Source organism: Furipterus horrens, unplaced genomic scaffold (genome assembly GCF_987537825.1).
Source record: "Furipterus horrens unplaced genomic scaffold, mFurHor1.1.pri manual_scaffold_2, whole genome shotgun sequence".
In the NCBI taxonomy this organism is placed as follows: domain Eukaryota; kingdom Metazoa; phylum Chordata; class Mammalia; order Chiroptera; family Furipteridae; genus Furipterus; species Furipterus horrens.
Genome location: NW_028327172.1, coordinates 14,346,427 through 14,634,784, shown reverse-complemented (window position 1 = coordinate 14,634,784; position 288,358 = coordinate 14,346,427). Strand labels below are relative to the sequence as shown.

Here is a 288,358-nt window from a genome sequence, read left to right as displayed (position 1 = left end):
ATGGGTCACACATATAAGTTCTTTGGCTATTCCATTTCCTTCCCTATGGCTATTCTGTAACTACCTATTTGTGCTTCTTAATTCTCTCACCTCTTTACCCTTTCCCCTACATGCCCTTCCATCTGGCAACCATCAAAACACTCTCCATGTCCATAATTCTGTGTCTGTTCCTGTTGTTTGCTTAGCTTGTTTTTTAGATTCAATTGTTGATAGATATGTATTTTTGCCATTTTGTTTTATATAGTTTTGATCTTCTTTTTCTTAAGTAAGTCCCTGTAATGTTTCATATAATAATGGTTTGGTGATGATGAACTCCTTTAGTTTTTCTTGTCTGGGAAGCTCTTTATCTGCCTTTTGATTCTAAATGATAGCTTTGTTGGGTAGAGCAATCTTGGTTGTAGGTGCCTACTTCTCATGACTTTGAATATTTCTTGCCAACCCCTTCTAGCCTGCAAAGTGTCTTTGAGAAATCAGCTGACAGTCTCATGGGAACACACCTGTAGGTAACTCTCTTCTTTTCTCTTGCTGCTTTTAAGATTCTCTCTTTATCTTTGACCTTTGGCATTTTAATTATGATGGGTCTTGGAGTGGGCCTTTTTTCATCCCTCTTGTTTGGGACTCTCTGTGCTTCCTGGAATTGCATGTCTATTTCCTTTACCAAATTAGGGAAATTTTCTTCATTATTTTTTCAAATATATTTCTAATATCTTGCTCTTTCTCTTCTCCTTCTGGTACCCCTGTGATGCAAATGTTGGACTTCTTGATGTTGTTCCAGAGGGTGCTTATACTATCCTCATTTAAAAAAAAAAATTCTTTTGCTCTTGTTGTTCTAATTGGTTGTTTTTTGCTTCCTTATGTTTCAGTGATTGATTTGATTCTTGGCTTCATTCACTTTACTGTTGTTTCCCTGTAAATTGTTCTGTATTTCAGTTAGTGTATTTTTTATTTCCAACTGGATCTTTTTTATGCTGCTGAGGTCCTCACTAAGTTCCTTGACCATCTTTATAACCAGTGTTTTGAACTCTGCATCTGGTAGATTGCTTATCCCCATTTTGTTTAGTTCTTTTTCTGAAGTTTTGACCTGTTCTTTTATTTGGGCCCTGTTTCTTTGTCTCCTCATTTTTGCAACCTTCCTGTGCTTTTTTCTATGTATTAGGTATTACTGCTTTGACTCCATGTCTTGGTAGTGTGGCCTAATGTAGTAAGTGTCCTGTAGGGTCTAGTGGAACAGCCTCATCAATTACCCAAGCTGGGTACTTGAGGTTCACCCTTTGTGTGGGCTGAGTACACCCTTACCCTCCTCTTGTAGTTGAGCCTTGATTGCTGTTGGCAGATCAATAGGAGGGATTTACCCAGGCCAATCAGCTGCAAGGATTGGCTGTGACCACTTATTATCAACCTCTGCCCTCCATGGAAGATCAGCTCTGCAGGGGCAGAGTGGTGGTGCTCTGATATGGTCTGTAGCTGTCCACTGGGTGCTCTGGCCTTGGGGTTACCTGGGTGGTACAGGCCAAGGTCAGCCTCCACCTGTGTTTTGCCCGGAGCCACCCTGCCTGAGCTATAAAGCAATCTGAGGTAGCTGTTACTTGTGCTGGGCTTGGAGATTTTCTGGTGAAGACAAGCTGTGAATCTAGGGTGGCTGTTGCTAGTGCTGGGCCTGGGGCTCACTGAGGCCAGCTGTTGTTGCTTGTTTGATAGGATTTAGGAAGTTGTGCAGCATGAGCCAACACCAGCCACTCATATGAAAAAGCAGCTTGGGTGGGCCCTTATGCTGTGTGGGGCAGAATCTCTGAGTATCTCCAAGGCAAGTCAAACAGTGTTAGCCAGGTTGATGGATTCTCAGATATGGCACCAGCTTGCTGCCTCGGTGGCTCTGTGGAGGGGTGGATTTAGAAAAGAGACAATGGCCTCCACTTGCCTTGATGTCAGACACTTCAGTTTCTCCTCGTATGCCGCTGGTGCCTTTCAAGCTGCTACCTTGGTGCTGGAGCTCAGAGGGAGTAAGTCTGTGTAGGTGAGTCCGTGTGTGGGTTCTTTTAAGAGGAACTTCTTGAGTCTCTAGCAGTTCCTTCCAGTGACTCAATTCCCACTGGTTTTTGCAGCCAGAAGTTGTGGGGACTTATCTTCCTGGCACTGGAACCCCGGGCTGGGGACCTGGTGTGGGGCTGGCATTCCTCACTCCCGGGATATCCCTCCCAAGTTTTTATCGAGCACACATCAGTGTGAGACCAGCCCGTTCCGCATCTGCACCACTCCTACCAGACTGGGTGTATGTGGTTTCTTTAATTCCATAGTTGTCAGACTTCCATTCATCTTGATTTCTGATGGTTCTGAGTGATAGATGTTCTATATTTTAGTTGCAGTTTTGACGTGGTTGTGCAAAGTGGTGAGCCATGTCTGCTTATGCTACCATTATGACCAGAAGTCAAAAACCCACTTTAAAGGTTTGAGGGAAAACTTTGCCTCCCCATTCTCCACTTAATAGGTGAGAGGATCTGCACCACCACTGCAGTGCCCACTTTCAACAGTGTCCAAAGGCAGTCGGCACCCCACATAGGGTTGCAGATGGTTTTTGTGTCCCAGAGAGTTATCCTGGAGCTGCATATTCCTTACCTCATGTCTGCCATGGAAAACATTTTTTAAAGATTTTATTTATTTTTAGAGGGGAAGGGAAGGAGAAGGAGAGGGAGAGAAACATCAATGTGTGGTTGCCTCTTGTACACCCCCAACTGGGGACCTGGCCCACAACCCAGGCATGTGCCCTGATTGGGAATCAAACCAGAGACCCTTTGGTTCACAGGTTGGCACTCAATCCACTGAGCCACACCAGCAGGGCTCCCATGGAAAATTAAAAATAAAATAAAATACTTAGCATGCCCATGTTATTTTTTCCAATTCTGCCTTTACCTTTCTCACAAAAAAAAGAAAAGGAAAGAAAGAAAGAAAGAAAGAAAGAAAGAAAGAAAGAAAGAAAGAAAGAAAGAAAGAAAGAAAGGAAGGAAGGAAGGAAGGAAGGAAGGAAGGAAGGAAGGAAGGAAGGAAGGAAGGAAGAAATAGAAAGGAAAAAAGAAAAAAAGAAACTCAACAGAGTCATGTTCTACGCTTTAAAATGAAAGCATTTTCCCCTGGATGGTGTGGCTCAGTGGACTGAATGCTGGCCTTCAAACCAAAGGGTTTTTAATTCAATTCCCAGTCAGGGCACATGTCTGGGTTGTGGGCTGGGTCTCTGGCTGGGGGCAGGTGGGAGGCAACCACACATTAATGTTTCTCTCCTCTCTTTCTCCCTCCCTTCCTTTCTCTCTAAAAATAAATAAATAACATCTTTTTAAAAAATTAAAGCATTTTGCTGGCCAGGCATGCCAGCTAATAGACAGTATTAAATAAGATTCATTTAAAAAAAAATGCTGAGAACCCTCCCAACCATGTGAGTATAACTAACATGCTAGTTAAAAACAACTCTTAACCCACGCACCCTCTCAGCTGCATTGATTGAGAGGAGACTTTAAATGTCCCATTCAGCTTCCCAAATCCACGATCATAACTTCATTTCTTTACATAAAAATCACTTAACTGTTTTTGCTTTTAAAGATTATTTAAACGTTTAAACAAATACTTCATGATTGAAAAGATTTCCTAAGCACATGTAAATAGAACAGTGGATGGATGGATGGATCTATGAAGATATTACTATGTATAAAATGTGATCATTCCGATACTTTTTTTTTTAATTTTTATTTTTATTGTTTTTCTCTTACAATTGTCCCACTTTTTCCCTCACTTCTACCCCCCACCCAGCCCACCCCTTCTCCCACGGTCCATCCCAACCCCGTTGTTCATGTTCATGTGTTATTTATATTAGTTCCTTTGCTAAACCCTTCCTTTTAAACAAAATCAATACATTTCATTTTACTCAAACTAAAAGAAGGGAAAAAATGAAGAATTATTAACTTCAAATAATATCAGAATTATCAGAAGAAATATCAGTTTAAAAAATATCCCTTCTAATATTAAGAAGAGATTATGAAGTACCTTTACAGGTTGTAGTCATATTTTTTACCCTAAATGATTCCATATTTGGCAGTATTGATTTCTTCCCTGTGATGTGAGCACTCTTTTTATTCCTCCCACCCTTTCCCTTTATTTTTATTTTTATTGTTATATCACTTACAATACTTTGTTTTGTTATTTAGTTACAGTATTATTTGTGCATTATTGTTTTGTATTATTTCTGTAACCATAATTCAGAGCTATTGTCTAATATGTGATTTTTTTATTGTATTCTTTTTACCACAGCTTCTTCATCTATGAGTTCTTTATTTGGATTTATTGTTTAATTGGCTAGATTTTATTGTAAACATTTTTTCTTCTGAATAACTCATCAGTACTGTTTCATTGAATTCTTTTATACATGTTGTCTTTATATTTGAATGAGCATACTATTTTTGGGTCACACTTTATTTCCAAAAAACTATGTGGTTAATTCTCCATTCTTTCTGACATTGAATATTATTTTGGAGAAGTCTGTCAGCGTGATTATTTTCTATTATAGGTTATTTAAATTTTCTGACTGAATGTTTGAAAAGTTATTTTTTTAACCCTTGATCTTATACTTCTGCATTGTGAATTTTACATGCAGTTTTTCTAGAACCCAGCATATGCTTTTCAAGAGGCAGGCATAGCTCTACCTGGCTTATATTATTACTGTAAGACCTTACCAAGTTACCTAACCTCTTTATGCCTCAGTTTCTTTACCTGCAAAATGTAAATAATTATATCTACCTTGTAGAATTCTTGCGATAACTGGAGTTAGTACATGTAAAGTGTATAGAACAGTCTGATACATAATAAGCACCATTTAAAGGCTGTTATTTTTTTAGGGAAATTTTCTTGTGTTAGCTCTTTTCATACTTTTTTTCTGCTTTATTTGTTGTTTGCTGCTTCAAAGATAGCTATTATTGTTATTATTGATTAACTTTATCCTCCATGTCTATTGACTTCTCCCTGATTTGCTTTTCTTTTTCAATGTGTGTAGATTGATTACTCAAATCCTTTATTCTGTAACTGTAATTTATTTTCAACTGTGTCTATTCTGTCCTTTGGTATTTTTATGTGTATGCTCATTTTTAACACTATTGTTTTGGCATTCGTTGTTTCCTTAGGTCTGCTATTCCTTTTATCACCCTTTTTTGTTGTTTTTATCATTTTATGAAGTCATGTTCTTAATTAGGTGCTTTCTTTAGTTAAATGAACAGGTGAAGGGTTTTTCTTCTTTTTCTTGAGTTATATTTTCTTTTTTAAAAATTATTTACTTATTTGTTTATTTATTTTATTTTTAGAGAGACAGGAAAGGAGAAAGAGAAGGAAAGAAACATCACTGTGTGGTTGCCTCTCACTTGCGCCCCCAACTGGGGACCTGACGTGCAACCTAGTCATGTGCCCTGACTGGGAATCGAACCAGCGACACTTGGCTCGCAGGCCGACACCCAATCCACTGAGCCACAGCAGCCAGGGCCTTGAGTTATATTTTCTAGGCTGGCTATTTGTCTGTCTTTTTCATGCTATGTTTGTGTGTGTGTGTGTGTGTGTGTGTGTGTGTCTTACATACACTTTCATTGGTACCATTCCATTTTTTAAAAAATTGAGATATGGTTGACATATAACATTATATTAGTTTCATATACTGATTCAATATTTTTATATTATTTCTTTTTATCTTGAACGTATATACTCATATTTTCTACCTATTTACTCTTATAGTATTAGTGATGTCTTCACTATCATTTCACAGTATCACTTGCTTCTTCTTAGGGTCTGCCTGTTAAGAGCCATGCAATGTCTTCTATAGGCTGAGAACAAGGAGGCAGGGAGGACTCCCCTGAGGCAGTCTTTGTTAGACAGCTTAGGCCGTACCCTTCCTTCAGACATTTTGGTAGTTGTCTTGTACCAGAGTTCACACCAGCTGGTTTGGGTGGGGAGTGGATCTCCTTTCCATCCATTGACAGATAATCTCCCTGTGCCTCTTCAGGATATAGCCCTGGAGTCTCCACTTCGTCAGAGGCAGCATCTTTGCCTCCTTCCTGTTTCTCTCAGACGGCTGTTTGCAGCTGTTTCCACTACTTCCCAGTGAAGAAGAAAACACTAGGGTGTCTCGCCTTGTTAGTTGTTACTAGAGAACTTCGTTATTTCACTAAATATTGGGGGAGGAGTTTCTGTGAGCCACTTTTTTTCTTTCCTGGTAACTCAGGGTCTTTCTCTGGACTTCAATTCCATCTGTCTTGCTTCAGTCTCTCAGGAGTACAGAGGTGGGCAAACATAGGTTTACAGTTGTTCATATGAAAAATAATACAATAATTAATAAATAATAATGCAAGAATAAACTGTTTCATGTACTCACAACTGTAAACCTACACTCACCCACCCCTGGATTGAGGAGCTGAGAGTACAATTAAAAAACTTTTATGGTATTATATTTAGTTAGAAAATAAATACATGCTCATTGTAACAAGTTCAATAATAAAAGGATGTATAATTACAAAGTTCATGTTTGCCTCCCAGGAAGTGCCCCTCTGCCATTTTTGTAAGATAACATCTCAGGTGTGAGAGGTAATGTCTTTAAAAACACAAGAACACTTAAGAGCCAAGGCACAACATGAATACATTGTACCAATACTGCGCACACATACATTTGGTCCTTTTTTACAGCTAGTTAATTGGGTGGGATGTTCCCAGGGTGGTCTTGGGAGATATTAGGAGATAATAACTTGAGGAAGAGAGTAGTAAGCTCCCTGACAGCAGGGATTTAGGAGCCCCCCACCCCAACACACAGTGTCTAGCACAAAATGGCACTCAGTACGTTTTTGTTTCATGAATAAGCAGATGAATGAATAACAGGCCTCACATGTTTTTGTTTTGAAAGGCACTTGTACTGTTCGTCTTTGGCCACTTGGGTTCAGCAGTAACAGGTTCACACTGATGACTAGGCCATCAGAAAGACAAAGTGATCCTAGTTTCAGGTATATGACATGATGTTATACATGTACAATATATAGTGTGAAATGATTACCAGGGTAACATCCATCATTACACATAGCTATACATTTTTTTCTTGTGATGAGAACTTTTAAGATCTACTTTCTTAGCAACTTTTAAGCTTACAATACAGCATTATAAACTACAGTCATCATGCTGTACATCCCTAAGACTTACTTATTTTATAATTGGAAGTTTGTACTTTTTAACCACCTTTGCCCATTTTGCCTTGCCTACCAACTCCCACCTTTGTCTATGAGTTGGTTGGATTCTTTAAAGCTCCACAGATAAGTGAGATCATACAGTATGTCTTCTTCTTTCTGACTTCTTTCACTTAGCATAATGCCCTCAAGGTTCATTCATATTGCTGGAATGGCAGGATTTACTTCTTTTTTATGGCTAAATAATATTCCAATGTATATGTATACCATATCTTCTTTATCCATTCATCTATCAGTGGACATTTAGGTGTCTTCCATATCTTGACTGTTGTAAAGAATGCTCCAATAAACATGAAGATGCAAATATCTTTTTACGTTAGTCTTTTCATTACCTTCAAATAATACCCAGAAGTGGAATTGTTGGATCATATGGTAATTCTACTTTTAATTTTTTTTTTAGGAATCCCCGTACTGTTTTTCATAGTGGATGCACCAATTTACATTCCCACTAACAGTGCACAAGGATTCTTTTTTTCTCTACATTCTTTCCAACATGTGTTATTTCTTTTTAATAACAGCTATTCTAACAGATGTGAGGTGATATCTCACTGTGGCTTTGATTTGCATTTCTCTGATGACTGTTGATGTTGAGCACCTTTTCATGTACTTGTTGGCCACCTATATGTCTTCTTTGGAAATATGTCTACTCAGATCTTCTGCGCATTTTTAAAATTGAACTGTTTGTTTTTTAAGCTGAATCACATATGCATTTTTAAACATTAAAAATAATGTTTTCTTAATGTAAAGAACAATGGTTTTTCATTGGAAAGCACATTTACTTGGAAAGAAGAAAAATTGTCCAGGATTTTACCACTCAGGGATAGTACCTTAGTGTGTTCATCGGTGTATAGTTTGTTTGCTTTACAAAAACAGGCTCAAATATGCATTTTTCACATAACATATTGAGAACAATTTTTCATGTCATATGTATTCACTACAACATAATTTTAAGAAGCTAAATAGTACTGTGATACATGCATGCTTCATGATATATTTAACCAATCCCTTATTGTTGGAAAATTTTCAATGCAGGAAACATATTTTTGGCTACTGTAGGTAATGCAGCAAAGAAATATTTGTAGCTAAATCTTTGTGAAGATCCCTAATTATTTCTGAGATGAAATTATTGCCAAATTGCTTTTCAGAAAAGTTGTTCCGAATCGTGAAGCACTTTGGAAGACCTTACATGAAAAGCTGTTGGAACAGGAGTTAAAACAAGGGGGTGGGAGGATGGGGAGGCTACACAAGTGGGTCTGCTTCAGTTACCTGAGAACGTCCCTCTCCTCTAGAGGCTCTCTTTTCCAATGAGGCCAGACGTGTAAAGTCGTGCAAGTTCACCAAGGCCTCAGAGAGCTGGTTTTTGTGTTTTATTTCCTTTCTCTGCCTGTCCCCAGCGTAGTGTGTAGGAGTTTTGAGAGCAATGGTTTGGAGATAAAAACCTGAATCCATGTTCTGTCTCTGCTGCGTGCTGTGTGATATTGGGAAAGTCCTATGACTCTTCTGAGTCTTGCTTTTCCTTATCATTAAAATGGGAATAATGGTATTTTCCTTTACTGCCTCACAGGGGACCCTCGGAGGCTTAGAACCTCAGAATAGTGGAGATAATGTATGTACAACAGCTTTTTAGAATCGTGAAAGCCTTTTCACAGGGAAGTTATGATGAATATAGTTCAGTATATATTTAATCTCTTACAGACCCTGCACCCCCGGTCAGGGTAAATAGCCCCCAACTTGGCAAGGAGGCTTGGATTCTAGTCCTAGATCTGCTACTGACCATCCCTGACAGTTGAAGCAAGTCATTTTTTTCTCTCTGCAACTATTTCCCCATTTGTAAAATGAGAGGGTTGTACCATATGACTTCGATCATCAAGATTTTGAAAGGGGAATATTAGCAACTCTTAGACTCAGAATGTGAATTATCTGGAAAGTTGAAGTCCATTACATGTGGCTGCATGTTTTCATCTGTTTCTTTCTGCAAGGCTGGTAGCATGGGATAAAATAAGGGTCATATTTACTAGTTGTTATTAGAAAAAAAAATTGGAATATTGTTTTCCCATCCCTTTTCTTTTAAAGGATTCCTTTCTCAATGTAGTTTTCTCTTTTTTAGCCACTTGGATTGTAGGTAGGTTGATTCAGATATAAAGGGATTAAAAAAACAATTTGGCATCCCAGAGACCCAGCATAAAACTGAGTTCCTTACCACATAATGAGATTTTTGAAACCAGGAGCATCTACATATCTCTAGCATTCAATGTAATATTTGGCACATAACTGGTGTTTAATGACCATTTTATTAAAGGCGAGGTGGCAAGCAGACAGGGGTCCACAGAATATAAGGTATCTGACTTCTAGTCAATTATTGGTTTCAGACAACCATCGCAGGAGGAGTCTTAGGAAGTCCTTAGAAGGTAAATAGTACTTGGCAGGAAGGCCATTGGAGATAGAGATGTGGGCTGAAATTCTGGCTCTGTCACTTGATAGCCGAGTGGCCTGTACCTCAGTTTTCTATGTAAAATGGAGACGATAAAGCCTACCTCAGTGTGTGTATATTTGTACATATATATATATGTGTGTGTGTGTGTGTGTGTGTGTGTGTGTGTGTGTATCCTAGTATATAATAGGGGCTCATTACAGAGGAGTTCCTCTTCAGCAAATAAGACATATAAGACATTACTAGATGCTTTTGGAGGACCATGAGCAGTAGAGCAGATCCTTGGAAAATTTTGTTCTTGGACTACCAAAAAGTGGTATTTTTCTCCTCCTTGCCAAGCCCATCAGTGGGATGTATACATGAACCTCCATGAGTACAATGTATACACCCACTCTTTTTTTTTTTTAAGTATATTTTATTGATTATATTGTTACAATAGTTCCAATTTTTTCCCCTTTGCTCCCCTCCGCCCAGCACTCCCCTTCCCCGACAATCCCCTCCCCAAGTCCATGCCCATGGCTCACCCTTTCATATATTCTTCTTTTTTTAAAAAATAATTAATTAATTAGTTAAATATTTTAACAATTAAAAAAAAAAAACAATCCCTCCCTCTCAGACTTGAGACCCTTTACAATCTTATAAAGGACAATGGACGAAGGTCTCGAGCTCCTCTAGCTGCTTCAAGCTGAACATGGTCGTCATCCTACCTACCCTTGGGTCAAGAAATCCCTAATAAGAGTGGGGGTGTGGAGGGGAGGGTGGCCTTCCCACAAGGGGAAGGATCGTGCAGACTCCAGGTTGGTTGGCTGTCTCTGGACAACAACATGCTTGGTTTAACAGGCTGGCATCCTTGTTGTATTCTGGGGGCAGCAGGGTTAAAGGACATCATTCAATCTGTAACCACTAGATGACAAAAGACAGGTATTAATATTTCAATGTCCCACATTAGGGAAAAGAAGGGTTTCTTTGGAGGAAGGTATGCCAGGTACATCTCACCTGTCCAAAACCCTTTTGCCCATTATACTTAGTTTGGACTGAGGGAAATATTTTAGGTTTCCCCCCTCTCAGGCCTCTGGGCTCTTTCTGTCCAAGCCATTAGAATAGAAAAGAGAAACCAGTTTTAAAGTGAAGCCCACAGACCACCCCATTCTTCACCAACCCAGCCACTTAGTTCAGCCAAACCATTGAGTCTCAGGAGGCAGCAATGCAGACAGGATTAAGTGAGGCCTATACGTACAGACAATCACTCAGGTAATGAGATTGTAGGCTTATGCCCTTTGAAAACAGAAAACACATGTTAATTTATGTAACATAACCCCCACACAAGTTTATAGATCTGTAGGATTGTCTTATCGGAAAGACATCCATTTGCAAGGTATTTGACATTCTTCTTGCCTGTAAATTAAACATCTTTGATAATGCCACAGACATAGTTTAACTTTCAAATGAAAACAAATTTTAAATGAAAAGAAACTTTAAAGACGGTTAGCTGCACTACTTTATAGTCTACCACTGGGCATTGTGATCTTCCTTGAATCTTGATTTTTCCCCCTAAGATTACCCTCCTTGTCATTAAAGGGACTGCATTAAGTTCATTTTTAATTTATCCTGTTCATTTGCATAAACACAACAAGAGCAGCAAATGATCACTTATGATCTTTAGTTCTGCTTTGCTGGAACTTACGCAAGGAACATTTAGGGTGACCTTCAGTCTGCCCTTCAGGGCACAGAAGCTGAGCCACATACCTGGCATTCAGCCTTGCCTGTAAACACCTGTCTTTTCCAGGTCCTTCTGGTTTTCCATTGTGCCTTAAAGGTCCCTTCTAGCCATCTTTCAGGAAAACAACCTTCGTTCCTTCCCTGGAAAGATTGCTATGGACCACTCATCCATCCAAGGTACCAGGCCTTTTATCTCATGGACTTTTATTACCTTTGAAGGTCAGTCCCAGTTGCTCAGGGCTTTTTGGTAACAACCAAAGCCCAAGCATGTCTCCTTTAGGCATGACATTCCAGTCAAAGTCTTAGTCAAAAAAATCATTATTAACAACTGGTCTTATTAGTTTTATGCAAAGAAACTTAGGTCATTACTTACTTCTTTAGAATGCCAAATTCTGGAGGGATCAGATAGGGAGAAAATATATACAGTGTGAAGGAAAATCCTTGTCCTTCTAATATTCACTGAACTTGCATTTCTATTCTTTTTATTTTTATTTTTTCCCCCCACTAAAAATTTTTCTGTTTGTTTGTTTTTCCATTACAGTTGTCTCACTTTTTTCCCCCTCTTGCTTCTCTGCACCCTGTCCCTCCCTTCTCCCACATTCAGTCCCCACCCAGTTGTCCATGTCAATGGGTCATTTATACATGTTCTTTGACTAGACCCTTCCCCTTCTTACCACTTCTCTCCCTCCCATCTCCCCCTTTGTTACTGTTAGTTTATTCCTCGTTTACATACCTCTGGTTCTATTTTGCTCATTTATTTGTGTTGTTCATTAGTTTCCTTTAACAGGTGATAGCATAAGGTAATTTTCTTTTGTTGCCTGGCTTATTTCGCTAAGCATAATTCTCTCTAGTTCCAATCATGTTGTTGGAAATGGTAGAAGTTCCTTCTTTCTTTCAGTACTTATTCATTGTCATTTTCCCCCTTTGTACTCGTGTTCCTCTCTGTCTCCCTCTGTTTCTTCATCTTCTTAAAGCAGACCCTTTAGCATCTCTTGCAATGCTGGTTTGGCGGAGATGTATTCTTTTAGCCTTCTTTTGTCTTGGAAACTCCTTATTTCACCTTCCATTTTGAATGAGAGTCTTGCTGGGTAGAGTATTCTTGGTTGTAGGCCTTTGTTTTTCATTACTTGGAATATATTTTGCCATTCCCTTCTGGCTTGTAGTGTTTCTGCTGAGAAATCTGATGATAGCCTTATTGGAGCTCCCTTGTATGTTGTTAGTTGTTTCTCTCTTGCTGCTTTTAGGATTCTCTCTTTGTCTTTGAATGTTGCCATTTTAATTATGATGTGTCTTGAAGTGGGCCTGTTGGGGTTCATCTTCATTGGGACCCTCTGTGCTTCCTGGACTTGCATGATTCTTTCTCTCTTCATGTTAGGGAAGTTTTCTGTCATTAGTTTTTCAAAGAGGTTTTCTATTCCTTGCTCTTCTTCTTCTCCTTCTGGAATTCTTATGACACGGATATTATTACGTTTCATGTTGTCCTGCAGCTGTCTTAGAGCCTCTTCAGTCTTGTTCAGCCTTTTTTCATTTTGTTGCACTGTCTGTGAGTTTTTGTCTACATTGTCCTCCAGCTCGCCGATCCGATCTTCTGCTTCCTCTAGCCTGCTTTTAATTCCTTCTACTGTGTTCTTCAATTCAGAGATTGTATTCTTCATTTCCTCCTGGCTCTTATTGATAGCTTCTATGTCCCTTTTGATGCTGGTATAATTCTCAGTAAGTTCCTTATAGTTCTTCTGGAGTTCACTGTAGTTTTTCTGGAGTTCTTTGTAGTTTCCGCTGAACTCATTGAGCTTCTCCATAATACATGCTTTCAATTCCATATCTGATAGTTGGCTCCCCTCTATTTCATTTAGCATTCTTTCTGGGGACTCTACCTTTCCTTTCGATGGGGGGTTGTTTCTCTGTCTCCCCATTTTTGTGACTCCTATTGTTTGTTGGTGCTTCTTAGAATGATCTGCACTTCCTGGATCTGCCCCTGGTGGCGTCAGATCCTGTACCAATCTGGGCCTAGGCAGCCTGTTGGAGACTTTCAGGGATCTATTGCCTTTGTCTGGCTTCTTGTTAATCTATTCAATCTGTGATTAGCTGTCAGGCTTAAGGACCGTGGGCGTGGCAGCTTAATTCCTGTAGGCAGGGCCTTTGCTTCCCCTCAGGCTGACGCCACTTGGCCGGGAATGGTCTGCCTGCAGTGTGGGGATGAGTCAGCACTGGGACCCCGCCGGCCGCTTCCCCAGATCTCTCCTCAAAGCCACCACACCAAACTCTCCCCATGCATGTCCAGTCCGCTCTGTCTTCCCTCTGCTTGTGCCCAGGGTAAGTGGGGGCCAAAATATTTTTGTATGTGATCCGCTTAAGAGCTCTTTTTCTCCAGCTGTTTCTCTCCAGCTAGCAAGAAACCCTGTGGCTTTTCGTTTTTCTCAGCTGGATACTATTTTACTTTCCACTTTGTTGCTGTAGGCTGGGAAGCCCAGCTGGGGGTTTAGACCTTGCCCTTCTCAGGGGGAATCCCCAGCTGCTGAGCTGTTTCTCAGTCCCTTCAGCTGCCACCCGTGTGAGCCCAGCCAGCCCTTCCGCGTCTCCACACTCCCTACCGGTCACGTTGTGATGTAGCGGCCTTTTCTGTCTCTCCGTGGTTATAAGACTTCTCTCCAGCTGGTGTTCGGTTGGTTATTCCAGATGATTTCTCCAAAATTACGTTGTAAATTCAGACTAGTTCTGGGAGGAAGTTAGTGTAGCTTCCACTTACTCCTCCGCCATCTTGTTTCCAGGGCTACACCCACTCTTTGATAGATAAATGATTCCTGGGGATTATATAAGTTCTTCTAGAGGAGCGGTTCTCAACCTTTGGGTCGCGACCCCTTTGGGGGTTGAACGACCCTTTCACAAGGGTCCCCTAAGACCATCAAAAAACATATATATAATTACATATTGTTTTTGTGATTAATCACTATGATTTAGTTATGGTAGGGGGTCACCACAACATGGGGAACTGCATTAAAGGGTCGCGGCATTAGGAAGGTTGAGAACCACTGGTCTAGAGGAACATGGTCTTTTTGCTCCTGTGGGATTAATTTTAGCACTTTAGAGATTGCCACTAGGCAGACAATCAGCACATTTTCTTGGAAATTCATTAAGAAAGTCCAGTGTTCCAAGAGTCTGAAATTTGGTCCTTCCTAAAACCCAGTATATTTGATTTTCTGTTATCTGCAAGCCTATTTGACCTGTTATATGTCAGACCATGACGTTCAGCCTGTCTTCTTCCTGACACATAAAGCAACTCCAGAAAAACCTTTGATATCTTTAATTGACTTGCTTGGGGAACGCAAGTTATTTTAATATCATTTAAAAAAAAAAAAAGAGCAACAACAACAAACAGTAAGTCAACTTTATATGTAGATGGGATCCCAAATATTTTGTGTTTTCCTGTGCTTTTGAATTAGTCATGCCACAGGGGTAATCTCATTACCCCACGGGCCAATTGCACCGGCACTTCCAGGCCAGCTCAAATGGCCCTTCTTTTCGGATGCCCGCCCTCCCCCCAGTCCCACATTGGTTAATGAGTTCTTGCTTAGGGCCGGCTTTGTGCCAGCTCAGCAGCATTCGTTTGTTTCAGTGAATGAACTCTTACTATGAATTTACTGTGGAAAATCTATGTTTAACAGAGTTGTTAGCGCTTTTATTTTGTTTTGTCTTATTTTAATCCTTTAGAACTGCAGACACCCCGACTGGGCGTGGAGCCTCCCTGATTCTGGCCTAGCAAGGATCCAGATCTCCCCAGTGACCAAAGCGGCTCTGGTCAGGAGCGAGTGACAGCTGGGCTGCAGCCACCACTTGCCTTTGTTGCCAACAGACTCCTCTAAGGTATCTGATTTGGGATAATTATTAAAAACAGTCATTCATATCTTCAGTTCCTCTCATTTACCAACTACCCGCAGTATATCATTTCCAACTCTGACAACAACCATGTAAGTTTTTTTCCCATTTTAGGGATAAGAAACTAAGATTTAAAGAGGCTAGGTTACTTTCCCAGGGTGGCCCATTATATACTGACTCTGAGTTAATTGTGTGGCATCACTTAGTCCTGCTTGGGCTCATAGTAGCTTCTTAATAAAAAGTTACTCTTATTTTTACTATTATTATTATTATTATTATTATTATATTATAAAGTGATGAGCGTAGGTCTTCTAGGGAATTCCAAAGCCCTTATTCCTTACACTGTGTCAGGATACCTCTATCTTTTCTTTGTCAGACTCCTTTCTGGTTAAAAATAATGACAAAAAAAGATAGCCACTTTCTTGGTCTCAAACTATATAGTTCATAGGAAAGTACCTTGAAAACTAAAAAGTACTCATGAAATTTAGGTATTAAAATTATTATTATTCTTCGAATACTTATTAGAATGTTATAATATTGTAACAATAATTATTATTATTGGTCTATCTCCATCAGTAGATTATGAGTCCTACAGGGTAGGAATCTTGTCTTATTTTTTGCAGCCACAGAGCAAGTACTTAGGTGATCCTAAATAAATGTACTCTGCAGAGCACAATCGCATTTACTTGCTTTAAGAGGTAGATTGGGAAAAGTCTGCGTCTGGTCTGGGTTGATCCAGAGGCAGACTGGGGCAGTAGCAATGCAAGCAGGACAGATAGAGACAAAGTCAAGCAAAGGAAGTAGATAATCCATAAATAGGAAAATTACTGATTGCATTGGGGAATGAAGGAAATGTAAATATTGGGGAATGAAGGAAATGAAAATGACAAAGTGAGAGCAGAGTATGTGTCTACTTTAAATAGGGTGGCTGAAGGTGGTCTCTCTGAAACCTGGGTGAAGAGTCACATGTTTAGGCCTTCTTAGCTCCAGTGAAGAATTTGGTTTTAATTCCAAGATCAATGAGCAGGACATTGGAGGGTTTGCTCTGACCTAGTCTGGAAAATATCTCTTTGGCTTTAGGAGTGGGGTTAGGGGACTGGGTGAAAAAGGTGAAAGGATTAGGAAGTACAGATTGGTAGTTATAGAATAGTCACGGGGAAGTACAGTACAGCATAGGAAATACAGTCAGTGATATTGTAATGACTATGTGTGGTGTCAGATGGATACTAGATTTATTGGGGTGATCACCTCATACGTTATACAAATGTGTAACCCTCGGGCTGTATACTTGAAACTAGTATTATACATCAACTGTAATTGAAAAATAAAAAATCATCGTAAAAGAAAAATATATTTGGCTAATGGTGGAGGATGGATTGAAGAAAAGCAAAAATGTAAACAGAGAGACCAATTAAAAGGCGAATGAGAGATGACAGTGGGAGATGGTGAGAAGCAGGTATGTCTTTGGCATATTTCTGAGCGACAGCTGATGGGGTCTAGGCTCTCTGTGCTTTCAGGACCCTGGTAATGGCGGACCGTTACTGTCGGCACCTTAATTTCGTCTAGGGCTAGGTGCCTAATGAACAAATATTTGCCCATTCAGGACCAAAACTGGAATCTTGGGGTTGGAAATGATTAACTTTCTCATTTTACAGATAAAATGATAGAGGCAAAGAGGAGGTCAAGCGACCGGTCAATGTCACCAAGTTTCTTACTGGCAAATCCCGCAGTAAGGCATTTCCAGGGCAGAAAACAGTTCCTTCAGAGCAGTGTTCTTTGCCCTTGCGTTGGCCTAGATTCCAAAATGCTGGGCTCAGAATATTAGGGGGATTTCCTGGCAGTTATCTGCATGGTTATGTGGTTTGGGACAGGTGACATGGTGAATAATATGACTGGATCTGACCCTTGTTTCTAGTACAGATGCCGTTCATTAATAAAAACAGTTTCCTCTTTTTTTCCCCCTTAAACTCTGTGGCTTTTGGTTCTTTTATTTTTTTTCCTTTATTGCCCTGACTAGGACACTCAGTACAATGTTGAGAAATGGTGAAAGTAGACACTCTTGTCTTGTTCCAGAACTTAGTTGGGTGAGAGGCGTTAGTTGTAGGTTATTTATAAACGTTATTCATTGGGTTAGGGAAGTTCCCTTCGTTTCTAGTTTACTAAAACTGGGTGTTTTTGTTTTGTCATGAATAGTCATTGAATTTTGTTGTTCTTTTTTCTGCATATACTGAAACGATCATGTGACTGTTCTCCTTTATTTTGTAAACATAGGGAATTACATTGATTTTCTAATATAAAACTAATATTGCACTCCAGAAATAAGCTCTATTTGGTCCTACTATATTATCAGTTTTATATAGTATGGAATTTAGCTTGCTAATATTTTACTAAATATTTTTGTCTATGTTTAGGGGAGTTATTATAATTGTCTTTTCTTGTAATGTCCTTGGCTATTATAAGGGTTGTACTAGCTTTATGAAGTTAATTGGGAAATAGTCCCTCCCCCTCTATTTTCTGAAATAATTTATATAAGATTAGTATTATTATATATTTTAAATGTTGGGTATAATTCACCAGTGAACCTGTCTCAGCCGGGAGTTTTATTTGGGGAAGATTTTTAACTCTTCCCACATAGGTAAGGATATTAGGTTATTTGGATTTTCAATTCTTATATCAGTGTCTAGGTCACAAATTCCATTTCAACTTAAATTTCAGATTTATTGGCATTAAGTTGTTCATAATAATTTTTATTATCCTCTTAATGTTTGAAAGATCTGTAGTGATGCCCCTCTTTCATTCTTTTTATTTTTAACTTGTTGTTTCTGTTTATTTCTTGATCAATCTACCAAAGAACATATTCATTTTATTGATCTTTCTCGAAGAACCAATATTTGATTTTCTTGATTTTATGTTTTTTAGTTTATTAATTTATGTTCTTTATTAATATTATTTTTATTGGCATATATTTTGGCTTTAATTTTCTCTTTTTTCTGGCTTCTCAAATTGTGTTCTTTTAAAACTTTTTTCTCTTCTAATTAATAATTAAGTAAAGCTCTAAACTTCCCTCTCAGCACTACTTTAGCTACATCCTACATGTGTTTTTAAATATGCTTTCCATCTATAATTTTAAAAATTATTATTTATTTCACATTGAATGAATTTGGGATATTTTCTATTTTATTTTGCTGATCACTTATAATTTAATTTTTCTGTGGTCAGATAACATATCATATGTGATTTCTATTGTTTGAAATTTATTGAAACATGTTTTATGGGCCTATACATGTTCTATCTTAGTGAGCATTCCCTAAGCACTTGAAAAAAAATGTATTCTGAAGTTCTTGAGTCTTATGTTCAATAAGTGTTAACTAAACTAAGTTGATTTATAGTATTGTTTAAATTTTACATGTCATTAATTTTCTGTATATTTGTTCTATCAATTACTGAGACAGGAGAGTTCAAATCCAATAATAATTGTGGATTTTTCCATTTCTACCTTTAGTTCTGTGTGTTTGTGCTTCATGTACTTTGAGGCACTGTTATTAGATGCATACTCATTTAGGATTATTATTTCTTCTTAATGAATAAACTTATCATTATGAAGTATTCTTTTTTATCTTTGTTCATATTGTCTGAAATTAGTATCTAACTTTAATATCACACTCCAGCTTTGTGATTAGTGTCTCTGCATTATATTTTTTCCCATTCTTTTTTCTTTTAACTAATCTGTTTGTTTATGTTTAAAGTGAAACTCTTTAGCATATGTTTAAGGCTTGCTTTTGTTTCCAGGCTGGCAATAACCACTTTTTAATTGGAGTGTTTAACATAGTTGTGAATGGAGTTGGATTTAAATCTACCATCTTGTTATTTGTTTTCCATGTGTCCCTCAGTTTTTGTTCCTTTTTTCTGCCTTCTTTTATAATAATTTAGAATTTGTTATTACTGTTTTATCTTCCCTATGAGCTTACCTATATCTAGTTGACTTTCATTTTTTCCTCATTGGTTTAAGAATTGTTATTTGCATTCTTAACTTACCAAAGCCTCCCACGAATTATTATGATGCCATTTTTATGTATATTGTCAGAATTTTACAATGTGACATTTTTATATATTTTATAAACCACAGTTTTCACAATTACTTTTAAGGAATTATGAAATTAGGAGACAAAAAGTCTTATATTTACCCACATATATATATGATGCTCTTTGTGTATATAACCTTCCTTCAGCCCGAAGGACTTTCTTTAACATTTCTTGTAGCACAGGTCTGCTAGTAGTCAGTTAGGTTAGTTTTTGTCTATCTAAAAACAGTTGTTATTTTGCCTCCAATTTTTTCAAGGATATTTTCACTGGGCATAGAAGTCTCAGTTGACAAGTTTTTCTTTTATTTGTTTCAGCACTTTAAAAATCTCATTCCATTGGATTTTTTACTTTCATTGTTTCTGATGAGAAATCGATATTTTTAATTTTATTCCTCTGTATGTGATTGTTTGGCTATTTTTAGAGATTCTTCTATTTATCTGTGGCTTCAGCTATGTACCTAGGTGTGGTTTTGTTTGTATCTTTGCTTTTTAAGGTTTGTTAACTTTTTGGTATCTCCAGGTTAATATTTTTCATCAAATGTGGGAGGAAAGTTGATCATTGGGTCTTCAAATACTTTCTCTTACTCAATATCTCTTTTCTCTCCTTCTGGGACTTCAGTTACACCTATATTAGACCATTTTATACTGTCTCTGGGATCTATTCCTTTTTTCTTTTTCTTTTTTTTTTAGTCATTTTTATACTCTGTGCTTCAAGTTCTGCGATTTCTTCTTCTGTAGTGTCCAATTTGCTATTAAGCTCACTCAGTAAATTTTTATTTCAGATATAATAATTTTTGTTTGGTCCTTTTTATAGTTTCTGGGGTTTTTTGTTTGTTTTTGTACTGATTCCTTATCTGTTTACCTATTATGTCTGCTTTATTTTTTAAGTATTTATTTTTAGAGAGGGAGAAAGAATGGAAGAGAAACACCGATGTGTGAGAGAAACAGTAATTGGTTGCCTCTCAGACATGCCCCCACCAGGAACCAGGTCTCTTTATAACCCAGGCATATGCCCTGACCTGTAATTGAACCAACAACCTTTTACTTTGGGGACTATGCTCAACCAACCAGCCACACTGGTCAGGGCTGTCTAGTTTGCTTTAAATTCTTGATATGTTTTAAAGTCCTGTCTGCTAATTTCAACATCTGAGCTATCTCTGTGTCTGTTTCTTTTGTTTTTTTTTCCCTTGGTTATAGGTCACATTCTTCTGTTTCTCTACATAGTTACTAAGTTTTTTCACTGTATACTGGGCATTGTGAATTTTACATTGTTGCGAAACTAGATTTATTTGTCTTTTTTTGAAGACTTGTGACTTGTTCTGTCTGTTGTTTAATTTGCTCCTCTTGAGGCTTGTTTCAAAAGTTTTTAGGGAGAGTATAAAGTAACCCTTACTCTAGAGCTAGAATAGTCCTACTCCTTAGACTTCTTCTTTTGCGATCTCAATTGAATGTCCAGTATGAAGAGTGAGGTCTCTCAAATCTGGCTGGTCAGTTCTCCAGTGTCTCCAAGCCCTGTGCAATCTTTGGAATCTTTGTTTAGCTTACAGTTTCTCAGTAATTATCTTTGCTATGACGCACAGAGTCTTTTCCTACGTATGCACAATTTAGTGTGCAGTGAAATATTCAAGGGGATTTTATGCATATCTCTGGAGTTCTCTCTCTCTCTCTCTTCCTCTGTGTGTGTGTGTGTATGTGTCCAGCTTCTTTCTCTCTGGTACCCGATGCACAAATATCAGCCACCTAAACAACCCTGAACTCCATTTTTTTTTACCCCATCAGCTCAGTGAGATCACTGTGCTTTGCCTCTGCTACCCCTTTATGCTTCTAGGCAGATAGCTGAAGATGATTATGGGGCTGACATCATGTGGTTTCCTTTTCTCGGGATCACATTCCTTTTCTGATGGTTGTCTAAAGCGTGAAAACTTCTGTTTCCGTAGTATACATGTTTATAACATGAGGAATAGTCTGGTACTAGTACGCCATCACGGCTGAAGGTGTGGGGGTCTCGCATAATCAAGTAATTCACGTTCAGTTGTTCACAGCCCTCCCTTTTGGGTGGCTATAGTATCACCTTGGAGAAATGGAATATTTCTGAAAAGGCATGTGAAATAAATATTTTTTTATAGACATAAAGCATGGCCAAGGTGCTCTGCGGAATTCAAGGTGTTGTTTGCAAACTCTGGTTTAATGATTTTCCTGTAAGAGTGGTTGTGTGCTTCTGTATATTTGTGTGTGCAAGTGTGAGTAAGAACACGTGAGTACTAGAAGAGGAAAACGAGAGGCCAAGTAAAAATAAAAGTGGGAAAGATACACTGAAAGGATCAAAATATTTATTAAAAAAATACTCAGCATGAAAGTAATTTAAAACTTGAAAAATTTAACTCTTCTTGCAATATTAGCTAGTTTTTGAATGCCTACCATGTGTCAGGCATTGTTCTAAATGTTCCATGTATTTTAACTTATTTAATCTTCACAACAAGCCTTTATATGTGCCTGTATTATCCCCATTTTACAGATTAGAAAACTGTGAAATAAAGAGATGTTATAACTTGCCCAAGGATGCAATGTTAATAGGTTGGAGTTGGGGTTTCATCCCAGGCAGTCTGCACCCAAAACCCTACGTTTTTAACCCTTACACTGCCTTCATATCAGAGAAGGATTTTATTAGTCTTTCCTCTATGCCCCTCCCCCTCCTCTGTCCACCTAAAAATATTTCGATATTAAATTTTGGTGAGCTATAGAAGCCTCACTGGGATTTGGTGCTGGTGGGAGATGACAATCAGTGAGATAGAGACACCTTTGGTCCACAGATTTCTCACACTGGACTCTGTTAGCATCTTCCATTTCATTGAGTTCAGTCACCAGTATCTCTTTTTATATCCAAGTGACCTTCAAGTACGAGCAAAACTTGATGAGTGACTCAGGGAGATTTTCAGTGCCTAATGTGGACTACTTGAGAATCCAGGTGATGACTGGGATGACCCATCTCCCTTGAGATACAGGAAGTTGTTGGAAAAAAATCACTTTCCTAAATTATCAGTAATTCACACTATGAGACTTTCAGACTAGTTCCGCTTTTGACTTAGGGTTGGTGAGATTGGGAGGGGGGTAGGGATCCCGAACCAGACTAGAGGCACTGGGTCTCTCCAGGATTCTGTTTCCACTTCTCTACCTGAGAGTTGATATCTCCTTGAGATGAGTCCTTTCTGGGATCTTAGAGATTTCAGGAAGGAAGGAAATAACAGATTACAGGCTGTTATTATGGCAAGATCATTTCTCTTTGGCCACTAAACAGTTGTTCCCTGAGTCATGAACCATGCTGTTGAGTGACCGTCAAACTAAACTGCCTTTGAAATTCAGAGGAGAAAGTCTGCGTGTGCCAAAAAAACCAAGCCCCTGAGTCACCCAGCACCCAGCAGGAAGGCAGCAATGAATAGGGTGGGACGCAGTGCCAGGACCCATGCTTTGCAGCCAGCATGGACCTTCAGGTGCCCATTCCACAGACATTTTTCACATCATAAAATCTCACATCCTCATAGACAGGAGGTGCCATTGTCTGTTCTCTCTGCTGTTTGCAAGGTTCCTGACTAGTGAATCAGCTCCTTAAGTATCTTTTTACATGAATTGAACCATGTACAGGGTGATCCTATTTTATTTGTAATGTCTAAGGAAACTGCATTAGACATTACGGTTTATGAAACAAAATAGGTGGAGTTTGCATTTGTAATAGTAACATCTTATTTACTAGGAAGACCTGAATGTGGACAGAGTTACCTGGGCTCATTTTAAAGCCAGAAAACTAGTGTCTCCTTTCTCTTGTCAACCACAGTTCTGTAATTATTCTATATAATTGTTATTTTTCTTTTCTCTTTGGAAGGAGTCTCCTGCTGAAGAAAGAATCTAAAGAGATGCCTAAGTTCCAGGGAATTTTCCTCTAAGACTAATAACATCAAGATAGTTTTGCTCTTATTTATTTATGTTCATTATTTTTCTCCACATGAAAAAATGTCATCTTCAGAGATCCTGGGTTAGAATATTTAGTTTTCCTTGAGCTGGTTGAAGAAGAATCTCAAACCCTGGTGCTATTTTTTGTTTATTTCAAGAAGAATTTCAGATGGTGCTTGACAACTTATACCTCCTATAAAACCAAGAAATATTTTTTACACTGTATATAGTAAAGATATCTTCCAACTGACATTTCACCAAGCAAAGAAATTGAACCATTTTGTCCTACACAATTTTGGTTAAACATTTGAGAGCTATTGTTTTGAAAATGAATCATAGTAATAATAGACAACTCAAAAAATGTCCTACTATGGTTAAGTTAAATTTGGACTCTATTTCTACATTTATACCCCATCTTTCTTCATCTTTTAGTTCTTCCAGAAACAAAACAGAGTATCCCTCCACTGGCAAACCACTGGCAAAGTGCCATCTAAGAAAACATTGAACTTGAAATTTTGAAACATCACCATCAGTTTCTGAAGATTCAAGGATTAGAATGTAACCAGAAATTTAGGGCTAAAGAGCCCAGAACATTAACTTCTGAGGTGGAATGACACTGGCTCCAAGGTTAAAAACAGAGGACCACAGTTTTATTGCCTGTGATTATGATGTCCTCAAACATCAGTTGGGCTCACATGCATTGAAGACAGTCAGCCAAAGGGTAAATAAATTAAACTGATGTGACTCAGAAATCACCTAGGGAGCCAGGATGTGCAGCAGTGACAAGGAACTTTGTTCTTGAGAATGGCCCCACGTAGAACTCAAGGGAGAGAGCCTCATTAGAAAACTCAGAGGACCATAGTACCAAAAATGAGTTTCACTTATAAACTTTCTTAACAGAGATGGAAAAGAATATCTTTATGATGGCTTAAGGGGAGTGGTGTCTATATTTGGAAGTTCTGGGCACTTACCATTTATTAAAGCCAAGGCATTTTCCCTTTTAAATCAACAGAATAGCCAGATCATATGCCCTAAGAATGTCTGTTTTAAAAGACAGGCCACACATACATTGATGTCAATACCCTGAGACTTTCCTCAGTCTCACTTACCGGCTTGCTTCTTGGAACAGCTTCCTGTTGGGGCACTGAGCTCCTACCGAAGCTCATTTTGTGGGATATTTTTTCTTGGTGATTTGCTTTCATCAGTTAACCTTGTTGCATTTTCGTGTTCCAGGACAAGGTTCAGGTGTCCATTAACTTTCATGAAGCCATCTGTGGAAGGTTTTGAAGTCCACTGGTTAAGAGGAAAAAGTGCTTTTGTGTTTGATCAGTACGTAGGCAGAAGGTAGTTAGAAACAATGCTGAGTCACACTTCGAAACGGCTGCATTGCAAACAAAGTGAGAGGGCTTCATCCTTGGTTCTGAAGTCGGCCAACCTAGGTCATGGCTTTTGTAACATCAAGGGCACACCTCTCAATAGCTCTAAGCTTCATTTACCTCCTCTTTAAATGCCAGCATTTATTGAGTACTTACTATGTACCAACAACTATACTCAGCACTTCCATTCATCTAAACCTCACAGCAATCATATTATATCCCCACTTTACAGATAAGTAAACTGAGACTCAGGCTCTGAAGCATGCTCAAGGCTATACAGCTAGAAAATTAAGGGGACCAAGATTCAAATTCTCATCAGTCTCATTTCAGAGACTGAGCTTTTAATCTCCCTGAAATAGGGCTAATAATAACGTCATCACTGGCATACATCAAAAGAGATCATGTCTGTAAAAACACCAAAGTCATATACACATGTAAGGTGTTTTAATTGTTATAATGAGATCATTTAAGAAAAGGGAAGAGTAACAAATAGCTACATGACATGGCCATGGCAAAAGTAGTCTCAAATGCTGAAACACCAGTGCTGCTTTGCTCTGTGAAAACCAACTTAGTATTTCCTGAAAACATTATTTTTCTTGACAGCATCCCATCAAAATACTGAATATGATGTTACATAAATCAGGTATGATAGATGAACATTCCACTCTAGATCGTATCAGTTTTTAGAAGGCTGGACAAAGAGAAAAGACAAAGAGAAGCAACTCTGGCCTATTCGTTACCTCTGAGCCAAGCTGCATTGGTTTGCTTATTTGTTTAAACTATGAAGACATTTGCACAGAAATTCAGCTCAAAAACCCCAGCAACAATAATGTAGGTTACCAATAATTTCGAAAATGTTATTTGTTTGCTTGTAGGACAAAAGAAGATCAGAGTCTACGAAACAGAGACATGATGTTCCTTAAATTACCACTACAATAAAATATACACAACTCCAAGTTATTCTTATTTTCAAGTAGAAATTTAAACGGACACTTACAGACAATACATTTAGAGACACAATGATCAAAATCCTTTGTAGATCTACAGTTAAAAACAACCCAGATGAACAACAACACCAAAAAAAAAAACCTACAAGGATTTTCAAAAGATTTTATTCCAGTTCCATATGCTTTTTCTCTAAAATGTATAAAAACTCAAGGGTTTGGGCCCCAAAGCAAAAGTATACTTTCTCCCCTCTACTGGATCTGTAGGTTCATCAGATCTGCTAAGTCCACCGTGAGCACTCTGCTTTTGCTGTCTGGGCCTGTTTTTTATAGTCAGAACTCTGGTGCCAGGTGGTATGGGAAGCAGAGAAGAAGGCTGAGGTCATTACCTCCTTTCCTTCTGTTGGCTGCATCAGAGAGTCAACAAGAACCCTTCAGGCATCAGCAGGAAGGCCGTGGCTCCATGGACCAGCTCTATGGAATCTCTTGTGCGAATGGCTTCTTAACCATCATACAACTGGCCTTCCTTGTTCTGGTCATCAGAGTACTGATGGTATTGATTAAACTGATTGGTTATTTTAGGGTTATGGAGACAGATAGGAATATATAATGATAGGTAGATCAAAAGTAAAGGGACTGCGTGCCCCAGTATGTCTCAAAAAAAAAAAAAAAAAAAAAAAAAAAAAAGTAAACCCATAACCCAGTTTCCAGATATTGTATCCTGTGGGGAGCCTGAGGACTGAAAATTTAGAATTCATGCTTCTAGCCCTTAAAAATAAATATTTTCCAAATTCTTAGGCTTCATGGTGACAATTAGATTCCCAACTAGAAATGGGAATCTTTTATCTGATGAATGTCTTTTTTCTCCCCGAGTTATTTGTCCATTGATAGGAAAAGCCTTTCAGAGTTATACATTTGCATCACATTTAGTGCATGTTTAATAATCTGTTTTTATTGAAAAAAAATAACATTTTCCGAAGTTGGGGCTGCACTAGAAAATCCACCCTGAATGGTCTCCATACGTATGGATAATCTTAGCAGATCTCCGTCTGCTGAGTTATAAAGGCTTCTTTTCTGGAAGACAAAAGCTGTCCCTGGCTGCAGGTTTAGTTGAGTCATGGAACCAGTTATGCAGCTGGTGCTCCAGTCTTTCCCCTTTTGCCCCCCACACAGGAAAGCGTTTGCACCCTGAACAATCTGATGTGGTTTTATGAAGCTGAGCGCTGTCCTTGGAGAGAGGTGGGTTATTTTAGGAAGGTAGATACAGGAAGAGAAAGCTGAATGAATGCACTGCACGATGTTTGGGGAACAGGATGTTTTACTTTTTTACTGTTTTGATCTCTAATGGAAAATTGATTTTTACTGGGAAAAATTTTTCTGGGGGCCGAGGAGGAAGGGCTGTAAGAATTTATCTAGGTGTGCCCAAACCAAAATGGCTGAAGAAAAGGCCGTTTTCAAAAGGGAGTCTCATGAATTTTAACCTTGGGTTGGTGTTCAACAATTCTACTGGGTCTACAACCAAAACCTTTTTTGTTTTGAGTTTTGTTTTCCTTCTGGTTAGCTCAACTTGATTAGTGGTGAACGGGTCCCGTTCGTGATCCAAAGAGTGTGTTTTCCAGCGGCCGTTTTACGGGTCTCAGCAATAACTACAACAAGGGGACAAAATGCTGCTCGAGTCATGTTTTAAGCCCAGTTGAGTCACAGAACTCAAGGAGGTGTACGGTTTTTTGGCTCTTGTCACTAAACCTTTACTTTCCAGCTTTTAATCTGGAGGGAGAGTAATTTGTTTAAAATGGTTGAAAATAAAGAATACCATACAAGCTCTTGCATTATCCATATAGCAATAGCAATTGTTGGAGCAATAAACTGACATTTATTAGATGATTCAGTTATGTAGTTTTCTTTCTTTTTTGTTTATTTTTTGGCTTTATTGAGATATAATTGGCATACAGCACTATGTTAGCGAAGGGATACAGCGCAATGACTTGACATACATCTATTACAAAATGATTACTACTGTAAGTTGACATCCACGACCTCATATAGTTACAAAATAAAACTTTTTTTCCTTGGGATGAGAACATCTAGGATTTACTCTCTTAGCAACTTTCAGACGCACCATACACGCACAGCGGTAACCATAGCCTTCATGTTCTGCATTACATCCCCACTAATTATCTTAGAACTGGAAATGTGTACCTTTTTACCACCTTCATTCAATTGTGTTTTTAACTCTTTCCAGTTTGCCATTAGCCACGTGAAAGAGTGATGAGGAAAGTTTTAGAATTCTTTTTTACATATTCCTCAAACACTATGGTTTTTTTTTTTTTTTTAAGTAGCCTATTTTTTTGTCTTAGGAAATGATCTATAACTTTTTAAAAAGGGTTTTAGCAAATGTAATCGAGCAGATATTACATTTAACAGATGAAACCATTCCTGCATTCCTTTTCTTCTCTCAAAAGAATTGCCTTTAAGTAATTTCTTTAAAGAGTTACCTTTAAACAAGAATGTGTTAAAAAAAAAAAAAAAAAAAAACGAAACCCAAATACCTTTTTCTTTTTGTATAAAGAGGTAAAAACATTTTTATTTGTTCACAAAAACTGGGTTTTGGGGGGAAATAAGTCATATTTACCTACATATAAGTGTCAAATTAAGATCTGGTGGTGAGCTATTAAAAGAGAAAAAATAAACCAGACCCTAGTAAGTTTTAAGACGTGTATTTATTTCTGGATAATGACTGCTTAAAGGGACACGAGACTTCTGGAAGGCCTCAGATGCAAGCAGTCTGTGAGACTACACATGGAAGATAGTAAGAATTCAATTCAAAATGCAATTAAAAAAAAAAAAAAAGCAGTGTTAGATATCACAGTCCTTCCAAGTCTTATTCAGTCTAGTTTCCTGTCTAGACATGCAAATTGAACTGAAGAGTTGAAGCAGTTATTCAGATAATTCAAAGGAAAAAAATTTTTTTCTCACTGAACAAGGGAGATTGGAGGAGCCTGAACTATGTGGATTGTTTGTCCTCACTGATCAGTTCACCAGATAATTAAAATTCACCCCAGGAGTTTGAAGAGGGCTATAGGATTTGAGTCAGGAAGAAGTTTCATCAACATTTCTTTTTTTTTTTTTTTTTTACCTATGCATTCAACCTCAATGAAATGTATACAAGTTATACTTTAAAGGAAAAGAAAGTAAGACTCTTGGAGAATCCTTTCAAGAAAATCTACAATTATTTTTCTGAGGATTAGAGAAATACGGTAATGACTCCTCTCTGCTCCCAAAAGAGTTTCTTCAAGACTAACTTTCTAAGTACCTTTCTTTTTCAGATGAGATTACAAATTTAACAGAAGATAAAAGAAACTCATAAGCCCTCAGTTGAATGTGATGCCCTACAGTTCTGCTCACATGGTATTTGAATATTCTTGTGAATTATACAATTTAAATAAAGGAATTATTACCAGTGTACCTAGTACACACAAGAGTACTTATTGATAGATGCTAAAGCAACAACCAGGCTATGAAATTATAAAGATTCAGAAATTCAAAAGTAATTACATTAATCTGGTCAGCTAAAGATACATGATCTTTTAAAAATATCTTTAAAACCCATTATGAACATATATTTTTTCAATTTAAATATTCACATAAAACTAACCTGCAAATTTCAAGATAAAAAATTGGTAGATTAGTAGCCCATGAATTATAGCAGATATTTAAATTACAGAAAAATTTGAAAATCGTTAATGCCAGAAATTACTACTGCCACGTCATATGTCCTATTAAAAAATGAGAAGCACAATATTTAAACCAGAATTAGTTAAAGGAATATAAAAAAGGAGCTTATAATTTATCTCATTTGTTCTTCAAATATAGACTTGTGAAATAGATTCAATAGAATCACACTAATTTTATTACTTCTTTAAAGAATAGTTCAGTTACACAAAAAATTTAAAAGATAGTTCTACAAATAAAAATTTATCAAAACAATGTTTCCAAGTATCAGAAATGAAATGGCTATTATCAGTTTTTAAAAAGCCTAAACTCTATGAAACTAGATTACTGAAATAGAAAAAGAAAACAAAACCAAAAATTAAAATTTTTCAAAATTTAACTTTTAAGATTTTTCATTACAGTTTTGTCATATTTGAAGATTTTTTAAAGATGTTATAATTAGATATTGTAAACTCTTAACATAAACGTTTTATAAAGCTTGTGGCAAAATATTGGCCTTAATCACTAAATGCTAAGCTAATGGTTACTGTTTAAAATGATGTAATTATATATATTTTTAACTTAATGTATTTTCAGAATTAAAGTAAAAATAGATAATTCTAAAATAATCTGAAAAACTAAATTCTGAGTATTACCAAATAATCAATTTGGCAATTGATTTGTAGTTCAGAAAAAAAGAAAATATGACTAAAATATGTTTCTTTTAGGAATCATATCTTATAAATATATTGTAAGCATGCAAAAAATTTTACCACATGTTTATGTGAACCTTATTTTAAAAGAAACAACCAAATGAGGAGAAGAGGATATTATCCCTACAAATAATGTTTAGATTTTGCCAGAGACATTGTGATGAAGGCAAATTGATAACTATATAAGTTCATTGTCAATTTAGTCCTGAAATCTGTCTTTAATGTTTCAAAAAGTATTAAAAACACCAAAATAAATAATTTTGGGCTAGTAATTAACATACGGTAGTATAAAAGCAATATAAATCTTTATTTTTCTCCCATAAGAAATCATTGGCAATTTCTAAATTTTAACATGAATTATTTCTAATTTATAAATATTTTTACTTAGGAATAAAATTATTGTAAATATTTAAAACTCTTCTATGCTTTTAAGAACAGCTTAAATTCTTGATATTTAAAAAACTAGTATTTGAGATACTGAAGGAAAAATGAGCTAATTTCATTAGATAAAAGTTTTATTTCCAAGAGAAGCAAGGAATTACTAAGAAATTAATTGCTTAAAGTATTTTATTTAAATTTTTAAAAAATTGAATTAAAAAACTAATATCTATTTCTAAAACAATGGAGATGTATACATTCTAGATAGAAATCTAATTTAAAATATTTTCTAAAAACTAAAAGCAATCTTAACTAAATACAAAATATTAAAAATTACTTTAGTTAAGTTCCTTTTCGATTTGTAAAGCCAAATAACAAAATTTTATTTTGAATGGCAAGCATTTAAATACATTGGTATTTTATTACTCAGAATTTTGTATCCTTTAGTTAGGATATAAACCCTCCATTTATTTCAATTTGCTTATAAATTCTAAAGGTAGAGTATACATTCTAGAACTAGTCAGATACTCCTTTATTGGTTTATAAAATGTATATAAAATCATGCCTTTTTGTTTTACATACAAATACATGAACAAGTAGCAAGAAACAGAAAGTATATGGCATATTGAAATTTTCTTGCATTTTATTTTTAGAAGTTGCTTAAACAATGATTTCAGAAAAAAAACATTATTTTAATTTAATCTGAACTTGTAATATCATAACTAACGTTTTCAAATGGAAATAACAGTCTTTAAATTTTTTATTTTACCAGCTCTTAGATTTAAATGAAAAAGCTGCAGCAGATTACAATTTTGATGTAAAATATAACTCAATACATGGTTTATAATTATATCTTACTAAACTAAGTATTTGCAGTGACATAGGAATAAATGCTATATGTTCTATGGATAATAATAATAATGGCTATTACAGAGGACATAGAAAGAATCAGTAAAGAGGGAAATTTTAATACAGTTTTAGAACCTTCAAATCCATGGCTAACCAGTTACATTTACTTCAATTTACTTTATAAATTAATCAATCTCATGATTTTGAAAGTTAAAGAGGGATGGCTTGGTTTCAGAGAGCACAAAACGTTATTCTGACTCAGTTCTAGCTACCTGATGTTTACAAGCATTCAGTTGTCAGGCCTCACGCAGGCAACCTAGCCCTGTGCAGATTCTTGGTTTTCATACAGATATACTGACATTATAAAAGCACAGTAAATTTGTTCATAGTAATTATATAGAACTATAGCAACATTAAGGGAAATTTAGGGATAAACCCTATTATTTCCTGAATTTGCCCTCTAAATGCATAAGCACTAGTCCTTAATTAAAAAAAAAAAAACTTGATTACAATAAACTGCATTTAAGAAGAAATATATACATATATTTGAGTTAAAAATGACAATTTAACAAAAAATTTATAGTGATATCTTATTAAGTAAGAGCCATAGATAAAAACTAAATTGGCATTTTACTGTTTTATTACTATTTATCTATTATGCATTATCTAGATACTTAAACATTTAAAAGTAGTGATAGTATATCTGATAGCATGTAATTTTTCATTGACTTTTAAAAATTTCATAGTATTTAAAAAAATCTATATTCTGGTCTCTACAAGTAGTTGCCAAAATTACTAAAAGCTTAACAAGTAAATTGTGTTTATTTCTAAAATATATTTTCAGATATTTTAAATGATATTCTTTTCTCCAGATTTTGATGTAATGCTAATCTTTGCAATCTTTATTATGATAAATAATAAATCTTTAAGAAATTTTTAAAAAATTTTATTTTGCCTAATGTTTAAAATTTTTAAATCTGTATTTTAAGAGTATTATTAGAAAAAAATTAAAAAACACTGGCAAAATTTCCCTTTTGCTAATTTAAGGCAAGTAGTAATGTTTTAAAACGCTTAATATTGGTCCAGAAGTTTTTGTCTTCATGGAATTATTGTTTTGTTACAAAATTCTATATAAAAAGAAGTATACAATTATAGTTTTAAATATTTGCAACATGCCAAATAAAATAAATATTACAAATTAATTATTTTTTAAAAATTACTGGGGAAATTGGAGCCCATCTTAATGAAACTGTCTTTTCTCTCATAAAAAAAAATTCTTCCTTAAATTTTTCTGTCAGCATCCCATGTCCTGTTTTTATAGTGATATCCCATTTTGCTGAAGAGTTTTCTGCTGAAATTTACCCCAAATCAAAAATATTTAAGCTTTCTCAATGACATCATTATTCATTCATCTTGGCAACTATGAACTATGTCTCTATTACTATCCAAGTGATACAAAAAAAAAAAAAAAAAAAAACCCACACAAAACAACAAAACCAACCTTCTAGACTTGATCACTTCTCACTGTCACTATTGGCTAGCATTTTAAAAGCATTTTTAATTCTCCAGTTTTGTTAGGTATTCAGATGAGCACTACTAACAAGTTACAGATAGAAATCAGCTATGCAAAAAGTTGTTGCTTAAATACAGGATGGGGCAAAAGGAGGTTTACAGTTGGTTGTACAGAAGATAATGCAATGATCAATAAATAATAATACAAGAATGAATTCTTTATTTTGCATACTCAGACCTGTAAACCTACTTTTTCCCCACCTTGTATAAATGTTAATAAAAATGGACCCCCAAACAAATTTTGAAGTTACTTGTACTTAAAAACCTTGTGTCCTAATACAAATTTGACTGGGTTAGAGCTGATCTTCAGAGCTGTGTTAACTTTCTAAACGTTTTTTTCAATCTGCTTTATAGCTGTGGCTAGAGAAAGAAAGGAATGCAAACACTTACATTCTTTTGGAGATACACACACACACACACACACACACACACACACACATAAAATTGAGAGTGAATAATCAATGTTGTTCCACTTATTTATACATCCATTGGTTGGTTCTCGTATGTGCCCTGACCAAGGATTGAACCTGGAATTTTGGTGTATTGGGACAACGGTCTAACTAACTGAGCTACTGGGACCAGGAGACCTGGTGTTATATATTTATCAGAATTACGGCTCTAACTGTGATACTGCATGTAGTATACCAGTGGTAGAGGTATCCCAAACCTCTTTTATAAAGCTCTGATGGTTATCTAAGTAATTTTTAAACAAGTAGTACTGACTTTTGCAACATTATTTGACTGGCTTAATCCGAAGTGTTATGGGCTATACAATGTGATCATTTAAGAATGTCATTCAGTTTTATAGATAATCCATACCATTAATTTCATAACCACATTTCACCCAATGTCTGAGTCTATATTTATAATTAATACTTGGCCAAAGATGACCCCCATCCCCACCAATTTTTTCCCATGTTGATAGATTTGGAAGTAGATTTACCCAATGGTATTTTTCTAGGCAAGTGTGGCTAACGTGGGAGGTAGGGGGGCAAAAAAGAAGTGTCTTTATTCCTCTCTGTCCACAAACCTGGAATGATCTAGTTAACTGGCATTTCTGACAAAGCCTATTTGCAAGCCCTTTGTATTGAACAAATTATCCAGACTTCTTAACAAAATATAGTAAATTTTATAATATTACAATTTCTCAGGCGAGCTGTGTCAAATGATTCTAATGGGGCCCTATAATACTTGATATTTAAATTGTGGTCACCTGTGGTATTTTTGTTCGTAACGGGATTAAGTCTGTTTCATTATCTCTAAATGTACTTTGAGAAAGTTACTATTATATTTTTGTTTGTCCTTAGTGTTTGTTCAATTTTCTCTTTTTCTGAGATTTAAATGTACCGGGTGATTCTAACGAACAGAGGTTATGGTGCCTTTAGTCTAGAAGAGATGAATGGTAGAGGGTTCAAACCCCTTGGTGGTCCCATTCATAGAGGTTATTGAGCCTGCCTGGTGAGGTTTCCCTCCTCGGATATCACTTCTCTCTAGGTCTTTGTGGAAGGACATATTGCCTCAGCCACAGACTCAATGGAATTTAGAATCAGTTTCATTCGAATTTCTAGTGACAGCAGCTTCTTTTCTGTTTTGAATAGTTGCCTTTTAGCATCCTCTAAAAGAAAGTCCTCAATCTTTTCCTTTAGTCATCAAATTTTCCAGAAAAATTAATAAGTAACTTAGCTATTTTTCACCTCCCCTTACCACTCTCCTGAATAAAACCTTTAAAGCAAGAAAAATGGCAAAAAGTAGAAGTAAAGAGTGTAAAGGATTTATGGTGATCTAAAAACCCAGAAATCCATCCGTGACCATGACATTGGCTGCAGAGCCACTCAGCACGTGTGCAGATGGACAGACAGGCTGTGCATGCGTCCTTGCCCACGTGATCATCACAATTGCTGCCTTCTTGTTCCCATTCAATGGGATGTTACAGGAAACAACCTTTTTCTTCTTCTGAAACATTATCAGGAAGAACAATTCACAATCTTTTCGTTTTCATAATTGTTCTCTCTCATGTCGTGGCTTTCTATCTGGCAGTTCCTTTTTGAGCTCTTTGCCATCTATTTGAGGAGGTAAACAGTTCAGCAAGCTGAGTGGCCCTGATTAGTCATTTTACCTTTCTTGTCTTCATCTGTAGAGCAAATTAATTGAAGCAGATGATGTCTGAGGACCCCTCCAACTTTAAAGACCAGTGTTTCTATTATCAGTCAGACAGAGGTAACCAGTAAATATTTACTAGGTAAGTGACGCTGACATGCTGCCTCTTGGACAGTTAAATGCCTGTAAAGGAGGGCATAATACAGAACTGCTTATACGGTAAACTTCATTAAAAAAAATTCTTTTAGAGGAAAAAAAAAAAATCCCCTTTTCCTGTGAGGCATTTAAAATTCAATTGTGTGTGTGTATTTCGAGGTTGTTTGGATTCTGGTTTCCCAAGCTGTCCTTGGGTCTCATTTTGATAAAAGTTCACTTTGCCTTTCTCTACATAAGTTATCATAGCACGTGTAATCATTTCTATGCATACATTTTTTATAAATGTCCATGTAGGCATTTTGGCATGTTTTTTAGAACTAGGATCTTAAGGGGGTGGCATATAGCTGAGTGTTGATGAGTGTGCCTCATTCAGTTCTGATAATATCTGTAAATATTTTCTACTTTATACTTTTGTTATAATTTCCTTATTAAAAAAAAAGAAACATAGAAAAGTATAACGTGGCATGCTTTGGAAAGAGGAGGTATCTTTATCTTTTCCTCATACAGTTTTACTTCAATGAAAAAACAAAATCTGTACTTCCTTAACTAGTTTAGTCATATGTAAACCAATAAAAATAACAATTAAAAATAATAACATAGCACATCGTTTTAAGGTTGCTCTGTGGGGAAATAGAAGATACAAAAGATAAAGATTAAAGAAAAAATGTTTAGCTGTTCTAAGCTACATTCTCATTCTAAAGGGCATGGAAGAATAGCCCTTAAGTCACCTTCAAGTGCCAAAGTTTGTGAAATCCTTGACCACCTTCCCTTGTTTGCATCAATTTTTGACAGACTTCTGTATCAGAGACTTGGTCATTTCTAGAAAACAAAAACAAAAACAAAAACAAGTAGCTTACAGAAGAACTAAAAGGGAAAGGGTTATCTTAGTTAGGTTACCTATTTTCTCTATTTTTTTTCTGATTATTTCCTATAAAAAGACAAGAGAGATCTTTCACCCTGGTCTTTATGACTGAGCATAATTTAAAATTTACGTCAGGGCAACTTCCAGTCTCCTCCACCCCCTAAAATATCTCTTCACTTTTTGTTTTGTATTAATTTTTATTGAATTTATTGGTGTACATTGATTAATAAAATAATATAGCTTCTAGGTGTATAATTCCATAATACATCATCTGCATATTATATTATGTGTTCTCCTTCCATCACCATTTATCCTCCCCTGCATCCCTTTCCCTCTGGTAATCACCATATTGTTGACTTTGTCTTTAAAGTGTTTTTTGTTTGTTTGTTTTTTGTTTTGTTTTGTTTTTTGCTTAATCATTTTACATTTTTCACCCAGCCCCTCAAACCTTTCCCCTCTGACAGCTGTCGGTCTATTCTCTGTATCTACAAAACGGTTCCTATTTTGTTTGGTAGCTGATTTTGTTCATTAAATTCCACATGTAAGTGAAATCATACAGTACTTGTATTTCTCTGACTGGCTCATTTTACTTAGCACAATACTCTGTAGGTCCTTCCGTGCTGCCACAAAAGGTAAGATTTCCCTTTTTTAATGGCTGAGTCGTAACCTATAGTGTAAATGTACCGCAGCTTTTTTATCCACTTGTCTATTTACGGCACTTGGGCTGCTTTTAAATCTTGGCTATTGTAAATGAGGCTGCAATGAACATAAGGGTGCATATATTCTTTCGTATTAGTGTTGCAGGTTCTTTTCGGATATATTCCATTAAGTGAAATTGCTGGATCATAAGGCAGTTCCATTTTTTAATTTTTTGAGGTAATTCCATACTGCCTTCCACACTGGCTGCACCAAACTGCATTCCCAGCAGCAGTGCATGGGGGTTCTCTTTTCTCCACATCCTCCCCAACACTTGCTGTTTGTTGATTTATTGATGATAGCCATTCTCACAGGTGTGAGATGCTATCTCATTGTGGTTTTAATTTGCATCCCTCTGATGATTAGTGACTTTGAGCATCTTTTCATATGTCTATTGGCCTTGTGTATGTCCTCTTTGGAGAAGTGTCTATTTAGGTTCTTAGCCCACTTTTTATTTGGATTGTTTCTTTTTTTTGCTGTTCAGTTTTATAAGTTCTTCATAAATTTTGGATATTAACCCCTTATCAGATGTGTCTTTGGTGAATATGTTCTCCCATTCAGCGGGCTGTCTTTTCCTTTTGTTGATGGCTTCCTTTGCTGTGCAAAAGCTGTTGGGTTTGCTGTGGTCCCATTTGTTTTTGTTCTTGTTTTCCTTTGCCGGAAGAGATATATCAGAAAAGATATTGCTGTGAGAAATGTCTGAGATTTCACTGCCTGTGTTTTCTTCGAGGATTTTTATGGTTTTGGGTCTTAAATTTAAGTCTTTAATTCATTTTGAGTTTATTTTTGTGTGTGGCATATTAAGGTGCTCTAGTTTTTTTGCATGTCCCTGTCCAGTTTCCCCAACACCATTTATAACATAGACTCTCTTTACCCCATTGCATGTTTTTGCCTCCTTTGTCAAATATTAATTGACCACTAAGGCATGGGTTTATTTCGGGGCTCTCTGTTCTAGTCCATTGATCTATACGTCTGTACTTATGCCGGTTCCATGCTGTTTTAATTACTGTGGCCTCGTAGTATAGCTTGATATCAGGTGGTGTGATTCCTCCAGCTTTGTTCCCTGTTCTCGATATTGCTGTGGCTATTCGGGATCTTTTGTAGTTCCATATACATTTATGGAATATTTATTCTGGTTCTGTGAAAATACACCATTGGCATGTTTTGTTGTTGTTGCTGTTGTTGCCATTTAATTTATTTTTTCATGCATTCTTTTTTATTATTACTATTTTTAGAACTTTATTCCTATTCTACTACTGTTCTCCCATTTTCCCCACATTGCTCTCCCCTGTCCCACACAACCATTGGTATGTTGATAGAAATTGCACTGAATCTGTACATTGCTTTGGGTGGTAGAGCTATTTTAATGATGTTAATTTTTCCTGTCCACAAACACAATCTTTTACATCTTTGGTTAAATTTATTCCTAGGTATTTTATTTACTTTTTGTTGCAATTGTAAACAGATTTTTTTTTTTTTTTTTTTTTAGTTTCTCTTTCTGGTAGTTCATTTTTGGTGTAAAAAAAATTCAAGTGATTTTTGGATGTTTATTTTCTATTCTGCTACTTTACTGAATTCATTGATCAGTTCTAGCAATTTTTTGGTGGAACCTTTAGGGTTCTTTGTATACAATAGCATGCCATCTGCAAATAGTAACAGTTTCACTTCATTTTTTAATTTTTTTTCCAATTTGGATGCCTTCTTCTTGTCCTATTTCTGTGGCTAGAACTTTCAGTACTCTGTTGAATAAGAGTGTTGAAAGCGCACATCCCTGTCTTGTTCTTGATCTTAAGGGAAACGCTTGTAGTTTTTACCCACTGAGTATGATGTTGTCTGTGTGTTTGTCATATATGGCCTTTATTATGTTGAGTTATGTTCTCTTTGTATGCATCCTTGCCCTTCCTACAAGTCTTAATGTGTCTTCTTCTGTAAATCCTTGGTTATAAGACTTCTGATCAGCTATTTTTCTGTCAGTTATTCAGGTCAATTGTTCTATATTCTAGTTGTTATTGCAGTTTGGTCCTGGAAGGAGGTGAGTGTAACATCCACGTACCCCACTGCCATCTTGGATCCCCTAGGTCTTCATTTCTTACTGCTAGAAAAATGTAAATAATCCAGTTATTCCATGGGTTATTATAATTTCACTTTTACTGGATTAAGTAAATAATGGAAAGAAAAATGAATTTTTTCTGAATTTCAGCGAATTTATTCTATAGACGATCACAAGTTTTGTAGCTTGTGTAGATTGAGCTCTCTAGACCTGTACTGAATGATTAGGCAAAATAACCTCATTTTAAACAGTGACTATATTTAGGGTTTTGTGGTTCTTTGTTCCATTTTTTTTGCTCCTCAATGCACACTGATTATTAAGGCAAAATATCTATTTGAAATTCCACAGGATCTTTTATCCAGTTCTCATCAGTGTTTGATTGAACGTGACATCTCCAATAGTCATAAGGGCAAGATTAGAAGATGTCTGATGATCCATCAGATAATGGGCTTGGAGCAGTTCAGAGAGGGCGTTGCTTCCTTAGCAGAACTCGTTAGAATTAGCCACTTCAGAGGTGGCTTTGTCTAAGAACACATGTGTACTGTCACTGATGACAGAATAGAGACTTAAGGATATTATTAAGAAAATTGGATTGCAAGTAGAGAAATAAGAGTATGGCATGGGTAGTAGGAATTTATTGTTCATTTTGTGGAGTGATAATGGCATTCTGGTTGTGTAGGAAAATGTCCTTATTTTTTAGACATGCACAGTGAAGTATTTGGGAGTGAAATGCTTTATCTGTATGTTTTAGAAAACTTTAGCAAAAAAAAAAGATCGAATATGACTAAATGTTAATAATTGTTAAATAGCGATTATGTATGCATATATGTTTGTCATACTTTTCTTTGAAAATTTCCAAAATAAGTAGTAAAAAAAATCCAATTAAGATAATATTTTTGTGCTTGCACAAGAGGGGAACATGAATTAAAAATTTCTCTGGAGTAATAGACAAATTTGATGTCCTGAAGAGGGGCTTTAGTTCTTGGAGTATGATCAGTAATTTATAAACCAGTATGAAATGAAAATCTTGTGAAAAAATACTATATATTTTATTTTTTAAATGCATTTAAAACTCTAGAATTAAAACTCTAATAAGAGCATGTTAGACATTTAGAAATGAAGACATATTCATTTTTATTTACCTGAGCTTAATGCTGAAAAGTTTGGGTTCTGACCTCAGGATCAGGTAAAATGTTCCTTGAAGAAAGTCACAGAAATACAAAAGTTTGAGAAAGTTAGATTCTTGGATAAGAACATGAGAGGAAATTAGAGTAAACAGAATCATGGTATAACTGAAAGTCTGATGCTTATGACATAAATAATAAAAATATAAACTGTACCCAGATGATTTTATTTTAGTCTTTGAAATTACCAGATTAATATGCTTCTTAAGAATGTGTATTTTGTCTTTGGAATAGTTTTTACTACAGTAGCTGTGCTCTGTGCAACTAATGTAATACTTTTTGATATGTTATTATAGCATTTGTTTATCACAAAATACATGTGTTTATTTATTTATTGCCATAAGGCCACAGAAAGAAAATATACTTCTAATAGTAAAAAGACACTTTTTATTATAAAATTCTGGGAGAGCCCGGCTTTAATTGGGTTGACTTCAGGTCCTTTGATCCTTGCTGTACACAAATGCATGCTTAAATCTCCAGTTATCATCACATTGATTTAAAAATATAAATGTTACCTATACAACACTTGTGAGCCCGAGTTTTTTAAATTTAATTTATTTACTTTCAGAGAGAGGGTAAGGGAGGAAGAAAGAGAGGGAGAAGTGTTGATTGGCTGCCTCCTGCATGCATCCCATCCAGGGACCGAATTCTTGAACAGGCATGTGCATTGACCTGGAATTGAACTAGTGACCCTTTAATCTGTGGGACAACACCCAACCAAGTGAACCACACTGGTCAGAGCCAGTTTTGTTTATACAGAGAAGGAAATGTTTCCTTTTGAACACCAATTTATTTTTCAATTAACAAATATTAAATAGGCTCAATTTGAAGTATGGGATCCCTGGTGACAAATATATTTCACCAAATCAATATCACCATTTGAAATTACTTTAAACATATACTCAACATGGAGGTGATTTTTAATAGATATGAAATCTCTGGTAAAACTGGTCTTCCAAAAGAAGACACTGTTGATTTACTGGTACAAAGTCTAGCTGTGTGATAGAAGGAGTCCTTGATTCCCGGGAATTTGCTTTTTAGTCAGGGAAAGAGTGTGGTTCAATAGTAAAACCCTAGACTAAGAAACACAAGATGAGGGCAGCTGTTTTAAAGTCTTAAAATTTAAGTGTGTCTCTGAAGTTAGCATTGCATTAACAAATGGTAGTTTTTAAAAGAACGGGGTGCATTACTTCTAAGTCTAGTTTTTCTACTAACTATGGACCTCAGGGTCTTCGTCTGCATATTAAGAGATCTCTCATTAAATAATTGCTAACATTTTTTTCAAACTATTTACTCTGTGCTGGGCACTGTTTTGAGTGCTTTCCATTAAAAATTTTAAACTCTCACAACTCCATAAAATAGATATTCTGATTATGCCTAATTCATCAGCTAGGAAACTAGACATTCTGAGATGATCAAGTGTTGGGTAATCAATGCATTTTAGAGGTGGGAGGGCCTATGGAAATCATTTAATCAGAAAGGCAGTGCATCAGGGTGGTTATGGATGCAAACTCTGTGTACAAAATATGTAGCTTCCAGATGTGGTTCCTTCATTTGTTAGGATTACATCTTGGGCAACTGACATACCCTTTGTTTGCCCCAATTTTCTCATCTGTAAAATGGGGCTGATAATAGAATCTGCATTACAAGGTTATTAGGATCCAATGTGCAGTGCTTAGGACAGTGTCTGTCAGCTAGGAAGTTCTCAGTAAATGTTATAGATGAAGAGGAGGATGAGGATGATGATAGGGACTGGGCAAGTAGACACTATTGTTTTTTACTTAGAAGAACATGTGACAGTATTAGGAGATTCAGCCAGAAGAAGCCTGCTGGTGGTAGTGGTGGTCTTGATGGAGAGAATGGAGTTATTATTAGTGACAGAGAATGGTTTCTTAGAGAAAGAAAGGAATTGGGTTGAAGAAGCAGAGGGGATAATTGGCCTTCAAAGACAGATCAATGTGTGTTACACTGTAATTCAGCAAAAAGTTCATAGAAGCATGGTGACAGCAGTAACACATAGAAATGATACCAAAACTGGGGTGCTGATATGGAGCTATTGCAGTTTCTCTGGATCACCACAGACACATACAGAACATTAGAGCCAATGGGACCCTGGAGATGGTCCTGTAGAACCCTCTCGTTTTACATCTTACATTTCCTATGAGGACAGAGCTCGGTGAAATCTGGCCAGTAACACAGTACAGAGGAGCCAGGGAAATGTGTGGTGTGCTGAAGGAGGAATTTCAAGTAAAGTTGAAGGGAAAGAGAGATGAAGTTTCTTAACTTTTAGAGCGATGCCCAGGTAGGAAAGAAGAGTAGATATGGCAGTGAATTTTTCCCAAATTAATTTAAAAAGGGAAGAAGAGTGGGGGCGGGGGTGGGGGGAGAGAGAGAGAGAGAGGACACTAATTTTATGCTAAATAGTTAGATTGGATATGCAGTTAATGTTCAAAAAGCCCATGATAAAGATATTTTTTTTCTCATTATTTCTAGGAACTTGGTTTCCTAAAATGGAAAGGAAGTTTGGGGGAGAGTTTGGCAGCATTGATGCTTCCAGCAAATGAAGACTCAATCCGTTTGCAGCTGGTGTTGAAACTAGTAAGCAGTTCATGTTCATCTGTTAATCTGTTACTGTTTAGGATGACTATATTTTGGCTTTTTAAAAAATGACTGTCAACTAAGTTTATGCTTCGTGCTTTCTTTTAAATAACATAGTGTCTCAATAGGAACTCATGCGTCAGATTAATTTGATGTGGAGTTCTGAGTAGTGGAGAGGGCACGAATTCTTTCTGGGAACACTAAAAATGCTTTGCAGAGTTTCCTGTGCAACTCTGCAAGCCCGAGTTGGGTTGGAGGGAGTTTCTCCCAGGAGTTTGAAGGCTCCCCATTGTGCTTGCTCCCCAGTCACAATAGCACAGGGTTACTGAATGAGGACCGGATTGTCTGTTTACAGGGAGAAAAAGAAGCCAAGGCACAGAGGCTGAAGCAAAGAAAAGGTTTTTATGGCTCTGAACCCACTTGTGTATTATTCTTTATAAAAAACATTTACCTATCATGGCAGTATTTTAGAAAGAAGCTTTTAGTTTGTCATTTTTTTATTAAAAAAGAAAAACATTGCTGTTATTCCTGCCCATGTTATTGTCTGCGCTGTTGTAGGGTCTGAGGACATTGGAAGCTCTCCATATTGTACCTCTCAATCTTGCCCAGTCTCTCAGGCCATGTCCCTCGCCGGGAGAAAAACTTCTGGAAAGTGGGTACAGCTGAAGAACAGATGCCATGTTAGTTCAAGTCTTTCTTCTCTTGGCCTTTTGGTCCTCACTCCCCTGGCTTCCCCCACTTCAGCACCTGCCCCTTGTTGGGTGGTGAAATCAAGTCAGAGACGAAGAAACTGAGTCATAGCGTAGTTATTTGCTTACCTTCAGTCCTTCAGGAGCATATGACAAGGAGAAATGAGAGGCAGCACTCAGACGTGGAGTCTGAGTGGAGACCTAGTAGGTCACGTTGCATCGCCCTAGACATTGGTTGGGCCTGTGAGTGGCCAACTCTCCTACCCTCAAAAGAAACGTCCACTTCACACTTACAAAGTCATCTGTACCCGAAAGGTCACATCCTTTGAATATATGGCTTTGGAAATGGGAAGGAGGCAATAGCGACCTAAGGGAGAGGAATTTTTTTAGCACTATGCATATGAATTTTTTAGGTTCTGTATTGCTCTAAAGTTTCAAGGTTAGTTATGCACGAGATACTTTCAAAGATGTGAATGGTGGTATCTGTGGTCGGCCGCCTTCCTTGTCATTCTAACCTCCCTAAGCTCTCCAACTTTATTCATCCACATTCGAACCTTAAATGGGATGTTCTGTTGAAGAACAGACAATAACTAGGGTCTGGGGAATGAAAGCTCACAGGTTCCTGGTGGGGAGTGCAAATATTTATGTTTGGAGTATGGAGAGGTAACAGTACCCAGATTATAATATGTACACCAAACACAGAAACAAAATCAGAATATACCTTCAGATGTTGGGGAGAGCAATATTAGGAAAATCTTGTTGGTGTGTTAAAAAAAAAAAAAAAAAAGCTAAGTGCGGTACAATTATATAGGAGGAAAATTAGAAAACATATCTAGGACAACAAATTTTGGGAACAGGAACTTCTTCCTCTTCTAGAGTTTGATATAGTTGATCCTTATGTAAAAGTAGGGGAAATGTAAGGAGTCTAAGATATTTCTAAGCAGAAGATAATTTTTCTTTGGAGAGAATGCATGTCAGTTAATGAATACAAACCTGCTTTAAAATGGAGAGAAAATTTTGAACAGAAAGAGGGAGAGGGACAAAGAGGGTAATTGTTTTAAAAAAATTTAGCCTAAATCTTCCTCTGTCTTAGAGTATTTAGTATTTCTGTCTAAGGGTATCTAGTGTTTTAAGTATTTCTTTTTGAAGTAATTGATTTGACGCTAGAAAAGCCTTTGAAAGTTAGAAAGTTTAGGGGTTATATTTTTTCTTTCACGTGTTTATTAGAAATTTAGGCCATAGACACTCTGTATAAAACAGGCATTATTATGTATTTAAAAGCATCTTAAAACATATAAGGATAGTTGATGACAAATATGTTGAAAGAGTATTAAAACCTTCTTATGAGGCTCTGTGATAAAATTTAAAACAGGATGGTTTTTTAATTGGCAGTTTTGATTTCATTTATTTACATTTAAGCCTTGCTGTCTAAAAGTAAGACTCAAAAAATTCAAATGTCCATCATCCTATATTATGATTTTTAACAGAAAAAATGATCATAATCATTAACCTGTCTCTTTTTCATTTTTTTAGAAAAACGTCAAAAGTTTTATCTCCTGAAGAATCGGAGAGATTCTTTTAAAAGTGAAACTTTTCATCTTTGGGTAAGGAAACATTTTCTATTAAGTATATATCTGTTGAAAAGAGAGCATTTCAATTAGAGGAAAGAAGTAACATGTACTTAAGCTTTGCTCATCCTAACTGATGTAAAACATCATGAAGATTATAGAAAGCCAGCTTTTTAAATTAAATAAAACAAATTAGTTGGAAAATTTTTATTTAAAAAAGATCAATTTCTGGAGGAAAGAAAAACAAGACCCCCCCTTTTTTTTGCACTTTCTAATAGACAGAAATGATAATAGGATTGCCATCATTTGTTTTTTCTTAGTATTTAAAACAATACAAAATTAAAGTTATATTTAGCAAAATCAGGAACTACATATTTCAGACACTTGGAGTATTCTTAAACATAAAAGTGAACGTTTGTGATAATAAATAATGGACGATTGTGAAAATTTGAAAGATGGGCCACTGCTTTATCAGCAGGCCAGTGAATTTAAGTTAATTAAGGCTTGGGCAGTAAAAGAGAAGCTTAAACTCTAGGATATAATCACATGCCAGGAAAATATTGCTTTGTAGGATCATAATGTAAATATAAGGAAGCTGTTTAATCAAGCAAGAACCTGTGTTTTATTTTTCAGTTTTTGTTCATGTCATACTAGTAGCATAAGAAAAAAAAAGAATAACTTTTTGAGCATATTAGAATATTAGCAATTCATACCATTTTTGGCAGTATTCTATTAATGCATTTTACTTACATGAACAGTACAAATTACATCTATGAAAATCAGATGTTTTAAGGCAGATAAACTAAAAATGCAGTTAAAATGTTTAAACAAACATTTAGAGTTGCTTTGAAGCACTTTATGCAGTTAAAAGGATGAAAGAAGTAGTTATAGAAATTATACGTAGAATCTGCTGTAAGATATACAGATTTATACATTCTAGTTTTGTCACCAATACATCTGGAAAAGAAATAGATTGCAATGTTTGTTCTCTATTAGCATATATTCACAAGAGTAAAGATTTCTCCTAATTTTAAATACATTAGTATAGGTACATATAAACACTTTTAAAAACCATAGTATAGAGGTTTAGGTTTTAAGAAATACATGTAAAAGTTCATGTGGTTAAATAGAATCTTAAAACTTTGGGAGAAAAATGCTGAATTTTTTGGTATGAATTTGAAGGATTTATTTCTAGAATAAATTTATTTTCTCCTTATAAAGACATTCATATTAATATTAAGCATATAGGTTAAAATTTACTTAAATTACTTAATTAGGATATACTAAACATCTAATTTATTTTAAAAGAAGAATTATGTTAATCTGATAAAACCATAAAATTATTTTTAATGTAGTCTTTGCATAAAGCCCTTTAATGTATCAGTTTTCAAATTCTATATTTTAAAAGATAAAGTAAAAGAAAACATAACTAACCTCCTAATGGAAAATATAATCTCATAGCACTGAGAAGAGAGTTGTAAGCAGGTAATAAATATACAAGGAGATCAGTTTCATTTCTGACTTGTTTTGAAGCCTTTCTTATGAATCAAACATTTTAACATCCAGAGAATAATATATAAAATATGCATTTGATTTTTATGGTCTATTAAAAGTAGAGAAAAAATGCAGCTTTGCCTAGCTAAATTCTATCTGAAGTGTTAAGTGAAAATAAGAAAAATACAAAAGCCAAAATAGTATAATGAATTAAAATTCAAAATATATGTGCATGCACAATTTTTTTACATCTTAGTACATAGCATTTATCTGAATTGCTAATGAAATTACATGTAACATGAGTGAAAAAATAAATAATAGAGAGGTATTTTCTCATTGCAGATTACTAGCTCAAAAAATTTCCTAATGAGTTAAATGTTATATTAAGAGACATGTTTAAAACAAAATTTTACTGCAGACGTATCTTTCCAACAAGGTTTCGGGTTTTGTGTGTGTATTAGGATTTCTGAGTTTCCTGATTTAAAATTCATGATACATTTTGAGTGCCCTTTCAAATGGCAAAGTGTTTCTGTAGAAAAATTAGACATTGTGCGCATTTTGTTTTATGTTTGGTTAAGAGAAAAATAGCAGATACTTAGGGAGAGTTCTAGTTGTTATTTTAGTGTGTAGACCAAATACCAAACAATTATTTTGTCTGTCAGATAGTTATACGTCTAAGCAAGTCACAGTTCGTGTAAGCACATCTCAGATATTTAACTTATATTGGTGATACAGTGATCTCTAAATGTGATTGTCCTCTTTATTGAAATTATGGGCAACATATTTTAAATAAATGCATTTTAACACTTATTTTTAATTAAAATGAGGAAGTTTTTGAAGGAGTTCTTCTGTGAGTAAAATATGTAATTGTGCACTTTTCTGAAAGAATGAACTCTGAGTTTAATTTTAAGATTTTATTAAAATGTTTTTATACTCGTTGTTTGCTGATATTTTAAAGCCAGAAAGTAATAAAGGAGTAGTATATGTTATTTCTGATCATCTTTCTATCAGTTGAGAGAAAGAAAGGAAAAGCAAAATATGTTGGCACAGTAGAGTTTTCCCCTTTAAAAAAATCTTTAAATCGAAAAGATATATTTTCCCTAATTTTTCTTATTAGGACTTATTTGGAGTCGCATGAATTTTATGAATCAATATGTTTGAGGAAATTTGCCTTATAAAATGGAGAGATGTAAGGCATTGTAGTCAGATATAGGATAGTCTTTCTCTCTTGTTGAGTCCCAGAAGTTAGAAAACAGATTTTGAATTAATAATGTTGAGTGCCAAAACCTCTGGGCTGTAATAATTTAGAAAAGTGACAGAAAATTATATAGGAGAAAGGGAAGATTGATTTCAGTTCAATGTAAGCTTTAAATGATAAACATTTGGCACTTGGAGGAGTGCTCTAAAGCTAGCAAACAGTACTCTGTCAGGGATAATTTTCTGGGTAGCTAAGGTTGTTTGTGTGATAAAGAAAGGTGTCCAGATAGCAAAACTGTAACTGCTTGACAGAATCTGCAAAGTTAGTTTCGGATTGTGCGGGTGAAAGTAAGTGCAGCAGCTGGGTGTTGGGAGGGGCAGAGGAGCAGGGCTGCCAGCTCCTGCGGCCACGACAGGGTTAACCGTGGTGCCGCCCGGTGCACTCTGGGAGTTGTAGGCGGCGGGCATTGTGGGAGTTGTCGTAAAAGTTCACTTCGTAGTTGTGATGGCTGCCGCCGATGCGAGAGTTGAGAGTTTCTGTCGTTCTGCACGGTTTGGGGGCTCTCTGTACCGCCAGAAGGCCACCAGCAGCCCCCAGGTTGCCGAGGGCCTTTTAAGTGTGTGCCAGGGAAGTGGGCCAGTGGCCCGACGGGTTAATGGTGGGGCCTGCTGGCGCTAGATTGGCCAGGGGGCCTCTGGAGGCTACGGACTCGAGGAGGGGCCCCATTCTGACGGACCCTGGCCGTCTGGCCCTTTGCCTTTGAAATATCTGGGTGGTCAGCGGCTAAACGTTTAGGGGTGTGCTTTATTTTGTTGTAGTGTGTATCTTGCACCCCTCCCCCTTTCTTAACAGCGTGCGACTCTGTCCATGTAGTCGTTGGTCTTCACGACACTGTTTGGGATCAGGTGGGCTCGTTGTCGTGGGTCTGGTGGGATTTATGCAAGAACTGGGGTTTGGGGAAGGCATGGGCAGTAATAGTCTGGGTGAGGTCTGTCTTGTTTTCGGCTTAAGAAGTTGGGCGAGTTGTGAGCGTGTTCATGAATGTGTCGTTCACTTCCCCAGCATGTGGTGAACCTTGTCCTTGTTTGCTAATGGTGTCAGGCGGTGTCAGGCGGTGTGAAATATTTTTCTGTTGACTTGGATGTGTTCTTAAAACTTTGGAGCCTCCAGAAGACTGTTTGGCAGTTGTCTGTAGAAAGGTATTGGGTGCAAAAGTGAATTTAAAACAAATGCCAGCCTCACAAGTACCTTTGGTTCTAGGGAGCAAGCCCCTTGGGCTTCTCTGGTGCTGCGGAGTTGTTTTGAGTGCTTTTATGGGAATCGGGTTTGCTTTTAGCCGTGTCACCTTAGTCTTAGCTCCCAGGAGTGCCCTGCATGTTGGCAGACTTTGATCTCCTTTGTTGCTGTGTGCTCTGTCCATGCGAGGCCGAGTGCGGCACTGTCCTGACATGTAACCGCATGTGTCAGAATCTCAGATAACACCAGGTTGCCCAGCAGGTGAGTACTTATCTTGCCTGCCTGTACAAACTTGGACCTCAGTATTTCTGCCACCATACACTATATAAATTCTGCTATATAAATTTCGACAGTCGGGTTGTCTTCTGTGCAACTTGAGGACTAACTGGTTTTGAAGAGCCATTTCTCAAACAATGCTACAAGTAAAACTGTGGTCTAGAACGTTTTTTCACTCATTCGGTGAAGCAGGATATTTGAAAGAAGGTACCAGAGTGATTTTGGAAATTGGGCTTATAGATTTTTAATTTAGGGCCAGGGAACATGACAGAATTGATTTAAAGAGAGAGTGAAACAACGAAAAGAAAGTGTTCTGTTTTGTTCTTGGCATTCAAGAGCATAGAAAATCTGTTTCTGTGTCATTGTGTTGGGCCTCTTTCATATATCATTAAAAACCCGTTGATGTTTTGTGATGAACTGGGTTTTCATAATCCCCTTCTTGTCTGGGTTCGCTTAGTACTCGCCTGCTGAGGATCTAGTAGCGTTAGAGAAAGGAGTGGAGCCGGGTGGGTTTGTATGTGTGTTGCTGCTGAATGTTATTTCAGGTATAGATTGATAGGCTTATATTGTTGGCATGCTCATTGAGTCTCAGGAAACTCTCTCCTTCCCTCTGACCTGATCCCAGTGTGTCTTAGAATATTAACTGACTTGCTGAGTGAAAAAATATTGGGCAACTTAATTTAGGAAAACTGGAAGACTGGAATTTGTAGATCTGTAGAATCATTCAAAACCAACCACTACCACAGTTTCCTTTGAAAGAAGATGCATCATTTTGTAATTGCCAAGTTCCCTCGGACTTCATTAGAAGGTGCTTTGAGAGTGGAGGGGTACTTAGTTGGTAAGTTTAGGTAAACTTATCTGTGCTTTTGCAAAGAACCCTTCTGGCCTTTATGAGTAAATACATCTCTCCAGGAGATGGTGAGGTTTTACACCCAAGCGGTCTAATATTGAATCTCTTAGGCCTTTTTTTGTACTCCATTTTCCACCTCCCTCACTTCAGTTCTGTTGCTGGTGTGAAATGCTTTTTGTAACACATGAAGTCCATGGTAGTTTCAGAAAAATACAGTAAGAGCCACTACCTTTTGGAGAAGATGACTCCTAAAATTGTGTATACATGTTTGATAGTTATGCCAAAAGTTTTTTGGAACTTCGGCTTTGCATGGTTTTAATGAAACTCCTTTCAAGGAGACACCACCAACGTGTAACTTTGTAAAACTAGGTGTTGTAAATGGAAGCCTTTGGTTCTGGTGTTCATTCAAAAAGAAACACAAATTTACATCCAACTAATAGAATTTGGAAGATAATGAAAAGTTAAAGTTTTGATTTTAGGTTGTAGCCAAAAGTTGGAAACACTTGGGGTCAGGGGGGTTGGGTAGGAATGTCTGTGTAAGGCCTTTACTCAAGACCTTTCTATAACTGTTCATGTCGCTGAAAGTAAGCATTTCTTATTAATGTATTTCTGCATTTGTGAGCATTTGTGAGTGGTAACGCATATACAAGAAAACAAATCAGCCATTAAGAATTTGGCCCTCAGTTTTCATTTACATTCTTTGAAGAGGAAGAATTGTTGGTTGTACTTTGTGCATTTGTTTGTGTGTTTTGTTTTCTTAAGTTTAGTACATTTATTTTTAGATTGCAATACTCTTAAACATCAAGTGTATCTCTGCCCCCCCCCCCAATACCTTCTTGGAAGTTAAGAAGGTTTCTGGGAGAAAGGAAAAGTATTTTAAAATTTTTCATGCCTGTCAATGATTAATTTTGTTTTCCAGTTTTTTTTCCCCTCCATATTTGTACAAGATAGAATATACTGTGTCTGTTCTGCTGGGCACTGTTTTTTGAAGTCAGAGTATTAAACATATGAATTTTATGGGCAAGACAGAAAACTAACAGTTACTCCAAAATACTGTATGTAGATTGAAAAGTATTAATTTCCATTGGAAAGAAAACAAGAAATGCGTATATCCTGTCACTTAAAGGATTCTATCTATCTTAAAGCTTCAAAGTATCTTTGGGGAATATTTTCCTTCGTTCTCTGCCTTTTCTATTTTTCTATTTTTATTCAAGTTTCTCAGTATGCTTGTGGGGTTCTGGAACTTAAATGACATTTTTGTTTATTTTGGAATTTTTTTCCGAGTTATTCACTACCACTTTTAAAAACTTTTCATCTAAAATAGTCTTAAGGATATTATTTTAATAAATCATTCTTGTTATTACATTTTTATAATTAAAATGATGTAGATATTATATTTCTATTCCAGGGAAAAATGAGTTAATGACTTCTTTAAACCTCAATAAAATCCGGGATAGATGACTAGGTTCTTTTAGATTCCTTTTCTGTTATTAACAGTCTTTAGTTAATGTAGATGCATGACTTGTACTTTTAAGACAAGGTTTACTTGAAGACGGTATTACTTCTTGCCTGACATTCTCATGAAATATGTATTTGTGAAAATTTTAAGACAATCTAAGAAGAAATCCATGAATTCACATAAAAGAACAAAGCAGTTCTATGTGTTTACTAGTCTAAAAAAAAATTGTAAGCAGCTCTTACAAGTTTTCCTTAACTCTGATATAAATACTTGTTTCTAGATTTTAAAGTGTTTTAAAGAAGTCCCTTCAAGGGGGCAGGACCATATTGTCCATGAAGTTGTAGTAAAAGAATAGCCAGTGTGTTTCTTAGTATTAACCGAAGGTATAAAATATGTATTTTGTAAGGTGGCAAAAGGCCCATTGCCTTAGAGAGTTAAAAATGACATCAGTGATTTTAACCTTTACCACTTGTTAACAGTTGTTTACTATAGAATTTGAATTTTTAATATAATGGGTTTAATTTTAAGATAATTGTGAAATGAGTTATTCCTTAATAAGATCCTATAACATAGCATTACTTTTTTTTTTGAGATGCATAGATTTTTGTAACTTTTTTCATTCTAACAAATTATCGTTAAAAGAAACTAATAATGAAGTAAATGAAACTGACTTATATTCCTCTGAGTAGGAAAACTTGGAAGAAACATAATTTTTATAAACACAAAATGTTTGAGATATGTAATATAAACACTTTTTATAAATCAGGAAAAAATGGAAGGGCTAAACCATGGTTTGACAATTCACAAAAGAAAAACATAAAAATGTTAGTAAATAATGTGGTAGATTATATTTTCCAAAGATGGCCACAGCATCTCCCAGCTCACACGCTCGTCTGCAGTGTAATGTTGTCACTCTGGTATCAGAAGGTGGCATCTTTACACCTCCTTGAATTTGGGAAGGCCCTTTGACTGCTGCGGGAGATGGGATGATGTGCCCATGTTGCTCTTACCTGGCCTGATTACTTTTTCCTGCTTCTTGAAAGCCAGCCACTATGTAAGAAATCCAATTACCCTGAAGTCACTTTGTTGTGAGAAACCCAAAATCATGTAAAGAGGCCATGGAGGATGAGACATCAAGTGGAGGGGGCTAGGAGCACCAAGGAACCAGGCCTGTAAGGAAAAAAACTTATTTCGGAAAAGGATCCCCCAGTCCCAAGCACCCTGGCTGTTGCTATGTAAATCAGATGAACTGCCACTGGAGCACTTCCCAATTTTTGACCAGTAAAATTATATGCAAAATAAAAAGGATTTGTTTGAAACTTCTGAGGTTTGGGTACTTGATTATGCATTAACAGATAACTGGAAAAATACTGGGGAAACTTTTGTAGTTTATAATAGGTGACAGTTATAGGAGAATATATTTGCATGTCTAAATCTGACAAGGAACTAGTTCCTACAGTACTACAAGGAATGCTCACATCATCAAACAAGCAAACAAAAAGGAGCCCCAGTAGAAAAATGTGCCAAGTTATCAACAGGCTGACAGCTTAGGAAGATATGCTCAAACTTATTAGTAATCACAGAGATTCAGATTAAAGCCACAATAAAATATCTCTTTATACCCAGTAGACTAACAAAAATTAGGAATATGGATAATGTCAAGTTTTGGTGAAAATGGGGTGGAGGGAGGGTAGGAGCAAATATGAGGACATTGATCATACTGTTTTGGTGGCAGAAACTTAGCACTAACCTGGGGTTCTTAATCACCAGGGTGTACGTTGGTGGTATACAGATAGTACTTAAACATTATATAGAAGCAAAGGACTATGTATACTCACCACATATGTATATATTTTTAAGATACAGTGTTTAGTGAAAGTAATCAACAATGAAATTATGACAATACCATTTGTATAAATTTAAAGCATGTGGACACAAAAATGTCTTGCAAGAAAATTTCAAAAAATGTCAGAACACATTGGAACTGTCTCCTAAGGACAAGAAAAGAGTTACGCATAGAGGAAGAAGGAGAGAGAATAGGAGTAAGGAATGAGGTAAAAGAAACTAAGTTAAAAGACTGATGATGATGGTGTTCTGTGAACCAAGAAATATGTCAAATTTTCTGTGCCTAAGGTTCAACACTACTTCAACCCAATAAGAAAAATTATAGTTCTCCAGTAATAAAAAAAACTAAATTGAAAGTCTAGAACTGTGTTTAAAATCTGCCACACTTGGGGGGAAATGTTTGAGTAAGTTCAGTACTTACCAAAGTATCAAACAGGCATTCTCATATTTTGTTGGGTGTGTAAATTGGTATGACCTTTATAAAGGCCGCTATTTACCAAGGGCCTTAAAAATGCTCATGTTCTAGCAGCAAACAATTATAACTTGAAATTAAGAGAACAAAACTATTCAGGCAACACCAATATGGCATTAAAACATAATAGATGAATGTAATAGAATACAGAGCAAAGCGATAAATCCTCACTTATATGGTCAGTCTGCAACAAAGGAGGCATGGATACACAATGTGGTAAAGACAGTCTCTTCAGTAAGTGATGTTGAGGAAGATAGACAGGTATGTGAAAAAAGTGATATTGGGCCACTTTGTGACACCATGTACAAAACAAACTGGATTAAAGACTTAAATGTAAGACTTGAAACCATAAAACTCTTAGAAGAAAACATGGATGTGGGAGGATCTGGGCCAACCAACCAGTACACCCAAGCATTCAGTGAGAGTGGGGAGCTTAAAGGCCTGGTAAGAACTGAGGCTCAAGGAGACTCGAAGATGGCTGCAGTGTAGGCAGAAGCTATACTTGCCTCCCCCTGGCACTAAACTGGATGTACAGCTAAATTGTAGAGCAATCAACCTAAATAACCAACTGAAGGACAGCTGAACAGGAGTATTATAATCAAGGTTTTACAGAAGAGGCCACAAAAGGGCTGGTAAGAAGGGCAAGACTTGGAGCAGGCTGGCTCTTGCATCCGCATGCGGCAGCTGAGAAGCTGGAGGGAAAACCTTTAAAAAAAAAATGATTTGAGAGAGAGAGAGGAAGTGGGGGAGAGAGAAACATTGATTTGCTGTTCCATCCATTTATGCATTCCTTGGTTGACTCTTATATGTGCCCCAACCAGGGATCAAACCTGTAATCTTGCCACATCAGGATGATACTCCAATCAACTGAGCTTACCCAGTCAGGGCCAGACAGATATCTTGACTGTAAAAGTCTCCCCTGATGAGTGTGGGGTCTCAATCCATGCCAGAAGCCCCAATCCAGAGCCCCAGGGCCAGGAAGAGAAGCCTACATAGCGCCTGGCACTGAAAATCGGTGGAACTCTGTCTGCCTGATACAGAGGGAGACTGCTGGAAACCCAGGCAGGTCCTCTCTTAACAGGCCAACGTACAGGATCTTGCTCTCAGACACTTGGGGCTCCGGTAGAGGGACGACAACTCGGGGCATTTCGGAGTCACAAAGAAAAGATCTGGGTAGTGTGGTCCCAAGGAAAGATCTGGATGGTCAACCTCGGAGGTCCCTGCCCTGAGTCCCTATCCTACATTGCCTCAGGAGCCATCTTCCCAGGGTTGAACACTCCTGTTTTTACGGCACCAGCCTGGGGAGTGCACTGACTCGGACCTCCAACTGCTGGTGACACCACCCTCCCAAGTATGGATCCTGCAGAAGACTGTTGGTTGTACCCAACTGGGACCTTTGGTGCACTGTTTTTCTGGAGAAACTCTAGACAAGTCAGACAGTCATTGAGCTGTGTGGCTTTAGAGTAGGGCCAGTCTTGCCCCCGACTCCTGTAGGCTCAGCCAACACCACCCCCAATGGGAGACTTGATCTGCCCTCCCCAGTCCCAGCAGGCCTGTCCTGCTGAGCTCAGTTCCACAGAGGGAAGGCAGTGCTGCCCAGAGCTGGGATCTTTGGAGTGTGAATGCCTCAGAGGCTCTTGTTTGGGATGTGGACAAGTGTTGAGTTGTACAGCTGTGGAGCTGGTGGTAGGTGAAGTGCTTGCCCCTCTTCTACAGGCTCAGCTGGCACCACCCCCAGTGGGAGACTTTTGATTTGTCCATCCGAGTCCTGATGGCTCTGCCCTGCTGTGTTTGATTCTGCAGTGGAGATAGCTGGCTACACCCAACCTGAACCCGCAGTGCACTCCATCTGGGGGAACTAGAGTTGGAGACTCTGGCAGAGACTCAGTGGTATAGCTCTGGAGTAGGGGCCACTCCTCCCGCCCCCATTGAGTGCCTGACTGTCCTGCTCTCAAGTAAGAGACCCACTGGCTCTGTTCTCTTGATCCTGGTCACCTTGCCCTACCATCTCATGCCTTGTGAAAGGGACTGTGGGGTGCAACCACCCTGGGCCCACTCTGCAGTTTTTCTTTGGAAGGTTCTGGAGAAAACCAAGGCAGCCTCAGGGTGGCGTAGTAGCAGACAAGTGGAGGCAACTATCAGGGAGCCTCAGACATTTTATTGATCTGCCCCTAGCTCAGAGCTGGGGGAAACTGACCCTTGTACACAGCTTGGCAATAAATATGTACCTATCAACAATAACTTTAAATGTAAATGGCTTAAATGTTCCAATCGAAAGACACAGGGTAGCTGAATAAATAAGAAAATCTGATCCATATATATGCTGTCTACAAGAGACCTACCTCAAAACGTAAGATACACAGAGACTGAAAGTGAAGGGATGGAAAAAGAAATTCCATGCAAATGGAAATGAAAAACAAGCTGGGATAGTCATACTTATATCAGACAAAAAATAGACTTCAAAACAAAGAGCATAATAAGAGACAAAGTGGAACATTACATAATGTTAAAGGGATCAATCCACAAGAGGATATAACCCTTGTAAACATTTATGTACCCAACACGGGAGCTCCTAGGTATATAAATCGAATCTTGATGGACATAAAGGGAGAGATTGACAGTAATACAGGCAAAGTAAAGGATTTTAACACCCCATTGACATAAATAGATGGATCTTGCAGACACAAAATCAAGAAGTAAACAGTGGCTTTAAATAACACACTAGAAATGAAAGAGAAGTAACAACTGACACCACAGAAATACAAAGGACTGTAAGAAAGTATTCTGAATAACTATATGCCAACAAATTAAGACAACGTAGATGGATACAATCTTCCAAAACCAAATCAGGAAGAATCAGAAAGGCCTGAATACACCCTAATGAAATACACCCTACAACTAATGAAACTGAAGCAGTAATCAAAAACTCCAAGCAAACACGTCCCGGACTAGATGGATTCACAGGTGAATTTTACCAATCAGTCAAAGAAGAACTAACACCTCTCCTCAAACTATTCCAAAAAATTCAATGGAAGCGAAAACTCCCACACTTTTTATAAGGCCAGTCTTATTCCAAAACCAGATAAAGACACTACAAAGAAAAAAATTATAGACTAATATCCCTGATGAATATAGATGCTAAAATCCTCAACAAATATTAGCAAACCAGATCCAGCAATGCATTAAAAAGATCATAAACCATGATCAAGTGGTATTTATTTCAAGGACGACAGGTTGGTAAATATCCACAAATCAATAAATGAAATGCCATATATATAAATAAAATAAAGGATAAAAATCACATGATCATATCAATAGATGCAGGAAAGTATTTGAAAAAATTCACTTATCTATGATAAAGACATTCAGCAAAGTGGGAATAGAAGGAACATACTATGATATAATAAAGGACATATATGACAAACTGACAGCCAATATCATACTCAATGGGCAGAAACTAAAAGGGTTTTCTTTAAGATCAGGAACAGGACAGGGATGACTCCTTTCACCACTTTTATTCAATTCACAGCAATCAGACAAGAAGAAGAAATAAAAGATCCAAATTGGAAAGGAAGAAGTAAAACTCATTATTTGCAGATGATATGATATTGTATGGAAAAAACCCTAAAGACTCCACCAAAACATTGCTAGAACTGATAAACCAATTCAGTAAAATAGGATACAAAATAAATATCTAGAAATCAGTTGCATTTTTATACACCAAAAATGACCTATCATTAAGGGAAACTAAGGGAACAATTCCATTTCCAATTGTGTCAATAAAATAAAATACCTAGGAATAAATTTAACCAAGGATATCAAAGACCTGTACTTGAAAAATTGTAGGCACCTGAAGAAAGAAATTGAGGAAGATACAAAAAAGTGGAAGCACATACCATGTTCATGGATAGGAACAATTAACAAAATTATGTCCATACTAACCAAAGCAATCTACAGATTAAATGCAATTCCTATCAATATACCAGTGGTGTATTTCATAGGACTACAACAAACATTCCAAAAACTTATATGGAACCATAAAAAACCTGAATAGCTACAGCAATCTTGAGAAAGAACCAATTAGAGAAATCACACTACTTGATATGAAACCATGCTACAAGGCCATAGTAATGAAAACTACATGGTACTGGCATAAAAGCACATATAGGTCAATGGAACAGAATAAAGAACCCTCCAAAACCCCACACCTTTACGGTCAATTATTTGACAAAGGAGGCAAAACCATACAATGAAGTAAAGATAGTCTGTTCTATAAATGATGTTGGGAAAATTGGAAAGATGCATGCCAAAAAACAAAAAAACTAGACCACCTTCTTACACCATTCACAAGAATAAACTCCAAATGAATTAAGACTTCAATATTAGACTTGAAATCACAAAAATCCTACAAGAAAACAAAGGCAGTAAAATCTTGGACATTTCTCGTAGCAATATTTTTTTTCTGATATATCTCCTTGGGCAAGGAAAACAAAAGAAAAGGTAAACAAAATACCTCAAAGTAAAAAGCTTTTGCACAGCAAAAGAAACTGTCAACAAAATAAAAAGACAACTCACTGAATGGGAGAACATATTTGTCAGTGATATGTTTGATAAAGGGTTAATTTCCAAAATTTACAAAAAGCTTGTACAACTCAATGCCAGGAAAACAATCCAAATTAAAAAATGGGCAAAGAACCTCAATAGATACTTCTCCAGAGAAGACATACAGTTAGATGGTTAATAGACATATGAAAAGATGCTCAATGTTACTAATAATCAGAGAAGTGCAAATTAAAACTACAATGAGATATCACTTCATGCCTGTCAGAATGGCCATCTTCAATAAAACAACAAATAACAAGTGTTGGTGAGGATGTGGAGAAAAGGGAACTCTCCAGCACTGTTGATAGGAATGAAGATTAGTGCAGCCATTGTTGAAAACAGTATGGAGTTTCCTCAAGAAATTAAAAATGGAACTGCCTTATGACTCAGCAATTCCATTTCTAGGTATATATCCAAAGAAACCCAAAACACTAATTAAAAAGAATATACACACCCCTATCTTTATTGCAGTGTTAGTTACAACAGCCAAGATTTGGAAGCAATCCAAGTGCCCATCAATAGATGAGTGGATGAAAAAACTACACTGAGTATTTACACAATGGAAAACTACTCAGCTATAAAAGGGAAAAAAATCTTAACATTTTGCAATAGCATAGATAAGGCTGTAGAGTATTATGCTAAATGAAATAAGCCAGTCAGAGAAATGCAAGTACCATATGACTTCACTTACATGTCGAATATAAAATGAACAAAATAAGCTAACAAACCAAATAGAAACAGACTCATAGATACATAAGACACACTGATAGCAGTCAGAAGGGAAAGGGAGCTCAGTGAAAATGGTGAAGGGATTAAGCAAAAAGCAAAACAAACAAACAAACAAAAATCCCAGGCACAGACCACAGTATGTTGATTGCCAGAGGTAAAGTGGGGTTGGGGAGGTGGAAGAGGGCAAAGGGGGGATAAATGGTGGTAGAAAGAGAGTGGACTTTGGGTGGTGAGTGCATAGTGCAGTATGCAGATGCTGTGTTATAGAGTCATACACTTGAAACCTGTATGGTTTTATTAACCAATGCCACACCAATAAATTCAATTACAAAAAGAAAACATAGGCAGTAAACTCTGGCATCAGTCCTAACATCCTTTTTTGATATGCTTCCTTGGACAAGGGCAACAAAAGAAAAAATAAATGGGATTACATCAAACTAAAACATTTTTGTAAGTGAAGGAAACCATCAACAAAATGAAAAGGCTATCTAATGAATGGGAGAAGAAATTGCAATGATACATGTGATAGCGGGTTATATCCAAATTATATAAGGAACCCATTACAAACTGACAGCAAAAACAAAACCAAACAAAAAATCCAATTAAAAAATGGAAAGGGGAACTGAATAGACAATTCTCTAAAGAGGACATACAAATGGCCAACACACATATGAGAAGATGCTCACTATCACTAATCATTAGTGAAAAGCAAATCAGAACTGCAATTAGATACCTCCTCACATCTGTCAGAATGGATATCATGAAAACAAAAATCAAATAAGTGCTTGCGAGAATGTGGAGAAAAGGGACCCCTCATGTATTGTTGGTGGGATTGTAAGTTAGTGCAGCCACTGTAGAAAACAGTATGGCTATTCCTTAAATAATTAAAAATAGAGCTGCCATATGACCCAACAATTCTGAGTAGGTATCTGAAGAAAATACTAATTTGAAAATATAATTGCACCCCCATGTTCATTGCAGCATTACTAACAATAGCCAGGATATGGAAGCAACCTAGCTGACCATCAATAGATGAATGGATAAAGAAGATATGATATATATATGATGTATATTGTATATATATGATAGATATATGGGCAAAAGTAGGTTTACAGTTCATATGAAAAAGACATGCAGGTTATGATTACATGATTTTACAATAAATTGTGTTTTGTGCACTCAAAACTAAACTGACTTTCCCCCACCCATTATATATATTTAATATATAATATTAACAATAATATGTCACATAACAATGGAATATTACTCAGCAATGAAAAAGAGTGAAACCTTGCCATTTGTGATAAAACAGATGGACCTATAAGGTATTATGCTAATGAAATAAGTCAGAGAAAGACAAATACCTTATGATTTCACTTATGTGTGTAATCTAAAAAATACAAAATAAATTAATAAACAACAATGAAAGAGACCCATAGATATAGACAACAATTAATGTTTGCCAAAGGGAAGTGGGTAAGGGGATGGGTGAAAAAGAAAGTTAAACTGAAAAGTATCCTCCAAGGTTCAGTTTCTACACAATTGAACACACCAAAATGCTGATCTTTAGTTGTTCTCAGTGGAAAATAAATAAATAGTGCCAGTATGCATAAGCAAAGTATGCATAAAACCTGTATGTGGAAAGCATGACATTGCTAAGAGAAACTGAAGAATACCTAAATAAAGAGAGAGATACCATGTTCATGGATTGGAAGACTGAATATTGTTAAGATTTCACATCTTCTCAAATTGATCTATAGATTTAAAGATCCCTATTAAAACACTAGCAGGTTATTAAAATTAAATTAAATGGGATGATGCTAAAACTTACATGGAAATGCAAGGCAAGAACAAAGAGGATTTACACTAACTCTTATCAAGACTTACATTAAAACTACAGTTATCCAGACAGTGCAATTTAAACATAATGATAGATATATAAATCAATATGACAAAACAAAATGGAGATGGATACATATATAAGTAATTTTCAACAAACGTGCCAAGGTTAATCAGTAGAGGAAAAATAATTTTTTCAACAGATGGTGCTGGAACAGTTGGGTATCCTAATGCCAAATAATGAGCCTCTTCCTAGCCTTATGCTATATACAGATATTAAACTGCAATGAGTCATAAACCTAAACATGAGAGATAAAACTTCTGGAAGTAAACAGGAGAAAAATCTTTGTGATCTTTTGTAATGCAACGATTTTTTAGATAAAAACACAAAACATAGGAAGCACAAAAGAAAAAATGTTGATACACTGGATTTCCTCAAAATTAAAACTTCCTCATTAAAATACACTTCAGAAAATGAAAAGGCAAACCATAAATTGGGCGGGTGGGGGGGTATTTTAGCACATTTGATGAAGGACTCCTCTTCAGGATATATAAAGAACTCTTGGAACACAGTAAGCAGGCAGCCAACCAAAATAAATATAATTATGTATAAATATGTATAAATGAGCCCGGAAAATCCCTCTTGTATTCTTGTATTGGCTCCAAGTTTATTTCTTCTCTACAGGCTGAGACCTTTAGCTCAGAAACTCACCACATTAAAAGTTTTACACATTCAATTATTCTTATAATAGACCGAACAAGTGGATTTTTAGCCATTTAGAACTTGCCTGCTTAGCATATTCCAGGAATTCTGACCCCACATGTTCTGTAAATAGATAAAATCAGCCCTGAGTCACAAAGTCCCCAAGACTTTGCTGCTGCCCTTCAAAGCTCTCTGATGCTGAAACTACCTGGAGCATAGCACCTAGACACGTAAGACCTTATCTTACTCCCTTCTCCGCAGAGAGTTCCCTTGTCCTCCCCTTCTGGATGGTGACCTCTTCACCATAAGCCTTCAAACAGTCGCATGCTATGTGGGGCTTCATGCAACCCTGTCCAAGTGTTGCCCTATTAAATTGTTGTGTGTTTGTGATTCTGGTGTTTATATCTTTTTCCTTGGTTTGCCTGCAAACCCCTCCAATTCCCAGCAAGACTTTACCAGACACTTCACAAAATAAGAAATGACTGCCAATAAGCACATAAAAAGATGCTCATATCCTTACTCTTTGGGGAAATGCAAATTAAAGCCATGTTGAAATACTACAATGTACCCACTTGATAAAAGAGGTTGACACTCCCAAGTGGTGGTGAAGATATGGAACAAAATGATGCAGCCTCTTTGGAAAACAGTTCATCAATTTCTTTTAAAGTTAAACACCATTTAATCCGTAATTTCACTCCTCAGTATCATTTACTCAAGGGAAATAAAAGCACATGTCCATGCAAAGACTTATATATGAATGTTCACAGCTGCTTTATTCACAAAAGTGAAAAATTAGAAATGACCCAAATGTTAATCAACCGAAGAATGGATAACAAATGAAGTACTAAGCAATAAGAAGGCACAGTCTACCAGTACACACACCATGGATAAATTTAAGAAGCCAGACACAACCCCCCAGCCCCCATACTGTAGGATTCCATTTATATGCTTTTCTAGAAAACGCAAAACTAAAGTGATAGTAAGCAGAATCAGTAGTCATAATGGGGGAACGGTTAGGGAGGGGATTGACTATAAAAAGCAGAGAAGCATGGAGATGATGGAAACATACCTTAATTGTGGAGGTTATGCAACCGTACACATTGGTAATGAAAATGCTGGAATAAGCATTGCTAAAGGTCACTTAAAAGAGAGTCAGGAGGTTGTTAGGGTAGTAGGACCTATGTGTCTTATGCACAACTTGTGCCTCAGTTCCCTGAACTGCTGTTAATTTGTTAAACCTGTTGCTACACTCAGCTCAAGGCTAGGCCATGAACATCTTGGAACAATTGCTGCGTGAACAAATATGGACTTAACTTCCTCATCGTAGTTCTTGCCTCCCTCTTTTGCATATTAGAACTAACCACACCAGCAATCCCTCATTTGTATGAAAGAATTACATTTTGTGGTGTTGCCTTTATAACCTCTGTCTTTGTTCTCTCCAAACCAAAGTTTGGGTTGCTACTTGAATTTGTCTCCCACGTTGCATGTTGCAACTCTTTTTGCTCAAATAAATGCTTTTTATTCTTTATTCTAGCCTAAGCCTTATTTACCACATCACATGGTAACTTTTTTGACAACATTTATTAAAACTCATTAAACACTAAAATTAAAACTTGTGAATTGTTTTAAAATTACCCCCAATAAAGTGGACTAAGAAAAAAGACAAAGTACTTATGCCTTTTAACTCAGTAATTACATTTCTAAGAAGTTAATATAAAGAAATAATCAGAGATGTGTATAAATATACTAAAATGCTTGTTTCAGCATTATTTATAATAGCTACATACTTAAGACAACTAAATGCTCAGAAATAGAATATTGTTTAAATCTATGATACATTCGTACATGAAATCTGTTATCTGTCAAGCCATTAAACATTATGTAGAAAATATGACTTGGAGAACTCTTCAGTATTTTAAGTTAAAAAAGTAGGTTGCAATATAGGATGCACTGTAGTTCATTTTTGGCTTTTTTGTTTTTCTTTTAAAACTAGCAGTTAATAAAGAATTGTTCACCACCTCATTGATAAATAGGGAACAAGTGGGATTCTTATGGTTTTGTGCAAATGAGATCTGAAAATTGCCTCTGTATATAGTTCTCCTTTTCTCATTGGAAGTGGAAGAGATTAAAATTTTAGACAAATCCCCAAGCTGATGCGCATAGCTTAGAATTTTTAAAACATCTCCCTAAATTAGATGAAGAGGACACTTATATGTTTGTATCTCAAGTCAGAAAAAAGTTGAAATAAAATTTCAACATGGGCAAAATTGAATTTAGCATGGATTCACAGTACATTTCCAGGGGTATGGGAAGGGTCAGGTATCTCATTTCATCTACAGTGTACAGGTTATATTTCCCATTCACTGGCTGAGCAGCCCCAGAGTAGGAGTTCAGGACCACTTGGATTATTGAATAGTTCCACTTTGAGGCAGGGACGGTAAAAACAAGCCATCTGAATAGTGTTTTAACATACATTCAGTAGGGAATAAATGGCCTGTGAAATTCTTTCATTAGTGTCTATCTTGATGTCCTGAAATTTTCACTTCATGATTAAAAGAAAGAATGGATTAATTCTTTGTACCTCCAACTTTGACAGACCCTAGAACAGTAAGAAGTATCTAAACAGGAAAGAGAACTATTAAAATAAGTGGATATATTTTTCAGTATCAGTTAAGTTTTTGAAAGTAAATAAGAAAAAATGTTATTTGTGGTAGCATTCAAACATTTTTGATCATGTTTTCTTTACACTTGGAAAACTGTACTCAAAAATTATCTTGTCCACAAGTTGTTTTCCCTACAAACTTGCAATTAACTGGATTTCTATGACCTGGGTCTTTTATGTTAAGTCAAGTTTATTAAACATTTTGTATGAGTAAGAGGTATTCTCAGTTTTGGTAGAAAGTCTTTTTAACATTCCCATTTAAGTTATCAGAATGTCTCACTCATGAAATGAAGAGCAAGTTTATTTATGAGAAACTTGTGGACCTATTAACATTGGGCTTTTTGTTCTCTCTACAAACCTGACCAAGAAGAGACCCATATTAAGGAACTTACAGAAAGAGCGTTCATTCACATTCTTATTGAACATACAAATATACATATGTAATAAAATGAAGAATATATTAATAGTTATAAATAAGACAACTCTCAGGGAGGAATATCTAAGAGACAGTATATGGATTGGAAATAGAAAACAGAACCCTAAAATTACGTCTTGCATATGGGTCATTTCCCCCCAGACTAAAACTAGAATTTCAAAATTTTATTTCCAGATGATTTGTGTCAAAGAGCTATTGACATTTGCACCCATGATTTTTTTCTTTATTTCTGACTGTCATCTAATACAGATATGCTGGAACCATGAGCAGTTTCTTCCATTGTATCCAACTATAAGTCAAGACCACCTGCTTTGTGCTCCAAGAAGGAAGCTATGTATTTCACCTTCAGGATATTTGCATATTCTTCTTCTTTTCCCTGCGGCATTCAGAAAGTGGGATGATGTATCCTGAAGAGACTTGGTTTGTAGATGTTCCTAATGACTTCTTTATTTGTGGTGAATCTAGTTTACTGATTTTACATCTGTTTTTAGCATCTCAGTTATAGTAGCTCTTTGTATGGTTAGCTAGCTAGCCATTTTTGCAGCTGACTTAATTAAAGTAAATATATTTTTTCATGTAATTCTACTTTCTTGTTCAGTTTTCCATTTCATTGAAATGTTTTCAATTTGATGAATCTTTCACCTATGTATTTTTGAAACTTTGAAAGAGAAGAAAGATGGTGTGTGATTTCCAGGTCTTCAAAGGCACTTTAGTCAATTATTTATCAATAATTGCAAAAAAATATTTTCTTTTAATTATTGATTGACAGAGAGAGAGAGAGAGAGAGAAATTTTTTGTTCCACTCATTTGTATATTCCTTGGTTGATTCTTGTATGTGCCCTGACCAGGGATCAAACACACAACTTGGTGTATCAGGATGACACTCACCAACTGAGCTACCCAGCAAGGGGCAAAAGAACCATATTTTAAAGAACATTAATACGACAGTTAAAAACTTGGGAATATATAATGGTGTAAAGGAACTATTAGTAAATATTTAGGTGGGATATTGGTATTATAATTAAAAAAGAGCCAGTATAATTTTTGAGATACATGCAGAAATATTTACAGATAAAATTATATGTTATCTGGAACTTGCTTCAAAATAATTCAGGAAAGGGGAAGTGGATAGTGGTATAGATGGGACAAGAGTGAACATGAGTTGATATTTATGGAAGTTCGTTATATGTGGGAGTTCACTATATTATTCTGTCTTTTTATATGTTTGAAATTATCCATAATAAAAAGGTAAATGCATTTGAAAAGAATTAACAATTTTATACAAATAACCTTGTAATAACCTTTAACAAATCATTAGGAAAAAGATAAATATACCAATGAACAAAATGAATAAACAAGGTGCAAAAGAAAATATACAAATGGCAAATAAGCATATGAAGAAAACTTCAGCCTCAAAAAATGCAAATTAAAATGATACTTGATGTTGTGGTTTACAATAAGAAACATATATTTGGTCTTTGTCCACTGTTCCTGGCTCACAGCTACTCAAATCCTTGTATCTCTTCCGTCAGGCTGTTCCTGAATTATATCCTTTTATAACACACTGGTAAGGCAGTATGTAAACTTTCCTTGATTTCTATGAGCCACTCTAGCAAATTAATAAAACCCATGGAGGAAGTTGTGGAAACCTCCAATTTATAGCCAGCCAATCAGAAGTATAGGTAACAACCTGGACTTGCAGTTGGTATCTGAAGTGGGGCAGCATTGTGGGACTAAGCCTACGGGATTTGATGCTGTCTCCAGGTAGATAGTTTCAGAATTGAGTTAATTTAATTGCTTGGTGGTTTTGGAAAACACACATCTGGAAATGACATACATTTTTTACACCTGAAGGACTGACAAAGAGAAAAGGTTAATGATAGTAACTACTATTGATGAGGATGAGGCAAAACAAATCTGTTCACCGCTGGAAGTGTAAAACCAGGAAGTTCCTTGGATTTCTTGGTGGTCATCTCTGTCTTCTCAAAGGTAGGCATCATTTGCCGTCCTTGTTTTACACTTGAGCTAACTAAACACCAGAATCGTCCAAGGTCTTACAACCAAGGGCTTGCTCTTTTCCTTGCATTACGGATAAGGAAGATCCTGTTGGTGAAATATTTTGCAATATATATGATAATGAGTTGCCTAGGGTTATTTTCTGACCTGAATCATGCCAGATGATTGAAGAACAGATGAGCCAGGCCCATGGCCTGGAGTCAAGCTCAGTTGACCCCACCCTCGATTGGCCAAACCTTGGTCAAACCATGACGTGGGAGTGAGAAGTACGCCAGGGAGGTTTTGTGGTTGTGTGCAGCCAGCAGCCACCTGAGACCTCATCTCTTTCATTCTCTTTTCTCCTCTCCTTCCCTCGTACTCTAGCCACGCTCCTCCTTGTTCCTCCCTGAACTCTTTACCCATACAGCCATTAGGCATGCTCTTCTATTCAGTTTTCCTCACTACCTGGGGGCTAAAAAAGGGGCCTATTTATTTCTCCATTCCCCTACCTTGTGGCAAAGAAGATTTGAGGAGGTTTATTAAAATTCTAATAATGCAAAATAAAAACAGAAGTGGGTCAAAGATATATTGAGATCACATATAGATAATGTGAACACTGAGGCTGTTGCACAGAGGCATAACCAGTATTTCTATTTTTCAATATTCCCTGTAAATTGGGTAACAGGAGGTAGTTTTCCCAAAATCCAATTACTCTTGAGTAAGAGGTGACCGTGAAGTGGTAAGCCTACCGGACAATCCCCAATAGCATGACAAAGAGTAACCAACTAACCGTGCTTTAATATACTATTTTTATCAGCTGGCTTTTCCCCCTGTGGGAAAAACTGACTTGGGCTAGGTAAGTTAATAAAGCGTGACTTCTTTCCATTGTTATACAATTTCAATTCCTGGTTCTGTAAAGGAAAAATCTATTAGTTATAACTTGAGAGAAAAGTGGAGCCAACAGATAAGCTCTATAGCTTTGAAATTGTGAATGATTTTTTCAACTCAAAGTTATTCTCCCTACCACTAATTTTTACCCTTTCCTTCTACGATAATAACCCATTCATTCATTGAATGAATACTTATTGATAGCTTACTACATGTTTACGAGGACTACGTGAATAAGAGAAACGGAACCTTAAGGTGCTTAAAAGTATGGTTGGTGTAGGATGGCCCTTGATGCTTTCGTGCTTCCTTAGGACACACACATGCACACACACATTCAGTATTAGCTCTGTTGCTGTTACAAGTTACCACAAATTAGTGGCTTAAAACAACACACACATTATCTGGTAGCCCTCCAGGCTAGGCGTAGAGGGTGGTACTCACTGGACTAATCAAAGTGTTCCTTTTGGAGGTTCTCGGGAAGAGTTTGTTTCCTTGCCTTTTTCAGCCTCTGGATGCTGCCCACAGTCCTCTTTTTCCATCTTCAAAGTCAGGAACCTTACATCTCCCGACCATTCTTCCACAGTCACATCTCCCTTTCTGACCAAAGCTGGGAAAGGTTCTCCAATTTTAAGCACCCAAATGGTTGGATTAGGCTCACCTGGATCATCTCCCCATCTTCACACATCATCACAGTAGGTCCTATAACATTCACAGGTTCCAGTGGTTAGGATGCGAATATTTTTTGGGGGGGGTCATTAGTCTGCCTAACATACATATACACATACAAAGATAAATATGTAATGAGTTTTCAAAGTTATACAGAAAATTTTCCAAAACATTAGAAATAAATGAAATAAACATAAGATTATATCCCAAAACAGAGGTATAATCATTTAAGAACAAAGTTTTTTTCATGCATCTATTATTAGTACATCTCTGATGAGATATTGCCATTGATATTGAAGAAAAAAAGAAATGGAGAACAACAGCTAACGTCAACACCATGATTTATTCTTAAGACATGGTGAATAAAAAGAGCAAGTCCTGGAAGACTGCCCAAGTATGGGTCTTAGGTCCATGCATGAGTTTTCTTAGGGTTGCTGTAACAGTTCTGGAGGTTAGAAGTCCAAAATCAAGGTGTTGGCAGGGCCATGCTCCCTCTGAAGGATCTAGGGGAAATCCTTCCTTGCTTCTTCCTAGCTTCCAGTGGTTGTCAACAATCCTTAGCGTTCTTTAGCTCGTAGATGCATGACTATATTCCCCCCTCACATGACTGTCTTTCTTCCCTGTGTGTGTGTGTGTGACTCCCTTTGAATTGGATGCAAAGCCCACCCTCATTTAGTATGACTTAACTTGATTACATCTGCAAAGATCCAATTTCCAAATAAGGCCACATTCGTAGGTGCCAGAGAGTTAGGGGTTCAACATAACTTTTGGAGGAGACACAATTCAACCCACAACAGTCAGATTTCCCAGGGAACAGACTCTGAGACTGAGATTTTCTTGAAGTGGACTATTCATGAAATGCTCTGGGGAACATCAGTAAGGGAGGGAGAGAGCAGGGCCAAGCGGAGGGACAAGTGGACCTACAGTGCAATTGTAATGAAAGCCTCCGCTGATCCCACAAGGAGCTCTGGGGCAAGTGGCCTTTCAGAGATGTCCGTATTTGAGATCAATGGGCCTTGCTTCTGTATTCCTCTATCAATCAGGTGTTGGAGACTGGCTGTTCGGGCAGAAGGGCAAAACAGCTCCCTTTGGCCAAGGACGATTCCCTTAGAGGGCCAGAGCCTTGATCCCTCAGCAACGGACACTGTCTGCAGATGAAGATCTTGGTCCCAGAGGAGGTGCTTACTCCAGCATCCACTATATTATAGTTATTGGTAGAATTCAAGAATAAGGAAAAGTAAACAACATATCATTTTATATAAATTTCTGATTATATATATTTAATGGATATATGTAGAAAAAGTATATATACTATATATTCTTTAAATATATATATTTAAAAGCAGTAGACTAATACAAAGCATTTAGGACTGGAGGATGGGATAGGTGGGGTTCTTGTTTTTTGGTTCTTGAGTTAGGTGATAAGTTCACAGTTATTCATTACGTTATGTTTTATAACTAATGTATTTCATGTAATTTTTGTATGTGTAAAATGTACTTACAAATATAATAAAGGAAAAAGAGAAAGTAACTAAGCAAAAGCAATAGAAATTAAACTAGTTACACAATTTGGGTAGAATATATGAGTAAAGATAGCAAATCCTAAGTCCATTGTGAAAGTAAGCATTCAGGTAAAGAAAAACCTCTAAAATTCACCTGTATTATTTACTTTAAGTTTCCTTGCATAACATTACTAAAGTTTTGTTATTTTTGGCTGAAAGTATTATGTTGCCCAAATATCAGTTTACTTTCCCTTTTGCCTAGATTTAAACTCTTTTGTTAACAATGACTCAATGTTTTTTTTAAGTGAAAGAGTATTTTGGATAAGGTTGTTGGGATGGTTATTGATGGGCTGTTGCAACACAGAAATCCAGTTAATATACAATATTGATATGTCAAGGTTTCACTGTGGTATTTTTAATGGTATATTGACAGGAGAAAGAAAGTTGTCAGGTTATGTTTGTATGATCACAGCTTTTACTTTAAAAACAGGTGTGTGTATGTATGTTGTGTATATCATATAGTTTTATGCTTACACAGAAAAAGAAATGGAAGAATGCACCCCAAAGTGCCAGCTGTGATGTATGAGAAGAGGAAATGGGGTGGGATACTTTTTCATTTTGTATATTGGGTTAGCCAAAAAGTTCGCTTAGTTTTGTCCATACAATAGTAGTGCTTAGTTGTCTTTAACTTCATTCATAAGAATCTTGTTAGATTGTGTTGTGACTACTGTCATAACAGCATGCATTTAAAAAAACATCAGAATTGGTGAATTTTTGTACAGCCATTTTAATATTGAAGATGGAAGAAGATACGCAACATTTTTGGTGCATTATGCTTTATTATTGCAAGAAAGGTAAAAACACAACTGAAACACCCAAAAAAGATTTGTGAAGTGTAAAGAGAAGGTACTGTGACTGATCGAATGTGTCAAAAGTGGTCTGCAAAGTTTCTTGGTACCACTGACATTTTGGCCAAATAATTCTTTGCCGTGGGGCTGTCTTACACATTGGAAGACGTTTAGCAGCAACCCTGGCCTCTACCCACTAGAAGCCAATAGTGGGAGATAGCTGACATACTCAAAATATCCCAATCAATGAAATTATTGGTGAAAATGACAAAGGTGTTTAGTATTTTACGGAAAAAAAATTAAAATGATTTTGGCCAACCCAATACTTTTGAAAATAAAAAATAAGTTATATTTTTAAATGACTGGTTTTAGTTTTATATGTTTACTGGAGGGGCTATAAAACGTGAGTTGATCTTCTTATAAAGTAGGTGATAGAGTAAAAGGAGCCCTGGATTTTTAGTGCAGATGCCTTGGTTTTACAACCAGGCCTACTGCACCAGAGTGATTTTTAAGCACGAAGTTCATGTTAAAGGTTCCATGTTGGGTCTAGTCAAGGAACAAGTATAAAAGATCCATGTACATGGACAACAGGGTGGGGATGGACTGTGGGGGGGCAAGGGGAGTTGGGGGGCAGGGGAGAACAACGGGAAAATAATAGGGACAACTGTAATTGAATAATAAAATTAAAAAATAAAATAAATATTCAAAAAGAAAAAAAGTTTCCGTGTTGGAAAAATGGGGGTGCTATTGTGATGTTTGAATGGGATAATATATGTGAAGTCACTTTGAAAATGATAATGCAATATGGACACATAATAAATGTTAATGTTCATTTCTATGGTAATATTGCTTGTTAAAGAAATTAAATATTAACTTTTTAGAAACCACACAATTTCTAATGCCAAAAAATTGTTCCTTTTAAATTCATTGTTCCTCAAGGCATTATTTTTTATTTAAGCCAGGATTGAACACCTTCTCAACTGAACTTAAAGGAGAGATCAAGTGTAGTATTTTGTGCTACATTTAAACAAACATGAGATAGAAGAGTGAACTGTTAAACATATCTAATTTTATTGTACAGTCAAATGAAGGATTCAGCTCTGTTGTACTGGTATTAAAATTTTCTCACTTCTGTGGAAGTCCCTAATTTCATCATGACAATCTGATCTGAAAGTCAGTTTACAGAAATACTTAAAATGAATTTAAAATTAAATAGGAACATTTGTATACTAATATGATACAATATTGTTCATTCACATTTTTTCCATATTAATGACTACTCTGAATTATCTTTTAATAAATGAGACTGAAATCCTATGTGGTTGTGTCTGAGTATGTTATTTGTGTAACAAACAAATATTTCTAGAAACTCTTCTCTCCCTTAGCCATTTTTTATGTTGCCCTATTTGAGCCAGTTCTTGAAACATGATTTCATAACCACACCTTTTTAGTTGAAATCCCAATTCTGTCACCTGCTGTCTAACGCTTTAAGACTTGGTTTCCTCATCTTTAAAATGGGGGAGTGGGGGCGCTAAGAATAGGACCTACCTCACTGAATACAATATCTATCTGCCAACCATTGCTAAATGCTTAAGTAATAATGCACACCTTACAGATGTAGAATTTTAATGTTTAGTAGCTTAAGCCTCACAAAATCATACACTTAATAAGAGGTAGAATCAGGATTTGGTCCCAGATTTACCTGATATCAAAAGAAAAAGGTTTGGGGTATTGCTTTCTCTTTGGAGAGCTATCAATGGTTTCATATATTTGTTTAGTATGGCTCTGTTAATTTCTAGGAACCCTGGTCTATATGTTAAATTTTAGCACACACTATTGCTAAATAGTAATAGGGCATCATTATAGGTTCTTGTATGCATTAGAGGTATTAGTGACTCATAAAATTTAACCAGAGACAAAGGATTGTTGTCCAATTCCAAAAATGTGTAACCATTTAAACCTTTAAAGCTTAACTCTAGCTCATACCACTTCACTCTATGAAGTCACTATTTTTTTCTTTGAGTCAACAGCATAGTTATTGCTAAAAGAAGGCTGAGGTGATCAGAATAAAATAATGCATTTTTAATCAATATTATTCATGGTAATTGTATGAGTAGTGCCCAAACTTTATGGAAGAAGAATGGATGCCAAAATGAGATGGTTTCAACCTATAATATTTATTTAATTAAAATAACATAATATGAATTCTAACATCCATGCGAAGTCCATTTTTAGGGTGGCTGTCGTTATTTATCAAAAAATTAAAAATCAACAATTATTTTTATGCCTGTTTAATTTTATGTCAGATGCTGTGGTAGGTGCTAGAGGCACAGATATGTGTTTTTCAAACAAAACTATTAATGAGTATTTTTTGCTCTTTCTTCTACTCTATCCCACCCTAATCTTCGTCAAATTAATTTCTACTTATTCTTAGATTCCAGCTCAAATGCCACTTCCTTAGAAAGGCCTTTCAGGGTAGTCTTCTCACCCCATCTAAATTAGGTTCTCCCTTTATCCTCTTCTCTTAAGCCCCATTCTTTTCTTCTTTGTACTTATTATAATTTTTATCATATAATTAGTCAGATGGTTGTCCCTTCCATCAGACTATTTTCATTATTTTCTCATCATTTGTTCATTCAAGGGGTATTTATTGTATACTTACTAAGTTTCAGGTACTCTTCAGTGCTCATCTTAAGTGAAGATAGACAATGGTGAACAAGGAGAAACCACTGTTCTCAGGAACTTACATTCTATTGGGAAGATGGACAAAAACAGACAAACAAAAAAGAATTCAAAAGCATTAAGTGTTATGAGAAAAACAAATTAGGGTAAAAGGGTAAGTAATAACAGGACAAAGGAGTGGAGGCTATTTGGGATATTTAGGTATGGCAGTCAGAGAAAATCACTCTAAGGTGGAGCATGTGTGAGCAAAAGCCTAAATAATATAAAGGAGTGAGCCTTGGGAAATACAAGGCAAGGGGTTCCAAGGAGAGGGAACAGGAAGTAGAACTACTTGCGAGATTGAAATGAACTCATTTGAGGAACTGCAAGAAGTGTGGCTGGAATCAAGTGAGCACAGGAGGGGGTGGTCAATGCTGCTGGAGAGGTCAGGGCAGGTAAACTAGTCTTAGAGGACTTTGTTCTTAATGTGATGATGTAAAGTCCTTAACGGATGTGAGCAGGAGAAATAATATTTACTTTGAAAAACAACAACACTCTAGTTGCTTCATGGAAAACAAACCCCAAGCCAGACTTCCAGGAGACCAGTTAGGAGGCTATTGCCTTACTCCAGGCAAGAAATGCTTAGGATTTTGATTTGATTAGTAGTAGCAGGAGTGGGGAGGAATGGTCAGTCAAGATATATTTTACAAGTAGAAAGAAAAAGATTTGCTAAAGAATTGGACATGGGCATGTAATGGAAAGAAAAGAGTCAAGGTCGATCCCTAGGTTTTAGATCTTAAAAAGGGGGTAAATAGTGATTTCCTTTAACAGAGATGGGAAGAAAAGAGAGGCTTCTGTGTGGTAGCAGTAGAGTTCTGTTCTGAACATGTTAAGTTTGAGATTTCTATTTCTATTTTACATCTGAGTGGAGATGTTGAGTAGGCAGGTGGATATATATGCACACATATCCCTGAGCAGAAATAGAAACTGGCCAGAAACATTTGGAAGTCATCAGCTTACAGTTGATATTTAAAACCAAGGGACTGGATAAAATTATGTAGGAAAACTGTATAGAGAAGTAAAGAGAGCTGGAATCTGAGGCCAGGACCATTGCATTATTTAGAGGCCAGCACAAGGAGGGGCCAGCAGAGGACTCTCGGGAGAAGCAGCAGCTGTTGAGGAAAACAGTAGCCACCCAGTGTAGAATGGTAGAGTAGGATGAGGACTCTGAATTGACTATTTGCTCACTATTGTATGCCCAGCACCTAACGCAGTTACTGGTACATAATTAGAGCACAATAGTATTTGTTGAATGAATCTTCACTTCTACTTATTTGTCAGACATTTATTGAGGGTCTCTAGGTCCCAGGCACGGTTCTAGGTCCTATGGATTCACAGTGTATTGTTCCCAATAATCATAAATTCTGGTGGGGCCACAGACATGCATACAAATGCAACAAAAATATGTACTTTTAATTTATAAGAGCTCTCTTCCCTTCCTCCCAACCTATTCTAGGGAGATGGGACTGGATATTTGGAGTGCCCTTTGGTGGTGAGCAATAATTATAAGTTGGGATATATAAATTTGGGGCTCTGCTGTAGGCAAAGGGGGGAGCAAGAAGGAGAGAATGAGTCAAAGGAGTGGTGGGACCTTAGCTGAATTGGACAGGCAGCCCCAGCCAAAGGTCTCAAATTCAATTAAAACAAAATATGGTGCCAGCTCAACTTACATGGCTGAATTCTGCTGAATTCATAAACTGACAATTGACAGTTTACGAAGAGCAGTAGAACCTTAGGGCTGAATGAATCCAGTAAGTGTCCAATAAACTCAAAAGGAGTCCGGAGGCTTTGGCCAGAAATAAATGACAAAGATTTATTCAAGGGTCTTAAGAGTTTGCAAACTAGAAACAACTGGGCAATATCCAGAGAGTTCCAAAGAAGAAAGAAGAGCTAAGAGTTCTTAAGAATCAGTCCTGCATTCTTAACCTCTGGATTGATCCAGGATGATAATCCTCTAGATGACCGGTGATCTGAAAAATGGATGTCAGGCCATCTGGATACATGAATGTTCTTTCCTTAGTCCTTCAGGGAGTAATCAGAGGGTTATCTGGAAGTTTGATACACATTCATGTATTGATACAAGATTGGAAAGTTCAAACATTTAAGTTTTCAGTCTAGTTAAAATGGGAATAGAATTGTTTCCACATGCCTCAAACCCACTTGATTTTAGTAATTTGGCATCTTGACTTTAGTGACTCCATTTTATTTCTTCACTCTATTCCTTAAAAGACAGTGGAGAAAGATTGGGGGGGTAGGTGGAAAGAGAGAAGGAAAATTTTTAGGTACCTTGTATGAGGCCACATCCATACCAGTAAAGGGAACAACAACTCTTGATGGGAGGATGAGAGGGTAAGTGTGAAGCATTTTATTGCATTACACAATTTCTTAAATTTACCTTAAGGCTTACTCCTCTGGTACTTGGCTGTGGTAGTTTCCACATTTCTATTTGGACTGTACACTTTTGTGCACTCTCAAAACTCACTTCCCTCCTCCAACAACAAAAGAAGAAAAGAAAGTTAAAAAAAAAAAATCTCTATCATCCTTTAAGGCCCAGTTAAAACATGGCATTCATCAAGCTCTGTTCCTATATTTTCCATTCGTCTTAGAGCTCTATGTCATAGTGTATTAGTTACTTGTCTCCATGAAGCCATTTGCTTTAAACTTCAGGACTTTGGGGAACTATGTTGTTTAACGCTCAGCGCGGGAGGGGGGCCTGGCAATTAGAGGGCCAATAAGTGAGTGTCGCCAGAGCGAAGCTGTACTGTGGAGAAAGTGTAGAACCACTAGATGCAAGACTTTATCTGGACAAGTTTACGGGAACAATAACAGTATATTTAACAATGATAAAGTACTTAATAAAGAAGTGGAAATAAAACCATGGTTCCGCGCTACTTTTTACTACAACCTTCTCATTCACTATTAGCTTCTCAGATCCCATTTCCTCTTCAAACCGGAGCTTAGACCACGCTGGGTCTGATTGACCAATAGGAGTGCAGTCTTCAGCAATCGCGAGGACCGCCGCAGCCAATGAGAGACCTGGGTTATTTGGTGGGGTGAGTCGCACAGCCCTCTGTAGATACATGGTGACGTTTGGACTGGGCTGAATCTTGATTGGCAGGTGATCACCCTTCCTTGAACGGAAACAGGACAGAGTGCGCGCGAGATGGGTACGGGTATGGGCGGGGCAGCTAAAAGTGGAGTTAGCCAATGGCTGAGGCACTACGCGCAGAGGAAACAATAGATCACCAATGGTGGCACGGATATGGCGCTGTGGGCGGGGTTTAGGCAAAACGGTGTCTGAGCAGCGCCTATTAGGGTTGTCAGCACCGTCACTGCCGGCGCCCCTTCTAGGATTCATTCATTAGTTTTTTTCTCATTCACGACCGTAGTGAGGCCTGGTTGAAAGCCATGGAGAGCACTCTCCCTGCCGCCGGCTTTCTGTACTGGGTGGGCGCCGGCACCGTGGCCTACCTGGCCCTGCGCATCTCGTACTCGCTCTTCACGGCCTTTCAGGTCTGGGGTTTGGGTCACGAGCCTGGGGTCGGACCGGGGCTCGGTGAATGGGCAGGTGAGTCTGATCCTGCGCTGCCGGCTCCCTCGCTCCTGTAGCGGCTCGCGCGGCTAGCAGCCCGGCCTGGTCGCTGACTAGTTCGGGCCCAGCACGTGGCCTTCCCTTCCCTAGGTTTCGCTCTCCTTTCTGAAACGCCTGCGTTTCGCGTACCCGCCTGGCCCCCCAGCCATCGGCGGCGTGCCTAGACTTGTAGAGTTTCGAAGTGCTAAATACACTCCTGGCGTATCTCAGGGACTCGAAAGTGCCACTTGGTAGGTGCGGAAGAAATCTGAACTGCGGACTTGTGCCATTTAAGCCATTCCGGGTTCGTGGCCTGGAGTCAGTCTCCTTGTCTTTTCAGTTACACGCTGCCCATCTTGTTTCGCCCCTTCTGAGTGTTTTAAAGATAAAGTTTTTCGTTTGATTTGAACACTGGCCCTGTGTTAAGGTTGCAAAAGCATTCTGTTGACTTTTTGCGGGGATGAGGGCTGGAGGAAGAGGACATAGAATTTACGAAGTCTTTCTGCTCTTTGGAACCAACCACTTGGATTCGGCCAATTTCATGTAATTTACGTTAAAAAAAAAAATCCTCGCTAAACTGTACCGGAGTCTAAAAAGTAGTAAGAACTATTGCTTCTACAAAACGGTACCTCTTCCTTAGACATCAGAAATACTTTTCGCGGATGGACATTTTTAGGAAAAAGTATTCCCACGAAGAGTGAGCTAAGCAGTGGATCTTGTTCTATCCAGGAGGAAGTTTTTAAAAATGGAAGAGAAAAGTCACATTGGAGAAGTTGAGAAAATTACCTAAAGGAAAGTTTTGCGCTTGCTTTTTTCTTTTCTTTCCTTTATTTTTCGTTTCTTTTTTAACCAAGTGATATGCTGTGGTGGTTCTCTGGTGTGATTATTTATCCTGCCGTTTTATAATTGAATGTTCCCCAAGCTATTTATTTATTTATTTATGTTTCTGGGGTATTTAGGGGTTGCTTTCAGACTAGGCTCAAGTAAGGTACACAAATAACGTTACTCCATATTCTTTATTCAAAAGTATTTAAATAAACTTCTGAGGAGGCAGCATAAAGAAAACATCTCAAGTAGAAATGGACATTCCACTATGTGAAGCAGCTATTAACATTATAGTACTCATTTTTAAAAGTCACTGTTTTTTTAATAGTCTTTGAAAAAGCAACTGAAGTGCTTAATTTGATACAATCAAGATTATAATTTCACAATTGGCTTGCCCACGTTCTTGGTTGTGAGGTTTGGAAAACTTGATTGTGGACTTTTGAAATAGGTACGCCAGACTCCAATGTTTTAGGCAATCATAGATGAAGTTTTGTAATTTGTAAGCAAAGTCTAATGTTAATAGCTTTAAAAAATATCTAAAATTGACCGTAGTGTCTAACAACTCAAATGGTCTAAGTCATCTATATGAGTCCATAGTAAAAGTCAAGAAGTGCAACATTGTCATTTCATAAGTAATATTTGTATTGAAAAGGTTTGGTCTCAGAGGAAGGATTTTTGATAAACTAAGGAAAATGTCTAAAAGATTTAGAAATGAAATTTGAACTAGAACACCGGAATATAGCAGAAGGGATCATAGTATCATAAAGTGAAATATTGTTGACTTTAGTTTACCCTGGATTATTGGAAAATCTCTTTTTTTAAGCACTTAAGCAGAAGAAATGATCAAGTTATTCGTAGCATTACTTATATGTGGTGGCCTGAATCTTCAAATACTTCCTTTCTCTCTCCAAATTCAGGGACTGTTTGGAAAACAAAGAATGTTAAGAGTAGCTCATCTCAAACAGGTTCTTTGTATCAGTTGGAGGGGAGAACTTGATAATTTGAAAAATACACCAGCAGAGATGACACTTGAATAAATAGGGTTAATTGTGATTAAAAGTAGGTAGATAATTTGTTCAGCCAAAACTAGGAGTTCAGAATTAATTTTTGTATGTAAATAGTACTAATAAGTTTTCTCCCCTATTGAATTGCTTACTGAGACCTGTGCTCTCTTTTTGAGTAAAAGCAAGTAGCAGGCAGTATTCAGGAGGCATTGCCTACTTTCTAGTACGATGTTCATTTAATATCTTCCTCTCCATAACTAATTGACTATTTTAAGTATTATAATGTGTTGTTGATAGTATATTTTTTTATGCTTGTTATTCTTAAGTCTCTTCGTGTTAATATGTTTAATTTTTCCTTGGATTTTTAGAAGGAGAGGCAGGGACTGTAGGTCCACATTTTTTTATCTTTTCCCACAGTAACTGGCACGTTAATCAGATATAAGCTTTTCTAAACTTAAAAACAAAAGCATGGAAAAACCCTGCCATAACGGTTTGCTTTGCAATCAGGAGAAATATTCCAGCTTACAGGTTCCTTAGTCTAGTTAGGTTTTTAAGATCATCATTCATTACGGGGCCATACTCAAATTTATCTCTTTCATCTCCTGATCAAGAGGGAGATCATCTCTTCTTTAGTTTGCTCCAGTAACATCCCTACTCAAGTGAATAATGCTGGTTTCATTAGGTCCCTAGCAGATGGGGTTAACCAGTTTAGTAGGGAGACTTTTGCCTGTCATCGTGATGCCATTCTTCCCGTATTTCTTAGGAGAACAAAGAGATCCTGGGAAAGTGGAGCTTCAGTTGTTTGAAAGTCACCATAGCAGGAACTCAAAAGAAGATTGCTAACAAAGGTGGTCAGTGGTACTAAATAGAGACCAGTCATTGCTGTGGAGCAATAGAGAATGTAATCTGTAAGATTTGGTTTAAGCATAGATAAACTTTGCATTTATGTATCCTTGCATAAAAAGTTTGCAATCACTGGAGTTCATTTAAAATGATTGATTATTGAAATGAAGTGGAGATGATAGATGCACAGGCAAGGTAAGCATACTTCCAAAACCACGGTATTTTATAGCTTGAAACCCAAGGCAGCACTCTGAGCTCTTCATTTTAGCTTTTAACAGGCAGGGAAGATGAAGGATCCACTAATCAGTTAGGTAGTTAGATTTTTAAATAGCTTTATTGAGATATAATCCATATACATACCATACACTTTAGCCATTTAAAGTGTGCAGTTCAAGATTTTTTATTCGCAGGGTTGTGCAGTCGTCATTATAATCTAATTTTAGAACATTTTCACCTTCCTTAAAAGAAACCCTGTACCCATTAGCTGTCACTCCTGAACCCCAATTCCCTTGAGTTCTAGTCAATCACTGATCTACTTTCTATATACATTTGCCTGTTCTGGATATTTCATATAAATGGAATCATACAATATTTGTCTTTCTGTGCTTTTTTTTTTTTTTAAGCACAATGTTCTCAAGGTTCATCCATTGTCGTGGATATTCCACTGCTTCATTTATATTTTTATTGCTGAATAATATTCCATTTTATCGAGAGTTTAGATTTTGCAAAGGGTCTTCACCTCTGCAGTTGGTGCTCCGTTCATCTACATTAGCAGATTCTTAAGATTTTGCAGCTTTGATGCTGATGGAACTCATCTGGTCCTGTAGTATTTCAAGGTTTTCCCAATTCAGTAGACACTGAGGACTTAAAAAGGGCATGGGCTGTTGGGGTTCTCCTGTAAAAAGGCCATTCATCAAAACAGGCTGTGCTTAGCCGAGCTCTAAAATCAAAGAATTCCCAAAATCATATGTGCTGTATAATTTCTCTTTTTACATTGGATAACTGCACAGGATTGTTACCTCAGATGGCTGAAGGCTACTTGAGTAACCAGGGCCCGTTGCTAATAGGTTCCTTTCTTTAACTAGGCTTTGAGGTATCACATGATTTGAGGAATTATGTCTGAAATGTTAATTAAATTGGCACAATGAGAAGATATATTAATAACTACCATTTATTGAATGCTTGAAGTGTTCTAGACACTTTTTAAAGAATTAAATTTATTGGAGTAACATTGGTTAATACAATTATATAGTTTTCAAGTGTACTATTGTGTTCTATAATATGTCATCTCTATATCACTTTGTGTGTTCACCACCCAAAGTTAAGTCTCCTTTTGTCACCATATATTTGATTCCCTTTCCCTTCCTTTACCTCACGCCTTACCTCTGGTCACCACCATACTGTTGTCTGTGTCTATGACTTTTTGTTTTATTTGTTTCATTTGTTCATGTGTTGCTTTCAGTCTTATATCCCACATATGAGTGAAATCATATGGTTCTTGACTTTTTCCATCTGACTTAATTCACTTAGCATGATATCCTCAAGATCCATCCATGTTGTTGCAATGGCAATATTTCGGCTTTTCTTATGGCTGAGTAGTATTCCATTGTATATATGTGCCACATCTTCTTTATCCAATCATCTATCAAAGAACACTTCAGTTTCCATATCTTGGCCACCGTGAGTAATTCTGCAATGAACATAGGAGTATATATATATATATATCTTCATGAATAAATGTTTTCAAAATTTTCAGGTAGGTACTCAGAAGAGAGATTGCTGGTTCATATGATAACTCTATTCTTAATTTTTTGAGAAACTTTCACGCTGTTTTCCATAGTGACTGTACCAATTTACATTCCCAACAGCAGTATATAAGGGTTCCTTTTTCTCCACACCCTCTCCAACACTTGTTATTTCTTGTCTTCTTGATAATAGCCATTCTAACAGGTGTGAGGTGGTATCTCATTTGGTTTTGACTTGCATTTCCCTAATAGCTCGTGAAGTAGAGCATCTTTTGGCTGTTTGAATGTCTTGGGAGAAGTGTCTGTTCAAATTTTCTGCCCATTTTAAAATTGGATTGTTTCTTTCATAGTTGTTGCGCTTTTTTTTTTTTTTTTTTTTTTTTTTTTTTGATAATGATGATGATTTCTTTTGCTGTGTGGAAGCTTTTTAGTTTGATATAGTCCCATTATTTATTTTTTGCTTTTACTTCCCTTGCCTTTGAGGTCAAATTCATAAAATTTTCTCTTAAGACCAAGGTCCATAAGTTCAGTACCTATTTTTTCTATGTATTTTATTGTTTCATGTCTTATATTTCGGTATTTGATCAGTTTTGTGTTAATTTTTGTGTTTGGGGACACATAGCAGTCTTGTTCATTCTTTTGTATGGAGCTTCCCAATTTTCGCAGCACCATTTATTGAAGAGGATTTCTTTTCTCCATTATATGTTTTAGACTCTTTTGTCAAAAATTATTTGCCCGTGTACATGTGGGTTTATTTCTGGGCTCTCAATGCCGTTCCATTGGTCTGTGTGTCTTGTTTTTCTGCCAATACCATGCTGTTTTTATTATTATTGCTTTGGAGTATAATTGGAAGTCAGAGTGTGATACCTCTGGCTAAGTTCTTTTTCTCAGGATTGCTTTGACTATTTGGAGTGTTTTGTGGTTCCATACAAATCTGATGATCTTTTTTTTTCTTTTCTTTAAAAAATGCCATTGCAATTTTGATGGGGATTGCATTAAATCTGTATGTTGCTTTGTGTGATATGGCCATTTTAGCTATGTTGATTCTTCTAATCCATGAACATGGAATAGCTTTCCATTTCTTTGTGTCTTCTTTAGTTTCTTTTAATAATGTCCCAGTTTTTAATGTATAGGTCTTTCACATCTGTTGTTAAGTTTATTTCTAGGTGTTTTATTTTTGCTGTAATTCCAAAAGAAAATTTTTTTCATTTCTTTTTCTGATATTTTACTGTTAGTATATAGGAACACAGTGGATTTTTGTACATTGATTTTTGTATCCTGCATCCTTACTGTATTTGTTTATTGTTTCTAATAGTATTTTGGTGGAGTCTCTAGGGTTTTCCCTATGAAGAATCATGTACAAAAGGTGACAGTTTTACTCCTTCATTCCCAACTTGGATGGCTTTTATTTCTTTCTCTTGCCTGACTGCTCTGGATAGGACTTCCAGTATTAAGTTGAATAACAGCGGTGAGAGTGGGCATACTTGTCTTGTTCCTGATCTTATAGGTAAAGAAATCTTTCAGTTTTTCGTCATTGAGTATATTGGTGCTCCAGATGAGGCTCAAACACATAGATTATTTTTAATCTCTTTTTGAGCTATGCTGCATTGTCCCCAGTATGCAGAGGAGGAAATGGAAGCTTAGGTTAATGCTATCCCCTGTCTGCAGTTTCATAGCTAGTGAGTTCCAGAATCAGTATTTGAAACCAAGCTGTCCCTTCTGCAGCATCTTCATGCTGTGTGTGTTGGTGATTAGCTTACAGACAGCAGGGTATGGGGGTGGATTTTTTTACACCCTAGGAACTTTACTGCTTTTTGTTTGAAGGCATGCTCTCAAGTTTGCACATGCTTGGTATTTCTGGAAGCATTGCAAAATAGGTAGCATGTTTTAGAATCAAGTAGATCAGGATTTTCTTCAGATTTGCAACCATGAATCTTATTGCTGCCTGAGAAAATATTGGAAAGGCACTCAGGTGCTTAAGAAAGCAAAGGCTTGGCTGTCGTCAATATGGCTGGACTTGACCTTGAATGCTATTTTCTGTTTATCTCTCTGGCATTCTCAAATGGATTTAGCGATTCTCTGGAGGTCCAGCTTGGTAAATGTGATGTGTTCCCTGTTGACATTCAGGAAACTCTAGTGTACTTGTTCTTGTTGGTGAGCTGATGTTGATCACAGTAGCACTGGGTTTTGTGTAATTTTTTTTTTTGTTTCCAAAAAGCAAGCCAGGTGGAGGAGGGCAGAAAAACAAATGGACTTATTCATAAAAATTCTGAAAGATATTTATCATTCTGTCCTTCATCTCTGAAAAGAGAGTCTATAGGCCTAAATGAAACAAGCTCTTCAGTTTGCAGTTAGCAGGGCACCTCTAAAGCACTGGTACCTCAACTGTGTATGAAGTCGCAGATGCAGCTGCAGAATCAGACCTAAAGGCATGCCTTGATCTTAGTTGGAGGAAAAACCAAAGAGGAAGGTTTCCTGAAATTAGAAACTTAGCCTCTGTACTTGGAACTAAAATATCTCCCCCTCCCTCACTACAAACACACCCTCCCACCAGTCCCCTTTGTCTCTCTCCCCCCCCCCCGCCTCATTTCTGTTCTTCTCCTTCTTTTCTGTGGCATCTTAAGTTTCTTCTTTAGAGGTCAAACCTGAGGACTCGGATACTCAAACTTGGATTCTCGGTCCTTTGCTTCCTAGCAGTGTAACATTGAGTCAGGTAGTAAACATCTCTAAGCCTCGCTTTCTTCATCTGCAAGATGGGGATGCTATTGGTGCCTATTTCATAGGATTGTTGTGAAACAGATTGGTGTCTGGCATGTAAATGCTTAATAACATTATTTTCTATATTCTAATATAATATATATTTATATTGTCAACCAATGGTCATTGTTGCCAGTTCAACACCAATGGGTATCCCCAGTTTGGGGTGCAGTGAAGGAGGAAACTAGTCAGTGCCAACAGCTCAGTTGTGATATTGAGCTGCAGAACAGCATGGCTGTGAGACAGCTCAATAGTGTAACAGCTCAGTTATGCAACAGCGTGACTGTGAGGCGGCCCTGTGGGGACATAGCCCTAGGCTGAGGCCACACTCCTGCTGGACAACCCCACTCCTGACTGCTCCTCTGGTGGCGTGAGATGTCTTCAGTTGGGGAAAAATGCAAACTTCAGTCTGGTGGAAAGTGTGCTCCATGAGCCAGAGGGGAGCTGACATATAGAGATGAGTCCTCACACTTGGTCCCTGATTAGTCCATCTTTATACAAATGAGGGCTCCAAATCTTCACAGTTTGATGCAAAAAGCACTGTTCTGATTGGTTGGTGAAAATGCTAACGGGGCTATAGCTGCACAGCTCCATTTGGACTGGGAAAGTCTCAGTCCTATTGGTTGAAATATGATACCAAGAACTCCTTTAAAAGGGTTGGCTCCATGCAGGCAGGCATTTCAGTGCAAGTGTCAGGCAGTTTAGTGCAGCCCTCTCTTTGAAGTGCAGCTTGAATGAGGCTGCTGTGCTCTGTTTGTAAATTTGAGCCCAGTTAGCCACCAGGAGTTCTTAGTGGGTATCTTCTTTCTCTGGGTCAATAACATATTTATATCTATTACATGTATTTAGAAATGATTAAGGTATATATTATCAGTACTATTATTAGTCTTAGTAGCATTATATACTAACTTGAGCTAATTGACAAGACTTTGTAAGAAAAAGTTAATATCTGGGTGACTGCATCTTCTGAAAACAGATTATCATTGCTACTGAAACAGAGTGTTGAGCTTCAAAACTGATTTTTTGTTTTGATTGGTGGAATTGAAGATAATTTGTTTCTTTTAGTTTCAGAAAAAAATTCTTGAAAGGTGTAGATAATGAGATTTATAAGTTCAGAATGGATGGGTGAGTGGATTTGAATAGATCAGTTCCAATACTATTAAATGTCATTTATATATGTTAATTCTTTTTCAATTATCTTTTATAGGGGGGCAGAGAGGGAGAGAGAGAGAGAGAGAGAGAGAGAGAGAGAAAGACAGAGACAGACAGACAGACAGACAGACAGACATTGATTGGTTGCCTCCGATACACGCATACACGCTCTGACTGGGGAGTGAACCTGCAACCTAGGTATGTTCCCTGACTGGGAATCGAACCCCCAGCCTTTTGGTGTATGGCAAAGAAAAAAACAATTTTAATAGTGTATCCTAATTTGTTTGGGCTGCTGTAACAAAAATAATATAGACTGGTTGGCATCGACAACAAACATTCTCATAGTTCTGGAGGCTGGGAAGTCCAAAGTGCTGACACATTGAGTGTCTGGTGAGGGACCGCTTCTTAGTTCATAGACAGCTGTCTTCTCTCTGTGTCCTCACATGACAGAAGGGGACAGGTAACTCTCTGGGGCCTCTCTTATAAGGGCACTAATTCTATTCATTAGGGTTCTACCCTCTGGACCTAATTACCTCCTAAAGGCCCCACCTTCTAATACCATCACATTGGGGGTTAAGAGTTCAACATCTGAATTTTGTCTGTAGTAAATGAATTCAAGCCATAGTATAGCAGATCCTTTTATTTCATTTTTTCATCTTTTGTGAAAATAAAAACATTATAGCAATATGTATTTTTGTCCTCTGGAATGGATTGAACTTGTGGCTGGGAGGCAGGGTGTGAAGAGCCTTTACTGTGCTTGGTGGGGAGTATAATATTATATGATTCATTTGTCCGTCCACCACCAAAAATACTGGTAAGTGCTGATCATGAACGTTAAAATAGACCAGTAGGATGGCAAACAGTAATCAGATGAACAAACTGTGTGCTGTGTTAAGTGGTGGAAAGAAGCCATACTTGGTTCTCTGGGAGCTTATGACCAAAGGTCAGAGAGAGCTGCCCTGGGAAGCGGTGACGGTTCTGCGGTCTGAAGGGCACAGCACGTGCTGGGCTTCTGGGGCCCTCGTGAAGCAAGGCCTAGTGACTAGGGCCGGGAAAGGAGCGCATGATGTAAGATGGGAGTGAAGCGGGGAGCAGGTGCCCACAAGCAGGACTGTCTCATGCATCCTCAGAACATGGGAGGCAACTGAGGGGATTTTAAGCAGAAGGGTAATGTCGACTTGCAACTTGAAACAAAATTCCTTGTTTCTATGATCTCCCTGAAGTTGTCGCATTGCCACAAAGGCAGAGCAGTGCAAGTTGTTCAGATAATCGCCCTTAAAATTGCCTTTTAAAAAAAGTGAGTTTATACTTGATAGTAAGGGGGCCATTTTTGTGCCCTTCCTGGTTCTATCATTTTCAGAGACCATTTCTCCCTGGGAGGAAAATCTAACCACTGTGGTGTGGGAAGTTCTAGTCTTACCAGGGACTGGGTGATAAGGTAGTTGAATGAACCCTGAAACTGGGTTATTGTTTTGTTAAGGGCACTGGTGTGATAGTTGAGAAGGCTGCTACAGATCTGGATCAGAGGGAAGGCTTTGTTTTATTTCTTCACTTTGTCTAGTGCAACAACACATTTGTCCTCTCTCCACTGGCAATTCCAGGGAGAAGATCTAGTTTCTGAAGTTATCTTGACCACCATTAAGTGAAATTATTTCTATTTAAATGATGTAGTCAGTGCTATAATGTTTTTTAACAGTTTCTGCCTCTCAAGAGTGTTACATTGGGGAAGAGTTGTGCCAACAGAAAGATTGGCTTTGGAGTCAGTGCAGCCAGGGGTGAGCTTTGCTACCTGCCAAGCTGTTTGACCTGGGGCAAAGATCGTTAGCCTTTGAGCATAACTTCCTTCATCTCATAAACGGAGCCAAATATTTTCAGGGTTCTTATGACAAGGAAATGAGATGTAAATGAGGTTCTAGTGTGGTCCTCAGTGTTTTTATGGATAACAAGTAACCTATTTAAGAACATCTTTTATTGGTACAAATTACTCCTATTTGATGAAAAAGGATTTTTGGAACCAAGAAATAATGTAGTTTACTCAGCAGACACACGATTGCAAACCTGAAGTTGTGCACAGATCCATTAGGAGGTAATTAGTGCTACTATAGGAGAATTCCTTGCCTTATGAAAAGATTTACTAAGTAGTTCCTTGAAATATGATTCTCCCTAGTGAACCTAAGTTATGATGGACTTAGAAAAATTTGGTTATGTGCAACTTTTCAATTACGTTTATAAAAACCGTTGAGTGATCTTTGACTCTTGACTCTAACTTGAAAATGTCCAGAATCCAATCCCTTCTACCACTCTGGAACAAGCCAGTGAAATCTTGTGCCTCTGTATAATAAAGGCCTGCTGTCCTCTGATTCCACCATGGCTCCCCGACAGTCGATTCTTACCTAATAGCCAGAGTGATCCTTGAAAAGCTCAAGTCAGATCATGTGATCCTCTGCCCGGATCCCATCAATGGCTTCTTGCCCTGTTGAGATTAAAACCCAAAATTCTTCATGTGGTTGACAAGGTGTCCAACCACCTGCCTGCTGTGTTCTTTAACCTCTCACCTGGTCTCTGCCCACTTTTCCTCTCTCTCTCCTGTCTAGCACACTCACTTCCTGCTTGAACATGCTTGGCATTACTGCCTCGGGGCTTTGGTTATTCTCTCTTCCGGAATGTTCTTCCCCACATATCCATGTGGCTTGCTCTTCTTCCTTCAAGTCTTTGCTCAAAATATCACCTTCTCACTGAGACCTTCCCTGTTACCTTCAAACTCACAATCCTCACTTCTGCACTCCACTTCTGATCTCCATGACCCTGCTGTGCTTGTCCTTTTTGTCATAGCACTTGTCACCATCTCCCATACTGTACACTTAGCTCATTTATGATGTTTCTTATTTGTCTACTCATTAGAATGGAAGCCCATGAAGGCAAAGATCTGTTGTTTTTTGTTTGTGTACGATCTTAAGCATCTAGAACAGTGCCTGCACATAGTGTTAGTAAATATTTGTTGAATGATTGGAAATATCTGTTAGTAAGGTATTCCAGTATTTTTGAGATCAAGGGATGATGTATTTTGGGAGGAATTATCTTCTCTTTCTACACTTTCTTAAGTTACTAGTTATAAATCTAAAACGTATTAGCAGTCTCCTCACCTCTAAAAATAAAATTATTTGATCTAAAAACAAAATACAGACTATCACCTCAGGAAGAAATTCTCATAGTTTAGACTATGGAACTAGACTACTTGCTTTTGAATCCCAGGTCTACCAGTTACAAGAAATATCACCTTAATTTCTCTGTGCCTCAGTTTCCTCATCTGTCAAATTGAGATAATAATAGGTTTAAAGGAATAATTAAATGAGTTTATGAGTGTGAGATGTCAGATACTATTTTAAGTATGTGACATTTAAATAGTAAATGGTACATAAATGCTATCTGATATTGTTGTTATATTTGCTATCACTTCTATTTCTGGGGATGGGTCTTATTTCTATCTATATCCATCTTCTCTTTTCCAAGCTTTTTCTCAAAATTTTTAATAACTTACTGCATATTCCCTTCCAGATGGTTATTCAAGCTCTCAGTCCTAGCATGTCTAAAACTCATCTTCTCTGCTCTCCCCAACCTGTTTTGGACTTTCTTATTTTTGCTAATTTTAGAGTCACCCAGTCTCTACATCAGGACAGCAAATTCAAGAGTCTCCAGAAGATAAGTAAGTGAGTGCAATGGACCAGGTGTAAGTGCGTGTCTGGACACTGTCTGCATGATCAGTTGTGGTTGACTGGGTGTGGCCACTGCTCAGCCAGTTGTTACCCTTCAGGAATGTGGGCCCCATTGTGGAAAGTTTATTAATTTTTTAAGGTTGGTGCACATTCCTCAGGTTTACTCTGTGAGCCAAATAAGTGATGCAAGTGAGCCAAATGCAGCAAGTGGCCGGTTCGCTCCCTCGTTTGTTAGAATCTTCCATATCTAGACATGATATTGCCATATTTTACTATATCTTTCATCATAGTCTCTCTCTCATCTATACCTTTCTCTAAGTTAACCTGATATAGCCCCTCTCTACCAAATCTTACACTCCAGTGCAAGTTTCATCTTCAAAAAAAAAAATCTACAATTCAATTACCCCTTTCACTTTACACAAGAACTCCAGAGTTTCCTAATGTCTGTGCAAACGTCAAGCTCCTTGGCCCTTTGATCACGTTCTTATGTTTATTTCTGGTCTCATTTCCTAATGTGGCCCTTTATGCATCCTCCCTTGGGTGCATCCCTGCATGACATATGGTGTCCCAGACAGGCCTGTAACTTTCCCACTTCCTTCCCGTTCCATGTGTTTTTGCTTGTGCAGAGACATTTAGTAGTTTCAGTGGCTGTTGAATGTCTATTTCACTCTGCCTGGAGTGCTTTTTCTTGTATTGCACACTCTCTCTCACTCTTTTTTATTTGTGAGCTTCTACCCACTCCCCGAGTCCAGCTTTTGAATCTTCCCTTGCAGCTGTGCAGATGGCAGCGATCATGTACTGTTGGAACTCTTATAGTGCTTGTTTTGTTCTTTCTGGTGGCCCTTTTGACACTTTACCTTTTTAGTCCTTGTTCTGTGTGTGTGTGTGTCAGCATGCATATGTGTACATGTGTATGCATGCATTAACCTGTATAATGAAAACTATAAGCCCCTCGAGAGTGCACAATAAATAGTATATAGTGAATGAATATTTCTTCCTTGAGGTTCAGTTGGGAGTGGGATGTTTTCATTGGTTTTGTTTTGCAGAATAATTTGTATACCTTTTTCTTCGTTGTTTTAAAACCTCAAGTGAAATCTGTAAAAAGCTAGATTAAAGGAAACCAAGGCTGGTTAGATAAAGACTGGTTACAAAAGACTGGTTGGGATGACAGTTTTGAAACTGTGAAATGCAATGAGATAAAAAAAGGTGTCCTTGAGTAGCACCGATAATAAGCTAACCTTTCTCCATCTGAGGTTTAGGAAATTGTTGTAGAAAACCAACTATACTGCCACATTGCAATATTAATAGAATTTTGGTACTATATTTATTATTCATCCCCAGACCTTTACAAAATTGTTGTAAATAGATTTTCATTTTGTAAAGAAGACTTTTCCAATTTGGAGTTTCAGTAAAACCTTGCTAATTGGTAAGGCTGAGATGAATTAGTAAAAAATTAAATTCTAGGATATGTTGACCAAAATGTAGTTTTCTTATTTTAAAGGCCTGATAAAATGAACCCAAGCCTTCTAGAACCTTAAGACCTTTTTTGAATCATTGGAGACATTGAACCAGAGTCCCTGGAAAATCTCTTTGGTAGTAAAGGCATTGAAAGGTAAATGTATATATTTAACACATGCTAGAAAGTTAACCATAGCACTGAGTATATAGTTTAATTGCTTCATGTAAAAAAAATGGATACTACAATTGGTTAGTCAGCCACTTTGTGAGAAATGAGAAAATTGAAAAATGAGGAGGAAGCAGAAGAGAATGGTGATAGGCTAACAAAACTGGGAGGGCTTTTGGCGACCTCTTCAGGTGAACTACTGGGGAAATAGACTGGAGAAGGCAACGACGACTTGCTCAAGATCATGCATCCGGTTAGAGAATGGCTGGACAGGACAGGCCACTGGCCAAAGGCAGAAAGTGGTAGTATCCCATTGTGTAGATGTACCACAGTTTTTTGATCCACTCATTTACTGATGGGCACTTAGGCTGTTTCCAGCACTTGGCTGTTGTAAACAGCGCTGCTATGAACATAGGGGTGCGTAAGTTAGTATGAATTGCTGATTTGGGACTCTTAGGGTATATTCCCAGCAGCGAAATTGCTGGGTCAAAAGGCAGTTTCCATTTTTAGTTTTTTGAGTAAATTCCATACTGTTTTCCACATGGAACTGGAGAATATTATGCAAGTGAAATAAGCCAGTCAGTGAAAGATAAATGTCATACAATCTCATCTCTAAGGAGAATCTAATGAACAAAATAAACTAACAGGAATGGAAACAAGGAACAGAGTGACAATGACCCAAGGGCATGGGGGAGGGGGATAATTGTGGAAAGAAGGGGAAGGGACTAGACAAAGAATATGTACAAATGACCCATTGACATGGACAAGAGTGTGGGAATTGACTGTGGGAGCAGATTTGGGGTGGGCATAGGAGGGCAAAGGGGGAAAAATTGGGACAACTGTAATAGACTAACAATAAAAAAAATTATTTAAAAAAAAGAGTGGCAAACTGGTGAGGAAGACAGGTACAGGTGATCTGTGGCAACAATGAGGATGCTGGCAGAACTAGAATTCATCACACACTCCTGCAACTGGTGTGGGGCAAAAACAGCCTACAGCCCTCTTTGTGCAAGAGCCTGAACTCCTGAAGAAATGACATGTACCTCTGTAGTCCCTGAGGGTACCATTATGCCATGGCCTTAGTGCCCTCCTACGTGGGCATTGAGATGGGAACTTTTACACTGAATGTATTGCTACAAGTTAAGTGGGTTGATCTCTTACCTAGAGTTTCAGCCTTGCCAATACCCCCAACTACTGATTATGTTAATGTCACTGAATTACCAAGAAGACACTGCATATTTTTAGAGTATGCTTCTCAAGGAGGCCAGGAAATGACAGTATTCTTAAGTAGGTTAGATGTCAGCTTTAAAGTTCCCTAACATTAAAGTCTCTTAATGTTCCTTTAAAGTTCCCTTAACATTCCTTGTGTGTAGAAAACTCATTCTGCAGATTAGTTTTACTGATAGACTGTCAGTAGCAGCTCACCACCAAGCTAACTTTCAGTAGAAATATTGCCAAGCTTGCTCTAACGATAGCCGAAACTCTCGCCTTGTCACATAAACAGAGCTAATACAGCAAACAGGCTCCCCTAATCTTGCCCATTCAGTCTAATAATTTTGCTGTGAAACAGGAAGCTGCTGCTTATCTGTGTGTTCCAATACCTATCATTGCCTGTCATGTGAAAGGAGTTGATGATCTCTTTATGGATAATGTGAAAAAAAAAAGCCACACAGCAGGTTAGACAATGATGTTCACATTCTGAATCATATGAGGCTGAATTAACGAAATTTTACTGTAACGATGACAGCTTAATTAACAATGTGATTTTGCAAGTATTCTCAAACGATTGCCACAATAACCTGGTGAAGCCGGTTGGGGCTGATTTTGTTATTTCCATGTAATGTATCGGGACCAGTGACTGGTAGAAAAGTTACACAGCTAGTAAATGGCAGAAGAAATTGAATTTAGGTTTCCTGACTCCAGGCTCCATGTTCTTTCCAATTTTCTGCTGAAGCACCCAGTAAGGATGATTTTGAGACAAATTGGAATACCTGTACAAGAGCTTGTAAATTGGAGAGTTCCTCAAATGTCATCTGAAAGTGAAAGGTCTATTTATGTCTTGGCAATATCCAAACTCAGATGGATCATAAGACTCAACTGGATGTACTTGTTAAAAATATAAGTCTAGGGCTTCACTACAAACCTGTTAAATAAAAATCTCTAATAAAAGAATATGAGAAAGAGTATTTTTAATAAATAAGATAATTCTTAAGGTCATGAATTTTGGGAAACACTGGACTAATGTCAAGCTAGCCCTAGAAGAAGTCAGTGGGCTATAGATGCAGGCTTTTTAGCTGGATATCTATTCTCAGTACAAGAGCTTGGTTGTTAAATACTGTATTAAATACTTATAATTTTGATAGTTACATAGATATTCTATTTTAGGTTAGTTCTGTGTTTGTGCGTTTGAAACAGATTAGGGGGGAAAAAGAAAAGAAAACGTGGAACTTCATCATGTTTCTATGCAATGAGAACCACAAGTACCACTTCGAGTCTCTCCCAGTCGTTACTAACTGGAGATTGGGGGTGAGAATAGGACAGTGAATAAGAATGGTTTTTGGTAGATGCAAATAGCAGAGTTTTAATTTGCTTTTGGTTTAACTAGGACCATAGAAGGATAGCTGAAGACTTTATTTTTTACACTTAGAGAAAAGAAAGTTTTAAGTCTGTTTTCTTCACAGGTTGACTAAAAAATAACTTTATTGTGAAATTAATTTGATACTTATTGACAATGATTCTTAAAGAGTCAATAGACTAAAAAGAGGATGTTCTAATTAGTATTTTTTCTTAAGTTTTTTAAAAGTCCTCCAAATGATGAGGAAGAAGGAAATGGGCTTAAGTTTAACTGGAAGGAATTTAGATTTTAGTTGGCTATCTCAAAGATCTTTGTAGTGATTAAACAGTGAATTGGGTCATTCATTCATTCATTCATCAGGAAAATATTTATGATGTGCTGACTATGTTCTAGATACAGTACTGAGTATATGAATATAGAGTGGTGAACAAGAAAGCCATGGTCTCTTCCTCCATTAATCTAGCAGAGGACACAGGTCATTACATAAGCAGCTCCAGAACATGTAATAGAACCAGCTATGGGGGCACTAAGGTAGTCTAGGGGCACAGAGTAGGTTTTCTGAAAGAAGTAACATTTAATGCAAGGTGTGGAAACAAAGAAGTGGAAGCAGGAAGATGGTGATGATGTTCATAATGGTAATATGATACAGTGTTCCTTAAAATGGTTACCATGGACCAGATACTTTCCTAATTACCTGAATAAATTCATTTAGTCTTCACATAATCCAATAAGGTAGGTCCTATTAATATCCCCATTTTGCTGAAAGAAGGCTATTTGCCCAAACTCACATAATAGTAGGTGGAGGAACATCTAGAATTTGAATTTCTGTCAATCACTCTGCAAACTGCTTTGATGAGTTAGAGATGGTCAGGCAGGGGGTCTTGGAGGGCAGGACAGTATTTCCAGCAGAGGGAGCACTTCAGGTAAAGACCTTGAGGTACGTGAGAACATTCAGGAACTTTGGGCTGAGAGTCCTTGGGAGGAGAGAGGCAAGAAATGCGAGAAATGGGCAGGGGCCCAGTCACAAAGGACCTTGAGGCTATGGTGAAAGTTTCGTTTATTCTACTGGTGGTAGGAAGTCATTGAAAGATTTTTAAGCAGTAGGTGTCATGGTCAAGTTTCTGTTTTGGGCAGTTTGCTCTGCCATTTTGGAGAATGGATGTGGAGGGAGCAACCCAGGAGACAGGGAGACCAGCAGGAGACCTGTGGTGGTGGTGAGCCAGGCCCTGGGCGATGGTGGCTGAACTAAGGTAATGGGGGTGGGGACTGAGCGAGGGAGTCAGATGAGAGGGACAGGAGCTGGAAGTCCTGGGCCCTCGGCATAAGTAGGTTCTGGGGGTAATGGAGTCACAAACTCAAGGACTGTGAGGCCTGGGTAGATGCTGGCACTCATCACTGACACAGAGAAGGAACAGGTTTGGGGAAGAAAATAATGAGGTTGATTTGTGACAGGTTCTGTGTGAATTTCGGGCAATCTTACCACAGATTGGCACCAGGCCAAGCCTAATGTTCTAAGTTCCTTACCAGAGGCCTTCGGTTCAGCTATCATTTATAATAGTCATAAATTATATGCTATGTTATATGGCCTGTAGAAAAGTTTGGAGCCTTAGCGTGTACTCTTTTAGGAAACGGAGGACATTATTTTTGAATGGTTTGAGTATATCACTTGTAGTACTTTGTGCCTTAGTTTGGGAAATGTTTGCTGTTTCCTTTTTAGGCAGAAAAGCAGGGAAGTATAGCGGACTATTAGAAGACCTGAGTTCATATTCCACCTTCCCACCTTTGACATTTATTAGCTGTGGAGTCTGTCGTCAGCCATTTTGTTTATTTGATCTATCAGATATGTCTAAAAATACTCACTTTGTCTGTCTTCAGAGATGTTAAGAGTCTCTGAATAGTCTTTGGAAGCACTGTAGAAAGTACAAAGCATTAAACACAGACAAGACGTTGGGCCTTTTCCCCTGCCATGCTCAGCTAGAAGCCTAGAAATAGAATTGCCCTATGAGTTGATCAAATCCTTTGTGCGAGGTTCAAATTGCTTCAGAGATTTATTTTGGGATCTGTTGCCACTTTGTCATGATCAACAGCTAAGTAAGTCTCTTTTGATGTGATTATCTAATATGTCAATTTTAGACTGTTTCTAAAACAGATTTTTCTTTTCTACAACTTTGTTCATGTAAGCTGGGTTTCGTTTCAACTTTATTATTAACATATACAGAAACTATGGTTAGGTTAATAGTAAGGCTATAGTTAAATTATGGGTAGTGAAGTGTCATTTCAACTGCGATATGATTGGAAAGCTTTCAAGCTTGACATAAGGGAGGGAGTCATAGGGAGACAGGGTCGGGAACTCAGCCAATAAGGGGCCATTATCAAGCACTGTGGTCAACTGGAGTCTAATCCCACTGCAGAGCTCTGGAACTGTCCAGAATTCATGTTTCAGAGTTATTTCACTTGCGGGGTCAGGATGCTTGGAATTTATACACCAACAGCCATTAGTCACTGGTTGAGGGCTATTGGTGGGGAGGAACATTATCTGATAGCCTTTCTGTCCACCGTGTGCTTGGGTCTTGCTGGCTTCAGCTACCAGAGAAGATCCTGGGCCAAGAGATGCAGTTGGAATGTGCTCTCCAATGGACGGTTTGGCCAGAGTGGATATGGACAGGACAGGGCACCCATCATCAGCTTTGCTGTAATTCCCGTCACAATATTTACCTTTGTTTCATTTTCTTTAAACAAAGCAACAAAATAAGATCAAGGAAAAGATGGAGAAGGAGTGAATTTCTGGAGATAATTTAAAAAATGTTGTAGATTTGTGGCATAAATTGATGTATGTTATGATATTTCACGGTACATAGAGGTTTTGCCATTTCTTAGGGTGGATTGGCCTAATTCTAAGTATTGTAACTTTTTTTTTATAACAACAGATGACTAGTGAAGGGACCTTATAGGTATATGTTTGTATTAAAAGTATAAATCTCTTCCTCTTCATCGCTTAATTCTGATCTACTGAATGGGAGATGGTTTTCATAGTCAGGGTAAGTACAGCATTTGGGGAGGTTGTGGCGGGTGTGGTTGGTTGGTTGGTTGCTTGCTTGCTTGTTGACCAAATGCCCAGTTTGTGCAGCTATTAGATCATCGTACACTTCAGGGGAGATTGGCTCCCTCTTCAGCCGAGTGGCCACATCTTGAGCAATTTAAGCTTATCTTGCCCCTTATTAGAGTTGCTTTAGGACTGGGCATATATCATTTCTGGCCAATGAGGTGTGAGATGAGATCTGCTGGAGGGAGGGTTTCTGAGAAGCCTTCTCTTCCCCTTAAAAAGGAGCAGAAGGGAGGGTTTTTGTTATGTGAGGATGTGTAAGGGAGGGCTATTGTTATGTGAGGATGTGTAAGGGAGGGCTATTGTTATGTGAGGATGTGTAAGGGAGGGCTATTGTTATGTGAGGGTGTGTAAGGGAGGGCTATTGTTATGTGAGGATGTGTAAGGGAGGGCTATTGTTATGTGAGGGTGTGTAAGGGAGGGCTATTGTTATGTGAGGGTGTGTAAGGGAGGGCTATTGTTATGTGAGGGTGTGTAAGGGAGGGCTATTGTTATGTGAGGGTGTGTAAGGGAGGGCTATTGTTATGTGAGGGTGTGTTGCCTGCGTCCTTGGGACCAAAGAGAACAGACTGAAGAGAGGAAGGAACCGACAAACCGAGGATTGCAGAGCAAAAAGATGGAAAGCCGCAGGGTCTTCGATGCTGTCTCTGGGCTACTGAGTTCACCCCCTCTGCAGGTGCCTTACACTTACTGTTATTATGAAATAATGAATCCCATTTTTCTTAAAACTATTTGTTATTTACAGCTGAAAGCGTCCCAGCATGCAGATTCAAGAGAAAAGAAGGGGAATTTTCTTGTTTTGAATAAAATTTCATAATTCATATAAAGTCCTGTAGATTTGGGTCAACTTAAAATATTGCTGTTCATTTGAATACTGAAATGGGCAAAAGGAGGCCAAATTTGGTATGGGATATGACTGCAAGTCTCACTAATAAGTAAAGTCACATTCCTAATGATGCTGGTCATTGAGTTCTTGTCCATATTAGGCCATTAAATCATTTTAGTGACCAGGTCCACAATTTATAAAGCCAAAGAGATTAGGTGTGTGAGAACTGTTTTATTGCCAATATTCTTTGAGAATTATTGCCAAACGATTCAAGAATATTGAGTTTTCAATTAACTTGAGATAAATTTCTTAGGATGGTCTACTTTAACTTAGTCTTAGTAGCTATTTATTTTTAGGGAGTACCTGGTAATCTAGGGGATCTTGGTCCAATGTAGTTCAACTTAATTAAAAAAGGGTTAGGATTGTGTATGAAGAAATTAAGGTGGGGTGGGGATATGTATGTATGGGCCTGTTACTTTTCTTAGTGCCTAGGTCTCTCTTAAGTCCATTCCAAAGTCAATAAGAAGTCAGTAGTATTCATTTTCCTGGTGGTATATTCTTATCTCTGCCAAGTCCACATATTAATGTATTATTAAGTATAAAAATTATGAAATCCTTTTCAGATATTCCTGGTTTGGGAAGATAAGTATAAGGTTAGAGATTCAGTATTATTGAAATTCCTATATTTTCAAGGTCCAAATAGTCTGGAAATGTGCCATCTGAGTCATTGAAAAGCCGGAGCAAAGACATAGGAGCTTAGGGCCATGGACTCTCTGTGTCCCTGGTGGGGATATGGCCTTCCCAGTGCTGAGTTTGTTTTAAGTACCTGGTGAGCCTGATGTGTGTGTATAAATATTGTTTTGTAAAGAAGGTAGAGATTGTTTATCTTCAATAGCAATAATGTAAGGCCCAAGTCTAAAAGGACTGTGGTGCAATAAGAAATGAAGCTTCTCAAGTCTGTCAAGACTGACAGATCATGCCCTATCGCTGGCCCTCACGGGGAGTTGTGATTCTTTGTGTGGGAGTGCCCCTTCTAATAAGAGACATTCAGTAACTCAGCCAAGTTCTGCCCTCTGACTGAAGGAGTGTGCCTGAGTGTGTATGCTTTGTCTGTGTCTTTTGTGTACATTCATTTCCTGCCTCCCTCTTTTATAGGTTAAATGCTCTTTAGTTTTTGGAAAGATAATTATTCCTGTATTTAAGGAACGGGTATCCTTTAAATTGAGTTGTTTTTGCTGACGTAGTAAAAGAATCTAGTTCTTTGATAATGGGTCAAAGGCAAGGCAAGAAGACTAGGACAACTGTTATTACCAGTTTTAATTTGGGAATTTTTATGCCTCTTTTTTTTCTTTCCTTTTTTTTTTTGGTTAGATTATTATAACACTGCCATTTTGCCCCTTATTTGGTGTTTGTAGCTCATATCAGGACTATGATGTATATCTTGGATAGATCAAAGATAAGGTGTAATATCAGGGAGGTTGTATCATTTATTCTTTTTTCATCTTAGTTTCTTCATGTCTTTATTTCGAGGATTACCAATTATTACCTTGATGAGCCTAGATTACCCAGAGTTTCTTTAAGAGAAAGAATAATTTTTATTGTATTTTTCCCATTACCATTTATCGCCCCACACCCTCTTCCACCTCCACCTCCACCCCCGCCCCCCACATCACCGCACTGTTGTCCATGTGCATGAGCTCTTTTTCTTTTTTGTTCAGTCCTTCCACTCCCCCCCCCCCCAGGTCCCTCCTAGAGATGTTAGAGATGTCAGCCTGCTCTCTCCATACTCCCATAATTTTTCTTCCATTTAGTGGATTCGACAAACATTTGATTATCTGTAGTGTGCCAGATACTTTGTAATGTACTGGGGGTATCGCAGTGAACAAAATGGGCCCACCTGGCTCTCATGGAGCTTCATTTTAATAGGGAAGGATGGACAATAAGCAGATATTTGGTAGGTCTGTTGGTGAGATGTAGTAAGAAGAAAAATAAAGCAAGGTAAATGATAGAGAATAACACAGAAGGAGGGAGAGGAAGTTTTATTCCTGCTATTTTACACAGAGTGGTTAGGCAAGATTTTCTCTTAAGGAGACATTTGAACTCTCCACTCAAACTATAATGGCCTCCTTGCTGTTCCTTGTGCCTCTATAGTACAAACTTTGTACTAACTTACCCTTCTGCCTAGAATACAGGTATCCCCTATATAATACAGTACTTGTATAGCATGGTTTCACTCTAACATGATTAGAAAATTGAGGAAAGCCCCATATAACACAGTACTTCTATAACACGTTTTTGTTGTAACATGGTTAGAGAATTGGGGGAACCCCCCCCCCCCATATAACACGGTACTTCTATAACACGGTTTCGCTTTAACATGATATGACTACAGAAGATATCCAAGAATTGCGGGTAGAAGAAGAAACTGATGAAGCAATTTTGGTGGAAACGACATCTGGAATGTGCCAAGATAACTTAGGGGGTGATAGCAGTGATGAAAATGAAGAAGTTAATTTATTCTACAAAGCATAAAGAAAGGCCTAGACTTAGCCGAACAGTTAGTCCTATTATATGCAGATCCCTGCACTGAAAGGAGCACAAAGTTTAAGAGAGAACTTCAAAAGTACTTAGTACCATATAACAAAATTTATAAAGATCGCTCAGCTAAAAGCAAGCAATCTAAAATAACAGATTTTTTGCAAAAAGTAGAGCATAGAAATCAAGATAATGCTGAAGAAAGTTCAGAGGTTGAGCATATCTTGTCAAAAAGAAAACATTAATGGAGCTCAGTAGTGATGAAGAAAACATTGCTTTTTATGAAAATTGCTTTAATAAAGATATTTCTCTTAATTATAAAGATATAATAGTGTGTTTTTTAAATTTTTGGAAACTAACCCCCCCCCCCCCGCCTTTTTGTACTAGTTCTTTGTTTTGTATAACACAGATTCGCATAACACGGCATTTGTTAGGAACCTAACAGTTGTGTTATATGGGGGTTACCTTGTACTCTTCTTATGGGTGGCCATGATTTAAATAAATAGGAAGAATGATGGGGAGTGACCAATTGTGTTATCAGGCAAATGCAATCATTTCTTTTCATAGGACTGCAGCTGATGGTCCGGCTGCCATTGAATTATGTAGAAGACCCTAGCTGGGGCTTTTGGGTTTCTTTGGTGAATCACTTTTAAAATAACATGAATAATTGGTTTAAATATGCATGCTTAGGTGATCTTTTTGAAGACATAATCCCACCCAAGTTATTTTGCCCCATTTACTACTTAAAAAAAAATTAACTTGATCTACCTCTAACAAAAAGCTAAGTTATAGTATTTTGTCAGTTGACCTAATAAAACATGATGCCCTGGGTAATACCCATAGGTGTCCTCCTTCACATTACTTTCAGCTCACTAAAAGCTTAGAAAGCTTACTGGTAAGTTGAAACCTAATAGTTTTATTCAAAATGAAGTTTTAAAACAAGAGACTATTGTTTTATAAGTCCCCCTGAATACTACATTTATTGACTTTATCTAGCAGTGCAGTATTTATGTGTCTCTACTAATCTTTTTTCTAGACATACTGAAAACATGTTGCACTACACCCTTAGGATTGATTAGGTTTATAAAGAAAAGGCAGCTACGAATGAATGGCTGAATAGCTTCCCCCATCGGCTTATCTTTAAAATGATAACACAAGAAATAGAAAATAAAAATAAACTATTGTTGCTGAGCATGATTTATATCATTGTGAAAGAAATGAGTAATTCAACACCACATTCTTGTGGAAATGCCTTGTGGAGGCTGCTGTAGAGGAGAATTTCTGTTTGCATTTATACTTTAGGTTTGTGTGTACCCAGGGTGGGTTATTTCCTCCGTTAAAAAAAAAAAAAATCACTCTTTGCTTTCCACCTCATTTTTTATTCATACTTTATAGATAGTGGTGTTTGGAACAGTTTTTTTTTTGTTGTTGTTGTTGGGGGGGTGGTCTTAGCTCTTACCCAGTTTGTGATTCTCTTTTGTAATGGTTTTCAAGAACAGAGGTAAGTGAAATTGAAAATAGTACTGAAACATCCTTTATGATAGCAGCTTTCACCTTCTTTTTCACCCATGCTTTTTCTGGAACTGTGGAACAGATCAAATTAGGTTTCACCACATTTTCTTTGAGCTAACTGTGCCCTCCAGTGGACAAAAAACAGGGCCATGAAACAGCCCGGGTAATGAGCAGCAGAGAGGATGTAACACATCCAGGTAAGATCTGAGCTGCAGGAAAGCAAGAGCTTGTTTTCACCCCTCGTAAGCGAGAATACTAGGCGTAAGTCTTCCTCTATGAGTTTGTTGGAGAGCTGAAGAGGAATTATTAGCAGTACTGCTACTTAATTGCCTTTAAAAAAGTAGTTGATGCAGAGCTGTGCTGCGTTTTGGCCCCTTTTTAATGACGTATTCAGTTATGAAACATTAGGCAAATATGGTAAGAGGAGAGTAGGGAGTAATTGGATTTTTTCCCCTAGAGTGAACTCAAATGATGACTTTATCATTTTTAATTTTGAAGAGACAAAAGAAAACCCCAAATTAATTTAGTGGATGTAAACAAGAAACATTTTGCTGCTACACCCACGTATATTTAAAGCCCTCAGAAGATGGTGAGTTGGCCACTTCTCCCTTCTTTTCTGAATAGAAAGGGCTGCTGTCTTGTGCCGTGACTGCTGGCTTGGCTGTGGTCTCTTGGTGAACATTGGAGCTTCATCCGTGGGAAGGGTGACTGCGTGCTCCTGAGCCCCTGAGAGCATCGCAGAGGCACATGCTCAGGACATGGGCTGGTGCAGGCGCGGCTCCGGGCTGGGGATGGGCGCCAGGGGTCCAGGGTGCTGAATTCCGCCGCGTGATGTACACATTGTGCCTGCAGGCAGCCTCTGCGCCCCCGCCGTTCCAGGGAGGGGGAACATAAAAGAAGATTTGTAGTAGTTTTTGTATAGGTGGAAATCTGGAGATAAGTTTCACTTAAAGAATTTAATGGCTGGTATCTGAGAAATGATACACACAGGCCTCCTTTTTCTTGACTCTGAAAAATCTGGCCAGCTGTCCTTACAATGAATTGCCATTTGATATTTTCTGCATATTCAAGAAATATAAGCTTTTATATCTTATTTTAATGGAGTACATATTATAAACTTTTTTACATTTAGAGTAATTCTTAAAGCTCAGGCATATGGAGGACAATTAGAAATAAAAATAAGTGACTTAAAAAATTAAAAACACAGGTTATTAAGCAAAGATCTTTGCATGTAAAATTTAAAAGGCATAGTGTCCTTCAATTGAACCATCTTTTGTAGAACAATATAAATATCTTACAGAGACACTCCCAAACTGAACTCATATAAAAAAAAGCAAATGTGGACTTTTAGAGGGGAATTTTGAAATTTCTGAAAGAAAATTGTAATATGAATATGATTTAAGTTTCTTAATTCTGTTGCCACTTATCTTAAATAATGAATTACTTTTTTTTAAAGATCTGGTTATTATGAACTGTAATAACTGACTCTAGAGGGTGCTGCTGAGTACCAAACACTTCCTAATATTTTCTATTGATGATTTATACTAAAATGATGTTTCCTTTGGGTTTTAATCTAATACTTGAACATAAATACATACTTTGCTTCCAGAGCAAAGATACTTAGGATTTTATTTTTAATTGGGCAAGTAATTAACCTTTGTACTTTGAAACTCTTTGAAAATTTCATTGAATTTGTGCAATTTCTATAAACCACCTTTGGATCCCACTTTTGCATATTTGTTTAATATTTCAAAAGGAATGAATATATGGCATGGACATAAAATATAAATCTTAAGCTAGGTAATTTTTTCATCTTTTAAATTCAGGTAAGCGTGCAGAGATATTTATCTTTAGAAAGAAGCTATTGAAAAAGTGTATTCTAAAATTAGATTTTATAGAATTAACATTTAGCTTTTAGAATCCCAAATAACATGTTTTATATATTTTGGCAGGTAAAATACTTTAAAACTATAGTGTGATCATTTGAAGAAAATGATTAGTTTTAAGATGAGAAGGCTTTTAGAAAATTGCTTCTTTTACCCAAACCCGAAAGGTGATGATTTTGAAGATGTACATTAAGAAAAAAGTTTTATGTTACAGGAGGAAAAGTTTGTTAAACAAAATGAATTGTCATTTATTGGAATATTAGTCACTTCAAAAAATGAATTTTAACATAAACACTTGTATCCTATCAACCTATGAAAAAATGATGTATTTTTTACCTCTTTAATATTTCTTCTGATTATTGCACTTCATTACTGTGGGCAGAAAGTCATGTTGGGAAAATTCTCTAGTAATTTGATATGATACTGTTTCATTTCATTTAAGGTAGTGTTCTCCAATAGAACTTTCCATGGTGATGGAAATATTCTATATCTGCTCTGTCTAGTGTGGTTGCCACCAGCTACATGTGGCTATTGAGCACTTAAAATGTAGCTAGTGCAACTGAGGAACTTTAAATTTTATCTGATTTTAATTAAAAAATAAATGAACAACTACTTGTGACTAGACTACTGTGTTTTTCAGCAAAGATTTAAAGAGCCTCTGCTAGGTGACAGGTATTTTAGGGATTGAATTATGACTGATGGTATGTATGCTCATCCATTCAGTCCTCAGTTTTTATAATCTTTCCTGAAGTACTATGTAACAGATAAACAGCTTGTTTTAAAATAACCACATTTATATGAAAAGAAGAGGAATTGTGTCCTTAAAACTAAGTTGATAAGGTTTAAAATCTGTTTAGGTCTGGAATCCTGTGACTTTTAAAACCTGCAAATTAAATTGAGTTTGCCCTTTGGATGTGTTTCAAACCTTAAAAGTTTTTTTCAGCATTTTTGAGATAAAATACAGATACACAGGATATGACAGGTGACTACAAAACAGAACGACCAATTAAAACATGAAAGAAATAGCAAACCAGAACTTACATGCACCTGTGTAGAAACTTTATTTGGGATTTGGTATGCTTTTCTGAATGCTGTTAAGTGTAAAAAGTCTTCCTACTTTGAGAGTAAACTTAGTTTTGTGCTCCTATCTGAAAAATAATGATACAAAGTTTGAATAATGCTTTGTAGTTTCCCAGGCAGTTGCAATTTTATTTTCTTGGATTATTACCTCCATTTTACAGGTGAGGGAACCACGATTTAATCAAAATTTTAAGGTTCATTCATTCAACAGACTTTTATTGTTCATTTACTATTATGTATAGATTTTCTATATTAGGAATGGAAGAACAATTCCTCTCCTGGAAGAACTAACAATCTAGTGGGGACACTTAAGGAAATAAGAAGTTATAATATGACATTTCCAATATTGTGCTGTATGTATGCAGAGGATGCAATGGAAAGCAGAAGCACCTGGAGTGGGGTGATTGATAAGGACATCAGGAGTCTACCAGGTGAAGGAGGTGGGGGAGGCGCACTCCAGGAAGGAGAGACAGCAGGAGCAAAGCTGTGACGGTGCTAATGGTCCAAATCAGGGAGTAGATTAAGTACACTGAAGATACCTGAAAATTCAGGTGCACAAAATTTGGTCTTCTATCATCTTGACCTTGCTTTTCTTCTGGCTCAGTCAGAAGGGCTGAGCTAAAAATAGCTCCCGATACAATGATAAAGCATTGAAGTAACAATTTCAAGGAGAAAGTTAAAACTAGATTTAGTTACAGTATTTGGCAAAAACTAACTTACAATATTGATGTATTAGTTAGAAACCATTTTGTGTATTAAAGCAAATTCCTAAAGGCCTCTCCTTGTACACCTCACTATAATGTATAATGGGGCTTGAATTCACTGATGTTTTCCTAGGGCCTAGAACAGTGCCTGGCACATATTAGGTTCTCAGAAAATATTTGGTAAATGAAGATATGAATTTTAGGTTATTATTCTAAAAATCATTGTGAATGTTTAAAAGTATTAAAAATGTGTTTTTTTAATTGAAAATTTTATACATTTCCATTACTCAGACCTACCTTTTCCTGAATGGTTCAGTTACTGATTGCGATATAACAAAATATCCCAAAACTCAGTGGCTTAAGAAAACAGCCAGATATATTATTGTTAATGATTTGTGGGTCAGGAATATTTGAGCACGGTTCAGTGGAGACAGCTTTTCTCTGTTCCTCATGGTGTTGGCTGGGGCATCTCCACCGGCGGGGAGAGGGAACCTCCGCTGTCCTCCACGTGGCCTCTCCAGATGGTCTCTAATCACTCACTGTACTAGGTTGAGCCTCCATACATGGCACTGAGATTGTTTCAAGAAGGGAAACATGGAAGTTGCAAGGTACCTTAAAGCCTTGACCTGAAAGTCAGACAGTGTCACTTTTGCCACATTTTGTTGAACCTAAGCGAGTCACAGGACCATTCCAGAATCAAGCAGAAGGGAAAGGATTGCACCATTTAAAAAAAAAAAAGTTTATTTGTTTGTTTATTCATTTTTAGAGAGAGGGGAAAGGAGAGAGGGAGAGAAACATCACTGTGTGGTAGCCTCTCACTTGCGCCCCCAACTGGGGTCCTGACGTGCAACCTAGTCATGTGCCCTGACTGGGAATCGAACCAGCGACACTTGGATTGCACCTTTTGTTGGAGGAATGGCAAATTCCAATGGCAAAGTGGCATAAGATGGGGAGATATTGTTGTGATCATCTTGAGAAATGATCTACTATCGTCAGCTCTCTGAGCGTAACAATTCATATCTCTTCCAGATGCAAAATCCATGTATCCATCTCCCAGAAGTTGTTGGCAACTTTCCCATTAACTTGAAGTCCAGGATCTTATCAAAGTTATGATGCACATGAAGTTTCTCAGGCACATCTGCTTCAAGGCAGCTTATGATCTAGTGGTCTGTGAACTCAGAAGACAAGTTGTCTACCCCTACCACCTAACCTGTCCTCACCTGGCATACGGTGGTAAGACAGGGACAGGAAAACTGCAAGAGATACTCATTCAAAAAGAAAGAATGGGAAGAACATAGCCATCTCTGGTCCTTGACAATTTTGAAATCCAGCTGGGTACATGACATGAGTTCTTTTCTGCACATATTGAAAATGTTCCTTGGTTGGTGCCCAGTTCTGGTCCTTGGAGTTGTTTCTAATTCATGATTTTCTGACACTTAGCCCCGCACTTTGGTGTCTTGGCTTTTTCCTCTGCTGCTTTTTCTCTCATAAAAAGTGAGTCGTGGTTGCAGATATGTAGCTTTTACAGTCTGCTTCATATTTATATGAAGTTAGGACTCCTAGACACTTTTTTTTTTTTTTTTCATTTTGAACTCTTTCTCTTTTTTTAATTCAGCCTGTGGTACTTTTAGCACTACAATTTTCTTAAAAAGTTTGAGGGTTTTCTATGAATTTTTGGGAGGGTCAATTCCATGTCCCAAATGCCGCACCTGTAGTTCTTTTTCAAGACAGACTTCTCCAAGGTCTGATCAAAGGATTTTATGGACAAACCCTTCCTTTGATATTTACTCTGAGTCCATTTCTGAATCTGAGCATCTTTTGCCAGTTGGTGGACTGTCCTGTGCCCTCTATATTTTTAAGTTCTGCTTGAAAATTAAACAGGTTCACCTTTAGTTTATTTCTCTTTTCCTGCTTTATCATATTCAGTTAAAAGAAGCCAGTTGTCACTTTTAATATTCTACCCGAAAATATCTTTAGCCAGATCCACCAGTTCATTAGATAAATACATGATTTTTCACATTATTGCAGGCAACATTCTTACCAAACATTTTACTAGTATAACATATAACATGTCCTGCTCTTTCTTCTGCCTCTAACAGCAATTTTCTCATGGTTCTTCTGGCATTTGCTAATAATTTGTTTGCCACTTTCCCAGCCTCTGCCTGCCATTTGGTCCCCAAATCAGTGCTGCACATTTAAGGATTTTTTTTGTTTTTTGTACCTCACTTTTAGGTATCAGTTTCTGTCTCCACTATCTATTTTTGAGAAACATCACACAGAAAATACAAGGGCTTCCTATTTTAAGAAATAACAGTCATTTCATTCCTCACCATTTTGTGGGTCAGGAATTTGGACATGACTGGCTGGCATGGCTCTGCCCTCTCTGTACCATATGGAGTCAACTCAGGTAGCTTTGCTGGGGGATTCAAGATGTCCTCACATGTCTGGGGCCTAGTGCTGCTTTTGCTGTATGGTTGGACCAGAGGATCTAAGATGGCCTCACCTATCTGAGTTCTTGGATCTCCTCCACACGCCTTATCATTATTCAGTGACTTCCTTACATGACTGCCAGGCCCCCTAAGGTCTAGGTCAGAAGACACAAGGCAAGTCAGGCAAAGCAAGTCATCTATCCAGAGGGAGGGAAGGTAGATTCCAACTTGGTGGAAGGAATGGCAAATGCACATTACAAAAGGGCATGCAGAGTGGCGGGTGGGGTGGGGGCTATTGGAGTCATCTTTAGAATAACCTGTCACGCCTTGGAAGTTTAAATTTAGATTTACAATAGATGAGAAGTTAACAAATGGAGACATGTATGTATCTGGCTCAGATGTGGTTTATTTGTCTTATACAGAGTTTTAATTAAAAAAGAAAAGCACAAGTTGCTGACATTAAACAATTGGAAGATTTCATTTACAAGGTTATATATCTGGCCTCTCTTGAAAAATAGTAAGTTATTATACTGGGTCTGCATTTTCACATTAGCTGGAAATTGCCTGCTTTACTTACTAAATGTTACCTGTCTGGCTTCTATAGGTATTTGAGTTTGTTCTCTGTTGTGTAAATGATTGATTTATACATGATATGTTTTAGGGGATACAGGGATGTGTAAGACAGCCATAAAGCTTATATGCAAGTAGGGGAAGATGGACAATAATCAACTAGACCCATAAGTAATATAATTGCAGATGGTGATAAGTGCTCTGATGGAATAAAACAAGGACAACGAGGATAGACAGTAACTTGTAGTGTCAACAATTAAAATAAAAAAAGAAACTAACTGGCATGTGAGTAGTGGAGTGGTGAGGATATTCTAGACATGGTGGTCAGAGGTCTCTCTGAACCCATGATGTCAAATGGAGACCTTAATGATGAGAAGGAGCCAATCTTCAGAAGCTTTGGGGTGAGAACTTTCAGACCGGGTTGGGGGGGGGGGACAAGTGAAAAAGACCTATGGGTGGGACTGGGCTTGGGTTGTTAGAGAAAAGCCAAGGCCTTTGGCTGAGTTGTGTGGCTAAGAGAAGAGTGTAAGAGGGGAAAATGGTTGTAGAAGAGGTAGGCATGAATGAGATCATGAAAGATCTCATGGGACGTGGGAAGAACTTTGTATGTTATTCAAACGCGAAACATTTGAGTAATAGGAAGTCACTGGAGGAATTAAAGAGGGGTAGTGATGTGATGTCATTTACTTTTTGTAGACATTACTCTGGTGGCTGTATGGTAAATAGACTGTAGAGGCCAAGGTTGGAAGTAGGAAGGACATTATGGAGCCTAGCCATCATCAAGGGGAGATATGAAGGATGATGCCAGAAGTAGGGAGTGGTGCTTTAGGGAATGAGAAGTGCTTGTCAGTGGTATGTTATTTGAAGGAGAGAGTAGATTGGTCTTGTGAAAGGATTAGATATGTGGGAAAGAGAGGAATCCAAGTTGACTTCTAGGTTTTGGCTTGATCAGCTGAATGAATGGATGGTCCCATGGGGAATTCTGACGGAGGGGCTGGCATGAAGTGGGAATTAAGAGTTTTATTCTGACCTATAATTAAGTTTGTGGTTCCTACTATGAAAATAAGAACGATGGTAATAAAGACTCCTAAGAATGAAATTATTTTTATCTTGCGGCTTTTATGTTGTTTTTCTTTTCTCATTAAGAAATTTTGCCATCATTTAGATTGAGACCCAAGCTGCAATGGAGGAAGTTTATGGATGTGTATTGGAGAGTGTATTTTTATAATGTATAGTTATTTACTGAGAGGTGATTGGCACAGCTGAATACCATTAAAAATTAGACAGGGTGTGTTGTACTGTGTTGTGAAAACTTCATTGGTTCCAGAAGAGTTAATCTTTTTTCCCCCTATTTATTCCAAATGGGTGTGGTCAGAATGGATCAAGTGTATGTAATTTATTACTCACATTTTATTGTTATGGAGAGTTCATTCATTGTTACTATTAAAAATGGTGGCATGACAGTATTCAAAATGTTCTAGGAGAGCCTTCCAGAGTTGAAACCGCCATTTAGCTCAGAGGAGAATCCTAACTACAGAAGGCAGGACTGAGCAAAGTGAATGGACATGATGAGTTAAAGTGCTACTTCTGAAGGACAGTATGTTTACTTCTGCATTTTAGCGGACAACTTTCTATTGCAGAGTTCAGATGCAAAATGAGATCATAGGTTTTTCACCTCATCTCCAGAGTCATTTAGAGATAATTGACCAGATCGGCCATTAAAGTCAGCATGGCTTAGAAATAATTTATAATTTTATTTTTAAATTGTGATTTTAGGGTTATCATGAGATGGGCATAATGGCACTTTATTTGACTATAATTGGGCTGGGTGAAAGTAATCTTTTATATAAGGTTAGTTAATGGTATAGTACTATTACCATTTATCATTTTTAGTAAATGAAGATCATTTGAACTTAAATTCAAATGTGTATTATATAGAAAGCATAACTGATTTAAAACAATGTAAAATATCTTTTCTTGCCAACAAAACATTCTTTTTCTGTCTTTGTGAAACCTTGAGTCAAAATGTACTAGTGAGTGAGTGTGTTTGTATTCCGGTGGTGTAGCTGAACCAGACAGGTCTGCAGCACAGTGGTTTATTTTTAGACTCTGGGTTGCCATTTTTATCCTGCAAAAATATTCATCAGTGTCTTGCTGACAGGCCATCAGTTTTATAAATGTGTCACACAGACCAGATTTTGTTCTTTGTCTCACTTTCCCTCCAACTCTTCTTTTCCCTTTGATTTGTTCATGCAACTATTTAGGAGGAGAATATTTTTATTTCATGTATTAGATACTTCAATTTACAGATTGTTGACATCACACAGTCCGTTCACCTATCTGCAGCTGCTTCCGCATCTCTCCTTGTCTATGACGGGAAACTGTTATGAGCTGAAGGCAAGGAAAAGGGAAACATGTGCATTGGAAGCTCTCTTTCTGGGTCCACTCAGTTTTTGGCTGCCTTCTTCAAATATTTATATATATATATATATATTTGTATGCAGTGTGTGTGTGTGTGTTTCATTCCTTGTCTTACCCAACTAAGGACTGACATTGTTTTGCCTGAGCAAACATTGCCTAAGACCAGGGGTTACCCCATGCAGCAGAGAACCTACCAGTTTGCATTGAAAATAAATCCATCATTATCTCTAAATACATACAACACCAATCATTTAATTTTTATGAGACTCTTTTCTTTCTAGATGCTTGAGTGGCAGATACAAGCACAACAGAAGGAGAATCCCTGCAATTAAAAGAAAGCAAGGGGAAACTCACAGATACAGTAAATTAATTCTTTTAGCAATGCAGCCTCATGTTAATTTTTTTAAAGGTTCTGATTTCCAAGGTAGGTTTGGTGTTCACTGATAAGTACTTAAGGGCCCAACACATTAATGGCGTTGGCGGATACCACAGCTTGGAAAACAGGATTTCTGACTTGTAGAGCTTATAGGTACATATTTTAGGGAGAGAAGATTTATGTATGGGTATTTCACAGACACGGTAGTATAGGATACTACAGCGGCCCCCAAGCTTTCTGGCACCAGGGACTGGTTTCATGGAAGACAATTTTTCCATGGACAGGGGTGGGTGGGATGATTCAAGTGCATTACATTTATTGTGTACTTTCTTTCTATTATTATTACATTGAAATATATAATGAAATAATTATACAACTCACCACGTGCTAAGTTTAGCTTGTGGGCTCACCAGAACTGACTGAGACAAGTGTGCAGTGTGGGAAAGAGGCGTGGACAGAAGTGGTGAATAAAATAATGGGCGGGCCTCACGCAGACTCAAATAAGTGTCAGGTTCTGATTTAAAGCCGGCCACCAGATGCAGCTTAATTGTCACTCACCACTCACTGCTAGGGTTTTGATATGAGTCTGCAAGCAATTGATTTATTATGGTCTCTGTGCAGTCAAACCTCTTTGCTAATGATAATCTGTATTTACAGCAGCTCCCCAGCGCTAGAGTGTTCCCACCTCAGCTCTGCCTTGGATCATCAGGCATTAGATTCTCGTAAGGAGCACGCAGCCTAGATCCCTCGCATGCGCAGTCCACAGTAGAGTTCACGCTCCTGTGAGAATCTAATGCCCCACCGATCTGACAGGAGGCGGAGCACAGGCAGTAATGCGAGTGATGGGGAGCAGCTCTAAAGGCAGATGAAGAAGCTTTGCTTGGTTGCTAGCTGCTCACTTCCTGCTGTGTGATCCCATTCCTAATGGGCCATGGACCAGTATTGGTGTGCAGCCCGGGGTTTGGGGACCCCTGGTATACTAGGTGAGAGTGTAGGCACAGGAGACAGCTTGTGCTTATCATTTCCTAGTTGTATTACCTTGGGCAAGTTGGTTAGCTTCTCTGAGCCACAGTTTCTTCATCTATAAAATTAGTATGTATCTCAGAAGTTACTGTGAAGGTTAAAAAAGACAATACTCATTTGGCAATATGCCAAAATATGGAGCATCATGCCGAGAACATAGTAAGCACATAATAAATGCTAATTAATTTATATTAACAGATAACAATAATAATATTCTACCAATATTGTATACTCTTAACAGGCAGGAATTTATTCAGCTGTAAGTAACAGTACACCTGACTATGGTGGCCTAAACAGACAGGGATTTATTTATCAAATGAGAAGTCTGGGGTGGTAACCCAGACTGGTGTGGCTCAGTGGGTTGGACATCCTTCTGACAACCACAAGGCTGCTGGTTCGATTCCCAGTCAGGGCACATATCTGGGTTGTAGGCTGGGTGGGTACCCAGTTGTCGTGTGAGAGGCAACTGATCGATGTTTCTCTCGCACATTGATATTTCACTCCCTCTTTCACCCTCCTTTGCCCTCTCTCTAAAAATAAATAAATAAAAATCTTAAAAAGAAAAACAAAGTCTGGGTAAGCCAGATTGAATGCTCATCATTTAATAATTATTTTTATTGAAAATCTATATGCCAAGCCCTATTTTAGTTACCTGGATTCATCCATAAATAAAATACAACAGTCCCTAACCTCATGAAGCTTACATTCTAATTTGGGAGAGAGGTGAAATAAACAAAATAAAAATTAAGTCATTGAAAGTAGAAGGTGGGTCTGGACAAGTTTATAAAGGAAGGCCTATTTGAATTAGGTTATAACAGAAAAGTGGAGTTTTAGTAAGTGAAGGCAAAGTAAGAGAAAGGCAAAACAGAGGAGCAGATCTAAGAAAGGGTGGTGGTACCGTCCTCAAAACAGACTTGATGATAGTGCTGTGTTAGTTATCAAGTAGCTGGGAACCTTGAATATAAGATTTTTGTAAGATTTCTAAATTTAAAAAGTTCCCCATGTTACTGTTATTCTCACTTTATATAACAATTAGCAGTCAGATACTTAAAAGAAATAACAATAATGATACTAATATATCGTTCTAAACAGTGTTTTAAACAACAATAATAATAACAAAACATAATGGCTGGTGCTTATATAGTTAATTATGTGCCAGTAACTTTTGTAAGGATTTATCATATTCATATCCTAATCTCTGAGTTAAGTACCATTACTATTGCTATTTTATAAATGAGTGAATGGAGGTAGCTAATTGCACCAGGGTGCTTGTTTTTAAGGACAACCAAGGAAAGAGGCAACCAGAGAGAGCGCCCATATCATTCCATAGTCCAGTAGGTAGAGTTGGTGAGAATAATGCTTATGGGGTAGAAGTAGGTTGAATCCCTAAAACCTGAGCAAAGGAACAAAGGAGAAATTGAGGGCATGAGTTGGGCCTGAGATGGCTTATATGAACAGTTACACCTGGTTTCTGCAACTAAGCCTTACCATTTGATGTGATTGGGTCCAGAGCTCCGTCAAATTTCAGAGACAGTCTTCCATTGCTAAGCCCCAAGCACATACCTTGCTCAGTGGGTACCATCTGAATCCTTTGCTCTTAGTGTCTTTGTTTCTTCACTTGGTTATCCCTTGAATTAAATGAAAGAGGAATCCCCCAGCTTCGATGTTGGCCTTCTAGAATTTCCAAGAGTAAGCACATTGAGGTAATATCTGAATAGCTCTTATAGGACAAATGTTATGACATTGCCTGTCTTAAAATTTCCGTTGATTTCTTGCACACAGTCTGTCGCTGATTAGAAGCTACCAGTCTGTCAGAATACAGGTGTAGTCCACTCTTAAGAAAACCTAGTGTAAGAAAATTAAATTTCTAAAAATAGCTAATGTGTGTGTGTGAGAAGTTTGCATTCTTAAGACTTCTATTAAGTTAATTGGGGGAGTTTGCTTTACATAATTACTCAGAGAACAGATTTTATTTATACAGTATATAAATGTGAGACCACAGTTATTATTTAAAGGATACTTTAAATAATATACCTATTTAAGTATACTTTATGTCGAGGATTCAGTCATTATACAATGTCATGCTCATTCTCATTGACGGGGACAACTGTGTAGTCAGAGAGCATATGACAGGACTGTGGCCTGTTAAAGGCTCAGAGGGCTGCTGAAGCCGTGGGTGGCCTTGCTGGTCCTGTTAGGTTGAGTAGTCCTTGTCAGAAGGAATAAGTAGATTCCGTCAGACAACAAATTTAATGCAAAATGTTATAGCAGTCCTCATTATTGTCAGTAGATATTTCCTTAATTAGTCATATGCTATGTGGTATCCTGAAAAAAAGTCTTGTGTATTTAAATAAAATCTGAGTGGAACGCTCCAGGGAAGACCTGGGTCAGAGGGAAGTTTATGGGAACTTTGAGTCCATTTGAATCTTTAGCATGCTACGGGAGTAGCTCATGATCTTACGGCACTTTGTTGCTATAAATTACCCTTCAGCGAACAAATCACCATCTCTTAATGCTGAGTTATACAACTCTCTTTCTCCAAGTCCTTGGCATTATGATGAAGCAGTAGAAGACCCACGATAATCCCCCTCCCTTCACCCTTCTGTCCTTTTTGGCTTTTGAGCAGTCCTGTTTCTCTATTTTCTGCAGTATACATCTTTTGGTATCGCGTTGGGAGAGAGGGGCTGAAGTAGTAAGTGTATGGCGGGCAATTCTTTGTTTTGTTTCATTTCTGGAAGGCCTGAGTTTATTAAGTGCTCTTCTGTCTCAGGTTTTACCTGCTAACTGAATGAAACAGACCATCTCACTATGGCAATAACCAGATGGGAGCTTCTAGTATAATTCTGTTTGTTAGCATTTACAGAGTGTACTTTTATTTGAACTTTAAACTTTATAAAAATTATATTAAAATGCATGTAATTATTATAGAAAAACTAAAAAACTCAACTAAGTAAAAAGAAGCTGCATTTTCTAATTTTAAACATTACTGTCCTGTACCATCAACTTCTTGATTTATGTATAACCTTTTAGACTTTACAGTTTTTCTAATATACACACAAACATGCACATACAAAGGGTGGCAACTGTATTTGTTATTTCTACTATTGAATCTGGCAACTGGCTTAAAGTTTTTGGTAAGTTTCTTTGGGCTCATCATTAGATAATGGTCATTACAAATTCCACCAAGGGTCTTCAGGAGAGATAAACATTGTTAAAACAAATATAGTCACTTCTACTTCACACAGTTTTGCTCTAATTTGTCTTCACTTAGCAGTATATCATAGACACCTTTCACTGCCAATAGCTTTTCTTTGGTGCTATCTTTTTAAAAAAGATTTTATTTATTTATTTTTAGGAAGAGGGGACGGGAGGGAGAGAATTATCAACATGAGAAACATAAGTTGAAAAATACCATATTATCTCGCCTAATACAGGAACCTAACGTACAAAACAAATGAGCAAAATAGAACCAGGGGCATGGAAACAAGAAACAGACTGAGAGTGACCAGAGGAGAGGGCAGAGGGGGAAAAGTGGGGGAAAGAAGGGGAAGGGTCCAGTCAAGGAACTAAAGTAAATGACCATGGACAGGACAACGGGGTGGGGACTGACTGTGGGAGAGGGGGGAGGAGGAGGGTGAGGCAGGGGAGAGCAATGGGGGAAGGCTGGTGCAACTGTAATAGAACAACAATAAAAAATAGAAAAAAAAAGATAGGAATTTTTAATAAAATTTTACCTTTTATCTTTAGTAATTACAAAATTTTGGGGTATATTTTTGTTGCTTATACTGTTAACAATTACAATTATGTCAGTTCAAAACAAAATTTTAACATTTAGAGCCTCATGATCATGGGATAATTTTAAAGAGTCAATTATATTAATACTTTTTTTTTTTTTACAAAGAGGTATGATAAGTTGATCAATAAAAGTCTTTCAAGCACAAAGTTCTAATGGGATAGGGGCAAGTATTGGAATGGTAGTATATATTCATGGAGCAAAAATAGGAGTCTCAAATTTCTTAAGATTAATGAAAAGCTTTGTCATTTATTTTTAAAATAGATGGTAAGTATCAAATCATTATGATTTTTAGAAAACATTGGATACATTTAAAAGAATAATGCAACAATTTTATTTGAAAAGATCAATATTTTATGTTAGAAATTACATCCCTGGCAATCAGTTAAGTTATTCTGAAAAAATTTAGGTGACAATTTAAAAGTGCACAAGAGACACACAAATTTTTTTACTTTTATTATTATTTTAAGATTAAAAGGAGAAACATAAATTGGTTGCCTCCTGAACGCACTCCAACTGAAGGCGGAACCTAAAACCCAGGCATGTGCCTTAACCTGGAGTCAAACTGGCGACCCTTTGCCTTTGCAGGATCATGCCCAGCAAATGGAGCCACACCAGTCAGGGCTGGTGCTATCATTTTTGATAGCTGGATTGTGTTTCCATTGTATTTATATACTATGATATATAATATAGATACCTTATATGTAACATAGAGTATAGATTATATATGGATATACTATTCATTATGTATATGCCCTATATATATCCTTTAGTTATATATTATAATTTCTTTAGTGGCCCCTATTGTTGAAGGATTTTAGTTTTGCTATTGCAAATGAATGCTTCAATATACCAGTATCTTAAAGGTCATGTTGATTCTGAAACTATAAAAAGGCAGTAGAGCAATAAGTTAGGGCCAGCAGATGGCATGGAAAAATGTAACATTTAAAGAACTGGTTCACATGTCCTTGCATCTTAAGGATCAGTGACAATTAAAAAAAAACGAAAACACAAGGGCTACAGTACATCAAATAGAATCTAGTGGAACACTGAAATCGATAAGTTTAGCAGTAAGGAATTCTAATCTTGTGAGGAATTGAGGGTGTTTTTAAAATGTTAAATAGCAGATAGTATGAATCCTTCCAGCATACCTGCAGGGTAGGTGAGTAGGTCAGTAAATAAGGTAACTTGAACTTGAGGTATCAGAGACCTTAGTTTTTTCTCTTTCAGCTCTTGTTTTATAGTGAGACTTTGTTACGTAATTTACATGCAAAAAAGTTGTGGAAACTTTCACTAGAAACCAGTGAGTTTCTACAATTCCTTTGCAGAATAAAAAGTTTTAAGTAAAGGAAACCACTGAAAAATAGCTAAGATTACATTTTAGGTCAGCCTTTAGTTAGGAGTTCCATTTATAAGCGGTAGTTTCTTGAAGGGAGAGTGTACTTTCTTTGATTCCATCTTGCTCCCAGACAGCTGTACTTGCTTCCTGATCACTGCTTCTGCGACTGTGGCTTATCCAAGAACTTTAATAAAGCTGAGTTCGATGACAGCAGAAAATTATTTCACCACTCTTTGCCACTTCCCTGACAGCGATTCACAGGTGAAGTAAAAGTTATAAAAACAAGCCTCAAGTTTTCTGCCTTTCTTGACTGTGGAAGAAAAGTTGAAAATAAAAGATCTTTTTTTTTTTTTTTTCCCCCAGTTACTCATGCTCTTTGTCTTGAATTTCTAAAGATGAGCTAGCTGTAGGTTTGTTATTTTAAATCACAGTTCTGACTTGACTTAATACTGTTTCTAAATTTGTGGATGTGTGTGTATTTTTAGAAATTAAAGATGAGAGAGAAGTCACTGCTGTGACTTTATATTCATTATAGTCATGGAATCATAGGGTCTTGGCTATACGTTTAATATATGACAACATTAAAAAAGATGCTGAAAAGCCACCCTGACTGCAAGAGGTTGCCTGTTTGATTCCCAGTCAGGGCACATGCCTGGGTTGTGGGTTCAATCCCCAGTCAGGGCACATGCCTGGGTTGTGGGTTCAATCCCCAGTGAGGGCACATGCCTGGATTGTGGGTTCAGTCCCCAGTGAGGGCACATGCCTGGATTGTGGCTTCAGTCCCCAGTCAGGGCACATGCAAGAGGCAACTGATCGATGTTTCTCTCTCACATGCTGTTTCTCTCCCTCTCTTTCTCTTTTTTGTCCCCTCTCTCTAAAAAGAAATCAAATCTTAAGAAAAAGAAAAACGATGTTGAAAAGCCCTGGCTGGTGTTGATGGGAGGCTCAAATGTTGGGAATGTGAGAAATGCTCACAATAAAAACTGGGACACAGGACTTGCTCAGCAAAGTGAGGCGTTAATTCACGAGTCTGCAGAGTCCGGCGCACACTCAGCCCTCAGCCAGGAGAATGTGCCCTCCAAGTAGACAAAGAAAACTGGTTTTAGAGTAATGCGATTAGCTCCCCCTCCCCCTCCCCTCTTCTTCTCCCCTCGTTTCTCCATTACTGGTTACTCTGGAGTTACAATCAAACGCGATCATCTAAATGCCCCTATTGTGATTTATAAATATGCTACTACTGTCAACTCCCTTCTCCCATTTTCCCTTTGTCTGGTGATGACTATTTTTCTACTGGTCTGGAAGTCACTCTGTCCTTGTTTCTTACAGGAACAGTGGCTTTTCCAGTTTCGGTGTAGCTCAGTTGCTTGGAGCATTGTCCTGTAAGCTGAAAGGTCACAAGTTCCATTCTGGGTCAGGGCACATAGCCAAGGTACCTGCCCAAGGTTGCAGGTTTGGTCCCTGGTCAGCGCACAAACGAGAAGGCAACCTATCAATGTTTCTCTCTCACATTGATATTTCTCTCTCTCTCCCCCTCCCTTTCCTTCTCTCTAAAAATCAATAAGCGTGTCCTCATGTAAGGATTTAAAAAAAGTCTGTAAAAATGATGCTGAAAGTCAGGCTCAGAAATGTCAATTACTGGTCCAGGTTCATTTAGCTAGCAGAACCAGGACTAGAACATAGGTTTCCTGACTGCTAGTCAACTCACCGCTATTTTATGTGGAATATACTTTTTGTAACTGAGAAAAATAGTGCTGGATTATGGGAAGCACCTTTGAAAAGATTCAGTTGGAAATGTATTTCATTGAATGTTCATTTTGAAAAGGGTGATAGTTGAGTTGTTGAGCATAATTTCATTGTCAGTCTTGGGTTTCCCTAAAAAGTAGAAAGGGATCATCCAGCCAGATGTTGCCTGACTTGAGGGGATTATGCTCCATGGTTTTGGCTCTTCAGGGACAAGTGTTAAAAAAAAAACTAATGAAGAGTCTAGACTAGCATTCTTTATTCCTTCCTTAAATTTGTTGTTTATACTAGTTAGTTTTTAAGATATATATCTTAATTATTTATCAAATTGTCTTTTGGAGAGGCTATTTTGTAGTTCTAGACAGGTCTTTATTAGGCATGACAAGCAGGTGAACCTGATTTTTCCTAGGGATAAAGTACCTAGGGAGGTAGCAAGGCCTCTTTGGCTGAAGCATCAGCATTTAAACCTTTAGGGAAGTGTTTAATCTCTGAAGAAAAAGAAATTATTGACTAAACTATTCTGGCTCAAAATAGGATTTTATTGTAGTGGTACTGGCTAAGAGGAGAATAGTTTCTTAGTAGAGAGGGACTTACTTATCAGAGTGACTGATACCCAAGGTCTCTTGTTTTGGAGGCATTTACCCACCACTTATCTGAAAATTATTGTTAAAAGCTTCAGAGAAGGAAAACTCTGATTCCAAAAAACCTCCGCTGCCTTGCGGCATACCTCTTCAGGGGAAAGGCTAAGGGAGTAAACCCCGACAGAAAATCCGGAGCCGGAGTCCCTAAGGCGGTTTGACGTTGTAGTCAACACCGGCAACTCCTGCGGCGCACCTGAAGCCAAGCTGTATTGACTCCGTCTTTCCCTTGGACCCTTCAGCTACGAAGAGAGGGGGGTCTGCTGCATGGGCAACAGCAGACCCTCCATATCACCCCGCCCAGGCTCTGTAGCTTCAGCTTCACTGGAGAGGACACTCCAGCGTCATCGCAAGATGTCGATTCAACACGGGAGGGGACAGATACCGTGTCACTCCCGAGTCGGACTGCACAGCCATTCTCGGCGGTGCAGATAGACTCTTAAGAAGCTACACCATCGTCTCTCGAGACGGACGGCTGCCGACGACGACGATTGTTAAAAGCTTAAACTGGCTGAATTAGCTTGAAACAAGCCAAATAACCTCCACTATTCCCTCCCGATATATCTACCTTAGTGTTTATAAATTCAGACCATTCAAAAGAAGTTAATTATTGGAATTAACAATTAGCTCCCATTACCACTCTCACTTTTTCCAGGCAGGAGTTATATATTTCAAGGGTACTCATGTAGCAGGCACTGTTGTCCTGCTAGAGCATTTGCATACTGTTTATAATAAGCTAAGGGAATAGATATTACTCTACCAGTTAAATGTGCACAATCATAAGGTATGTGAAAAGCTAGCATTTATTATTTTGAGCTATAGGACTTCTAATTTGGACTTGTTGAATAACTTCAAACCCATAGGCATTTATGAGATGTGAATTTCTTACATAGGAGTAGAAGCAATGTTATGGTTTTGTGTTGAACATAAAACAATTGCATAGGCTGGACAAGTCTCATTTGAATGTTTACTCCACATTAAGAAGAAAATAAAGACATTGCCTATCAGAGATAAGACTCATAACTATTCCATCAACTCTTTCTCCTCAACATATTTCACACCTTAATTAATCATTATGATTAAGAACCAGATAACAAGTCAGGGAACTTTGGTTCTATTCTTTTTGCTTCCAGTTGTTTTGAACTTGTGTACATTATTTAACCTCTACTAATAAGGGGACTTTGACATCCTGGAGGCCACATAATAAGTCAGACTTAATGACTGTTGTGGTCTGTAAAGCTTAGAAGTTCAGGTTATTGAAAGGTGGCTGATGGGGGTGGGGAGTAAAGAAAAATGTCATTCTCAATACGAGGAGTGACTTGGGTACAACATGGAGCAGATTCCTGGCATGTTATATTTTGGAAACACCAGACAGACTGTCTGGGATTAAGAGGCAGGTTAAGTAATAGTGAAAAATAAAGTTGGATTCTGCATTATCAGATTAATGAGCAAGAGACTTCCTGCAGTATGTGTATGCACCATGCATTATTGCTAAATATGACTGTTACAGAAAGTTCCAAGTTTATAAATCAGTGTTCTGTGATGTAGTGGGTCCATGACTTAAGATGATGTGACCATTGGCAAGTCATTTAACCTCTATGAGATGGTTTTGTTACTGAACAGTAATGTGGGATTCTGCTGCCTGCTGTCACCCTCTAGGCAGAATTCTGGGGACAGAGGTTTGGTGGAAAAGGAAAGGAGTCTTTTATTCAAAAGTTACACAATTTTGGAAGAATGACAGCATTCTGCCTCAGAACCCATTCCCTCTGATAAAACACCCGAAGAAAATCTCGGCCACCCTTTGCCCAATGAGTTCAAGGCTGTGCCAGGAGCTCCTCCTCCCATTTAAAATACCATCCTTTGGGAAAGGCCAGCGGCTGCAGCGCAACCGTGCAAGTGGCTTTGCTTGTTCCTGGGTGCAGGCATCTTTCTGGAGTCTGCGCATGCAGCTGCACAGCCAGGCCGCCAGCGCTGCTGCTTCCTGTGCCTGGGGCCTGCGGCCCGGGCTGCTGCCAGATCCCGCAGTTTCCAGTCCATGAGTGCTCCAGCCCGCAACTGGGCGAGCGAGGGGAAGGAGAAGGGCCGAGTCCTGTCATTTAAATCTTTGGGCCCCGAATTCTCTGCGCTCCCAAAGGGTCCAGCTTTCCCAGCCAGTCCCATAGGCTATAACAAGATCTTATTATGTATAACCCTCACTCGTAGTTACTGGGGCAGTTATTAATTATGCCTAATAAATATAGTGTTGGGAAAATTAAAACAGTTATCTGTTTGCTACTGTGTTTGGCGCATATTAGGTACTCAATAAATTTAGATACATGTGAAAATGCTGTTCTGCTCAAAGGAACAATCCAAACTTAGGTTCCTCTATATTCTGTTATGTAAATTGAATGGTGTTATTCATTGGAATTTTACTTCCTGAATTCAAGGGATGACACAGCAAGAGAAACAGCAACTTCCTTTCCTTTCTTGATCTCGCTTTTGGTAAAAAGCTAGTATTTGCTAACTTTTTAAAAGAGATTTAAAAAAATGGAGGTAAAATTCTCAACATGAAATTAACAACTAATAATTTTAAATTGTACGATTCAGTACATTCACAGTGGTGTACAACTATAACTTCTATCTAGCTCCAAGACATTTTTTTTTTATCACCTCTAAAGGAAACACCATACCCATTAAGCAGTCATTCCTCATGCCTCATTTCCTAGCGCCTGGCAACCACTAATCTTTCTCTGTTGATTGACATATTCTGGATGTTTTATGAACATGGAATCATACAGTCTGTGATATTTTGTATCTGGCTTTCACTTAGCATAATGTTCATACATAAGTTTCATCTACATTGTAACAGGTGTCAGTATTTCATTCCTTTTTATGGCTGATAATGTTCCATTGTATGGCTATATTACATAAAAAACAATCTATTCATCAGTTGATGAGCATTTGGGTTGTTTACACTTTTTGGCTATTGAGAATAGTGCTGCTGCAAATATTCCTGTACAAGTTTCTGGTTGAATACCTGTTTCCATTAAAAAAATATATATATATAGAATTAGTAGGTCTATGCTTACCTTTTGGGGGAACCACCAAACTCTTCTTCAGCAGCTGTACCATTTTAAATTCCCACCAGCAATGTATGAGAATTCCAGTTTCTTCAAATTTTTACTAACACTTTTTATTTTCCATTTTAATTTTTTTAAAATTATGGCCAAGCTGTTTTGTCATTGTAGTTTTGGTTTTCATTTCCTTAGAGATGTTGGACATTTTGTCATGTGCCTGTTGGCCATTTGTATATCTTCTTTAGATGAATATGTATGCAAGTCCTTTGCCCATTTTAACTTTGAGTTGTCTTTTTGTTGTTGAGTTTTAGGAGTTCTTTATATATTCTGGATACTGGACCCTTATTAGATATATGATTTTCAAGTATTTTCTCCCATTCTTTGGGTTGTCTTTTCACTTTCTGGATATTGTCCTTTGATGTACAAAAAGAATTTAGTTTTGATGAAGTCCAACTAATTTTTTCTTTTGTTGCTTGTAGTTTTGGTGTCATATCTAACCTTAGTAGCTTTAAATTTTTTCCTTTCTATGCCCCTTCCACTTTCTAGTATTTGTCTATTGCTAGCACTCATTGAGCATTTACTATGTGCCACGTCCCATGCTAAGTGCATTGTATTCATTGTCCCATTTAATTCTCAATGTTATATGGTGGGTACCACTATTAACATTTTTTAATTGAATCTTTACAGTGACTCCATGGGACAGATAGTATCTTCACTTTACAAATAAAGAAACAGACGGTAGAGGTTAACTGGCTCCTGATAGATGGCACGGTTGGCATTTGAACCTAGACTTGAACCTTACTGGTCTCATTTTAGGGCCCATGTTCTTGACCACTTCATATATTCTCTTTGTACTAAAATAACAAAAGCCTAACATCTTTCCATTATGGTTTTACTAGGCCTTTGATCCAGAAGTAGTAACTGCTTTGTTCCCAGCCAGAATTCCTACTCAAATGAAGCCCGTTCTGTGTTTCCCTTACATGTTGGGTATTCCCAGAGAAAGCTGCATGGCAGTTTGAATCCATTAAATCACACTAAGGCACAGGATTGATAGCTTTTGAATTCTTAATACAGGGGGTTGCATTTTTAAAGAGGTTGTGTTATTAACTTAAATGAATCATTATCTGGAAAGGTTTTCAGTTAACCAAGTAAAGTGAAAAAATCAGGCAGACGATATTTTTGGATTTTAGTGCCATTAAAAGGAATAACAAGCACTTGCCTGGAAGTGGGTCCAGGGGATTAGCTGCCTTCACATCCTGCTTTTCTTAGTTCCTTCCTTTATTTGTTCTGAACCTATAGATTGATTTTGAATGTTTTTTTTTGTTTTTCGTTAGTTTTTTAAGTGACATGCTGTAAGTATCTGCAGTATTTGGTTGTGTCAAGAGAAGAGAGGGGAAGGCTGAGGGAGCTGATCATCAGGGAGCCTGAGAGGCCTGTGTGGGAGAAGGGGCCTCTCTCCTGGGACAGCGGATTTGTATACCGGGCATTTTCTTTTTATAGTAATATACTGTGCTTGGGGGAAAAAAGTGTAATTTCCACGTACCATGAGGTTGCAGGAAATACCCACAGTATCTGGGTTTATGCATAATTATTTTTCCTGTAAAATTATTTTGTGTTAAAATGCGATTAGAAGAACAAATTATTATAGTAGTCTTTTCTTATTTTGCATCACTTTCACTGATTATCTTTAATAAAAAGGCAGGAAGTTGCTGCTGTTTCATTAACTTGCAGCCTGCACGCTTCTCTTTGTTCTTTGTTAAATATGAGCTGGCCTGTGCTAGACTACGTTAGCATTTGCTCTTTGGGACTTCAGTGGTTTCTAAATTCAGCACTGCTAAGCCCTGTTCCCTGTTTGCTTGAATCAATCGAGACTGCTATTTTTAGTAACAAAAGGGAATTGAAATAGCAATTTTCTTCCCATGTAATAGATCCCCAAGTGGAATACTGATGCAAGCTCTCTGTCATTTTCTATTCTCCCCACCCCCAAAAGCACTCAGAGGAAAGGCAGCTGTCATGGTTTGCGGCAGTATTAATCTTTAATCAATCGAGTGTTTTCTGCATTCAGGTGTTCCGAGCGGGGTGGTGGGGGGTGGGGGTGGGTCAGGAGAAGGAACCTGCCTGGAATAACTAAGCTTTTCTGCATGGGCTCTGTAGTCGGAATTTGGTGGGTAGAGAGAAGACCTAAAAATAGCGTGTTTGCTTCCAGTGTTTCTCTAGTCTATTTTTGATGTTTGATTTTGATAAGGTTGATTGGGTACTCACTAAAAATATCTGTTCCTAGCAAATTGAGGACAAAAGGAGTAGAATATTTTTAACCTACACAAACTAATGTATTTTTGTTGACTATATAAAATCTGGAAGCTGAGCCCTGGTCAGTTGCCAGTATTTTATATAATCTGTAACAAGCTAGACACTTTGGATGCCAAGTTGGGATATTCTTTCTAGTTGTCAGTTTCCATCTCTTCGAAGGCTTGCTAATTTGGGTTCTGGTGTTATATTTATATATGAAGACATAAGTCTTTTTTGTTTCCTCTCCCCCCTTCTTTTTTCCTCAATCTCAATTCTGCCCCTGGCCATCAAATGTACTCCCGCAACCCATGGGATTGTGGGTAGTACCTGAGGCTATCGGTTATGGACGATACCTGTAGCTTTTTTGTGTGTATGGTTTGGCTCAGTGGATTGAGCGTCGGCCTGCGAGCTAAGTGTCGCTGGTTCGATCTTCCAGTCAGGGCACATCAGAGAAGGAAAACTCTGACTCCAAAAAACCTCCGCTGCCTTGCGGCATACCTCTTCAGGGGAAAGGCTAAGGGAGTAAACCCCGACAGAAAATCCGGAGCCGGAGTCCCTAAGGCGGTTTGACGTTGTAGTCAACACCGGCAACTCCTGCGGCGCACCTGAAGCCAAGCTGTATTGACTCCGTCTTTCCCTTGGACCCTTCAGCTGCGAAGAGAGGGGGGGGTCTGCTGCATGGGCAACAGCAGACCCTCCATATCACCCTGCCCGGGCTCTGTAGCTTCAGCTTCACTGGAGAGGACACTCCAGCGTCATCGCAAGATGTCGATTCAACACGGGAGGAGACAGATACCGTGTCACTCCCGAGTCGGACTGCACAGCCATTCTCGGCGGTGCAGATAGACTCTTAAGAAGCTACACCATCGTCTCTCGAGGCTTTGTAGCTTCAGCTTCACTGGAGAGGACACTCCAGCGTCATCGCAAGATGTCGATTCAACACGGGAGGAGACAGATACCGTGTCACTCCCGAGTCGGACTGCACAGCCATTCTCGGCGGTGCAGATAGACTCTTAAGAAGCTACACCATCGTCTCTCGAGACGGACGGCTGCCGACGACGATTGTTGAAAACTACCTTGTCCACTAACTTCATAGCAAAATGAAATCTGAGAACACCCAGTGTTCAGTGAAGAAGCAAATCTTAAGAACAGTGAACGGTCACTACTTTGGTAATTTGGCATGCTTTACTAAACCAGGATGGTTCATCTTCCCTTCCCCTAATTCTGCTTCGGATTTATTCACTTCATATCCACCCTGGCACATTATGAGTGACATAGTTCTCTCTAACATTGAAAATCATCTCTTTTCAAGGATAGCCTGAGAATACTTTGAAAATGTATATCTACAGGTTTATCACAAAGTGAAACTTTTCTCTGTTAAGTTTTTAAAAACTTTATTTTAGATCACGGATTCTTGATGTTGAGAAGGGTTGAAGAGCATATTGGGTTGTGTACGGTAGGTGATTGGGCATTATTTCTTTAAAAAAAAAACCAAGTAGATAAAACAGTGCGTAGTGCCATAAGAGGCTAGTTTTCCATTCATAATCACCTCTTATTCATTCACTCATTCATTCATCCAGCAAAACCTGATTAATCATTTGCTTTTGCCAGGTACTGTGCTAGCAGTTAGACTGGGGTGTGAAAATGAATAAAGGAAACTTCCTTTTAAATGGAATAAAGAGGCCTGACGGGGGAGCTGTCAGGCCCTACCACTCTACCTCAGTTACACATCCCAGCAGGAAGAAGCGATAATTACAGACCCAAAGAGAGGAGATGTACCTTGTATTTTCAACAAGATGCGTCTCTATTACTCCAGTGGATGGAAGGTTTTCTCCTTGCCTAGCACAAAGCCCAGCCAATGGGAAGCCTTGCAACTGAGCCAATGGGAAACCATCACCACCCTGAAGTCTCTTCCCTCCATGGACTTTCATTCAACAGCGCCCCCACCTTCCTCCTTTTTCTTTGTAAAATAACTTTCCTCTCCTTTGTTTGCTGGACCTGCCTGCAATTTTTGCAATAGTTTGATCATCCCAAATTGCAATTCTCTGCTGTTCTTGAATAAGCTCATCTTTACTGCTAAAAATAACTTCTTTTTTTAAGGTCAACAGTGGTGACTCAGGCAGTTATGGAAACCTGTATGATGAATGTGATTAAGAGGGAGTACGAAGTACATTGGGGACAGAGAGTTTTGAGACCCTATGAGTCTGGAGGTTAAGAAAGGCTTAATGGGGGAGGACATATTCAATTGAAGACCCCTAGAATGGGAGGGAGACACTGGTTGGGGTGAAATTGGAAGTGGAGGGAACAGCATGTCTAAAGAGAGAGCACATTACCTCAGAGGAACTGGAAAAATGTCAGCACGACCAGGGCAGTGAGTGGGCGGAGGAAAATGATGGGAGTTAGATCAGCTCAGGAAAGGCCTTGTAAAGAATAAGGGCAGTGGGGAACCACGGACAGGTTTAGGCAGGAAAGTGATGTCAGATGGGCCCTTTGGGGTGATCACTTTGGCTGCAGTGCAGAGAATGAGTTGGAAAGGAATAAGAACGGGAGCAGGTGAATGAGTTAGAAGGCGGTTGTAGTCTTTTTGTGGGAGATGAATGATGATGGCAATGAGGAGAACTGAATGGCAAGAAGTTTTAAGTTTTATATAATTGGCAATAGGGAAACATTGTCACTTCTTGACAGGGGAACGAGATCATAAAAATGGTGTTTCAGAAGGATAATTCGTAGCTGTGTATAGAATGAATTGAGTGAGGAGGGACTGAAAGGTTCACTGCACAAGCCCTTGTGTGTTGGGGTGGTAGATTGGGGTGATAAGCTGTTGTGATAATTAACTGAATAATATCAGTGAAATACCTTGAACAAGTATTCTTATGATGTGAATACTATGTATTTTGCTTTAATAATTTACTGACAGCTTTTTCTTGCCTTTCTGGGTCTAATAATAGGGACTTGAGCTATGTAGAAGTTTATTTTTCACCCAGTTTAAAGAAGACTAGAATTTTTGTATATGTCTGCTTCTCCGTGGTAAGCAGTAAAGGCTGAAATGATTAGTTTTTAAAAAGTGGCATGGTAATTCCATGGAGTCCTCAGGAACCTTGCTTCCTCTGAGTGTGTTCCTTCATCTTAGCCCATGGCTTCTACCCTCAAAGTTACTCCATTGTTCAAGATTGCTAGAGCTACAGCCATCGCTTTGAACTGGCTAGATGAAGAACAGAAAGGGGCCTCTCCCTCCTGAGTCAGCTTCCCTTAAGCCACCTTTCTCAAAGGCCCTCACAACACTGCTTGCATATTCGTCTTGGAATTGAATCACATGGCCATACGTAGCTGCTAGGGAGGGTAGAAAATTCCAGGCCATGATTGCTGCGAAGAAGGGAGGGTAGAATGGATATTAGGAAGACCGTAGGCTCCAGCTGAGATGTGCATATAACACATACGATCATCCCTTGGGTTGTTCTTGCAACATTTCATCTTATATCAGTGTAGCTGTGGGTGCTTTTTCAATTTAAGAAACCACACACACAAAAAACAAAACAGAAAAAAAAAACAGGCACTACTAATTTGGGTGATTTGGGAGCTGGTCTTTGTTTCATTAGGTTTTCATTGCAGGATAGTAGGTATATCAGGACACTTGTGATAAGACCTGTGTTTCCCCAAATACAAACCAAGAGATGATCTTAGGTTCTGCATTGATGACTATTTTAAAAATGTAATAGTTATATGTATACACACATAATTTACACTAAGATTCTACTTACATTCATTGAAACCGGTGGCCTTTCATAATAATCAAATAATTAAGAGAAAAATAATCAAGTAATTGTTTTCTATTAAATTTTATTTAAAATCAGTTTTTAAGAAAATATTAAGTGACTTGGGATTTAAGCAATGCTACACTGATTTTTGAGAAACTGGAATAGATGAAGAGTTCTTCAAAAGAAGGAAAAGACTTCTTTTTTAGAAGGCAGTACATGCACATCATTAATAGTCAGAAGAACAAAAATTAGTAAACTCTTTCCTGTCTTTCCTCAGCACCTCAGAAGCAACCACAAAAGAGTCTTGATTTAATATGGTCTGCTTTGGTTAGATCTGTGAAATTAATAATGAAGAGTTGACTCCCTGGACAACATGGTATCTTCTTAATAGTGAGAATCACATTAGTATATTATAAAAATGAGAAATTATTGAATATAAAGGATTTTTTCTGTCCAACAACAAGCTGCTAGCTCTGCTACTATTGTTGGAAGATATGTAGCTTTAAACAAAGAATATATTTTTAAAAGCAAAAGTTGGACAACCCTTGTCCTCATTCTACATGTCTTAATGAACTTTTATAATTGCCTGAAGTTTAGCAGATGGCTTGCTTATGTTTGTATATTATTGCAAACATACTACCTGACCCTGGCTGGTTTGGCTCAGTGGATTGAGCGTCGGCCTGCGAGCTAAGTGTCGCTGGTTCGATCTTCCAGTCAGGGCACATCAGAGAAGGAAAACTCTGACTCCAAAAAACCTCCGCTGCCTTGCGGCATACCTCTTCAGGGGAAAGGCTAAGGGAGTAAACCCCGACAGGAAATCCGGAGCCGGAGTCCCTAAGGCGGTTTGACGTAGTAGTCAACACCGGCAACTCCTGCGGCGCACCTGAAGCCAAGCTGTATTGACTCGTCTTTCCCTTGGACCCTTCAGCTGCGAAGAGAGGGGGGGTCTGCTGCATGGGCAACAGCAGACCCTCCATATCACCCTGCCCAGGCTCTGTAGCTTCAGCTTCACTGGAGAGGACACTCCAGCGTCATCGCAAGATGTCGATTCAACACGGGAGGAGACAGATACCGTGTCACTCCCGAGTTGGACTGCACAGCCATTCTCGGCGGTGCAGATAGACTCTTAAGAAGCTACACCATCGTCTCTCGAGACGGACGGCTGCCGACGACGACTACCTGACATGTGACTTTGAGAACACAGACATACAGACACACAGTAGAGTCATCTGTATTCTTTTGAAAATATGTATATTCTAGCCAAAAATTCTGGATACATTATATGGAGCGACTTCATTATAGTTTTAGTTTTTGAGCATTTTCTTATTAAGGGATTTTTAAGGCCCTGATCTGAGAAATCTGATATTGCCATCAATTCACTGCTGTATTCATATAGGATTTGCTTGCTCCACAGTTGTAGAGAATAAGCACAATAACCTAGGTACAAAAGGCTCTGTAAACAGGTGAGTGGCAGATGGGTTAGGAGAGTGTAAGTTACTGTCCTGGTAAAGTGAAGAACTTTGAGAAACCAGGTTCCCAGAGAAACAGCCTGAGCATTGTGTGTTTAGTGGTTTGTTACACTAAGTGCTGAGCATCATTCATGCATTCAGCACTGAGCACCTACCTTGTGCGTGTCATATAACAAGGAGCCTGGGATACGTATTAAGACATACACCTGGAAGGAAATACAATTCAAAGAAGAGTCGTATGTGCCAGAAGTGCATGTAAAGAGCTGTGGGAGTTTAGAGGAGAGAGAGGTTTTCTTTTGTTCAAAGTGATCTGGAAGTTGGTGGAGCTTGAATAGGCTTTGAAGGAAGAGGAGAGGAGAGGAGGTTCTGGGAATCTTGGAGAGAGCAAAAGGTTTATCACAGATAGAAGGAGGAGAGAATTGGAAGCATTAGAAAATTTATTTTGAAAACTGGTCAACACAGGAGAAGAAACCCAAACATTTATCTTGTGTTCCCATGTAAACTCTGTATCGTTGTTACCAAAAAACTAATACGAGTCACTTCTGTATGGAAATATTGCAGCTAATAAGTGAGAATGGAATGATAGAATTTAAATATTAAATATCACCATTTTGCAATTTCTAATGAAATAGTATACCACCAATGACTGCTAATTAAGAAAAAAAAATAACTGGAAATATGTTTCCTGGTGCAAATATGCAATATTACTTATAAATTACAATTACCAAAAATCAAACATAAATTTGATCAAGTATTTTTAGTCAACCACTAGGGAAAAGAAAGACTTGTTAAATGACATCAGGGGAATGCAGTTAACAAATGCCAGGCTGGGAAAGTATAAACGTGATCCAATATCTTCAACAGATAAGGAGGGGACAGAGAGAGGAAGAAAAAGGAGGGGGAGGAGAAAGAGAGATGGAGATTAAATAGGTACAGATAGATAGGTAGATGGGTAGATAGTAGTTTTAGGACAAATACAAGAAAATCCTACTGTACATCATAAGTTGTTCTCCATAATCTGTAAATGGTTTGGAAAAACTCATAAAGAAGTCTGGGGAGCATCTAATCTTTTGGAGCAGGCAGCTGTGCTCTGAACTTGTAACAAACATGATTTCAGTATTTCAGAGATAAGATGCTATGGTGTAACCTGACCCATTATAATTATCAAATGTTTCTGCTGCCTAAGTGTTTTGAGCTTTTAAGAGGAATATACTTCTCCATAGAAGGAATAGATATTATTCAGTTTTGAAAATAATAATAGATATTATTTAATTTTTTTACTATAATTATTAAAAATTAGTTTATTGAAGTGTAACAAATACAGTAAGTGTGTACAGCTCAGTGAATTTTGTACACACACACACACACAAATCAAGATAGAGAATATTTCCTGTACCCTGAAGTTTCCCTTAATGCCCTTTTTCTGTCATCTACCCCATTATCCAGAAGTAACCAATATCATTGGGGAACACAATTTTCATTGAATTAGATCTGACACTTGCTTTTGACTAACTTTTGACATCTGAATCTAATGATGACCCAGTTTTTCTCTAACACATCAACATTTTAAGGTACAGAATACCCTCCCTTTGTCCCTGAAATCATACAAAATGTACATACAAAGGAAAATAAAGAAAAAGGTTATCTGAGTATACTGTTTATTTAGAGTTATTTTATTCATATAAAGGCTATATATTGTTAATGTAAGTCATATTGTGTACAAGTAGTAAAGTTCTGCCACCAAACATACATATTAAGATATTTTATCTTTTCAAACGACAGGCTAGGAAATGCCAGAATGAGATACTTGAAACAGTCTCCTTCAGGTGGCAGTGCTTTCACAAATTGCTTCATGAGACCCAGTTTTATGTGTAGAAGTGGGAATGTAATGTTCTTTCTGTCAACAAGTGGCTCATGTAGAATGTTTGGATCACCAGGTTTGAGGTCAGATCTTGGAAGTCAATTCAACTCCTCCCAATGCTTCTCACGAGCTCTGCTGTCCCACATACACAGAAAACAGGGATACTTGGTGTATCTGTGTTGCTGACCAAGAAGGAAGCAGACCATTTGAAGGTCAACACAGATGATCCAGTTGTGCTTGTGATATTGCAGCAGATCATTGACTCTCTTTATGTCTTCATATTCTTCCCTAAAACAAACTGAATGGCCAAATGGGACTGCACCAAATAAATTGCCATTGTGGAGGGGACACACTTCAAGCTCCGCTTTGAGCTATTGATGAACAGTCACCATTCAGTTGTGTTATAGATTGGAATTCCCAATTCCTCCATTAAACCATGTATGTTATGGCAAAACACAAATCCACCGTCACTTTGAAAGTACTGCAGAAATGCACTTTCTCTTGATCGAAAGTAGGATACCTTTGCTCCTTTTTCAAGCAAGTTTTTCTCATGCAGTCTTGATGCTAGGAGTTCTGAAGCCTTTCTGGATAGTCCCAAATCTCATGCCAAATCATTCAACTAATGCTGATCAAATCCCTTATGAACTGAGTCATCTTCAATTTCAAAGTCTTCATCGTTGCTGTCACTTAGTTCTTCACCATACTCCTGTTTTTTGAAGAGGGGATTTCAATGAAAACTGGCACTGAATGAGGCACTGGGCATATAGCTGATGGTAGACTAAGATATTCTATTTTACATTTTTTTTTGGTCATATCCTGACATTTTCACTCTACAAAAGTAACAGTCACTTGAATGATCTCTGGGCTCTCGCCAAACCATAGGTATACCAAATGGCAATTTATCTTAAACTCCTGACACACTGCTTGCACTCCTTGTGAGGGGTCCAAGACTTATCTTGATCGCCAAGTTTTACTTTAAAATATGCAAAATCGGCTTGCCTAACAAATGCGCTGATGTTTGTCCTTTGACTGGGAATGGTGAAACTGCCACAGATAGAACAAAATGAATCAAGGTTGTTTAGGCACTTAGGACGAGAAATAACAGAGGCAGACGTGATCTGAAGGAAAGGAAATAAGAACGTATGTGAATAAAAAAATAAATTTGCTAACTCCTTGTATACAGACAATAACTCGGACTACACTTCGGAATACAATTCATTCTACAGAGCGGCACACAACCTCTCACCACACTGTCTCATGTGTAACTGAATAGCCTAGACAAGTATGAACCTGTCGCTGGTCTCCAAGGTCATCCCCCAACCCTCCCCGCGCTTGAGGAAGGTTTGCTCTCAGCCAATAGGAGAGTGCTAGTGCTTCCCTCCATCCAGGCTCAATCCAGCCTAGAGTGGTCACATTAAGATAAGCTGTAGAGGAAATTGAAGACTTCCGGCCAAGATGGAGGCTTAGACGGACACGCTAGGTCTCCCTCTACAACTAGAGAGGAATACAACTACTTCAAAACAAAGGATAACTAGAAATTCCAGAAAATAAAACTACACGGAAGCCCAACATATGAAGTTATAAACCAGCAGCGCTCTTTGGGCAGGTAGGACGAGAGAAAGGGGGCGGAGCTGTTTGCGGTCGCACCTGGGACAGCAGCGGGGAGAACAACCCCGGCTGCAGTCGAACCCCCGGCAGCTCGCGACCCCAACGCTGGGGAAAGCAGCCACCACATCGCCTTGAACAGTGAGGCCCAGGGGGGCGGGAGGACGGATCTCGGTCTCCTAGCGGAATAACTGTGTGAATCCATCTTGGACCCCTGCCCCCAAAGAAAGCGCCACAGGGCTGCGAAATAGGTCGCGGACAGGCACCGGTTGCTGAATTGTGACGCGTACACAGGCACTGCCCCCTACAGCCGGCCCAAGAAAACAAAACGCATCTGTCAAAATGAGGCAGACAACTATAGAAATCCCGGTGGCACAGCTCACCAGGCAACAGATGGAGAACCTGACAGATGAACAGATAAGAAACCTGTCAGAGGCTCAGTTCTGGGCCATTGTTATCAGGTGGCTTACAGAATTCACAAAAGATTTGGAAAAAGATGAGAAAGAAGCGAAAAACACTCATAACGAAAGGAACAAAACCACATATGAGACAGATGGTGAGGAAATAAAATCCAGAGTTCATTTCAACAAACCGGAATATGGAGAAGGAACAAGCAGTCAACCAATGCAGCGAGAGGAAATGGGAAGCAACGATGAGAGGATCAGAAACCTCTGGGACAGCTATAAAAGGCCCAACATAAGAATCATTGGTTTGCCAGAGAGCGAGGAAGATGAACTAGAACTTGAAAAATTGAGTGAAAATATAATAAAGGAGAACTTCCCAGACTTGGGGAAGGAAATAGACTTACAGATCCAGGAAGCACAGAGAGTTCCAAAAAAACTGGACCCAGGGAGAACCACTCCAAGACACATTATAATCAAAATGTCAAAAATTAAAGATAAAGAGAGAATCTTAAAAGCAGCAAGAGAGAAGAAAAGAATCATGTACAAAGGGGTCCCAATTAGACTATCAGCTGACTTCTCAAGGGAGACCCTGCAGGCAAGAAGGGACTGGCAAGAAATATTCAAAGTAATGAAAATCCAAAACCTACAACCACGAATACTCTATCCAGCGAAATTGTCATTCAGAATAGAAGGACAGAGAAAGTGTTTCCAGGACAAAATAAAACTGGAAGAGTTCATTAGATCCAAACCACTGTTATATGAGATGTTAAAGGGACTGGTTTAGAAAAAGGAGGATCAAGACAATGAAATCTAAAATGAAAACTGCATCACAAGAAACAACAGAAGCTAGGGAATTGAAACAAAGGCAAACTAAACAGGCAACGAGACTGGAAAAAGAACTATAGTTACGGGGAACATATTGGGGGGAGGTCAACAGAGAGGGGGAATGGGGAGAGGGAGGGAGATGATATAGGAATTAAGGATCATGGTAGGAGGGAATGGAATAGACAGGTTGAGAAGAACTGTATGCACAACTAATGGACATGATCTAAAAGGGGGGGACAACTGGAGGGAGGCGGGCCACCGCGTGGAGGGGAGCAGAGGGAAGGGAAATTGGCACAAATGCAATATTATAATCAATAAAACACATTAAAAAAAAAAAGATAAGCTGTAGAGAAAAACTTGATGTGATAGAAGAAAACTAACTGCAGTTTTGAAATCAACATGCCTATTTAAGTCTAAAACAGCTGAAAAAATTGAACTCAACAGGAATTATGTTAAAAACTGTTCCCCTGTGTATTCTTTTTTTTTTTTTTTTTTTAATTAATTATTTATTTATTTTATTTTTAGAGAGGGGAAAAGAGAAAGAGAGGGAGAGAAGCATCACTGTGTGGTTGCCTCTTACTCGCGCCCCCAACTGGGGACTTGATGTGCAACCTAGTAATGTGCCCTGACTGGGAATCGAACCGACAACACTTGGCTTGCAGGCTGATGCTCAATCCACTCAGCCACAGCAGCCAGGGCTTTTCCCCTGTGTATTCTATCATCACAGATTAGTTTTGTCTTGTTTTGTTTTGTACCTTCATAAATGGAATCATAACAGCTTGTATAGTTTTATGTCAGGTTTTTTTCACTCAACATAATGACTGAGAGATTTGTTCATGTTTTGCATCTATCAGTAGTTTGTTCTTTTTATTGCTATTTAATATTCCACTCTATGAATATATTTCAGTGTATCAGTACTTAGTCTCCTGTAGCTTATTATTCGTGCATGTTTCCCTACTATGCCTGAATAAAGCTACCATGGACATTCCTACCTCCTGGGAATTTTTAGGTCATAAGGCAGATATATTTTTAATTCTGGACATAACACCAAATAGTTTTTCCAGAATGATCGCACTTTGGAAATACATTGCCACCAAGCAGCGTATGAGAGTTCCAGTTGCTTCATATCCTTGGTGACACTTGATATTGTAGTCTTTTTAATTTTAGCCATTGTGCTAAGTTTTCAGCTTTAAATTTGAAGCACTGGTATTGCGTCAGGGGGTTCAAATTTACATAAAAGTATTACACAGGTCCTCATGTGTCTAATTGTTGGGTGCTAACTGTATGATCAGTTTTTTATTTTAATTCTTAAACTAAACCTTGCTTTTTCTCTTTTCCCAGTTGTCACAGGTAGTACTGATGGAATTGGAAAATCATATGCAGAAGAGGTAGGTCATTTTCAAGACCTTCTTGTCGGTATTAAAAATCTGAAAACAAAATGAGAATAAAACTTTCTACCCTGGCAATTTGAAATTGTAAAAAATTTATAATTTTATTTTATATTGTGTGAGTATGAACAGTCCTTAGTTTCTATTTTTTAATTTTAGTTTTCAATTACAGTTAACATTTAAAATTATTTTATATTAGTTTCAGGTGTACAATTGTATAATTTACTGAGTGATTCTTCTGACAATTTCAGTACCCATCTGGTACCATACATAAGTCATGCAATATTATTAACTATATTCCCTTTGCTGAACTTTACAACCTCATGACTGTTTTGTAATTACCCATTTATACTTCTTAATCCCTTCACCTTTATCACCCAGTCCCCCAAACCCCCTCCGATTTGACAACCTTCAGTTTGTTCTCTGTATGTATGAGTCTGTTTCTATTTTGTTTTTGTTCATTTATTTTGTTTTTTAGATTCCACAATAAGTGAAATTATATGGTATTTGTTGTCCTCTGTCAGACTTATTTTACTTAGCATAATACCCTCTAGATCCATCTATGCTGTTGCAAATGGTAAGATTTCATTCTTTTTCTATGCCTGAGGACTATTTCAGTGTATATATTAATATTACCACATCTTCTTTATCCACTGGTGTATTGATGGGCACTTGGATTGCTTCCATATCTTGGCTGTTGTAAATATTACACTGTAATGAACATAAGGATACATTTATCTTTTGAATTGGTGTTTTGGATTCCTTCAGATATATACCCAGAAATGAACTTATTGGATCATATGGTAGTTCAGTTTTTAATTATTTGAGGTAACTCCATACTTCCTTCCACAGTGACTATACCAATCTGCAATTCCTACCAACAGTGCATGAGGGTTCCCTTTTCTCCATATCTCCTCAATAGTTGTTTGTTGATATAATGATGGTGGCCATTCTGACAGGTGTGAAATGATTTCTCATTGTGGTTTTAATTTGCATCTCTCTGATGATTAGTGGTGTTGAGCATCTTTTCATGTGTATTGTCTATTTGTGTGTCTTCCTTGGAGCAGTGTCTATTCAGGTCCTCTACCCATTTTTTAACTGGATTTTTTTTTTTTTTTTGATGTTGAGTTATATGAGTTCTTTTTAAATTTTGGGCATTAACTCCTTATCAGATGTATCATTGACAAAGATCTTCCATTTGGGATGTTTTGTTAATGTAAAAACTTTTTAGTTTGATGTAGTCCCATTTATTTTTTCCTATGTTTCCCTTGCTTGACTAGATATATCAGAAAAATATTACTAAGAGACTTGTCAGAGAGTTTACTGACTATGTTTTCTTCTAAGAGTTTTATTTATTTTTTGAGTCTTACATTTAAGTCCTTAATCCATTTTGAGTTTATGGTATATATGCTGTATGTGGAGTATATTATGTAAGAAGATGGTCTAGTTTCCCTTCTTCTGCATGTATTAGACAGTCCTTAGTTTTGAACTGTTTTCCAAAAGGTGGATATATTATTATATAGGTTATATTTCCAGGCTAGTTTAAGGCATCATTTTCACAAGAAGGACCAATTGACAGAAAGATATTGGCAGACACAGGCAAAGGATTCAAGTGATCTGCAATGGGATTATAGTATAGGAAACCATAATAGTTTGAAGACCATCATACAAAGAAGGAATCTTGGCAATAGTCTCCAGGCAAGCTTCCCTGCCTTCCAGTTCTGAGAAGGCACCCACAGCCTATAATATTGCCCTGTTATGATGAAGATCTACTGAATCTCATTTGTCATTCCCAAAGGTTTCTTTTTAATAAATCCTCCTTTGTTTTCCCAGATGTTTATTTTGAATATCAAAAGTACAGAAAAGTTGCAAGAAGAATATAATGACCACCCATATACCCATTACCAGGATGCACCAGTTATTAACATTTGCCACATTTAACTTTACTATATGTAATGATAATCTGGCTGGACTGTTTGTGAGTTATCAACATAATAACAATTCACCCCTAAATATTTCAGCCTTTTTTCTAAGACCTAGAATGTTCACCCTTATAATGACAATACAGAGATTATTGTATACATACAATATTATTTATGTAACATACAGCCCATATGCAGATTTCCCAGTTGTCCCCAAAACGTTTCTTATAGCTCTTCCAGATGTGGTTCCACATCCAGTTAAAGATTAATAGGAGACTTCCGGCCAAGATGGAGGCATAGGTAGACATGTTTTGCCTCCTCACACAACCATAAGAAGGATTACAACTAACCTCAAAACAAAAACAACCAGAATGCCAGAAAATTGAACTGTATGGAAGTCCAACAACCAAGGATTTAAAGAAGAAACATTCATCCAGATGGTTAGGTGGGGTAGAGATGTGGAACTAGGGTGCATAGGATGTGGTGTGGTGGCAGCAAAGCAGTGTTGGCAGCCAGAGAAATGGGCAGTCCCACATTCACATGTGGCAGGTAAAAGCCAGGAGGGACACCTGGGGAGCAATCCCAGTGCCAGGCCAGACAGCACAGCCCAGGATTCCAGCACTGGGAAAATAAAGCCTCATAGCTTCTGGCTGTGAAAACCAGTGGCAGTTGGGGTGGTGGAAGAAACTGCCTGTGTCTCAGGAGAGTCCATTTAGAGGCCCCCATAGTCCTAGAATGTATGCAGATCCACCCACTCTGGGAACCACTACTAGGACAACAGCAAGAGAGCATCAGTCGCATATGGGAAGTGGGTGAAGTGACTGGAAAAGTGGCTAGTGTTGAGTAAGTGGCATTATTCCCTCTCTGACCCCTCCGGTACATACAGTGCCACAAAACATTGAAATGGGTCACCCTGCACTGACAAATACCTAAGGCTCTGCCCCTTACAATGTAACAGGTGCTCTAAGAAAAGGAGCTCTACCTAATACATAGAAACAAACACAGGGAGGCTGCCAAATTGAAGAGACAAAGAAATACGGCCCAAATGAAAGAACAGATCAAAACTCTAGAAAAAGAACTAAGTGAAATGGAGATAGCCATTCTATCAGATGCAGAGTTCAAAACACTGGTGATAAAGATGGCAAACACATAAGGGAAGAAATGAAGTCTACACTAAGTGAAATAAAGAAAAATCTGCAGGGAACCAATAATGAAGGGAAGGAAACCATGGTTCAAATCAATGAATTGGAACATAAGGAAGAAATAAATAGTCAACCAGTACAGAATGAAGAAACAATAATAAAAAATTTTAAAAAAGAAAGGAAAAGAAAAAGGAGAGAATAAGAAGACTCTGGGTTATCTCCAAAAGTACCAATATCTGAATCATAGGGATGCCAGAGGAGAAGAGGAAGAGCAAGAAATTGAAAACTTATTTGAAAAAATAATGAAAGAAAATTTTCCTAATTTAGTGAAGGAAATAGACATACAAGTCCGGGAAGCACAGAGAGTCCCAAACTAGTTGGACCCAAAAAGGACCACACAAAGACACATCATAATTAAAATGTCAAAGGTTAAAGATGAGAGAATCTTAAAAGCAGCGAGAAAAGAGAGTTACCTACAAAGGAGTTCCCATAAGATTGTCAGCTGATTCTCAAAAGATACTTCGCAGGCAAGATGGGACTGGCAAGAAGTATTCAAAGTGATGAAAAGCAAAGACCTACAACCAAGATCGCTCTATCCAGCAAAGCTGTCATTTAGAATGGAAGGGCAGATAAGTGCTTCCCAGACAAGGTAAAGCTAAAGGAGTTCTTCATCACCAAGCCACTATTATATGAAATGTTAAAGGGATTTATTTAAGAAAAAGAAGATCAAAACTACGAGCCATAAAATGACAACAAACTCACAACTATGAACAACTGAATCTAAAAAACAAAAACAGACTAAGCAAACAACCAGAACAGGCACAGAATCATAGATATGGAGATATCTGGAGGGAAGGGAAAGAGTGGGGGGAAATGTACAGGGATTAAAAGCATTAATTGATAGGTACAAAAAGACAGGGTGATGTTAAGAATAGTATAGGAAATCGGGAAGCCAAAGAACTTATATGCACGACCCATTGACATGAATTAAAGGGGTGATTGTTGGAGGTGTGGGGGGTACCGGGAAGAGGGGGCCGAAGGGAAAAAATTGGGACAACTGTTAGCATAATCAATAAAATATACTTAGAAATTTAAAGAAAGGTTAATTTATTGCATTTAGCTGGCATGTTCTCTTGACTGGAAGGGTTCCCTAGCCTCTGTGTGTGTGTGTGTGTGTGTGTGTGTGTGTGTGTGTGTGTGTCTAACAGTGGCATTTTTGAAAACTCCAGGCCACTTGTTTTATAAAAGGTTTCTCAATTTGGATTTGTCTGATTGTTTCTTCATGATTAGATTCAGGTTAAGCAGGTCCTATTGTATCCTGACTTTGTCTTATCAGGAGGAACAAGAAGTCCAGTTGTTTCATTGTTGATTACATTAAAATAGATCATTTATGAAAATACTGCTCACCATAATTCCTCATTATAAAGGTACCTTTTCCCTTTGTAATTAATAAGGAATATGTGGGGTGGTACTTTAAGAATGTGAATATACCATTTACCAATAATTTTTCACCCAATGGTTCTAACATCCATTGACAATTTTTTGCCTAAATTAGTTATTACCATGGTGCTTTAAAAATGGTGATTTTCTAATAATATCTTTCCTTCAACACTTATTATATGCTTGTTCTCTTTAAATAAAAACTTTTCTTTATCCTTCCTCCTCTGTTAATTAAAAAAAACCAAACCTATGAGTTTGGACTCGTGGGTTCATTAGAGGTTGTATAGCAGAGTAATTTAACAAATTATTGCCAACCTTTGTTATTTCATTTTTAAAAATGTTCTAGCCCTCACTGGTGTGACTCAGTGGGTTGGGCGCCATCCTGAAAACTGAAAGATTGCTGGTTCGATTCCGGCCTGAGCACATGCCTGGGTTGTGGGCCAGGTCCCCAGCTGGAGGCGTGCAAGAGGCAACTGGTTGATATTTCTCTCTCACAAAGATATTCTCTCCCTTGTTATCTCCCTCTCTTCCCATCTCTCTAAAAAAATAAATAAATAGAAGCTCTATATCTTCTCATTTGCAATACCACTTTTTACTTAATGAAAACCAACTTTAGGATTTAAGACTGGAATATTAGTTTAGTAAATTACTAATAGTTTATAGCAGTTAGTTTATTGCTCATTTATATACTGTCTGGAATAGAAATCACATTCCTGTAAATCTTATTCATTCTGTGCAGCACTGACACAGTGCTAGGTAAGTACGTAGAAGGTGCTCCTCAGGAAATTCCTTATTAGTTTCTCCAGGTAACTGTCTTAGTTTGCCTTCGTTGTCCATAAAGTATAATGCTTAAATACAAATTTTAAAATTGATTCTATTTTTAGGAATTCCTACTATCTTAGCTATAGTTTTCTTTCCATTCCTCCAGTCTTTATGTATACTGTCTGAATACAAACTATTTTAAAGTTAATTTTTAAATTATAGAAGTGATAGATAATTATAATTAAAAAGACTCCAACTATATAGATGGATACGAAATGAAAAGTAACAGTGTTATTTCTTCTAAAACCCTTTGTCATTTATACTAGCTCAATTTAGAATGTTAACCCTTCAGGGAATCCTCTTGTAAAGTCTTCATTTTGGATTGCCCATTCATTATACTTGGGTTTACTTTTTAATTTGGATTATCATATGGTCAGGTTTTCTTAAAATGAGAATATATATAATTTCTGTTTTCAAATGAAATGCACAGGAGTGATTTGACTGTTTGATGTCTCTTTTCCTGTTTCAGTTAGCAAAACATGGGATGAAGATTGTCCTTATCAGCAGGTCACAGGACAAACTGAACCAGGTTTCCAGTGAAATAAGTAAGTTCTCACATCACCCTCCCCTGTCCTTATGATTATGATTAGGAAATGAATACAAAAGCTTCTTTTTTTATTGTGTTAACAATCTATTTTAAAGGTGGATCGTCAGTTTTTTCAGATTAATATAGGGCTTTTGTATTTGCTTAAAGTGTCTTTTACTGACTCTTTTAGATAGGACTCAAATTCTCCATTTTATCATGTTTGTTCTACTTGTGCCTTTTCTGTTGCTTCATTTTAATATTCTTGTGTGTTCTTTCACTCTGACTTTATTCTCTAAAGTATGGATCATATATGATTGAGGAAAAATACAAAAGGTAACAGATATACGCATGACAGGGAAACTATTTTGAACTTTCTTCATGGTCAGCTGTGCTTGAGACCTGAATTATATTATGGCAAAGACCTTTGAAACTGACATCTGATTAACCAACCAGATAGATAAAGCAGTGCTATCCGTTTCCTGGGTAAAAGTTACTGACCGGTGTTCCCAGAATGGGGACTGTGGCCAGTAGCCTTCTCACAACGACACTTGTGCATCTGCAAGTCATTATTTTCTTACTGAGAGTGAGTTGTGTTTGTTCCCAAACTCACTTATTCTGGGTACATTGGTTATTCAATAATTCTGTAAACCGATGCAATCTTGGTGTAAGAAGGGGAGTTATTCCTACAAAAACAAGTTGAATGCTCTGAAAAAAAGTAAGAAAAGTCAGTTTTTTTCAGAAATTGGCTGTGGAACTAGGGGCTAACAAGACAAGTGTAAAATATGGGAAAAGTACTATAAAAAGTAAGAAGGAATTTGCTCTCTGGTTATTTCATGTGTGCTGCAGCTTGTGCCGCATTTTAGAACAACTGGAACTGCCATGTGTTCAGTGATGCATCATGGATGTGGTTTGTGCAAGAAAGACTGGCATTCCAGGCAGCAGATCTAAACTCAGAGATAGGCGGGGCCTCACACACACGGTTGGTGACTGAACTGTGCTTACACATGGTTTACATTAAAATGAAGTGGTTACAATGAGTATTTATCATTTTGTAGGATTCCTTGCTTTTAACTGATTCCTCTAAGTGCCCAACTGACAAACTCCCCCAATTCTTTGAGAAGAGGGGATTTCTACTGTATTTTATTATTTTTCCCCCACGTTTATTGAGACATAATTAACTATCAAGTTAGGCAGGTTTAAGATGTGCAATGTACTGTACTTTTATTAACATGACCACCCATTACTAACACTTATATAGTGCTTTATTATTTATTTATTCTATCACATTTATTATCGCCCTGGTCCTTCAGGCATCCTTGTGAGGTATATATTTTTGTTATTTCTTTATGGACCATAGCTCATCCTACTGCACAAATTGTACACAGATGCACTTAATTTTTTTGTGAAAATGATCTTTATAGATTCCTAATACTAAGTTTGTTAAATTACTTTTAACCCTGCTGAGAGCGCAGATCTTGACAAAGGTGAGCGTGTGGTATATAGATACACAAGAAGTCTTTGGCATTTCAGGATTTTAACTTTCAAGGTCCGACTGTGTAAATGTCACCCTGAAGGTCCAAGACAACAGTATTTTGCAGTTTTGCTGAGGTGTGAGTTTGAATGAAGCTGTGACGCTAATGAGCCTGAGGTGTAGTTACTTAGATAGTAGGTGAACTGAGCGTACTACCTGGATCTTAGAGTACTGTTTCTTCCTTAATTACTTGTAGCCATGTGTGTAAGTCTTACAGTGAGAAAATGTGGTATATGTACGCAGATGAAAAATTGGCTGTTAATGAGAGCATCTACTAGCTGCCAAAAGTAAAGGTTCACATGCAGAAAATAGAAGCTTTTGGTTAAATAAAACGCTGTATTTTGAAATGCTGTGATATGAATGAATTCACCATCTGCTTGGTACAGAAACAAGAAAAGCTACCTCATGCCACTCTTTCAACAAGTGCTCCAGCCTGTATAAAAATTGCCGAACAAGTCAGAAGATATAGTTTAATAATGTTTGGGAATTTGGTTAACTTATGATAGAAAAGAACATGTGACTGTGGGCAGAAATGTGATTCTAGAGTAAGACAGGATCCTGTTCAAACATTTGCATGATGGAACAGATGGTAAAGGCACTGCTTTGACCTTTATTATAAGAAAAGAGTTTCTTTCCCCCTTATTGAAAAATTTGAAAAATACCTTTTCTGTGAATAGTATAAATTTACCGGAAGAGGCGATATCAACAGACCAGGTCGTTTGCTCTAAGCTGAGGAAATCCACAGAGGAGATTTATAAACTTGGTCAGGTTTTCAACTCAGGTGCAAATCATCTCTTTGGGAGGATAAGGTTTTCCTGAACGTATCTCTTCCAGGAGAAGAAAGGACCAGAATTTAATGTTGACAGACAGACTACCTCTGTTTATGCTCCCAACGCATCTGCATTGAATGCCTGTGTACCAGCTGCTGTGCAGGGCCGTCCGGGTACAGCGGCGAACATGAGGGACGCAGTCCTCGCCCTCACAGGCTTCATATGCTAGTGGAGGAGACTGGGGAAACAAATAGGCCCCAAAACACAAACAAACAAAACAAAAACAGACGAAGAAATAATGGCCATTTGTAGTAGGTACGATGAAGGAAGCAGAGGAGGAGCTAGAGAGAGAAAATGGAGAGGCTTTTCTTTCTTTCTTTTTTTTTTTTTGGTAGCAACATGGCGACTTTTATGATTGGTGGGGTATTAAAGGACCAGGCTAACACCTCTTGCTCATATAATTATAGTCTAGTTATGGAGCTGGAGCCTTGGTGAAGGGAACATCCACTGGGCCGTCTCAGAGTGTTGTGGTGGAGGGGTTGTGTGTGCAAGTTACACGTGACAAATCCACTCCAACATTCCTGTTCCTTAAGCTCCTGGACCCCTGCCTCTGCATTATGCCGGGCAAGTTCTGACTTCCCAATTGTCTTAAATGTAGGCTATTATCGGGTCCAAGTTTTAGTCAGCCAACCAAGGTAACTCACAGAGCCCCTTCCAGTTATATAAGCTAACTATTAAACCCTGAATCTCTAAGTGACTCAGAAGACAAGTGGCCCAATCTGGCATTATATTCTGTTTTCCTTGGTCTAACACTCTTTGAATCCATTCTCACACAGATGTCCCAGGTTTCTACCAATAAAAAATAGCAAAATTTGCTGTTGTTTTTGTGTGTAAGTTATTACTTTGTGGATCCGACTTTTATTTGTTTCCTGGAGAATGCTGTGCTATAACCCTGTTACTGGTGGCAGTAGGGATGGTCCACTTGGGAAGTGGAATTCTCTGGCAGGAAAACCACTCTTAGTGTTATGGTGAGGTTATTACAGGTCCTTGAAGCCAGGGAGAGCTAACCTCTTTCGACACAGGAGAGCAGGCTATCTCTAGTTCCACCAGCAAGGGAGGCTCAGAGTAGCTTGGGGGTTCGGGATTCTCAGCTTCAGCTGTGTCCCCCCAGATGTCCCTGCTCTAAGTCTCAGGGTCTCACTCTTTCTCATTCTGCAATTTCACTTTCCCACATGAAACACGGTAAGTCTGGAATTCAACTTACCTTGTAATTCTGCAACTGGCACGGTTAAATCTGACGTTAGCCAGGTGAGCTCTGTAGCTATTAGACATAAAAGTTTTTATTAGAGCTACCATAAAAATTCTCTGTTTCTCTGGTCATAAATGTGAGCTGAAAGTTTAAAGACCCGAGCTTATCATTTTCTTTTGGTAAGCGTTCCCGTGCATTCAGAGGAAGCCCTGCCATACCACACAGTCTTTGTGCTTATTTCTGCCAAACTCAAATGTAGCGGCCATTTACTTGGTTTCTTAAGGCATTTACTTTTTTCAGGAGATACTTCATTATAATGAGCAATCAGCATTTATTTGCTTAATGGTGATGCTACTGCATCGTGGCTCAAATCATAGCAATACAAAAGTCCTCCTAAGTTCATTTTTAGGGATCCCACTCTGATACCATTTTCTGTACCAGTCAGAGTTCAGTCAGGTAGCAAGTTTAGCAAGTTAGTTTAACTAAGGCTAACTTGTCTCCTCTGGTCCAGCAATTAAACTCACTCCAGTGGGGTAAGCTCATTGCTCCTTCCCTATCTGCCTGAAAGAAGAAAGGAGGAGATTGTAAAGGAAACCGTGTGCTCATAGAAGAAAATAGAGGACATCTCCTTGCTCCTCTCCCCTCCTCATGCTCCACTGTCTTTATGTAGACTTGGGGATTCTATGCCTTCAGAAGCAATTCCTCTTGAGTGCAGAGGACAGCCTACTCATCAGTCAAAGTTCTTCAGAGAAAAAATTAAAAGGATTATATACAAATTAGTAGGGAATGAAATGTTTTGCCCCAGTGGATAAGTGCTTTTTCAGGATTGACTTGCTTTGATGAATTTATAGTACTTTGTAAGGGTACCTGTCACCCATTGAATTAAGACAAGGTGAAAGTCTTCACACATATAATAGACTTATTTTATTATCATTATTAGCCAAGGTCATTAATATATTAAGTATTTTTGTCAGTTTTGATTTGAACTCTGAGCTGAGTTTTTACTTGCAGTAAAGCACAATGTAAAGGAGACTAGCTTCCAAAAGAACTTAAATTGATTTGAAAAATATGTATAGAGATGGTGCTATTTACAGTCATATTATTAAGTGGTAAATCTGATTGCATACAGTTCAAACAGCTTCGATTTAAAAAAAACACACATTGCTGTCTTTTATTTATGTTTCTCTTTTTTGTAACTTATCTCAGGTATAAAGCTTTAGGATGGCCCTGTAATTCTGTGACTTTCTCTCTTAAAATGCAAAGCTTTTAGAAATGTAAAGTTTACTGGTTTATAGATAAGAGAGGAATAGGGTAAGGAAAGAAATAACAGTTTTACTTTTTCTATGCTATTACTGTCTTTACATTCCTCGTGCGTTGCCTATATCGGCGGCTTCCTGAATGCTTCTGCACAGGTTTAGCCAATAGGTGTTGGCACAGTGGCGGGCGGTCTTCTGGACTTTGTTCCTGGCAGCCCGTAGAGCTTGAAGTGTACTGGGAGTGGGCGTGAACTTGTAAGCCAGTAGGGCCTTCCTCTTAGCCTCGATCACGGGTTCCATTTCTTCCCAGTGAGCCTCGTACCAGTCAGCGTTCTTCCGCTCTTTCTTCCCGTAAGCAATAATGGCGGAGTTGTATATGGCGTCACGGAGACGTGGCCAATTGGATTCGATAATGTCATCTGCCGCCACTCCCTCGCCGAGTGCATCTTCCATCCTGTTGATGAATTGCTGGGTCTTAACTGGGTTGCTGGCACAACTGGTGTTGATGCGTGGGCGACCCTTCATCTTGGAGTGGTGCAACCTCTTCGGCATTATGCGCACTTTGCTTACCACGAGGGCATGGTCCGTGTCGCAGTCTGCACTGTGGTAGCTGCGGGTGAGGAGGGTGCTGCCAATATCCGTTCTTCTGGTGATGACGAGGTCAAGCTGGTGCCAATGGCGGGAGCGGGGGTGCCTCCATGACACCTGGTGTATCTCTTTGCACTTGAAGAATGTGTTTGTCACGCACAGGCCGTGGTGACACGAAAGCTCAAGCAGTCGCTGACCATTCTCATTGATCTTTCCTCTCCCAAAGTTTCTAAGGCAGGTGGGCCAGGCCATGTGGTCGGCTCCTACTCTTGCATTGAAGTCTCCAAGGAGATAGAGAGCGTCACTTCTGGGGATCTTGGATAACGCTTCGTCCAGTGCATGGTAGAACTGTTCTTTCTCTTCGATGGTGGCGCAGAGGGTTGGGGCGTACGCGCTAAGAATGCTGACTGGGCCGAAAGTTGTTGACAATCAGAGGGTAAGTAATCTCTCTGTGCCTCCTGTGGGTGGCTCTATGGAGTTAACAAGCGTGTTCTTCACAGCGAACCCAACACCGTGCTGTCTTGGTTGGTCCAGAGACTTCCCTTGCCAGTAGAAGGTATAGTTGGTTTCTCTGAGGAATGTATGAGGGTATCAAGAAGGCAACAGGCCCAATCCCCTCCAAGATCGCCCCCCCTTAAGTCCAAGACAGGTGAGGTCATCACTGACCAGGAACAGCAAATGCTGCGGTGGACCGAGCACTACCTTGAGCTGTACGCAACGAAGAACACCGTAACAGACACTGCTCTTAACGCCATCCCAGACCTACCAGTCATGGAGGAGCTAGACATCCCACCTACTGCGGCAGAGCTCAGCAAAGCCATCGACCGCCTCGCTTGCGGGAAAGCACCAGGAAGCGACGGAATCCCTCCAGAAATCCTAAAGAGCGGGAAACCAGTCCTGCTACAGCCGCTCCACCATCTACTCTGTCTCTGCTGGAAGGAGGGTTACATCCCCCAGGATATGAGAGACGCCAACATTATCACCATGTACAAGAACAAAGGAGACCGCAGCGACTGCAACAACTACCGTGGCATCTCTCTCCTCAGCGTCGTCGGCAAAGTATTCGCCCGGGTCGCTCTTGCCCGCCTGCAGAGCCTTGCTTCCCGCGTCTACCCAGAGTCCCAGTGTGGCTTCAGAGCTGGCCGATCAACAGTGGACATGATCTTCTCCCTACGCCAGCTGCAGGAGAAGTGTCACGAGCAGCATAAACCACTCTACCTCGCCTTTATTGACCTCACGAAGGCGTTTGATCTGGTCAGTCGAAGCGGACTCTTCAGCTTGCTACGGAAGATTGGCTGTCCACCACATCTGCTTGCCGTGGTCATGTCCTTTCACGACAACATGCACAGCACGGTGTCCTACAACGGCGCAACCTCTGAGGCCTTCCCAGTCAGCAGCGGAGTAAAGCAGGGCTGCGTCCTCGCGCCTACGCTGTTTGGAATCTTCTTCTCCATGCTCCTCCAATACGCCTTTAAGGACTGCAGCGAGGGTGTCTTCATTCACACCAGATCCGATGGCAAGCTCTACAACCTGGCCCGTCTACGAGCCAAGACCAAAGTCAAAGAGGTGCTCATCCGTGAGATGCTCTTCGCCGACGACGCAGCTTTGACATCACACTCTGAAGAGGGACTCCAGCAGCTAGTCACTTGCCTTTCCCACGCATGCAAGGAGTTCGGACTAGCCATCAGCCTGACGAAGACGAATGTTATGGCTCAAGGCACGGGGACTCCCCCATGCATTACCATCGACGGATACACCCTGGAGGTTGTCAACGACTTCACTTACCTCGGGTCCACCATCTCGAGCTCTCTGTCAGTCGACTTGGAGGTCAACCGGAGAATCGCCAGGGCAGCCACAGTTATGGCCAGACTGAACCGGCGAGCGTGGAACAATTCCAGCCTCACTGAGAAAACCAGACTGTGCATCTACCAAGCCTGCGTGCTCAGCACTCTCCTCTATGGCAGCGAGACGTGGACCACCTACGCAAGGCACGAAAGGAAACTCAACAGCTTCCACATGAGGTGCCTGCGATGCGTCCTGCATGTCGCCTGGCAGGATAAGGTCCCCAACACCGAGGTGCTGAAGCGAGCCAATATGAGCAGTTTGCATGCAGTTCTTAGCGAGAGACGCCTCAGGTGGCTCGGACATGTCAAAAGAATGGATGCAGGCCGTATCCCCAAAGACCTCCTCTACGGCGAGCTAGCAGAAGGCAAGAGGATGAGAGGGCGCCCAAAACTGCGGTTCAAAGACATCTGCAAAAAGGACATGACACAATGCTCCATCAATCTCAACACATGGGAAGTTCAAGCAGACGACCGCCTAGCCTGGAGGCTCGCGGTCAGGCAAGGTACGTCACGCGCAGAGGCTGCGCGCAACGAGGAGGCGGTCCAGAAAAGATCGAGGCGGAAGCAGCGTCAGCAGCAGCAACAACGGCCATCTGCCTTCACCTGTACCAAGTGCGGCAGGGATTGTCACTCCCGAGTCGGACTGCACAGCCATTCTCGGCGGTGCAGATAGACTCTCGGGAAGCTACGCCATCGTCTCTCGAGACGGACGGCTGCCGACGACGACGACTGTCTTTACATTTACTTTATGATCAAATCTGTGCAGTTACAATGTAGATTTGACCCAATAAGTTTGTCCCACAATTTTCCAATGAAGTATCATTAATATAATGCTTTATGTTTAGCCTGTTTCATTTGCATAAGGACAATGCATTAGTGACCACATAAAGACCTTTTTTATTTTATGTTTAATAAAACTAGAACTTCATGATATTAGGAGTAGAGAGTTAATCTTATGCGGCCCTAGTCATGTATATTTTTCTATCACTTCTATAGTACCAGAAATATCTTTATTGCCCTTGGAGTTCACATAGTCCAAGGTAAGGAACCAGAAACCATCTAGTTTGCCTCTACTGGCATTGCTTATAGTATTTAAGACTATAGAGTATTCTTTTACTCCAAAACTCCCAAATTTGTCAATGTTGCAGGCTTTCCATAAAGTGATGTTTTTTACTACCTATAAAAGTGAGACTTCCCAAGCCATAGAAATACCAGTAAGAGTTTCCTGGGAGGCTTTTGAAGCAGTTTCCACAAAATGGAGTACAACCCTTGTTCCTGCCTAGTGGGTTTGTCATGCCTGATTAATGAGATTTACCGGTAAATGAAACATTTCTGGCATGGTCATGGTTACAAATTTGTTTTCTCTAATTATATCCCAGTAGGGAGAAGGATAGATTCTTATTGTGCCTATGCAAATAATTACATTGCCATGTAAAGTAAAAAAAACTCAGTAAAGACATGTTATATAATATTTGACCATTGTTCTGATTAGTTTTGCAGACAAGGCCAATCAACGTGTTCTATTTTCTATGCAATTACTGTCTTTACATTTACCTTATGATTTACTAGTTTATGTTGCAATTACTTTTGCTGCATAACAAGCTACCTCAAACTTATTCATGTAAAATAACAACTATTTTAGATGCTCATAAATTCTGCTGGACAGGGATTTTGTCAGGACCCAGGGACAACTCATTTGCTCCTCACGGCATTACTGAGGTCACTCACTGATCCTCCGCTGATGGATAGTCTGGTCTGGAAAATCTGAGATGGCTTCTCTCACAGGCTGGTGCAATGGCAGGAATGCCTGGGAGGCTGGAACTATTCGGTGACTTGAATACCTACATGTAGCTTCTCTAGCATGGCCATCTCAGGGTAGTTGGACTTCCCAAATGGTAACTGTCTTCCTCAGAGTGAATGTTCCAAGAGAACCAGGCAGAAGCTGATTTTTTTGTGACCAACTCTCAGAATTCATGTCATGTTCCTTTTGCCATACTCTGTTGGTCAAAGCAGTCATGAGCCTGCCCAGATTCTAGGAGAGAGGAAAAGACTACACCTCTTGATGGGGGAGTGATTTGGTAACTGGAGAATATGTGGGAAAGGAGATATTTTTAAAAAATAAAATCTACATTTGAAAAATACAATCTGCCATACTTTATTAGCTATATTAAAGTTTCCATAATAATATTATCCTAAATTCAGAGGGATCAGTAGGAACAACATACCATTCAAAGGATGTATTATTTTAATTTGTTCAAATATAGCCAGACACAATGAGGGTTAGTAAAAATTAAGGAGAAAGAAAAGATGTTTCCTCTAAACCACTACTAAATTTTCCTCATTGGTCCCACTTAGTCTTGCAAAATTAATTCTTGTTGCATTGGATCTTGTGTCAGCAGCAGGCTTTTACAGCATCTGATTTTCAAAAAGAGAGTCCTGTAAATTCAGTCTGTTTCCTGTTGCAATCGTCTGATGGTCTGCTTTTGGTGGCCGTGTTGGGTTACACTGGGAAGGAAGCCTGACGCGTGAGTTGATTCTCTGCAGCATCAGTGATAGCCAGGAGTACTGATACAGGCCTATACTCCGGCGGTTATTCTTTGGATGTTTCTTCCTAAAGACTCAATTTTCCAATTTATGAGTGAGGCATTTTGGCAAACTTGAAGGAAAAGTAGAAACCACCTGTTAATAAGACTGATGGTCTCTGGTTAATTTATTACAGTAATTAACAGTGTCAAAATGGAATCCCCTGTTGGAATATAATATGGAGCTAATTAATGATTTAGTCAATGATTATCTTGAGGGCATGAGCATTATGATGGACACTAAAGGCATTGATAAATCTCCAGAGACTTCTATCGAGTGTGTTTTAAAATTGTCATCAATTAACAAGAGTATTTTATACTTAGAAACATAATCTTACCAATCATTTTGCTCACATTGTTGTGGCAGTTTTTGCTCATGAAATCATGAATTGTGAATATGTTTCTGTTGACCCTGAAAAGTATACAGATGTTGAACCATATTCATTAATAGTTATATCTTGGCTTTTCTATATTAGGGCAGATCTCATTAGAGAGTTGAGCTAATTAAAAATAATATAGAGAATACACTACAAATCTAGTTCTTCCTAATATCCTCCTTGCTCGATAGTGCTACCTGGTGGCTGTTTTGGAAATACCAGAGACTGTGTGTAACAATTTTACTATTTTTAAGTTAGGGCCCAAATTCGTGAGGGCTGTATTGTAAAGAGTTGCCCCTAGTGATTACAGGAAAATAAAAGCATAAGTCATAGGTGCACAAGACAAGAAATGATTACAGTCTTGGTTTAGAGTGACAATAATTAAAGCATAGCTCTACAGAACAATAATTATTAGGAAATCAAGCTTTCAGAACAAGAAACTTTTGTCAAAAATGACTCAAGGGCATAACAAAAGTTAACAGGCTGTTAGGAAGTATAAGTGTCCTGGGGAGATAAGAGAACATTGCTGGCCAAGCTGGATACTGACGGCACAGAATAATTTTTTTATAGCTTTCTCATTAAGATTATATTATCAAAGATCAAGTTTCTTCTGACTAACTGGTTTCAAGCTACTTAATTCATAAGCTTTCTTTGTTGATTTTAATATTTTACACACACACACACACACACATACACACACATACACTAGATGACAAGTTAACACTTTTACCTGTAGCTCAAAATGTATTAAATTTGTTTTCTGTTACTGCATTATTAGATAATGTACATATCGTATTGAGTTTGCCATCCTAAATGGAGTTTTCTTTAGGAATTTAGTCTTTAGAAGTTATTCAGGTAACCAAAGATTCCTCATTATTTAACTCATTTTGTTATTAGTATGGTATCAATTCAATTGACAATCATAGAAATTATATTTACATTGACATTGCAGAGCAATGCAATCATTATTGATAGCAAGTTTGTCAGAGATGACTTTTGAGAGTTTTATACAGTGGACAGGAAGAGTAAAAAAAAGATGAAATGATTTGCAGCTCTTTCTGAAGTTTAGAAGAGTCAGTCCTTTTATAAAGACATCAATTTTTAAAACTTTAAATACTTTTTGGAAGCAGTAATAGTGTATAACTGGTAAAATCGAAGTAGAAAATTTAAAAGCACAAAGAATGAAATGTTACAGTGGCGTTATATTTTATACAGAAAGAACACATATAACTTTTAAAAATTAAAATGATCAAACCAAATCTAACCAGCCCAAAGATTTACCTTAATTAGTTTCTTGGATTCTTAGAACTTGGATTCTTATATAATTCTCTGTTCATGTACCAAGTATTAAAATATCTCAAAAGTTTATATGGCTGCATTTAAAAAAATTTATTGCATTTATTGGGGTGACATTGTTTAATGATTCTATAATACATCATCTGTATGTTGTATTGTGTGCTCATCACCCCAAGTCAAGTCTTCTTCCGTCACCATTTATCCCTTTAACCCTCTCCCACCTCCTCCCACCTCCCTCTCCCTCTGGTAAATATTACCATGCTGATGACTGTGTCTATGAGGTTTTTTTGTTTTTTTGTCTTAATCACTTCACCTTTTTCACCCAGCCTCCCAACACCTCTCCCCTCTGAGGGCTGTCAAATCTATGAGTATGTTTCTATTTTGTTTGTTTATTTTGTTCATTAGATCCCACATGTAAGTGAAATGTTATGGTACTTATCTTTCTCTGACTGGCCTATTTCACTGAGAATAATACTCTCCAGGTCTATCCGTATTGTCCCAAAAGGTAAGATTTTTCTTCTTACAGCTGAATAGTATTCCATTGTGTAGATATACCATGTTGTTTTTTATCCACTCATCTGCTGATGAGCACTTGGGCTGTTTCCAAATCTTGGCTATTATAAACAATGCTGCAATGAACATAGGGGTGCATATATTGTTTTGAATTAGTTTTTTTGCTTTCTTTGGATATAGTCTCAGACCTGGAATCGCTGGTTCATAAGATAGTTACATTTTAAATTTTTTTGAGGTAACTCCATGCTACTTTCCCCACTGCCTGTACCAATCTGCATTTCCACCAATAGGGCACGGGGGTTTCCTTTTTCTCTGCAGTGTCTGATCTGCTGTTAATCCTGTTAGTGTGTACATTTTTTATCTAGACATTATATGTTTTTCCTCTCTGTATAAATATTTAGGTCATTTTTATATCTTCCTTATCTCTTTTAAAAATGTTCACCCTCTCTTTTCATGAATATAAAGAATATAGTGTGCTGTTTTTCTCCACCTCTCTGTCTGCTTTTCCCCCCGTCTTGTTCTCTCTCTCTCTTTCTCTCTCTCTCTCTCTCCATACATATGGACTGTCCAGAAGGTATTCAGCTATGTAATATGAAAATTAGAGAAATTTTTTTTGTAGAAGATAAAAGATACAAGAAACATTGTACATAGGATGACACTTCAGTCCCCTTCAAAGTAGGCACCTTGGGACCTCACACAGTTCTCCCAGTTGCCATCAGCTGCCCTGTCATATTTTCCTGAATCTTCTCGAAGTTCTGAAATCTCTCCCTTTTCAAAGGGGATTTTAGTTTTGGGAGAAACCAGAAGTCACAGGGCGCCAAATCTTGGCTGTAAGGGGGTGCTGAGTCACCTGGGCGATTTGATGTTTCACCAAAAAACTTCACGAGATATGATGCACGAGCGGATGCTTTGCTGTGATAAAGCTGCCTATCACTAGTTGCCCATAGCTGCAGCCCTCTGAATCATCTGAATAGTTTCTGTGGTGGAATATTCAAGCTTAGTGCAAAATTGGATGCAGATTTGTTGCTCTACTCGGTCAGTTTGAATGCCTGAGTACACATGCTTTCTCAATGGTGTCTGCCACCCCCACTGACTAGTACAGTGAAGTCGTCATTGTTCACACATGCGCATTCCAGTCCACTCTCCTTGGCTGCCAGGTTACATTGAAGTTTTGCAAACTGTTCTCATTATATTAACAATGGCTGGACTTTTTCCAGACAGGCCTTACATACTCTGCCTGTTAATTATAGGGGCTCTGTCTATCTCAAATGCTCAACTCTGTTTCCTCCACTCAAGGGTGAATGCTGGTCTCTATTTGAGTTGCTCTTCATCCTGGCCTAGAAAATATCTCAGAGCAATCAGGTAGGACAACCATAGGGCTCACCTCATTTGCTCACCTTCTCTTAGGTTTTGCTGTCCTGGCTTGTCTGTTGTTCAAGGTCTTTGTACCATGTTTCATATATTTTGTCCAATTTTTCTAATTTAAGATGATAGAGTAATTCTAATCTCTTTACACCATCATGACTGGAAGCAGAAGGCTGTCTCCTTCCGCACCCCCCATTTTTTTTTAACTGTTACTGATTTCCTGCATCCGGCTTTAAAGAGAAAAGGTATTGGTCCTTTGCAAATGTTTGCATGAGGCCTGGCATGGTTTAAGGGGGTGTGCCTACTTAACAAGTATTCTTTTGGTGACTAAAGAGCCATTTTGAAACCTTATTATTCTTTTTTTTTTAATTTATTTTTTAACAAGGTTACTTTGTTTTATTTTTTTATTTTATTTTTATTTATCTGTTCTTAGAGAGAGAAAGAGAGGGAGAGAAATATCAATGTGCGGTTGCCTATCATGCGCCCCCAGCTGAGGACCTGACTGCAACCTAATCATGTGCCCTGACTGGGAATCGAACCAGCGACACTTGGTTCGCAGGCCAACGCTCAATCCACTGAGCCACAGCAGCCAGGGCTCCCTTATTATTCTTAATCTTGTACAGAAAGATACTTTTCAAATTTAGTTTATGTTTCTGTTTTGTCACAAGTGGTTTTCTAAGCTAGTATGGAATCCTGTTGTAAAGCTGTTCAACTAAATTTCACTGAGGGTAGCTTATTTCAACTTCATTACTGTTTGTTACCAGTCATTTACTGCGATAGAGAACAACATCTGTAATATGGGTGGATATTTAGTTAGAAATGTCGCGTACCTACTAATTAGTTGGCCCAGCCAAATTAGCATGTGTTGGTCTGCAATTCCAATTAAGGCAGCTGCTTGCATGTTGCTGTTTACAGCTGGCGGGAGGCACGTGGGAGTGTGCTGCAGCGTGGCCCGGCGCTAGCTATACCTCTTAATTGAAATATTTTCTTATGTTTGTATGGTTTCTTTAGAAGAGCAAGTGGTTTTTTCCAATCGGATTATTAATGATTCAGTGACTTTTATGCAAAAAAACTTTTTTTGGTTGGGGAAATAAGGGACCAAGGTGTTCTGAAAAGAGTCCTATTTAAATAGATGATTAGTGTTTCTCCTCCCACCATTAAATTGTTAGTTGTTGTTCTAAGTGGGTGATTGTAATTTGGTGTACAACCTTCAGTTATAAAAGAATTTATAGAAAGACATTCTTTGAAACATTTATAAAGCTTAGTAGTTGTATAGAGGGATTTCTTCCTTTTTTATTTTAGAGAGAAAGTACTTTGAAGGTTTTATGGAAAAGGGTCACTTTAATTTGACTTTCCCATTGAGTGGTTATATATTTTATTCTCAATTATTCATTGTTTTGATAATGTCATTATACCATTACTTAAGTGCATAATTTTTTATGCTAATCTTTAGCATAACTACAAATCAACTAATCTAAATGACTTAGTACTGTATTTAATACTAGAATCAAAGAGAAGATGAGATTAAAACGGGCAGTAAATTTCAAAATTTTTATTCCATTGCTGTTAAACAAATAGGATTAATATTTAATGACAGCAGGTTATACTAGTAATAGGAAAAATGTTGATAATATAATCAGCTTTTATTGTGCTTCTGTTCTGTTTAATGCTATAGAGATGTATAACATCTAAAATGTAATCACTTCAATAACTAATAAAAATATTAAGCTAGAAATGTAAATATATTCACTTTCGTGGAATACATAGAATCATGTTTAGGCATATCTAGTTTGGAAAACATACCCCACATGATTTTAAAGGGCATCAGTGTTTAGAAACTACTGATGGACTAAAGCCCTCACTTTGTAAGTCTGGAAACTAAGTCTGAGAAACCAAGTCATACCTAATTAATGACAGAATTGTACAGAGTTCAGATCTTCTGCTTTTCCATAATTGTGTACTCCATTACTTCCATACTCTTAAATATACTTCAGACGTTATAGCTGGATACCTGAATGGTAACTTTGGAGTTACATCTCAAAAGCACAATGTTGAAATAATACATCAAGTGAATAAGAAAACTAAACTTAATTTGCATCATGATGGTGTTTGAATGTGGTTGCCTATTGCATTTGTTATCATTGGATCATTTAAAGGACATGTGAGCACGTTTATTAAAATAGATGTATTTGCACTCTGACTGGTATGGCTCAGTGGATTAAGTGCTAGCCTGCAAACCGAAAGGTCACTGGTTCGATTCCCGGTCAGGGCACATGCCTGGCTTGGGGGTCAGGTCCTCAGCTGGGGGCTTTCAAGAGGCAACCAATCGATGTATTTCTCACTCATTGATGTTTCTCTCCCTTTCTTTCTCCTTCCCTTCACCTCTCTCTAAAAATAAATAAATAAATAAAATCTTAAAAAAAATAAAATGGATGTATTTGTTTTTTTGTTTTTTCATTTTTTAAAACACAGCCATACTAACTGTGTATTTAAGGATGACTTTGAATTAGTAAAGCCCTAACAATCTGGATAAAACTGTGTATTGATATTAAAACAAGCTTTGATTAAAAACAAATAGTCTTACAGTCATATCTGAGATGTTTCCTGAATAAGTAATGAAATCAACACCCATAACTGACCCTTTGAGCCATTAGGAGAACAACGTAACATGGTTACCCAAGATCACACAGTGAAGCTGATCTTTAACTGCAGGCCGGCTACCTGCAGGTCTCGTTTTCCTTCTACTCCTAGGTGATATTTCTAATTATCCACCTCCCTCAATTTATCCTTTATGGTATTAATCCAGAGTCCCAAAGCGCATTGGACATGTGCCTTGTTTTCTATTCTTGACCCGCGTAGAATCCGTGTTTTGTACTCCCGTGTCTGAATTGCATGGAGGCTGCTGCTGTCACCACCCAACTGTAGAAAGCCTTTATTCGTCCCTCGTGCATTTTTTAGTAGTGATCTGTGTGGCCAGTGTTGCACCGCCAGCCAAGGAAGGGGCATCCTCACAGGTGGGACTCCAGCTTCCCCGGTGCTTCAGTGTTACTCACTGCTTTGACCGGCTTTGTACATTGAACTTTGCATTCTCTTGATAGCAGGACCTGTTGCAAGGAAGTTTGAAAACCACTGCTGTAGAGATCTCCCCACACCTGCTCTGCCATTTCTTATTCTTTCCTTCTGACAGAGGACCTGTTTTACTCAACATGTGTCTCTGTATTCCTATTCATTTATCCTCCTTAGAGGAAGAGATGTTGTCTCCTCTAAAAGCCAACCTTTTGCTGGTACCTTGATCCCAAATCTCTTCCTGGTTCCATAGGGACTTGTTGCCATAACAATCTTCTCTTCTCATATCTCAAAAAAGTACCTTTTAGACAAGTTTTGTTTGTCCCACTTTTTGCCTTAAAAACCAGCCCAATCTTAATTAGTCTTCTTTTGAAAATCCAAATGATTTTTTAACTCTGGGCCCAACCTTCCTGCAGGGCAGCAATCAGCTGGAGTTGTGAACCAGATGCCCGTTAGGTGGGCCTACCCTGTCCTGGTGACACAGCCTCTCCGCACTCACACAGTGTGCGTGTATGTACTTCTATTAGGCTTGCTTCACTCCCTTGCGGAAAAGGTGCATGGTCCTTGAGGACAGTTGAGTTGCATCCGCTGTTATCCTTTACAGTCTTTTCTAAGCAGATCATCCAGAGAGATTCTCTTTCATTTGCAAGTACTGTAGAACATATTATCACTTGGATATGCCTTATCATCAGTGAAATATATTTCTTCTAGTGTGGTATGTGTACACTTTATAGCACATTCTTCATTAATTTTGCTTTTGTCTCATAACAGAAACACACCTGTAAATGCTTATGTTAAAAACAATGTAAATGTAGGGAAACTATAAAATACTCACAGAGTTGAGGGAATCATATGCTCCCTCCCAATTACTACTTCTTTCATCCCTAGAAGTAACCATTATCTTAGTTTCTAATATTATCACTTCATTGAGACTTTTTTTGGACTTTATGTACATTGCATAACACAGTATGTATTCCTTTGAACTTTGATTTAACTTTATGTTTGCGAGCTTCGTCTATTTTTACATGTTGCCTTAGGACCTTTATTTTCATCCTTTTATGAATATGCGACAATTCACTTGTTTGTAGTTTTGGTTACTACCAGTAATGTTACTATGAACAATTCTGTGCATGTCTTTTGGAGGACATGTGCATACATTTCTGTTTGATCTATACCTACAAGTGAACTCATTCTTGAGACATATTGATAGTCTCTGTCACATATAAGGCATTGTTTCTTTCAGGGCTTTTGGTAAAGAGATAGCAAATACATTTCTTAAGATCATGTTGCAAATATAGTAGCAGATCCGGAATCAGCACCTAAACCTCTAAACCTTGTCCCTTCTGTGCATTGCACAGAGAACAGAAACAAAACAAAAAATATTTAATGAGCGCAAAGTAACTATTTTTATGTCTTAACTTTTGGTACTCTTTATGAGTTTTAAAAACCTCAACAAACAAAATAACTGAACATATTTTGAAAGCTGAACATCTAACCTTTTCACTTAACTGCTTTAAAATTTTTTACCCTTCAAAGATTTTATAAGTTGGTTCACTTGGCAGTTTGCCTTCATTTGGCATGGTTCCAAGTGGTGAGGCTATTTAAAGGACATTTTAATAATCACGTTAAGGATGATGGAGACTAAATATGCTGTAAGTTACTACGTTAAATGGAAAATAAGCAGACGTAAGCCCCCACTCTCCACCCTTGTTTTCCATTAAAAGTTTATTCTTAAAAATGTTATAGAACAGATATGTTAACATGTACCATCTTAATCAAATCATGAATTAAAATATTTTTGTTCTCTTTTTGGCTTTGCCTTCTTTCCATCACCCTTTCACATGCAACGCTAAAATGTCATTAATTGAATTTTCTCCTGGCACAACAAGATGATTTCTGCAGGAAGGGCTTAATGTTACTTAAATCATCATTTTACATAGCAAATTACCTCTGGGAGTTTTATACAATGCAGCTACTTATGGTAGATGAAGAAAATGAAGTACTACTGCACAGAACTTTTAGGAATATTCATATATTTTTAGAAGCAAAGATAAAGTATCCTATATACGAGCTTGTGATCCTGTATGAATGGCGAATAAGGCCATAGGAATGGTTACTGTTTCTTGAGTAGAACGGAGCATCATGGGAACGTAGGCTGTTTCTCATCTTTTTTGCGTGAATGTGTTTTAAGTTGTCAGATTCTTATGAATGGTTTGGAGGGAAAAAAGATATTTCCAAGCCATTTGAAGATGTTTTAAAAAATTAAAGAATATTTTATGGAGAAGATATTACCTTACTAGATATAAAAAATGTCTTGTACTTTTTAAAATAGACTTGATTTTTTAAAGCAGTCTCAGGTTCATAGCAAAGTTGAGTGGAAGGCACAGAGATGTCCCGTATGCACACATCCTCTCCTGTTATCAAAATCCCACATCAGAGTGGTACGTGTGCTACCATTGGTGAACTTCTGTTGATATATCATCATCATCCCAAATCCGTATTGCTGTTAGTGTAAGTTGTTCATGTTTTTGGAAGGAATAAATTTAAATCTCAAGTTTTGTTGTCTGCTTACAAAATGTTTTTTCTTCAATGTCTGCACCTGACTCCTTCTTACGTTATCCTCCTTAGACTTTTTAAAAATGGCATGGGAAATATATATTTTGCTTCCCATTCTTTAATTTTTTTAAGTTTCACATTGAATGTTTTCAAAATATATTTTACTATATCCCTGTCTTTTCTGTTTTTATATCATCTACTGGGAACAGACTAAAAGGGATCACTCGAGATCTCAGATCAGAAATTCATATGCTCATAGAGACCATTCATTACATGGAAATGAATCAAGTGTGCTAGGGTGAGGCAAGAGGGAGTGGTGAGGCCTGGGGAACCAAGGAGCTCTTGCCCCACATAGAGATGTCAGCTCTAGCCACTTGTTAACTGTGTGACAGAGAAAGCCTGAGGTGCTACATTTTTAGGTATTTTAAAAGAATGTAAAAAGGAAACCAAGATGTCTTATGTAAAAGTTTACGATTTTACACCAATTTAGCCCTATTTGGGGCTAAGCAATATTGAGGGCCCAACAATCCATGGGCCACTGTTTTCATTTATTTATTTTTATCAAGCCATTATTTCTGTAGTGATTAAATGTGCTGCGGACTGTTCTAAGAGCTTTATAGAAGTCGACTCATTGAATCATTGAACAACTCTCTGAGAGTAGCACTTTTATTATCCCTTAATAGATATAGACCAGTTCAGTGACTACCAAGATGCTGGGTGAGTTTATTACCTTTAGGATTTGTGAAATTGGTTTTCTCAAAACTATCAGTTAGACTTCTTAAAAATCTGACTGAAAATACATATGTAGAGATATGGAATGTATTAATGATAAACACATTGAGTTTTATATTTTATATTAAATTGTGCGACATTTATCAGCTTCCAAGCAACTTCTTTTCTTTTGCTTAGAAATAATTGAAAAGTATAGAAAAAACAAATAAGGATTCACTTTTTAAGGATTCAACATTCAATCAGTTGTATAATTGGATCCATTAATTACCTGTGATAGTACAAATTTATTGCACACTAGGATTTGATGTAGGAATTTAAACAGAATATTGTACCAGTTTAACAAATCTGAAATAGGCAGTTTCTTAGCTTCAAAAAATATTCTCTTTTTTTTATTCACTTTTCCAACAAGTATTTATTATTAGTTAAGTCATGATTCAGGACCCCAGGGTGGGATGTACCCAGGTCCTCCTTCACCTCCCTGGGAGAAGGATGGAAGATAGAGGACACTGGGGAGTGCAGCCAGTTGAGATCTTCCCAGGAAATGTGCCTTCTGCCCAGCGGTCATCCCAGGCCAACACCCAGGATATGGGGCAAAGGGACTTGTACCCACGCTGGTACCATTCGCACGTGGAGACATCACCCCCTTTAGCAGTCATTGCCTTCTCACAGCAGGGGAAGTCCAGGTAGTCTGGCCATCAGTTCTTGGTCTGGTTCTGGTTGGGGAAGCAGCTATCAAAAGGGGCAGTCTTGTAGTTCTTGATTTTGGTCTTGATGTCTTCTGCCATGTTACCGATTCCAAAGATGCCCCTGAAGCTCAGTGTGACCCTCCCCCAAAATATTCTTATTTTTAAAGAATTGTTCTCTTGCTCTCTATTCCTCTGTCTTTGCTTTATTTTTTTTCTTGATGGTATTTATTACCAAATCTGATACATTATATTTGCACCTGTTCCTTTCCTGTTCCCCCACCAATGTAGTCTAAGTTCTAAGTAAGCAGCTTGGTTTGGGTCACAGCTAATATCCCAGTACACGTAAGAGTGCCTGACCCATAGTAGACACTCAATAAATATTTATTGAATAAGTGAATGAATGTCCATAGTATCAGCTGCCTCATAAAGACTTTGGAGGATAAGCTTATTACCATCATGAGACTATCCAGATTTGAATTAATTTCCGTAACATAAGATTAGTGAAACTCAGAGTGTTCAGGGCCATGATTCCAGATATGCGTACACTGAGAGTTTCAAAAGTCAATTTATAGGTTAAATGTAGGGATAATATTCAGCAAAGTGAGATTAATTACAAATACTGAAAATCTTCTTAGTTTGCTCTCACAAAAATTTGAATCTAAATCTAAGGCTGCCAACCTCCATTGATAAGGAAGCAGCGTCTGACGTCATTAAGAGATTAGGGTAGCTGGCAGTCAGATGCCTTCTCCAGCCCTGGGTACCTGGGTTCCCTTCTCGTCTCTAACAGAGCTTTCTGGCGTTGTGCAAGTGATTTCACTTAGGTCTCCTCATCAGAAAATGGAGACAATTCTCGTACTGTGCTCCTGGATTGTTGTGAGAGTTAAATGAGGTGATTCACATAAAACACTTAAGTGCCTGGCACTCAAAAGTTGCTGTTGTGGTTAGCACCTCTGTGAGATGAGGGGATGGTTCTAAATGCAAAGGAACGTGTTCAACTCTGGTACCCAGCGCGGAGTCTGTCCTGTAGGCAGGCTGCCGCGGACAAGGGGCTGTGTACTTGGAGAGCATTAGTGATTGCTGCGAGAGACCGCCGATCTGGGCGAGGGGCACAGACAGTCCATGATGCCTCTAGGACAGAAAGCTTCAATTCCACACTCTTAGGTTCAGAGATGCACTCCTGGAGAAATGACCAAGATTTAGGAACTGGCATATAAAGGTGTGGGTCCTGAAACCTACTTTTGTCAGGATACTCAATGAATATGCCTTTCAAGGGGAAATGTGCATGAAACCACACTTAATAGGCTGATAAACAAAATCGAATGCCCAGTTGTTTTTATTTTTTTAAAGCAAGTATGACTGTGGGGCCTGCTTCTCAGTACACTTATAACTTACCAGTATACTTACATCATATCAACTCCCTGAAGGCAGATGTACACAGGAAGTCAGAATAAAGCCAGAGGCTCCCTTCATGAACATGCCATCTCTTGCCCAGAGAGTTTGTATGTTTAAGGGCATCAGGCGAAGAGAGACTGGCATCTCCATTCCCATGATAGAGGCAGCTTTGCCAGGAGACCAACTGTTGGATGCCTCTGGGCAGTTTCCCACGGCCTGTGCTTCTCCAACACCTGCCCTGGTGCCTCGTGTTTCCCTGCATCCAGGTCTCCCCAGCACTCCTCTCTGTGCTGGTCAACACTGTGTTTCTTTGTCTGGTTTACTACTTGCAGCCTGGCTCTCTGTGTAGTTCTGGTAGGTCTGGGAGCCAATCTTGACCAAAGGGAGTATTTTTTCTTTTAAAATGACAGAAGTGTAACTTGTTTTCTGAAATTAGCCAGCTCATTAATTTGATTGTACAGAACTATAAAATGATTCCCTTTTCTCCTCTGTCCAGTCTGTAAACACATATATCCTTTGATCTGACTATTCTACTTCTAGAAACTTATCCTACAGATCACATAACAGCATTGTTTATAGTAATGGAAAATGAAAAACTGTGTAATTTTTTTTGTCAGTAACTCGCTAGTTAACTTCTCTTTGGTTAGAGACAGGGCCCAGCCCTCCCTGCAGTTAGGAAGAGCCAGAGTGCTCTGTGCTGTCAGACCAGCTGCCACACAGGGAAGCGGAATGGAAGCTTCTACCTCTTCTTGACCAGTGCTTCCTTCCAGACCTTGAAATGAATGATTAAAACTGTGGTCATGTGATTAACCTCTGTCTGGCCCATAATTATGGGGGTAGAGTAGATGACCATGCTCTACAAATGCTCTTGGTTCAGTGTGGCTCTGTAATGTTACTCAGATTCTGTTCTTCATGAGTTCATGCCTTTCTTGCCTGTGGTGTAGCCTTTTCCGAATTCTTCCCCACACCTTTCCCCAAGATGGGCTTCACTGGACTACATGTGTGTTATGATTTATTTTATATACTTTATTTGTATGTGTTTTTTCTCTTTTATTATAATGTCTCTGGCATGGGGAGGGGTTCTAGAAGCAGGGGAATAACCTTAGTTGTATCTATAACTTCTTCTGGACAAACAGCTTTTGCTTTGGCGGTAACAACTATAAATATGCTGTAGTTTCCCCAGCCTTATTTTGTGTTTTTTTAAAAATAATGTTTGATGACCTATAAAAGTTCCTCTGAATTCATTGACATTCTGTTTCTCACTTGCTATGATACATTCTCCTTCTTTAATACAATGAATTCTTCCTTTGATCTCTGCCTACTCGTTCTATGTATTGAATGACTGATTAAATACATTATGGTCCAGCTATGTTATGTAATTTAAAATGTCTGTATGTCTGTACTGATGTGCAAGGCCATCTTTAGTAAAAAAAAGCAAGGTGCAGCATAGCATATTTAGAAAATGTCTGGATTTTTTTTGTTGTTGTTTTTTTGTTTTTTTTTTAAAGAACATCCCACATACCACAGATAGTAAACTCGTGAACCAACTCTGTGTTTATGTAACATATGTAGATATGCATCAAAACATGTCTGTAAGATTACAGCCTAAACCATTAACAGTGGTTATTTCTGGGGAGCAGATAAACGAAAAATAATTCCTCGTTTGAGGGTCATGGATCTTTTTATAATTCTTAATGATAAAAAAAAAAACCCTAATTAAAAAAATATATATATATACATACACACACACACACACACAGCAGGACCTCAGATAACATTGTTTCATTCAACGTCTTTTCAGTATAACATTGATGAGACCCCATAGGAACTTAACTCTTTTTTATTTAAATTTTTACAGTTTTTAAAATTGATTTTAGAGAGAGGGAGGAAAGGAGAGGAGGAGAGAAAGAGAGAGATGGAGACAAAGACAGAGACAGGGAGAGAGAAACATCAGTTTGTTATTCCACTTATTTATGCATTCGTTGGTTGCTGCTTGTATGTGCCCTGACTGGGGATTGAACTCGCAACCTTGGTGTGTTGGGATGAAGCTCTAACCAACTGAGCTACCTGGCCAAGGCTACAATTTAACTCTTGTTTATATCAGTTAACCTACAGTAAAATTGGTTTCATTATACATCGTCTCACTTAAAGTCTCAGAACCTATTGATGACATGAAGTGAGGGTTTATGTATACAGAATATTTTGCCTACAGTTTTAGGGAGTTCAGGAAGAACTGTAATAACTGCTTTGACCCAACCAATTTGTATTGATATTATGGTCTGATATCAATCTTATTTCACCTCTTTCATGTACTGAGGAAAACCTTCATTTTTGCCTTCATGATACCCACATTCTAATAATATCTGTGGAGATTCTAGAACATTGCTTTGAGGCAAGTATAAGGACAATGGAAAAGACACTTCCTCTGTCTGCTACAGAGAAGTTTGAACTTTTTTTTTTAAAGCTCATACTGTCCATATTATTCTAAGTTCTAAGAAGGCAGTTTTATTGTATATTAAGTTGGACTAACAAACATGTTTTGATGCCAAATTTATGATATGTTAGCTACATTTTTTTATATGCTCTCTCTCTCTCTATATATATCTTATAGTAAATTGGGCCCTCAAGACAATCAGCACTGGGAACATACTTTTACTATTTTAAATTATTATAGAGGCTAATAGTATTATATGTTTGTGTATTTAATGTTATTTGGCTTAGCAATGATATTAGTAACAGAAATTCCAATTATAAAACTGTTTTTGTGGGCAAATAGGACCTACTTTTCAATATCTCTTTGGTACACTTTCTGGAAATGCTTTGGGCAAAGAATGGAGTTGCTTATATATCTTTTAATATCAAATGCAATAACTAACCAAGAGCTTATTTTGCCCCTAAAAAGCTCAAATGTTTATTTAGATTTATCTAGCAAGTGAAGGCTACAATCATGAGGACATTCTATAAAGTAATTGGCCTGTAATCTTCAAGGTGTCAAAGTCATAAAGGTCAGGACAAGTCTGAAAAACTGTTCCAGATTGAAAGAGGCTAAATGGACTTGGCAGCTAAATACGACTGGTGATTCTGATTTGGGTCCTTTGACTCTAAAGGACATTGTTGGGACAATTGGTGAAATTCCAACAAGCGCTGAGGATTAGAAGGCAGGAATGTACCCATGTCAGTTTCTTGGTTTTGATGGTTAACATTATTTGGGAGACTGATTTTGTAGGAAATATGTACATACTAAAGCAACATCCTTAAACTTTCTTAGTCTTAGGACCCTTTTATACTTTTAAAAATCATTAAGGGCCCCGGAGTGCTTTTGTTTATGTGGCATATAGCTATCAATGTTTATTTTGTTGGAAATTCAAACTGAGTAATTAAAAATAATTAATTCTTGCAAAAATAACAATAAACTCATTACATGTTAACATTTTTTAGTAGGAAATATAACTTTGTATTCTGAAACAACAAAATTCATTGAGAAGAGTACATTGTTTACACTTTTGCAAATCTCTTTAATATTTGGCAAAGTAGAAGACAGATTTTCATTCAGTCTACTGTGATACATTATTTGGTTGAAGTATAAGAACAAAACCTGTTTTTACATGGATATGTAGTTTGAAAAGAGGAAATGATTTCAGTAGTCTCCTCAAGCAATTGTAGATATTCTTTGATACTACATCAAAACTCCCTAACTGCAGGTTCCTTAAGGTTAGTTGCAATATGGAATCTGAAAACATATCGATAAATTTTTCATGCTCAGTTCCATTAAAATCCATGTGCCCACCTCATACTTTGAATAGGCCTTTTATCTATCATGATTTTGTAACCATGCCTTGGTCATGGGGAAATATTGGTGCCTGGCTTTTGCAGATCTTACCAATGTTAACACAGTTATTAACAATCACCCCCAATCTCATCAGAAAAGTTTTCTTTCTCAAGCTCACTATGGTAGATGGAAGTTTTCCAAAATTCTGATTTTCACTTAAAAGTTCAACTTTTATCATGGACAACAAATACTGTTGCTTGTTTTTCTTGAAGTGACAGATCCACTTCGTTCGTTTTTTTTAAGAAGTGTCTGCCAGATCTGAACAGTCATGGTTTCTTTGTCAGTTGTTCTTGCAAGTAAAATGGCGCCGCATGAACAATGTGCTGGTTCAGCTCATGACTCCATCACACAGACGTTTTCCTAGAGACAGACAGGCACTGTAGTAGGTGCACAGAAAAAGGGCTTCACTTGTACTTACCATTTTGTTACACAAAACATTAAAAAGATGTGTACTCAAGGTCGAGATTTAATAAAATTAATGATTTTACTGCTTCATCAAGACCGACTGATTTTTTTTCCTGTTTTTATTGCAGAGAAGCGGAGAGTACAGTGACTTCCAGTGTAGTTAGGTGTGACCGCTTTGGTTCGTGTTCAGGTTCTAGCGCTTTGCCATCAGCACGATGTCAACGCTGAAGCAGGCAAATAGTGTCTTAGTATTCTCTGACTCATGGATTCTCTGGGTCGTGGACCACACTATGAGAACCACTACACTGAAATATTTATGGACATCTTGTTAGCAACTGAATCTATGCGGTTAAGAGGGGGGGGGGAGAAGTTCCTTGTACAGGATTTGCAACTTTGCTTGAGATTATTTCAAAATGTAAAAATAACAAATAAGTGATGGCCCTTCAAATGTTGAAAACTGAAGTTTATGAGAAAAATCATTTGCAAGTTTCAGCAGTACACCAGGAAGCTCTCCTGCAGATTAAATGACGTAATGTCATTTAGCAGAGTTCTTGGCATCTAACTGATGCTCAGTAATTGGGAACTATAATAGTTATCAATCCTCTTTAGTTGGTGGAGTGTTAACTACACCCCTGTGCCTTTCACATGGTACCTCTGGGTTCTGTAGGATGTCCTAGATTGGGATGATTTGTGTCAAGTTCTTATCCTTAGTGCTAAGAGTACAGGGAAAGGAGACTCGAAATCAAGCATTTTTGCTTTTATTTTGGTTTAATAGGTGAAAACTACACTCTTTTAACAATTTAAATGAAAAGGGGTATTTTTTTGTGTTGAACTCTATTGATTTTCAAAGCGTTATTTGCTGTAAATACTCATTTCAGTAGATGATGCTTTAAATTACACGGTAAGTTCTTCAAAAGTTTCTTATTTTCTTTTGTTTCTTAAACTGTTAAGCTTCTTTTTTCCAAGTACCAAAGTGAGAGACTCAGAGCTTGAAAAGAATATTTTTTTTCCAGTGGCAAGATCTCACAAAACCAGAACAGAATCTTGTAAGAACAAAGTGACAGGTTAAAATGAAAAGAGGTTACTTTAAAAAAAAAGTTTTTTTTTAAAGGAGCTCAATCAGAATATTTAGGAGAAATGTACTGTGTGATATTTGACTTCTAATTAATTTTAGCTATCTTTCTCTTTGAAAGAAAAAGGGAGGAATCGTATAGAGGGTTACAAAAATATCTCTTTTGTTTTCAAGTTTGATTTTAGTTCGCAGTTATCCTGCATGTGGAGAATCGGTCAACACTGGCCCAAGTCTCATTGGTAGTAATTTTATTTTTCAAACCAACAAAGAGAAGAAGTAAGCTACCTCAAGAAAAACAAAACAAAACACTTATTTTACTAAAATAACAGAGAAACATTTTATATGATAATAAATATGCTGAACCATGATTATAGGAATATTGCCTTATATGTGAAACTATGAAGACTGTGTTAGCTCTAAGATGTGATGGTTTATGAACCAGATTTCTAAAGCATATGGAGAAAACCATTGTATCTGCTGTCTCTCTAAAGCCGTGTATCTAATCAGCGGGAGAATCCGTCAGACTCTTAAGTCAGAAGCCTCTCTGAGCCGGCCTGCCTCCCACGTCCACTGCCGCCCTTGTCTTGCAGGCCCGCTTCTCTCGCGGGGTTCAGGCAGCTGCTCTGGGCTCTCCCTGCCACCATCACTCTTTATAACAGGCCATGTGCCCTCTCCTCTGCCGCTAGGATTTCTTTCCTGAATAACAAGTGTGATCATGTCACTTCCTATCTTAAAGCCTCTGCTATGTATTCATAACACATAGGATGAAATGTAAACTTGTTACAGGGCCGCTTTCATAGGCATGTGGCCTCTTCGTTCATACGGGACTCTGTGCTGAGAAGGGCCTGGACTTGGTTTCATCTCTACAGTTGCCATCTTAAAATTCTTCCTTTCTTTTTTTATCGCGTGCGTGCATGCGTGCGCGCGTGTGTGTGTGTGAGAGAGAGAGAGAGAGACAGACAGACAGACAGACAGACATCGCTTCGTGGTTTCACTTACTTATGCATTCATTGGCTTCTTGTTTGTGACCCTACCCAGGGAACAAAGCCGCAACCTGTGCATATAGGGACGACGCTGTAACCACCTGAGCTACCTGGCCAGGGCTAGAAATTCTTAATACCTTTTAATAAGCGACCCTGCCTTTTTACTTGGTACTGCTCACCACAGTTATGTAGCTGGCCCTGCTTGTTATTTTGGCACACACAACCTCCACCAGCTTCCTTCTACAGAATTTTTTCTTTCTATTTCTCTCTGTGTACCACATACTGTCTCCACAAGGATTCTTATAACATGCTGATCCTTTTCCCCACGTTCTGCCTTTGCCTCCTTCTGCCCCTTCTCTGTGTGGCCAATTCCTACTCAAGGACTCAATGAAAACCCCACTCTGCAAGCATGAGCTGCTTTATCTTTGCATTCTTTGTTCATATTTATTAAAGCAACAGTTGGGTTCGTGCCTAACTCCTTTACCGAAATATGACCTCTTTGAGGATATCTGCTGGGATCCTTGGGGTAAGGTCTGACATGTGGGCACTCCTCAGTGTGTACTTCTTGAATTCATTCAACTGAAGCATAGTTACTGAGCTCCCCTAGTGTACCAGGTAGTGTTGAGCTCTGAGCATGTAGTGATAAAGAAAAAAGCCAGACATGAACCTGCCCTCATAGAGCTGAGAATTTAGGGAGTGAGGTACCTCGCCTTGTTGCCAGTGCCTGTGCCCCTGAATAAGTGAATGAATGTATGCTAAGGTTTTGAGGGTCTGAATTTAGGATGGGAAATATTCTGCCTTCTTGACTAGTGGTGGTAATGGAATATTATAAGCACTGGAATACCAGAGAATCTTGCATTTGGAAGCTGTCCTCAGTTCATACTGTGTGATTAAAAAGAAGGGTGAATGTCAGCAGGGTTCTCTGCTTCTTTTAGCAAATCTGAGACACCACTGATCGTGAAATGATGATGCAGCTCATAAGCATTAAGAAATAAGAATCGCCAGTGAAACTGGCAATTATTAAGGCATCCTGATTTCAAAACTAAAAAGTGAATAAAAATGTACATCTTGGAATAAATGAGACATAGCAATTCCAATGTTATTGACAAGCAAATTGAGTCACAGAAATACTTGGACACTAAAGGTATGGCTAAAAACAGTGTACCATGACCATTGATCTCATGGATGAGACAGTGGTAAATAAATCAATTTTTAAAGCAGAGTTGGATGTGCATGGTCAACTTGAAAAAGGATGTGCATCTGATGCAAAGAGAAAAGGTTGAATGATACAGGTAATGCCTGTGCTACTTAGGAGTCAACAGCTATATGTTGTGCCGTCGTCTTTGTAAACAAGAAAAGAAAACATCTGTATAAGAGTCTATAGTTTCTTAAAATACATTCTCCTGTGTTATGACATGTAATCCTCACAGGAGCTATGTCGGGTGGGTATTATTTCTTGTAGTAATAGAGTTCCTGAAGGTTAAAAGACTTCAGTGAAGGTCCCTCGGCCGACAAGTGACTGAACTTCTAACTGCGTGCTGCGCTTTTCAAACAAATTTTGGGTCTTGGTCAACTCAAGCTGCGATAACAAAATCATAGTCTGGGTATCTAACACAGCAGGCGTTTATCGCTCACAGTTCTGGAGGCTGGAAAATCCTGCATCCAGGTGTCCTGGCAGATGCATTTCCTAGTGAGGGCCCGTTTTTTGGTGTATAGATGGCTGCTTTCTCCCTGTGTGCTCATATGGCCTTTCCTTGGTGCATGTGAGTGGAGGGAGAGAGCTCTTTATCTTTCTCTTATTATGAGAACTCTTAATTCCATCATGAGGGCCTCACCCTCATGACCTCCTCTAAACCTAATTACCTTCCAAAGGCTATACCTCCCCATACCATCCCATTCGGGGTTAGGCCTTTGACACATAAATCTTAGGGAGACACATTCAGCCCATACGCTCTGCTTCCATAGTATTAGCCACATCATCTTGGAATCTTAACTGCGGTAAAGTTAGGATTTTTTTTTTTTTTTTTTTTTTGCATTTTTCTCACCTCAAAAATAAAATTTAGATTTTCCCATTGGAGGCCTTCTTCCCCCTACCCCCACAACTGTAGAAAATAATGTCCTTACGTGATAATTTCTTCAAAGATGCCTTGTTCAAGGGTCTACAATACCTGAGCCAAGGGTAGAGCTCAGGGCTTTGAAAAAAATAGGTCCTATTCATGCCCTATCAATAGAACAAATTCACATGGTATAAGTTTTTTTATTTATTACAGATGGGCGTTTTAGTTAAATAGCTTTTAATGAATAAAAATATAATAACCTTGGCTTAAAATAAAGAAATACTTGGTTTGGGATGGAACCTGATGATGCTATGATGACTTTTTTGATTTGACTGGATGTAGCTCTCTTCATGATATTAAAATTATCGTGAATATATTTTCAAGGGCAATGTGGAAAAGAAATGGACCATTATTTGTGTAGCATCTCTGGCAATTATTATTAAATGGGCCTTTAAAAGTGAAATCAGATAAATTATTCCCTTCCAGGGCACAATCACCTTTTTCCCCAGAGCTACAGAAGGGGTGCTTTCTCTGTAGGGAGCCGCCTCACCCCAAGGGGCAGGGAGTGGAGTGAGATGGTAGGGCCTGGGTGAAATACCGGAAATAAGAAAAGGAGGGAAGTGGAGGGAATTTTGTGTTGTTTGTTTTCTCCTTAAAATTAGAAAAAGGACAAAAGATTTGAACTTGTTATACATCTCTGAATATTGTAAAACATTTTATATGAAAGTATAGGATTTTTTAAAAAAACATACATTTTTGGAGTTATAAGTTGACTTTAATGAGTTTAGATTTAAGAAGATAAAATTGGTAGGCATTGACTATCGTACTGTTTCTCCAGGAGTCTCTCCTGTCTCCGTCGTTACCTTTCTCAGGAGTTGGTAGAGGGAGAGGGTCCGTGACTAACATACCTTCAGCCGCCGGCTCCATGCCCCTGGGTTAAGCTCCTGGGTGGGTTCTAAAATGTTTCTATTTTTATGAGACTGCTTGTGTCCATGTAGGACAGATGGAAGAACTGCGTTCTTTCTCAATTTATCTTAATGCTTTAAAATGCTTATAGTAAGTACCTTATATTATGTCTCGTATAGACATCTCTTACCGGCATGTAGTTTTATTTTTATAGGGAAGAGTTCAAGAAGGATTGAGAAGATGATTTTATAAGTCTGCTATGCTGACCTACATGTATTTACTCAACAAACATATGGGGGACCTCTACTCTATGCAAGCATGGCTCTAGGTGATGAGATAACATAGAATGATCTATGTTTACTGGGAAATAGAGGCTCTTTGAATAATATAGTATGATAAGTATTTAACAGGGTTCTACGGAAGCTTTGTCTCTAGGAACACAGCCAAGAGAAGAAGTATCAATAGCTTAACCTTGGAGAAAATGGGAATCGTGAAAAGTCTGTCCATACAGGTGTTGACACAATTTGAATTTTAAATGATGGAAGTTATAATATAGAAAAGATGGGGAAGGGTACATGTAACAAGCCTTCATAATGGATAGTACCTAAAATTTAGGGGGAGGAACAGATTGTTTATTTGGAGCAGATACAGGGACAAATGAATTAATATATTATCGTTGGTTTTTATTAATAGAAAAATTATAAATAATGCATGAGTTTATATAAATTAGGCCTCCTTTCTAGCATTCTCAGACCTAATATTGCCAGACACCCAGTGGGGGAATGAAGAAAGTCTTTCTAAGACCTATAAGTATATTCTCAGAGAAAGACTTAGACTTAAGATATATCAATTTGTTGAGCAAAATGAAAATAATGATGGCCAGACCAGAAGTATGTCAAACATAAGGCTATTCAGAATATGTTCTCGACTTTTTTAGTTTTAAACCTTACAACATCTTCGTTTTAATATTGAGAAGTGTTTTGTCAGCATCTTGAGACTCCTTACAGGTACAGTTCCGTTTCTGTCACTTCCCGACTTGACCTGGAACTAATTCAGGATGCTCTCAGTGAAATTCAGCAACGTGACTGTAGGAGTGGGGCACCCGCCCTTGCAGATGGCGGAGTGGCTTGAGACACTGAGGGCATTCGCTGTTACATATATAGCTCCGTGGTCATGAATGACACTTGTTTTCTGTAATTCTACAATTGTGGTTTTGTGGTTTTCAGTGGAATAGTGGATAAAAATAGAAAGACTGGTATCATCAGCCTAGCTGTTTCTTAGCTTCATTCCCTACTATTTAAGCCAGAGCTGATTTTTTGCCTTCATTTCTAGTGAGTTGCCTGCCTCGAACAGCTTATGTCAATCATCAGAGTCTTTTGCTTCTTAGTTTTGGTTTTAGTCACTAGGCTGAGAGACAGTGGACCAAGACCTTCTCAGAACCATTTCACCCTGAAAAATGGGAGGGGGGCATGACTGTATTTGGCCACAACTGTAAGTAGCAGAATGCCCACCCATCCAGCTTCAGATATCCAATGGTTTAAATCAGTAGGAATAATCAACAGTATTGAGTATCTTTGCATAATTGTGTATAGTATTTTAATAAGGAATTATTTAGTTTTTTAATTTCTTTAAGAATATATAACCACAAGATTTTTACTGTGAGACGTTGAATAAATGCCACATTGTCATTCTTCATAAATTCAATTGAAATTTTTCATGCATCCCCAGTAAGAATTGGGACTATACAAGGAAGAATAACCAATAAACTTTTGAAAAAAAGTAATAATAATGGACACTTGCATTGTCAGAAATATTAAAACTTATCTTAAAACTAGAATAATTAAAACAAGGGCATTATGAAAGAATAGAAAAATAGTATAATAAACAGACTGTAATTTTGGAATCAGAATATGGTAGGTACTAGCCGACCAATGGCCTTATACTCCCACCTTGATCAGTCGCTGGATATGGATGTCATGGGAAGGCATGGTCTTGTTCCAGAGATCTTGTTCCTGGTGACTCTGAACCCAGGGCACACCCTGAAGGCTGATGTTACTCCAGTAGCTGGGGTCACCTCAGTTTTCTTAAAGGGACAAATGAGTGACTCATCTCTTCCCATCGCAACCTCCAAATTCACTTGTTCATGTATCTTTATCCTACCCACTTGTAGGATATTGATTTTAACTATCACTGTTCCCACCCTGGAGGAAAGACTTGACAGGGGTTGGTATCCCTTGGGCCTTTGTGGTGAGCAAGGATCAGGGTACCCAGAAGGACCTCTCCACGGGCTTTGGTGAAGTTCTTCTTCCCTAGCAATGGGCTGTTCCTGAGTTGTGGACTGTTTGGTGAAGAGCCTTGGGTTTGGGAGGGGTGCAGGTGGAAATTATGTGTATATGGTACTCACTTCTGTCCCAGGTGCTGATGTTTAAGATTAGAGGATTCTTGTCATCTGGTTTGACTGCTGTTGGTAGGGTCAGAGGAGGGCTGATAGGCCATGGGAAGAGGGAAGATGCCTACGTTTATTTTCTCAGGTCCCAGGGAAGCCATCTACCTCCTACCTCAGCCTTTTAGATCACCTGTCATATCCTCTTTGGGTTGCTTGTGCTCAGAGAGAGGCATCTCCTGTCCTGTTCTACATACATGCAGCTATTTCCTATTCACACAATGCAGTGGTGGCAGTAGGGCAGTTCGGCAGTTAGTGGAATCCTCACAGCCCATCCATGGGCTCAAAGCCCAGTCAAGAGCATGCATTCCATAACCCTGGGAAAGGAATCTGCTGGATTCTTCTGGGGAAGATTCCCTCACTGTTAAAGGGACATATAATAGGGACACCCCATTTCTACCTCTAAACATTGCCATCTGCATGGCACACTTTAAATGGCAGCGGCCCTCTTGAAACCAGGGGAAGCCAACCTGTGGGAATAAAAGAGGAGGGTGGAACATTGTCCTTTGTGACATTGTTGAACAACTGCACAAATGTCTTCACAAAGCTTATTTCTAGTGGGAACAGATGACGACCAACACATATATTATGAAGAGGGGAGTCTGAGTGGCAGGATAAGGAAAGCAGGGAAGGGGGACAAAGATTTTCTAGGGGAGCAGTGCTTGCATTTTTCAAAGAGTGGTCAAGGAAGGCTTCTCTGACAAGGTGACATTTGCTTCAAGACCCAGCAGAGATGAGGGATGCGGAAGAGCATTCCAAGCAGAGGGAGCAGCAAGAGCAAAAGCTCTGAGTGCATTTGGAGAGCATTCTGTGTTTAAAGAACAACTCTGTGCCTAGAGCTGGGGAGCAACAGGGGGAGTAAGTAGGTGGCCATGAGTTGAGAGACATACTAGGCTGTCGTCGGAGACTTTGACTCGTACTGTAAGTGAGGTGGAACTCACGGAGGTTTGTGAGGAGGGGAGGGACGCGATCTGACCTATGTTAAAGGAGTGAGAGCACACAGCAGAGGCAGTGGAGGTAAGGCAAGAGAAAGATGGCAGTGTTAACTGAACTGGAGCATGATCCGTAGTAATCAGGGCGAAGTTCAAAGTTCGATTTATCTGGAAAAACTTGCATCAGAAGCCATTTTGCTTATTCTAATGTCAACACAAAGAAATAGCTTCCGTGAGGGTTCTCACTAAATAACATTCTTTCCAAAAGGGTCTCTCTCTCTCTCTTTTTTTTTTTTTTAGCAGCATATCTATACCAGATTCTGTAATGCAAGTACATTCACCAAATACTGTGAGATTTAAGAGAGTAAATTTGATTCAGAGGTCGTGAAGTGCCTCTTACTACTAGAGATAAATGTTCCTAAATGCCAGTATATGGTGCTAGTAGGGCAACATATTTTGCTTTTTCTCAAAATAAAGAGATAAATATGCCTTATTTTACTCTTGAATAAAATTTTACATTTAATAAAAAGTTTCCCTCAGCCCTTTGATTTTTAGTTTTTGTTTTCCCCTTATGAATCTGTGGCTCTAACAAAGGCAGAATATTTTCTTGTGGTAAATTCTGTGACTCATTTATAGTAAGACATGTGGGACCAGCCGTTGTGGAAGGACAGCTCTGTACCTATCTGGCTCTCAATTACACAAACACATACAAGAAGTCACTTATATTGGAATAGTAAGTATGCCTTTAACACCAGATAAGGTATTTTCCATGTCAGTTATTATCCTCTCTCCTTTATTCATTGATTCCTATCTAGGGACAATACTTGCCATTGAGTCTAACTAAGCAGCACATCTCTTGTGAACCAGCTCTTTAGTTTTAGACATAAATCCTTTTGGGTCAAGAGCAGCAACCCCCTTTGTGGATTGACACGGCACGCTCTGTGACGAGCCAACATCGACAGTGAATGGAGGCACATTTATTTCCGGAAGCTGGATTTTTAAATGAATTCTTTTGAATTCTCATCAAGTTCCAAATGTAAGCATTCTTAGCCCACTGAACTTCACTAAGTGAGGTGAGAGTGGGATCCGCTGAAGAGAGAAAGGGGAGACTGATGTTTATGGATTGTGTCCTGCGTGCCTGTAGGCAACACTTGAGCCTCATTTTCACATGGGGATGCTGAACCTCACAGAGGATGGAGATGTGACAGGCCCAGATGGGATATGTGACAGACTCAAAGAGGATAATGTGACTTGTTCAAATTCATTTAGCAAATAAGTGTGGAAATGAAATTGGTACCCATGTCCGGCAGACCCCACAGTCCATGTCGTCTTCACCAAGGGGCTTACCAGTGAGCGCAGACATGACCATTATTGTTACCGTAGATGAGTTGTTTCTCCAGGGTCTCACTCATGAATCTGTTGTCTCCATGAGCTCTGTCGGGACTTGAATGGTCTTGTGCAAAGCAGAACCGTGAAGTCTTTCTTGTGTCACTTTGTAGCTCTTTGCTCTTCTTGTGGAGGTTTTTAAATGTGGTGACTATTAACTATTAACCAAGCTCCTAAGTTCCAATATGATCATATTGACTTTGTTTTTACTTTAATAAGATGGGCTTTTGCTTTCATATTTCACACTTTAAAATAGTGTACAACATAAAGATGTATTCCTGAGATTATGAAGCATTAGTGTGTCATTAAAATCACAAAACAGTGATATGTAAAGAGTATGTAACATTATGCTATGAATCACGTTTTATCTTTCGTCCCTAAGGATCTAAAAGGTAGTCAGTCATTATTGATTTTCGGAAGGAGAACTGATTGAGGGGCCGTCAGCCTGCTCTGTGACAACACGGGCATTTTTACTGCAGAACTATTGTGTTGACTCTATATCATTTCTTAGATGGTCTCATGAGTGCTTAAAATTATCCTGGTCTAAGTTTTATATCAAATTGGGGGGTAAAAAGAGTTAGAAAGAATCATGTCATCAAATGCTTTATTGCCATATACTAATTTTCTTCCTCTCTCTCTCCACTTGTGTTTTTTTTCCTAGGAGAAAAATTCAAAGTGGAAACAAGGACCATTGCTGTTGACTTTGCATCAGAAGATATTTATGATAAAATTCAAACAAGCTTGGCAGGTCTTAAAATCGGTGTTTTAGGTTCGTATCTTTGCCACATTTATGGATTCTTCTTGCATTGTTGTTTGGCTTTTACTAGGGCCGTATGTTTTCTTTTTGGAGGTTTGGTGTTCAGCTGGTAAAATGACTAGTGAGATGAAAATTGTCTTATTAATATAATTGATTATTATATGATATTAATCTATATATCTAATTGAATTTTTGTGTTTCTTGTTATATTTTAATGGCTATTCTGCTTTTGGTTGTTTTCCCTGCCTGCTTTATTTCCAGTCTCTCATTCTCTATGTATATTTATAGTAATAGCGTAATAATCCTTCAAGGTGGAGGATGCTGGCTGACCCATATTCACAGTTGAGAAATGAAGGCTTAGAAAAGCGGTTCTTAGTCTTTTGTTCCTTATCATCCTCTCCTCCACAGGAGCCTTTTAAAACATTTTACCCCCTAATCTTTTTCCGTGAAATTTTAATACCACAGATACACTGTGTATCATTTATGTGTTTGTATCTGTGCTTTGTACTTAAAGGAATAAGGTCTCATACTCACTACCCCCAAATCAATTTTTTGTCCCCTTGAGGGAGATACCACCCCAATTGAAGGTGTGGCTTAGAGACTTTAAAGACTTGCCTAGGGTCACAGAAAGACTGAGTGGTGCACCTGGCATTCAGCTCTCTATTTTCTGTATTTAATCTAAGTCTGCTGCTCCCTTTTGTTACATCTCAGCTACCTTGCCCTTAATTACCAGAAACCAATGATTTTCTTCGATATGGAAGTTTTGTACCTTGTTATATAAAAGATTCACCAGATTTTAAGGAAAGGAAAAGGGCTTTGAAAAGTTTTCCAACGTTCTTTGAGCCATTTCTTGGAAGAAACAGGGTATGTAGTTCAGGAAAACTTTCCTTCACTAAACCTCCATATCTCACTGCCTAAATTGGTGAGAACCTTGGTAGCTGCCACTGTTTTCTTTATTGAGCTATAAAAGGAGGAAAAACACAGCGAAAGCGTAACAAATATTTTCTAACATTTCTTTATTTAAGACCCACCTCCTTGACTCATGCTATCAAAGGATGACCTTTTATATCATTTCTTGATAAGGCAATTTCCAAAAAAGTTGAGCACGTATAGGCCTGTACAGTACCCTTGGTTAACGCCGGCTTAGACACGCTGCCTTCCTCAGCTCCTGCCCGGGCCCTGTCGCCCGCCACCATGCCCCACCTGCCCACACTGCTACTCCCCCACTTACAGGAGAGCCCCCGGCACACTGCAAATGAAGACACAGGTCTAGTTTCTGCCTTGTGTCTACATGTTCTTTTTGAATACTTACAGTGTTGCCTGGAGTCTTTCACGGGTCCTCTTAGACCTTAGCTTAGCCCTGGAATTCCTACAGCACCAGTCACGTCTGTAAAATTCTTGTTTTTTTTTTAAACTTCCAAATCAGTAGCAGCTAGAACTTATCACTGCTATAACGTATACACTGCCGTAGTCCATCCTAACCCCTTTCAAAGTAGGCAAGCCCTGGAGGATGAAGGCTGGCTTAAGCAGGGGTGTGGATCAAGGAGCCCTAATGAGAGGACACTTACCTTCCACTTGTGTTCTTGGAGAGAAAAACTTCCTTTCAGAAGTAGTTTCGTTAATCACAGTTGTCCTTAGCTTTACATATATTTTAGCTGCTTTTTACTGGGTAACTTTGAAACTACAGACGCTTAGGGAGGGTGCCATTGAAGATGGAAAATGTTGGGCATCTGGTTGCTGCAGGACTGCAGGATTCTTTCCTGACTCAGTATATAGAAAGTCTACAGTATGAATTTAAGCACAATAGCTAGATCTGTTAAGGGTGAGAGCACAGGACACATGGTTTCCAAGCATGCTGCCCCCACTTCTAGAATCCTAGTACTTATGTCAATAAGTGATATTTAGACATAAGGCTAGATATTTTCCTAGGCCACACATGCTAATGTAACCACTGTTTTTGCAGTCCAGCTCCTTAGTAAATTGCAACCTGGGAATTAGCAGATTCATTCATTCATTCATTCTTCAATGAACTGGAGATACCACAATGAGCAAGAAAGCACCTGATTTTATGTCATGTAATGTTCTAATAGGAAAGATAGCATTTTAAAGTTATACTATAATTAAACAGTTCTGATGGAATACCTATTGAGATATATACATGCGTACAACTTGGATTTCTAGCTGGTTACATATTAATAATCATAATAATTATAGGTAATATTGAATATTTACATAATCCTTTAAAGTTTATACCAGGACTTTCGCATACATTATCTTATTAGCTGGCTATTCGTTTCGTTTTCTTCCTACTCTACTACACCTGTCTCCTTAATTATAAGCTTTGCATAATTATTATTGACAGTTGTTAGCAGATATCTTATACATCATGTTATCATTTTAGTTTGTCAAGATTTTTGAGGGAATTATTAAAGCATCTTTATGAGCTAATGTTATCTTATTGCTAGGTCCTACTTCCACTCTGACTTACAGTTCCTTCTCTAGTGTGGGTGTAGTACTTGCGGGGGGCGGGGGGGGTTTGATGTTTATATTTTCTTTTTCTTATGATTACCTGGGTCTGTAGCCCCTTTACCTTCTTCTTCCCTCTCTCATTCCCATCCAGATCACACATACCCTCACCTCTGTCTAGAAAGGGGGAAATAATTGTATTTTCCTACCTCTTCTGCTTAATGTCAGCCTCCCCCTTGTAACATTCCCTAACATAGTAAATGTATGAGTTGATTTCTGGTAATATCTAGTAATCCTTATTAAGCCCCAGGAAAGGCTTTTTTTTTTCCTACTGAGGGCTAACAAAACCAGTAATGATAAAAAGAAAATAAATCACCAAGGTACATTCCATTTGTTTGAATAACATTAACCACCAAAGTATAGTCAGTACTTAATAAAGAAAATTAATATTTTGTGAACTACCAAGGAAAATGCTAAAGCCCTTTGTCATGAGAAAAACATTAAGTTTTCAATAAGATAAGTGGAAAGAAAACAGCCATGCGTTCTGTGAATTGATACTGAAAGGTCACCACCATAACTTGATAAAACTCTAAATGCCTAAGGTTGAGAAGTTGGATTCTTAACTCTGTTATGTAAAATAAGGAAGCATCTGCTGTCTTTTCTCAGACAAATGCCAAGAAGCACAGAGTTGAGAAAGCTTAAAAAACTTCAGCTCTTCAGACAAAATGACATCAGTATTGCTTTGAATAAGAAAACCATGGGTTAACAAAATGTGACAAACTATAGTGCTTACTCGGATCCTCAAGAGACTTTCATGTGTGCGCCACATTGGCTTGGAGGACTTCGCACAATGCATTGTAGGAGGCGTAATGTACCAAGGCCAAAGGAGTAGCCTTGGATTTCAAGTATGCCACAGATAACACACCGCTGTGACTTTTTAACTTTTAAAAAGTGACATTCGTTATTCTAGAATTAAACTAGAAGGATCCTCCTGGAAAAATATAGTAACTTAGTTTCTGATTCACTTCAAAAAATCAGCCATAGCTTTATTCAAACTTCACGCATCCCATCCTAGACCCAGAATTTCCGCGCCAAAGCTGCCATGTTTTCTGCATGCCATATTGTCATGGTTTACATAAGTTGTAGAAACAAGAGAGTCAGCTGGTGCACAAAGGGTGACTGCGATGCTGTGCAGGCTTAGTGCATTCAGGCCTATTTATTATTGTGAAAAAAAAAATTCAGCCCGGTAGATTTGAAGCTCTAATTGGCCCTATTAAATGATTCATGAGTTAGGCAGCATCCCATCTAGCAACTGGCAGGGCATCCTGAGGTGTTGTACAAAATGGAAGGATTTTGTAGGAGGAAGTGTGGGACTAGGGAACTAATACCAAAAGAAAAGAGAACATTATATCTCTGTTTATACTTAAGTTTTCAAAGCTTCTTAACAAAAGACCCAAGAGTATTATTAGCTGCTTGAGGAAAAAGACCAGTTAGCTTCCAAAAGGGTGAACGCCCAGGTAATTAAATTGGGTTGGGATTCCAGAGAGGGCTTCCTTATATATAGTTCAGTCCCTAAAGTATTTGAGGAAGAAAAAAACAGATGTAGGTCTAAGAGCGGGAGCTGCGGGGCTGCAGGAGCCGAGCGAGGAAGACTTTCCTAGGATTCCTGGGAAGGAAGGAAATGGGAGCATACCAGGAAGTTGTGCAGTTTCCCAGTCTCAATGGATGAAGGAAGTTACAAGTAGAGGAATGTTGCTTCTTCTTCAGAGGGTTTAGAAATGTATAAAGCTACACATTATATTCTTGCCATTCTCAGGAACTTTACTAATTAGAAATCCATTTTAAATTGCCTTCTTTTGAAATGTCAGAAGTAGTGACATATTCGTTTATATCTTTTTTTGGAATTAGTACATTCAGTTTATTACCTGTCTACTTGCTCGATCAGTCACCCTGAGGAAGTGACTATTTTAGTTAGTGAAAGACACAGAGAAATCATTTTGAAATAGAAAAGGAGAGGATTGCTATAGGGGCAGGTGCTGAGGAGAGGAAGAATAGAAGGGCAAAAATAAAAAATAAAAAAAGTTAAGAGAGCACCAAAGATAAACTTCATACTTTTGGAAGTAATCACCTTCTCCACCCCGCCCACTTTTCTTCTTCCTGTAGCCCAGGTATAAAACGGCTCAGGTCCATGAAAGGGCAGAGGCTGTTGGCCAAGTTACATAGGGAAGGATTACAGGATTGTGCTAGGATCATAGTTTCCTGGAATGGTGGAGTATCTCTCTTGTACCCAGATATGATCTTCATGCTTCCTAGGGCTTCAGGACACTTCTAAGACTTTCCTTTTATAATGTAATCAAATTCTGTCCCTTACCACCCAGAGTCAGTGTAGACTCCAGCAGTTCAGGGGCACAGTCCCCAACACTACTGCTTTAACTTCAGATACTAGCTGCAAGTTTGGGGCTCCCCAGGCCACCTGCACTTTGACCAGCTGACTACAATTTCAGGTTTGATATTTGCTGGAAATGCTTACAGAAGTTAGGAAAACAGTTTTAGTATGAAGGGTACAGATCAGGGCCAGTCCCATGCAGAGACACAAGGACGAGGTCTGAGAGGGTTCGAACACAGGGCTTCTGAGGCCCCTCCTTGTGGAGTCAGGACTCATCACATGCCCCGCACATTGATGTGTTCACCAGCCAGACAGCTCCACTGAGCTTTAGTGTCCAGAGTTTTTATTGGGGTTTTATTATGTAGGCATAACTCACTTCTTGAGTGATTGAACTTAGTTTGTAGCCCCCTTCTCTTTACCAGAGGTTGGGCTGGCTCAGAGCCCCCACCCTGTAGTTACATAGCTGTTCTTTCTGGTGACCGAACCCCCCATTCTGAATCATCGCGGTAGTATGAACTCAGGTGTGATCCATAGGCCCACCAGAAACAACTAAGACTCTCCTATTACCCTAGAAATGGCAAAGGTTTAGAACCTCCAGCCTAGGAGTCTGGGACAAAGACCAGATAAGTTATTATACAGCACCTCTATTGAGTCCATCAATCATGCGATGATTCATTTAACACATAAAAGGCGAATGATTTGTTCGATCTGAAGAGAAACCAGAATATCAACAAGGAAAATTACAGAGATATAGCAGTAAATAAAACTGACATTGTATCTGCTTTCATGGAAGATAGCCATTGAACAAGTAATTGGGAATCTGTTGCTTGTCGTGAAAGAGTATGTTACTGGGAAAGCTAAGAGCGTTAGAGATGTTCTCTCTGAGAAAGTGATATGAAAGTTGAGACCTGAAGACTGAGTAACCTGGAAGAAGAGCCGTGGAAAGGGTTTCTAGGTAGAAAACCAGTATGTACAGAAACCCTGTTAGGAGATCTGGAAATCTGGAGTGTGGGTTACAAAGAGGATGTGGCTGGGGTCTGGAGATTAAGCAGGGCCAGATCACAAAAGGCTTAGAAAACCAGGTTTATTGACTTCCAGACTTTATTGGAAGGACATTGTAGATGTACAGTTTTAAGCAGTACATTGACATCATACTAGAATTTTAGCGAGATCATTCTGACTCCCAAGGTGAATAGCGCAGGAATTGATAAAAAGAGACCAATAAGTCTATTTCAGCAATGAAACTTAATGTGATGATGGTTCATATTAGGATTACGGTAGTGGGAATGGATAGAAGTGGATTGACTAGAGAGAGGTTTAGGAAATAGAAACAGGACCAGTTTCTGATGAATGTCTTCCTCAGAGGTCTTGTCTGACAGGAGCAAAGAATAACAATAATAGTTGTTTGTTTTGAATTATTATTACCAACATTCATGAAGCACTTTTTAAAATATGCCAGGCACCATTCTAATGAATCTCATTTAGTCCTTGACAATCCTATAAGGTAGATATTGGTATTTCTATGCCTATTTTACAGACAAGATTGACTTACAGAATTTTAAGTGCATTGTCCAGGATGATAAAGTTAGTAATTAAGCAACTTCCAGTTCCTTTTTTTCTTTTAATGTTAATCTTTTTTTAAAACGTTTTATTTATTTATTTTTAGAGAGAGGAGAAGGGAGAGAGAGAAACATCAATGTGTGGTTGCCTCTTACACACCCCAACTGGGGACCTGACCCACAACCCAGGCACATGCCCTGACTGGGACTCAAACTGGCAACTCTTTGGTTCTCAGTCCAGCACTCAATCCATTGAGCCACACCAGCCAGAGTGCATCTTCCAGTTTCTGGCTTGAGCAACTGGGTGCTATCTCCCTATGACAGGAAACCCTGGACCAGGAGCAAATTCTCTAGAGAAAAAATGATAATTTCAGTTTGGGATATGTTAAACTTGAGGCAGCTCTGAGAAATCCAAGTGGGAGATACAAGTAGACAGTTGGATCTCTGGCCTAAATGCCTTCCTTTGTGTGGAATGAGGCCGCAGCCTGGTGTAGCCAATCATGGCAAGCGGAAGAGGCGCATGGAATTCTTTTTTAATACTAGGAGAGTCATCAGGAGCATTATCAGACTAAGTATAGTTCCATTAGATGTGTTCAATGAGATTGGGTTTCTAAAGGGAGAGTAAGATTTAGAATTCAAATGTATTTCCTTTTTACTAGAAACCCACTAATTAATTAGAGCAGAACCTTTAACTTAAAACTGGTTAATTAGCTGTGATTTCAGAAATGTAAGTAGAACCGTAATTCATGAAATTGATGTGTTTCTCCTGTTAGCTAAGATGTAACTGTCAACTTCATTGTCATCTTTCTTTCCTCATCCCCTCTTCTAAATGGATGTGTGGCAAATCTTACCTAGTTTTGTGATGAGGATCACGTAGCAATTTATAATTAAACAGTGGGAATGAAACATTCTGTTGTGTTGCTTCTGACTCAATCTCAAATTTTCAATTTCTGATTAAAGGCACTGCAAATTTAAAGCCTTGTAAACTCTCTTTTATTTAGAAATTGCTACTCACAGTGTATGAAAACTGTGAAATCTGCAAAATGTTTTACATGGTGTTCCAAATATCATCTGTCAGAGTATGAACATGTGCTAGCTACCGCAATGTGTTAAATAAGGCAAAAAAAGGAATTTTCTTTGCATCACTTTCCACAGTCTCGGAAGACTGGAAGGCTGGGTCTCCTTGAGTGAAATAAAGAGGGTAGGGAAGCAATTGGGATAAATTTAATCGTAATAAACAGTCATTCTGAAGAACTGTTGCTCAGAGCTTGCTCTCAGAAGGACCTTCCCACCTGGATGCCGGTCATATTATGGTCAAAGCCAGGGCCTTGGCTATCTTGCTGCCTCCCTAGCCCATACAGTAGTGTTGGGTACAAAATATGAGTTCAGTGACACTCACTGACTGAATGACCACACAGTTATACCAACTCTATTTATTAATGTGCTAATATGTTTCAGGATTGAGTTAAAGATTTTTGCGTATTATTGTTTGATTCTTTACTGTTTAGTCCTATTCTGTATGTATAAAGACAATGAGGAAGCAAGCTTATTGGGGTAAAGCCACTTGTTTCTTGTTAGGAGCTGGTAGTCCGTGGAGCCAGGACTAAAACCTGGGTCTGTTGGACTCTGAGATCCATACCCTTTCAGTAGAAAAGCTTAAGACAGAGAGGTCCCCCCCCCCCGCTACTCCCACTCTTGGTACGTGCACTGTTACTGAAAGCTAGTTTAGAAATTTGGTTTATTTTGAAATATAATGAAGTGGAAGCATTTTTTCAAATAGGTTTTCCATTTCTCTAGCCTTTAATTTGAGTGCTAGAACTGGATTAGTATATATAACTACAAATGTGCCTGAAATGTAGACTTAACATTTTCTACTCTGATATGATGAGAAGGAAATAGAGAACACTTTGCATTATTTGATATACATTGGGAAGCCCAACCATTAGGCAATGTATTTTTTAAATCATGTTAATTTCTTACGCCTCTGATTAATCTGGAAAAAGCAGCAGGTTGAAAGTGATATGCATGTGGATGCTCATATCTATTATTGTGTTTGAACATAAAAACAGATAAAAACAGATTTTTATTTTCTAGTCTTTATTGCTCCTCCCCCATGCCCCAGTCAGTTACCAAAAATCTAATTTTCTAATGATGTCATTATCTCTATAGCAGCTGGTTTTGATAAAGAAGCCTACAAGTTCAGTAGGTTAGAAACAGCAGTAAATGAATTTAGAAGAGAAAGAAATCTTGTGTATTTTTTTTGTAGGTACAGGATGTGGAAGTGATTTTAGAACTGTCATAACATGTAATTAGAGTATTTACATAACATTCAGAATTACTCTGTGGATTTTCTGAGTCTAAAATACAATATTTAACTATTAATGTTTTTGAAAGTTTTGGATGGGAGAGCACCGCTGAGCTTAGTGTGCCAGCAATTCTCTGTGGGACTCAACGCTACCGGGGTTGCTCCTTTGCCTGCCACCTCCTGCTCTTCCCACTTACCTTGTCCTCGTTCTTGGTCTCTCTTCGCCTCTGTTCTCTGTCTCACCTCTTCTGTTGAGCTCCTCTCAATCTTAGAACTCCAAGGAGTAACCGATGGGATAGATTTTATACCTGTTCCTGGTCCTGGGATGGTTACTGGGGTAGTGGTTGGAATTCTGAGATTACACAGACATCCTTTGTTTCCCGAAAGACATGGTATGTTCCACTAGTAAAAGTCTTTTGTGGGTCATTGCATAAAAAATTTTTAAATCTGTCTCTGGTGCCTCACTTACAGAATTAAAAAAAACAAACCACTCACTAATGAACAGCTATTTGATGCCAATGTAAAATGCTTCCATTTAGAAGGGATTTCAACTATCTGAATAATGTAGGAATAACTTGTGTCATTGTTTGGTTTGGTGAATCCTATAATGAATCCTGTAATATGTAAAGATAACATTGCATGCACCCATTCTTAATGAGATTAAATTATAATGGAAATATTTCCATTCTTAACTCCTACCCTAAGCCTGTTTTCTTCCTTTTTAGTTCCCTGAAAGCTTTCCTCCTGCCATTTGGTCATTGCTGCCACCTAATGTTTCAAAATAAAATTGCAGTGGGTTCGCCTTTTCCAAAGATTCACGTGCATTATTTGTGCAGTTTGTGGGAAATAACTGTTTTGAGAGCAACAGTTGTTTTTCCTCTATACTGTTAAATAATAGCACTCTGAAGTGGTTACTTATTGTGGAGAGATTGTGAGTGGTACATATTCTACTAGCAGAAGGTACAACTAATAAAGCAGGAAGGAATTAAAGAGCCCTAATCCCTACTATAGGACAGTGATTTTCAAGCTTTTTCATCTCATGGCACACATAAATGCTAAAATTCTGCGACACACCAAAAACATATTTTTTGCTGATCTGACCAAAAATAGGTATAAATTTGATTCCTTCATTTTGAACGGCTATTGTTGTGTTGACTGTTAGTGCTTTTTTTTTTGTTTTTTGTTTTTTGTTTCTTTGGACAATGTGAGGGAAAAGAGGTCAGTGCCCCTGACTAAATAGTCAAGTATTGCATCTTTTAAAACTGCTTGTGGCACACCAGTTGAAAGTCGCCGCTATAGGACATTTTGCCAGTGTGACACTGGTGTGTGCTTCCCCTCATAAAATTGGGCTCAATATTCTGAAAGATCTCTTCCAGCTTTAACACTTTTTTCTGTGTGTTTTTCTTGTTGTTATTATGAAAGTGTAGTCCTGATGCACGATACTATTAATTTATTTGGGCAGAAGTTCTCACTGTTGACCAGGTTTTCTTTTAGAGCTGTGTTAAATAGCTGTTCATGTGTTTTCATTGTGTGAGTGGATAGTGTTGATAGCTTCCTTTGCTTGATTCGCAGAGACAGATCTGAAGACCTTCTATCATTAATGCAGCCTTTACCGGAATAACACTTCCTGCTTGTTTAGTTATTCTGTTATTTCTTAGCTGGACTTTGTACTTGTATGTAGTACTTCTTGCAGAGATTGCAGAGTCAACTATGCTGCTTGCAAAATTCCCAGATTTTTTTAAAAACCCAAATCTTGGTTTTAAAAGATTTATAATTAAACTATTCAGTTTTCTTCAGTATTTTGAAATAGATCATTAATTTTTCCATAGACTAGAAAAGAATCTGAAGATAGAAAATTTTCTAGATATGGGAAAGTGATGGGAGATGGAATTTGCTGTATGTGATGGAAATATTTTTTAAATCCTGATGAATGTTACTATTTGACAAAACCTTTCCTGAAGGATTCTGTTATCTTAAACTGACTTTGTAAAGAATATTTTGTTTATGTGTAACATTTTAACAGATCTTTTGAGTGTTGCTGTTTCTCTCAGTCACACTGTAAATAATTTATTCATCCTTTGTCATTCTGAAGATGGTTAAACCAAAGTCAAGCGAATATAAAACCTCACCTTCAACTACTTTTGGCTTAGTTGTTAACAGATCTTTTATAGAATTGACTCCCAGAACCCATGATGGGTAGAGAACCTATTGAATAAAATAAAAATGGATTTGAACCTGTTGTTATTAATGATGTTTAGATATTATTTCTATTCAGATGGTCATGAATCCTAATTAAATATAGTTTGCTTTGCCATTATTTTTTGCCTATGGATTTTCAGACAGGTTTCAGTGGCCTTGTGGGGGCCATCCTGACCTAACTGTGCAAGTAACATCTTGAGACTCACAGCCTTCAGTGACTGACATACTGCAAAATATGGTGCCCTTACTGAGTTCCTTTGAGCTACTAATTCTGTTAGTCTATTGAGAAGTTACTATTACTATCAGGTTTATCTGGCACAATTCCTTATGAGCTTTAGCAGACTGCTCATAATTTCATTATCTTTTTTGCTACTGAACACTTTCTTTTCTGATACTTTACAGTTTTATTAAACATTGCTATCATATTTCTGTTTATTATCCAATTATTACTGATTTTTTTTCTGAACTGAATAGTGGTTGAAGGCATATGATAGCTTTAATGTAGTGGTTAAGAGCCTAGCCTCTGAAGTCAAATTTCCTGAGTTTGAATTCCTCATCTGTGACGTTGGGTGAGCTGTTTAACTGCTGTGAACTTTAGTTTCCTAATATGTAAAAGGGAGATAATGTAGCTGTTGTGATGATTAATACAGAGAGAGAGAGGGATAGGGAGAGAGAGAATGTATTGCATTATTTATTTGCTTAAAATAAATTCTATGATATTTTCTTTATATGATTTTCTGCAAATATTCCTTATTCTGGGTTTGTCTTTGTCATTACAGGGCTAAGGAAATCATAGCACATCTGAGTCTTAATCGCAAACCTAATTATATTAATATAAATATTTATTCATAGCTTCTCGGGTATCTTGTAGCTCCAATCATAGGTTAGTGGCTGAGGAGTAGGTACACAGGAAGCATGACTTGGACTTTGAGGCCTTATAGGCCTGTAGGAAAAGGCGCTTTACTGGGGACTTTTAGTCTGACCTGCTCTCTTGCCCTCCACAGAAAAGTCTTCTCTCACTTCCCAGATGGGTTCAGACTCTCCAGGCATCGGCTTCCATGGCACCAGAATGAAATAATTGTTTCAGTCCTTTTTGTTTAGTGCCTTTCTCTTCCTGCTCCATTGTATGTCCCATGATTACAGAAACTGAGTTTTCTTCCTGGTCTTATTAGATGATTAAGTGAGCTCTCATTTTAGAGATGAAGAAACATGCATGCTGTATGGGACGTATCCCGAGTCACCCGTTTTCTGAAATAGTTATAAGTAGAACTCAAGTTTCCAGTCTCCCGTACTACAGTACTCTCTGCTCTTTCTACTGTGCTATGAAAACTTAAGATCTAGAGAGGGGCTAAGCAAGACCAGCCAATAACTATTATAGAGGCAGAATAGACATACTCCAAGGGGCTGTGGAAATGGAAGGTGAGTATAACTTCTTTAGTTTAGGTGGAAGGTCTAAAAAGGCTGCATGACAGAGGAGACCTATGAACTGTACAGTCATGGATAGATTTTGGATAGAAAAGTGTGGGAAAGCTCACTCCAGCCACAAATAGTGTTTTATGTCATTGTACGTACAATTTTAGTATTGAAATTTTTAATCTCAGTATTTTAAGAAAATCTGTAAAATATATATGTTAGCAGGCTGACTATCTCGTCTTATTTCAGTGAACAACGTGGGAATGTCATATGAGCATCCTGAGTACTTTTTGAATGTTCCTGACTTGGACAATGTAAGTAATTCTTTGTATATTGTGGCAACAAAAGGAATGCAGAAAGGCATTGGGGAGGCAGTGTGGTGTAATGGCTCAGACTGGGAGCACTGGAGTCCGGCTGCCTGGCTCATGCCCTGGCTCCACTACTTGCTTCCTGAGCTACTCTGAGGGTGATCTCCACCACACTTAGTTTCCATTCCCCTGCCCATAAAATAGACTTCAAGGGGATGTTAGAAAGATTGAATGAGAAAATGTTTATAACCTCATTTGTATCGTACCAGGATCAATAATAACTCTAGTTTTAGCCTTAATTTTTATTATATCAAAAGAGCTCTGTTTTTAAGTATTAGAATTCTAAACACCAATTTAAAAATCATAAAGTTGTTAGTATATAGCAATGTGCTAGTTGATTCAGGTAAACTAGCTCTACCAAAATGAAAGCTAAGGCATAATTCTTTAATAAAGACTGGAACAACATATCATGGAGTGAATATATAAAATTTTTATAAATTGTTGAAAATCTTAGTTTCAATCATTTCTCCATTCCCATACTAGCAGAGAAGAAGTTACAAGGTTCATATTTATTTTAGATTAAATATGTCTTTTGCTTTCAGATTTTACTTGTGCATATACAGGTAACCCCCATATAACACGGTCGTTGGGTTCCTAACAAATGCCGTGTTATGTGAAACAAAGAACTAGTACAAAAAGCGGGGTTTGGTTCTAAAAATTAAAAAAACATAATATTATTTTTCTAATTAAGAGAAATATCTTTATTAAAGCAATTTTCATCAACAGTATTACATATTAATATGAATCAAGTAACGTTTTCTTCGTCATCACTACTGAGCTCCAGTAACCGAATGTGTTTTCTTTTTGACAAGATATCCTCATCCTCTGAACTTCCTTCAGCATTATCTTGATTTCTATGCTCTACTTTTTACAAAAAATCTGTTATTTTAGATTGCTTGCTTTTAGCTGAGAGATCTTTATAAATTTCGTTATATGGTGCTAAGTACTTTTGAAGTTCTCAAACTTTGTGCTCCTTTCAGTGCAAGGATCGATCTTTGTTTAAGAAATAGGACTAACTGTTCAACTAAGTCTAGGCCTTTCTTTACACTTTTCAGAGTAAACTGATACAACATACGTGCTCAAATGAAAAATTTTAAATGAGTTATCTTTTGCTCTTAAAAGCTTTTATCATATTCAGTATCATATGGGAATTTTCCTAATTTTGTGTTATACAGGAATTTTCCCTAATTCTCTGTGTTAGAGCAAAACCGTGTTATAGAAGTACCGTGTTACGGGAGATACCTATACCTTGAGTTTGCATATTGGCATGAATTGCTGCTCTTGGTAGAAAAGTGCCATAACACTGAGAGTAGAATAATAAAATCTGTCTCTCCATCCCAACCCCTGTCATTTCCCAAGGCCTCTATCTGGGGAAATTTTCCATCTATCTCTAGATCATTCAATATATAAATATATAACATGGTCATTTCCATGATCAAATTTATATAGATAATAAATTTTTTTTTTTTGCAGACCATCAAGAAACTGATAAATATTAATATTCTTTCTGTTTGTAAGGTAAGCAGCTTCTTTGTAAATGTATCATCCTTTTTGGTTCTTTCTATTTAAGAACACCGATGTAATCGGTTTGTTCATTTCAGCCAACTCTTCTTTTGATATAAGAATGAATTCCAGATGAAAGTGGTCCATTTCATTATGTTTTCAGGAAGTAGAAGGAACTGAATACCAAACAGGTGTCTGTTAATTTTGCTTTTAAACAACTGACTATTTATTAAATGCCTCCATTATTTGCAAACACTGTGGTAGGCCCAGGGACTGCATAAACTAACGTAGGCTGAAGATTGATTTTTACGAAGTTTTCATCTACATGCAAGTCAGTCATCATTGGTAAATTGTTTTAATTTTGTATTTTCTGTGATACATGTAAATCGATGACTTAAATATTGTGGTAAAGTATTGTTTATGAAGTATGGGACTATAAAGTAAGGAGAGTGATTTTTATAAGCCACACATACTAGTTTCTAGCATGTGACACCAGCTAATATACGCTAAAAGGAAGACTAGCTAGCAAATAGGAGCATCTGGTACCACTCCTCCTTATATTTACCAGTAACGACAATAAAATATCATACCTTGATTATACATACCAGACCACACCTGAGGCATATTTATATAAATATAATGATCCTTCAATAATCTGTATGAACTTTCAAGTCAATTAAATAACTCCCCATTTACTGCCTATATGACCTTGAGCAGATTACTCTGTGCTTCAGTCAGTAAATTGAGGATGATGATTCTTTTTACCTCAGAGAGTTGTTTTGGAAATTAAACAAGGTAATATATGTAAACTTATTAGAATAGTGCCCAAATCATAGTAAGGACCCTAAAAAATGTTACTGTTATTTCATTGAACTCAGTGCTGTTAAAGATTTCCAGTAAATTTGTGCAACTATAACTTTATTTTTAACAAAGTTTTAACAAAATTATTATTTCTAGTCTATAATTTTTATGTCTCATGGTTTACCTTTTGAAATGACTGAGGCATACTATAGTTCTCATAATCTTTCTAGTACATTTGGCCAAGTGCTTAAAAATAATGAGTGTTAAAATTATGTACATGTGTTTTATAATATACTGTGATGAGTTAATGATGAAAAATATGTTCCAGTGTTTAAATTTTATTGTATAGAATTAATACTAGCTGCAAATTAGTTATTTTAGTGTCCTGATAATTTTACTTCCTTTGTCAAATAAACTATATGAAGTTTTGCACTAGACACGTTAGTATTTTCTCCTGCTTGTCAGCACTTCACTGGCCTCCTCTGTCTCCCAAACATGCATGTTTGGGTGGCAGTGTACAGAATACCAATGATAAAAGGCCAAGGCCCTGACCTTGATCTTTGAGAACCAGTCAGCGGGCTGTGGTCCACACCACGAGCTCTATCCCTCAAGCAGGACCTGAGCACAGAGCAGCGTGTGCTGGTGGTGGTCACCCTGTATCCCTGCTTAAACATGAGGAGTGCAGAGGGGAAATGTGGATGGAGCAGCTCAAAGCCAAAGCATTGTAGAGTACCTTTCAGTCTGTTCAATATAATGATGAAATAAAACTGAGCCACCAATCCCGATATCTTGACAAATTATAAAACGCTTCTCCCACCTCTTCATTCTTCCTCTTCTACTTTCTTTTCACATTGGCAGGTGTGCTAGTTCCCATGAGATGAGTTAGTGGAGACAAGTGCTAAATTATTAAACACACATTGTACGTTGTGAACCATATTGATGGGAAGTATCACAAGCGGAACTGGATACATGCTTAAAATTTTTGTATGCAGACCCTTTTTTTGGCAAATCAAACCTCTTGTACAGAGCACTCAGGGAGTTTGCTATTTAAAACACTCCTCATTAAGCCAAATAATCATTCTTTATCTTTAGTATAAATATGAATATTCCTAGACCTTTGTGATACGTTCTTCATTGGAAAAACCACTTAAATCTCTTGATTTAGTGATCATGGAGTTAATAACATTTGGAGGACAGCCAGTTTTTACTGGATTATAAGCAGGATCAGTGTAGTTACCATCTCTGTAGCAGCTGAGTAGTTCAGGTATGAAATGGTTTGACTCACAGCGGGAGGCGAGTGGTGTGCAGTAGTAGTTCACCTGAAGGCCAGAAAAGGAAGCTAAGACACGATTGTGCAGGAACCCGAGTGCTGTGCTTAAAAGGATGGAGAGCCACACATAGGAAGCTTTAAAGTAGAAGTCAGGTGTGATCTGCTCCGCAGTTTAGAAAGGCAGGTCTAGTGGCCGAGGCACATGACAATATGTATGCTACGCTCTACATGTTTGTCTTATTTGTGCCGAGAAGAGGGCACTCACCTTGGTGAAGTTCTGCGTGTGGCACTCCCAGGTTTAGTGCCCTTTCATGCTGCTGTCATTTGCCCTGTGGTGTAGTTGGGTGAATTGTGCCTATTGTCCTTCTGTTGACTGTGTTATGCTGCCAGAGCCAGGGCTACATTGTCCGTAGCAGTGGTTGTTTGGAGCCCTGGGGTAACTTAAAAGAAGATGAAAGTTGGTCTGGCTCTAGAATCTTACAAGGTTTTATGGTGGCTGGACATCAGGGGAACTGGGGCATGGGTGTCTGCAACCTAAAGCTATAATGGATGCATTCAAAGGGTTTCTTTAGAGAGAGAATGCCTCCTTCTCACCGTCAATGTTAGCCAAAGTATTATCTCCTTACCAAACCACAATTGGGATTTGCTGGCTGCAAAGCATGCCGGGAATTTAGAGATGTTTGCTGGGAGTGAAGTTCTGTGCTATGCCGCAAGCATCGAGTGACCTGCTTTACATTCTTGCAGGCCGGGATTATTGCTTGGTCCACTAGTTCCTGTCTTATATCAGTAGGTCAGATGATTGTAAAAATCTAGTAAGTTTCGTAGTCCAGCGGAAGAATAGTAAAAGTGAAATATCCTGACCAGAGGAATGACAGGTCGTCGCTAAAGTGGTGGTGAATGGCGCAGAAGAATACTGGGGAAGAAATATTAACTGATTGTTTTTGCCTGCAGATCCCTGATGTTTAATCAGAGCCCAGTTTAGCTGTCTCTTCCGGGCCACTGAGCTCTGCACTTCCATCCGATTGTTTCACTTTTCATCTTATTCCGTAACCTAGGTTTATTCCCTCTTAGTGACTTACTTAACCAGTCTTTCCCTTAGCACGTATGACAGTGTTAGTTGAGGCAACCTAAGGGATGTTTAGAAGCCTGTTGCCCACTTTTCCAGTTTTGCTTTCAAAGCTTTCAGGGTTCAGTCTTGTTCTTGTTCCCTGCAGAGCAGGGAACTGCCAAGGTGAGGAGAGCAGTGGAGTGGAAATTCTATATAGGTGACCGATATTGTTACTGAACAGAAAGGGGCTCGCTGCCTGCCACCACCCATAGGCAAATTCCAGCGGCAGAAGCGTGGTGAAGAAGGAAAGAGGTCTTTTATTCAAAAGCTACACCTTTTGGAATAATGGCAGGCTTCTGCCTCAGAGCCCATCCCCTCCAGAATACCCAGAGAAAAGCCCCACCACCCTCTCTCTGCCAGAGCAGTCCCAGGCTCCACCTGGCGGTCCTTCTCCCATTTAAAAATACTGCCTTTTGGGAACTGCAAGCCGCTAGAGCCTGACCATCCAGGCGGCTTAGCTTGTTCCCGGTTGCAGCCTGGCTTCACGCTTCCCCCTGGAGTCTGCATATGCCGCCTGCCCGCCACACTACCACTGCCGCTTCTTGCACCAGGGCCTGGGGCCATTGCTGACCAGGGCGGCTGGCGTGTGTGGGTGCATTCCGCCGTCTACAAGGCCAAGTGCCCACTCACATGGCCTCCAGGGCGCACCAGTCCTGCAAGCGTTTCGGGCTGCACAGCCATCCCATGGATCCCGGAGGAAGGAGCCACGGTCACTCTGGGGTCTGGCTGGGCTGTCTGGGTCTTCCCTTCACGCAGCTTTTTATTTTTAGTTTAGTGTCTCTCTACAAATTACAAACCAGGCAGGGGCTGGTACCATGTCCTTTTCGTTACTTGCCATTTCCTAGCCCCAGGCCTCACATATAGTGGGTATACAATGAATGCTTTTTGAATTAAAAAAAAAAAAGAATTAATTAAACAACTGAAAATTCTGGTTCTTTGGGAATAAGGATCACCTTACATATGAGGCCCTAGAAGGCTGACGTTAGATCCGTGATTGGTATTTACACTGAAGTAAAATGTAAGAACTTTCTAATCTTTGAATCTGCCAGAGGGGAATGGGCAGAAGGTAAGTTCCTTTTCTGATTCTGGGTCAGAGTTTGCAAACCAATAGTCTGTGGGCTGAATGTGCCCTACCATATACTTCAGTTGGCTCAAGCAGTGTTTTCAAACCTGGGGCATTTCACACCCAAGCTTCTAGCTTCTCTTGGGAAAAATCTGAAAATCAGCTACCACAGAGCTGAACTGCTGAATGGCAACAAGTAATTAGCTGAGTAGCAGCTAAATATGCTAAATAGTTAGGCCTACCATCTCCAGATTACCACAGTCCCCACTAGTCCCTATTGTCTGATTGGCTGTACTAGTGTATGTTACCTACCTGGCCCTTTAGGCATTTGAGCTTTCATTCCCCTGTTTGGGTAACTCCAAAAATGCAATCTACTCAAACTGCACAACTACTTAGTGATGTTGAAGAATTAGAAGGGCTTTGACTAAATAAATCTCTTATATTCCTATGATTATCTGAAATTAAAGCACTTGGAATACGAGGCCCTTTGCATGCTTTTGAAAAGCTAACTTTTTCCTTCTGATACCACTGTGTACTCATAGTATGTTACTCAGCCAGAAGTAGGTAATGCTCTGCCCTGTCCGTGGATGATAGATGTTCGGATGGGAGGACAGATGGATGAAAAGCACAGGGGAAGCGTTTGTTTCCTTTTTCTTCCATGGATTTGCCCCCGGCATGTGACCCAGTACCAGCAGGGGGAGCCCTCTGTTGATTTGGAAATCTATGAGAAGAATCTCTGTTCAGCAGTCTAATTATATTTAATTTAAGGATTATGCTAGGAATTTATCCCCCACCCTACCCCAGGAATTCAAGTTAACAGCATTAGGAAATTAATAAATTATAAGAAAGCCGCTGAATCCCATCACGGCTTTTCTAGATGAATACATTCCACGTTAATATCTAGAGTCTTTTAATCCATTTGAAAGCAGCTATCATTATGCTCCTGAAAATTTCTAAACTGTTGCATACATTAGCCCTTAGGGTCTCATAGTAATGGGCTATTCCAAACATAACTATTAAATGATGGGTGTGCCAAATTAATTGACAACCACTCTTTCAATAATTTTCATCTTAAAAAAAACCCAAAAACAAAGTAGCTGTAGATTGGTTCTAAGGTTCTTTCTTGCTCAGAGTGAAGTTAGTATAGGAAGAATTTCTTATATGTGGGTGAAAATGTAAAAATCTCTTTGAGAACTTTAGGGATATTTTTCTGATCCTAAAATCTGTCACTTTTTAAGAAGTTGGCTTATTTTGGGAAAACTTAAGTAATGGAAACTCTTAGCATATTATAGTATGCTATATTTGGAAAAACAGTCCATGACAGTGTATATGTTCTTTTTATTTTAATTTGTTTTAGAGTTTATAAGTTATGGCTTTAGACTTACTAATATTAATATGCATGCAGCCCTCTGTTTTGGAAAGTTTTCTTCTTTTTCTTCTATTAAGTTATTTTAACATATATCAAACTAGAATTTACTACAGAGTGTTTGTTTTTTTATGGTGTCAGTTTAAGTAATACGGTGGGAAGTGGGCATGGCAAAGAGGAGATCTATCTTCCGCGAAGACTTAAACATTAATAAAAAGGAAAACCAGATGGTACTCGGCGATCTCAGAGCACTCTATAAACTTTATCTAGTTACGTTTTCCTCCCCTGCACAGTCAATATTCAGTTCACCATGTAGGTAAAAGTGTAAGGATGTCTAAGTAAGTCAGATTGGTAACACAGAGCTCAGATTATACCATTTGCCCAAGGAAATGTGTGCTGTATCGTTCCAGTGTAACTTCCAACGAAGCTGCCCCCTAATTTCAACACAGCAGGCATTGTGTAACAGCGTCACTACCTTATGTGATTCTTTTCACTATTATACTATGATTTTTTAAATTATTCTTAATGATTCCAATTGAAAACTTGTTTAAGGCATTCGCATCTATTTCCTTCTGAGTTGTGTGAATTCATTTTTCAGTTGCTTGAATTCAGATCCTGTTTACTCCAAGCAGGTTACTCGGGGGTAGGGGGCAGGGCAGAGAAACGAACCAAGAGGCTGTTTGTGGTGTCCTATGGTTGTATGAATAGCCTGGGTTCTAAGGCAGGTCTTTACATTGTATTTCCTATTCACATATAATGGCGATACGGGTGACAATATTTGTTTTCTATTTTACTAAATTATCTTGAATTTTAATCTTTTAACTTAGGTTTTTGGTTGTCTTTTTGAGCATTATGAAAGTGTTTTCTTTGTACTGTTCTCTCCCCAAAGTGATCAAATACCAAAAGTTACATGACACAAAAATAATTTGTTTGTAAAAATAAATTACTTGCTTGTAAAAGAATTTGCATAATTTGTATAATTGGCTTATATTATGAGTTTCATACTAAACTAAAAAGTGGGCATCCTAGATGGCTTTTGAGTATAAAATTCCTTCTACAAACTCTTGGTTATCATGCCAGAGAAGTAAAGAGGCAAATACATTAATTGTGGGCATTTTTCTAATTACAAAACAATGTAAGCAGTTGCTAAAAATATGAGAAATATTTAGGAATACTAAGATGTTTGTTGCATTTTAATATAATGTTTTCAAGGATTTTCTAGGCTAGCCAATGCAATTTTGAGTTAGATATCTCAACTAAATGATCTAATAATACTGATTTTTATTTTGTATGAACTAAATGAGCCTCCTATTTATTACCTATCCAGTGTATATATATATATAGGTGTTGTGATAAACACACTCTTGAAACTGAATATGTAGTGTCCCCGAAGGAATTCTAAAGTGGGCTGTCATTGTCAAAGACTTCCCTTTATCTTTGTATATTTGTACAGTCTGTGGCCAACGTGCATACGAAGTGATGCAGTATCTAAGTGTGATATAACAAATATTGGCCCTTCCCCTTTTCATTTTAGGCTTGGAGGACTTTGTTTTTGTGAATGAGACGGTCTCTAAAGATATATGTGTATAAATAGGAAACATTGTTTTTGTTCTGCAGGGATTTGCAGCTCTCATTATTGTAGAGGTACTATTGCAGCAACTTTATCTACTTTTCAGGAAAGAATTAAATTAAATTCGTTTGCTGTATCCTTTTGGAAAAAGTATAGAAATCATGTTTACTACTACTTTTTAAATATTCTTAACCATTAAACTTACACGTTATGGTAACCTTATTTTAGCAATATCTTGAGAGGAACCAAATATTTCCTGGTTACAGCAGTTACCACCTGCAAATGGCCTAAAATCAGCACATTGAGTTAACTCCAGAAACAGCCTGTGAGCTGTGAAATGGAGTTCAAATAGATAGTAAGATTTCACAGAAAGGTTTGGTATGTGATATAAATATATCAAGATATCGCTACCAATTAATGCATATAAAGTAAAATTAGATTACTGATAACTTAGTTAAAATATCCTCTGTGAACATAGTGAAGCCTCTTAGTTTATCCATAGAATATTAAGAATTATTTGTACACACATACTCAAACAAAGAAGACTTGAAATTTAATTTATGATTTATAATCTGATTAGAAGGAAAGATCATTTAAGTATAGGTGAAGGCATTAATTTTACAAAAGTGCACAGATTTCAGGTTAACTTTTCTCGGGCTTTTCAATGTTATCGTTCTTTGACAAATTGAAAAAGATCTTCCATTTTTGGCAAGGAGAAATAATGTAGGGTCAGGATTTAAATGGATAAGCCAATAAATAACACAAAGGAATTTAACTTTTTCATGAGAGGACTTGATAGATCATTTGATCACTGAGCATTCATTAAGTATTTCTGGCCCTTTAATATCCAGGCATTGAAAACACTGCTCCTTTCTTTGTGGTAAGATATTAAAACTTCTTGAGTTTTAATTCACATGTATAAAGAATATATTTGGTGCTTGCTTTGGCAGCATACACTAACATTGAAATGATAGAGAAGATTAGTGTGACCCCGCATGAGGATGACACGCAAATACATGAAACATGGCATATATTTTTATGTTAATGGAATGTATTGTAACAATCATTTCTACTTATATATATCAAGTCATTATCTTGAACATCTTAAACTAATACAAAGTTATATGTCAATTATATATCAAAACTTTGGAAAAAAGAATATATCTTGAACGTGTCCAGACCTTGAAGACCATCAAGAACATATTTAATGTTTAGCATGCTGTTGATGTAATTTTGTGAGTAAAATTATATCTTGTGGGGCCTTCTTTTGTCTGAGCATTTTCTGGATAAGTTTTTCCATTCAGGAAGGAGGCATTAATACATGACATGCACAGAGTATAAAGAAAAATACAGCTTCCAGTGTACTCATTTGTATCGCCTCAATATCCCAGGTTAAAGTAATGTTTCCTACTGGACTGGATCTAAATGTATAAATTGATGTCTCGGAAAAAAATCTGAATAGAACTTTAAAACTCTGCGCTACCACTTACAAAATGTTCTTATGGTACTGAGATCCCTGGTCAGAATTAAAAAAATCCGTCAGCAGCTGAGGTAGACCTGCCTCATAGTTCTCCAGATTGATTGCGGCCTACCAAGCCTTCCCCTTCTCTCCGTTTGGTAGGGAGCTAAGCCGTCAGTGGTCACCCTTGCGGACTCCACTTAGCTGCTTTGCTCGTACCATCTCATTGTCTTATTTTACACACACACACAAACACACACCCCTACCCCTGGGTCAGAATTTTTATTATCAGTCTTGTCCATCTTCATTCTGTTTCCGGTGATCTCAGGACTTTGGGGAGCTGAATAACTTCCCTTCACAGAATGCTTAGGGACCTCTTTATGATGCATTATTAGCTAAGCATTGTGGTTCCCTCATGAGACATGCTAAATAAAAGACATTTTTAGATACTGCTAAGATTGTTTATAATCTATCCTTGCAATGAAATACTCCACAATTGTTAATATGCCTGATGCACATCTGTTTGTACTAGCATGGGAAACTGTCCATGTTGTAGTATGACATGCAAATTGCATGACATGTTTGAGGATGCACATACTTTTTTACTTTTTTATTTCATCCACTCAACAAAAAAACTTTTTAAAAATGCATCAATTCCATACCATACATTGTTGTTTCTTGTAGCTGTTTGCATTTTTTGCATTTTATTTCTTTATTAGAATTTTTTTCTGCCTAGCGAACACCTATTCATTCTTTTAAATGTAATCTGTAAAGCTCTCCATGGTTCCCCAGATGTAACTAGTCCTCCCAAGCATTGGCCCTACCTCTATGGTACTACTCATAGCATTGTCGGGTAATGATTTATTTTTATAAAATCTGTTTTCCTGCTAGATAGTGAGTGAGTTCTCATCACCAAGCTTGGGTTCAAGTACAACATGGCCTCCACTGGACAGAAGAATGCCTCTCTATTACTTCATGTTGCTCCTGGTCATAAGTTGATACGTATAAGAGCACATTTAGAGCTAGTTTTATCTCCTGTATTTGATAGAGTAACATCAAACGTATTTTGTGAATCCAATTCTTTAATGCTTAGTTATTTTTTCAAAAACAGCTTTATTGAGAGATAACTTATGTACCATAAGATGTATTTATTTTAAGTGTACAATCGAATGGTTTTTAGTGGATTTATGGAGTTGTGCAATCATCACTGCAATCCAACTTTAGAACAGTTCTGTGACCCCACGATCCCAACTGAGATATTTGTAAGTATTGATGGAACTGTCCAGAAACTTCTGTGTGCAGAGTTAAGCTGGGTGACCTCAAAATGTGTCATTGTTTTTGGCTCTAAACTGTGCAGGGTATAACACACTTAACAAGGTCTGGATACTTATTGGTGCTGTATCTATCCGAAAAGAATAGTGCATGCTGGCAGTAATGGGGACTGATTCCCTTTCAGGGACTTGCTCTGTGATCTGCTGTGTGCTAGGTCCGTTATATACGTTACCTTATTTGTGACAGAGACTATGATAACCTGTAACATAGATACCTCCTTCATTTAATGCATAAGGACGCTGCAGAGGAGGTTACGGAACTAAATCAAGGCCATACTGCTAGGAAGTGGAAGGGCCTGGGTTAGAACTTTGGCCTGACTACATACCACACTGGCCTTAAAGCTTCACTAGCTATATATTAAGCAATTCCTATGCTCCTATAAAAGGACAAATCTTAGGAAACCTTGAAGAGTGATTACTTAATTTAAAGAGTTATTATTTAATCTGAAAAGAAAAGAGGTGACTGTGCTGAAAGGATAAACTTTGACATCAGCTTTTTCTTTGACTTGGTTGCATTTACTTTACTTTGAGGCCCAGTGGGCACATTCCGAATTGGGTCAAGCAAACCCAGGAAAGACAAGAGACGAAATTGTGTTTTAAAAACTATAAAATAGTGAGGCCATTTGGGCTGTCAGCATGATTTCTGATTGAGTTCGTTTTGGGGATTAAGTATTAAAATAGTAATATTGTCTGGTCTTTAGTAACATAAATGGTAAATAATGTTAGAATATTGGTTTGACTGCTGTTACAGAGATCTAGGAATAGCTTAAAATAGAAATGTATTTCTCTCTCAGATTAAAAGCTGTGTAAGTGATTAAGGTTTGGCATAGTTGCTTCACAGTCATTGGGAATCCTGCCTCTTTTTATCTCATGATTTTGGCTTAGCATGTGGCTTTCTTCTTGGCTGTGGTAGCTCCTTCCATCACATCTACATTCTAGCCATGAAGAGGAGGGACAGGTGGAGAAGAGGACGTACATTTTTTTCTTCTTTAAGGGCATGACCAAGAAGTTATATACATTACTTACGTTCACATCTGTTAGATAGAATGCAGTCACTGGAGCACATGATCTGAGAGAGGAAGTAGAAAATATGGTTTTATGGGGGGCAGTGAGTGGGGGGAAAGAGGCCATATGTCCAACTGAAAATTCAGTTGTTATGTATTATGGAAAGAATGAATGTGGGAAGACAGTTGACCATCTCTGCCCCATTATTCTCTGAAGATGAGATTAATGCAAAACATGTAGATTTGCATGTAAGAAGGAGCGAGATACAGAATGCTTTACACTAAACTCCTTTTTATGGCCTCTTCTTTTTTGTCTGGGCAGAAGATTCAGTCAATTCCAGATACTTTCATTGAAATAATTCCCCTGGGCTTTGAAGATACTTCTTTCACTGTTTGGAAGTTGATAGTGTGCCATCTCTCTTTTATGACATGGTGTCAGTTTAAAAACTGTATGCAGCAGTTTCAAGGTTGATCACTGGGTTCGGAGCACTGCACAGCAGACTTTACCTGGGTAAAATCTAGTTGCATTTCTTTAAAATATTTCTATTGTGTATGTACATAACACATCTTCTTTATCCATTCATCTGTTGGTGGATACTTAGGTTGTTTCTGTATCTTGACTATTGTAATGATGCTGCAGTGAACGTAGGGGTGCATGTACCTTTTTGAATTAGTGTTTTCATATTCTTATGGTAAATTCCCAGAAGAGGACTTGCTTGCTCATATGGTAACTCTGTTCTTAATTTTTTGAGGAGGCTTCATACTGTTTTCCATAGTGGCTGCACCAGTTTACAATCTCACCAACAGTGGAGGGTTCCCTTTTCTCCACATCCTTGTCAACCCTTGTTATTGACTGTCTTTTTTAGAACAGGGATTCTAAAAGGTGAAATATTGCCATTTGCCACAACATGGATGAATTTTGAGGTCATTATGCTAAGTTGAAATAAGTCAGACAGAAAAGGACACAAACTCTGATTTCACCCATATGTAGAGTATAAAACAAAAAGGGAACAAGCAAACAAAATGAAAAGAAACTCAGAGAAACAGATAACAACTGGTGGTTACCAAAGGAGAAGAGGGAGTGGGGGGGGGGGCGAACTGGGTTAAGGGGCTCAAATATATGTGACAGATAGAAGCTAGATTTTTGGTGCAGAGCACGCATTAGTGCATACAGACAGCAAATTATAAATGTTTTGCACCTGAAACATAACATAATGTTATGAACTAATGTTACCTCAATTAAAAAGTAAAATAAAATACAGCCTATTGGTAGGGGACAACATTTCTAGGCAAAATTAATTTTCTTCTCAGAATGCTATTTTAATTAAAACCTATAGAAGAAAGAAAGCTTAAAATTCTTATAGTCAGCATGCATGCAGACTTTTCTGTGACAAAACTGCATTTGTTTCTCAGAGAACTGATGATGTCTAGGAGCCAAGAATTCATGCTTTAACCTTAGTACTTTATGATGTGGCCTTGACTAAGCTAGTGGATATCGTAACTTTTCTTAGTTAACCATGTCTTAAGACAGAGTTTACAAACAGTCTTTGCCCTCATCTTGCATGTAGGTAGCCAGCAATTATGAAGTCCTTTAATAATGCAAGTATTGGTTTTTCATGATTGGTTACTTGAGATCACAGATTAACCTTAACCTCCTGTAAGGATGAGTTCCACTCACAACTGGCTAGAGCAGCAAGAGAAGCGAATGCGAAGATATCCTTCATATTTGCCAACATGCCTCTTCATTGCTTTCTTCTAAAGGCTTTTGTGATAGGAAAGGATCATTTGAGCTCTTGAGATTAGAAAGCTTAAGTAATCTTGTAGGCACAGTATTTCTTGTGATAACCCATGTCCTTTCCTGCGAATGCACACTGAGACACTTAGACTTCACCGTAAATCCTTAATTTTTTGAAGATCGCTGAGCCAGTATTACATATCTGGCAAGAATAATTTTAGCCAAGTTGACTGAAAGTATTCCCAGTGTTCTCTCTACTCATTTCATCTGCTTCCTTTTCTTGGCACAGACAAATTATATAGACTATATAAAATAAACTGCTGACTGTGGGGGTGGTGAGTGGTTTTGTGATTCCCATCTTGCTTGTGTGGGTGGGTTTTCTTCACTTTTTATCCCTTGCATCCTCGGCGATCACGACTGCTTTGTTTTTTCTCTTGCAGATGACACGTTTGGTGCTGCCCGGCATGATAGAAAGGTGAGTCACGAGCTCACACACAAACACTGGGGAGACAGAGCTCATGATTATTTATGGGGAGAATCCTTTCTCTGAAAAATTCACTAAAGTGACTAATGAACCTCTCCTCCATGTCTCAGGGACAGAGTAATGTGCTGGGTGAGTCACAGGGTGAAGTGTGAGTCATCTGGTAGCGGAGGCTTTTTCCACTCGATTCCCTTTTTATTTCCCTCTCCAGAGTGGCGGTGGTTCCTTTAGATCTGGATAAAAAGTCTGCCTGAGTCACCATCACTAACTCGATTGCCTGCTATTCTGAGGAGGTGGATAGAGTTCCTGGGATATCCCTGCGAATACCTTCTTAAAGCTGTATGTTCTCAGAGCCCAAATCAGTGGAGTTTCATGACATAAGGCCCCATCCTCTGGTTTTCCAGTTCTTACTGGGAGCATGGATGGATGAGGACTTGGGGCTAGAAAGTGACTGTAAGATGTAAACCGCCCCCGGAAGGAAAGACTATGTCCACTATGTCCACTAGCCTTGTCCTACTTTGTGTTGGATTCCAGTAGGAGATGCTGTGTGTCTTCATTTTTATTGAGAAGTGTGTTGTTGAGTCCTCACATTTGACGTATAAAATTGTGATTAAACTCTGTACTTCCCTTGGAAAAGCCTGAATAGTGGCTAGACCTTTGAAGAAAACTTGTTGGAGAGAGCTAGGCTTGTATCCTGAGCTAGCTTTAGGGCTTCACAGTCATCCCTAAAATAGCGTTGCAAAAAAGCTTTGAGTTTAGAAGATGCCCAAAGGAATCACAGCTTTGAAAAGGGAAAGCCCAGGACCCTACTTCTGTGATGAAACCTCTCTGGCCAGCCTCAGGAAGGCATTACAGCTAATGTTTATCAAGTACATATTATGTGCCCGGTGTTGTACCAAGAACATGACACGTGATAACTCATCTAACGTTGATCGCCTCCCGTTATCGTGCAGATGAGGACACTGAGGTTAAGAATCCGTTTTGTTTGGCATCTACAGACACTGGTTGAGAAACTGCTTCTTAGCAAGGCTCTTTGCTTATAATTTCATTTTATGTGTAGTTTTGTATATTTTAATAGCTTGATTGTAGTAAAAATTTCTCTTTCAAATCTTCAATCTGCTTATTGTTGGTTGGCCCTGGGAGTGTGTCCCCTGATGGTCAGATATGGAAGTGACAGTGTTCAAACCAGACCAGAACCCTAGAAAATTGCTGAGAAGTAGGGAAGACAGAATAGAACTCAGGAGGAATAAATTTTGGACCACTGTCTTACTCCTACATTGACAACTACAAGTGATATGGTATTAATTCAGAATAGGAAGTCCATACATTAAAAAAGAAATATAAATCACAGAGGTATTATAAAAGGAATTTTTTAGCGTGTTCGTAAAAAAAAAAAAGCTAAATCAAAAGAGATAACAGTTTGGCATCTTTTGTGGGTCATAGGGTATTGTATATAAAGTCATAGAATTTCAGTACTGTGAATTAAATGAGTGCTATGAAGCTACATAACCAGCAAATGCTCTCGGTACTAGGAACTTCACTCCTATCTCTGTGCACCTCATAGTCATGACCACAGTTGTAGCTGGAGCATTACATAAAAACAAAGAATGCACAGAAAAGGATCCGTCCATTCAACAGGCATCCACTGAGTAAATTTCACCATGGAGTATACAGAAGATGCATTAGATCCTTGCCTTTAAGAACTCACATTGATTTTAAACTGCGGTTGAGAAATGATCAGGCAGAAAGTCATCATAGGCTGGACTGAAACTGCCACCATGGGGGTGATTGTGGCACTTGTTAAGAACTAATAAGAAATGTAAGTGGATTTTATGAATCAGTTCTTTTGGTTAGGAGGAGGAACAGCTATCTTCACTTTGAATTAAAGGAGTTCCTAGTTGTATTAGCCAAGGTAGGCTAACTGCTCTAACAGACTGCTGCCAGATCTCAGTGGCTGTAATAGTTGATTCTCCCCTTGCCTCTCAGCCAGTGAATCGGTGGTCAGGGCTCTGCTCTACCCAGTTATTCAGGGTCTCAGGCTCCTTGCATCTAGGGCCTTTGCTCTTCTTCTCTTGGGCCTTACAGTTCTCTGCTGAGTCCTCCGGATCCAGCTAGCAGAGGAGGTGAGAGAATAAGGGTGATTTTATGGGAGTATTCACGGGCCAAGCCTGGAAGTGATGTACGTCACTTCTGCCCACATTCACTGTCAGTCAGAGGCTACAGCTAAGTGCACGGGAGGCCAGAAATGTTAGTTGTCTGCCCAAGAGGAAAGAAAAAGTCCAGTTTAACAGAACAGCTGGTAAATCCCACAGATTATAAGTGATTATATTGTAGCCTGCCCTTTACACTGTCCCCAAATGGCATATTTCCTACACTTGGTTTCCACAAGATTCATATCTCCATTTACTAAAAGTGGAATCCTATATAAAGATCCTTTGTTGTTGGTTTTTTCCCCTTTCACTGATTCTGACTCTGATGTATGAGATTTTCCAAACCCTCTAAGCTACAGCCGGGGGCCAACTGACCATCACTAACCAAGTATCTGCAATCAAACTAAGGTATTATTACCATAGAGGTAGAAAGTGCATAATTACATTTTAGAGGAAACTTGCTCTTTCCACTTCCCTAGAATTATAAACATTGTGTACAGCTGGAGCCAGGAGGAGGTTGCCATAACAACCATGGAAAAGCTAAAAATAGCTCTTTCATACTGTATTGCTTAAGGTGGAATTATGACATGTTATGGTGTTTTAGGGCAGGCAATTCTCTTTCATGTGGTAAATGTTTGCAAACTTTCTCCAACAAAGCAATATTTGTATAATGTACTTAGATTGCTAGTTCTAATTATCTACCTGCTCCGTGCATTCCAAGGTTCTTTTCTGACAGAACTGTTTTTATATGTTTCTCAGTCTTCTTGAGAATCTATTGGAGAACTGTCTGTACCAATTTCAGTATTATGTTTAAGCTTACAAATAAAAGTAATGACCCTCCAAGAGCACACTTTTGCACTCCCTAATAAGAAACGAAAATATGAAGAACTGCGACAGTCTTATTTACACCACCTCCCTTGACTGGCATTAAACTCTATTTGCAGTTAGCTGCCTGCATTAGGATCGACCTGTGTTCCATTTCTTCACAGTAGCATTTATATCTCCTCACCTCTGTGTCCTCACCTGCAGTGACAGGCAGTGATGAGGAAGGCAGAAGTCAGTGACTTCCTTCAAAGGAGACCTATCACTTCCTCTATGACAAGAATTCTTCTAGAGCAATGCACAAGGCCACTACCACAGTCTGATGGAATGGTGGGGCATGCGTAGAAGAATAAAGGCTTGGCTTTTCTTTCTTTTTTATCCAGGTGACAATGAAGGAGAGTATTATGATTGGGAATTTCACAGGTCTGAGGGAATTCTGACCATAGGAAGCTATAAATGCATAATGTTGAGCTTTATAGTTGTGTGCATTGAGCATTTCACTAGTGAGAAGGGGTAGGAATTGAAGGGAACAAGTCCCTGTGAAAAGGTGCTTCCTTATCAGCAATGGTGTTCTGCTTTGTTTTTGCAGTATTTTAGTTCCAGTAGATTCTCAGCAATTTGCACCGCTGAGACACCCTCGTGTGGCTCTTAGCAAGTAAGAAGCATGATGAATTAAGAATGTTGTATCACAGAAAATATCACTTGACTTGTTTATTTGGATTATTTGTCATAACAAACTGGAAGTGTGCTGGAGCAATGTGAATCTTCATTAGGGAACTTCAGCAAATATTCCTAATGTACCTTCCAATCTTAGAATTGTTCCCCAAGTCCCCGGAAAATGAGAGATTAACCAGGGTTTGGTTTTATGTTTGTTTCTTTGTGCAATTAAGCACAGCCCATTTTGTCCTTCTGCTTGATATAACAGAGTTGTCATGAGTCTGGCTGTGCCATGGAAACTGGTTTGACGTCACTAATTCTGCTGAGATAGAGGATTAGAGCTGAACAAAGTAGCTGATTTTAAAGACGAGTCCTTTGTGCCCCGCACTCCCCAATGTTCCTCCCCATCTCTGCGTAAAGAATAGATCCTGTATACAGTACAAGGATTAAAGCAGCTATACCAGTGTGTTATTCATGATTCAGACAAAACTAAGGTGGATATGATGGTCCTTGGAGAGAGAGAGAGAGAATTCTGTGCTGTCTTGCATGTGGGCGTGGGAGGAAGGCTTTTGCTAGACAAACAAATACGTGTGCTTCTTGGCAGCACAGAGCTTTTGTACAAGGGGTGTTTTCTCTGCTGCCATTTTAGCACGGCTTTAATGCCTTCCTTTTATTTGCTTAGCTCTAGTGCATTCTCGCTTTGTACTTCGTTGGTCTCAGGCTTGTTTTAAGCTATTTCAGAGCGCAGATATTTTGTTTTGAATACAGTACCCTCAAATTCTGACTTTCCACTAATTCAAACTAACTCTACCTCCTAGGAATTTTAATTAGGGTAGAATGTTTGAGACACCAAAATCTCAGTGGATTTGATACGTAAACAATTCAAGAAGCATAGCTGCATAATTATGACATATTAGACTGTTGGTCTGTTATATTTGAAACTGAGAGAGAAGCTTCTGTCATCTTTTAAGTGACTTTTTCTGTGTTGAAATCATTGTTTTGGTGAATGAAGATTTAAGAATCTGTTTTGGTGAGAATTAGTTGCTCTTGTATCTTTCACTCTATTGGGATCTACTCTGGGGTTAAAGGTGGCGCATTCCAGTAGATCATGAATATATTTTTTCTCTGTTTTTTACAGATTTGTTGAGATACATTTTATATACCACAAAATCCAGTCGTTTATAAAGTGTAGAGTTTGGTGGGTTCTAGCCATTACCACAATCTGATTTTGTAATATTAAACATCTCCAGTAATAGAAGTGGTTTTAGTTCATGTTGATCAAAGGAATTTCTCACAAACATAAATAAAAGGAAATTACTAAATATAGTCAATAATATTGTAATAACTATGTATGGTGCCAGCTGGGGACTGGAAATATCAGGGGGAACCCTTTGTGAAGCATATGATTCTCTAACCACAATGCTGTACACTTGAAACTAATACAAAATAATATTGAATTTTGAAAAATACAAAAATTACATAACTAATGCATTGACTACATTCTTTCTTCAAAACCCTAATATAACATTTTTTAATTTGAAAATTTGATTTCCATGACCAAAATGGTAATGGATTTCATTGTTTAGGAAAGTGTGTATTACAAATAAGGGCTTCAAACCCTGGCTGGTGTGGCTCAGTGGACTGAGCGTCAGCCTGCAAACCAAGTGTCGCTGGTTTGATTCCCAGTCAGGGCACATGACTAGGTTGCACGTCAGGTCCCCAGTTGGGGGCGCAAGTGAGAGGCAACTACACAGTGATGTTTCTCTCCCTCTCCTTCTCCTTCCCCTCTCTCTAAAAATAAATAAATAAGCAAACAAATTAAAACAACAACAACAACCAATAAGGGCTTCAGTTAAAAAACAAAAAACAATTTGTTTCCAGTGACACAGGAGGCTGAGGATCCAGACTTCCTGTTTGACGGTTGAGGTGGCATCTCGCCTACAGGCTGGCAGATGGGCTGGGTGACCTTTGGGGATTATTTCTTTCCAGATTTATGCCTGGAATAACTTAGATGCCATTTAATCATGTTTCTCTTATTATTTTGCATTAAAAGGGTTTATATAGTCCCCTTTTTTAATATTGAAAATGTAGGCTTTGGGGGAAGTAAGTTCAGGTGAAGAATAAAGAGAAACTGGGTTAAGAAAAGGGACCTGATCTGGAGGACAGGAGATGGGGTTGGGAGGTTAGGTTGCTATAGCTGAGGAAGGGGACCAACCCCTCTGAGAAGAATGGATTTGAGGGGGAAGAGTTGGTTGTTAATTCTACAATTCCTAATTCCACATTTTACCTAGCCCATATAAGCTTTCTAACAACTTGTATATCTACAGCATTGCTTCTCTCAAACTAATTTTCATTTGTTGGTAGAAGTCCTAACCCCTGATAACCTTCTGACTTTTAGCTTTCAACAGTCTCTAAAAGTTACAGTAGAAACTTCGGAGCTTTGCCTTTTGGCCAAAGAATATGGTTTGATGAGCTATAGCATCGCAGGTTAGAGTCAGCTCTCCATTTAGCACCTGAATATCTACAACCCAGGGAAGGTTGTAGGGCAGGATCTGACCATCACTCCTTTCCAGAAGGTTTTACTAAGTGCTGGTTACATGCTCAGGACTGTGCTCACGGTTTTGAGGAAGAGTGAGGACAGGGGCTATCTTGTCCAAAAGCTTATGGTTTTGTTGCAGGAGGAAAATGCGTATGCACATAAAATGATTAAATACTACAGCAAGGTAGTGCGTGATGATATGCCACAGTAAAAGCTTGAGAGAAGTCTAAGTGTCTCTAAAAGTGAGACTTCTTGGTACTGTGAGCAGAGAAGACCTCAGAGGGCAGAGATCGACTCAAGGAGACTGTAGATCTCTCCGCCACGCCCTGGATTACTAAGACAGAAATGAGCTAACTGCAAACAGGAGCTATTTTTAGTTAATTGAGTTATGCCTCATTCACCCACCAAGCACATCACATGCTGATGAAAGGCAAGGAGAGACGTGTGTTAGGAGAACAGCTGGTCATTCTGTTTCAAATCTATATCTCTTGTCTGTAATTTACAAACAATTGAGTGTGTGATTTCATTCTGTTCATCCTGGTGCATTTTCCTTTTTAGATCTAAAGGGGCGATTCTGAACATCTCCTCCGCTAGTGGCATGTTGCCGGTTCCTCTGCTGACCGTCTATTCTGCAACCAAGGTGAACAGTGATTTAGTAAATCATGTCAGAATAAGAATGAGGGATAATTTTGAATCTCAGAAACAAGCATAGCACTTTCTTCAAGTTTTATTCTTAGCAGTTTTCAAATGGGATGAGAAAAACAGGAAAATACCCTACACTAGTTTCATGGGAGCCAGAGCCAACAAGAACTGACTGGTATAAACTTGATAAATGGGACATCAAGATCTCAGATCCACAGATGGTTGTTTCTTTTTTCTTCTCACTAGTTTACTGGTGTTAAAATTGATGTTTGAACTTTATAGAGAAAGCTGGCTCAGTTGATCGGAACATCATGTTAATGAATCTGAGATTGGGGATTTAATTCATTAATAAGTCGCCTTCATGCAGCGTCAGTTCAAGTATACAGAGCCGAGAAGAAGAATTGCAGCCAGTCAGCACTTAAATACACATAGTAGGCACAAGGTAGACCAGGTGAGAGTGTATTTTGCCACATTATTCAGAATTCACAGGTAGTTACTGTCACTTCTAGAGTGAGACAAGAATTTTCAGACCTCTCTGTAAGATGCAATTTTATATATAACCACTCACCTCTCACATTACTACTAGAAAAATAATTTAGAATGCATTTCCTACTGCCTGCAGGTCAATAGCATCATCTGCATATACATTGTTGAGGCATAGGATTCGGCTCTGAAATGGAAATGGCTGCTGAGATGCTGAAATTAAATAAGCGTTTAGAGGGACATGAGCAAAATATAATACATAATAAGTACTAGCAGTGGGTCAGGGAGGGAAAAGAGCAAAATGCCTGCCGTCTTTTTCACTTGGCTCTTTGTCCACTGGAAAAACGTAAACAGTGACTACTGTCTTTTGGAAAAGCTTGGCACCGCCCCCACCCCTGCAATTTACTTGCTTCCTCTAGCTCTGAAACATACAGGGGGCATGTTTACAATGAACACTGGGTTTCTTGAAGTGATTGGTGAATACCAACTACTTACCTGTTCTGCTCCACCGACACAAGACTAGTTATTGGGACCCTAGGAGAGGCATTATTGATACTATTCATTTCAAGCTGGAGGTTAAGTCCACATTTGAAAATGGTACATTATATTTCACAAATAGATTTAAAGTTGTGCTATCAGAAGAAGATGGGCTGTCAGGTTCATCTCTACACTTCTTGGCTCCCGTAGGGCTAAGAGGATGCTTGCTCTTTTCTTCTCTTTATTGACAACAAAATCCCCACAGAACAGAGTTGAACAGAATTTTTATTGTGTTTCTGTTTGAATGGCAAATAGGGAGGAGAAATGCACCCTTAGTTTATAATCAAACATTTCTTCTTGGCGAGTAATTTTCTGAAAAGAAGAAAAGATGAGCCTTTTCCAGTTAAATCAAAATTTGATCCGGATATTATACTTGGTAAGAGAATACCTAATTTAGTGGCAGATAAAAATGACACGATGGCTTGAGGTGGTTTTTGAGGGTCTCTTCTGCATTTGAAATAAAAAGAATGATTAGAAGCTATAGTGTTAAATGGTTAGTTTGTTGTTTTTTGTTTCCATGACTACAAATCAAACAGATTGATGTGTGTGTGTTTTCTTCTCACTCCGCTCCCCCCCCCCCCCAGGCTTTTGTAGATTTCTTCTCTCGGTGCATCCATGAGGAATATAAGAGCAATGGCATCTTTGTGCAGGTGAGTAGAGTTTGTTTCAGTGAAGTATCCCTGTTTTTGTGTGGTTTCCACAGCAACTGTTGCCGTCTTGGTAACAAAAGAAAATCGCATTCCTGAGTAAGTGACTGTGACGTTAGCACACCATGAAAGACATGGTTTCCTTTTTCTTTATGCGCTTTAAGTCTAGATTTTTAAAAAATTATTTCTTAGTCTTTTTAAGTCAGGATACCTAGGTAGTGCTGAATGTAGTATAAACAGTTGAAGCATAATTATTATAAGTTCTTAGAGTTTTATTTTGAGAGAATGAGACTCTTCATATCTGTTAGCTGCTAGATACATAGATAAGTGGGCTGTGACTGTCCCAAAGCCACTATGTAATAACCACAGGAGAGGACAGAGACTAAAACAAAACTGGCTTTTACTGAAGCGAGGATGGCAACACCAGGATGACACAGATATGGCAGTGAACGTTAATAGTTTAAAAATCTGTGGTAAAACATAGAAGAAGTACATAACAGAAAGCCCCATTTAAATATTTTTAACTATTCAGTTCAGTGGCGTCAAGTACATTTGCATTGTTGTGCAGCCGTCGCGCGACCATGGATCCCTAGGATTTTTTTCATCTCCCCAAACTGAAACTCTGAACCCCATAGGCTGTACTCAGTAACGCCCCACGTCCTCCTCCCCCAGCCCCTGACGGCCACCATCCTACTTTCTGTCTCTGAATTTGACCGTGAAAGGTCCTTCACATGAGGGGAATCATACAGTGTTGTCCTTCTGGGACTGGCTTTTTTCACTCAGTGTAATGTCTTCAAGGTTCATCCATGTCGTAGCATGTGTCAAAATGTCCTTTTTAAGGCTGAATCCTGTTCCCGTGTATGGATATGCCACATTGTGTTTATCCACTCATCTGTGGACGGACATTGGCTGCTGTGAACACAGTGTACGCCTCTACTTTTGAAACCCTGCCTTCAGTTCTGTCCTATGTGTACCCAGAAGTGGAATTACTGGATCATATGGCAGTTCTACTTTTGGGGGGAAAAGAGGGAATTGCCTTACTGTTTTCAATAGCAGCTGCCCTATTTTACATTCCCACCAGCGATGCACCGGGGTTCTAGTTTCTCCGCATCCTCACCAATACTTATCTCCTGTTTTGTTTTGTTTTTAAATAATAGCCGTCCTAACGCGTATGAAGTAGTGACTCATTGTGGATTTGGTTTGCATTTCCCTAGTGATGAGTGACGTTGAACCCCATTTCAAGTGCGTATTGTCCATCTGTATATGTTCTTTGGAGAAATGTCTGTTCAGGTCCTTTGCCCATTTTCAAATTGGGGTGTTTGCTATTTACTGTCAAATTGTAGGAGTTCTTTATATAGTCTGGATATTAACCCTCCGTTAGATAGATAATTTGCAACTATTTCCACCTACCCTGCAGGTCGCCCTTTCAACTCTATGGATAGTGTCCTTTGATTCACAACATTTTTTAATTTTGATGTGGTCCAGTTGATTTATGTTCTTCTTTTGCTGCCTGTGCTTTTGGTGTCATATCCAAGAAATCTGGCCACAGCTAGTGTCGTGAGGCTTTACACCTGTGTTTTCTTTCAAGAGTTTTGTAGTTTTAGCTTTTACATTTAGGCCTTTGGTCCATTTTTGACTTAATTTTTACAGAGAGCTTTGATTTTATTACGTAGGTAACAGATATGATGCTGTGAAAATATAATACAAAATATAAGAGGAAACAAATTTAGGAGTTTTAAGGGCAATCTAGCTCAGATCAGCTACTGCTGAGAAATGACGGCTCACAGCATTTACACGCTCAGGCACATTTTTAGCGAAGTCTTGGGAGAAGCTGACTTCCCTATGCTTTTTCTGCGCCTGCCCGTGACCTGCCCCCTCCTCTTCACACACCCAGTGTTCATTATGGCTTTCTTTACTGTGGGCCTAGGGTTTTACTGAAGCCCCAAATGCGCAACCATCAAAGTAGCAGCTAATATTTGAGGGGATCCTTTTCAGGCACAGTGCTAAGCACGTCACATGAATCCATTTATTTCATTGCCTCTCATAGTAACCTGAGATGGTGTGATCATCATCATCTTTAAATTTATGGAAATTGGGGCTCAGAGAGGGTAAGCCACTTACCCATGTTGAACCAGGACTCAAATGCGAGTCTGTTCGGCACCAAAGCCTTTGTTCTTAACCACTGCGCTGCTTGCTCCGGGCCTTTAGGACAGCAGTGGGCACCTACTGGATCCCCTGTGCTCAGGCAGTTGTGGAATGAGAAGGTGCTCGACTGCTTAGTTCCACTTCTTCCCTGATTCCTTTAGACGTTCAGGAGGGGCCTCAGTGTTATCAAAATGTAGCCTGTAAACCTTTTCGTTTTATGAGTAGGTGCTGGTGCTGAGTCAGTCACAATGAGAGGGCTGGTAGTTAAGAGGAAGAGCAGGGTAAATGTTTTCTCATCTTCCAGGGTCTGCGTAGAGCCTGTTTTCTCTAACGCCCACCAGAAGTCTTGCTCAAGGGACCCTAAGATAGCAGAGCCTTTTGGTAGTCTGACTTGCGGCATCCCGTAAATAGAGGGTACATTGGGGAGAACAGGGTTTTCAAGACTTAGAAATTTTATACTAAACCATCATACTACCTTGCCCTCCCTGCCTTTACACCGGTCATTCTAGTGTGAGTATCTTGAACCTGCTGTGTATCATGACTTACATTTTGCTAACCTGGAAACAGTAAAGCATTCATGAAAGGTATTTTCTCATCCTGATGAAATTATTGTAATCAGGCTATTAATTTAATAATTTTTAAACACCTACCGAGACTAGGCAGGAATGCTGAAGGTCCATTGGCAGTATGACCAGAAGCTACAAGTGTTTCAATGACAAAAGGCAATATTAGGCTTTGTGGGCACAGATGAGTGATTTCTAAAATCCTGTGAATATACAAAAACTATCTTCTTCTCTCTCTTTCCCACACCTTGTTTCCCTCAAAGATCTTTTCTCCTGATTTGCTGCCTATTAATCTGATGTGACTAGAAGCTACTACAAAAACACTTTGACATGTGTTTTCCACAATGTCGTACTTTGATTATTTTTATTTTCCCCTAGTAATGAGTTTTGAATTATGTAATTTCATTGATCATTGTCTTCCTTCATATGAATTCATTCAAGGTTTAAACCTAGAATGAATTTGGTGAAAATATAAAAATGTAAATGTTGGTGAGGGAAAGTACAGTTGTCATTTCTACATGAACATATCAGAATGCTTAAGTCTCTTGTCATTTCTGACCAGAGGGACAAAAATGTCTGGTCTAAATACATGAGGTTCAGAGTGTAAAATGTTTGGTTTTCTTTGGTGGGATTTTATGTCCGCACATTTTTTGGACTAGGTGTCTTTACCAGCTCATTTCCCTGTCTACTGCATCCCACGTGCTGTTTCCTGGGTGATCTTGTTAAAATACAACTCAGATAATGCTGCTTCTCCAGGGGCTGCCCAACATGTTTAGGACTGAATTGCAACTCCACAGGCCACAGCCTCTCTTGCCACTCCATCATCGCAGCCTGTGTTCAGCCAGAGTGGGCCCTGTGGCATCCATTACACACCCTGCCCTCGCGGTGCCGGTGGCTGGCACCTCGGTGGGCATGCCCTTTCCCCAGCTCCCCTCCCCATGTCCTTCCTGCCCGTTCTCACCTCAGTCTGTGACCCGCTCCATCTCTCCAGGCTCAGGCCACACTTCCCGTGCCCTGGGGGTCTTATCTCACCCCCTGGCAGAGGTGGTTCTTTCTTTCCTTCTGCCTTCCTATTGTTATTGAGCACCCCTGCCTGATACTCTCTGGCCCCTCCCCCTGCCCTACTTCAATGTAGTCATGAGAACTGGGCTTTTTATCTTGTCTCTGTGTTGCTAATTCGGGGCTCAGTAGAGACCTGCCTTTTGCCTGTTGTCTCAGAGGACTCTGATTATGCATGGCCATGCTTTGCAGTACACAGACATTCGTTTTGAAGGCCCTTTGAGCTTCTTCTGTTGCTCCCATGTGCCCCTGGTCTTGAATTTTCAACCTCTATATCTAGAGAGCTTCCAGGCTAATGCTATGTTGCCAAATTTCAGTTTCTTCTATTCTTTGGAAGGAAAGCTACCTTTTCAGATCTATCTCCATGGACATCCGATTGCTCTTTGGGGAGAGGAAGAGAGTATGTTTTCAAATTCTAGGTAGTTTTACATTTCACTCCTTATTAATATTTTTCCTTTGGTTTTCTCTCCCTATCTTCCCCTCAACTTTTTTCTTCTAATTTTGTAAGAGTATTTGAAATTTTCTTCATGAATTCAGATATGCCATTCTATAAACATTTTCTGGAAATGCACATACGTGGTAGTGACAACAAGTGATATAAAGGCCTTAGAGGTGAATGTGGGGCCTGACTTTTGAATAGAGAATGAAGAAGCGCCTTGTAACCCTTACCAAGAGTGTGCTCGGTCGGTGAGAACTACCTGTTCTCATTATTACCCTGTGATTAAAGCACAGCTGTAATTATGCTTCACTCTTTGAAAGGACAAAATCAGAAGTCGTCTGACTGGCTGACTGAGGGCCCCAGCACGGGGCTCCTGCTGTGTGCCCTGTACTGACGAGTGTGTGGAAGGACTAGCTTAGCACTAGGATGGCACCCTGAAGCTTGGCGTCTTGAACTCATTCTGTACAACTTTATAAGCCTTCTTGTCTTTTAAAACCTTTTTATTTGGAAATAATTTCAAATCTACAGAAAAATTGCAAGAATAAGGATAGTACAAAGGATACTCAGATACCCTTTACTCAGATTCAGTCACTGTTGACATTTTACTCCATTTATTTTACCATTGGTGAGTTGCATACATCATGGTTTTTTACCTCTAAATACTTCAGTGTATATTTCTAAGGAATAAGGAGATTCTCATGCATAACCACATGCAGTTACCAACTTTAGAGTAAATATTGACATAATAGTTTTATCTAATTTTCATTTATATTCCAATTTGTAGTCCCCTTAATTTTTTTTTAGAAATCGGTTGCATTTATTTATTTTTACTTTTATTTTTTGAAGATTTTATTTATTTGTTTCTTTTTAGAGAGAGGGAGAGAAACATCCATGTGTGGTTTCCTCTCATGTGCCCCCAACTGGGACCCGGCCTGCAACCCAGGCATGTGCCCTGACTAGGAATCGAACAGCGACCCTTTGGTTCGCAGGCCAGTGCTCAATCCATGAAGCCACGCCAGCCAGAGCCCCGTAATATTTTTTATATCATCATTTATCCTCCAGTAAAGAAGTCAGTCTAGGACCAGGTGTTGTATAGTTTTCCTGCCTCTTCAGTTTCCTTTAATCTAGAATGTACCCACAGCCTTTGTCTTTGATGACACTGCTGTCTTTGAAGAGTATAGTACTCCTTCCCACTCTTTAATTGAACAGATCCTGAAATGGAAAGTGAACACACAGATTTACGGACGAAGAGCTTTCCTCGACTGCCTCATAAAAGCTGCAGGCGCTGCCCTAAGAATGTGTGAATTTAATGCTCGTAAAAGGCAGATAAACACCACGTCTTGAATCCCATATTGTGCAAACAGCTGAGCCTGGTGTCCTCCAGATCCATGTTTCCCAAAGCATGGCTGTGAATCGTTCTGGTCATTTTTAAATGCAAGAAAGCATATTTAGTACACAGATGACTTCATGAAAGATGCTCTGTCTACCATGTGAAGTTTCTAAATTTTATTCTTGAATACCCACCATGCAGCACTGGGATCTGTCTCCTGGCCGCTGCCCCACGGCATTAGCGATAGTAGCTTCTGTTCTGCCTCCAGGTCCCCTGAATTGCTTTGTGAAGACCAGATCCCTCAGCAAGCTAATCCCGTGGGTGAGAAAAAGATACCAAGTTGTCTCCAGGGACTTCTAAAGAATAGGCTGAGCAAGGACAAAACATTAGCTTTGCTTTGTGGCTTAGCTAATTATTTTCAGTTTGGGGTTGTAAATACGAAGACCAGGACCGTTTTCTACATCTGTAGCTGTCACAGTTCCGGTTGTTTCAAGTTGGCCATACTTAAAACGGCAAACTGTTGAGCTTAAGCAACATCTAAAATATGCTCTTCCCGAAATCCTTCCTATAAACGTAGAAGTGTCTTCTTGACCTGGTCCGTGCAATATTTCCCTGAGTAAGCAGGAAAGATGGATTCATTGTTGTTTGTTGAGTTTTCGTTTAACTGTTAAAGGGTGCACCTAGATGACATCTTGACATATGAGGTATTTACTTTTACATAATTTGAAATGCTCATTTTTAAATTCAGGACAAGGAGCTAGACGTATAAGTCAGCCTTCATTTAGATAGGTGATCTTGCTTAAGCACAGGAGTGCCTAAAATTTTGGTTTAAATTCTCATATTACATTGTCAGCTTCCTGGTACAACTAATTTTCTGGGCTGCAGCGGTGGAAAGGGGCCCTGCTGCTGCTCCTCCCTGCCGTCCATAACGAAGCGTTCTGTTGCTGCTTTGTGTAGAAGCTCCTCTTTGTGCTTCTACTACATTCGAGGTCCTGCTCTGAGCCTTGGCAGTGTAGTGGCGAATAAGACCACGTCTTCCTAGAGCTGACATTCTCGTAGTCCTTACTGTCCAGTGATTGGATTTAATTTTCTGTACTGCGTAGCCTTCCTCTTGCTCCTGCTTCCCGTATATCTGAGGCATGAACCATACCGTTCCCTGAGAACATTGTGGTTTCCTTTGCTCTTGCTGTTCCCAGTACTCAAAATGTTCCTCCCTTATTTGTTTACCTGGCAAACTCCTCCGCGTCATTGCAGACTCAGCTCAAAAGTTATTTCATCTCTGAATCCTTTCCATCTTCTACTAGGCCGCTTAACTGCCTTGATTTTAAACTAGTGTGGAAATAAATGAATAGAATTAATATTTCTTAGTTGGAAAAATGTGACTTGGAATTCCTGGGTGTGCGTCTCTTGTCTCCACCTCCAGAACCACGAGGTTCTCTACGTGGATGGTTTAGCTGAATGAGGAGTTAACTTGTGGCGCCATCAAGTGGTTCAGCCAGGTAGTGCGACTTAATTCTTCTAGAAGATCAAAATAGTCCAAACTATGCCACATACAGATATATAAAGAGAAGGGATTATAATGTAATTAAATAATTGGGAGTTATGAGACTATCTTCATCTTGAGAACCTCAAAACTTTTTTTAATCCTCACCTGAGGACATGCTTATTGCTCTTCAAGAGAGGGGAAGGGAGGAAGAAAGAGAGGGAGAGAAACATTGATGTGAGAGAGAAACATCAGCTGGTTGCCTCCTGTACGTGCCCTAACTGGGGCTCGAACTCACAACCTAGGCATATGCCCTGACTGGGAATCAAACCTACAGCCTTTCAGTTTTCGGGATGATGCCTAACCAGCTGAGCGACACTGGTCAGGACAAGACAAGTTCACAACTTTACAGCTCGTGGTCTGTGTATGGGAACAGTTTTTTTAATCTTCACTTTTTTTGTAACCAGGAAACCTGGGGCACAGCAATGTGACATGGTTTTCTTATGTTCTTCATTATTTGAGACAGAGTGCTACATGTATGTACTCTATTTCACCTTGTTTGCTCCTCAGCTCGGTGAAAAACTCCTCCTTGCTGCGAGAGCCTTGTTGAACTCTGCATTTCATACTGTGTGGTATCTGAGATCTCTTTTTGATTTGTGATCTCATTTATTATATCCTTGCAGCAACACGGTTTTAAAAGTAAAGACCTTTTTGATAAAATATTTTTGCTCAGTGAGGGATAAGTAGATAGTAATAACTGCAATGAACAAGTTCTCCAAAACCAGAAGTTGATGTATAATTTTGTCAAAGGCTTTCTTTTCTTTCTTTCTTTGCATCCAATGACATAGGGAAAATGTTTCTTTTTCTTTTATTCTGTTAATGTGGTGCATTATGTTGATTGATTTTTGTACATTAAATCATCCTTGTGACGTAGAGATAAATCGCACTCATTCTTGGGGTGGGAAAACACAAAACAAAGAAACAAACGTTAAAAGAGACATGGGAACGCTTCTTCCAGCTCCCAGCAGGAAGGAAATTATAGTGTGCAACACATCTCAGTTTTATTTCTACTTCTAGCAATGACGTTTTTCATTTTGACCACTAAGTGCTAGAACAGATCTTCTTTAATAGAAGTATCACTGTAATGGATACCCCTTCCTTTCACACATATGAGCTAAGCAGAGTGCATTCACTCTTTGGTGAACAACCATCCCAAGTTATTTCAAACTATAGAAGGAACCGCTTGTATCATGACTCAGGACTTGTCATAATAGTGTTTCCTTATATTCTTCGTTGAAGCACATCCAAAATGTTGTAAGCAGAAGCAATAAAGAAACTGACCACTAGTTAATTTCCTCTAAAAGGCAGTGTTCAGATTTGTCATCCCACTCCCGTTGTGTCGAGCATCTTTTAGTTGTTAAAGCTGCTTCTGTATTGTTAGATTGTTTCCCCCACAAGGAAAAGAAGAAAAGGGGGGCGGTCCTGTCTTATTAATAGCAGACTTTATAAAACTCAGAATTAGTTGTACACCTGAAATTTATATAATGTTATTAATCAGTGTTACCTTAATAGATTTTTTAAAAACTCAAACTAATGAAGAAAAGTGGAGGTAGGTCAAGGCTAAGAGAGTGAAATGTTTATTGTAGAGGGAGCAAAGCTGATAGAACAAGGTTAATCGACTATAGATTACAGGAAAATGTAGTGTTACCTCTTTAGGAGGATAAACGTATCAAAAATCTCTTCCTTCGTGGTCCTGCAAATGTTCAGTCAGAGTAGAAAAAGTATCTTATCCTGAATCTCTCCTCTCTAGACTTCTGTAATGCCTTCTTTTTAAAGGTTCAAAAAGGTATGCTTCTGCTTATTTTTAAAACTCTCTCTAGTCTCAAATTCTATTTTATTGAGAGATTGATTTATTATAGTTTGTTTTTGGCGTCATGTGTTCTGTCAAACGAGCCTTAGAGAGCTGCTTCTCTTTTCTGTCTCTAAAGACACAAACTATAGTTTATCAGAATGTTTCTGCCACTCAGAGCAGTCAAGCATCACAGTGGATCCTGAGTTTGTGGCCTTCCTAATCAATGGCATGTTTTTTCTTGGGGGCGGGGGCGTGTTGCCTTTCCAGAGTGTCCTGCCATTCTTCGTGGCTACGAAAATGTCTAAAATCCGAAAGACAACTTTGCAAGTACCCTCATCAGAGACGTATGTGAAGTCAGCAATGAAAACAGTGGGGTTGAAGTCCCGAACCAATGGGTACCCGGTCCACTCTCTGATGGTAGGTAGATTTTTAAGTACCAAATCAGCACTTGGGCTTCGTGGGTTTTTCTCCCCCACTGAGCCACAAAATAGTATGTGATATATTAACATATGTATTGTCTAGGCTTACTCACGCGTCATCTGTGTTTTATTTTAAATGCCCAAGAACTCTAAAATCTACCAATCAAGAAAAATAAAATAAAAACATTATAGTAAAACATAAGATCAAGTGTTTTAATGTAGCTCAAATTGTAGGCTGCAGTTACATATCTTCCTATTTTTTTTCCTAGGGCTCGATCATATCAATCCTGCCTTCTTGGTTATATTTAAAACTGATCATGAATTTCAACAAGTCCACGAGGGCTCGCTATCTGAAGAAAGCCAAGAACAACTAAGGATCGATAACTGCATCGAGTAACTTGGCCAGTTGCTCCAGCCCGTGCACACTGCTGCAGGCCACCGCCCCAGCTCCAGCGTCCTCACTTGTCATTTAATAGTTACTAATAAGGCTCGATGTAGTCATAATTGGGAAGAAGCAGGAGTTCCTGACATATGTTCTGGTTGCTACCGGCAGTTATTCTGTAGTGCAATGTAAATGCTCATATCAGTTGGATACAGAACTAATATAACAAGAACAACTCAGTAGGAAGGAGCACGATGATAGCAAGTCACAGGCTGATAGAGTTGGGCGTGATGCCCGACAGCTTCGCCTGGCCCCAAACGCCGAAGGTGATTCTTGTATTTTCTCTGAAACATACTTTAAAAAGTCATGGCCAGCTACTTGTTCTTGTTTTTAATGATTTGAGGGACTAGAGAATAATGGATTCACTTATGGGAGGACATACAGCAATTTGCATAGTTCTTTGTAAGCTTTTCTAAAGGCCTGTCCCAGTTTGTATGTCTATATGGAACTTTTTTTTTTTTTTTCAAAGTAAGCTAATGACATAAAAATAATTCATGAAATTTTCAGGTTTTCTTACACACGAAGCCCATGAAAATGTACTTTTGTCTACTACATATTTGTTCTCAGTTTAAATGTACATAATTACTGAACATTGATTGTATGGTATGATTTGTGGAGGTAACCGGGCCAAAACATACATTGACCCCGGCGGCCCCCTATTGTGCTGCTCAGACCCTGACTCGGGAAAGTGGCCTGCTTATGTCCGCTGCTTTGGTTTCTGCACTGCAATAATACTGCTTTACCTATGTGACAAGAGGCTATTTATTCCTAGAACAACGATATCCAAAAAGTGGCATTACACTTTAAATTGGTAGCCTATAGATATCGATATAATTTGCTTTAATGAAAGATGATATAACCATGGTATTGATTAAAAATATATTTCTTTGGTGCTTGAAATTAAGGCCTTTTTTCCACTGGTTTAATGTAAATTAAGGTTTACTTTTATTCCACTACACACCTGTTTGGGGAAATTGCCAGGCAATAATCCATATTGTGAAACATGCAACCTAAAAGGTGGATCTTTCCTAGGCTGTGGTTCTGAGGCTCTGGGTTTTAAGCACCAGTAAATTAGGGAAAAAGAATTTTAATTGGGGTATTTACGTGTTTCTAGCTTTTAATTTTGTCAGCTAAGGACATAAAACAAAAACAGAAAACCAAATTACAATCATTATGTAAAAGACATTTTGGCATACAAAAGTAGGAAGAACATAATCTCAGACTAAGGAATAGTTGTTTAAATGGAATAAACTTAGCTTTATGAAAAACATTGCCTTCTTCTCTCTCATTTTGCTGAAACCACAATAACCTGGGCAAGATTTCATTTGCTTTCACACACGCGTTGGTTGGTTGATGGTTGTGGTGGGGGTTATTGGTGGAAATTTAGTGGAGACGGGGCAGAATTGGCTTACAAAAGACTTTCTTTTATCCTAGTTAGAAAACGGTTATATTCTGGCTGGGAAATCCCTTAGCAATCTCACAACTTCTGAGCTGTGGCCTTGACTGCTTCAACTTAGCTAATATCCTTGTGTATCTGACAGTGTTGAAGATGATGAAATGAAAATCTATGTTTCCAGGCACATGAAAGAAAAATTGTACTAGAAGAACAACTAACGTTCTCGATAGCTTCAAAATAGTGAAACATCATTTTTTAGACTTAATTCTATATTGACTTGATTGTCTGAAGTGTGCTAGGTAAGGTTTGAACCAAAAAAAACATAGAGCAGAAGATAGTGTCGATTATTTATGTAGAATCAGCTCACCTCACAACACAGAAAGCAGATTTTAATTTATTGTTCTTTCATTGCCCTTTCCATGAACTAGCATGGGAGGAACATGGGAGGAATTATCCTGCACACATAATGACATATGCTGTTCTCTTTTGTCCTGTGTCAGTCCCACATACACTGGGAATAAGTAATTAAGTGCTAAAGGTGATATTATTGGTTTCCATTTCCTCAAATGTGGTCCTGCCCTAAAGAGATGAATTCTTATTTATCATTTGATATTGTTTGCTGGTATTTCACTTGGAAAGTTTACATCTATATTTAGAAAATTGGGTTTTCATATCAAGAGTATAATTTCATTGAATGAGCTGGGAAGTGTTGCCTATTTTATTGTTCTCTGGAAGAATCTATAAAAGATTGGAACAATCTTTTCCTTGAAAGTTTATAAAAACCATCTGGTCCTAGTATTTGTTCATGGAAAGATTTTTAACTATTGATGGTTTTAATGGTAATTAGATACTCGAGGTTTCTATTTTTTCTTGAGTCAATTTTGAAAAAAAAAATTTCTAAGCATTTACTCATTTCCAAATTTATTAGCATACAAGTAATTCAAGGAATTTTCTTAGTTTTTAAACCACTGATAGATATGTACTTAATTTCTTTTTCTAGTATTGTTTGTGTGTTGCTTTCTTTTCTTACCATTTTGTCAGAGGTCTGTCTTAAAAGAACCAACATTTGGCTTTATTGATCCTCTCTGCTCTTTTATGTTCTGCTTTCTGGAGGGTTTATCCTATTTTCTTTTTTCAAATATATTTTATTGATTGTGCTATTACAGTTTTCCTAATTTTCCCCCTTTGCCTCCCTCCACCCAGTACCCCCATTTCCTCCAGCACTCCCCTTAATTCATGTCCATGGGTCATGCACAAAGTCCTTTGGCTTCCCCATTTCCTATACTGTTCTTAACATCCCCCTGTCTATTCTGTACCTACCAATTATGTTTCTTAATCCCTGCACCTTTCCCCCTCCCAACTGATACCCCCCCATATCTCTCTCCCTATCTATGATTCTGTTGTTTGCTTAGTTTGTTTTTTAGATTTAAAAATTTACATTATGATTTCCTTGACCTATAGATTATTTAGAAATGTTCTTTAAAGCACAAATTTCAGTTTTTATAAATGTATTTTTTCAAAGCTTGTATTAGTGTCACCATTAATAAGAATTTTACATTATGTGCATTGTGATATGATGAACTGGAGAAACATCATATATGTGATATTTCTGCCACAAATGCATAGCCTGAATCTAATCAAGAAGAAATATCAGAAAAACCTAAACTGAGGAATATTCTACAAAATAACCAGCCTATACTTGTCAAACATTTCAGATGAAAGAAATCTGAAAAGTAAATGTAACACGTGATCTTGGATTGTATCCTAGTGGAGGGAAAAAAATTTATTTTTGCTGTAAAGGACATTTTTGAGACAATTGCTTGAAATTATGTAAGAACTGTAGATTAGATAATAGCATCATGACAATGTTAATTTCCAGAATTTGATCATTGTACTGTGGTTAAGAAAAAGCCCTCACTTTTTAGGAAATGCATACTACAGTATTTAGGGATAATGACACATTGTATATGCAACCTAATTTCAAAAGGTTAGAAAAAAGTATGTGTACAGAAAATGATAAAGCAAATGTGGCAAAATATTAACATTTGAAGAATCTAGGTGAAGGGTATATGGAGATTCTTAGTCCTGTTTCTACAGCTGTCCTGTAAATCTTTAATTATTTCAAAATAAAACGTTTTAAAAAATCTTTTCTTACTGACTTCTAAACAATTGTATTGTTTCAGAGAACATGTGAGTATGATAAGCTTGGGCAAGTTAGAGTCTTTCTTTGCCTTAGTTCTTGCCACCTAAAAACCACATATAATGATACTAATGGCACCTATTGCAGAGATTGTTGTGAACAGAAATTAATATTGTTGAAGTGCTCAGAATCCAGCGTGGCACTAAATAAATAAATAAATAAATATCAGAAGGCTGAATGACGGCCCCCAAAGACATCGAGTCCTAATCCTTGTACCTTGTAGATTTCACGTTATGTTTTAAAAAGAGTATTTGCAGACAGGATTCATTTCGGGATCTTGAGATGAGATTTTTCTTAGATTATCCAGATGGGCCCTAAATGCAATCACGAGTATCCTTAATGAGAGAGAAGCAGAGAATTATTGCACATGGGAGAGTAAGGCGATGTGACCAGGGAGGCAGCCACAAGCCAGGGAATGCCACCAGCACCGGAAGCTGGGAAGGCAAGGAATGGACTCTCTCCCGAGGTCCCGGAGGATGCGAGCCCTGCCAACACCTTGATTTTTTGATCGAGAAGCTGATTTTGGACTTCTGACCTCCAGGACCGTCAGAGAAGAGTTTTGTTTTAAGCCTCCGAGTTTGTGGTAATGTTATAGCAGCCTTAGGAAAATAATACACATGTAAACTTTTTATTACTACCTATGAAAGTAATGTATCTGTTATTTTTCATGAATATCCACTTAATCAAGCTTAACTGTATTCACATCTTCCATATGTTTACTAACTTTTGTCTGCCTGATCTGTCAGTAATTGAGGTGTTTTGAATTCTCTCACTGTAATGATGGAGTTGTCCATTCCCCTTTTACAACTTCTGCTTTATGAATTTTGATGCTGTCTCGTTAGGTAAATAAAGCTTAGAATTCTTACATCTTCGTTTGTTGAACTCTTGTCATGTGACATCCTTATTGCTAATGCTTTTATGGGTTAACCTGGCAACAACAGCTATACCTCTGCTTTATTTTGTTAGTATTTAGTAGTTTGTGTTTTTAAATCCTTTTGTCTTCTATTTTTCTGTGTTTATATTTTAGCTTTGTCTCTGATAAGCCAAATAAACGTGGATTTTTTTTTATGTTTATTTTTTGACAATCTGCCTTTTTATAGGCAGGTTATTCCAATTACATTTATTATAATTCCTAAAACATGAAGATCTCAGTCACGTTACTTAGTGGTATTTGTTACCGTCTTTTATGCTCTTTTTCCTTCCCTTTTGATTGACTGTTTTTCTAGGTTCCACCTCTCCCCCTTATTAAAGTTTTACACTCTTTATGTTTTTCTTGTATTACTGCTGAACCATTTCACTTCATGTGCAATACAATCTAGGTTATCTGGAACCATAAACCCTTCTTTAAGAAGAGTACATGGTCTTGAGAACATTATAATTCTGGTCAACCCTTTCCTAACTTACACGTTTTTGTGGACTAGGATTTTAATTTGTTTTCAAACCCCATCAGTGAGATGTTTTCATTAGTATTTCACACGAACATCTTGGTATTAAATAAGTTACATGTTTATCCATTTGTATGCACACTTGTTTTGCATCTCAGATCCTCCTTCTGGTTCATGTCATAGTTTAATTGGAACCTTTTTTTTATTTGTTGGCGCTATATTGAATGAGGAAAGGCATGCTTTAGAACGGATGGCATCTTAAGGTTAGAGAAGTACCTTGTCATTCCACTGACTTCTGGCTTCCATTGTTGTTGCTCGGACGTTAGTGTCACTGTGGCATTCTATCATAGGTGACATATCTCTGGCCACAGTTAAGGTATCTTCAGCTTGATGTTCCTCAGTATCACGACAGTGTATTTAAGTGGAATTTTAAAAATTTATCCTACTTGGTTTATATTGTGCTACCTGTATCTAAGAATTCATCTTTGGTCTGAAAAATTCTCATTGTCTTCGAGTCTCTTGTTATTAATGTTCGTCCTATCTTCGTTCTGTCTCATAATCTTTCTCACATTTTCCATCTTTCTTGTCTCCCTGAGCTGCATACCGCATAATTTGTTTACATGTATATTCCAGTCCTATAGTTCCTTTTTTCATATATTTTATCTGCTGTTTAAGCTAGTTACTGCTTTTTTTTTTTTTTTAAGTTCTAGATGTCTTGTTTCAATTTGCCTAGTCATTCTTGGTTGTTTCATAATGCTTGCTAATTTTTCAAACATAGTTTTTAAATGTTATGGAAGTACTTCACACACTGGCATTTTATACTCTATGTCTGGTGGATTCTTATATTTGAAATTCTTAGGAATCTAAACCTACAGTTTGTATTTCTCCTGACTGTCATTCAAACTGGTTTGTTTTCTCCTGTGTTTGTTATTTTTATTTTGAAATCCTATTTGGTTGATTTTAATCTGGAGAAGAACCCTGAGGGCTGAATTGGGGTGTTCTTCCTCAGAGAGACATTTTTGCTTCTGTCTGTCAGCAGCCTGGGAACTCACCCCCCACCCCCGCGGCCAGCAGCACACTTACTGCCCTGGAGGTCCCTGAGTCCATGCAGGAGTCTCCGGCTTAGTCCTCTCACCTTGAAATGATTCCAAGAGTTACTCTCCTGCTCATAGTGCTGGTCTGGCTGCCTCCCCCAAGGGGCAACCACTGATTTCTTACTTTCTTACTGCCAGCTGCTTCTAGCTCTGATTTCAGTTTCTTACACTTTTTTCCTCTTTTAGTTTGGTTTGTTTTCTTGCCCTTGGAGATACCACTTAATTTTTTGTGACTCCAGTCTTGAAGTAAATTGTATAGAGTAGTAACCGACTCGTTTTGCACGATCTTTCTTCTAGGCAGGGATATAGTATGGTGTAAGCTAACAGAGAGAGCAACAAAGGGAAAATGTTAAATTTCTGCAGAAAACAGAAAAGCCATACACACAACTTCAGACTAGCACTCATAGGGACTTTGTGGCCAGTCTGTGTTTGTTCTAATTTAGCCCAAATTTAATTGTATCATTTAGCTGTACTGCCAGAAGCCTCTATTCAATGTTCCACCTTTTTTCTTTTTTCTTGCTTTAGTTTGGATATTTTCTAGTAATTGTCTTTTTTTTAATCCTCACTCGAGGACATTTTTTTCATTGCTTTTAGAGAGAGGGGAAGGGAGAGAAACATTAACGTGAGAAACATTGATTGGTTGCCTCCCATACATGTCCAGACAGGGGATCGTACCCATAACTTTTCAGTGACAGGACGAGGCTCCAACCAAGTGAGCCACACCGACCAGGGCTAATTGTCTTTTTTAAAGTAATAGACTATATATTTAATTTTCATTTTAGGTTTACAGGAAAATTGAGCAGAAAGTACAGAGAACTTCCATATTCCATACTGTACTGTTTTGCTACCAACCCTTCACTTTTGAAGTCATTGAAAATGAAAAGAAAACTAGCTACAAGGTCCCAGGAGAGACGGCTCCGTATATCATTTCAGGAATAACTGTCTTTCCTAAGTTGGCTTTCATTCTGCCATGTATCTGTAATGGAATGGTGGTCTCATGTTGCATTTTGGTTCAGTTTACTCCTTTGCAAATGGTACTAACAATTATACTACATACATCATAAGGGTACTCTGAAAATTTTAGCAGCATGTAAGCAATTAGAAAGGTACTTGGCATGCAAGACACTCAATAAATGTTAAATAGTATTTTTATTTGCTACTGTTTAGAGATAAGAACATGTATATGTTGCCTGCTCTTTTTAGCAGTGCTATAACTATCAGAATACCTTTGGGCCTTCTGAATGCAGCCTACTTTGGAACCTTGACATAATTCCCTGATCACCATAACGCCCTCGCTGATGACTATTACCTCTAGTGATCTCTCCCATCCCAGGTTTCTGTCTGCTCTCCACAATCTCACATTCAAGCATACTGTTTTTTAATTGTACCCCACATAGTTTACACTGTGGTTCTTGGAAGATTTTATCTGGCAGCATCTGCAATCATGCTGAGCATTGAACAGGAGAGCATCCTCTCTCCCTCAGCGTTGTTTAAAGTTGGCCAAGACTGGAAAGCCTCCACATGAACACACTGCAGAGCTGACAGGTTCCTGTTCCAGCCTCCTTCCTCAAGCTGGGAACCGCTAAGCCTTGGGCAGTGAGACATACCCTGGGAATTTCTCTCTGCAACACCTTCACTGGGGGCTATTAGCATGATGTGCCATTATTTTCCTTGGATTGGATTTTCTCTGGAATTCAGCAGCAGGCGCTCCCCCAAGCAGCACATGATTGAAACGGAATGTTGGGCAAGAGTCTGGTGCGAAAATCGGCAGCTGAAAATATGCTGCAGTGTGTGACTCACCCACAATCATTTCTAAGACGTGAAATATTGATCAGTTTTGCCATCCAGGGGATGAAATAACTTGAGTGGAAAAGTGATCACCTGGAGAAAGCAGGCAGCTGGAAAAGGCAGAGAGAACTCGAAGGTTTTCGCAAAATCAAACCACGCACTGTTAATGCAAAATGCTGGGCCCTGCCCCAGACCTTCTAACCCTGAATCTTGATAGGGGGCCTGGAATCCTCAGATCTTATAAGCATGCCTCTAGTGACTCTGATGCGATGGTCTTCCCTCTGTGTGCTGAGAAACACTGGTTTCAGAGGAGAGGCAAGGCAACTGAACCAGCAAAACTGACTGGGATTTTGGAGGGCTGTCTCAGGTAAAAAAAGGATAAGAGCACTAGGGCAAAGGGTCCAAATCAGAGGCAAATCAATTACTTACAGTTTAAGGCCATCCCTGAGGCCAGTCCCTTGCTAGCCATTGCTGTCAATCCCGGTTATCATAATCATACTATAACAGTCAGGACTCAAGTAGACCAGCTATATAGTAATTTGAACAGGAATAAAAGAAAGAATTATTACCCATAATAATTACCTACAGGGGAAAGGGAAAACTAAAAATACAGAAGTAGTAGACAGGGGGAGCAGCCACGAAGTATCTCTTGGTTGGTCTACATCTAGGTCAAGGCAGAACACAAAGGAAGACACGAATCCAGGGGCACTCTCACCTGTCAGGAAGTACAGACCTATGCTGTATTTTTCAGGTCATCTCCTCCAGGTGAGGGTTTCACAGGGTTTTCAAGCAAAGGACAGTTAGTCTCCTCAGACATTGGAGGGCAAGCTACGTCCACTGCCAAGGGTGTCCACGATTGTCATTTTCATCTGGGCCCGAACAGACATCCCTATTTCCAGTTTTGGTATCCGTTCCTTTCCAATGAATGCTTTACCTTCACAAGAGGAACGTAACAAGGTTGCAAATTCAGCTAGTATTGCAATTCAGCCCCTGGTGGCCAAACACACTGCCCACCATGCATTGAAGAGCCAGCTGAGAGGCACACCCTGGAATCAGGGAGAAGAGCCCTTACCTCTTTTATTGTCCCTCTGGCACCCTCTACTGATGAAACTGAACGCCAGGCCAGATGGAAAAGGAGAAATGTTCCAGTACTGAGAGCAGGGTAGTTAGTGATGGATGGGTTTGGGGCTGAGAATTCATGAGTAATAATTGGCAACGCACTTCACCTTCATTCTCTCTCCATGGTCTCCACCACCACCCCCTAATAAAAATAAGTCCTGCAAGGAGAAATGAGGAAACCCAGGATGCCAAGATGCATCAAAATTATCTTTCTAACACTACATGCTCACACGTGTCTAGGATGATCAACAGTTTGCTCAGGAATGTCCTGGCTTTAGCACTTACAAAGTCCTGTGTCCTGGTAAACCCTCCATCCCAGAACTAGAACAATTTGTCACACCCTACAATGTGTCCAAAAAAGTTTTCAAATGTTCTCTGTATCAGAATCACCTTGGGCACTTGGTATATAGGTGATTCTATTAAAGATGCAATTATTTTGGTTGCAAGTGGGCTATGTATTGATTTTTTTTAGTTTTTACTTGGTGAACACTACTTCTAGGGAATCCTCAATCCAGACTTCTTTGTTCCTCTTCCAAAACCGTAACCAGTGAAAAAGAAATAAATGACATCCTTTGGAATATACAGCCAAGGTTCCTGAGCCAGAAGCAGACACAGACAAATTATATATTAGTTGATGGGGGAGAGGGATAAAAACTGTAGTCCGGCCATACCACTTTTCTCTCCTTTCAGTTGCAGGATGAAAAAATTTCCCTTCAATGTCACAAGGTATAGCAAAGAATAATGGATGCTGTGAAGATTAGGTTTCACAGTAGCAATAATATAGGTACATTGATGGAGTACACTGAGCTTCCTGCTGGTAAGCGGTATATATTAATAATGAGGCTTATTTTAACGACTTTTTATAGTGACTGTACTTTGGTAGATCTTAAAGAATAACTTGCACAAAATAGTTAATTCGTGCTCCTTTGGCTCTTTCCACACTGTAAGATACATAGTTTAACATGGCCACTTTTAAAATGATTCTCAAGAACTCAGATGAGGCAAAGGCACTTTTAACATCTGAGTTTCTATTTCTGTACCAGACATCGTGCTACATCATTTAAACACACTATCTCATTTAATCCTCCCAATAGGAGTTATGTCCATTTCATATAGAAACGGAATACTTGCCCTAGATTATACACATGGTGAACGCTGGCGTTTGGACTGAAACTTAGGCAGGTTCACTCGAGCGAACTTTGCTTAGCACTGGACAGCCACGAAGAATAATGCGTGGTCCGACGTCCTGTTGTAAATACTACTGAATGAGGTATGCACAGCCTGCAATGGGAACACAGAGGAGGTGCGTCTGAGACTCTCCATGGCTTTCAGGATAAAATTCAAATCCTTTTGATTAGCACCTGGTTCCCCAACTCCCTCCCCCTTCCACTAGCTGAGAGGGGAAAAGATGCTTGGAAGTCTCCAGCTGACAGGGGTAGGGGGATGAAACCCAGAAGGATCTTGGTCTAGGAAACACGTCTTCATTCCTACCTTCGCCATTTCCCGGCTCCTCGCGGGGATCCACCTAACTCTCAAACCCTACGCTCCCCTCCGACCTCGGCCTTCCCTTCGGCAACTTTCAGCGGCCCGGCCCTCCGACAGCCGGGAACGCGGAGCTGCCCGGACTCCAGGAGATGGACCCAGAAGCGGCCGCGGTGGTCGCGTGTGACGTAAGAGGAAGTGCCTGCCGCCGCGGTCTATGATTGGGAGTTGCGGGAGCCTGTGCTGCACTCTTAAGGTTCCCCGGACCGCTGGCGGCGAAGCGGGGCCGCGGCTGGAGTTCGCTTATCGGGCCAGCGTTTGTGAACCTGGGCGTCCGGCTCCGCGAGCAGGTGCCTCCTGCCGGTTTACCGGTGGGTGCTTGCGGCCGGTGGTGTGGGGACCGCCCCTGAGGTCCCGTCCTACGTGACCTCCGGGACCTCAACCTCAGCCACTTGGAAGAGTCTAAAATAGAGAAAGTTGCTAAGCCTTGTTGAGGACCAGTTTCTTTCACTTGCCAGGCTCGTTTAACCTGCAGCTCAACCGTGAGCGAGCTATTGGTTTCCTATTTACAGAGGAGGAAACTGAGGCCCCAAAAGGTGAAGTCATTTGCATCAGATCATACAGCTGGGGAGTGACAGATCTGGATTCACAGCGCGTCTGGGCTGACGCCAGAGCCCTGCTCTTTGTCCCGCTGCGGGGTTCTCAAGCTTGATCTGGGTAAAAAAATCCCGGGTGGGAGGTGGGGTTAGTTAACAGTTTCTGAAGCTCCACGAATTCGTTAGGTCTGGATTGGGGCTCTGGAATCTGTATTTTCAGCAACCGCCCGCTGACGTATAATAACATATCGCTGACCCGTGAACAGAGCAAGAACTGTAGCTGATTGTCGTGTTAAGCTTTTAAGGCCTCAATTGAGAGAAAATGTCTCTACCGTCTTGTGGGACCGGAGAGTTGGCATTTGATTCTGCCATTGACTCTTGAAGATTTTACTTATTCATTTTTAGAGGGCGGGGAGGGAAGGGAGAAAGAGGAGAGAAACACCATCAATTGGTTGCCTCTCATGTGCTTGGACAGGACAGAATCCCCAACCCAAGCATGCGCCCCGACTGGGAATTGAACCAGCCACGCCTTGCTTGCCGGATACACCCAACCAACTGAGCACAGCAGTTAGCGTAGTCATTAACTCTTCTGGGGCAGATGGCAGCCTCTATCATCTCCCCACTTATTAAGTGAGAAGAAATACGTACTTATTACCTGGGAATTCATTAAACATCCAGATTTCTGGGTCCAGCCCAGCCCTACTGAATGAGGAGTGAGGGGCAGGCCTTGGTTATTGGTAGGTTAAACAAGCCGTAAAAGAAGCTTGTTACCTTTGAGAACCTGAGATGAGAAACTTTCTTAGGTAAGACCCATTAAGGAATAGATCATAGTTTGAAAACACATGGCCTAAAACTCCCTGGGTTTTGTTTGTTTGTTTTTGTAGCTCTGCGTGCTCCTATATTTGCTGTGAACTAAACTTATTGATAAAAATGTCAAGTATTATATTACTGACCATTATGAAAGGGATTTTTCCGTTAGCTGAATACTGTAATTTAAAATTTGAACATGACTATATCTGCTGTTGATTTTGTGAGTGACTTTGGGTGAGGCACTTAACCTTGTGGTCCTCATACACGTCTGCTTATTGCCATCTCCTACAATGCTTATTACACCTGTACCCATCCTGTACCAGATCTTCTGAGACGGGCCATGGATGTTCTTAACAAGCTTCCAGGGAAGTTTGATGCAGCCAGTGGTACTGGGATATGGAAATCTTGGAAACTGAGTCTTAGCCTATTTCTTATTTTCCATGTAGATGGAGTATTAGCTTCCTTGTGTTCCGCTCTTGGGGACTAATAAGAATAATGTGGTTTATAATCCTGGTTTTAGAATTTCTTAATGTGCACTTTCTTGTGAATGAAGTGGAAGCACTATAATAAGATTGCAAAAGGTGAACCTTAAAGCCAGCAACCCTAAGTGCTCAAGAGGCCTCTTGATTGAGGTGTGAAGACAGAAGGTGATTTTATATAAAAGCTCTGACTCCTATTGCGCAGTCTCTCTGTCTGAAAGGATTGTAATTACAAGTTGTCACAACCCCAACTAAAACCATCTTTTGTTTTTTTAACAGGTAACCATTGTGTAGTTCATATCAGGAATGAAATCTTCTGAGGCCTAAGAGCAGAAGCCTTTCTGGTCACCATGGAGGACAAAAGACAGCGGGCCCGAGTGCAGGGGGCCTGGGCTGGCTCTGCTAAGAGCCAAGCCTCCGCTCAGCCAGGCAAGAACCTATGGGGACCCCGTGCATGTGGATGTGGACAACTATCATCCTCTTTTACTTATATCCCTCTGGTTTATAATGGTCTCCCATTTTGATGTTTAAGAATTGTTTAAAATATGGCTGGTTTTTTTGGTGAGCTAAGGGTTGATCTTTAGTGGCCCTCATATTTAGTCACTACACTCAGGCCTTTCAGTGTGTGTTGAGGTCTTCAGTAGACCTTGCTAATTGATTTGTAGATGTCATGAGGTCATCTCTAAGCAGATGCCATTGGCCCTTGCTCAGTAGAAGGTGATGAGAGCAGACTCTCCCCTGGTTTGAGCCTGTTCCTCTCTTGCTTCAGCTGCCACTGCTAAGAGCCATCTCCACCAGAGGCCTGGTCAGACCTGGATGAACAAGGAGCATCTGTCAGACAAACAGTTTGTATTTAAAGAGCCCCAGCAGGTAAGTTCTTGTTTATCCTTCAACAGTAACAAAGGTTTATTTATAAAAGTTATATTCACATAGTAGACACATAGTGACTGAATAAATTCACTAAGGAAAGGAAAGTTAAAGTACTATTATAATACTGAAATGTAGAGTGTCAATTTCTTAGTATGTCTGAGGATTCTTTGTAGTCTGCCCCCAAATTACGGGGCTATATAATTCACCTTTCCCACCCCCGCCTTTTTTTTCTGGCATAGCAGCATTACCATGATTAGAGGGCTTTTTTTCCATGGGGAAAAATGTGAGAAATGGTGAAGATTCACTATTTTTAATAAAGTGTAAAAAGAATTAAAAATTAGTCTTCACGCTATAGCAGCTATTTTCAACTTTTTTCATCTCATGGCACACAGAACCTACTAAAATTCTGCAGCACACCAAGAAACATATTTTTTGTCAATCTGACAGAAAAACGTATAATTTTGATTGATTTACAAAATATAATAATAGTAATTACCTACCCTTTTTGCTCCAAAGTGACTTTTTAAAGAATGAGATACCCATACTTGTATATAAGGATTTCTGTTACCAAGAATTGGCCAATCAGATGCAACCTTATTATGTGATGTCATCAATAAGATACAACTCTATGATCTATATATTTATGGTTCAAGACAGGGCATTCACACTGACAACTATTGTGTTGGCTGTTGTCATTTTTATATTTGACAATGTAAGGGAAAAGAGGTCAGCGTTGACTAAATAGTCAGGAATTGCACGTTTAAAATTTTTTGCAGCACACCAGTTGAAAATTGCTGTGCTATAGTAATAATTTTATAAGTAATGATTCAAACCCCTTCATAGAATATCTTTTATTTTTAAAAAGCTCCTGGAAAGGTTTTTCCAGAGCTGCCGGCTCTCGGGATGTTGGAGTAATTCCAATCGCATCAAGTTTTAATGCTCACTAATAACTAAGTTCTAAGAAGAGCAGAAACAAGGGTTTCTGGGGAGATAGTAAGAGCCTGGAATTTTAAAAAAGGATAGTTTTAAACCTGATTTATTTTGACGAGAAATGAGGGGATATGGTAATCCTGCAAGTCAGCCTCCCTGAAGATGAGAAACCGTTCCAGAGTAAGACCTGCCTGTTCCCTTGCAGGTGGTGCGCAGAGCCCCGGAGCCACGAGTGATCGAGTGAGTAATCAGCTGCCTTCCTGTAACTATTGCCCGCCCTGAAATGGAGAGCCTGGGATCTTTCCGTCCCCGGGGTTTTTCCATCTGGAAGAGATAGCAGCTCAGTTTGTTTCTTAATGTTAGGCTGGGATATTCCTGTCTCAGATGTCTTTAAACTTAGTCTTTTGAGAAGCCTTTCTGAATTTACTGATGACATGGAAAATGCAAAAAGATATCTGTACGTTAAACTGTGGACTCTGGTGTGGATTTCCTGACCTAGTTCACTAATAATCTGCAGACAATAAGGTAGACTATCTCCCAGGTTAAGGCTGAGGGGGATTTTTCCTGAGTCATTGAAACGTGGCTCTTTGACAAGACTTTAGGTACCATTTTACCAGCAACATTTACGAAAGCTGCTAGAAATCTAGCCTTGCAGTCTGTTTCTTAAAACCACATAATTGTTCCAGAGCAAGTAAATGAGAGTAAACATTCCATTCCTCTTACATTAATCTGTGTCTAAAAATTATTTTTTCTTTCCAAAAATTGTTGAAAGATGCTTTGACTCCTCTGCTTTTCCAGTTCCATCTGATGTACATAAATTGTCAGTAGAAAGCATCTCTTTGTTTTAGCAGTTCAGCATTAGTCTTATGTTTTTGCTCGTGAACAGTCTGTTAAGCTGTTTGGCTGTTAAAGGTTGACTCACGTATCTTAGAAATGTTTGTAACTAATACAAATGTCAGCATACTTTTAAAACGGGTATGTTGTTGTGACCTGGCCACCAGTTGGCTATGTAGCTATTCCTTGGGTAAGTTATTGCCATCTCTCTGGACTTCAGTTTCCTTGTCTGTAATATTCAGGGTTTGGACTACTTAATCACTTAAGGCTCCCTCTAGTAGCTCTAACAGTCTGATTGTTTTACAAATACCAATGTGATATTGCCTCCATCACTGATGAAGAGAATTAACAAAACCATGAAACCCGATACAAGGTACCGATGGAGCATTCGGGCTGAAAGAAAATGGGCAATTGTGAGTTTGTCAGTCAGGAGCAAAATGACCGAACTCATTCCTACTTGACCCTAGAGTTCATTAATTTTGGTTATCTAAAGTTAGCTATGGTAGATTTTTTTTTTTTTTTTAATAGCCAGAAATGTGGCTCACATTTGAAGTGAGCCAGCTTCTAAATGTGGCCCAAAATATATCACATTGAAACATTGTATTCACACTCTGGGAAACTTTATAGGCAACACATTTAGAAACGTGATGTATATTGTATATATGATGGTAGTTCTGCCTACATTTTGGCTCAGAGGAGCTCATACATCTACCTGAGATCCAGCTCTCTGAGGGTGATGTAAAAACTGTTACTTTATATTATCCTCTGTAACTTACCTCTTTCTGAGAGGGATCTCACCCAGTTATCTTGATAGAGGCCCCTATGGACCTCGCCGTCCTGCACATCTGCAAGAGTTTTGTACTTTTGCACATGGGATTAAATTCATGTAACTTTCATTGCTCAACTACTACGTGCTAGGTACTGGGAAACAATAATACCCCATTTCTTGCCCCTTAGTAGCCCACATTCTAGTAAATGAAATAGACATGTAATCAGGTAGACTGTAATCCTGTGTATCATGGAACAGCAGATTTGTATGTAAGGTCTTATGGTAGCACAGAGGATGAGAAATTAACATTGGGGTGGATTAAAGGTCAGGAAGTTGATGCTGAGTTGAGATTTTGAAGGATGAATTAGAATTTTCCACTGAACCAAAGCTGGGGTGGGCTGGTTTGGGGGTGCTAGATGGCAGGGAGCCATCCCAGCACGTAGAAGAGCACAGGATTAGAACATGGTGCTGTAATGAGAAGATTCTAAGCAGAAAGTGCTGCTGGAGGACAGTGAGTCGGTGGGAGCTGTCAGGAGGTGGGGCTAGATCACGGGGACCTTAAATGCAGTGCTGAAAAGTTGGTGGGGAGCCTCTGAAGGCCTTTAATCAGACGAGGAACCTCATTACACATGTACCTGAAAGCAACCGGCGCTCAGAGCCCCTGCTTCCTGTTAAATGCGTCCCTGTTCCAGAGTCTCCAAAGGGGTGCTGTCTTGGCACCCCTTTGTGTGATAGGTTGGCCGACAACATCAGCCTAAATTATGCGTGAAATAGAAAGGGGTAGCATCAGAATTTATTTTATTACAGTCTTCATCTCTGTGGTCTGATCCTGTCAGGAGTCTGTTCACGATGCCGTGACTGATGCATCGCCATCTTGCCCCTTAGCTCAGTAGGAGAAAAAGGTGGAGCTGTGCTTGCCTCATGGTGCACCCTCATTGTTAGATGACTGGGGTGAGCCAGGACTTTGGGAGTTCCAAAGGATGGCTCATCCACTGGGTGGATTGTATTGCTTTGCTTGATACTAACAAGCCGGTGTTCTTTATTCCTTTAGCAAAGACGGTGTATATGAAATCAGCCTGTCACCCACAGGTGTATCTAGGTAAGTGACATTAATCATTGTTTTAAAAACATTTTGAAAGCATTACCTTAATTCATGAATATACTAATTATCACTATAAAATGATGAGGCATTTAAAACAAAATATATCAGAATTTACATATTTAAATGAATTGCTTTAGAAGATGTCTCTGTAATTAGTCCAGTGGCTCTGCTATTGTTATAACCCTTTCGGAACCTGTGCTTTAAAGCAAGTTTAGCAATCACACAAGGAAACCAGGTGCATTATTTTGGTCACATCGTATTGTGAACCAGGTATGGCTTAAGGTGAACTTTGGCTCTTTCAAAAAATCAAATGTATCTTCAAAGAGTAAAGTTGAAGAGAATGTTCCAAGGGCTCTCAGAACATTTCTTAAGAGGGATCTCCAAAATGATTTTGAACTGACTTGGCATTGTTAAAATAAATGTATATTCAATAAGAGAAAGAACCTTTATTTGGATATTTTAATTTTAATACAATTATAAATGATTGTTTCCCCTACAATTGGCAAAATATCAGAAGACTATCAATTGTTAAAATAACACAGGGCCAGGCAATTTATTAATTAGTTTACTTTGCACAGTGACCCTATGAGGTGCATATCAACTTCACGTTACAGATGACAAAAACCAGGGTTCAGAGGTTAAGTAACTTGCCCAAGATTTCACAGCTAAGCAGTGCTGGAGCAATACTTGGACCACGTCTGTCAGCGCTCTCATGAATCCCTTTTCCTTCATGCTTGTTTTATTTGTATTAACTCGAAAGGAGTTTATTTTACGTCTGGAGCATCCTGACCTGGTTAATATTAGGTTCTGCTTGCTATCGGAGGGGTGGTAAGCCGATTTCATCTACCCATGAAAGGAGGCCTCGTCCAGATTAATTTACCCTTCTAACAGAGTCTATAACCCATCTTTTCTGTGTTCTTTAGTTAATAAGAGTTCTTTCTGCTTCAAGGGTACGTTTGTATCCTGGCTTTGTTGACGTAAAAGAAGCCGACTTGGTATTGGAACAGCTTCGTCAAGATGTTCCCTGGAAGCAGAGGACCGGCATCAGAGAGCGTGAGTAGATCTCAGACTGCGGTTGCTGCTGCCCAGCCTCCCCTCCGGGAGTGCTTCCCAATGCCATTGCCTCGTTCCACCACAGCCAGTTTAACCAGAGATTCAAAACCTGAGACCCCACGGATGACTAGAAATGAGCCAGTCAAAGGGGGCAGAAGAAATAACAGGAGGTACGCAGAGAGAACATGGCAGGAGAATGGGGCGGGAGTTTGGGAACCAGAGGGAGTCTGTGTTGGCTGAACTACGGTTGACATGCTTACCTCCCTTTGTGTTCGTTCCCTGCCTCTGTAATTTCAAATGGTGCCGGCTTTCCCCTTTCTTCATAGAAACATCCAGGGCTTTTTTACTTTTTCTGATTCTGTTTGGCATATGTTTTTTCGCAATCCTCCTTACCGGCTTTTTAGTCTCTTTTTCGTTTCCCTGGAGCAGTCCAATGTCCTGTAGCTTCAACGTCTGCACTGTCCTGAGCTTGTAAGACCGCCTGATTTTGAACCTGTTCCTCTGTGGTCATCCACAACAGGACTGTTATCCCAGAGGTGGCCACTGGGGGGAGTCTCTGCTCTAGCATACAATTCCTTTCCGGCACATTATGTGAATTTAAATTTTCTGTAAAGAAGGAGGCAAAGTATACTGGTTCCATTTGTGACTCAGACATCAGAATAAGAGTCAGCTTTTTCTCCTCACTTCCAGCAGTTTCTGTAACAGGGCTTTTGGTGACTGAGTTGGCTTTGATTGCTAGCTCTTATTCAAAGTAATGGTTAATTTTACGCAAATTACAGTAATTTTCTAGTCCTTGGTTTTCTGATCTGTAAAATGAAGCTAGTAATAATACCTACCTTATAAGGTTGTTGTGATAATTAAATGAGGTAATGTATGATAACTACTTAACAGAATGCCTTATAGATAACAAGTCTTCAGTGAATGTTAGCAGCTTCTAGTACACTGGGAAACACAATTTTCGTTGAGTTAGATCTGACACTTGCTTTTGACTAACTTTTGGCATCTGAATACAAAAATGACCCCAGTTTTTCTCTATCACGTCAACTTTTTAAAGTACAAGTTACCCTCTCTTTGTCCCAAAAAATCATACAATGTACATACAAAGGAAAATAAAGAAGAAGTTACCTGAATATACTGTTTATTTAGAGTTATTTTATTCCTATAAAGGCTATATATTGTTACTGTAAGTCGAATTGTGTACAAGTAGTAAAGTTCTGCTACCAAACATACATATTAAGGTAAAATTTTACACTTACAGCTTTTCCTGGAGTGTTCAGTCTGTGGACAGTCTTGCCCGATGCTCCAACAATAGTCAGCCATCATATGTACATCCCATCTACCCTGATTCCTTGCCTCTATGACCTTCAAATCTTGGTGAAATTGTTCACCTTGCTCATCACTGACTGCACGAAGGTTTTTTGGGACGTCAGCAAGATGGCTATGCAGAAAATGCCCCTTGATGCTCATGTTGCAAGCAAGCATTTTGTAGCTCTCCAAGAGTTTCTGGACAATTTCAGTGTAATTCTGTGCCTGTGTATTTCCAAGAAAGTCCTTGACAAAGTTTTTGAATGTTAACCAAGCATTCTTTTGGAGTTCTGACATTGTCCCGATGAAATGTTCATCTTTAATGCTGTCAAATCTGTGGACCGTCAAACACACTGGCCTTTATCTTTTCAGACGACAGGCTAGGCAATGCCAAAATGAGATACTTGAAACAGTCTCCTTCAGTTGGCAAAGCTTTAACAAATTGCTTCATGAGACCCAGTTTTATGTGCAGAGGTGGGACTATAATGTTCTTTCTGTCAGCGAGTAGCTCATGTAGAGTGTTTGGATCACCAGGTTTGAGGTCAGATCTTGGAGGCCAATTCGACTCCACCCAATGCTTCTCACAAGCTCAGCTGTCCCACATACACAGAAAACAGGGATACTTGGTGTATCCGCGTTGCTGACCAAGAAGGAAGCAGACCATTTTAAGGTCAACACAGATGATCCAGTTGTGCTTGTGATATTGCAACAGATCAATGATTCTCTTTATGTCTTCGTATACGTCCCGAAAACAAACTGAATGGCCAATTGGGACTGCACCAAATAAATTGCCATTGTGGAGGAGACACACTTCAAGCTCCATTTTGAGCTATCGATGAACAGTCGCCATTCAGTTGCGTTCGAAATTGGAATTCCCAATTCCTCCATTAAACCGTGTATGCTATGGCAATACACAAAGCCACCGTCACTTCAAAAGTACTGCAGAAATGCACTTTCTTTTGATCAAAAGTAGGATGCCTTCACTCCTTTTTACAGCAAGTTTTTCTTCTGCAGTCTTGATGCTAGGAGTTCTGAAGCCTTTTTGGATAGTCCCAAATCTCGTGCCAAATCATTCAACTTGCTGATCAAATCCCTTATGAACTGAGTCATCTTCAATTTCAAAATCTTCATCGCTGCTGTCACTTAGTTCTTCACCGTACTCCTGTTTTTTGAAAGAGGGGAGTTCAATGAAAACTGGCACTGGGATTTCAGCTGAATGAGGCCCTGGGCGTATAGCTGATGGTAGGCTAGGATACTCTATTTTACATTTATTTTTCTTGTTATACCTGACATTTTCACTCTACGAAAGTAACAGTCACTTGAATGATCTCTGGGCTCTCGCCAAACCATAGGTATACCAAATGGCAATTTGTCACATGTTCCCTTCATCCATATCCGCAAACTCTCGGCACACTGCTTGCACTCCTTGTGAGGGGCCCAAGACTTATCTTGATCGCCAAGTTTTACTTTAAAATATGCAAAATAGGCTTGCCTGACAAATGCGCTGATGTTTGTACTCTGACTGGGAATAGTGAAACTGCCACAGATATGACAAAATGAATCAGGGTTGTTTAGGCACTCACGACGAGAAATAGCAGAGGCAGACATGATCTGAAGGAAAGGAAATAAGTAAGTATGTAAATAAAAAAATTAATTCTGCTAACTCCTTGTGTCTATACTTCAAAATATGATTCACTATATAGAGCGGCACACAACCTCTCACCACACTGTCTCATGTGTAACTGAACAGCCTAGACAAGTATGAACCTGCCGCTGGCCTCCAAGGTCATCCCCCACCCCTCCCCACTAGAGGGAGGTTTGCTCTCAGCCAATAGGAGAGCACTAGTGCTTCCCTCCATCCAGGCTCAATCCAGCATAGAGTGGTTGCATTAACATAAGCTGTACAGAAAAAACTTGACGTGGTAGAAGAAAACTAACTGCAGTTTTGAAATCAGCACACCTATTTAAGTCTAAAGCAGCTGAAAAATCGAACTCAACAGGAATTATGTTAAAAATTGTTCCCCAGTGTTATTGTTCCTTTTGTTGTAGTGGTTGATACCAGTTATGTGGGAAAATAGCAGATCTGTGGATAGCTCCCTCTCTAAATAAATTGGACATAAAAACTTCTGACTAAAATCAGGTACATGCTATGGTTGATCACTTTTTTCTTCATTCAGAAACAAAGCAGCTTACACAGCAGTGGCACAGGGGTAAACGGTTTGGCTGGTTTCTTGTATGGATGTGGGTGCCACAGATTCTTACCTACAAGGGTCCAGACTCTGCATCCTGCCATTTAGACCCCCCTTGTCTCTTGTTGGCTCCTTCACTCTTGTCTATGTCATAACCGACACAAATCAGTCACACAATTCTCACCCCAGAGCCTTTGCTCATTCTGTTCGTGCCAACATACCTTCTTGCTTTCTTCCTTTTGGCTCTTACCCGTTCTCCTTTTGAAATCGCACGCCCTCTGTGAGGGTGGAGCCTTGGGTCAGAGTCCATCCTTGCTCTTCGTTTGTATTTCGCATAGCTTTTTGCACGTTACAAGGCACAGTCCCTTGCGCTCACTAGGTACACTGTAAACAGCATTAAACCATTTCAAAGGCCCTGTATTTTCTTTCTTAGATGTAACTTACCAGCAGCCAAGACTTACAGCATGGTATGGCGAACTTCCTTACACTTACTCCAGAGTCACTATGGAACCAAACCCGCACGTATGTTGGAATATTGTTGTTGTATTATATGGTTTTATAGACTCTATGCTATAAATGTAGAGTTCTGTAAAATAATAGTAAGACACTGTGCAGAGCTGTGTGATGGTTCCTAGCTCAGAAAACCTTTGGGCTTCAAACATTGCGTCTTTGTGCTCACCATCACTGGAACTAAAGTAAACTGGAATCAGACTCCAGGATTTCAGGAAAATGAACCATTTCTTCTCCCAGTATCCCCTCCCCCAAGCATTTCTGGCTGCAGCCCTTCTGTGTATACCCTTGTACACGTTTACCAAAGTCCTAATGACTGGCCAGTGAAGTCAGAATGTCCCTTTTCATTTTTCAGCCTTTTTTGCCATTTGTGGGGAAAAAAATTGGTGTTTTTCTTGTTGACTTTGTGTTCTATGGGTGTACTTCTTAGACTTCCAGCTTATCGTTGCTTTGGTTTATTTCTACTGCTTTTATTTTTAAAAATTTCCATGACAGTAAACAAAGATATTCTAGTGTATAAATTAAACTTGTCCAGAGGATGGAGTTAAGATCCAAGAAATAGCTCCCTGTTTAGTCCCTGGAATGTTGCCTCTGGCAAATAATATTGTACTTTATGGAAAGAGACTTTGAAGAAAATGGAGTTTTGCTTACAGCATTGGGATAAACAGAAATGTGATATGACACATTTCAGAGCTTCTGATAATTTATAATCATAAACTACCACTTTGCTAAGATGCTCATGGATAAAATATTGACTGGGTGGTACATGGCTTTTTTATATAAGAAGATAGCTCTGTGCTTTGGTTACTAGGGCTGCATTTAGAATGTGATCCAGGGAAGTGCTGAGACCTTTATATCTGAGGCTGATTTGGGAACATGAAGAGAATTGAATTAGGTCAGTCCAACACAGACTGCTGGCCATGTCTCTGTCAGAATTAATCTACCTTTTTGTCAACAGTCATAGCAGAGAAGTTGAGGATTAAACAGGCTGTGGGGAAGAAGTTCTTTCTCATTCATTGCAGTTAATCTTTTAGAATAGGATTTCTCAACCTTAGTATTACTGATTTTTGGCTGGATGATTCTTTGTGGTTGGGGCTGTCCTGTGCATTGTCAGATATTTGGCAGTTAATCTGACTTTTAACCAGTAGATGCCCAAAATACCTCTCACCAAGTCGTGACAACCAAAATTGACCCCAGACATTGCAAAACAGCTGCTGAGGTGAGCAAAATGGCCCCTGGTTAAGATCCACTGCTTTATAATAAGCATAAGGCACATAAGGTCTACTAAGTAGAGTGGCCTTTTATGCTTGGAGAACATCTTGACAGCTCTTAAAGGGAATTTCCTTAATGACAATCTTTTTATTATAATGTAAGTAATATGTGTTTATTATTGAAAATTTAGAAACTGCAGATAAGCATGAAGAATACTAAAACGTTGAATAATTCTTCTACCTGATGTTTTGGTTCCAGTCTCTTTTTTTAGGCAAATATACATAGAAAATAAAATAAAGTATATTATGTATACAGCATTTTTTAAATTTAAATTTTATTTTTCAATTACAGTTTACATTTAACATTATTTATTTTTTATTAGTTTTAGGTATACAGCAGCATAGTCGTTAAACAGTCCTATACTTGACAAAGATATACCCCAATATTTCAAGTACCCACCTGGCACCATACATAGTTATTACAAAATTATTATGTTCCCTATATTGTTATTTATATCCCAGTGACTATTTTGTGGCTACCAATTTGGACTTCTTAATCCCTTCATCATTTTCACCCAGTCCCCAAAACCCCTCCCCTCTGGAAACCATCAGTCTGTTCTCTGAATCTGAAAGTCTGTTTCTATTTTGTTTGTTGTTTATTTTGTTCTTTAAATTCCACATATGAGTGAAATCATATGGCATTTGTCTTTCTCTGAGTGACACTTCACTGAGCATAATACCCTCTAGGTCCATCCGTGCTGTTGCAGATAGTAAGATTTCATTCTGCTTGATGGCTGAGTAATATTTCATTGTATGTTATATATCACCACTCTTTATCCATTTGTCTGCTGATGGGCACTTGGGTTGCTTCCTTAACTTGGCTGTTGTAAATAATGCTGAAATGGACATAAGGGTATATATATTCTTTCAAATTAGTGTTTTGACTTTCTTTGGATATATACCCAGAAGTGGAATCACTGGATCAAAAGGCGGTTTCATTTTTAATTTTTTGAAGAACGTCCACATCGTTTTCCTAATGGCTTCATCAATCTGCAATCCAACTAGTGGTGCACCAGAATTCCCATGTCTCCTCATCCTCGTCGGCACATTTGTTTGTTGATATACTGATGATAGCCATTCTGACAGGTGTGAAGTATCTCATTATGGTTTTAATTTGCATTTCTCTGACATTGAGCATTTTTTCTTATGTCTGTTGACCATCTGTCTGTCTTTGGAGAAGCATCTATTCAGGTCCTCTGCCCATTTTTAATTGGATTGTTTATTTTCATGGTGTTGAATTATATAAATTCTTTATAAATTTTGGATATTAACCCCTCATCAGATGTATCATTGGCTAATATCTTCATTCACTACATTATCTTTTTGTTCTGTTATGCAAAAAGATTTTTAGTTTGATGTAGTCCCATTTGTTTATTTTTTATCTTGTTTCCTTTGTCTTTCGAAGTATATCAGGAAAAATATTGCTAAGAGAAATGTCAGAGATTTTACTGCCTATGTTTTCTTCCAGGAATTTTATAGTTTCGAGTTTCACATTTAAGTCTTTATATCCACTTTGAGTTTATTCTTTCTTGTATATAGTGTAAAAAGGTGGTCTAGTTTCATTTTTTGCACATATCTGTCCAGTTTTCCGAACAACATTTGTTGAATACACTGTCTTTACTCCAATGCATACTACATTTCATTTATCTATATCGCGAACATGTTTTAGTATCATTAAATATTCCTTTACAGCATCACACTTAATAGTTACATATATTCTACAATTGATGTGTACTGTAATTTATTCAAGAAAGCCTCTTTTGTTGGATAGTAAGGTTGTCAAATTAGAATTCTTTAACTTGAATTTGGCTAGCTCCTAACTTTGTCTTTATTGCTATTAGATTTTCTTTATATACCATCTTGAACAAAATCAAAAGACATGCCCCCTTTCTCAGATTTTTTAAGAGGAATTCACTAATGTGTATATATGTATGTTGGGGATGCTTGTTTAATTTTAATATTGTTATCTCAAGTTCGTTGTCCCATAGCACAAGAACAGATTCATTAATAGGTTATTAAATTTCTTTTAGTCTTTGTTCAAACTAAATCTTACATGAACCCAATATATGAAAATTGAAGAGTGCCTTGACTGGCTGGGAGTCCCACCAGCTTGACCCCTCCTTTCTCCTGTGGTAATCCCAGAGGCACCTCTGTGGTTCCTAGGACTCTACAAAACACTGTTTGGAACCCGCTGAATGGGTCCTTTTACTTCTGTGACTCATATTTTCTCAGACTCTTTTCCTCAGATGTCTTTTAAGGATAGAATGTCTTCACTGAATAGGGAGATGATGCTGAATTTTAATTCAGACATTCCATCCTGAGGGATCTGTATATAGAGTATTGGTTGGAGAGTCTAAATTAATCCTCTAGTTCATTATCCTCTTTTTTTCCTCCTCCCTTTTCGCCTTACTTCACCACCAAAAATAACCATGAAAAAATATATAGCCACTTAGAAACATAATGCAAACTTGGTGTTATCACAGTGCTCAGTCCTTAAGCGAGTCAGGAAAGCGCTAATGAGTTCCTCAGTCACATTGTAGAAAAGCTATCTTCCTCCTTTACATTCTTGTTTTTCTTGTTGAGTATAATTCTAGCATCTGATCTTTATCTTCATGAAGTTAAGCTTAAAGCCATAAAATAAATAGGAAATACAGCTTGCTTAACATTATTATGGAATTTCATTTTGAAATTTATTCTGGCGAACATAGATTAGTTTAATAGTATTTCTGTTTTACTAACCTAACTTTTGTTCTTGTTGCTGTTATTTTTTAAAATCCTCAGGTTAGAATGTAATGTTAATACCCATAACAAGGAATCCCAGCTTTTCTCTGGCAGTTTTACCTGACAATAGCCATGGGATACACTCAGTACTAACATTGTGCTTTCCTCTGCTGTTTAGTCACTCCTTTACGACCAGACCTAGAACATGGACTTTGAAGGGGTTCTCTAATGTATCAGCTCGTAAAGTACAATCTGTGGACCCCTGGAGTGGGCCACAAAGTTTTTTTTTGGAAGGCCACAAGATCAAACTTTTTATAGCAGTGTTAAGACTGGATGACATTTTTACTGTGTTGAATTTGCACTGATGGTGGATAAAAACGTAATCGTGGATAAAACTTAGTTTGAATCAGGCATTGTCACCAAACTTACTAGAAACCATTGTATTCTTCACATTTGTGCACTTCCAGTTTACAAAAATGCTGGTTTCCTGTAAGAACGTCCCTCGGTGAAGCAGTCAGTAAACATTAGTTTTATGAAATCTCAGCCTTTTAGTATGTGTCTTTTTAACGGTTTGAAGAAATGGGAAGAACGTGTGAAACATTCCTGCTACAAGGCAGGTATGATGGTTATCAAGAGAAAACACTTGCGTGATTGTATAAGCTATAGGCTGAACGGCCTACTTTTTCATGGCCCGTGTTGGTTTTTTGGAAGAACAACTGGCAGACATATTCAGACTTAAGCATTTGGCAGACATATTCTCATAAGTGAATGAAGTGTCACTTCAAGGAAAACAAAAACAGGATTTATTACTAATGATAAAGATTGAATTTTTGTGCAAAAATTAAGATTTTGGAAAAATTCATCACCGCTACCTTGAGCCTGACCTCTACCCATTACGTTGCCTTCTTTGGTGAGATCCATGGTAATGTTAATGGATAGGATTTTTTGGTATTGTATAATGAAGTGTGTCAACAATTAGAAGATCTGCATAATTCAACGAACCAACATTTTCCAGATGACCAGTGCTTAATACTACAGAATCATACAGGATTAAAAAAGCCATTCAAAATGCAAGATGGACCAGTGGATTTAAATACAACAGAATATGAAAAGTTTGTTCATATTCAGAGGTCAGATTTCACACCGCAACTGCCCTTTAAGAAATCAGTATTTGTTGAGTTTTGGTGTGATATCAAAGAGTATCTGTAATTATTTGAAAAGGCTGTAAAAGACTCCTCTTTTCTCTAACAGCGTATCTGTGGGAAGGCAGTTCTCTTCATATACTTCCACAAAACAACATACTGCAACGGTCTGAGTGCAAAGGTGGATCTGACAGTCAACTCTCTTCAATTAAGCCAGACATTAAAGAGATTTGCAAAGCAGTGCTATTCTTCTCGCCAATTTTTTGTGTTAGGAAATAGTTACTTTTCATAAAATAGTACTTTGTTAACGTGTAATAGGCTTGTTATTTTTAAAATGAATTAACCAATAGCTTACATTTTTTTCAGCTTTAATTTTTAATATGGTAAATATCGTAGCTGTAACCCATAAAAACAGAAGTTCTGTGGGGTCCTCATAGGTGCTGAGAGTGTAAACTTTGAGAATCACTGTCCTAAAGGAAGCTCTGTAAAGTACTTGAGATTTCTTGGAGGAAAAACAGAATTCTAACAAGAATCAGTACAAACTATGCTGCTTGTAGCTCTGAAGTACAACCTAAGGTCAGGGGTCATAGTATAGACAGGGGTTTCTAAAGTATGAACGACTTAAATGAACTTGGTGCTCAGGAGGCAAGGCCTTGGATCTGTTCAAATCTTCTGTAGCTCACAGACCACGCACTTATCAAGGCCTCGTCATGATTCCGCTGTGTAGAAAGGAATATTTTTCCCCCATCAGGTTATGTTTTTAGGAAGCTGGCCACTCTGACAATATTAAATATCTCTTTAAAAAGCAATTCTGCCATTCACAATAAAATAGGAATCGAAAGACCAGAGGGCCGCCTAGCAAGAAAGTTGTTTCACTCCCCAGACTTTAGTCTGTATCTGCCAACTGCCTGGCAGCCCGGCAGCCGTGGTGGCAGATCAGACTCACTGCTCCCCTTACCACCTTACTGACTTACCAAGGTGGCTGCCCGAATACACTGACAGTTGCTTCTTTTGGGGGCTCATGTATTTAATGCGGAAAGGATGAGATGGGTAGGTAGGCCTGATCCTCGTGGCGTTGTTATACAAAATTTAGTACTTAAATAAAATTGCAGAGGTCAGCTTGCTTCAAAATAGAAATAATGGGTGGGAATTAAACTACTCCTCTTGCCTGCTGTTTCTTGCATTCCAGGTGGTTTGCTTACTCCTTGCTCCTGTTCATGGTGGGACTGATTTTGCACTTTCTGTTTTTCCGCGTGGCTGCCGCCTGTGTCTCTGCTCCGTGTCCTGGCCTGTTGGTTGCAGTGGCACCCTGTGCTGTGCACACTGAAGCACCGAATTGAAGAGAACACCGGCCACGCCTTCAACTCCTTGCTCTGCAATCTTTACCGCAATGAGAAGGACAGTGTGGACTGGCATAGTGACGACGAGCCCTCGCTGGGGAGGTGCCCCGTCATTGCTTCGCTCAGTTTCGGTGCCACACGCACGTTTGAGATGAGAAAGAAGCCCCCACCAGTGAGTATTCTTTTTCTTTTTCCTTTAATTTTTATGTTCTTTCTCCCTCCTGTTATTCTGTGAAAAAAGTAGGATGCCTGTTTTCAGATTTAGTGGGTAGAACGTGACTTGAACTGATTGCTTACCCCCCTAGTGACCGTTCATTCATTACTTACCTCACAGACATTGCCTTCCATGTGCCGGGTGCTGGGGGCTCGCTGTCATTGGTGGAAAGGACAGACACCGTCCTCGTCCTCATGGAGACGGGGGTAGACAGATATTACTGATTACTTAAATAATTATCATTATGACACATGCTCTGAAGGAGGGCTTGTATAGGGATGGCCCATGCTAGCAGAGGCAAGAAGGGAAAGGAAGGAGGCGCAAGGGAAATGCTCCAGAAGAACCTGTAAATAAGTGTTCTTTCTGTTGGCACTTTCCTATGAGGAGCATCACATGCATCCTCACTGCCCTCTTAGCCTTCTCCTGACACACTGCTGAATCTGTACTTCTGTCAGAGAGGACATTCAAGCCAGATTCCCGGAGGTGGTGGTCTGTCCAAGTTCAGGTAGAGAGGCAGTGACTAAACGACTGCATAATGACTTCACTTTTCCATCCCGGCTCTCATATTGCATGACATTGGAGTGATCCAAGGCTGTTAATTTTTTAAATCAAAAAGTATAGAACCTTCGGACTAAGATGGTTAGAAAGACAGTAGGAACTCTAAGAAAAGAGAAAATCTCTACCAAATTATCTCACTTCCAGAGTTTGTGTCTTTTTCTAACCAAGGTTTCCAGTCATCCATTTTATAACATTAAACCAGACCCAGTGAGTGTGGAAGGCCTGCAAGGCTGTGTCTTGAATATGACTTAATCCAGACCTCATAATTATTATTAGGCAGTGCTCATGTCTGTCCTTCATCAAATATACTTCTCTGAGACTACAGTTAATGGACGGAACTGTTTTTCTGACATGTATTTGGGTTTCTACGCATAGTATCTTGAAGCCTAATGTGTTATTTCGCGTTTATGCCATTAAATACCTTTTGTTGGCACAGTTTCCACTGATTTAGGTTTTCTTTGCTTTGCACTGGAACTTTGATCTCTGTTGGCAGGGGGATTGTTGGTTGCCAGTGAGTTACTGAGTGGACCTGCTCCCTGAGCACTCTGAGTAGCCTGCGGGGGTCATTGGCAGCGAGCCTTCTCCTGCCTCAGGGAGCACCACTCGACAGGCAGACTGCTCGGCCTTCGCCGCAGTCCTTGTAGGTCTGGCTATGCTCTTACACATAGGCTTCCGCTCAGCTAAATCCCAAGTTTGCACATGTGAAGAACTCATCCTGCCCTTAGTAAGACCCCTGTTACATGAACAATAGAGAAACAGCACGTCTCATTTTAAAATTCAGACCCTCTTCTCAAGCCAGTCATGTCGAACACCAGCTGTTTTCTAGGTGTGGTGCTGGGAGCTGGGGCTGTAGCAATAGATCAGATGAAGTCATCTCTCCCCTCCGGGAGCACACAATCCAGCACATGCTAGTGCTCTGCCCTCCTCCTGGAGTCACCCTTCCATCCTTCTGATGGGCAGAAGAGCTCTAGTGTGTCCAGTGTAATCTTGACTGTCATCGTAATCTCTAGTTCCTGGCAGTTATTTTCTTTGTTGCCAAGTATTTAAGTATTCATTTACTGTTTCTTTACACATGTACATTTACCACCATACCCTTTTTAAAAACGTTTTTTGGCTTATTTATAGATTGAAATTGAAGAATTTCCAAAGTATACTTTCTGGATAAATAGTTTTACTGTATAAGCCATTTCTGACTACTACTAAGCATGAATAATGTTCTGGTGCCCAGAATACCTCCATTTTCACCTCCAGGAAGCCGAAGGTCTTCATTTACTGATAGGAAACATTCATGGCGATGAAGAGCTGCTTCTTGGTAACATGCGTCAGTTATGTTGTCAGCTAATGCGCGGTCGGAGACTGTCACTATCACATGGCGTTGTTTCTCAGGGCAGCCCCTTGGAACAGACTCTGTTTAAGAGGGTGACTGCTCATGCTGAAGCTTTATCTTTTCAAGGCTTCTTGGGGTCTGTGTCAACGAACTTAAGTGCAAGCAGGGCCATGAAACACAAAATGTGGTGAAGGCCCCTTACCTGTCTGCCAGCAGCCAGGGAATCCGCAGTGTAACTACAGTAGCCGATGTGATAAATACAGATCTGATAAGGGAGAAAATCTGTCTGAGATCTTGAAACAGTGTTGGCTGGGGAGACGCATTGGGGAAGAAGTATAAATGTGTCAGTGCCTCAGGTTATTGGCCCCAGTAAGTGTTGGCTTCCTCCATATCCTTAACTGTGATGGAATTGGGTGCAATTGTATATCCCTTCAATTCTGGTTTTTGTTTAAGATGGGGAAATTGAATGTTAATATATTTGAATTATAATCATGCATAAGTGAATACAGCTTAAAAATTAATTGTTTCCCCCGGAACCTGTAAGTCCCATTCTTGGGTAAAGAGGACCCAAGTTTAAGCTTTTGGAAAGACTCCTTTAAGTGTCTTTAACAGGTAAAAATCTGGGCCTCTGAAAATCGAGCTAACCTAGAAGTGCAGAAGCCTTTCTTTGAGTTGACAGGCTTGGAAATGTATCTGGACTACATCATGTTCATCTCATTGTAATGATCCCTTTGTCAAGGATAGAAAGGAAATGGTTATTGCTACAAAAGTCATTGTCAACTTTTATTTCTGAGCTCCGGTGATAGCTCTGAGAACATGACTCATGATTCATACAACCCAGGGTAAAACATAAATTAAAAAGCGTAAATTTGGCTAGTGTGCTGGGTGGAATTGGTAGGAGTCTGACTTTCTGTAACTCCTAGGCACCTACCTCAGTACGCCACTATGGACTGTAATTTTTCTGTCTGTCGTCAAGGCATTTAGAGTGTGCCAGAGATTGTCAGAGGGAGTCTCTTTCAAAATCCAGTTAGTGTTCACCTGCCACAAGAGAAGCTGATCCCAGCGTGCCTCGAGTCAGTTTCTCATCTGAAACTGACATAGAAGAATCATGAGATTTCTTACCCTTCTTTCAAATGTGCAGTTTTGAGACAGAAAAGCACCTGTTTGGGGGGCACTTTCAAAGAGAAATCGTCTTTCTTTTTTTTTTTTTTACATTCAGACTGCTCCACCCCTGCAGCAGCTGTTTGTTTGGGTCTGGCACCTTAAGCAGATCTCTGTGGCTGCTGAGCTGAAAGCTGCCCCAGTTCCACGCATTGCATTCCTAACAATTTCTCCCTGTGCTGAGATGGTAAGGAGACCTTTGTTTCCCAAGCATCAGTGCCCCTCTGATTCATGCAGCTGGCTCAGGCGGCTCCGCACATGCATCATCCCTAGGATTAAACACCCCCCCCCCCAGATGCCAGTCCTCCTTCATTGTCCTGCAGTCCAAGTCTGTCAACACCTGCTCATTCATTTTGACTTTAGAGTAAGTTACTGTTTCCCTTAATGATAATAAGGTTCTGGGGGGGGCACAGTAAACTTGCCTGATCCTGCTCTTCCATTCACGCCATCCCTGCTTTTGTTAATTCAGTTAGAGACTGAGTGAATAGCACCATGTCTGTCTTCTGGCCAATGTCAGGATGTTCTGTCTGAAGACAGAAGTAAAGCTTACCAAATATACCTACGTCAGTAGACATTTTTTAGAAATCAAGAATCTTTTTTTATTCTACCAAACTGAGTTTGTTCAAGCTTTTCTATACTCCTTGTCCCAAACGCAGTTGTACTTTTCAAACAGTATTGTGTCCCTGTTATAAAGATTAGTCTGGTTCTCTTCCCAGCTAGCTTTAATTCTATTCTGAAAAACAAGCTGGAAGGGGAACTACAAAAGCCATTTGGCAGGCTGCTATTTCTCTGTCGGTTACCATGGAAACACTGATGGCTGAGTTGTGGGGGGCGCTTATTAGTTAATAGCAGGAAGTTTGTGATGCACTGGAGATTTAGATGCCAAGGGCCTTTTTATTTTTAGCAAATTGCTTATGGATAAGTTCTGTCCTGATCAGCTGGATTCTGAAAAGGTGAGGGGCTTCGATCGCCCTCAGGGTGACTTGAGTTGAGGTAAGTTAGGCATGTCTCTAACCAGTGCTCTCCCTGGCACCTTCTGAAGGATGGGAACCCCGTTCCTGTCTCCAGGAGAGATGGTTGTAAAACTACGTGTGATGGTAGAGGCTCTAGAGCGGCCAGAGAACTGGAGTTCCTAGTGCCTGCCTCGCTTACTGCTTTTATACATACTGCTGGGAAGAGTGGAGTACAAAAAGGTCAGTTTGATCGTAAATACTGACGTTTTTCCAGGACTTTAGACGAAATGAGGGTATTGGAATCCAAAATAATGTAATACTGGCTAGCCTAAGTTTGAGAACCGGATGAACACAGTGACAGCCTCCCTGGCAGCCAGCACCCACCCCCCCCCGCCACCCCCAGCTGCAGCTGGTCCTGTCACCCATACTTGCTGGTCCATCCTGATTACAGTATCTGGCCTGAGAAATTACAAGAAATACTTGAAAGAAAGCATTGATAACCATCATCTTTTTAATACATACCCTAATGAAATTTAGAAAATCAAGTTTTGTTTCCTGTTTCTGTCATTAATGTTGCTAAAAAGCACTTATCTGCCTCATTTATACTTATTTTCCTTTCGTAAATGGGGATGCTAATTGGTAGCTCCTCGATGAGAGCAATAGAAAGGTTTTCCCAGGAAAGGCACTACGAAAGTTGTTGCAGTGATCAGTGAATTTTAAAGCTGTTATAGATGGTGGATGCCATAGTGACTTTTTAGGCGTGGAGGCTGCAGAAGGAAATGAACGGCAATGAAGCTAAGCTCCAGGATTCCCTTGGCCTATAAAATGGCGTCACTGGGGGAGGAGAGGGAGGCTTGGGGAGAGTGAAGTGGCCGATGGATCGGGAATGGTGATTGAGTTTTTGAGCTGCTATCTCTAGAGTCATCTGTAAATAGTTTGGAGAGTGTGAGGGAGCGAGCCGGTAAATGGATGTGTGCGTGTTTAAGCGCATAGTCCTGGTAGGACTGGACTCATCTTCAGACTTGAGGTCCTTTGGGCGTTGGAATCATCCTTTGCTTCCTTGGGGCCGTACTCAGGCTAGAATCCATGCTCTGACTGCCACTGGGTATAGTCAGTTTTTGCAAAGAGCCCTCCAGTTTTGTACTGTCAGTAACAGTACTTTCACTCTTAGAACAGCCTTTTCCAAAGTGATTTGTCGTGTCTGTGGGGATCGGGTATGGGCTCTGCTTACAAGCTTGAATTTTTTAGACCTTGTCCCAATGGTAGGCTTTTTTCTTTCCCCTTTGCTGTGCTCATAAGAACTAATCCTAAGCCTTCTGGTGATCTTCTTACCTTTCACAAGTCCCATTTTCATGGTGGGTGACTGCTTAGCTGCTACAGGAAAGAGCTTAGTGAGTTTGAAGAAGGAGAAGAAGGATGCCCTGTGCTAGGGGAAAGCAGGCAAGTGAGGGGAGTGCCGGGGGATGGGACGGGGAGTGTGGGTCAGGGCCAGGTCCTGCAGACACTCGCGAACCTCAGGAAGGAGTGGATTTTACTTGAAGCACATCAAAAAGCCATCGAAATGTGTTAAGCAGAAGAGCGACATGCTCTGATTGATCATTTTATGAGGTCTGTTGCTACTCTGTGGAGCCTGGGCTAGAAAGGAGCAAGGGTAGAAGCCAGTAGGCCGATCAGGAGATTGTTATACCTTCTATCTCCCTGGGATCAAGGCAGGGAGGGAGAGAAATGGATGGAGCTCAAAGGAGCAGGGTTTTTAAGAGAGGCGTGGGAATAATGGTCTGAAAGAGTTACGGACGTGTATCGCTTGAGAAAGTCTCAGAATTTGCAGTCTTCTGGGGACAGCTAGGTTTCAATTAGGACAAGGAAGTGTAGAGGGAACCTTCAGAGCATGTGAGGTTGAGAGGATTTAGGTGTATTTGCTTGTCACTGCATAAGAATTTGAAAAGACACAGTGGAAGTACAGGAAGGAGAGAGTGGGGAGGGGCTATGTTTGGTCAGGCTGTGTCCAGGAACGGTTTGGAGTGGGTACTCTGCTATTCACAGATAACTGGAGAAGCTTGCCCTTGCCGGTGACTGGGATCGGCCAGATGTCAGGAATGGTAGGAAATGTTCTCATAAACTCTTAGAAGAAGCAGCACATTTGTTTTCAGTGCTGCAGTCCTAGAGGAGAACTCTTTTGCGATAACAGGTCCTCTAAGCTGTATTCCCTGGAAATACTGGATGGCTGGAATCCTTATCACACACATTCTCCTGATCTCAAATGCACATTCAGTGCAGCTGAAATGACTGGGACGGTGAGTGTAAAGCCAAGTTTGTTTTTGCTTAAATTTGGTGATTTCTCCTTCCGGTCCTACCGCAAGCATACACCATCAGCGGGAGTGTCACCCTGAACCGCCTGTGCCTTTAACGTGCCCAGTGCAGAAGGAAAGGGGAGTCCCCATCTTCATCTGCAGTGCTGAGTTTAGATGCCTGCGGAGAGAGCCTCTGCTGCAGGGCCCGGTGCCACTGCTGGGCCTCTTCCCCCGTGAGGGGCGCTGGGCGTGCCCATGGGGGTGACAGGGCTCGTGCCCGTCCCTGCGCTACATGTTCTCACTCACCTCCCAGAACCTTCCATGCCAAATCAGTTCCAGAAATCAGCAACGAGTTGAATAAAGACCCAAACATTTATTTTGGCCACTGAGTTTAAAACCATTTTGAGCACATAACCTCAGCGATTTAAAATCTGTGCTTTTTCAGCCAGCCTTGTACTGCAGCAGATCTTATTTCAGAAACAGCGGCTTCTGTTTTTAAAGTAATGTATTTCAGATCGATGCTGATGATATTATTTCAAGTGCGGTTGACTCAGCAGAACAAGTGCGGAGATGACTTTGTAGGGCCCTGGTTCTGTTGTCTTTCTGTAATTTCCGTAACTAATATGTTTGTTTATGTCTTATTTTAAAAAGTTGTTATTACCGTGGACAAGAAGTCCAGCTGTGTTCTTGTATTGGAGCTAGAGAAAGCACCTTGCAGTCCAAATATAGCTGCAACGTAGATGAACCATGAAGCAGTCTAGAAGCCAGCCAGGTTCTCAAGGGCAAGGCAACACCACAATTTGGGAGCAAAATAACTGAAAAATGACTTCAAAAGCAGGGGGACATTGTTGGCATAGTCGTAAGTTGGCAGCTAGGGCAGATAAAGGGACAGTTTGGCCCTCAGCAGGGTAAGTAGATGTAGCTCAGGCTAACAATTAGATCTGGAAGTATTTCCATCTGCAAAAAAGGCCTTGACCATACTTCTCAAGCAGCTCCACGTATACCTGATTCTTGAACCACAGCGCCAGGGAAATCCCTATTATATCTGTTACCATCTTGAGGAAACCCATCGCTTGACCCTGCAGACCTTCTAAGTAGCAACTTGCTTTAGCTCTTGCTTCTGAAGCACAGATTCTGGAATAAGTTGTCCACATCTGCTGTTTCCCTTCTCTCGCAACTTAACTCACTCTTGAAACACCTGCTCTCTAGATACATTGCGCCACTCTGCTAATATACCGATGGCATGGACATGAAGAGCAATACACTGCCTTTCCTCAGTCTTTATTCTCTTCTTCTTTCTGATATTAGTCAGCAGATCCATCACCTCTCTGCTGGATACTCAACCTTCTATTAGCTGCTTTTTCTTTCTCCTCTTGGCTTCTGAAAAGCTATATTATCTAATTTGTGATTCTCATATTTTGCCCATTGCCACTTCTCTTGCCTTCTTTGAGGTTTTTTTTTTTTTTTTTCTTTTTGTCTTCAAACCCCTTAAATATGGATGTTCAAGATTATCTTTGATTCTGTTACCTTTGACTACGTTGTTTTTTAGGAGATTATAAACTGGCAATAAAATTGTATGGCAATTGGCCAAGGTCCATTTCTGTCTTGTTATTACATCCCCAGCATTTAGCAACACGTGTGTATGTGAGTGAGTGTTGTAAGTGTATTTGGAATGAGGAAGTAAGTAGGTAACATCTCATTTGTTCTTATGGGTACACCCATTTACTCTTTGATGGAATGAGTTCTGAATCTCTGATCTCCATCTTTAACTTTTATCAAGAGTTCCTTCTTCTCAGTGCTAGGTTTGAGATGCTTGAGACTTTCAGCTGTAAAGTAGGCCACTGGCTAAGCCTGGAGGTCAGATGGCAGGCCTGCTAGAGATGTCTTTTGGGAATTGTCAGAGTGACAACAACAATAATAGTAACGTGATAATGTATTGTGCTGACTTTGAGCCTGGCTCTAAGTTCTTTACATATAATCCTCCACTAAACTTATGAATGTTGATACTGCTATTCTTTATTCCCGTTGTACAGATGAGGAGGCTGAGGCAGTGCTCAGTCGCTTGCCTGTCCAACATGGCTCAGAAACTATTTGTTGGAATGAACTGAAACTAATATAGATAATATGTAAAGCAAGCAGAGAGGCAAGATCGAGCTCCCTGCTTTCATCACCTTGTTTTCCAACTCAGACAACTTTATTTGTTCCTCCAGGGCCAAAGGGTAAAATGTAAACTCCTTAGCCAAACTGTCAAATCGCCACAATCTTTGCTCCACCTGCTTTGCTCTCTCATTGTGCCCTGTATGATTGCACCGTTCTGCTACATTAGCTCTTTGCTCCTTAGGCATGGTCTCCACCTTCTCATTAACTTAAGTCCTCCCAGGCTTCAGGGGCCCAGGGTAGCCCTGAAGCCTTCCTTAATGCCTCCAGTGCAGAAACTAATAATAGCAACCACGTGTTAAGAGCTTCCTGTGAGCTTGGGGAATGAGCAGCAGGCTTCTGCTTTGCTCATTTGTGTTTTGTTTTTATAAGCATCTTTGTAATAAAAAGATGGAAAATTTTTTAGATAAGTAGCTTATCTGTGGGATCAGAGATGACGTGGAAAACCAGATGTCTCCTTGGTGAGTGAGATCACTCATTTAGAAGCATGTTTTGCTTTCAGTGGCCTTTTCTGGTTGAGTTGGGGTCACTGAGATAAGAATGCGATTATTGGAGCTGAAGGAGCATGTGTATCCTGAGTTTCCTATCAGGCCCTGCCATGTGCAATGGCCAAGGGAGCATCAAAGAAGCCCAGCAGATGACTGGCCTTGCTGAGGAGCTTAGAGGCCAGACAGGATGACAAGACAAAGGATGACAAGACATGGGCATAAAGGAGGGTTATGTCATGGGTCCATTAGCAGCACAGCTGGGCGGCTCTGGAGCTGAATCTGGTCTTCAGACTTTCATTTATACTACCCAGTATTTTTAAAGAAACTGGATTAGTTGCCAAAATGTGTAACTCAGGAGATTTAACCTAAAAATTCCACTTATCAGCTTCCCTGTAAAACCCAGATCGAGTAACACTGGAGGCCCTGGGAGCTGCAGCCGAGGAGCAGCCCCCCTGTGTGCAGGCCCCGTGCTCCCTGCTCCTCCGTGGTCCCCACTCCCTGCTGCGCTGCCCTCGCCCACACCCTTGTTTATGCTCCTTGCTGGTGTTTATGACCCTTACAGTACAGTCAGGCTGCTATATAATTAGGACAGGAAACATTACAGGGTTTCAGGGGGAACACATTGCTCCTGTCAAAAACATCCAGCAAGTTCCTGGGTTTAAGTACCTGGATATTCTTATGCAAAAAAAGGCTGGGGAAAAAAAAAAAGAAACAACTTAACTCCAGGTGGATTAAAGAATTAAATATAAAAAATGTAAACTTTTTTTTTTAACTAAAAGGAAATGCTGTTGTATATTTAACGTTCCTTGGGGTGGGAAAAGACTTTGTAAACATAAAAACTGTGGAAGAGAGCCCTGGCTGGGTGCCTCAGTTGGTTGGAGACATTATTCCATACACCAAAATGTTGCAGGTCTGATCCCCAGTAAGGGCACGTACAGGAGGCAGCCAGTCAAAGTTTCTCTCTCTCTCCCCCCCTCCCTCCCTCTCCCTCTCCCTTCTTTCTAAAATCAAGAAGTATGTCCTCAGGTGAGGATTTAAAAAAAAAAAAACTGTGGAGGAAAGCCAAAGAAAGGTCAGTCAAGTTGACTAAAAAATTGGGGGCTACTCTATGTTAAATATCAAAAACACAGAAGGAAAACAGCAAATGAGGAAATATTTGCCATCGTAAACACAGAAGGCAAATAGAAAATGAGAAAGTGCGGCAGACAAAGGCAAACCATCTTGCTCTCTGTGGTTCCAGATCAATAAGAAAAATGTTAACATTTCATAGGACAACAGACAAAAACATGAATAGGGAGCTCACAATAGAAGAAGTACAAACAGACGACAGATAGACATGTGAAAGATTGTTGGACTGGGTTGTTCATTAAAGAACTGTTTGAAAAGTAAGTTGCCGTTTCTACTGAAGTTTTTTTCTTCATTGTCAGTTGAGTGTGTTCGGCATGGGTGATGTGGCCAGAAGATAGGCACTATCGTTTTTCATGATGGAATCATTAATTGCCCCGACCTTCTTAAGAAGGCAGTCTGGCAGTATAACTCAAAGTGCCTTCAAGTTCATGCCCTTGGATCCTATAATTTCATTTTTAAGAATATATTCTAGAAATAGACTCAGAAATGTTTTATCTAAGATCTACATGCAATAGCATTTTCTTTTTCGCTCTCTCTTTTTCTTACTTTTATAGTACTTGCATGTGAATATTTCAGTCTCAAAACGTGTACCTCACCGCTGAATCCTTACTACTAGCACAGTGCCTAACAAACAGGGGGTCAGAAAATGTTTGTGAGATTAAAGAGGGAAGGGTGTGTTCAGACAATGGAATATCATATAGCCATATTTTTGAAATACTGGATATTTAGGACATAGAAAAATGCTCACAATATAGTATTAAAATGAAGAGTACAGAGTTATACATATAGACTATTCCTGTATGTGTGTTGTATGAATTCTGAAGGATAGGATTAAAAGCGTTTTTGTATTTGCGTGGTGCTTTCCCTCCGCCATTCTGCACTTGACATGTGTGCTGACTGGCACTGAGTGCATTGTGAAAGGGCACGGCAGCAGTCCTCCCCTCGTGTACTTCATCAGTAAGCAGGAAGGCCGACATTGAGCGAGTAATTACAAATGTGGTACATGTTTTAATAAAATTATGTTAACGTTATAGTAGAAAGTAAAACTATGCCAGTAATGATTTTCAAGTATTGACGCTTATTTTTAATTTCTAAGACACGTTTTTAGGACAAGGAAGGAGTAATTACATGAAAAATCTACACAGATATCATGAAGTGTGGAGTTATCTTTCCAATGAGAAAAAGAATTTTAGATTTCCTGTCTTTTGGGTGGTTAGTGATGACATAATAAATACACCCAGAGGCCCTGGCCAGGTACCTCAGTTGCTTAGAGCATTATGTTGCTACGCCAAGGTTGTGGGTTCGATCACCTGCCAGGGCACGTGCAAGAACCAACCAGTGAATCTGCATAACTAAGTGGAACAACAAATCAGTGTCGTTGTTTTCTCTCTCTCTCTCTCTCTCTCTCTCTCTCTTTCTCTCTAAACTCAATTTAAAAAAAAAAAATTTTTTTAAATAAAATAAATTTACCCAGGCATCTTTTTTCCTAAATAAGACTTTTCTAAAGGAAACCGAAAGGGCCCCTATCTTGGTGGGGGGGATGTGAGAGCTGTGGGACTTTGAAAACCTCTGCCGTTTCTGGGAAATTGTGATTAAGCCCGCAAGTGAACTGGCTGCGGCTGGGACGGAGCACGAATAATGAACAGCGCTAATATAAAAATACATTTTTTTCCACTTGTGAGGTTTCAAATGTGTGGAAAACCAAGTACAGCAACAATAAAGCCTATCCTGTAGACTGATTGCGATCCTAAAAGCTTTTTTTAACTGGAATCAGTGATGGAAAATTTTATCCTAAGCCATGGGTTTTATAGGGACATGTGTTGTTTTGTTTTGAAGAAAGACCTGAGTGAATCCAAAGGGTTACGAGACGTGTTTTGGTAACTTAACTATGCTAATGACTGTGAACATGCTCCTCTAAACAGTCTGGCTCGTGCTTCCACTGCTGCTTATCGTGTAATTTATCAGCTCGGGCCTTGATGCAAAGCCACGTGAGCTGCTCTGGCATCTTATCTGCTTCCTCCGTGGCAAAAGCCTCTGTGTGCCCTGGTTAAGTTCAGCGGAGGCTCTGCAGTTGGTTGCCTGTATGGCCCCAGGAGGAGAAAGCGATTGTGAGCCCTGTGTTTCCTTGGCAGAGTCCCTTGCCCTCTTTTCCGTCTTCTGCAAACTCGGAATGCGATTCCGAAGCCCAGGGTGTCGGGAGGAACAAGTAACGAGCCTCAAAGCAATGGAACCACCTTTCACCGTGTGTCCACCTCGTGCTGCTGTTTCCTTTGGGGACTGGATTAGAGTAGCTCCTTCCCGGGGGAAGGCTCACACTCTCCTACCTTTTGGTCCAGCTAATGGTTATTATACTGGATGTAATTTATTTCACCCAACCTGAGGCTTTCTCTCATTTGAAGAACTCAGATCTTCGGAGTGTGAAGGGAAATGTAGATCTACTGAGCGTCACTTTCCATCAGTGCCGACACTTCCCTCTTGTATTTGGAATTCCTTTTCGCTTGCTAGGTCTACTGCCGCTTCGTGTTTCCAGGTAGAACTACAGTGCTCACCTTTTCCATCAGCCTTAGCACCCACTCCTCCCCAATACTGTTTTTAATGTTCTACAACATGTTCATCTCAGGATTGTCATCTTGCTGTGGTTAAGTGTCTTTCCTCTCCATTTCATTTCCCTTGCCTGTCCCGGTGTCCATGCTTGATTGAGAGAGACCCCGCTGCACTCCCTGATCCTGCAGAGGCAGCAGTTCTGCCGTGGGCTGTGCGAACCCTGATCTAGTAACTGAGTTCACAGCCTACATCATGGAGCCTTGGGCCCTCTAATCAATGGACAGCGCCCTCCCTTTGATGTCTTCTCTCCAGTAGAACCTCCGTCTCCTCCGTCTGGAGTACTTATTTCAGAGAGCAGTCATTTGCTTTTCTTAGATGGAACTTTTCTGCGAAGGACAGGGTCACCTTCCCACTGCTCTCTGGTTGGCGGAAGGGTCAGAGGTCAATGCTTGGCTGCCTTCATACTATTGGAAGAGAAAGGTGGCAGACAGGAAACTCAATCACTGAAACAAAGGTATTTCAAACGTTGTTTCTTATCGTCCGCCTGTAAAAATTACGAGTTTGCTTACAAAGTCACTGCCAAGGGTTGGGGCCTGGAGCTTAGACTGTTTATGTAAGTTCAGTATTGTTTTGATTTTCATTTTCCTGGGGGAAGTCATTGTAAACAGTTATGTTCTCAGAAGCACCCCTCCAATAATAAACATAAACACAGTATTGCAGTGAAATCAATTCTGCACTAACCCAAATGTAGTCCCGTGAGTCGGAAGTCAGGCAGATGAATGGATAGATCTGCCCAGAATGGAGGTGAAGAAAACAGGAAGCTCGACTCTATCCCAGGTTCAGCTCTTGACATGCTCTTTGTTGCTGTGAGCAAGGCCGTTGTCTGATGCGCCCGTCAGCCGTAGGGGAGGAGTCACACCACCTGTTGGCTGCTTTGCAGGCTGTGCTGTGGAGCTTCCTTACCGTGCTGGACGGGACTTTGAGCTCTCTCGAAGGAAAGGGCAATGTGAAACGCCAGGCCTTTGTATCCTGAGGGGTCAGGAATTGTGATCCACTTTCCAAGGCTTAAGCAGCGAGTCTCAGTTTGCAACACTGTTCAGTGGAGCCAGAGCTCACTTCTCTGAGAAAGTCTACTGTTGACTATTCTGAAACAGGAATATATCTCCAAAACACCAAAGGACTATAGCCAGAGTTGTGACTAGTTTTAGCGTAGGGACCGATGAGGGAATTAGCATAAATTGTGAAAGATGATGAGAAAGCATCGTCCCATGTCTTATTTAAAAGCCATTTTCCCACACTGTGTCAGAACACAGAGCACAGCGCAAAGCAGCTGTAAAGGGTTCTTGTATAAGTGAATTTTAATTCCCTCATGGGCCAGAATGGACTTTTCTGCATTGTGGATGATGATGCTGATAAAGATGATGATGATGATGATGATGATGATGATGATGGCTAGCACTTACAATGACTGACTTTGTGCCCGTCTCCAAGTGATTGCCACGCACTGTACCAGTTGAGGTGCACAGCAGCCCAGTGTGGCAGACGCTGTCATCATCCCCATGTTACAAAAGAATAAATTAAGGTACAGAGAGGTGAAATAACTGGCCTGAGGCCAAACAGCGGCCAAGTGGCAGAGCCAGTCAATGACCCCTGCAGTCTGGCCGAGGAGAGGTCCGTTTCTTTGATCAGAGTCATGCTCTGTTGCATCTTGATCACACAATTCAGTGCAGTGAATGCTGTTTTCTAGGAAGAGAATGGAGACTACACGTATGTGGAACGAGTGAAGATACCTTTGGATCATGGGACCTTGTTAATCATGGAAGGAGCTACGCAAGCTGACTGGCAGGTGAGAACATGCAGGTAATGTGGATTTGCACTTGTGTGGAGGCCGCTTCCTGACCGACTTATGAGAATTAATTTCTGTAGTAAACATGGTGTAAAGCAAGTTGCTCTTATAATGAGCGAGAGGCAATAAGGCGGCATCATGGCCAAGGAGTTTGGATACTACTGGCCATCAGACTGGGCCTCTGCAGCAGCGGTGTCCCCTGGGACTTTCTGCAGTGACAGAGATGTTCCGTGTCTAGGCAGCCCAAGGTAATGGCCCCCAGGCACGTATGGCTGGGGGTCTTGTGAGATGTGGCTAGTGTACTGCCGAACTGCGTCTAAATACAGTAGCTTCGGACAGCTAGTGACTGGCACATTGAGCTGCAGAGCTCCTTAGCTTAGGCCAGGCCATTTTAAAGGCAGGTCATTTTTTTTATCCTCACCTGAGGACATTCCTTCATTGCTTTTAGAGAAAGCGGAAGGAAAAGAGAGAAGTACTGACTGGTTGCCTCCCGTTTGCACCCCGACCGGGGATCAGAGATCAAACCTGCAACCTAGGTTAAGTGCCCTGACCAGGAATCAAACCCACAACCTTTGGTTATGGGATGAAGCTCCAACCAACTGAGCCACACTGGCCAGGGCAAGACAGGTCATTTTTAAGGTGCATTAATTAATGTGAGAACACTTAGCGTGAGAGCAGAATCCTGTGTCTTCTGCTGGCGTCTCATCGTGAAAGTGGGGTGGGGTTTGTTTCAGAGAAGGAGACCTTTCTCCACAAGGCTGAAGATCGTATTGCTGCTCATTTAAGGGAGGAGAAGATCGAAATATGTGTCTGTACTCATAAATAGGTATCAGATGGCTCTGAAGTAAAAATGTGTGTGTGTTTATGTCAAAGTTATTTCTATCTCCATTTAGCATCGGGTGCCCAAAGAGTACCACTCGAGAGGGCCGAGAATAAACCTGACCTTTCGGACAGTCTACCCAGACCCTCGGGGGGTGCACTGGTGATGCGAAGCCTGTGAGAGAGAAGCTGTGCTGAGACTGAGCAAACCTTACACCGTGAAGAAACGTCGAGAGGCCAGTCCAGCTGATCGCCCAGCCGGCTGTTCGGAAGACGAGGGTGGGATCCACTTCCCAGCTCAGAGTCCTATTAAGTGCCAGCCTGCAGTTTGCATTCATAATAATGTTTTCTGTGGGAACAGTGATCCCTAATCACATCTTGAAATCACATATTTTGTTTAGGCAAATTAGAAACCCCCACGGCTGTGCTCACGGATGATTCTGAGCAGCTTTTCTCCTGCTGTTCCCTGCTTTGAGGAAAAATGAATGGCCTTTGCCTCTGGTGTAAATCTACACGTGTTTGTTCCTCGTGACTTCGGTGGAGATGTAAATGTGCGTCAGTGATTCCGGAGCCTTCCGGAGGCAGACAGCTGCTAAAACCCAAACAGAGGTGGCTTCACAGAGCTTTGTTGAAGTCGGCCTTGACTCCTTAACATTTTGGCCCACGTGCTATTGTAATGGAAAGCTGCACATTCTGGAAGCACTGGACTTAACTGGCTCTCCCTGCCTGTCAGTCTTCCCAGGACACCAGACAGGTTACAGGCCTGGGAATAAAGAGCGAAGGCTGTGTTCTCTAGGCTGACCATCTTCTAGCTGCCACCTAGACCTACTTGTAACACAAGGGAAGACTGTCCCCTCAAAGGGAGGAATACTTGACTGATGTCATGAGAAATTCAGGCTCAGGAGCAGCAAATGTCCTGCTAGTGACAGCTGTTCCACAGAAATTGGTTTCCCCTAGAGAATTACTAGAGTCATTTAAACCCAGACCAGCTAGAGGCCAGAGCAGTTCTGCAGGGAGTGGACCCAGTTATCTAACGGTTCTCCGCACTCGAGATTTCAGCAGCCTGTGACTCAGGCTTCCTCTTGAGTCAGTGTTCTAGACGCACGTTCCCTATATCCAAGGGTGAGTCCATGATGTCACCCAGTTTTCCAAAACAGAACAAAGTGGCTGCCCCTTATTGCATCATAAAAGCACGTGTTGTCTTGACCTCTTGGCCTAGGGGCAGTGTGCCAGATTAATTCCAAACCAAGATAAGAGAAACGTGAGAGAAAGAAAATGGATGAAAATAGGGCAAGGAGTTCGAGTTTCCCTAGCTGCCTGTGGGGAGCGTTTACAGAGCCTTCTTGCTTTTGCTCTTGTTTCCATTCTGTGCTGTAAGATTGATGATCCCATGGTCATGGAAAAGTGCCAGAGACCAGGCAGGCTCTTCCCCGGAACCCAGATGTAATGCCGTGCCTCGCCAGGCTCTGCTCTCTGACAAGCTCGCCAGCAAGCTCTCTGGCTTCTTGCATTGGAGCCCCTCCATCTTTTTATCTTTTTAATGTCGTTACATGTGTACAGCTCCTTTCTCTAAGAAATCCTCCGTGCTTTATAAAACCTGAGCATCATACTAAGCCTTCCTGTGAGGGAGGTACAAATCACCATAAAAATAAAACCTCTAGTGACTTTCTAGCTTTTCTGCTAAAACACACAAAGCCTGGCCAGGCTGGTACAGCCAGCTTTGGTTACGAGCTGGCCGAATGACCCAGGGAAATTCCTCTTCCATTCCCAGACAGGAAAGATGGTTCCAAGTCTTACAGCATCGCTCCTAATGTAGGGTCCTGACCTCCGTGCGTCAGCTGCAGATTTCATTCTCTTCACTCATCACGGCCACGTCTGTCAGGGAAACAAATGTCTGCCCGACAGCAGGCAGCGTGGACCGCCACCCGGGCCCCTTCCTCGGAGAGCAGTTAGGTTTTGTTTCTTGCTGTCAAATGCCAGGACTGCCGTTTTCCCACCAGTAAGATAACGTCCCTTCTGAAATGAGAAGTAGATACTTGCACAGAGGAATTGCACGGGGTTTAGGGCTAGATAAGAACTGCAGGCCTGGGGAAGGGCAGCGTGCTTGGTGATGGTGACGGTGACAGTGATGGTACCCACCTGCTGCTGGGGCTCGTGGGTGCTAGATCTCAACTAGGAATTAGGGGTGAAGCTGTTTCACCAACATTCCTTGTAAAGCAGAGGAAGCAAATACGATGACTATAACATGAGGGGAAAAACAGCTTTCGTTTTTCCGCTGCCCTGTTTTTGAACTTTAATGACCTGCCACACACTGTCCTGTGTGCTTTTTATACATAGTCCCTAATCTTCCCCACAGCCCTACAAGAAAGGTACTGTTTCCCTTGTAGAGACCAACCAGGCATCTGAGTCTCCAAGAGCTTGAGAAATGTAACGGAGTTTATAAATGGCAGAACCAGAGTTCAAAGGACACTGTGCTTTTCCTCTGCGACAGTGAATTTAGGCAGAGCGGTCTACTCAGCGTCCCCGGGACCTTGAGCCGCGGGGCTTGCTCCTGCAGTGCTGGTGACCCAGCCACGCACCTAGTACCTGCTGGCAGAGCTCAGCACCCGGCACCTTGTTTGTTCGCGGGCTTTCCTGTGCGTCAGGGCAGGCATCTGTGCAGTGTCTCTCCTATTCAACTTAGCGTCTTCCAGTCAGAAACCATGCTGCTAAATTGGCCATTTTGCCTGGGAAGCTCATGGGGGGTGGGGGTGGGAGTGGGGAGCAGGACAGAATCCAGTTTCTGGAGAGTTAAGACAAGTTTCCATCTCACTTTCCTGGCAAACGACTCAACAGTGCTTCTTGACCACATATAAGAACCTCTCAGAGGTGGATGAGGAGTCCCTTCCTCCCTTCGTTCTTACCTGCGAGTACACTGCGGGACTGGGAATGATGCCCACCTCAGTATCAGGGCTCTCCACGATGCTGCGCACCACCCGTCAGCAGACAGAGCAGAAGGCCGGCTCAGGTTGCACACCAGCAACTTGCCTCAGAGCACAGGTCGGGGCCCTGTGCACCTAGCATAAGACTATGTCCCCGTGTGGACGTTAGGTTCCACATTGTCTGCTGGACTGCTAACTCAGGTGGCATTGGTGATTCCCAGTAAGTTTGGGTCACAGTCCTAAACCTGCCCTTTCCTGGTGGCACTCACTCCCTGCTGCCTCCATGGCTGAAGTGACCCTGCCCTAGTGCATGGCAGGTGGACCTGGATCTGGTCTGTGAGTAGCACCTTCTCTTGAATGTGTTGGGGCAACCCCAAAAGAGTTAGGTGGGCACCGCGATGAGCAGAAAGCTGCAGCTGGAGGGCTTGGGCAGGCCAGCACACAAGGGCCCTGACCTGCCGGGAGCATGTCTTCCTCGAGGTCTGGCAGCCTTTACTTGGTGGCAGAATATCTAAGACCCACTTCACCGTCCCTGGTCATAAACACTTGTAGTGTTGAACTTGAATTCCTCATAATTTTTCTTAACAATGCCTTTGAAAAAGCCAGTTGTTCCCATAGTGATGCATTCTGTTTAAATCATACCTGGGTCCACCCACATGCTCTGCTCAGAGGGACCTAGTCTACAGCGGCACCCCTCTCCCCTCCCCATTTGCTCTTCGGAGGGAACTCCCACATGAGGCCCCTGTCAGTTTTGTGCTGCTGGAATTTCTTCTTAGATACAATGATGTCTGTGTCTGGGGGTCAACAGGGAGATGACTGTGGTGTTTATTTATTAGAGTGGAACACAGACTAATGGTGCCTTTTCCTGCTGTGGATCACCCAAGCTGGGCCCGGGGGCTGCACCTAAGAGCCGTGTAGGAAAACGGAGTAAATCATGCAGGACCTTTGTAGCCAGGATTACCCAGAAGATTATTTTGTCAAATGAGTAAACTTGGAGTGGACCACGGTGTGTGTGAGAGCATCATCATTGCCCGTACTTCTGTGCTATCACCCCCACGCCATCATGGTAATGTGACATCACATTCCCTGGACTCCGGGGAACGTCCCTGTTCTCATGTGGCCGCCAGGAGTGTGGATGTGCTCAGGCAGGATCCTGGCCTCTCACCCAGCTGGCTTTTAACTCTGGACGCAAATTCTAAGCTGCTGAGAGGGAAGGGAAGGTGAGAGCCAGGACCTGCTGGGCCTGTCCGTCTGTAGTTTGGTTTGTTCCTAAAGGGGCCCTAGGAGGCAGTCGGTTGTGTTGTGTTTTGTTTTCTAACATGATGACACTGAGGTTCCTAGAGGATTGATCGGATCCTGAGATCGGGTGTCCTGGGCAAGTCCCGCGTGGTTACTCGGCAGCAGGCGTTCTGTGGTCTCTCGGCCTCCTCCAGCCCTGGCCCAGGCCTCGGGGACGGCAGCAGCCGGAGTCTCTGGGGATGAAAGGACTGTTTTCTTGGCTCCTTTGCTGGGAGGGAAGCAACAGAGGCGACTCCGGTCCTTGCCTGGGAGCCTGGAAGCTTCTCTCAGTGGGGAGGACGCTAGAGGAAGGGGTGGGCTGGCACGGGCTCTCAGGGCCGAGGGCCAAGTGGCCCTGTTGCAATTATCCGCCCACGGCAGGAAGGGCACGGGGAGCACACGGGGACAGGCACCTGCGGCGCAGGGCCGGTGATGACCCAGATGCTTCACTGCTGGATCTGGCCCAAACCTTTCCTGCTGCAGTTAGTGGGGGAGACAGGAGGGCCGCGGGCCTGGTCCTTCCAAGAGCCTAAAAGAGGAAGGCGCTCCCCAGGCCTCTCTGCAGGCCCTCAGATGGCTGAGTCCGAGCCTCTGCCCCCCTTCTCAGTACTTGGAGAATGGGTGGGGCTGAGACCATCTAAGAAGGGAATGCACCCCACCTGAAAGCGACTCTAGCTGGGGGCTGTAACCTCCCTTTGTAGAGAATCTTGGTGGGATGGGTGGATGAAGGACACCATGGGGGGCATCCCAAACTCTGGCCCAGGGTTCAAGCTGTGGGGACCACCCAGGCAGGAGAGTCAGAGAGAGGAGAGGAGCCCCATGAAGTGTCTCCCTTATGCCTCATTGGTTAGAGAAAACTTTTCTGGAATGTTTCCTCTGAAAATGTATCAAGGGATTAGCCACCCGCTTCTTCCCTACAACCCCCCACCCCTCGCCCCACAATCTGACATTAACTCTTAGCCTTTATTCACCCAGGGTGAAGGGGAGAGGAAGACAGCTAGCCCGGAGGTGAAAATCCAGGGTTGGGGGAGGAGTCTGAATGTGTGGCTTTCCTCCCAGGGCCCTCCCCCTTGCCCTGTGTCACCCCAAAGCCCCATCAGGGTGTAGGTGAGGGACTAGCCTTGCTGTTGGACAGCAGAGAAAGCTGAGGGCCAGAAGGGTTAAGGGCCCACCTGAGGGGATGAGGCAGAACCAGCATGAAGACCCAAATTAGGTGCTAGCCCCTGTGAGGCTCTGTGACCTCCTCTGCGGCCCCCAGCAGAACCTGGTGACAAGAGGGGATATGGGCACAGACAGCCCCATAAAGTCACAGTGCCTGTTGGGGCCGCCCTCCAAGGAGTGGTATTGACAGTCTTCCTGCCGTTCGATACGTGGCAGAGATCCCTGCTGCAGCCTGAGGTAGCAGCCTCCTGCCCAAAACAGAGCCAGCCCAGCTCTGCGCTGTGGGGGCGGGAGGCAGCCGGGCAATGTGGACATCTGCAGGCCAGCCTGGCCCAGGTTAACCTTCGCCCGGGGATCGGGGGACAGGCCCCTCTTACAGTCACAGTGCTGCCTGCAAGGGTGAAGTTAGGGAGCAGCTGTGACACCCCTGTCCCTGCCCAGCCCCCACAGCTGTCAGAAGCCCTGCCAGAGCCCTCGTGGGAAGAGCCTCAGCTTGAGTCAGGCAGACCTGGGCTCTGCCCCCACTCTGCCCTTCCTCGCTGAGCCACCTGGGAGCAGTCAGTCGGCCCCCAAACCTCAGTTTCCGCAGCTGCGAAGCGGACACAGAAGCAGCCACCCCTCTGAGGTCTGTGAGGGTCGAGAGCAGGACTGCCCTGAGCCTGCTGGTAATGCGCTTAGTAGTGTAATTGTTTTAAGTGGAACGTTCTACATGCCCCGCTACCCCTGACCCTAATGCTCATGCTGGCTGGGTGGTTGGTCCCTCTGTGGCTGACCGATGGCCCTGCGACCCTGCCCTTCCCCTTGGCAGGCTCTCCTGGTGCCTGTGCCTCTGTTATGTTTAGCAAGCGTAGGCCCAGAGGGTTTGGGCAAAATGAAAATCGTTCGTTCGCGAGTGAGGCTGATCATATTAACATCCAGCTGCACTTAAGCGTCTCCTGGGAAGTTCTTTAAAACAAGCCAAAGAGAGCTCCCAGATGCCAAAGTGGCTTCGCATCGAGGCTCAGCTCTCTCTTGGCTGCCCCACCACATGCTCCCCAGGTAATTGGTCTCCTAATGCACCGCCCTGGCCTGATGCCACCTCCTCCTACCCCTCAGGTCAGTTCTTGACGTCTCCCAGCGAGTGGGTCACCAGCCAGGCTGAGACATATCCCTGCTGGTCATATTGTTTTCTTGTCCTTGCAGGCCGCTTCTAAATCTGTACAGAATGCCTTGGCCTGGAAGATTAAACAAGATAGCCAGGCTGGAATTCCGTTCGAGAACAGGGCTTTTGTGCCCAGAGATTGTGTGTTAGATGCCGTGGGGGACATTTGAAAGAAGGACACGATCCCTGCATTTACAGATAGAAGTAAACGAGCGTGGCTTTTACTTTTCTTTCTCAAAATTCATTTTTATTACTAGCTACAAAAGGAGTTATGTGCCCTTTGCAAGAAGTTAAAAAGAAAGATAAAAAGAAAACAGAAAGTCATTTGTAACTTTATAACTGGGAGATGACAACTCTTTACCATTTGCAGTGTTTTTTTTTTTTCTTCTTTTTTTCTAAACGTTTGTATATCTGAAAGAAAGGAACTTCACACTGCAGACTCATCCTCTTGTAGCCTTTTTCTATTTACTTTGTACATTGGTGCGGGAGCATTAATTATCGTACCATAATGTGGTTTTGAGTGGCTGCATAGTGTACATGTCCTTACGTAGCCAGTCCCCTTGTGTTGGATCTTTCGACCACTGTTGATGTTGCTGTTGTTTTTGTTATTAGTAACCGTTCTGTTGGTTTTGGAAATCCTGAGAGTGGATGGTGGGAGGCAGGGTGGTGTCATAGCTGAGAGCCCCGAACTTGGCCTCATTCCGACCTCAACTTAAATAGTAAAAAGAAGTAACAGTCCTGACAGGATGGTTCAGTGGGTTGAGTGTCATCCTGCTAAGCAAGAGGTCGCTGGTTCGATTCAGGGCACATGCCTGGGTTTTGGGTTCGATACCCAGTCGGGGTATGTGTTGAAGCAACTGATCGATGTTTCTCAGCATTGATGTTTCTCTCCCCTCTTTCTCCCTCCCTTCCCTACTCTCTAAAATAAATAGATAAATAAATATATATATTTTAAAAAGAAGTAACATTTTTATGGAATCTGAATATGGTGCCAGGCACTGTCTTAAGTGCTTTACATGTATTAATTCATGGTTTATTAATCCTCACAGCAGTCCATGGACTAGGTACTATCTTCACAATTGAAGAAACGGAAGCACCTCTGGTCCTATATCTAAACCTTTGTACACATCTTAATAGATGTTTTCTTAGAAAACATTTCTAAAAGTGGGGTCCTGGCCCAGATTCGGAAGGCTATGCATATTATTTAAGGCCCTGAATTCATAATGTAAATGGCTTTCCAGAAAGGTTGTGCCAACTTATTCTCCTACCAACAGTGTTTGAGCACATCTGAAAAACTCATGCCATGCTTTGGGCACCAGTAATGTGGCAGGCCCTGCACTCAGTATTCTACAAAGCTCCTTTCCTTGAAGGAGAAGCTATCCCGTGCCTTGCACAGAGTAAACAAGCACTCTGTACATCTTAGCCAGCATTAGCATTGTTGTTATATTTTTGTGTCCTTTGTTGAGAAAACAAGACACATTCGAAAAACCTCAATAACAAAGTGAATGTGAAATGAGGGGTCCTGCCAATGACTGCCACAGGAGTTGGAGGAGCATGAGATATAATTTAGGTTGGTAGTCAGGGAAGGCTGCATGGTGGAGGAGGCACTTGGAGCATGGGGAGGAGGCTCTTGCATAGTGACATACCGAAGGCTAATGAACAGTAGGGGCCCTAGGTGGCTTGTGTTCAGGGCTTGTGTAGGGGTGTTGAGCTGGAGGAAAGACAGTGAGGAAGTCGGACCCAGATCAGGCCCTGGAGGCGTCTCAGGCAGAGGGCTCTGCTTGTAGGGAGCACTGAGAGTTGAGAAGGCGACTATTAGGAAAATGTATTTATTAGGAGGGAGTGAGGGGATGGGACTGGAGGTGAGAAGACCTGTGGGAGACCATGAGAGGAGCCCAAGCAGAGGTACCTGTGTATGAGGCTTGGGTTTCCTGGTGCTTGTAACACCCTTTCTTCCCATAAGTGCTGAAGCAAAAGATAAACAAACACCAGACTCAGCTATGAGGTCAAAACATCAGTGGTGTTACTGACAAAGCTGGATGAGAGACCTTGGCTTATATCCATGACCATAGTCAGGCTTCTTGACACTCGCTCACACCCTGTTCAAGGAAACAACATGGCAGGCCCTGTCCCTGCCAGCTGCCAGGAGCCTCGCTGCAGGCCCACTGAGCCTGCCAGTGGGGAGCGGAGGAGGCGGCCCCTAGCCTCTCCAGCAGGTGGACAGTGGCCCTTCCCAGGTGGTCCCTCCCCCGTGGGGAACTTGGGAGCTGAGCAGCGAGCACACACTCTGCGGAAAGGCAGATCTGAAAGTGGGCAGGAGAGGGATTCCCCACCCCACAACCCAGCTCCTTCTCTTGGCCTTCATTATCAGAGAAGTTAGTCCTCCTCTCCTGGGAAAGGGATGAGGGAGGGTGCTGTCTTTCCTATATTCTTCCCTCCTGGGGTTGGAGTGTGCCTTTCCTTATTGCAACTTAAAGTAGGAGATGCTTGCCCCCTTCCCATCCTGCCACCCCCCACCCCCAACCAGGATGCTTTGGAGGAAGGGCTGCCAGGAATCAGCCAGGCACGGTAGTGCTGAGGAGTGACTTTTGGTGCTTTATAGACCTGGGTCTAGAACAGGCTCCTCCACTGACTGTCGCGGGGCCTTTGGCAAATTTCTTGGCCTGAGGAAAATTCCAGAGTTATTATAAGAACTGAGTGTGACCATGTCTGTCTGTCTTAGTACTGTAGCTATTATTATCAAATGGTGTGTAGAGAGATGTGAAGGGAAGTCCTCCCACCTGGGGGGCGGGGGCGGGGCTCATGAGGGGCTCTGGGCAGATCTCACTGCATCAGAGATGGGGTGACTTGTGTGTAGACGGGTCAAGGACAAGGCCTTGGGGGAGAGAGGGTGCAGCCCCATGGCCAAGAGAGCCTGGGAAATGGCAGCTGCATAGGACTATTGAGGAGGTAGCCAGGAGGGAGTGTGAAAGGGGCCGATTATGGGGTGTTCCCACAGAGGGGTAGGGGCAGGGAAAGAGCCAGAAGCAGAAGACCCAAGAAGAAGGGGACCTGAGACTGTTCTGTCACCATCCCATTGCCCCCCGCCCCATATGAAGCACTGGGTTCTTCCCACTGTAGCCTGGGAACAGCAAATAGGATGGCCAGGCTGATGGCGTCTAAGATGAAAACATAAGTAAGAAATCGGGTCTCTGGAAGGAAGGCAGCCAGGGGTGCTGAGGCAAGTCGGGTCCCAGCATCAGGAGCCCATCTGGGTTCTCATCTTGCCTGTGGCCCCTGAGCAAAGCCTTTCCCTGGCACTGGCCCTAGTTTTCCCATCTCCAAAATGCAGGGGTTGAACCAACTTCATGTTGTAGCTTTATTGACCACAACCCACAGTAAAAACAAACAAACAAACAAAAAAGTTTACATACATACATTTAACTAAAACTAAAGCTTCATGAAGTAACACTTTCTTCCATGCATTTACTCTGATATTTTCTGTGTTGTTGTACATCATTTAAAAATACCAGTCGGGGTCCCCTAACCGATTCAATGGCCCACTAATAAGTCACATTCCTTGGTCTGAAAACACTGGCCCAGCTCGCCTGGAAGGTTCCTTCCCTTCCTGGTCTGGCAGCCGGCAGTTCTGCTCCATTTCCTCTGGCCCCACCACCTCCTCAGCTGAGACCCTGTGGATTTGCTCTTTGTATCTGCAAACGGTGGTGTGCAGTCTCCGACCGGAGACTCTTGGCTGAAGGTGTGGTCAGGTTGCTGCTACTCCCGCCCCAGTTCAGCTCCAGGTGAGAGGCCCTGGCCCAGCCACGGTCCGGGGGCCGCCCGCTGCACCTCAAAGGCTGCGGCATCGTGAGTGGGGAGGGCCCCCATGCCTACTTCTGCCCCCACCTCAGAAGAAGGCATGGGTTTGGGTTGACACCCAAACTCCCCTCCCCCCCCACACCCTGACCAGTGCATGGGCTAGGGACACCAGTTTTCTGTCTGGAAAGGCAGTTGGGAAGGGCAGCCTGGTTTCCAGTTAAAGTCCAGACTCTGCACCCTGTCCATCCTCCCACTGAACCCCTGCCTGGGCAGCACCAGAAGGTACCATTGTGGAAGCTGCTGATGGGTGAGAAGAGCTTTGATGACGGATGGGCCTGGGATCAAATTCCTGCCGTGTGGCCTTGGGAAAGTTCCCTAACATCTCTGAGCCTACTGCCTCAACTGAAGCTCAGTGATAACAACACCTGTCTCAGAGGGTACAATGATAGGTACAAAGTGCCATGTATTGGTGACTGGCGTGACATAGATCCTCCAGGTAGTCATTCTCCATTAAATCCCATCTTGCTGTTGTCCCTGTGAGGGAACCACTGGAGAAATGGCAGCTACTGACTGGCAAGACAGCAGCAGAGAGAAGCTAGCTGCCTTAAGTTGGGGGCCCTAGGACCCCGCCTACCTCAACATGTTCAAAATGGGCAAAGAAACTGGGGCACAGCAGGGCCCTTGTGTCTACCGGGCAGCCTGAGGCCAAGTCTGAGAAGGAAGACAGGCAGGCTTTGGGGAGAAAATGCTCTCTGGACCCCCCAAACTGGGCCAGTAGCTATTTCCAAGGCTGCTGGTGTGTCCCATCTTGAGGCAAGGGGCAGACACATGATGCGACGTGGCATCTTTTAACCCTCATTTATTGGAATCCATTTGAAAATTCACCCTCCTACAGGGCTTTGCTTCAGGATATTCTTATAAATCACCTGGTTTGATCCTTATAACCACCACCCCGGGAGAAGGATGGGGCAGGCACAAGCTTCCAGAATCACAGGGTAGTGAGAAGAACTTTCTAGCAAATGCCAGAACCAGGGGCTTTGAGTGGGCTGTTTGGGGGCTGCTGTTTGCTTATTCTCATGCCGTTGCCCATCACCAAGGCCAAGGCTGCTAGAAAGTCATCTTTGTGGGCTGTCTTCAGAGCCCACAGCACTTTCTTTTTGGTCCAACCCCCCCCCCCCCTCAATGGTGGTAAGTAATTGAAAGGTAGATCTGAGCCAAGCTGGAGAGAGCTTGGGGCTCCTCCCTCGTCAGGAACTGCTCTTCTGGAGCAGCTGCTTCCCAGAACCTGGACTGCGGCTTCTCCCTCCCAGGGCTCCTGGGCCCTTTAGTTCTCAATAGCTATAGAAATTGGGGCTTTGACAACCACCATGACTTGCCCAAGGCCACACAGCTCTAGCAGTACAGGCTGGGCGGCCCTCCACCAGGCTGCCTGCTGCAGCTGGAACTTGGCAAGCCTCTGACCTTGCCCTTGTGTTCCTGGCCAGCTCGAGCTGCCTGCCCTCTGCTCTGTTCTGCCAATAACCAGAAGCCTCTTCTTCCAGGGCAGAGGCTGACACTTTACATTGGGACATAAATAAGTCAAGTCCCTGGGGCTAGTTTATGGAATACATGGGGCTGGCCCGTGGTTCTGTAGAGGCAGTGAAACATCTCAGGATCTGAGGCTGCAAATTCTGGCTTTATGTTTACTAGGCTGAGGCATGTCTCGGAGCCTTGGTCTCCCTGTCCATATAGGAAGGGATAGTGACAGATGGACCCCTTGCACAGAGCCTGTCCTCCCCGAGGGCAGTGACCAGGGTGGAGTCCAGGACTGGGTTCCATCTGCCTTGCTGCTTGCTGTGTGACCTTCCTCCAGTTCCCTCCCCTCTCTGGGCCTTTCTATCCTCATCTCAACAGACAGCGGAGATATTATGGCTTTGCTGAAGTCACGGAGGGGAAACTTCTTTGCAAAGTTCTAGGACCACAGATTGTGCAGGATTTTATCCTTATCCATAGTGATTCTCAGACCAGTATTCCCAGGAGAGGGGCCCTCAGGCCTGCGAGAAAGCAGGCAGGGAGGACGGAGCTACAGACCCCCAGCTGCCAGGGCTGTGCCAGGAAGCAGGCCTTGGCGGGGAAATATGCTGCCATCATTCCCATCCGCATAGCCAGGCCCTCAGGCAGGGCATGATTCTGAGGAGGTTTCCCTGGGCTCGGCTCCCCCTGAGTCCCTGAGAATCTCCCTGCCCCGATTCCAGCCTGGTGTCCTGGGAGCGGAGGGTGCCAGGATACCTCCCCAGTGGGTCCGTCCTGGCAGCCAGCAGCTGGTGTCCCATTACACAGCCTACAGTGAGGCCCAGATTAGACAGTGAGCTCATCGTGGCATGAATGGGGCCACCGGGGTAGGGCCAGCGAGGGCTGACGGTCTGACTGGGGAATGTCACTGGGGTTCTCCCTGGATCCTCTCCCTTCCCCTGTCTCCCCCTCTCTGAGTCTCCCAGACTTGCTTCCTGTCTCTCTCCCTCCTGTGCATGCACTGACACCCCGTCTTGGAGCTGGCTGGAGATTGTCATGGCAACCCTCCAGCAAAATTATCAAAACACTTGTGCTCACCATCGTACCAGACGAAGTGCTAATTCTGGGTGAGGCAGACGCAGTTGGTAGGATGCTGAAATCACAGGCTTTGTGTGGAAGGCCCGCGGAGGGGCAGAGTGGGCTCCAGCAGGAGGTCCGGATGGGGCCAGGGCAGGACCGCCCAGAAAGGCCCTTTCGCTTGCCTGCGATGGACGCTATTTGTTGATGGTCGTTCCCCACCTCTTATGCCACATTCACCTTCTCATTCCACCCCACACACACCTGTCTGTGCGCCCATGTGGTGGCTGGGCGACATCCGCCTAAAGTGCCTATGAACTCGAAGGGCAGCATCTAGAAGAACCACTACCTCTTCAGCACTGGGGGGCCTTAGGTGCCTTCCAGAGAGACTTCTGGGTGAGTGGGAGGGGACAGCTCGCTGACCAGGGCACCTAGCCAGCCGTAGGTCCGTGCCAGGGTGGCAGGGCAGCCACAGGAAGGGGCCTCACCCTCCACCACCCCTAGGAAGCAGGGGGGCACCTGAGAATGCACTGCCCGGCTGATTCTTCCCACCTGGCTCTGCGGCCTCTCTGGCTCACGGCCTGTCTGCATCCCGGTGCGGACTGGGCATCCCTGCTGCCCCTGACCCAGCCTGGCTACCGCAGGCTCCCTTGGAAACAAAGCCCTGCTAATAGCTGGAGAACTGGAGTTGCTTTTTTTAAACCCAGGCTCTGCCCAAAAGCCAAAGTGTGGGTGGGGATGGTGGAGGGGTGGAGGCACTAGCGCCCCCTGGTCTGCTGCCATCTTCCTGCCCCATCTGCTCCCCCAGCAGCCCCTCCATGGAGTCGATCTCCCCCGCAGCCTCAGCCCGGGCTGCTCGCCATGCTCGGGCCCAAGAGGAAGCATCTACTTGCTGTGAATGGGTCCCATCATCCCCACATCCTCCTGAGCATTCCACAATGTTAGCGCTGGAGAGGCCCCCAGTAAATCAGAGCCTGGCCTCCTTACTTCACAGATGGGGAAATGGGGGCTCAGAGATGGGAAGCAGCTGGTTCAAAGCCACAGAGTCTGACTTCTCTCTGGTCCAGTGCTGTTCCTGTCACTGCGGAGGGACAGTGAGATGGGCAATACTAGGGTCTGCCTCAAAGGATGCCGTGAGGGTGATTTAGGTGAGGCGTGTGTCAAGCACCGTTGGCACAGGCCAGACACATAGTAGGTATTCAACAGATGACATTTCTACGTCCCTCCTATGTTGTCCCCTGGATACAGGCCTGCTGAGAAGAGGGACTGTCTTGCATCCCCTTTAATAGCCACCTCCTGCCCCAGGGTGGCCAAGAGAGGCCACTTAGCCTGTCCTGGAAAACCCAGCATTTACCCTGCGAACTCATTAAGGCCAGAGGTCAACAGGAACCATGATGCCTGGGCGGGCCACTGGGCCATGCCCCCCCAGATCTGCCCATCCCTGCTCGCACATGTGGTTTTTGCCGGCTCCCCTGCCCCATGAACCCTACAGAGGGGACGGCCTTGATCCTGCAGCCTTTGGGGCAGGGTAGGCGTGTGTGTTTGGGGGAGACGACTAAAAGAGGCTGATATTCCCTAAAGCCCCCTAGTACCACCTTTGGTCACTGGCAGTAACACCCCATAGAGGTCCCCCTGAAGTTCTGTGCCTGAGGCGTTGCTCTGTCTGGCTTCCTCTCGTACACTGTGAGTCAGGCAGAGAGGATAAGCCACCCAAAGCCCCAAATGCCCTCTGCAGCAAGAGCTTCTTGGCACCTTTCCCTGACTTCTTCTCAACCACGTTGGGCACTGGATAGGTTCTGGCAGGAGAAAATGGAAGCAGAAGGAACGCACATGTCATGCTCAAGACATGCCGGGCACTGCTGGGTGCTTTCCATACAGTGCTCACTGACTCCCAGGGGCATGACTGATGCTCTCGGGTGCAGACAGAGTCCCGGAGAGAATGACCTGCTCAAAGTCACAGGGTTAGAGTCTGGGTCCAGGTTCTCCTACCCAACAGCAGCCCTCGGCTGACTCCTTCCAGAGGGTACAGAACAGTGTGAAAGGGCAGCTAGTGTTGGGGCTACCCGTGCGTGAGACTTCCTGAGTGGGAGGAAGCCGCGATGGGACTGGTCAGCAGTGGGACCAGGTATTGGGGCAGGGAAGGTGACAGGAGTGGCCTAGGGTATCCCAGCCCCCAGCTTGGGAGTTCGGGGTCCAGAGGAGCTGTATGTGTTGGGAGGGAAGCTCTGGGGGAGCCCGGAGCTGTGGGAGCAGGATCGGGCCTGGGGTGGGGGTGGAACACTCCACAGGAACCATGAACCCCTGCTGGGCGCCATGCGGGGCTGCTGGGGAAAGGCAGAGCCTGATCCTGACAGCCCAGTGGGGAAGGCAGACACCACCAATGGGGACGGACTAATAAGAAGGCCTTTTAGGTTGTGGTACGAGAGGAAGGAAGGGGGACAGGACGACTGAGGGGCAACCTAAAAGAGTGTGGCCAGGGAAGGCTGCCCCAGGAAGTCACATGTGAGCTGTAGCCCTGTGGTGTGGAGAGATGAGTGGCTTGCCCCAGGCCACGCAGTACTTTCAGGTAGAGCCACCTAGGACCCATCCTGGACTCCCATTCCAGTCATCTCCCTCCTTCTAGAAACACCTTTCTCTCGGGTTATGACAGGCTCCCCTGTTGGATATTGATTCTCTGAGTCCTTGGCTGGCTCACCTTCTCCCAGTGTTGGCTGGTCCCAGCTCTTCTCTGTCTGGACGGGGGGCTACACCTCCATGATTCCCAAACTGCTACCTCCATCCCTCACCTGTCCCCTGAGTTCTGGTGCCCTGCTTGACCTCTCAGTTTGGATGGACACACTTCCCTTGGTTAGGACAACTTTAAGTCAATATAGTAGAGACCCGCAATTAGAATAGTTTAAAAAAATTCAGTTGAATGACAAGACAGCACCCTAAATCCAATCCCTTTGTTTGGCTTAGTGCTTGGCCTAACAGACACACTTTGAGACAGGCTCTGAATCGTGACAGTCTGATCTCCTGCTCTTTGGACAAAGCCAGCTGGCTTTTTCAACCTCGAGGGCATGAGTTTTCTGGACTCTCTTTTCTGTCCATTTCTTCTGGCAAACTAGCCAATCTCTTTCTTGTAATATCTTACTAAAAGCATCACAGAGCAGCCAACACATGCAAATGTTTTGGCTCTCCCAGCCATTTTTCTAGAATTACAGGCTCAGTAAGCATGTGGTCTGTCTTCCAAATCATCACAGGTCATGTGTTTATAAATGCTTGCTCACAGTATAAGTGGCACCAGCTTTCCATCCTGCGATATTCGTTTCCGTATTGCTCACCACCTAAGCCAATGCCACATAAATTAGGGTTTTTATACACAGCAGCTTCATATGCCTGGTACCAATTCCTGTATTCGAGGGCTGTCCTGTGCCCATAACACTGCAGTCAACAAAGGACCGCATGTACAACAGTGGACCCGTAAAATTACCATGGAGCTGAAAAATCCCAGTCACCTAGGGACGCGGTAGCCACAGTGGCAGCAGAGCCCAGCGCATTCCTCGCATGTTTGTGGCGTAAACAAACCTACTGCGCTGCCCGCGGGGAACAATATAGCACGTACACCTGCGCACCATGCGTGATGCTTCACGGTGGTAATAAGCGGCGGTGTCACTGGTTTCTGTATTTACCGTACGTACTATGCTTTTATCATTATTTAGTATACTCTTTCCCTGACAGAATAACTTTGCTGTGAAACAGTTGCGTGTTAGGCCGACAGCAGCCTCCCACATCTCGTGTTTACCACGTCTCCTGATTGCATCATTTTCTCCCGTGGGCTTGGTTGGTCTCGTGTTGTTGTGTACAGTAACGCGCTGTGCAGGCATGTAGCCCAGGGGCAGTGGCCTGGGTGTGCAGTTGGGCTACACCCTCTGGGTCTGTGCAAGTGCACTGTGCGATGTTTGCACAATGAAGCAACGTGGCGCGTGACTATATTTCTAAGCTGCTGTTAAAAGGAACCCCAAATACAGTGGCCTTATGATCACAGAAATTAATCTTTCTTTCCCATAATCTAGTTCTGATATGAGCATTTCAGGCCTTCCCCTGGTGGGCAGTGGATTTTGATAGGTCATCTGCAGACTCCACAGTGGCTCTGCCCTTCCGAGCCTCTTCTTCCCCACGGCATTCCCCCTCAATCAATGACACCAGCATCCAACCCTTCCAAAGGCAGAATCCATAGAAGTCAGCCTCGATTCTACAACCCCCAATCTAATCCATCGGCAAATCCTTTAAGTTCTATCGTCAGATGAACCCCAAGTTTGACCATTTCCCTACACCTCCATTGCCTTCACCCTAACCCAGGTTCTCAGTTTCGTACCTGGAGTCATGGAACAATCTTCTCAGCAGACTCCCTGCTTTCCTCCCGGTCCCTTTCCAGTCTGCTCTCCACAGGGCAGCCACAGGGAGTTTTTAAAAACATAAACTGGAGTGTGCAGCTCCCCAGCTAAAAACTCCACTGCCTTGTCACTGCCCTTAGAATAAAATGTGTCTCCTTAAGAGGGCTGGCAAGGCCTCTCTCCCTCCGTGTTAGCCATACAGGCTTTCTCGATTTTCCTGAATAAGCCGAGCGCACTCCTGCCTTCAGGCCTTTGCACTAGGGTTGGTTCCCTCTGCCCCAAACACTCTCCCCTCACGTGGGCATATACTGGATCCTTCTTTGTCCTCCAAAGGGCAAAGGGTTCAGTGTAGTGGATAAGAAGAGGGCTTAGGAGCCAAGACGCCTGGGTTTGAACCTCCCCACTGCTGGTTACTCGCTGTGTGACCTCAGGGCAAGTTGCTAACAATAGCTTCTCTGTGCCTTGGTTTTCCTCTCTGTAAATGGCAATGATAAAAGTATGTGTGACACAGTAGTTATGAGTTAATGCATGAAAAGTAATTCAGAGCATGGCTCATAATTAAGCACTTTGTAGGGTTATTGTTGCGTCACCTTAAGTATCACGCACTCCAAGAAACCTTTCCTCACTACCCTTCCTCACAGCCATCGCTTGGTCTTCATCCCCATCACATCACCTGCAGCGCAGGTCCTTGTTTATTGTCTGTGCCCTCCCCCCACAAGAATGTAACTTCCACGAGGACAGGGACATTCCTGAGCTGGAACGCAGTAGATTCTCCATAAATCTTTGTTGAATGGCTATGAAAGAAACAGAGGCTGAATCCCATTGATTCCCTCCCTCCCCAGCGGCCCTTTCTGGGAGCCTGCAGGGTGTATTCCATGTGGCACCTCAGACCCTCAGCACCTCACAATTTCCTCTTGGGAGTTGAGACACCCAGCAGGGGACCTGCTCTTAGAGGCCCCAAGGCCACTGGTGGGTATCAACCTTTCCAAGGGGATATAGAGCACGGACTCCGGAACTGGCCCCACCCTGCCCATCAGTTCCGTGTCCTCTCCATTTTCCCGCATGTAAAATTGGGAGAATACCAGTTACACCTCACAGGAAGATTAAATAGGATAATATATGTAACACAAAGCTCACTGGCTGGCTCGGAGTCCACCTCTCCAGATGGTAGCTGTTGTTGTTGTAAGTGGCATATCCCAGTGTCACTCTTCTGAGCTTGAACGGGGCTGCCAGAGGGACATGACGGGGTGGGGTAATGAGGAGACAGACATAAAGAAGACGTACAGGGAAAAGAAGAACCAGAATGGAATAATCGGTTGTGTTTGTATTCGAGCTTACCTCTGTGTGTTGGGGGGTGGGGTGGGAGGGAACGACCAGCATCCAGAGGAGAAACCCAGCCCTCCCTCCGAGCTCAGTTCTCGGAAGCAGGTACCCTGGTTCCCCCACGCTGTAAGGACAGCCAGGAGCTGCCAGCGCCAATCGCGCGCGGCGCAAAACCCGAGGCACAATAACCAGAGCCTTGAGTGTGTGCTTATGAGATTGGGGGCGGGGGAAGGGGGGCCTGCGCCCCGCCCCTTGGCCACCCCGGTTCCTACAGACTTGGGGAGCCCAGAACGGAGAGTAACATCCCAGGACCCCTGCTTCCCGGAAGCCCTGACCGAGCTGGGCGCTCCCAGGGCTTCGGATGCTCTCGAACCCCCGCGCGCGGGGCCTGACTTCCGGAGCGGGGTTGGTGGCGGGCGGGCGGCGCCGGGAAGAGGGCCGTTACTTTCCCAGCGCGGCGGGGCGACGTCAGGCGGAAGGGCGCGGGGCGCGCACGCTTTAAATGGCATTCGCTGTCATCCGAGCTCTCAGCCGTGTGGGTAGGAGCGGGCTATATAAGCGGCGGGCCGGGCGCCGCGGGGCAGACAGCGGCTGCAGCGGCGGCGAGCGCCTCGGATCGCAGCGGAGCAGCGACCCCGGAGCCCCGCGCCCCCCAGACGGGCCCCGCGTCCGCCGTCCCGAGGAGCGCCGACCCGGGCCCGCGAGGGCCGCCGCCACCCCACAGCAGATTTGGATCCCCCAGCGGGCGAGCCCCAGGCTGCTGCCCCCCGGGGGGCCCCGGCGCAGCGGCCGTCCCCGGACAGCCCCGCCGCCCCGCCGCCCGGCCCCGAAGACGCCGGCAGCGCCATGGCGGCCGCCAAGCCGAGCGAGCTGATGGGCATCTGCTCCAGCTACCAAGCCGTCATGCCGCACTTCGTGTGCCTGGCCGACGAGTTCCCGCAGCCCGTTCGGCCCGCCAAGCTGACCAAGGGCAAGGGCCGGCTCCGGCGGCCGCGCCAGTCCCGCTTCAAGACGCAGCCGGTGACCTTCGACGAGATCCAGGAGGTGGAGGAGGAGGGGGTGTCTCCCATGGAGGAGGAGAAGGCCAGGAAGTCGTTCCTGCAGAGCCTGGAGTGCCTGCGCCGCAGCACGCAGAGCCTGTCGCTGCAGAGGGAGCAACTCAGCAGTTGCAAACTGAGGAACAGCCTGGACTCCAGCGACTCCGACTCAGCCCTGTGAGAGGCGCCGCCAGCAGCGGGGACTCGCACGCCTTGGCGTGCGAACCTCGGCAGGGCCCGCGCCGAGGGGACCCCCGAGCACCGGGACGGCCGCCCCTCGCGCCACTGGACTCCCGCCAGGCTGCGAACTGGTCGGTGCGCCCCGCGCTGCGCTCGCCCTGGGTCCGGGGTCGCCAGGAAGGGGGCCGCTTTCTTTGCCCTTGTAAATGTTTATTTTTTAACTCTGCCCAGTACGAACTCCGCTGTGAGTGTGTGCGGGGAGGCGCGCCCGCGTCGCCGGGGCTTCCTGGAGAGCCGCTCCACGCCCTTGTCCCAGGGTTTGCAACTCCGATTTTGCACACCGCTCCACCACCGTGCCCCACAGCGCACACTCGTTCACACTCACGCCAATACACTCTCGCTGAACACTTTTATAATTGTTAGGCGCGGCGGATGGGACTTGGGGCTCAGCGCAGCTGCTGCTGCTGCGGCCGGAGGATTGATATTTATTTTTGCATTGCGACGGCCGACGGCGTTTATTTAACGATCTTTTTACCTGGATTTGTCTGTGAGGCTCCTGAACGGAGACAATAAAGTCAGTATATTTGCACAGTGCATTTCTCCAAGCTCTTGACTTCTTGAACCTTTGGGGCCCGGGCTTCCAAGACTGGGGGAGGTGGGAGATGGATGTGACTGGAATGGGAGTACAGGGACCCCCGAGTGGAGGTAACTCCACAAGCTTCAGTCACTGGAACGAGATCGCGCCCCTGATGCCCATGTCCACTCCCGCCGCCCCAAGTGGATCCACACCTGGCCCAGAGCGCCCCCGCGTCCCTGGTCTGTTCTCCATCCCCGGCGCTCAGGATGGAGTTGAAACCGCTGCCGAGGCCAGGGTCGGCACTGTGAGGATGGAGGCTAGGGCCAGAGTCATAGCCCCCTTCCCACCGCAGAAGACCCCATTCACTCCGCGCCCTTTCCTGGGTGGGAAGGTGCCCGAGCCAGCAGTGGGAGACTCGGGCGGGGATATTTGGGCAGTGGGAGCCCGCCCGAGCTGGGTGAGAGTTGGTGCGCCCTCACTGTCGCGCAGCGACTCAGGCGAGTGCC

General features: G+C 40.0%; 3 protein-coding genes, 2 long non-coding RNA genes, 1 other non-coding gene and 1 pseudogene across 6 annotated transcripts; 6 read left to right on the top strand and 1 right to left on the bottom strand.

Annotated features, from left to right (window-relative positions):
• The first annotated feature begins 34,999 nt into the window (after nt 1–34,999).
• Nucleotides 35,000–44,769, top strand: LOC150017940 (uncharacterized). The gene is made up of 3 exons (XR_016509182.1): nt 35,000–35,082; nt 42,382–42,486; nt 44,709–44,769. It is a non-coding gene; the product is annotated as an uncharacterized LOC150017940 (long non-coding RNA).
• Nucleotides 44,770–47,946: 3,177 nt separating this feature from the next.
• On the top strand, nt 47,947–69,333 carry LOC150017939 (uncharacterized). The gene is made up of 3 exons (XR_016509181.1): nt 47,947–49,785; nt 64,794–64,964; nt 69,137–69,333. It is a non-coding gene; the product is annotated as an uncharacterized LOC150017939 (long non-coding RNA).
• A 7,115-nt stretch (nt 69,334–76,448) lies between these two features.
• HSD17B12 (hydroxysteroid 17-beta dehydrogenase 12) lies at nt 76,449–224,089 on the top strand. Its single transcript, XM_090262448.1, has 11 exons — nt 76,449–76,732; nt 135,554–135,600; nt 141,396–141,471; nt 177,930–178,037; nt 190,603–190,667; nt 192,195–192,239; nt 205,372–205,406; nt 212,139–212,220; nt 213,827–213,892; nt 223,028–223,177; nt 223,449–224,089. Exons 1-11 carry the CDS (start codon nt 76,573–76,575, stop codon nt 223,551–223,553), a joined length of 939 nt encoding a protein of 312 aa, XP_090118574.1. The 5' UTR covers nt 76,449–76,572; the 3' UTR covers nt 223,554–224,089.
• LOC150017938 (cytochrome c oxidase subunit 6B1 pseudogene) lies at nt 161,648–161,962 on the bottom strand (annotated as a pseudogene).
• LOC150017937 (U6 spliceosomal RNA) lies at nt 200,336–200,438 on the top strand. Its single transcript, XR_016509434.1, has one exon. It is a non-coding gene; the product is annotated as a U6 spliceosomal RNA (small nuclear RNA).
• A 10,252-nt stretch (nt 224,090–234,341) lies between the features above and the next one.
• On the top strand, nt 234,342–267,915 carry ALKBH3 (alkB homolog 3, alpha-ketoglutarate dependent dioxygenase). Its single transcript, XM_090262440.1, has 10 exons — nt 234,342–234,456; nt 236,250–236,399; nt 236,740–236,840; nt 237,976–238,010; nt 240,425–240,472; nt 241,425–241,528; nt 245,456–245,544; nt 251,969–252,178; nt 266,575–266,673; nt 267,567–267,915. Exons 2-10 carry the CDS (start codon nt 236,321–236,323, stop codon nt 267,657–267,659), a joined length of 858 nt encoding a protein of 285 aa, XP_090118566.1. The 5' UTR covers nt 234,342–234,456; nt 236,250–236,320; the 3' UTR covers nt 267,660–267,915.
• An 18,919-nt stretch (nt 267,916–286,834) lies between these two features.
• Nucleotides 286,835–287,869, top strand: CUNH11orf96 (chromosome unknown C11orf96 homolog). Its single transcript, XM_090267572.1, has one exon. The coding sequence runs from the start codon at nt 286,905–286,907 to the stop codon at nt 287,274–287,276; it is 372 nt and encodes a 123-aa protein (XP_090123698.1). The 5' UTR covers nt 286,835–286,904; the 3' UTR covers nt 287,277–287,869.
• The last annotated feature ends 489 nt before the right edge of the window (nt 287,870–288,358 follow it).

What these genes read in the sequence shown, in the direction of transcription:
- HSD17B12 (XM_090262448.1), top strand. Translation starts at nt 76,573, where the DNA reads ATGGAGAGCACTCTCCCTGCCGCCGGCTTTCTGTACTGGGTGGGCGCC. An exon ending in GGGGCTCGGTGAATGGGCAG is followed by an intron (nt 76,733 to 135,553) that starts GTGAGTCTGATC and finishes CTCTTTTCCCAG; the next exon opens with TTGTCACAGGTAGTACTGAT. An exon ending in TCTTAAAATCGGTGTTTTAG is followed by an intron (nt 178,038 to 190,602) that starts GTTCGTATCTTT and finishes GTCTTATTTCAG; the next exon opens with TGAACAACGTGGGAATGTCA.
- ALKBH3 (XM_090262440.1), top strand. Translation starts at nt 236,321, where the DNA reads ATGGAGGACAAAAGACAGCGGGCCCGAGTGCAGGGGGCCTGGGCTGGC. An exon ending in TCACCCACAGGTGTATCTAG is followed by an intron (nt 240,473 to 241,424) that starts GTAAGTGACATT and finishes TTCTGCTTCAAG; the next exon opens with GGTACGTTTGTATCCTGGCT. An exon ending in TGAGAAAGAAGCCCCCACCA is followed by an intron (nt 252,179 to 266,574) that starts GTGAGTATTCTT and finishes GCTGTTTTCTAG; the next exon opens with GAAGAGAATGGAGACTACAC.
- CUNH11orf96 (XM_090267572.1), top strand. Translation starts at nt 286,905, where the DNA reads ATGGCGGCCGCCAAGCCGAGCGAGCTGATGGGCATCTGCTCCAGCTAC.